The sequence below is a fragment of the Rattus rattus genome, chromosome 11 (assembly GCF_011064425.1).
Source record: "Rattus rattus isolate New Zealand chromosome 11, Rrattus_CSIRO_v1, whole genome shotgun sequence".
In the NCBI taxonomy this organism is placed as follows: domain Eukaryota; kingdom Metazoa; phylum Chordata; class Mammalia; order Rodentia; family Muridae; genus Rattus; species Rattus rattus.
In genome coordinates this window covers 29,413,849-29,696,423 of record NC_046164.1, presented here as the reverse complement: position 1 = coordinate 29,696,423, position 282,575 = coordinate 29,413,849, and the positions used below count along the sequence as shown (strand labels likewise).

The following is a 282,575-nucleotide window of genomic DNA, read 5'->3' as shown; positions in this document are numbered from 1 at the left end:
GGAATTTGTCCTATGGGCTATATGTACACATTATGACCTACTCACGTTAACTATAGATGGAGAATTTGTGTTTTATTATACTTTTACATTATATTTTTAAGTATGTGTGTTGGGTGTGTGGGTATGTGCCATGGCATGCTTGTGAAGACCAGGGGACAAGTTTCGGGAGCTGGTTTTCTCCTTATGGGTCCGAGGGATTGAACTCAGGTCATCGGCCTTGGCGGCAAGCCCCTTTGCCCACTGAGCCACCTCTCTCGTCCTAAAGTGCTTTTGTATTGTTCTTTCTTCTTCAGTGTTCTGACATGGTAAAAACTCCTGGGCTATTCTTCCTTGTGTCTATGCGGGTGAGTTTCTCTGCAGAAATATCACCGAGTAACGGCCCAAGGACACCCTTAGCTTTGTAAGGTGTGGCCGGCTTTGTTCCTAATGGCTGACACTCTCAACAGAAAGTCGAGTCCTCTCCTAGGCCAGTATTGAAAGCCTTTCCAGTTGGATGGGTGTGAGCGTTTTCTCTTTACTGCTTCCATTTGTAATTACGAGCAGGCAGAACTTGTGTTTGTAGGCTTCGCTGTTAGGTTTTCTTTCGAAACGCACCTGTTTATGGCCCATTTTTGTGGGTCATTTTCTCTTTCATCTGTCTGACTTCTATCTATTATGGATTTTACCAGTTCCCGCCCTGGGCATTATGAATGTTTTCCCTCACGTGTTATTTGGTGCTTTATCGTTTATGTTTGATAAACAGAATTGAGCGCAACGTCATGAATGTTGTGACCTGCCTCATTTAGTTTGTTTCGTTTCTTGAAGGCAAGGCCGGCAGACCTCCTGAGAGAAAGCACCTCTTCCTGGTTCTCTGTCCTGACTGATGCTCAGGGGAACAGAAAAACACTAGATGGTTTCTTATAAACGGAACCTAAGTGTGTAGGGGAGTGGTTCTGATACTTTGATTTAAATGGGAATCTGTGTGTACTGATTGATGCTAAAGGTCCTTGTCCCCAATTGGTTCTTGATTGATCAATAAAGGTGCCAGTGGCCAATGGCTGGGAAAAGGGAGATGGGGTGGGACTCTTAGAGTGGCGCAGGGAGAGAGAGAGGAGATCACCACATTTGGGGGAGAGAGATGGAACGGACTCAGAGCTGCAGGAAGATCTTCCAAAATGTAGGTGGAAAGGGAGAACAGCCCACGGAAGGGCTTCCTGGTAGCGTCTTGGGCAGCAAAGACCAATGGGCATTACAGAATGTAACTGGGCAGCAAAGTTAAAGGTAGATTTGGAAAGTGTTCAGCCAGGAGGACCGGAGGAAAGGGCACACTAGCTGTGGGAGGCTAAGAAGTGCTCAGCCATTGAACAAGTAAGGTGTGTTAAAAATGAGCGAATGTGTGTCTGTGTCTTTCATCGTTGGATCCAAAGAGACCCTGGTCAGCTGGCTGTTAGGGAGGCCCACTCAGGATCATAAAGGTGGGTAGTTAAAAATTACATGGTACATAAGTGGACAACTCAAGACTGTCCATAAGAAAAAACAGTTTTAGACGAAGGTTTTCCCTGGCCAAGTGGAAGAACTTCACCCCAAATCAAGGTTTCAGCATTCGTCTTGTTTCCTTTGGAGAGAGCGGAGGCTGAACTAGGCAGAGCGGGGTTTTGTTTTGTTTTGTTTCTTTCATGCTTAATAATGACTGCTATTCAGTCTTGCTCATAGGAATGGAGGGTGTGGTGTTTGCTTAGCGCGTGTGAGGTCTTGTTTTCTACCAGCAGCTTCACCCCCAAAGAGATGGGGGGGGCAGGGAGAGAGGAGAAAGAGAAAGAGAAGAGGGGTGTTGGTAATTAAAATATGTTCTGGATGGAAATAGGGATCACCCATAAGAAGATAGTAAGTGGTGACTCACTCACATCGTCGGTGGAATTTGCCAAGGTATTTCTCACCGCCATCTGCAAGTCGTATGGATGCCAACTGGGACTTTGCAACACCTGATGCCTCAGGCTCCGACCTATGTTAAGAAATTGCTTTCCTGGAAAAACTGCGGCCCCTTTTTGCATGCAATGTGAAACAGCTCACACCCCACCCCACCTTGGCAGATGCTTGAACAGTAGATGACGCGGTCCTTATGTCTTTGCACAGGTTATTCTTTTAATAACTGTGAGAACGAGAAAAGATACTTCCCCTGTAAGACTACGGTAGCTGAATCAACCCGGGCTTGAAAGTCATCTATGAGATTAACATTATCCCCATTATGCAAACGGTTTTAAAGCAAAGTTAAGAAGCAGCCTATTGATCGTTGGTAATGCTAAACATGTGGCCTGTGCTTCCGACGCTCCTCCCCATGTGTGTAGTTATTCATTTTAACCAAAGATGATGGAATAAGGGCCATCTGCTCAGTACAGATTTCTGTGCCATTTTTGCTGTAACATATTTCCATATCACTACGTACTCTTCTTAAACATCACTATATGAAGAACAGGGCTCGTGGGAAAAGGCCTTTGCTGCCAAGCCTGGTGACCTGGGTTGGGTCCTGGAACCCATGTGACATGGTAGGGTGGGAAGGGGGAATCAACTACTACAAGTTGTCCTATGTCCTTCACTCTCTGTGCTGAGGTGTGCGTGTTTCCCCACCCCAACAAACAACTAAATTAATACACGTAAACAATGAAAATAAAACAAAAGTTTGTGCAATAAACGCATGCGAAAGCATTTTCACTAGTATTTTGACTCTTACAAATATGGCGTTAGATTTACCGTTCTACTTGGCAGATAATATACATCAGGCTTACTAATGTTTTCAGTATCCAATGGGATCCATTAGTGACCATTTACTAGAGTGCTATTCGGCAGACGTCTCCACCATATATTAGAGCCATTAATTAATCTCAGAGCCATTTCTAGCACTGCATGCAATGAAATGAACGGAAAAAAAAAACCCACGAATTGTTTCCACATGAATTTGAATGAATATTTTCTTTCACAGAGTCACATGCCACAAAGATGAATTTAAGTTTTAAGTCTCTTTCTCTCTCTCTCTCTCTCTCTCTATATATATATATATATATATATATATATACATATACATACATATATATTCTGCTCAAACACACACCTCTTTGACTCGAATCATTATTTTTACATCCGCACTGTAAATATTTTGGAAATTGGTAATTGAAATGTATGTACTTTGCAGCTGTGAGTTAACAAACATTTAGATAAACTAACTCATGGCTAATTGAGTCTAGGCAGTAAAGTATGATTTCAGAGAAAGTATGATTTCCTCCATGAACTAGATCCATTACCCTGCCTAATAGAGTCATCTGACTGCAAATGAAACCTATTGTTTTCTATTGTCCTTACATTCACCCCTGAAACAAACCTGACTACCTACCCGGGACAGGTATTTAAAGTTTTCTTTTGCTTGTTTGCTTGTTTTTTTTTTTTGTTTTTTTTTATTATTATTATTATTTTTTTTTAACTCGGGTTTTTCTTATTTACATTTCGAGTGTTATTCCCTTTCCCGGTTTCCGGCAAACATCCCTTCCCTCCCCCCTTCCTTATGGGTGTTCCTCCCCACCTCCCCCATTGCCCCCTCCCCCGACAGTCTAGTTCACTGGGGGTTCAGTCTTAGCAGGACCCAGGGCTTCCCTTCCACTGGTGCTCTTACTAGGATATTCATTGCTACCTATGAGGTCAGAGTCCAGGGTCAGTCCATGTATAGTCTTTAGGTAGTGGCTTAGTCCCTGAAGCTCTGGTTGCTTGGCAGCTTGTTTTGTTTTTTAATAAGCCAGCAGTTCTTAACCTGTAGGTCATGACCCTTTGGGGACCGAATGACCCTTTCATAAGGGTCACATATCAGATATCCTGCATATCAGATGTCTACATTACGATGCAGACCATTAACAGAATTACAGTTATGAAGTAGCAATGAAGATAAGTTTATGGTTGGGGGTCACCACCCCAAGTGGAAGGATAGTAAAGGAACACAGCATTGGGAAGGCTGAGGACCACGGCTTACAAGCCATTTTCTGTTGTCAGTTTTAAGGTCAATATAGCAACGCCTTAGAATTCTGTGACAACTAAATCTTGAAAGAACGTAGATACATTATTAACTCTTTGATGCACATGCATGCAAACTATGGTTGATAAATGTATGGACTCCCATACAAAAGAGTGGGATGGCCACACTCCCAAGCATGTTCAGACAGATAGCTTCTATTCTGTCCTAGGACTCCAACCCTTCCTGATGGGAGGAGCTCCACTGTCAACAATGGTTTCCCACACAGTGCCTCTCATAAGGGTGTGCAGAAGCCGGCCTGTAAACACACCTCCTTCCCCACCCATACACGTCTGGAAAGAAAGAAGGGAAATGGTTTCTACGGATACATTTGAGTCCATATTTCCTTCTACAGCTTCACATCTGGTCATCCCCTTTGGATTGAGAATTTTAGTGTCTTATATTTTTAGATTTACTTATTGTAATGTCTATGTTTGCCTGCACATCTATATGGTAGCCACGTGTACGCCTTGTGCCCACAGAGGTCAGAAGAGGGTACCAGATCCTCTGCAGCTGCAGCTATGGATGGCTGTAGGTTACCATGTGCATGCAGGGAACAGAACCTGAGTCCTCTGGAAGAGTAGCAAATGCTCTTCACCACAGAGCCATTTCTCCGGGCCCCAGTCGGTGTCTTGATTTTCACATTCAGAACTAGACATTGCTGACCCTACCTAGACAGTAGACTTCTTTGTTTCACAGCCCCCAGGGGCACTGGGTCATAAGTCATTATAGTGTGGGGGAATAAAAGACATGACAATGTCACAGAGATATCATATGTCATCTGAGTATAATGTCTTACATGAAGAAATGGTTATGTCCTAGTCAGTGAAAGGGACAGGAAAATGTTTCTTATACCACGAGCAAAGCCCTACAAAATGAAAGCACCTACCCAGACAACAGGAAAGGAAGCACAGCTCTCCGGTGCTCCTCTTATGTATGCTTAGTCTGGTGGGTTATGGGTGAGATTTTATCTCTGGGTTTTCTAAAACACTTGTAATTGCCCTCATAAGTAGCGGGAAATGAATTTACTGGGACAAACAGAGAAATCTTTCAAGGTCTGTTAATACATTTCCTTGAATAGACTTAGAGTAAAAAAAAAATAACTTTGACATTTATAAAGAGCCCATTCTGTGGTAAGCCACTCTAGCGGTTTAAGAACTGTCTTGTCAGGAAGTGTTTCTGTCATTAACTCTCTTCTGCTACATTTTAATGTCTTTAATTTCTGGCTGAAGTCCTAGCTGGTTATTTTACCAATGTTGTAACTGTGGTTAACCATAGGGAAAGGTATCTTTATGTATTGTAACTAAGAACATGTTGGCTAACGTGTCTCATGCCCTTTGGAAGTGTAACAGATCTGTAAACTCCCGTCAAAGGACATTGTAAGATGCAGGGATGAACATGAACAGAACTGTTTGCTTTCACTGTCTTAGCCTATTCCTTTCATTTTCTTTTTTTGCTACCATATTTCTTAAGCTTATAGGTCATTTACTCAATCATTACATTTTTTGTGATTTAAAATTGGTTTTTACTGATCATTTCCTACTAATCTGAATGATTTGAAATAGCTGGAGTTTTGATTTTCTTTTTTAATTTTATTTTAGCGTGCATTGGTATTTTGCCTGCATGTGTGAAGGTGTCAGACTTCCTGGAACTGGAGATGCAAATAGTTGTGAGCTGCCATGCAGGTGCTGGGAATTGAACCCAGGTCTTCTAGAAGAGCAGCCAGTGCTCTTAACCACTAAGCCATCTCCCCAGACCCTAGCTGGAGTTTTGAAAAGTCTCTGCATTAAAATCTAGATCAGGGCTTGGGGTATTATTTTTGTAATTATATTAGTCTTTTCTTTATAATTGATAAAAATAATGTTATACTTATTTTTATAAATTATAAATTATTTTAATCTAATTTTATGTGCAAATATGTGCACTTTTTGCGTTCAGAAGTTAGAAGAGGATTCCCTGGAACTGGAGTTATAGATGTTTGTGAGCCACCTGGTGGGTGCTGGGAGTGGAACCAGCACTTGTCAGGTCAATAAATGCTCCTAATTACTGAGCCATCTCTCCAGCCCCTCTTGTTGTAATTGTAAAAGAAAACTGTCTTCACTCGCACTTAGATGATCTTTGCCTGCAGTATATTTAACCCCTCCATTGATAAAAGTGGATCATTCTTTGGTTTATGACTCACTGACCCACAAATGGCAAAAAGTCAGAACGCAGTATTCACACCCTGTACCGACAAGCCTAATAATACCAGACCTGTGTCGTCAAAGGCCAACAGAGTAGCACAGTCACGTGGACCAGTTCAGATAGCAGAGCTGTGTGACAGCTCTTGCTCGAGATGACAGAGTGTATGCTATTTTTATGAGTAGTAGAGATAATGGGTAAACCAACTCTATGCTTTAAATAGTCTTTTCCACACTCCATATTGACTTTGCACGTGGCCTGAAAGAAAATAGAATTCAGCTACAGTAGATACACTCCGGGGGCAGTTAGTTGACAACCAGGCATTTTGAAAGCTTGAGTTGTAAGAATTCATTAGGAGAAAAAGAGGAAAGTGAGACCCGCTTTCTAAGTCAGCAGTCTTCATTATACTCTGCAGAGTGTTGTGTGGTTTAAAGAATGCCCGAAGGCATTCCCCGAAGGGAGTGAGTGGCTGGCCCAGACCTCTATGTGTGCACTCTGGTGTCCCAGTTTGAGGAATCTGGTCTTGGGACCAGGTAATCAACTCGTAGTTTGAGGTTTTCCAAATCCTGACTGAAGGCATGTGGGGTGACTTTAAGGTTCCTAAAGGGACCTCATGAAATATAAGATGACTAGAAATTCTGTCAGGTCATGGCTGAGCCTGTGGACTAAATGGTAGTGTTTTCCAAGGTGAAATACATTTCCCAAAGGGTGATTCGGAGGGCGTGATTTCCCCACCCACTTTTCTGAGGACGTGAATGTTACAGCATGTGGTAGGTCCGCATTGCTCAGCGTGGTCCTGATGCAAGTCACCGTTCTCTAGAACCACACGGGCAATAATATATATAATGTATCAGAAGGGATTTATAATTGGCTTACGTGATTGAAGGCTGAGTAGTCCCCACCAGTAGGGACAAGATTCAGAGAAATTCCAGTTCTAGAAGCTGGAAGCCTCAGAAAAAAAGAAACAGACAAAAACGAAAACAGAAACAGACCTGAGATGTGGCAGAAGGCAAAAGCTGGGGGTGTAAGCATCTCTGGAGGGCTACAAGTCCAAGTTCCTGTTGTCAGTACCCCAAAACCACACCCGCTCAAGAACCTCCCAGTGCCTGTTGTTCCCTCCTATTTTTCTGTTCTATTGGAGGATGACACCGCACTGAAGGTGGAGAGAGGGCAGAAGGGATGCTCTTGGGGACTGGGAGGAGGGAGAGTGGAAAGGATGCTCTTGGATGTTTCAGAACTTCAGAAACTCCCAGGGACTGGAAGGGGAGGGCACACGAGGTCCAGTGGTCCCTCCCAGGCAGCAAAGGTGTTCCTCCAGGACCAGGCAGAGCCTGGCGGGTGACAGTGATAAGCTATCACAGCTCAATACCTTCTATCTGGAAGTACCTGCCCGTCACCCTCCAGCTTTGAGCAGCAGAACTCGTACTGCCAGCAGCTGCCCCGGTGAGGATGAATCCCTCTGGAAAAGTTATCCCAAGAGCCCTCTCTCCATCAGATGCAGTCCTGGCTGTGACTCCCTGGCACAGCCCAAGTCTGGGCAACTCCACACAGCAGAAGAACACTAGACCCTGCTGTGGGTCCTCCTACTTTCTTGCAAGTTACTTCCTGTGGCACCAACGAGCATAATAAATGGCATCATGTTGCAAAATAATTGAAATAATAATGATAATGAAATGATGATGATGATGGTGGTGGTGGTGGTGATGATGATGGTGATTATGATGGTGGTGGTGATGGTGATGATGGTGGTGGTGGTGATGGTGATGATGGTGATGATGATGAAGGTGGTGATGGACTTGAGAGACAGCTCAGTGGTTAAGAACATTTGTTCCTTTTTCAGAGGGCAAGGGTACAATTCTTAGCACCCACAGGACAGCTCACAACTGCCAGTAACTTCCAGTACCTTCTTCTTGTCTTAGAGGGTACCCAGAACTCATGTGGTACACAGATATATATTCAAGCAAAACAGCCATACACATAAAAAATAATTAAAAAAAAAATAACAGGATAAATTAGATTAAATGTGATATCTGGTTCGTATTATTTTTACCTGTTTCCTTTTTACTTAATTTCATTGTATGTGTAGCCTGCGTCTGTATTTCCTTAATTTTTTTTTTCTGTCAAACCCTTGTTGCTCTGAACTGACAGTCTCAGAAAGGTGCCCATTCATCACAACTCCATTCCCATGGCATGCTGGGAGTTCGGCCTGGGACCACTAGCAAAGCCAGGAGGATCTGTCTATCTGACGGCCTGCAGCAGGCACAGGACTTGAGGGCTGATTGTGGGAGGCTGAAGCTAAGACTGACGAGCTGGTGGAGGAGAATGGCAAACCTTTGCCCTCACAGTGTTTCTATTAAGTGGATTAATTTCAGTGAGTAAATTAAAAAATACAATAGTAAGGTCAGTGTGTCTACATAAGAGTGGTGACTGAGGTTTGTATTAACAATGTGACTGTTTACTTGAGAGTTTTTGAATAGAACTATTCGTATGTATTAATGTGCTGGCTATGGTCCGCTCCGAAGGAAACTCCAGTTTCACAACTCCAAAAGGCTATCTCCACAGCTACCTCCAGAGACAAGATGAACCTGGACCACAGGAGGATTTCTGGGTTAGATAGAAGCCAGCATTCCTCAGGAAGTTGCAAAACCAGTTCCCATCTGCCAAAAGGAGTCATTGCTCTTACCTCTGGCAGAAGAGACATATATATAGAGAGAGACCCATGGCACCTATCAACATATCAAAGCACATGGCTGCCTCTAGCCTCCCTTGGTGTCACAAGTACCTGTTACACATTTCAAAGTCCATGTTATCATCTAAGCCCTTCTCACCTCCTCCCCTTCCTTAAGCTCCCTGTATCCCATGAGTTCCCTCAGCTCAGCTACTCATCCTTCAGACAGCCCATTCTCCCTGCTCCAGTATTCCCACTAACCTCTCTAGTCTCTCTCTTGCTATTCCTCCTCCCACCTCCAGATGGCCCTGGTCATATTGTTTACTTCTTTCTCTCCCTGCTCTGGACTCTTCTTAACATTACTATTTCCTAATAAATATTAAATAGAGCAGAGGTTTGGGAAATATGCCTCAGAGGTTAAGAGTAATGACTTCACTTGCAGAGAGGACCTGGGTTCAATCCCCAGCACTCACACGACAGCTAACAACCATCTGTAATCCCAGTCCTAGGGGATCTGACCCTTTGTGACTTCCATGAGCCCTGAACACACAAGGGTGCACACACAGATATGCAAGCAAACACTCACACATACACAATAAAAATAAATGAATAGATTTTAAATAAATACAAAGATAAACCAGAAAAAGAAATATAGCTTTCTTTCTCTTTGTTTATTTGTTTCTTTCTTACCTCTTCAGGCATCTGGAAATACATGACCAAGGGTCATCCAAGGAAGAGGAGATGGACTGGAGAGATGGCTCAGTGGTTAAGAGCACTGGATGCTCTTCCAGAGGTCCTGAGTTCAATTCCCAGCAACCATGTGGTGGCTCACAACCATCTGTAATGGATTCTGAGGCTCCCTTCTGACCTGCAGGTTTACATGCAAATAGAGCATTCATACATAAAATAGATAAGTAAATAAATCAAATGAAAGAAAGAAAGAGAAAGGGGAGAAGCTAATCCTCCACCCCACCCCCACCCCACACCGTTCTTTCTCAGCACCCAGACATGAAGCTGTCCTGTTCTTGTGAATGACAATTCCTGGAAAGAGTTTGTGTCTGCAAGCACTGATTAAAAACTGGTGAGGGCCGAGATGAGCTGGGGCCGTCTGAGCTGCTTGATGAATGAAGCCAGCATTGCTGTGTTGGGCTCTGGCTGCGCCTAGTCTGGAAGGCGCCATGTGTGCATCCCACGATGATTGGCGCTGTGCGCGCTCCATGCATGAATTCTCAGTCAAGGACGTTGATGGGTTTGCCTGGATAAGTACAGGGGTTTTTCTGTATCGTCACCAACGTACCTTGCAATGAGGCAAAACCAATGTAAACTACACTCAGCTAGTCGATCTGCATGCCCGATCTATTGAGTGTGGTTTACGAATCCTGGCCTTCCCCCCTGCAACCAGTATACGAGGAAGTAATCAAGAAATCAAGGAGTTTGCAGCCGGCTACAATGTCAAGTTTAACATGTTCAGCAAGATCTGTGTGAATGGGGACGATGCCCACCCACTGTGAAAGTGGATGAAAGCTCAAGGGCAGGGACATGCTGGGAAATGGCATCAGATGGAACGTCGCCAAGTTTCTCATTGATAAGAACAGCTGCGTGGTGAAGCGCTATGGTCGCATCGAGGAGCCCCAGGTGATAGAGGACCTGCCGTGCTATCTTCCCTACAAGTGTGTGCCCCCGCACCGAGCCCCCCTGCCCTGTGACCCCTGGAGCCTTCCACCCTGCCACTCAGGATGGTCTGCCTAAAAACCAGCCTGCTGGTGGGGCAGTCTGGAGGAGGGTCCAGAAGCCTGTGGCCCCGAGTTTGAGCTTCACCTTGGCTACCTTGTGGGAATAAAATATAGAAATGTGCTAAAACAAACAAACACACTGAAGTGAGGTGGGCAAGTTGGAACACTGCATATCCAGAGGCTAACTACCTTATCTTGAGCTAGCTTTAGCTTCCGAACAGCCATCGATTGCCCACCTCCGTGCCAGAACTGACATCCTGTGACTAATAGAGAAACTCTTTTGGAATCTATTAACTTAGTAGACCACTAGCCTCTACCAACCCAAAAGCTAAGAACATCATCAGATAGCATCTGAAGCCTACAGAAGAGCTTCCCCATCGTGATACGACCACGCTCTGATGTGCCCACCAAGCATTTTAAACTAGCCTAGTGTTAGTGGTTGCATTTCCTCTAGGCTCCACCCAACAGTTACCTAGCAACAGCCAGGTAAGAGCCTATAAAAGGACTCTCCATGTTCCCCTCCCAGTCCTTCCTCTTACCCCACATTTCAGGCTGGCCTCTTCCCTTCTTTTTCTCTCCTCTCTCTTTCTGTTGTAGAGTGTCTTCTTTCTTCCTCTGCCTCTACTCTCTCCCCCAGATCCCCTTCTCATGTCCTAAATAAACTTTCTTTTATACTAGACCTGTCACATGGCTGATAACTGAGTGGGGGATGTCTCAGCTTGGCCCGCTGAGGCACCCCCTCCCACTGCATCACTCCACCGTTCTATAAAACATATCACCTAGAGTTATGACTTTCTCTGCTCATTAAAACTATGAAACTGATTCTGTGATAAAATGTGGAATTTGGAGTAACCTAAATCTGTGTTCTTGGGCCATAGTCACTTGAAATAGCTCTAGAATAAATTGTCTCTAGTTCCCTTTTAAGGTGAGAGCTGTGTTTTTACAGTTGCATTCTTTTTTTTTTTTTTTTCTGGAGCTGGGGACCGAACCCAGGGCCTTGTGCTTCCTAGGCAAGTGCTCTACCACTGAGCTAAATCCCCAACCCCTTACAGTTGCATTCTTATACTATCTTATTGTTGATGGCTCGATCAAAGTGCCACCACTTGGGATACATGCCGAGTTAGCAATCTGAGATGGCCTTTTGGATCTCTCTGCCTGTCTCAGAAGACCCAAGTTTCATCTTCACGGAAGGATGTTCAAGAACTTTCTGTTTAGATAGTCTCAAGATTATTTCTTCTCCTTCTCCTTCTTCTTCTCCTTCTCCTCGTCCTCGTCCTCCTCCTCCTCCTCCTTCTTCTTTTCTTCTTTCTTTTTAGATTTATTTATTATCTACAAGTACACTGTAGCTGTCTTCAGACACATCAGAAGAGGGCATCAGATCCCATTACAGATGGTTGTGAGCCACCATGTTGTTGCTGGGATTTGAACTCAGGACCTCTGGAAGAGCGGTCAGTGCTCCTAATCACTGAGCCATCTCCAGCCACCCCCCCTTTTTTTCCTTCTTTTAAAGATAATTTGTGAACTTATAAAGAACAGTGACCCAGTGTTAGCAGTACAGGATAAAGGGATTTTTTTTTTAAAGAGAGAATTGCGTTCATCAGTTGTAAGATTCAAACTTTAAGATTCAAACCTTAGGGAAACACCAGGTGGCTGGGACTTTAACACACTGTCCAAAGAATTTAGGATAACACCCTGTTCCAGGAAATGAGCCAACCACCCTTAGCAGTTCCCTATCCACATGCCAAAGATATCTCACCTGATGAATGTAAGTAAGGGTCAATGTGCGTGTATAAAAGGTGTGTGCTTTTGTTACTGAGGGTTGCCTCTGTCCCGATTACAGGGCCACCCCAGCGCTTTGGATCATTAAACCTCTTGCTTGTTGCATCGATTTCCGTCTCTGTGTCTTGTGAGCGGGACATCCCGGGCATAGGGCTCAGGGGCTTTTCAGTCTTATGCAGCCAGTATTCTCCCAGGAAGAGAAATTTATCAATGCATTCACCTATCTGACAATGCAGCGGGTGACTCCTGGGAGGTTGTAAGGCGAGCTTACCCAGTGGGTGCCAATTTCACGAAGCAGTACATGTTGAAGAAATCTCAGAGAGGACAGTTTATAGTGTTTGTCTCAAAGTTCAAGATATAGATACTCAAAACGGGCAAAGAGGGGAAGAAAATAAAAGAAAAAGATGTTATTTATTTACTTTTTACTTCTTGAACAAGATCCAGAGGGTTGTTACCCTAATAATGACAGCAGTGTGCCTGGCTTGACGAATTCCCCAATGGGCTTTGTCCCAATATGAGAAACCAAAAAAGAAGTTGAACGGTGATGATCAACTTGCCTTGGGCCATCGACTGTCTTGTGTGTGACAGGGGATCTACCTGACCTCAGAGAAAACACAGGAAACAGGCTATTCCTAACACCTTCACAGATTTACTGTTGAAATTAGTCCTGAAGGAATGGGATTAATTAGAAAAGGCAAACTGTTCTTCCACTTTAACACAAATAACAGAATATCTGTAACTTGGAATTTACTTGCTGAGTACCTCTGGATGGAGGCCCCTGGAAAATAGCTATGTGTGCACAGCTCTGAGGGTTGTTGATACAGCACATGTAACCAGTTCACAACACCAGAGTTTAAGATATGCTGTATTACTGATTTTTTTTGAAGCTAAACGTCATCAGCTTTCAACCTGGTAAGAAATCACCTTTTGGTCACCTACTTCCTTGAAACCAAGCAACAATCACAGGATAGTGTAGCCCCAGATGTTAGGTCCAAAGTAGGTTCCAAAAGCAATAGTCCCATTGAGAGTGCCCTAAATGATAGCCTGGGCTCAGCTCAGGCAGAACTCTGACCAAAAGGATCAGCTCTCCTCTCTCACTTCTTTAGTTCCTAGGCTGTTCCAACTTCTATGCCTCTTCCTACTGCATGTATGGCAAGCTCCTGCCATCCACTATTGTCTCTGCTCATCCCCAACCCTTAGCCTTGGCTGTTTGAATTCCCCAAACAAATCTTTCTTTCTACCCACAAGATGATCTAGTTTGGTAGCCTCACTGTATCCATTCTTACACCAGGAAGTTTGGGGATAGCTTATGCTTTGCATATAAACCGACCATGTGACCGCTCCACGTTATAGTTAAGGAGGAGGTTTATATTGTAGAAACGAGAGAGAGAGAGAGAGAGAGAGAGAGAGAGAGAGAGAGAGAGAGAGAGAGAGAGAGAGAGAGAACACTGTCAGAGGTATCTGGAAGAGTTCAGAGCAGAGAGGGAAAGTAGACTGAACATGGCCAGCAGACTGAACATGACCAGGGCTATCTGAGGGAGAGGCAGGGGAGAATGGCAGAGGCTAGCGAACAGAGAAAACATCGAGGGAAGCAGGAGCAGAGTAGAGAGAAAGGGAGCCCATATCAAGAATAGCGGGGTTATAAGGAGAATGAGTAGCTAAGAGGTGGAGGGAAGTCCATGCCGGTGGGAGCTTAAGGAAGGAAGGGGAGGAGATAAGAAGGGCTAAAGTGTAACAGGTACTGAGATACTTTGTTACTGAGGTAGAGTGGAGGTCAGCATGAGCTTTGATAGCGAATAAGCCTCACAGGGGGCCATACATCCCTTCTGCCAGAGGCAAGGAAAATGACTGCTTTCGGTAGAGGGGAATTGGCTTTCCTCGGTTCTGAGGAATGCTGGCTTTTAGCTAAGCTGCAGAAATCCTCCTTTAGTTCAGGCTGAGCTCATCTCTGGATCTTGGACTACATTTCGGGGTTTGTGGAACTGGAGTTTCCTTTGCAGCTGACACTCTGCCCCAGGCCATGGATTGGCTTTGTTCTCCTTGTTTCTCTACTGGCCATCCTGGATTGGCTTTGTTTTTTTTTTTTTTTTTTCGAGCTGGGGACCCGAACTACTGAGCTAAATCCCCAACCCCTAAAGCTAAACCTTGCGTTTTTGGTTCCTTTTTTTTTTTTTTCCCCCGGAGCTGGGGACCGAACCCAGGGCCTTGCTCTTCCTAGGCAAGCGCTCTACCACTGAGCCAAATCCCCAACCCTGGAGGATTTTAAATTATGTATCACATTCTTTAAGGGTTACAGGGCTTTCTGGCATATGTTATTTCATAGTGACTGAGTTGTTGTAATTTGGGATTTAAAACAAAATCAGGTTCACATAAATCGTCATTTTGCTGTATGTAGAGTTATTTGCACCATCCCACTATTCTCCTGATTCCCAGAAGACGTGTAGAAGCCATCTAGGGCACAGGAATAGTCCATTTCTCTGCCAATTAAAGAATTCGAAAGCAGGGAGATTTTGGGGAGTCCCAGGAAGGCCTTACCAGGGAAAAAAAGATCCCTTCTTTGGGTTCTTAGTGTCATTAATAAAAGAATTTAAGGAACAGGCACAAAGGAAAGCTTGAGAACAATTTATCAGAATTTAACAGAAAGAGCCCACGGTGGGCGAGCTGTGACTGAGCAAGCTGTGACGTTCCAGCTTCCGGAGGAGGGAGGAGAATGAAGAGGAGGAGCCTCAAGAACCTCGGCTGCTTGAGTTGAGTCATGGAGGCCCATCACCTGTCAGCAGCCAGCCATACCAGGAAAGGGGAGGGTTAATGAGAGAGAGGAAACCCAAAACATCAGTTAGGGTGCTTAAAACAACACTCATGCCCAGGCCACCTTCTGAAAGAGAAAAAAGGCAGAAGACAAGGAAGTCAGACTCTGACTCAGTTTCTGACTCAGGCCTTAGAAGCGGGGCAAACCCAGCCAAGATCATGGCGGCTAGGCTGCTGGGGATTGCACTGGGGATTGCACTGGAGATAGGAATTCTGGGAAGAAACAGTGTTTTAAGGTGAATCTGTCTCCCTAGGGGTAGTCTCTGACATCTCCCAGTGGGTTAACCCTTATAGGAGGAGACCAGGGCACATCTTTACTTTTCCTTACAGTAATGCAGTCTAGCTCAGTTCTGGTCTTTTTCAACTTACTGTGAGTCGGATCTCTCTCTCTCTCTCTCTCTCTCTCTCTCTCTCTCTCTCTCTCTCTCTCTCTCTCTCTCTTTCACACACACACACACACACGCACACACACACACACACACACACAAACACAAACACACACACAGAGACCTATTAATAAAGAAAAGTGGTCATGAATTTGAGAGATTAAGGGGGTACCTGGGAGAGCTTGGAGTTGAAAAGGGAAGGGATGGAAATAAAAATGAATATTTTTATAAAACTGTTTCTTTCACTGACACTTTGCTCCTCAGTCTGACTTTGTCTTTATTATTTCCTGTTGTTAACTTTGCATTTGTATTACTTTTTTTGCTAGATTCTTACAAGAGCTTAGATTATCAGTTTGTTATGTGACTTTTTTTTTTTTTTTTTTTTTTTTTTTTTTTTTTAGAGCTGAGGACCAAACCCAGGGCCTTGCGCTTGCTAGGCAAGCGCTCTACCACTGAGCTAAATCCCCAACCTGTTATATGACTTTTTTCTATTACATGTGCATACTGCTATAGAATTGTCCTTTGCTACCATTTATTTGTGGGAATTGCTTTCTCTTGAGATCTCTTTGATCTTTGGCTTATTTACAAGTACATTATTTAGTTCCAAATATTGCTTGGAGATATTTCCATTATTAAATTAATTAATTAACTAATTGAGACAGGATTGTCCTATGTAGCCATGGTTGGCCTGGAATTTAATATATAGACCAGGTTTCCCTTAAACTGGGTTCTACCTGCCTCTGCCTCTGGAGTGCTGTGTGGGACTAAATGCATACACCCCCATATTCATCTTGCTCATTAATTTTTGTTATTGTATTATATATTTGGGTTTGAAGTTGGTTTTTTTTTTTTCTTTGAATGATCAGAAAAGACAACATGATTCCAGTTTTGTGTAGTTTTGTGGTGGTTCGATTTTTGACCTAGTTGTAGTTTGACGTGGTACAGTTTGTGGTGACCCAGTTATGGTCTGTCTTGATGCAGTTCGTGTCGGTGACCCAGCTCTGCTCTGTCTTGTTGTATGATTCATAGACACTTGAAGAATATGTATGTTTTGCTGTGTTCTGATTCCGGGCGATTAGTTACAGATGCTTGTGGGCCACCCCGTGAGAGTAGCCAGGTCTCTTAACTGCTGAGCTAGCTCTTTGTATAGTTTTTGAAGAGCCACTTCAGTCTTTGCATTATTTTTCCAACTTTTATTGGTGTCAGTTTCTTTTTCTTTAGTTGAGGAAATATGGATGTTTTAGCCCCTTTACTCTTTCTTATCCATCCAGGTAAGCTCCCATGGACCCATTCCCAGCAACTGCATATTACAATGTTTATCTCAGTCTGCCATTACAGGTTAGAAAGAACAGGAGAGAATTAAGGAGCTGTGTGGGTCTTCCTTCTCCTCAGGGGTCCTTGGCCATTGGCCCACCAGGGTAGAGGCTGGGTGAGCAGGATTCTGATGGCCTAGGTGACAGAAGGACTTCTGGAGGCGGCTTCAGTGAGAAAGCTCTACTTACTGCTCGGAGGGTAGGGTATACAAGGTTTTTTTTTAGGTTGTGGGTGGGAAGATTGATTGGTCCTAATGTAGTACCTAATTATCATAGGTTGGGAAGAGCTGAGCAGGACTTAGATGCTGAATCATGTAACATTTGCAAGAAGCTCTGTACAGGGTCATCCTCCAGATAAGGTCTGGCACCTGTGCTCAGAGACGTCTCCAGATAAGGTCAGTGGAGAAGGGGAAGCCCTGCCAGAAAGGAAGTCCTCCATCTTGCTGCGAGCTCCAAGAGCTATTAGGAGACAGATGGTGAACTGCGACCTTTAATAGCAGGGTCTTCTGACAGAGCTGCCTGTGTTTTTGCTGCCTGTATTTGTTTTTCTTTCCTAATATTCCAGGATTCCTTCCTTGATCTATTCTTTTCTATTTTTAGGTTTTCCTTTTGACTTTCTTTCAGGGTAGATCAGCTAATGATAAATGTCTTTTTGTTTTGTTTAACACAGGGTTTCTCTGTGTAGTCCTGGCTATCCTGGAACTCACTCTGTAGACCAGGCTGGCCTTGAACTCAGAGATCCACCTGCCTCTGACTTCTCAGTGGTGGGATTTAAGGTGTGCACTGCACTGCCCAGCAAAGATTTGTGTTCTTAATTTTCTTTTATCTGGGAATACTTTGCGTCGTTTTTCATGTTTTGAAGGACATTTTGGCTATTTGTAGAAATCTGGACCGACTGACCCTTTCTTTCAGCTCTCTGGAAATCTCTCCCACTCCCCTCTGCCAGACTTCCCATGAAAAATCAGGTGTCACTAGAGCTGTTTTCTCGTCTAAGGTCAGTGTTGTGCTTCTCTGCTTTCGAGAGAGCCGTGAAGCTCTGCTGTCGTGTGTCTTAGTGCGAGCTTTGCTTGTATCTACCCAGCTTGAGGTTTGTTCAACTTCCTACCCGGCAGCCACGCCTGATTTACCAAATGTGGAAAGTTTCGGCCATTATTTCTTTGAACATTGTGTCAGCTCTGTCCTCTTCCTCCTCTGAAATTCTGACGTCGTAAATGGTAAATTGTCTGTTGAAGCCTGATAGGGCTACTAATGACTTTCCTTCCTTCCTTCCTTCCTTCCTTCCTTCCTTCCTTCCTTCCTTCCTCCCTCCCTCCTTCTCCCTTCCTTCCTCCTTCCATCCTTCCCTCCCTCCTGCCCCTCCCTCCCTCCCACCCTTCCTTCCTTCCTTCCTTCCTTCCACACTCTCACTACTGTTCAGACTAGGTTATTACTAGAATAAGCAGCTCACTGGTTCTCCTTTCAGCCAGTCCATCGCTGTAGCGCGTTCATGGAGTTCCACTGAGTGTTCTTGCATCAGTAGCGAAAACATTTTCACTTACGGCCTTCCCCTTTCTCTTCTGCATCTTCTACTGCTTTACTGGACTTCTGTTTTCTTTTCTTCTTCCTCCTTCCTCTTTTCCTCCATCCCTCCTCCTCTTCCTGCCTTTCTTAGGCTATTTGCCACAAGCGTGTGTGTAATTGCACTTCAAAGCAGTTTGGTGGTGACTGACTTAAAGTCCTCGCCAGACCGTCCTAACGCTCTTGCTTGCATCTGAGCGTTGGGGTCTATAGATGGTCTTTTCCTTTAGTTCTAGCTTTCCCAGTTTTTTATACAGTGAGCTAGTTACTTTCACACAACCATTTGGGTTTCTTACCTGGATTCTGCTTTGATATAGACCTTTTATTTGAGCACTTCACTGAGACTGCCTTGTCACAGGAAAGAGAGGTACACAGCTCGTTTTTACTGTGTACGCCAGGTGGGATTAAGAGCCCAAGTTTCCCACTCTGTCTTTATTTAAAAGGGGTTGAGGCACTTGAGAGCTGAGGCAGGAGGATTAAAATTCATAGCTAGCCTTCTCAAAGTGAAAATGAATAAAGATGACAAGTCTTGAGGAACACTGGCATGTACGGATGACTTCATCATGAGCCCAAGAACATTCACCCACCCTGTAGGTTCTCTAGTCTACATGGAAAGCTAGAAGGAGCAGGGGTTCTGACCCAGCAGCCTGATATGGAGTGTGTGTGTGTGTGTGTCCATAGAGATGAAGAAAATAAAGGCATAAGATTTGGACATGGTGTCAATCTGGACATCTACAGTGATTTTTTATTTTTTGAAACAGGGTCTCATATATCCTAGGCTGGCTTTAAATTCTCTATAAAGTCAAGGGTGACTTTAAACTTCTGGTCCTCCAGCCTCCTCCTCCAAGTGTTGGAGTTATAAGCATGTGCCTCCGAGTTTATGCAGTGCCGAGAACTGACACTAAGGCTTTGTACATGCTAACAAGCACTCTTCTAACTAGCTGTATATTCTCAGCCTGTACGCTTATCTTTTTTACTACTCAGCTTATCTATCTATCTATCTATCTATCTATCTATCTATCTATCTATCCATCTATCATCTATCTATCATCTATAGGTATCTATGTATGTATGTATCTGTAGGTTGATGTCTATATGCAGGTGAAGGCTGGCACAAGTAAGGTCAAGGCCCATGACTGAACAGTAAAAAGTAAGGCAGGGACAAAGTTTCTGTAAGGCAGGAGATAAGGGGAAAGGAAGGGGAATCAAGACAGAGACAGAGAAGGACGACTCAGGTCCGGGTGGCCTTAAATGGCCCTATATAGTCATGTATATTTCTTTCTTTCTTTCTTTCTTTCTTTCTTTTTTTTTTTTTTTTTTGGAGCTGAGGACTGAACCCAGGGCCTTGCGCTTTCTAGGCAAGCACTCTACCACTGAGCTAAATCTCCAACCCCTCATGTATATTTTTTTTTTCTTTTCTTTTTTTCCAGAGCTGGGGACCGAACCCAGGGCCTTGCGCTTGCTAGGCAAGTGCTCTACCACTGAGCTAAATCCCCAACCCCATGTATATTTCTTAAGGGATGGATTTCTATAGATCAATTTATCTTATCTAGGTGAGCGGTTTATATCTTTATTATTTAGTAATAAGTTTATTGTGTGAGTGAATTGAGGATTGAGAATTTAACATAGAAATCTGATTGATAAATTATAGCTTATTGAATCATGATTTCACTGGGTAGTTGGGAGTTTATCCTTTAACTAACAGGGAGCAGTTTTTGGGAATGTGGACAGAGTCTGTAGCAGGGAGCCTCAGTAGGCCAGCCCCATGCTGGACTTCTAGAGCCCTGATTTTATTTGGTAGCTGGAACCAGAGAGTTAGTAGAGAGCTGCTGGGAGAGATATTAACCAGAGATAAATTATGGTTAGTTCCATATGGCCCTCTGGTGCCGGAACTAACTCTAGAGACCAGCATGGCAAGGTGACATACTGGAACAGCTCCTGGACTGCCTGGGTCTGGAAGTACGTGGGGGCAGTGTGGAGCTGCTGAGATAAAAGTACCCTGCAGTGCCATGTGGCCCAAAGGTGCCAGCACTAGGGTGGGGTAAAAGATTACCCATTTTTTTACTATTTACTGCAACATGTATCTATGTATCTATCTGTCATCTATCTATGTATCTATCATCTATCATCTATGTATGTATGTATGTATGTATGTATGTATCATCTATCTATCTATCTATCTATCTATCTATCTATGTATGTATCCATGTATGTATGTATGTATGTATCTATCTATCTATCTATCTATCTATGTATCCATGTATGTATGTATGTATGTATGTATCTATCTATCTATCTATCTATCTATGTATCCATGTATGTATGTATGTATGTATGTATGTATGTATGTATGTATGTATCTATCTATCTATCTATCTATCTATCTATCTATCTATCATCTCTCTGTACTGGAGATTGAACCCAGCATCTTGTACATGCTAGGTTAATGTTCTATCATTGAGCTACATCTTCATTCTATAAAAGAAATACATTTATTTACGTGTGGTTTCTATGTGTGGGCGCACGTGTGCCATGATGTGTGTGGAGGTCAGTTACCTCCTTCTCCCTAGGGATTCTGGGTGTGGAACTCAGGTCACCTGTGAGCCTTGGAAACAAGTATCTTTACTCACCAGCTCACCAGTCCCTCCAGTCCTTATTTCCTGAGACACAGCTCACTAGGTAGCTCAGGCTGGCCTGAAACTCATGATTCTCCTGATTCGCCTCCCAAGTGATGGGGTGGGTTATAGGACATACTACCACACCCAGTTAAATGATGCTTTCGTACACATAGATTGTTCATGGAACTTTTTTCTTTTGAATTATTTATTTAGCAGTTATTATATTTTAAAAATAATTTTAAAGGTGTGTACCTCTACACCCTGCAAATTTTTATTTTGTTTGTACCGGTGTTTTATCTGGATGAATGCCTGTGTGCCACATCAACTAATACTTCCAGAGGCCAGGAGAGGGCATCAGACCTTCTGGAACGGGAGTTACAATGGGTTGTAAGCTACATAAGGGTGCTGAGAATCAAACCTGAGTCCTCTTAAAGACATCTAGTGCCCTTAATGGCTTAGCCATTTCTCCAGCTTCACAGCTGTTCTTGGTAGCACAATTAATAACTTTGTGTTTAACATTCAACATTTTTTCTTCCTTCTATGTATTGAGTTCCAAAGAAGTAGTTACTTTTGATACACATTGTAAAGAGGCAGACATGTCACATAATTGCAATGAGGTCCTCTTCACATAGGCAGAGATAATCTGTACAAGACTGAGACCATCTCCATTACTGTCATCATTGTTATCATTCCTTCACTCAGTGAACACATGGTCAGGTGGTGGGCAGATTTCTTGGATAGGTGAAAGGTCACAATAGGGAGGCAGAGACTTCCAAACAGAAATATAAGACACTCCAAACACGGCTTTATCTACAAACCTTCCAGACAGATTCTGTATGTTTCTTATGTACCATGTGGAATTTACATGTGAGTTAAATTATGTCAATCTATTATTTAGCACTTAAATATATACAATTTTATAGATGTCATGGCAATACCCAACAAGAAGACAGACCATGGGCTCCAAGAAATGCCCATCTTCTACTCAACTTTATTAACATTAAGGAGGTATCAATGGTGACTGTCCTTTGAGTTTGGACGCAAGGGGAGAGATCCTAGATCCATAACCATATATATCCCTTCTTTTGTTTGAGTTACAGGAGCCCAATCTTTGTATTCTGTTTCATGTGAGAAATAAGAAAGTAATAAATAATAATTATATATGTACACACAGATACGTGAATTGTATATGCACTGTGTTTAAGTGCATATGTCTATGTGCATAAATAGATACATGTGTGATATAGGTATTGTGTTTAAGTGTATACATGTATATGTGTATGCACACAAGCACTTGTGTGGTATATGTGTTGTATTTAAGCGTATATGTGCCACTCTATGCATGATGTCATAAGACAACTTCGGGTTTCAGTCTTTGCTTTTCACCTTGAGACAGTGTCTCATTGAGTGTGCACAATTGTATATCAGTTGGCTCTTGAGTTTCTCGAGATTTCGCTGTCTCCGCCTCCCATTTTGTCACAAGAATGCTGGGATTACAGATGCCAGTGTAACTGTCTAGCTTATATGTGGGACCTGACCCAGGTCATCGAGCTTACACCGAGCACATTCTGAGTTGTTTTCACACTTTCCCGTTGGTGGAGTTAAAGATCTCTGCTGCTCTCGTCTCCTTCTCCCTTTTCATCAATACTCTGCTATGGCATATGGTGGCAGCACCTTTTTGAGCTGTTTGATTGACAGCAGAATGCATGCTTTCTGCAGAAAACCATTCCATTTATTGTTAAGCTATTTGGATCCAGGAGTCTTGCTGACAGGCGTGTCCTCTCTTGTTTTCCTTGGAATTAAAGGAGAACAATAGAATAATTTCCGTCTTAAGTTTAAGCTTTATGAAGGAGGCATCAGGAGGTCTTTCATTTAAGTTTTATAACCACCAAAAGCCTCATTTCCATTTAGTTGAGAATATGAGGTACAAAGGTCACCGAGGGGCAGCAGCCCTTATGACAGGAAAGCAGTTGTAAGCATCACAGTATCGGGTCCTTTAGAGTGGTGTCAATATGATAAGCTTCTGAGCACACACACACACACACACACACACACACACACACACACACACGCACACTATCACTGCAGTACCGTAGCCATAACTTGCTCTCTGCACACACACATGCGACTCTACTCTTTCATATACAGTTTCACAGATCCAAGTCTCCAATCCCCAAGGACATCACTACATGGCAGGAAAAAATAGCCCTTGAAGGGAATGAGTGGCAAGAGAGGAAAGGGAAGGTTCCCTCGGAGCTTGGCTCATTACCCTAAAGGCCTTCTCTGGAGGAGAGGAATTAGAGTCACAGATCATTGGTTCAGTTCTGTGTCCTCCTCCCATTCCCTGCCCCTTCCTAATTATATGACTTTAGGCAAGTCCTTTAAACTGCCCTTTGTTCTTTCCTTGCCAAATGGAATCTTGTCAGATGACTTCTCCCGTCATTAGGATGATCCCAGGAGAAATGGCACAGGGAGGCAGCTATTGAAGCCCTGAGCGGGAGTTAGGTAGGAGTCTTACTGCACACGCGATTCTGAGTTTTGTCTTCAGGTTGGCTGTCTGATTCACTGTTCAGGACTCAGCTCCACACATTCCTCTTTTGAGAAGTCCTCTTTCCTCATTGCTCTCTCTCTCATTAAAGCTATTTGTTTCAGTCAAGACGTTTCTCACCTGTGAAATGGTTTCTTTGCGTACTGGTATATCGTTGTTCTCCCTATGTAAAGGCTCCATTGTAGAGGTCAGAGGTTAAGTGTCTTTCTCAATTGCTCCCTACCATAGTATTTGAGATCGTCTCTCCTAGAACCTGGAGCTGGCCTGTTGGGCTACACTGGCTGGCCAGCAAATGTCCAGCTATGCTTTTGTTTCTGCCTCCAGCTCTGGAGTCCAGGTAGGAAACAACTTTCTATCTGTCTGTCTTCATTTATTTCTTTCTTTCTTCCATTTTTTTTTAAAATATGGGTTCCACCTGATCAATCTGCGCTTTCGTAGTGAACATTTTACAAATTAATTTCTCCATCCCAAAGGCTTTTGGGGGACAGGGCTCAGTCTTGTATTGCCAGGGACTATACATGAACAATACAGTCCCATCCTGTGTTTCTCTTCCTCTGAGAGGTCCTCATATCCCTGCCCTTGCTGGCCTAGAACCACTTATGTAGACCAGGCTGACCATAAATGGAGAGATGCCTCAGTGGTTAAGAGCACTGACTGCTCTTCCAGAGGTCCTGAGTTCAATTTCCAGCAACCACATGGTGGCTCACAACCATCTGTAAATGAGATCTGATGCCCTCTTCTGGTGTAACTGAAGACAGTGACAGTGTACTCATACATAAAATAAATAAATAGATCTTTTAAAAAGTGCATAGGAATGGGCTTGACTTTGACTCTCAACTGCTGGAATTAAATATGTGGGTCGCCATGCTTGTCTGAGAGTACAGGATGGGTAATAGTGACTAAAAGTCACGACTACCATCAAAGACAAGTTAGACTTGAAGGTAGGGATCAAACCAGGGCCTTGTGCATGTTAAGCAAATACAGCCCCAGCCTTTCAAGGCCAGCTTCTCAGGTAGCTAGCTAGCTAGATGGCAATAGGTGCGTTCTTTCCCTGTGTCTAAGAACTTCACGGGATTTAAAGTCAATAACTTCAAGATTGTTTTCATTACTAGTGTATCAACACTAATAATATAAGTGACCCTACGCTAGGCTCTGATGCTTCAGGCCTGTCAGTCAAATGACCCGTTCTTTTATCACCGCAAGGCACATCATCATCCGGTTTGCCCGCGGGGGGCGGGGGTGGGGGCTAAGCGGAAGTGGAGGTCGGTTCCCTGTTCCCACAGGGCTCTCAGCCACCTACAGGTGTCACTGCTACCGGCTCTCCGAGCCGGAGACGAGAGAGCATTTCTCTGGACGGTTCTCTTAGGATGGGAAGTCCGGACTTAGAGAGACCCCACGCCGCGTCTGTGTGGATAAGAGGCGCTCTCTGGAACTTCGGCTGCAGGACCGCGAGCTCGGGCTCCAGTCTTTGACTTTGAAATCGCGGAAGGAAGGTGGGAACTGGCCGCTGTGGGAGGAGGGCAGGGGCGGCGCGGTGAAGGGGCGGGGCCAGGGAGGAGCTAGGCAGTGGGCGTGACGATGGGCTTGGTCAGCGCTTGCCAAGCTCTAGGCTCCGCAGTTTGGCCCGCGCTGTCTCCTGTCCTGTGTCAGCACGCGCTCGGTCAAGGTAAGAACCCAGGGACTCTCGGCCAGGAGGATCAGAGGGGTGCGCGCTCACGGAGGTAGCCTCCACCTGCCGGAGATTGATCTTAGTGGGATTAGGCAGGATTTTTCTACCCTTCACATGGAGGTGGGAGCGTCAGGTCAGAGGCCCGTCCCCCTTGGGCCAGGAAGAGGGGACAGGTGCGCTCCCCTGATGGCCGCGCCTTCCCTGGTGGCTGCAGATCGGAGCCCTTTTGGACTTGGGATCTAAGCCGAGAGCACTTTCGCCTGAGTTCCCTTCCCAGTCGAGCGGCAGGGAGGCCTTTCTCCTCTCTGCCTGTCCCGCGGTAAAGTTAGAATCCAGGAAGATGGTCCACAGTTGCTTGTGCCCGAGCAGGTGCACTTATTTCTTTAGTTATTTTTCCCTTCTGGAAAGTGGTATCTGGATCTTGATAAACAGGGGTTTGAAGAATCAATGTGGGAAAAACTAAGTGGACCTTGTCCCAAGAAGGTGCAATTTTCCCTGGATCATACATTTCTTAACTTTTTTCCTGTCGTTGGCGAATGACTGATATGTTTCTGTGTACCAGGTCCCACCTCGGGTTGATCTTTGGAAACTGGACTATTTGATTTAGAAGAGTTGGTATCAGTGTTAGATTGGGACGACAGGGTGGCTGGCTTAGTTAAGTGGGTTTGAAGCCTGTCCAGAATAGTATGCTTTAAGCAGATGCCTTACATTTTTCCAGTGAGTGGCCATTTTCCTCTTAGGAAACTCTGACAACCTATTCCCGTCTAGATTATTCTCTTTTACAGAGTCGAGGAGTGTTAGGAGGAAGCATCAACTTATCAGCAAGTCTCCTAAGTAAGATCCGGGGTTTAATAGTTGAGTGAACAACACTGGTAGCTCTGTGGTCTGCAAGACTCAAAATAAGGAACTGCTTGATATTTACTGGGGGTGGGGGAGCTGTGGCTAAACTTACACATTTGTTCAGTTATATTTTCATTGTTTAAGAAAGGCTTATCTTTTCGCCGTACACTTATTAATCCGGTCACTATTCCTATCCTTGTCATCGCTGGGTGCTTTCTGTAGAGTGCCTATGTTAATCACCCTCATTCTTCCCACAAGGGTGTGTGCCTTTGGCTTTGTGGAACTGTGTGGGACAAGTATTGTAAACACACGCAAATCAATGCTGAGCTCTAGCTGGCAATACCTTTGCCCTACATGGATCTGTGGCCTAGAATTTTTCTCTTTTTTTTTCTTAAAGGATTGTTTATTATACTTTATGTATATGAGTACACTGTAGCTGTCTTCAGACACACCAGAAGAGAGCATCAGATCCCATTACAGAGGGTTGTGAGCCACCATGTGGTTGCTGGGAATCGAACTCAGGACCTCTGGAAGAGCCATTTCTCCAGCCCCTTTCCTCTCTTCCTAAACAGTAAAGCATCTAGGGTAAGAATGCATGGTTTAGCATTGCCCGGGTTTCCTTGCTTTGCTTACATCAAGGTGGTCTTGTTTACACAGCAGGGCAGAGGCTACATTTTATCAAACCTGTGATGCTCAGTGGATGGTAACCTCCCTCCCAACAGCTGATCCGTAAAGGAGGATGGAGAGACTGGACAATTACTGGCCCATCTGTATTCTTGAAGAATGCCTGGCCTCCTTGCCTTCCCCCAGGCACCCAGGGCCTCTAGCCACACCTCTGCCTACAGGTTCTCCAGGCTGGCCTGGTTAGTGCCTCTCTTCCTAGCCCTGCACCCGTTCTACTAGATTTTGGCATTTGCTTCACCCCTCCCCGGGTCTCAGGAAGATGACTTGTTGTCTACAGATCATTAAGGGCATTGATAACTCCGCTTGCTCATGGCTCCTCTGTCGATTCCCAGTGTCTGTGGACATTGTCCCTCTCAGAGCCCTTACGAAGCTCTCACCTTGTCCAGTGAACAGCGGGTGATGCAGAGCCTTTGAAGTTGAATTCATAGCAAGAGTTTTGGGAGGCAGCCATTTTGTTCGGGTTAAGGTCCTAAGTGGGGCGTCCAAGTCTGTAAGAAGGGAATGAAATTAACTTCCGATCACGGGCAGCGGGAAAATGATCTTACTCCATGTAATTATGCTACTAGAAGAGATTTGTTGGTAAAAACAGGCAACCTAGAGGAGAGGGTGTAGAAGTTTTCTGTACCTCCACGCTGGTCTCCTCCTAGGCCTGCCTTTTAATCCATGCCTGGGTCAGCCAGTCCTTCCTTGGGTCGGATTATAACTATTAATTTCTTCTGCACATTAGACCGCTCGGAGCTCAGGTGACCCAAGCTACCATGAAACAGAGGTTGAAAATCACATTTCCAGTTTAAAGGGGGAAAAAAAAAGGAAGGAAGGAATTAAAACAGCAACAACAGCAGCAGCAACCAAACCCCCACAAACAGGGTGCTACTGGGGAAACAGAAGGAGCAAACAATTGTAAACATATGCAGGCACAGAATTTTGAGCTCAGAAATGGCTAGATCAAGATAAGCCACAATATTTATGGCAAGGTCAATATTCACAGCTAAGCTAAGCACAATTTTGTGTTCCTTGGAATTAATAATTGTTTGATGCCTCTCTCTCTCTCTCCTCACTTTCTCCCTCTCTAACTCCCTCTCTCTCTCTCTCTCTCTCTATATATATATATATATATATATATATATATATATCACTTCTCATTAATTTAATCTGTGACTCTTGAGCAATTTTCCAAGCCTTTTCTTAAAGGAGTCAGGTTTTCGGTTTCCTTTATTTGCCTCAGGAAGCTGAACCTGACCCTCCTGGTTTGCCGTACTCTTGGAGAGGTGGGCTTTTATTTATGGCCTGCAACTGTCACCCAGAGACTGCTCTGTCAATCCCCACCATCTCTTTCCTGTGTTCGATCTCCTGGTATTCACGTAGCTTCCTCTATTTCGGTGGTCTCCTCAAAGCTTCCTGGACAGGGATGCACGGGATGTCAGTCTCCCTAAGACCAAGAATAACTGAAGTTATCTATTTTCCCCTCAAAATTTGTAGATGGGCTGAGTGTGGAATCCTAGGATAGAAATTCCAAAGGCATTGTTTCAGTATCTTCCAGGTTATGAACTTCGGGCATCTTAATCTCTGCGTGCAGCTGGTGTGGAGCCCGCATCCCTGCTGTGCTCCTTCTGTGAGGTTATGAGCTGTTCTCTTCGTTCCCACAACCTCTAAGGTTCCTGACGCTGTGCGCTGCTGTTTCTTGGTTCTTCTCCGTGTGCGGGGCTTTGGCATGTGGGAGTTCACATCTTTTAGTTCAGGGAAATTTTCTTGAGTTACTTCATTGGTGTTTTTGTCCTATTTTTTCTGTAACGTTTCTTTAAGGAATTTGTTGTCTAGATGTTAGGTATTTTGGATCAATCCTCTCATTTTGTGCCTTTCATAATTTCCGTCTTGCTATTTCCCAAGTCTTTTAGGAAGGTTTTTCTCAATATTAGTAGTACCCAAGTTTAGCATTGGGGTTTTCCCGATGTCTTTAGCATTATTATTATTATTATTATTATTATTATTATTATTATTATTATTATTATTATTATTATTATTAGTGTTGTTACTGAGACAGGTTCTTGCTGTGCAGTTCATGCCAGCCTAGAGTTCACTGTGTAGCTTAGGCTGCCTTACAGGACTCTTTACTTCTGCTTCAACTTCACCGTGCTGGGGTCACAGGTGTGTCACCATATCTGGTTCTAACCATGCTTTTAGCATTTTTAATTTGAAAGTGCTCTCTCTCTTTTGTTCTCCAAGTACATACATATGCATATTTATTTGTGTATGTATGTTGTGTGTGTGGGTGGTTTCGTGTGTATGTACTTCTTGTTTTTTTTATCTTTTGGTTCCAGGATCTTATCTCTCTGGGGAAACTACTGGCTTTTTTTGGCTAGAAGTGCGCGTCCTCCCCCTGCCCCCACCTGGGTGTGGAGAAGGGCAGTGTGTTGGAAGTGTTCCTTCTGGCCTGGCCACCCACTCTAATTTGGGGGTTGGGGGGCAGTTCATAAGCTGAAGATGTGGATGGACTTGTTGACCTTCGCATCATCTTCGGCTGATCCAGCCGAGTGATCTCTGATATCATTGCTGATCTGGTGAGAGTGATCAGAGAGGGCTGAAGAAGTGCCTGGCCACCGGTCATCTATAGGCTGGTCGGCACAGAGGCTCAGAACCCTTTCATGCTGTTTGTCCAAGCTTGACTGGAAGGAAAAAGTTCAGGGCAGTCACTTAACTTCTTCAAATGGCTGAAAGGGTGTTGGAAGGTCCCCTGACTTTTCTCTTGTAGCGTTTGTTGGGGAGTGAACCCAGAGCCTTGAACACATTAGACACTCTCTGCCTCATCCTCACTGAATCCAGCTTTCTAAAGAGACCCTAGTTAATCCCCTCGCTTTGTAGCTCTGTCCTCTAAGAACATCTCATCGTTGTCTTCACACCCACAACTGCGTCTAGTGTTAGCTCCTCTTCTGTCTTTGCTGATCAAAGGAAAATAAATACTCTGCCATTTCGTTTCCTGGGATTTCGGCTGGAGAAGACTGTGGACACTTTTGCTCCTCCTGCCTTTAGTGTAGGAATGTAGACTCCCACAGCAGCCTCTACCCAGGCTCCAGTGGGTAGATCTGGGTGATGCGCTGTCAGTCTCTCTGCTTGTACCACAGTACATGTTTTCTAACCAGCCTGGTCCAGAGAGTCTCACTGGTCCAGCCTCGGAATGCCTTCAGTTCTCCCTAGTCCACCACTAATTGAGCAGAGTTGTTGCAGGAAGCCAAGTCTGTGTATAAACCTGTAGGCAGCTCAAGGGTGTTTGGGTCGTGGTCCTATTTCTCCACTCCAGGTTGTCTTCGAAGACTGTCATTTGGGCCACTATATGTCTTACCTACCAGTAAAGCTCAGCTTCTCCATGTGTCTAACATCTCAATTTGAGGGATGGTTGTTGGTGGCTATGTGGCCTCAGGAACAAACACCATTTCTCTGGAGGCCAGCTGCCTTCCCAGAATCCTTACTTCCTGCTCTCAAGTGTGCACCCTTCTTGGAATGTGTACCAAGTTCCTGTTTCTGGCTGGCTGAACAGGGATACTGACTTACCCTGCCCATAGCAACTTTCCCGACCCAGTTTACCAGCTGAGTCACTCTGCCTAAGTCTCCTTTCTTGAATCATGACCTCCAGCATTTTCTTCCAAGAGCCTCATGGCATCAGCGTTCTCCGTAGTGACACACAGAGGAATGCCCCCAGGCATCAGCCTCCACGGAAGCAGGAAGAGCATTCTTCCCCGGTCATTTCATATGCAGGCTGGGCGGAGCTCTGTACTCTTAGGTGGCAGGTGCACGTATGGCCAAGGGAAGAGGAGGTGCGATAGCAGTGGGCATGGCTGCAAACTAGCCAGTGCTGAGGAGACTGGGGTGGCAGAGAGAAAAGGACAGATATTAGCAAAGAGCCATGTTACAGTTCCACAGTGGGTGCCTACATGAATGAGTGCTTGGCTGAGAGATGCCTATACACACATTGGTCTATCCACCACCACCACCGCCACCACCACCACCATCATCATTATCATCATCACCACCACCACCATCATCATCATCACCACCACCATCATCATTATCATCATCACCACCACCACCACCACCATCATCACTTTATCATGATTGGCCTCTCTATGTAGTCCAAGTTGGTCTTGAACTTGTGATTCTTTTATTTTAACTTAGGAACACTGTTGAAATTACAGGTGTCTACAGGTGAATTACACCATGTCTACTGGGCCTTTTTCCCAAAGGGAATGTATATGTGCGCATTATCTATGTGTCTGAACATCTGTATGTCTGTCCACCAACCTGTCACCCATTTTTGTTTTGTTTTGCGACAGGGTCTCTCTTTGTAGCCCTGGTTATCCTGGAACTCACTATATAGAGTAGGCTGGCCTCGAACTCATGGAGCTCCTTCTGCCTCTGTCTCCCAAGCGCTGGGATTAACGATTTGCATCATAACACCAAACTTCTTTTTTCCCCCCAGAGAGAGCCATGGCTTTCCTAAGCACACACTGGGCTGGAATTCACCCAGTGTAGCTGAGGTTACCTCATACACAGCTGAGTCGCATGCCTGAGACTGAAGCCGTCAGCGCTCCGTTTGCACATGTATCGTTTTCTTCTCAAGCTTGTGCAGCTCACAGGAACTGGTTTGGGTTTCTCAGCTGCATCTTATGCACTCTTCTTGAGGAAGCTCAGTACTAAAACACTCAGACGACTTTTCCCAGACAACTGTAGACATTTGCAGTTAAGGAAGATTTTGTCACAGTTAACTAGGCTGTCCAGTGTGGAAGTTTGCTATACCCCTGACTTCGGTTTTGCTTTGGCTGTATAGACGGAAGCATGGAATATTTGCCTTCTTCCCGGTGTGTTGTTTCTCATATTAGTTAGAAATATTCTTCATGGAAATGCACTGTTATTGTTTATATTTCCCATGTATGCTTTTCCTTAGCGTAGTGTCAGACGTTGCCTTGGCCTCTGTGGTAAAGCCAACAACTTGGGAGGGAGGGAAGTACGTGTGCATAGATGGTTTATGGTGAAGGAGGGAGACCTTTGATTTCATGTATGCATTTTCCTCTGGTAACTAGATTCTTCCCTCCCGAGGTTAGATGCCTTTGACGTGCTTAGCTGCTGAGTATCAAAGTCACAGGCCTGAGATCCCGGTTCACTGTGTAAGGTGCAGGCTCCTGTTAGATATCTCACTCCCTTCTAACCCAACTGGGTGGTCAGCGGCTTTACCTCTTCCCCTTTATCCTGCGCCGACTTTGAACCAGGAGTCTGGTACTGTTTCCTTAGAGAGCCCATGCTTCCTCATGTGGTCTCCAGTATTAGGTTTCAGACACGACCTGTGACATTTCCACATGGGCAGAACCAAAATTAGATTGGATCTTTCATTTTGTTTCTATCATTCCCACACAGAAACGATTTCTATAGGCACTGTGCTTTCTTTTCCCCTTTGGGGATCATTTTTCATAGCACCACGCTGGAGATGAAGTGCTTCTAATTTCTACTAACGGAGGAGCACACGCATAACCAGGAAGAGAGGCTCACGAGCTGTTTACCCTCACGTTAGCCTTCCCTTTTCCTCCCTTTGGCTCTCTGGGGTTGACAGCCCCACCTGTGTGTAGGTAGACTAGGTTTAGCCAGATTGCTTGAGGCCATGTAGGCAGTTGTTGGGTTGCAGGCCAGGTCAGAGGAAGCTGGCAGAGCTGCGCCTGGTGGCTGTGCACACCTTTAATCCCAGAGCTTGGGAGGCAGAGTTAAGAGGATCTCTGAGCGTTGGGGCCAGCCTGGTCTACATAAGGAGTTCTAGGATAGTTTGGCCTACCTGGTGAGACACTGACTCAAAGAAAGAGAGAGTCAGAGGGAGGGAGGAGCAGTAGCAGGTGACAGGTCCATGCTGTCTGTGGACAAGGTCTTGTTGGGCATACAGTTTGTTTAGACTTTTGGTAGTCGCCAAGGGTCCTTAACAAAAGCTGGAGAGGTTTCGATGGTAGCTTTGTAACTCTCTTTGCCCTCTGCACTCTACCAATCTTCCTGTGAAGGCACCTGAGGTACTTGGCAAACTACAGGCTTCCCATCCGTTCCCCTATCCCTCTACTGGGGAACTAAGTCCTGCTCAGTAATGCATGCAGCCCACCAGGGGCAGCAGAGATGTTTACCATAAGGAGCTAGGGTGGAGTGAATGCTTGCTTAGATCTTTCTTCCCCAGACATCTTCCCTGCTATCTTGTTCCCATGTTTAAAGCCTCGACTGCGTTTCTAAGTCAACTATTAACTGGAATTGTGTCCCCATGCCTCAGCCTTTCCATCTATTAAACAAAGCGTAATGACACATAATTAACAGCCCACTTCAGAAAGGTACACAGCCGATGCTTGTAAAACCCCTTTGAGCTATTCTGACAGTGTTTTATATACATCCATGAGCAATGAGGTGGCTTCTCTGTTTGGCAGAGAACACCTGTATTATGCCCATTTTATAGACAGGAAAAGTGAGCCTTAGAGGGGATGACGTCTTGCTGGGGAGCAGAGGGTAAATTTAACATAATGTCTATGGGATTTTTCTCAGACTTGTTAGAACAAATTAAATATAAAATCCTCCCTGCCCATCCCAGTGTGTGTACATGTATGCTTGCTTAGTACATGTATGTGCTTTAACCAAATCCACCTTTTGGGGGATTCTGCTTTTATGTTTTCGCTTCATTCCTTCACCTTCATTAGAAAAAAAAAGTCATGCTTGAAAAGTGTATTATTTTTTTTTCCTCTTTTAAAAAAGGCTCATTATTTTTTGTACTCGTGCCTGTGTGAATTTATGCATACCATGTGCACGTGGGTGCCCACAGAGACCAGAGGGCATCATATCTCCTGAACTGGAGACAGTTGTGAACCTGATAGGGGTCCTGGGAACCGAACCCAGGTCCTCCAGAGTGGTGAATGCTCTCAGCAGCTGAGCCATTGGTTGAGTTCCTCGTAGGTTTTCTTAAAGAATGTGTGGAAAGTTAAGGAGTTCAGGGGAAAGAAGTTTCGCTTTCAAAGTGATTTTGGAACTTGTTCTACACAAAGGTGTAATGTGGAATGAGTGGGAGTTGGGAGACATTTTTAGAAAATGACTACTCAAGAGAGCTGAGATAATAAAGTATGGGACCCTTCTTAGGATACAGGTGTGATCTAACTCGTCTGATGATCGTTTTAAAATACAAGGTGTACAAGAGGTGGATGCTGTCATATCACCACGACAAAGAAAGTGCCCGGCAGAAACAAGGGAAGAAAAGTTTATTTTGGCTCATGGCTTCAGACAGTTTTCAGTCCATCATAGCAAAAGGAGAGAGCCTTATTACAGACAGGAACTATAAACAGAAATATAAACGTCACAGCAGAAGGAGTGAGGGAGAGAGAGAGTTTTATATTTCAGTTGTTCTATGAGTCTGAGAAAATTCCGTGGACACTGAGTTAAATTTACCCCCCTGATCCTCAGCAAGACACCGTCTCCTATAGGACTCACTGTTTTTCAGGAACTTCTATCATGGCCACTTCTATCATTTTGGGGGTGTGACGCTGTAGCCCAGTGACAGACAGGAGAGGGAGCGCTAGACTGGACTCCCAGTGACTTGCTTCTGCAGCCCCACCTCCTAAAGGCTGCCACCCTTCGAAATAGTTCCACTAGGCAGGAACCAAGTGTTCAAAACACAGCCTTTGGGGATAGGGAACTCCATAATACTTCATTTTCCCTCAGTTTTTTCTAAGTTTTCATTGATTCGTCTTGAAAACATAGTGGTCTCACAGAAGTCGGTTCAACTGTAGAGTAGAAGACAGAAAAATACTCCCAACACACTCTTCTATTTAGAAAGATCAGCAAGGGAGTTAGGTTTAGCTCAGTGGTAGAGCGCTTGCCTAGCAAGCACAAGGCCCTGGGTTCGGTCCCCAGCTCCAAAAAAAGAAAAAAAAAAAAAAAAAAAAAAAGATCAGCAAGGCGACGAGTGGCCAGCATCTCATAAACTGTGCCAGCTAACTCAGGGAGGCCTTGTGTGCTGCATGGTTTTATGTCAACTTGATATTAGCTAGAGTTATCTGAGAGAAGGAAACCTCAGTTGAAAGAACGCTTCCATAGTCTTAGTCATCGGACGGGGTAGGGGTTTGCAGCGGGCACTAGCCTATTGCGGGCGGGGCCATCCCTGGGCTGGTGGTCCTAGAAGCTATAAGAAAGCAGGCTGAGCAAGCCATGAGGAGCACGAGGGTAAGCACACCTCTCCATGGCCTCTGCATCAGCTCCTGCTTCCAGGTTTCTGCCCTGTGTGAGTTTTGGCCCTGACTTCCTTCAGGGATGGATTGTTTGCTGCCTGGAAGTGAAGGCCGAATAAACCCTTGCCTCCCCCAACTTGCTTTCGGTCATGGTGTCTTGTCACAGTAATAGAAACCCTAAGGAAGACACCCCTCGCCTGAGTGCTCCTTATTCCTCCACAGGAAGCATTTCAAGGGTTTACTGGGGCTATACACTGTGCAGGGTCCTATGCTAAAGTCTACACTTGGTTCATTGCGTTGTGCTCCTTAAATAACTCACCTGAGTAAGGTTATCTCTTCGCATTTTGTAGAGGAACAGACAGGCTCAGTGAGGTTCTGTTACCTCAGTGTCGCCTGAGCCTGTAGCTTTCTCTCCTGTGATCTGCCGAGCCCTACTCTTTCAGCTTTTGCTTTTCTCCTGCCATTGACTTTTCTCACCGAGCAAGCAGAGTTCGAAGCCTAGGGTCTTCTACAAAGATCTGCTTCTAATACAATGAAGGCCTTCAGGTTCTTCCGCTGTCGCCTCAGACGCTTGACCCGGTGTGGGTCCTGAGAATGCTTCACAGAACACTTCTGACGCTGTGGTTGCAGCTCAGCGGTAGCATGCTCACCTGAGGCATGCAAAGCCTTGGGTTTGACCTCTAGCCCTTCCTCTACAGAGGGAGACTTGTGGTAACTGCATTGAAAAGGGAAAGGCAAGTGAAATTAATTTTCGTGACATGCCCTGTATAACCCAATATTTAAAATACTGTCATTTTCTTATATAACCATGTAGGAAATTATTAATGAGAAGCAGTTAGGAACGATGCAAGGTAATGAACACAGTGCAACAGAATGCAGTGTGCTTCGATGCAGTGTCTTACGTGTGGCAGCTTGTAGTAAAATGTCCTCGCAAACTACAGAGTTGTTCACGGGAAGATATTTTATATCGCTTGTCCCAGTGCCGAGAAGGCAGGTATGCTGAGTAACGGGCATGTTGACAGCAGTGTTGACAGCAGCATGGATGCAGAGCAAAAGGTCCCTGTCCCCAAAGGCCTATGACTCAGGTTTAATCCCTCCCTCATTCAATCTTGTTTACCTGCCTGTGTCTAAGGCTGCCAAGCGGTGTTGTTGGGCTATTTCAACATCGTGGGCTGGCCTTCACATCAGAGACTTAGAGTGGGCCTGCTTACTTTCCACAGCAGCGTTTAGAGAGGATAAGAGGTGACAATTTTAAGGGAAGGTGTTTTGCCTCCTAACATTTGCAGGGGCATTTCCTGGGAGAGGATGAGTAGTTGTAGTCTCTGTCTTCCGAGTGAGCCCAATTGCATCATCGTCATCACTTTCGATGCTTACCAGGGTCCCCTCCCCTCTGTCAGTGGCTGGAAGTGTGGAAGGAGTTTTAGTTAACCCCTCCTTCTGCAGAAAGTGTGCCGGGAGGCGTATTACCCTTCACACCGTTGTACTTTGGAGTCCTGTGTGTCTTCCTTGTGATCGAATTCCCAGATGCTTAACACATTTCTTGATGGGAATTGTCACCTGGCTTTAACTCCTGGGCCTCTGGCTTGTGTCCTGAGTTGCTCTAATGATCTTTGACCCTAGACTGACTGATGTAAATGCTGACATGGCTTCCCTTCACGGAGTCCCTGCTTACCCTTCTTGTGGTCCAGGTTGTCTCATGACACTCATTGTCATCATGGTCGCATCTAATAATGGCGACAGGCTCCTGGTCGCTTGTAGCACGCATCATGCGGAGCTGTTTATGTCATTTCATCGAGTCCTTGTAAACATCTCCAGGACGCAGGTATTATACCCCATTTTTTATAAGAAAATTGAGGCATCGAGAAATGAATTATTTTACCTGAGGTCATACAGCTAGTGAGGCTCAGAGGAGCTTTATAGCCTGCCCCCGACTTCAAAGCTCTTCTGTGTTGCCATTACTGGGGTTGGACTTCTGCCTTTGGTCTCTGGGTCCTTAGCCACACCATAGTAGACGTCCTGTTTGTCGACCTAGACTTCTTTCCTTTGGGGAACTGGAGTCCACATGTTTTGGGTAGGATAGATGGAACCCCGGTGGTCATGTGACTTAGCTCCAGTCAATCTAAGGTGTCCTTCCATCAGGTCATGGGAATAGCTCAAGAGCTGGTTCTTGATCCAGGCTGGCTCCCAGGCTCCCTTTAGGGAAGGAGGCTGTCTCTGACTTAGGAGAGTGACATGGGGAGAAGAGGCACTGAGCTGTCGGGAGAATGGAGACAGCCACCTTTAAGCTCGGCGTTCACGTGTGTTTCATGTGTCCAGGACTTTAGGCTTACGTGAGCCAGGATGCTTGTGTTGCTTGCTTAAGTCTCAGCGTTGGCACTTGACAAAACTCTCGCAAATTCTGAAAATGCAGCATTGGCTTCCCTAGGGCCATGTTCTGTCTCTGGCCGAGAGCAGACATTCTAGGGTCTTGCTATCTCCTTGGGACCCAGATGTTTTTGAGCCGACTTTGGGTCCCATCACGCTGCATACTTTCCTTGTAGGTTGTTACTCCTTTCCCTAGTGAAAGGAGATACCACACCTAACCATTCCCTAGCACACACCCCCACTTCCCAAGGGGCAGCCCACACACATGGGTATGGGTGAGGCAAACATTGAGCCACGAGTAGAACGTTAGAGAGCTCTGTTCTTCGTAGACACTGGGGAATTACCAGTGTGATCTGCATCCTACTCTTTGAATGCTGATCAAAGGCTACTGAGCACGGAACCCATCTGGCCCCAGACAGACACTCTCTGGGCTCCTGGCCAGCTTGGGTCAAAGCCTTGTTCTCGGCCCCACTTGCCCTGACTTTCAGCCGTTCTGGTCTGCTGTTTGCCTGTGATCTCTCGCTCCCGCTGTGACTCTGTGCTCCATCCTTCTGCTGGCTTCCTTCCCACATCTTTCATCAGCCCTCCAAGAGCGAGAGCGGCTGTATTGTTCCATTGTGAATCAACTCTCCCACACAGCCCGAACACTCCCTTCTCCTCAGCTCGCTGGGAGGGTTCCCTTTGCTATTCACAGGGCACCCCTTTCTGCCCTTCTCCTTCAGAGTTCAAGCCTCCTCACTCCTCCTCCTCCTGGCCTGTTAGTCATCCTCCCTGATTCGATGGCTTCTGTTCTCTCCCAACCCTGCTTCCTGTCTTCATGTGTACCGCTTACTTTTATTCACAATGGGGTATGGCTGCTTGCCTGTGGAGGGGGTCTGTAATGGAAGCGGTTATTGTGGTTAAAGGGGGGGTTTCATTAGAGATAACCTGTAGTCAAGACCTTGAGAAGTGAATAGGATTGCTGTAGGTAGGTCAAGAGTGGAGGAGCTGACCAGGCAAAGCCAAGGGATTGGGCAGGAACCCAGAAATACAAAAAGTCTCGTTGGGATGTTAAAGGTACGAGAAGAAGAGAGAACCCAGTTTGATGAGGCATGGTTGTATTTATTTACAATTAAGGAATGAGTCAGACAGGAGAAAGAGTGAGATTGCATTGTGAAGACAGGATGAGAACTTGCTTGGAGATTTTGTAAAAGAGGACTAGTAAGGGGAAACAGAATAAAGACATTCTTGCTAAGACCTGTGCTGTAGAGAAAGCTAGTGAATAAGTTTGCAGAACTCACTTGGCCACGGGGGAGCTGGGAGCAGGGGGGATGAGGCTGGGGCCTTACTCTTTAGGAGCTTGGTGAGAGGGAGGCCCTGCCTGGTGATGAGAGACTTACAGGTGTTCTGGGGAGCTAGGAGACAGCATCTGTGTACTAGCTACGAATCAAAGTTCTTAGCCCTCTAATTACCTTGTGCATTAAAAGTTAGATAACTTACTTCCTGAGAGTAAAAATGACCTACACTACATAAGCTTGTGATGTTTCTCAAAGCATGTTTTATAGGATGCTACAACCCTGAGACATGTTAATAAGGTTCAAGGGAAATAGTATGAGTTTTGTGACCAAATAAAGTTGGGAAACCCTGCAGCTGGTGTGATTCATAGAACAAGCTCACCTATTAAACCCTTTCAGAAATGCACACAAGAAGCAGGCTTGGTGTTGTTTAAGTCGGGTTTCTCCTAATGTATTTATTTGTTCATTCCCCCATCTAACATTCACGTAGGAAGTGCACACTGTAGGTGCGTGGTTATAACATGCTGGCCCCTGTGCCCTGCAGTAGAGAACGTTGGCAGCCCATGCCCCTCCTCCTATGAGAGCCTGCTCCGATGTTAGCATACGTGGTCATCTGACATGTCCTACTGTGGTGAGAAGCTTGAAGTGGTAAAGCCTGTGTGAAGGTTGTTTAAACCTTCCCATTGTACTGTGGAATGGAGCCTTGTGGAGTGATCGATTGTCTATGGGCCCCTCCGTCTCTCTGGCCTCGTGTCTCTGTCCTTATCAGTCTCTCCACCTCCTCACAGAGTATTTCCTGTCCCACCTGCTCTGCAAGGCCAGAGCGAATGGCAAGGGAACTTTCAGGTCTGGGAAGCTGGTGACTCGCCTACTGTGACCCAGCTGGTTGCAGAAGAGCTAGAACCTAACCCAACGGGTTCTAAGTTCCACGCTCGTTGCGTTCTTGGTGAGAAGGGACAACTTGAAATGCTTAAAAGTGGGGAGTGGGGGTCCATTTAAGTGGACCTAATGGGTTGAGTGAGGCCCTGTGGACAGAGACAGTTTAATCAGTATAGTGTAGGATCTCCATTGCTGCCCTTGTCCAATAATGATTTGACCAAGTGCCTTGCCAAGTACTCTGTATACATTTCTCTAATACCTCAGCCCTGTGAGGTAGTAATTTCTACTCGTTTCATAAAGAGGAAGGAAGTTCAGAGCGGGAGTATGGTGTCCATTTTACACAGCTTGTAAGGGCAGAACCATGCTTCTATTTTAGGCTATTTTGAGCCCATTCTGTACAACAGGAAATGGTTTTTCTCAGGTTCAAAGTGGCAGAGTCCGTGTGCTTCTCTCCTTTCCATTTTAGCTTGTCACCTTTGTGAAAACCGACTTTCAGCCAGGTGCTTGTACACAGCTGTCCTCTGGGCTCTCTGGAGGCTAAGAGTTCAAGTTGAAGGCTAGGCAGAGCCACTTCATGAGATTGATCTGAACACAATGAAACAAAATCAGCCATACAAATAAACAAAAAGACACCGTGCACACACGCACAAACCTGTGTACACAGTACACAAGCACCCAGGGACACAAAACGTGCAAAACACAACCTTCTCTCAAAAAAGGATCTGAACTGAACAACTTAGCCAAGGAGGTCTTGCACAGCACTTATGAGTACCTAAGTAGGCAAAGGAACTTGGAGCTGAGGATCTAGAGGTGGACGCCCGTTCTTGGATATTGTTCTCGTGAAACTTAACAACCAATTGCAAGAGGATAGAGTAAAGGACACGGAATCAAGAAAAATGTTACAGTGATAACTATAATCTAAGAATACAAATTAAGCAGAATAAAAGGGACTGCATTTTTTTTTCAGTTATAAGTTTTTTGTTTTGCTTGTTTGTTTATTAAATATTTACTTTTATTTTATGCATATGGGTACCTTGGCTACATGTATTTGTGTGTACCACATGAATGCCTGGTACTCCACCAGATCCTTGTGAGTCACCATGTGAGTGCTAGGAATTGAACCCAGGACCTCTGGAAGAGCAGCCAGAGCTCCTAACCGCTGAGCCAGCTCTCAGTTCCCACTAGTGCTGCTAGTCTTGTATCCGGCTAGTCTGTCTGTTTAGATGTGGCAGTGCATGAGTTACCTCTCTCGTTGCTGTGACTAAAGCAACACAGGGAAGGGTTTATGTTGGCTCACAGTTTGAGAGTCCAGCTCATCTCAGCAGGAAAGGTCTGGTGGCAGGAGTTGGAGGTCACTGGTCACTTGGCATCCCCAGTCAGGAGGCAGAGACCCAAGGATGCATCCCGATACTCAACTCATTAGCATTCATCTTACTCATCCCAGGGCTCCAGCCAGGGGGATGGTATAACCCACAAAGTGGGTCTTCCCACCTCAGTTTAACATAATCTAGAGCTTTCCTCACAGGTGCTGCTAGAGGCTTGTCTCCAAGGTGAGTATAGTTCTGTCAATTGTTGGTCAATATTGCAGGTAGTCAAAGCAATGCCTTTTTGTGAAAGTGACATGTAAAGTAACAGTCAAATAAGAGGGAGTAGATGGGGGTGGGGGAAGAAAGGGGAAGAGATAGATAGATAGATAGATAGATAGATAGATAGATAGATAGATAGATAGACAGATAGATAGGGAACATTCTTGGGAGGAAGGACCATCATGTACTGCCCACGGATTTCTCTGTTGGAAGAATAAGAAGGACAGTGTACTTATGATGGGTCAGTGTGGGGGGTGTGGTACTAAATACAGTTGGAGTTGGAGGTAGGCTAGGTTAAAGTGGCCTTTAGTGGAAGCATATAAACAGGGATGACAACATGGGCGTGATTCATGCTTTTAGAAGATTGTGTTGACTGGTGAATGGAGAAACTATTACGAGGAGATAGGGAAGTAGTGAGACCCATTGGGGATGTTGCAGTAGTTTTGATAAGATTATGATGGTGGTTATAGTTTTATCAGTTACCACCGCGGTGATGCTGTATAAGACATATCCTGTAAACTCAGCGGCATACGAGCACGGCCCACTGTTGCTTGGGTGTTTGTATTGTTCTCCTGTTCTGAGCCAGGCTCCATTGACTAAGCCTGTGTCCCTGTGGGTTAGGTAGTAGCGTTGCCATGCTGCCTGGGTTCTTAACTGTGTTGGGTTGGGCAGGACTGGATGTCAGCTACTTTAGGGTGACTCTGTGGGATGGCTCTGTTCTTTCCCATAAGTCCACGACGCTTCTCTAGGAACCCAGATTGGGTTTCTTCTCAGTCACATTTTTAATGGCTGTGGCAAAGGACCAAGAAGGGAGGTACAACAAGCGAATGCATCTTAAGATTGCACCTTTGGTTAAGTTTGCTTCCATCCTGTCTGTCACAGCAGATTGTTTGGGGGTCTTCATAGTCAGTGTGGGAGAGTCAGCAAGAGGCGGGCACTCAGGTGTGAGGAGAATACGAGAAATCATGGCCATGAGTGTGAACGCTCATGGGGAAGAATGAAAGAGAGAGTCGAGTAGACTCAGAAAGTGTTTTGTGTTTATGGTTCAGAGAGCACGCTGAGCAAGTGTGTGTGTTGTTGAGAATCAAAGGAAGCTCCCAGCTTTGAGCTAAGGAGACTGAGGCGTTTACTCAGATGACAAGGACCGGGGGCAGGACAGGTTTGACAGGGTCCCTGGAGTTCTGAGATACCTGATAGGAACTGAGATGAAGGTGGAAGGTTGTGGTTGATGTAGAAGATGAAGTTCTTGAGCAAGTAGATTTCAGAGGCATCACTAGGGACAGTGTTTGAAGCCATGGCACGACATGAGGCTAACCATAAAGGGAACACCACAGAGGGAGTCCGACAGTCCTGCCTAAGAAGTAAAACAGAAAAGTGCAATCAGCCAAGATGCTGTCATAGCCCATATTCTATTCCTGTGAAGAAACACCATGGTGAGGCAACTCCTCTTTTTTTTTTTTTCGGAGCTGAGGACCAACAGGGCCTTTGTGCTTGCTAGGCAAGTGCTCTACCACTGAGCTAAATCCCCAACCCCAAGGCAACTCCTCTAATATAATAGAAAGCATTTAATTGCTCCCCCCCTCAGCTTACAGTTTCAGAGGGTTTATCCATTATCATCGTGGTGGAGAGCATGACATCATACAGGTAGGCATGGTGCTGGGGAAGTAACCGAGAGTGCTTACCTCTTGATCTATAGACAGCATGCAGGAGAGAGAGGGGGAGAGAGGACAGAGAGACACAGAGAGACAGAGACAGAGACAGAGACAGACAGAGACAGAGACAGAGGCAGACAGACACTGGGCCTAACATGGGCTTTTGAACACACTTCCTCCAAGATCATGCTTCTTCCAACAGAACTACTGCTCCTACTCCTTCTAATCCATCTCATATAATCCACCAACTGAGGACCACGCATGCAAATATATGAGACTGTGGGGGCCATTCCCATTCAAACCAGCACAGAGGCTGAGGAGCTGCAGTGTCTAAGACCAAAGAAATAGAGTGAATGTCAGTGTCACGGGACCTGGCGAGGCCGAGCCCCTACCTGTGTTGAATGCAGCCGGTAGGATGTGAATTAAGAAGCAGGGTCTGGTCACATGAACGTTCTTCGTGACTGACAGGCACAGACTTGGTAGAGTGACAGACAGTCTAGCCTAATGGGAGGAGTTGGAGGAGGAAGCCCGTGAGGGGAGGCAGAGTCTCAGGAAAGATAATCCCATTCTTCACGAATGGTACCTGGAAGAGCATTGGTGGTTTCTTCAGGGGGTTGTAAGTGATACACCATGCTAGGGCATGACTTAAAGGATGCTGGGGTGTACTGAAGACAGGGTACCACGTGAGATGCCAGAGAAGATGGACTGAACATTCAGAATACACTTTATTTGATGTTTGACCTTCAAGTATATTTCTGCCATGTACTTTATGGCTAATTTGGAGTGAAAGGGTATGTCCATTGTTGGAACAGTTTCTTCTGTCAATCTGAGGTCCTTCTGGGCAATCTCAGTGTGCCCTAGGCCCACACTCACACAGATACACTCACATAGACATTCACGAACTTTTCCTTTCCTATTTTATTTATTTGTTTGAGAACTCGGGGGAAAAACACCTCACCGCTGTGCTGTATCGCTCTGTCTCTATCTCTCACCCTCTCCCTGCCCTTCTGTCTGTCTCCCTGTCTCCCTCTCCCTCCCCACCTCTCTCCTCCCCTCCTCAGATGTAACCTCTCAGCTCCCGCCTCAGTGTGGGGCCTCTCTGCCTGGCATAACACCATCCACCACAACGATCGTGCACTAACCCTCTGAAATGCTAAGCAAGCTCCCAATTAAATGATTCTCTTCTAAGTCACCCTTGTCATGGTGTCTGTTCACAACCCTAGTAACCCTAAGTGAGACATCTCGGTAGGTGGTTCTCAGGGTGTCTCGCAATGATTACTGACCGGTGCTGGTAAATTCAATGCTTTGGGTTTGGATGTGGTTTACAAGTTCGGCAGATCCCACGCAGAGCTAGGAAGGGAATGTGCTACTTTCTCATGCAGGGTCTTAGACCAGCATGGCTTGATTTCCCTTTTCTGATTGATTTAAAGAACCAATTGCATCTGGCAATGCAAAGATTCCCATTGATTCATAGACTAGATGCCAGCAGCCTGCAACTCGGTGGATTCTGGAGAGGCACGAATTCCGGAATTCCGGTTGAGCTATGACTTCCTTTTTGTATTTTTTAAGCCAGTGTAACTGGACTTTTGAAGTGTCAAGTAGGAACTGAAGAGATGGCTCAGTGGGTAAGAGTGCTTGCAGCAAAAGTGTGCGGATCTGAGTTCAAATCCCTAGAACCCATGTAAATCCTAACGTGGTAACACACACACACACACACACACACACACACACACACAGAGATCAGATGAAGGGGAGACAGGAGAGTCTCCAAAAGTGCATGGACCAGCTAGCCTGCATAGCAGCAAAGCATCAGGAAAGGCTGTCTCAAACAAGGTAGACGTGCAGGCCAACACCTGAGGTGGTCCTCTGATCTCCACATGTGTGCAGTGGCATAGTGTCCTGCGCCCATACACACATCCTGCACACCCATCACACATGTACTCAGAGACTTCAAAAAGTGTGCAGCAAGTGTTCCAGGTTGCAAAGTTGAAGTGTGTTTCAGTTGGGGACAAGCGCATGCTTGCCTATTACGTAAGCACCGTGTTTGTGAGCCCTGTGGGAGTGCCCAGTGTGTTCCAGGTGTGTGAGTGTGGTCACACAGAGATGAGGAACCTCGTTGGAGGTTAGTGATCACCTTGAGAGCTTTTGTTCCGTGGCCTCAATGATTTGTTTCACTGGTTTGAAATACTAGTGTCTTCCTTGCTTGCCTTTCTTTTTTATTTTATGCGTATAAAGTTCTGTCTGCATGTATGTACATATCATATGTGTGTCTTGTGTGTCTAATGCCCTTCTAGGTCAGAAGAAAGCCCTGGCTCCTGTAAAACTGGACTTGTGAGTGGTTGTGAGCTACCACGTGGAACCTGGGAATCGAACCTGGGTCCTTCATAAAAACATGAAATGCTCTTGACCCCTGAGCCCTCTTTCCAGACCCCCAGAGCTTTCTGATTTGTCAGAAATAATAGTAAGGGGAATACCTGTCAGGGACTTATGATTCGTACCCCTAATAATCGGAGCTATCCTACCTCAATGTTAGTGAGGAGGAATGATATCATGAAACAGCGTTTAAATCAGATGAATTTTTTTTTTTAACCATGCTGGGTGGCTCAGGTCGGTAATCCCTACTTGTGAGGTTGATGCAAGAGGAGCTGATGTTCACGGTGCCACAGTGTGTTCAGAATCAGCCTGGACATCGTAGTGAAGCCCTGTCTCGAAATAGAAAACCTTAAGAAAGACCTGAGCACATTTGTCTCAGTGGTGGAAGGTTTATCTAGCCAGAGGTTCAATCACCGGTACCTCAGTCAGTCAGTTAATCAATCAGTCAGTCAGTCAGTCAGTCAGTCAATCAATCAATTAGTCAATCGATCAATCAGTCAATCAGTCAATCAATCAATTAGTCAATCAATCAATCAGTCAGTCAATTAGTCAATCAGTCAGTCAATCAGTCAGTCAATCAATCAGTCAATTAGTCAATCAGTCAGTCAGATGATGTTGCAATGTGCGAATGCTTCCACTGTGGATCTGTGGTTCTCTGAGACTGCGCATTTCTGTTATAATGACTCATTCAGCCAGCCATATAATAGACTTGGACCGCCAGAAAGTCTCATGTGAACCTTTTCCCAACTGATGGACATGTTGTTTAAACGACATTATTGTATTATTATTATCAGTGTATGACTTACATTCAAACTGCTTTTCATTCAACTTTTGTCAATAGTAAAATTGGGATAACACTTAATATCTCCAGACAAAGGTCATATTACCTGTTACCTATTTTTTAAATGTTTTATTGCTTTTTCTGAGTTAATCAGAGAGTTATGTACTTAGCTCAGCCAACATGGAAACCTTTACCAAGGCTTCACTAACTGAACCATTATCAACTGTTACTATCTGAAGTAGCCCTGGTGGGGATCGCTTTTGTTATTCCTGGCCAAACCCTATTGAAAATACCAGGCACCAGTTTTCATTTCTGTTTGTCCTCATCAGCAAATTTCCCCTTGCTATTCAGTAATGGGAAGTTTTTCTTTTGATAAATCATTATCATAAAACTAAGATCACTAGTTCATGAGGCACATGGCCATCTTTCCCCGCACCCTGGGAAGTTCCAGGCTCAACAATCGAAGGTCTGAGTTCTGACTATCAGGGTGGAGCAGAATTGTTGTCCGTGTGAACGGGAGCAAAGGGAATTCCATTTTGTGGGCCAGCCAAAGATAGATAGATAGATAGATAGAGAGAGAGAGAGAGAGAGAGAGAGAGAGAGAGAGAGAGAGAGAGAGAGAGATTCCATGCCCCTTCCTGTGTGTGGGTGAATGCAGTGTGTGGCATGTGCACTCTCCTTCCCCTCCCCCAGCCTGCCACTCCCCAGCTTCAGCTGCCAGGGCTCCTCTTCATCGGTGTCTGCTGACGCCAGGCGTGACTGTAGTGGATAAAGGCAAATGCGTCTTCAAGAAGACTGTAACTACGGCAGAGTGAAACCAAGAAAACAGACCCGTGCTTTTCTCCAGGCTACCTTATTTGAAGAAATAAAAAATGTCTTCCTTTTACTCTCTCTTCTGCCCTTGGGTGTTCTCTTTCCGTCTTGACTCTGGGCCTGGTGACTTGACTGACTGGCCAGAGTGCACGGAGAGCCTCAGAGGCATGGTCTCAGCCTCTTTGCTCTGGGAACTTGAGCCCACAGGACTGAGTGAAGAGGCCACATATGTCCCAGCTAACAGCCTTAAAGTGCCAGGCCAGGACTGCTTGTCGTGTTGAATCAAGAGAAGTAACATATTTGAACTGTTTGATGCTAGTTGTAGTTTATTATTAAATGTGTTAACTGACATGTATGTGTATGTGTGCAGGGTGTGGGTGGGCCATGGTGTAGTCGTGGACGTCAGAGGAGAATTTGAAGGCGTTGGTTCTCTCCTACTGTGTGGGTCCTGGGGATGGGACTCAGGTTATGGGGATTGGAAGCAAAGGCCTTTAACTACCGATCCATCTTGCCCGGTCAGTGTTTTTAATATTGTATTTTTGACAATTACATACATGTACATACATACATACATACATTATGACCTTATTAATCACCATTACCTTTCTTATTCCATTCTTGCTGGCTTCCCCTTCTTCCCAAATACTCCTCCTTCTGCTCCTATGGTGTGTGTTTGTGTCTGCATGAGTGCGTGTGCTGTATGCATATGTGTGTGTTTGTGCGTGTGTGCATACGTGTGCATGAATGTATACATGTGTGTGCACGTGCATGTGTGTATGTATGTGTGTACCCGTGTGCATACGTGTGTGTGTGTGTGTGAGTCTTGTGCAGCTAGTCACAGATGCTGTGTTTTATTATTGCAATGGCTGTGTCATATCCAGAAGTTGTGATTTCATATTGTCTCTATCCCTCACTCTTACAGTCTTCCCACCCTTTCTCTCTGATGGCTCCTGGTCCTCGGAAGCCGTTGTGCAAGTCTTGTTTGGGATCACACACTCCACAGTCATTTATTCTCAGTTGTTGGACTCTTCCCTAACTGTCATCCTCAAAACAATAGAGCCCTCTCTGACCCGGGCCGAGGGCAGCGCAGGTCTGTAGGTATGGCTTTTTGTTTTTGCTCTTCCCAAAAGCTGGAAGAATTTCCAGGAGCTTCTGGACACCTTTGCTCGTGCCGTGTGCTTACTCTGGAGATGAAGCCTCTGTCTCCAGGGTGGCCTGTGCCTCCTGGGGAGCCAGGCAGAGCTCATTGTACTACATTCTGTCTTCCCATGCATGCAGACAGCATGTGAGCTGTGTGTTCCGCTCCATTTTCCTCTTGCTTGTTTGATTTCTAACTCTTTTACTTTTAATTCTTATCAATATGTTGTTTACGTGTTAGCCACATGTTTTTCTTTTCCTTAACATTCTTTCCTGGAGAATACATTCAGTTACACGCAGCACACTAGTTACATCGTCTGAAAGGGTGCGGGCCAGTGGCTTTGAGTCTGTCTGCAATGTGCAGCGGCCGTCACTATTATCCAAGTTGTGAAGACCTCTTGTTACCCCATCCCCAAACATACACCCTCCCCTCAAATATCCCCTCTTCCCTTCTAATCAGTACTTTGCTTTCCGCTGGTATTTTCGTTTTCTGGACATTTCATTTCAACAGAATCAGCAGTCTGTGGTCTTTTGTGTCTGGCTTCCATTGCATAATGCTTCCAAGGTACAGGCTGTACCATGTGTCAGGATTTAATTCCTTCCCATGGTGTGGTACTGTTCCATTACTGCTGCTTTGCTTGTCTCTTTGTCGGTTGACAGCCCTCTGGGATGTTCCCACTTTTCGGTTATTATCAGCAGTACCACTCTGAGCATTCGAGCGCAGTTTTGTATGAATGTTTCCAATTCTCCTAAGTAGACATCTGAGTCATATGGTAACCCTGTACTTCAGCATTTGAGGAACTGCCACTAAGTCTTTCAGTGTGTCTGGGCCACTTTATATTTCTAGCAGCAACATGGGGCGGTCCTGACTTCTCCGCGGATTGTATAAATTCTCAATCTGTTTCTAGTTTCTGTTTTAGCCGCTGTCGTGTCTGAAGTGGGGTTTTGTGGCTTTGATTTGCATTTCCCCACTGACAAACAGTGTTGAACATCATCTCGTTGCTATTGGCCACCTGTGAGTAACATTGGAGAAATGTCTGCTGGAGAACGTCGCCCCCTGTGATGTATTTGTTTTCTCTGAGGTAGGGTCCATTGCTTTGCCAGCTCAGCTTTGAGCTCTTGGGCTCTAGCACCCTCCCGTCTTTGCCTCCCATGTGCTGGGATGCTTGCAGTGTGCCACTGTGCTCCATTCCACCGATTACCTTTAAACTGGCTTGTTTGTCCTTTTCCTTTCCCCTCCCCTCCTCTTCTTCCTTCTCTTTCTCCCCCTCCCTCTCTCTTTCTTTTATTTTGGTGCTAAGCCTTGAACCCCAGGTCTTGTTTTTATTTCGAATGTCTTTTACTGATTTTTGATGCCGACTTCCCCTCCCCACCCATGGGGTCCAGTTAGTGCTGCCCGGTGGAATAGATGCCTGATCCTGTTGACTTGACCTTGTGTCCGTAACCACACCTCAGTGACGTGAACAGTGGCTGTGTCACGTCCGGAAGACTGCACTTCACAGTGGTCCTCCTCCTCCTAACTCATAAGTCTTTCTTCCTCTCCTGTTCCTGAGCATGGGGATGGGATGGGTGGGGGTGATATAAATGTCTCACTAAGGCCCGAGCAAGCAGCTGTCACTTATTCTCAGCATTGTGGGGTGTGTGTGTGTGTGTGTGTGTCTGTGTGTGTGTGCGTGTGTTTGTGTGTGTGTGTGTTCTGTATGTGTGGTATGTGCATGTAGGTGGTATGTGTGTATATGGTGTGTGTATATGGTGTGTGTGTGTGTGTGTTGCATATGAGTGTGTGATGTATGTATGTGGTGTGTGAGGTGAGTGTGGTATGTGTGTGTGAGAGACAGAGACAGAAAGATGAGTCAGAGACAGACAGATGAACAGAGATAGTCAGGGTCTCACTGAGTTGTGTAGGCTGGCCTCTAGTTGTAATTCTCCTGCCTCGGCCTTCCACATATCTGGATTATAGGCAGGCCTGTGCCCACAAGCCCAGAGAAGATTGTCTTTTGAATGTTCAACTGGAAGTTATAATATCTGTTTTCTGTACTTTCTTATCAGATATTTAATTTGCAAATGCTTTCTCCTGTTTTTAATTATAAAACACACTAAGATGTATTTATGTGTATGGGAGTTTTGTTTGCATGTGTATGTGTGCACCATGTGCATGGCGGGTATTTAACAAGGTCAGAAGAGGATATCAGATCCCCTGAAACTGGAGGTGTGGATAGCTATAGGCTACCATGTGTGTGCTTGAGTCCCCTGCAAGAGCAACAAGTACTCTTAACCACAGAGCTATATTATTGCTTTCATTTCTTGTGCAAAGTAGGGATCCAATTTCATTTATAGCCAATTGTTTCTGTATGATTTGTTAGAACAATTATTCTTTCTCCATTCACATGAGTCAAAACTTAGCTGGCCATAGATAGGTTTATTTCTGTATCTTCAGTTCTTGTTGAGAATTCATGGCGGTATTGATAGTATAATGTTGGTTAGAGGCTCTTTGCTTGTATTCATTCACATTGCCATCTCCCTGAACATCTCAGTAATTTATAATAGTGTTCCAGAGATTAAGATACAAGAGTAAGAATGATAGCAACCATGTGTCTAAGTGTTTACGTTCATTAGCGCACTTAATAAAATTGAGCTCTGAATATGGTATAGCTTTGTAGCTGTGTGTGTGTGTGTGTGTGTGTGTGTGTGTGTAAAAATTTACCCTTTCTTAATGATTATTTTAGGAAATACCCATAATATTAACCTTTGATTCTCAAAAAAAATATGATGGATAATATACTATCTCCTTCTGTCTATATACAATCTAGGTTTAAAAAAAAAGCTATTAGGGGTTGGGGGATTTAGCTCAGTGGTAGAGCGCTTGCCTAGCAAGCGCAAGGCCCTGGGTTCGGTCCCCAGCTCCAGAAAAAAAAGAACCAAAAAAAAAAAAAAAAAAAAAAAAAAAAAGCGTGAAAATAGGCAAACTGGGAATAGGAAGTCTAATAGTGGGAGGGGGATAAGCTAAGAATGAGCACAAATGTGAGAAAACCACCACAAAAATGTCTCAGGTAACCTATCAGTCTGTATAATCAATCCCAGGGTAGCCTATCAGTCTGTACAAGCAATCCCAGGGCAACTCAGCAGTCTGTATAATCCCAGGGTAGCCCATCAATGTGTATAATCCCAGAGCAGTCTGTCTGTCCGTAGAATTGATACGTGGCAAAATAAATGCAAAAGCAGTTAAGCAGTTAGTCATGGTGTTGATGAAGACAGGGAGGGAGGTGATGTTGTCAGTGTTAATGTCCCTCAGTAGAGAAACTGGATGTGGTGACTTTTGGTCTGCACATAGCTGGACCTCACAATCTGTTTTCAGGCGCCATGCCTCACTGTCACATGTAGTAGGAACACAGTAGCAAGCTGCAAGGGAGGCCATCAAAGCATCACACCAAAGGCCACAGGGGTATAAGCCCAGTGAAGAGGAGGCCTAACCTTGTGCATTTGTGTCTGTCATGGTGCCTGCTGTCGAGTGCGGCTTCAATGAAGCGTTTACGGAAACATCTAGGAACAAGTAAACCAATGTTACAAAGGACTCATTTGGATTTTGTTTTAAACAGTGAAAATAGTTTTCTCTCCCTCAGGACTATCTAGACTTGAGGGAGAATGGAAGAGATGGAGGAGCATTAAAATGGGATGTATTTAAATTAGTGCACGCTGTTTTTTACTGCTTGTGTATCTTCAACCACTGTGCATTTCTAGGTGCTCAGCCCTTGGTCTGACGTAGGCCCTGTTCCATTTTATTCCATGGGTGCAACCTAGGTACCACCATTTTGTTTGTTTTGTTTTGTTTTTTTTTTTTTTTTTTTTTTTTTTTTTTTTTTTTTTTTTTTTTTTTGTGCCTTATAACCCAGAGTGGTCTGAAACTCACTTTTTGGCCCAGGCTGGCCTTGAACTCTTAGCAGTCCTCCCGCCTCCTTTTCTGCAGTGCTAGGAATACAAGTGGATACCGGCACTCCTAGCTCCCTGGCATCCCCTAACTGCTGATCGTCTGCCTCAGCAGAAGCCATCTGTGGTCCAGCACATGGTAAATAAATCACTAGCTTTGCTGTGTCTGTTCTTTCCACTAGGCTGAGTGGTTTAATCTAATGGCACTATCTATTTTATTTCGTTTTCAAGAGCCTGAGAATGTATCTAGCACTGACTAGATGTTCAGTTAGCAGTTGTTGAGTGTGGCCATGTGAGCCAGTTTGGAATAAAGATTCAGCAAGAGTCAACGTAGCAACATTTCCCTGACCATTTGCTTAGGTCTAAGAAGTTGCGCGTTACCTTGTCTGTTCCTATGACAGTCCTTAGAGGTTGGTGCCACCATCTTCAGTCTCATGAACAGCACAATAGCACCTCAGGAGTTAGGTAACTACCTGAACTTCTATGACGATAAGGTCTGAATCATGTTCCTCAGCTCAGCCATTCCAGTTCCTTCCAATAACCCTTGCCTCTTAAACGGTTCACTCGGAGTGACTGGCAGAGTGAGGTAATGCAGGCTGGGACCAGGAAAAACATCTTCAGGATAATGCTCAGAGGGCTATTGCTTCATCAGGAGACACATTAAAAGGTGCTTCCTTTAGAAACCAGGTCATAGTGGTACATGCCCATAGTCTCAGCCACCTTGGAAGCTGAGGCAGGAGGATTGCTAAATCCTACAAGTTTGTAATCAGGCTGACCAACAGAGAGACCCTAACTTGGAAAAAAACCCTTTTTGGTCCTTTAATATACGAAAAGGCATATGCTTGACTCCAAGACAATAATTTTTCTGTTTAAACCAATAGCTCTTTGGTGAGCCAGTAGGTTTCTAGCATATTGAACTAGAATAATTGAATTACAGAGCTAAAGGCAGTGTTGGAGGTCACCAGCTTCACCTTGTAAATCTTACAAAGAATGTCACAGAACCCGCAGAATTTGAGCTTTGGCCTCCGTTTTCTTGCTTATCCAGTACAGAGGAGTCTTCTCTCCACACCAGGCCACCATATATATGCATGTTAAAAGGCCTCGCAGAAGAGCAGTGAGCACAGAATGCTCCCATTTCAGAGATGAGAGTCTTGCCACCCATGACAGATGTTGGCACTGGTGTGTTCTAGTGAACAAGCTCTGGATCTCCAGCTCTGTCAGGAAAGGAACTGTACAGGACAGAACTGGTTCCCAGGAGCAGCAAAGAAAGGCAGGTCCTGCTGGCTGGCACCAGGACGATTCCTGGACACCGACTAAAAACGCAGATGGGTGTTTGCAATGCAAAGATGGTGAGGGTCTTGTGATATTTAGCTTCATAAAAGATGTGTTTTCCTTTACATCTGTCCAGTGACAGCAGGAGACACTGAAAATGGGAAGACTACAGAGTCTTTGGTAACTTTGGTTACCTCTGAGGTTTTGATTCTAAAGTAATACAGTGGAGGCTTTACAGTAATTACCTACTAAATGGCTCTCTTATTCCAGGCAAGTTTCTGGCTGCCAGATAATGCTAACTGTATATTCTTTTGTTTAATTTATATAAGACCAATTAGTCAGACTTGAAAATATATTTTTGAGAAATTGTGGGATCAAATGAAAAGTTACATGTATGACATATATACATCCATTTTTAAAAAAAGATTATTTATTATATGAGTACACTGTTGCTGTCTTCAGACACACCAGAAGAGGGTATCAGATCTCATTACAGTGGTTGTGAGCCACCATGTGGTTTCTGGGATTTGAACTCAGGACCTCTGGAAGAGCAGTGAGTGCCCTTAACCTTTGAGCCATTTCTCCAGCCCTACATCCATTTTTTTTATTGCAGTTTTTTCACACGATATTTATCGGTCAGCTTCCCTTACCCAATTTCTCTTAGATCCTCCACACTCCCCACCCACCCAACTCCATACCCTGTCTTTCTCTCTTTAGAGACAGGCAAACAAAACCCCAAACAGAATTAAAAACAATAAAACTATAGAAAAAAACACAAGAAACAAACACACACACACACACACACACACATATCATGAAAAAAAAATTGGAAATCATAATATACAAGCAAAAAGACCAGTAACTCACAAAACAACACAACACATCAGTAAAGCCCAAAATGCTCAGAGAAAGCAAGCACTGTGAGATGAAGTCTATAAAAATACCACTGAGTTCATTTCACGCTGATCATCTGCTGCTGGAATGGGGCCTACATTTAAGTATGGTTTCTATACCCAGGGAAATCCTACTAGAGAAAACTACATGTTCCTTTGCAAGCAGATGTCTGTTGGAGATAGCTTCTTGGTGGGGATGGGAGTTCCTGTCCACTTTCCCCCTCAGTTCTGGGACCTCATCTAAAATTGTGCATGCTGCCACACTCTGAATCCATGTTACTCCTGTTGTGTCTGGAGGCCACTCTTTCCTTGGAGTCACCTGCCACCTCTGGCTCCTATACTCTCTCTGTCTCCGCTTCAGCAGAGCTCCCTGAGCCCTGAGAGGAGGGATGGATGAAGATATCCTGTTTAGAACTGAGTGTTCCAAGGTCTAATTGTGGGTCTCTGTGTTAGCTCCCATCTACTGGGACGGGAAGTGGTTTGCCCGTAAGAATTTCACAGTGCACTGGACAAAGTTAGACACTGATTTATTTTATGGACTCTGGCAAATCCATTTCAGACTACATTGGCAGAATGTAATATAGAGATTTAGTTTAGGTAATCCAGAGGGAAAAGTGCCCAGCTTGAGGATGAGTGTGCCTCAGATGTTATGAGTGACAGAACTTTGGTTTGGGGATGACAGTAAAGGTTCTGGGGTGGTGGTAAATGGAAAGTGATAGAAAACATGAGAACTGCTCAGACCTTTGCACCATCCAGAGGTGCTGTGGATCCTCCTCAGTTCTCTACTATCTAGAATGTCCTTCCTTCTTTCTCAGCATTTGTCTTATGTGTGTTGAAATTTTTTTTTTCTCCATGGGAATGCATTTTGGATCATAGAATTAAATCCAAGTGGAAAAAACCTAACCTCTTCTAGTCAGTTTAATTTCAGCCATATGCTTGGGCTGCCTCTAGAAAGTGAAGAATACATGTAATTAATTGTTTGTGTTTTCTTGGGTGTAGTTAATTTCCGTAGGTTGGAGTTTTCCTTCTAGTGTCTTCTGTAGGGCTGGATTGAGGGATAGATATTGTTTAAACTTGACTTTGTCATGGAATATCTTGTTTTCTCCATCTAGGTGATAGAAAGTTTTGGGTATAGTAGTTTGGGCTGACGTTTGTGGTCTCTTATAGTTTGTAAGACGTCTGTCCAAGATCTCCTGGCTTTTAAATTCTCTGTTGAGAAGTCAGGTATAATTCTGATAGATCTGCCTATGTTACTTGGCCTTTCCTCCTTGCAACTTCTAATATTCTTTATTCTGTACATTTAGTGTTTTGATTATCATATAGCAGGAAGATTTTCTTTTCTGGTCCAATCTATTTGGTATTCTGTAAGCTTCTTGTATATTTATAGGCATTTTTTTCTAAAGGTTAGGGAATTTTTCTTATATGATGTTGAAAATACTTTCTAGACCTTTGAGCTGGTAATCTTCCTCTATTCTTATTATTCTTAGGTTTGGTCTATTCATAGCATTCCAGGTTTCCTGGATGTTTTTCCAGGAACTTTTTATTTTTAACATTTTTTTTGGTTCTTTTTTTTTTTTCTACACCTGAGATCTCTCTTCCAGGGCCTTGAATTGCATTGCTCTACACTTAGACCTGTAAATCCGTTAACCCCTCCAAGTATTATGTTTTTCCATTTCAATTTTCAGGTTTGGACAGTCGATTCATTTCAGTTTACCTGTTTGATTGTATTTTCCCTTTAAGGGATTTATTCGCTTCCTCTCTAAGATTCTCTCATTCTCGTAAAGATTGGAAGTTTGTCATTGTCTTGTGACTGTACTATCCAGGACGATAGTAGTTGAGCCCATATTGCTTGACTGTTGTTGATTGTGTTTGCTTCCATTTCTTTTTTTTTTTTTTTTTTTTATTAACTTGAGTATTTCTTGGACATTTCGAGGTTATTCCCTTTCCGGTTTCTTCAAACATCCCCTGTTTGATTTATTTTCTTGTATTCCCCCCATTGCCAAACAGTTAGTTCACTTCCTCTCTAAGGACCCAGGGCTTCCTTCCACTGGTGCTTCTACTAGGATATTCTTCACCTATGATTCCAGGGTCATCCATGTCTTTAGTAGTGGCTTAGTCCCTGAAGCTGTATTGTTGTACACTATGGGGTCCAAGGTTCTTTTCTCTGATTCCTTCAACGGGGGTCCCGTTTCAGTTCAGTGGTTTGCTGCTGACATTTCGTATTTGCTGTATTCTGGTTGTGTCTCTCAGGATCAATCTACATCCATATGTCTTGTCGCCTGCACTTTTTGATCCATCTTGTCTAATTGGGTGGCTGTATTGTATGGGCCACATGTTCTTACTGCTTTAATCTTTGCCTCTCTATTCCCTGCCAAGGTCATTCTTGATTTTTTTAAAGAAGGATTATTATATTTTTGATCATCCGTTTTGAGTTTCATTTGTTTCTAGGCATTTAATCTTTTATTAGTTATCAATGAGTGCATACCATGTGGTTTTTTGTGATGGGTTTTTTTCTTGATATTTTCCAGTTCTTTTGCTTCTCTGTCTTCATTGTTTTTTGATAGCCCATGAGAGATGGCCTTTTCTGTATCCATTCCTCTGTTGCCTTCAGGTATTATAAATAAGGCTCTGAACATAATGGAGCACGTGTCTTTTTATATGTTTTTTTGGGTATATGCCTGCTGTCCTCAGGTAGTTCAATGTCCAATTTTCCCTCCAGACATTTTCCAGAATGGTTGTACCAGTCTGCAATCCCACCAACAATGGAGGAGTGTTCCTTTCTCTCAAGATCCTCGCCAGCATCTGCTGTCAACTGAGTTTTTGATCTTAGCCATTCTCACTGGTGTGAGGTGAAATCTCAGGGTTGTTTTGATTTTTATGCTGACTTCTAATCATCTTGATTTGAGGATTATTATAGGTTTGGGCTGATTTCTAAGTTTATCTTTGTTAGATGGGTGGTTTTTTGGATGGGTTTTTTTTCTTGGTTTCACTTTCTTCTCTGTCTTCTGACCTGAGTGGGGTTGTGGACTGGGCCTGCATGAAATGGGGTTTTGGAGACAACATGGAAGGTTCAGGGGGCATGGGGTTTGGAGTTATGGTTCATAGATGTTAGGTATACTTTAAGGGAGTTGGCAGGAATAGAGCATGGGGCTGGGTCTTACCTGGTGTCTCTGGTGCCAAGGTGGTCTCTGGGAAAGCAGGTGAAGTTGTCACATTTAAATTATCACAATTAAAAGAATCACTATTGTTTAGCTAAGGTTCTTGTTTTCTGTTTATCTTCATTCATATAATAATCATACTAAAAAGAAAATGAAAACACATCCCAGAGTTTAAATATCCAATATTAAAATTAAAAAATAAATTCACTATCAAACATTTTGAAAATGAAATAGTAAAAACATGCCTTTTCTCTGTATGATTCTGACTGAAACTCGGCAATCTTTAGAAGGAACTTCTATGTCAGGATGTGTCCATCAAAATCTGAACATTGACATCTACTTTATGCACCTGTTGATGTGTCGCCAACCTTCTGTCTCATTCTGCTCGTATGACATTTCCTCACTGAAGTGATTCATTAGACTCTGAAAGGGGGCAGTGTGCTCTTTGGTGAGCACAGCCTGGAGAACACTTTTGGGTTGGTAATAATTCTAACGTATTTTACACAGGGCACTTTTATAGTCCTTCACAGATCCTAGTGTCCTTCTTGTCTGTTTTTCTCATTGCACAGATCATGGCTTGTTCGTTTTTGTAACTACCTGCATGCCTCATGAGTGGTTCATTGTCATCCTAGATATGCAATAAATGTCAGAATGAGTGATTATATTCATGTCAGAAACCACTCCTGTGAACAGATTGGCTCATACACTGAACACGGGTGAACCAGTGAAGAGGGGGTAAAGGAAGGAGGTTGGCAGGGGTTCAAGGTGAACAAAACAAAAATGGTGAGGTCGGGGAGTGGCCAGGTGAGAGTTCTGGTTCTCTGAGGCAGTGTGTTCTGGTTATATGAGGCCGGGTGAGAATGTGTGTTCTAGTTATCTGAGTCTGGGTGAGAACTGCCCCCAACACTGCAGGGGAAGTAAGAGCAACTGTCCCACTCATGGCCTCTGTGGGTAACGGTTGGGCAGTGCACAGGGTTGGGGGAAGGGAATGCCAGTCTGCTCATCCTGTGCTTGGAGATGGTCTGCAGTGTGGTGATGTTGGGAGGTAAGGCCTTGGGGAGGAAGACTTGGAGGTCATTAGGATTAAAGTAGTTTTTAGTGTTCTCCCGAGGCTGTGATAAAAGCCAGAGCCCGCCCTCACCCTGCAGTGAGTGGAATGGATGCCGTAGCTGCCGCAGGGATGAAGGCTTGGCTCTTGTTCTCAGTCTGTGACTAGTGTGCAGGTCCGTGCTTCAGAAAAACCACTGAGGGGATGGGATGACACAGTGCTTCTGAGGGCTTAGTAGCTGGGACTGCGTCAACTATGCCAGGGGTGGTGCTGTGTGCCTGTACTGCCTGCCCCAGAGGAGGCTGAGTTGGGAGGCTCTCTTGAGGCCTGGGAGTTCAAGACTAGACTAGGCTCCATAGGGGGAACTTACATCACAAAGCTGGTAAGTCAGTCGTGATGTCTGTAATGTTAATGTATTTCCTGTGTAAAGGGCCATTCTTCTGCAGGCTGCTCACCTTTCAGGATTTCACAGGTACATTTTAAAGGTCACTGGGGCAGTCTTTCAGGACATGGATGCGTATTTCTAGAGAAACCTGTCTTCAGTTCCTTCCTCGTGTTGATCTAGATTCCATAGCATTTGATAGATAGGGATATCACAGTTTGTACTTTGGTGTTTTTGTAAGTTCGTTACATCAGCAGTGAGGTAGATGATCTGCCCTAGGCTTTACTAGTTTAGGGAAGAAGAGAGAATGCTCATTTGTTACCCCACTGTCTTCTAGTGTTTTCTGTTAGAGATGATCGCTTTTATTGTCAGACTTTTTAGAACTGGTATCTCTTTTAAACAAAATCATGGGAAGCTGTTGCGTCTGTGGGCTTCTGTTTTAGGCTCCAACAGACCAGACTAAGAAAATCAAAATGGAGTCACTTGTGCTCTAGCTCCACATAGTGAACACAGACTGAGTGCAAGTGTTAAGACCCCTAAGCTGGCTAGTTCTCCATGAAACCAGATCTCAGTCTGAGAAAGTGTCCTCTTGGCTTTACATCTTATGCAAACATTTAATCAGAACAAGTGTCATAGTTTAAAATCTATTGATTGGCTTCTGTGTCTCACGGTCCTAAGGTCACTGTTCTGCCAATGCCTGAGGGAGTTCTCAGTCCAGTTTACAGAGTAGACTTTGCCCTGTTTATCAGTTTCACAGAAAAGCCAAGTTTATCTATGTAATCTCGGTGTAATTTTATCTCTTGATAATCTCTAACTAGCTCGCTTACATTACTCGGTATTTCAAATTTAGGTTCTACTTTACTCCCTCTTGTGCCTGTCACTACTGAAGAGAATGCGGCTTTCTTGCACAACCTACCCTCCCACCCACACAGAAAAACACTTCCTGCCCTCCACAAACATTTATAATAGTAACAAGATTAGTATTTATTCATATTACTGTGATGCTATGGAGTCCGGTTAGTTAGCCAGGCTCAGGATGTACTGTGGGTGCTTTTGTATGGCTTTTCTGAATGATTGTTTTTATTTGCCCTGGAATTAATTTCATTTCTTTATCTATGATGTTTAGCTAACTTATTATAAGCTTCCCTCGTACATTCACTTTTACATTCTACAAGAATTCTCCCGAGGAACCTTCTGATGTGCTCTTCTGGACAGGTTGACCTCTCTGCTTGCTGCTGTCTGTCCTTTATCTTGGAATTTCCCTTCACCATGATGGGAACTTGGGAGGTCTTTTTGCCTTTTTTGTTTTTGTTTTTTAAAAACTTTTTATTGGTTCTTTGTGAGTTTCACATCATGCACCCCAATCCCACTCATCTCTCCTTCTCCTGTACCCGCCCTTCACCCTTGCAAACAACCCCCCCCCAACACAGAGAGAAAAAAATCTCTCTGTGGAAGCCGTAGTGTGTCACAGTGTGTCCCACAGTGTACTGTTTTGTCTTCACTTTTGCTTGCCAGTGTTCATTGCAATGACTTGTTGGTCTGGGACTAGGCTCCTGGCTTCTGCTACTCCACGATACTGGGACTTCTCTGGGACTCCTCTTGGGTATCCTGTTATTGCCCTGTGTCATGGAAATCCTGTAGGACTGACATGCTCTTCATGGGGTAGATAGATGTTGGGGCAGGCCAGTTCAAAGGATCTTATCCTGAGAGGTCAGTCTGCTGGCTCTCCTGCTCACACACTCTCTGGGCCGGCTCACCTGCAACTCCTACATCCAGGGCCAGCTCTCCTGTGCTGCCCAGGTGAGGTGTAGGACCTGCTCTCCTGAGTGCTACAGTAGGTGAAGGGCAGGGCCAGTTCTCCTGCCTGCCATGGGTAGTAAGGGGTGGAGGAGGCGGGCATTTCTCTTTGTCCATGTCACTGATCAGCAGACAAATAGTGGAGCCAACTGTTCCTCAGTGAGCTGGCTTGCCTATCTCTCCCCCTCCTCCCTCCGCACCCTGGCCCCAGGGTCAGCTCTGTTATGCTGCCCAGGTGAGGAACAGGACCCACTCTCCTGCTCTTATGATCCCAGGGCTAGGTTTCCTGCCTTCCACTGGTGGTAAGGATTGAGGGGCTAGGAGGATATCTTTGCCTCATGGGAGGTGAGTGGTAGGTTCAGCTCTCCCACACTTGTACCTTGGGGTAAGCTTACCCACAACTTCTGCAATGTGTGGCCTGCTCTCCTGAGTACTAAAGCTGACGAGGTGTGGGCTCTGCCCTCTTGCTCTCATGGCCCCCAAGGCCACCTCTCCCATGATGCCCAGGAGAGGGGTGGGACCAGTTCTGCACAACCTTCAGACATCAACTCATCCCCAGGTGGCAGTGCACACAGGGATGTCCACCTGGCCTTTGGTAGTTAACAGACCCCTCCCTGCTGCTATACGGCCAAAAATCCAGACGTGGCCCCCTGGTGGCAGCACAGACCAGGACCACACCATGGTCCCAGGTGGCATCACCAGTTACTCACGTCAGGTTCTTGCCTACTACCCTCACTTCTCTGGTTCTGCCTCCCTTCATCTTTCTCTTCCATTTCTTCACCATTCACTTGTTCCTCTTAGGTGGTGCCTGGGGTCTCTGAGTGTCTGGGGTCGTCTCAGGAGTGGTCTCAGGAATGCCCTCTCATGCATTAAGATGCCAGGCAAGGGTCATCACAGGCATGGTCTGTTTCCCATTCCCCAGGCCTGTGAGGTGCCAGACTGGTGGTTGTTTCTCAGGCTAGCTCGCTCTTTGGCACAAGTAGCCCCTTGTGAGGGTCATCTGTCTTCGGCTCACTCCTGCCTGGCATTCAGGTTCTTCTAGTCTCTGGCTTGTTCCCCATCCTGAAAGCCCATCTGGGCTTGCCTGGTGCCAGACTGGTGGTCATCTCAGGCTAGCTCCCTGTTTGGATGGGGAGGTGGAATGGTTGTCTCGGGCTCACTCTTTTCAGGGAATGTTATGCTACTAAAATCATTCAGATGTTCATAGATCACATGTGAATGCTGTACTTATGATCCTATACCCATATTGACATTCTGCTGAATATAGAATTTGTAAGTTAACGGCCTATTGCCTTCCGGTGGCTCTCCCTGCTTTTTCTCAGTTCTCAGTTTCTTCTAGGGGGAAACCCTCTGCTTCTGAGCTGCCAGTATTGTGGTGATTGCCATTCTGAATTTTGATCTTCTCTATTATTGTTAACTTTTAAGTGTTTTGAACCTTCTGTCTCTTGCCATAATTTTGAAATTTCATAAGATGTGCCTTGACTTGGTTATATTTTTAATCTGGATATAACCTTTATTTTGGCAAAAACATACCTAACTTTTTGCTTTTTCTTCCCATTGTTTTGTCACGCTCTGGGCCCTGGGTGGGACCTCTAATGCTATTGTGTTTTCTTCCCAATTCATTGTTTGTTTGACTTTCTGTCATAATTTTTGGGAGATTTCCTCAGCTTGCATTTTAACTCTCCTGAGTTTTTGATTTCTACTGTCTTGATTTCCAGTGTCCACACCCCACCTCCTTTGGGTACTTTATTGTTTCTTTTGCCCGAGTCACAGCCTTGTGTCATATATGTTTGATATTAAGATCTTTCTAGAATTCTTTGGTAATCCTAAGCCTTCTTTTGTTTTATGTTTAGGTTGGGCTTTTCTGATGTCTTTTTGTGCCCAGTGATGTGGATCACATGGTGTAAGAGAGCTCACAAGTGCTTAGACCATTTCTCATTAGCTCCCTTTGCACTGCGGTACCCCTGCCCTGGGTACTACATTCTTCATTCTTCCCTGAATAGATCCTGTCTTAGGTTCCATGAAACAACAACAACCACAACAAACAAACAAAACCTTAGTTTTTCCTAGCATTGAGAATAGCTCCCTTGACAGAAGAGGGACTATGTTTTGTTTTTCAAATAGACCTGCAAAAAATTACCCTGCAGCTGGGCGTGGTGGTGCATGCCTTTCACATTCGAGACCTGAATGATTTACACAGAGAGTTTTAGGCCAGCCAGAGCTGCTCAGTGAGGCTCTGTTGATCTTTTACTGCTTTGTGGGTCTTCTTTCTTCCTCCTTCTCCATCCTTCTTCCACACTTCCAACCCCCTTGCATTGATAGGAGAGAACAAAAGGATAGGAAGGAAAGGGAGCGAGGCTATCGCTCCACTACTTCCTGCCAATTAGGGGCATCGGGATCCTTGGGACAAGTTTGATTTTCGCCCTCAGGATTTCTAATTTCTTCTTTCTTCTTTGCGAACAACTACTTAATAAACCGTGACCAACAGCAACCAATCAACCATGACCGACAGCAACCAACCAATACCAATAACCTGCTCTTGGGGCCCCGGCCCCATTTATACACTCTCTGAAAAGTCCCCAGAATTCCAAATATCATACAATGGCAGAATTTGTCTGCAGCTGGCAAAGTCACATCCCGGCATGAAGCGAGTCACAGTCAGCCGCTGTGGCAATCGGAAGCAGCCCCCCATCCCACTCCTGGGATTAAAATAAAAACATTTTTATAATATTTGTGTGTTTTTCAAAGAAATAAAAATTCTCACCATACCCTGTTTCACTCCCTTCCCCTGAAACACTAGTTCCTTCCTTTAAAGAGTTTGGAAGGTAGCTCAGTTAGTAAGTCCTTGCCATGCAACTTCGAGGGCCTGAGTCCCATTAACAACATCCATATAAAAAGCACAGCAGGATACAGATGCGATCCAGTGCTGGGGAAGACAGAAACAGGTAGATCCCTGAAGCTTGTTCACCAGTCAGCCTTGTGAGTCACGGAGCTCCAGGTTCAGTGCAAGATACAACTTAAAACTAAGGTGGAAATCGAATGAGAAAGATGTTCATCTATGGCCTCTACCTGTGCGCGTGTGCGCACACACACACACACACACACACACACACACACACACACACACACACACACACACACACGCTTTAGCTCCAAGTTCTTCTTTGCTACCACTCCTAGGGCTCCTAGATTTGGTGACTTTATTCTTATCCTAGCTAGAAGTTTTATGGTATAAAATGGTTGTTTTCTAAGTGTCTTCCTGCCTCTGTCAGACCTTGGGTGTATTTGTCTTCTGGTTTCTAAACCTTTGTCTTTTAAACCTTTTTTCTGTTTTGTACTTTTTAAAATGTATATTTATTTACAAACATTTTATTATTTTAAATTGTGTGTGTGTGTGTGTGTGTGTGTGTGTGTGTGTGTGTGTGTGTTGGGTATGTGCATGTGTGTATAGGTGCTCATGAATTCTTTGGGACCACGGTATAGATGCTGGGAACCAAACCTGGGTCATCTTCAAGAATAGTGCATGCTCTTAACTGCTGAGTCCTCTCTTCAGTCCCTCAGAGAGTTAATTTCTTAATAACAACGAATAAATAAAATATCTATTTTTGATGGACTTCCAGGAAGGAAGTGGGTGCGTATTCAGCCCTTCATCTTTAGCTGAACTTTTTCCATGAGAAGTGTACTTCCGTTCTACCCTTTGAGGGACAATGGCTTTTGTTGGCCAGAATTTTCCATTGATCAATGAGTTATAACAAGGCAGTGTATTTATGTGGGAAGAGCTCTTCCTTTGGAACCAGGAGGGATTTTTTTCTGGTCTTGGTCTACATTACTTTGGGAAAGATACTTTGATGATGTTTAACCTAACCTTAGCCTTTTAATTTGTGGGGCAAAGGAGATGATAGGTAAGATCCCTTCCAGCTCACATAGCTCAACTCTGTATAAGATTATTAGTCCCTTAGTAAATCAGATTGGCTGATTCCTCCTCACCCTGAAGTCATTAAACAGACATTTTTCTTATCTCTCGTATCTGGACTTTTGCTTCTAGAACTGCAGTTAGGACATGCTGTAGCCAGTGTCGTCCAAAGTCTGTGTATTGTGTGGCAACAGTGGAGCTGCTCCCTGGATGAGAACTACATGCTCTATACACACGTGTCTAGAGCCTAGCTTCCTTCTTCCCTTGTAATCTTTTCTAAGTAGCCATTTTCTTTCCTTTCTGAAAATGACTTTTGATAGATTTCTAAAGAAGTAGAATTTGCATACCAACAGTTTCTCAGGAAAACAAGTAGATAGTAATCTATCATCTATCCATCATCTATCTATCTATCTATCTATCTATCTATCTATCTATCTATCTATCTATCATCTATCTACCATCTATCTATCATCTATCTATCTATCTATCTATCTATCTATCTATCTATCATCTATCTGTCTTTGAGATAGGATCTTATTATATAGCCTAAGTTTAGTTTGAGTTTTATGATCCTTTTACCTCAGCCTCCTGAGTATTATGGTTTACTACTACAGACAAAAATGCACAGGCCAAAACTGTAATATAGCAAGAAGACCAACTTAGTTGCAAAAAGAATAAGTTTTCTTTGATTGCTCATTTATGATCCACGTGGATTAATGGTCCAGGTTGCCAGTGTTTATCAAGAGGCTGGGTGGTAGGAAGAGGCACAAGGCTTCAGGCTCGTCTCTAAGAGAGTGGCACACAGTTCCACCTCTGTGTAGAATTAGGATGTTCAGGCCCTGCTGCTGCAAACCTAGAAAATATTAAGGAAAAATGGAAGCAGAGCCTAGATACCTACTTTTATTTTAAAGCATTATTTGGGTGATTCTGATGTACTTCTTGGTAGATTAACAGCAGTTGAGAAGTTATGCTGTGTACATTGTTAGACATAGAAGAACTTGATGAACTTGGTGATGAATGAGAGAGATTATGGGCACAGGTCATTAACTAGAGACACGAGAAAGGGTTGTGCCAAGAAGGGGAGTTCTGCATTGATGGAGTTTTCATAGGGGAGAGAGGATTGTGGAGAGTGGTGGAGACCAGAGGATGAACTCCGTGAGGAGGGGTGGCCCTGCACCTCCGGAGGCTATTTTGAGCAATGTTTGGACTGACTTGGGAAGCATTGGAGTGGATATTGACTGTCAGAATGCAACTGGATTGTGAACATCTCTGTGGTCAGACTAAGTTTGGGCTTTATCCTGCAGGTGTCACATGACACTGAGGATGTCCGAAGAATGAAGTGATTGATGGAACTCTGAAGACCGAGTCAACGGGCGGAAGGGGTATGTGGTAGTAGAGTTAAATGGGGAAGAGTGTGGGTCATGGGAGAGCAGTTGAGAAGGTGCTGCCATTGTCTAGCTGTGAACTCAGGATGTTGTGAGCTAGGGAAGTGACAGTGGAATTCAATGAAACCATAACAGATGCCACGTTCACACTAAGTTTATTATCTACATCTCATTTAAACCTCACATTAACCTTGTATACCCCGGCACACCTTCTAAATCAAGGGGTGGATATTTAGAGGCTATGCTGTTAAAGAGACCCTCATAAAAATCAGAGGGGCCCTGAGTGGTGATTGAGAAAGAGAAGAACACTAAGGTTACCAGGTTGGAAGGAAGCATGGTGGAGTTCCTAAGGAGCTCAGTGTCCAGTCATAGATTACATTATCAAATTGCGCTAAATGTGCTTCAAGGGACTCCTTTTACTTCCGTGGTTTGATATGTAATTGCTTCCTGAAAGGACATGGAGTAGGTAAGGGAAAGAAAGGTTCCTTTAATTCAGCTTGCCTCAGGGGAGAGTCTGCAGGCCTCTTCTGAGCACCTTTGGGTTTTCAAATGGTTGAGAATTAAATATGTTTGAATTTGACTTTTCTCCCTCCCTCCCTCCCTCTCTCCTCCCTCCTTCCTCCTTCCCTCCCTCCCCCCCCTCTCCCTCTTCCTCTTCCTCTCCCCACTTCTTCCTCTCCCACCCCCTCTTCCTCTCCCTCTCCCCACTTCTTCCTCTCCCACCCCCTTCTCTTTCATCCCCTGTTTCCTTTTGTATACCTTAGTGGTCAGAAAGACACATTCCAGGAACCGTTTTCCCTCTTTCCATTATAGGGTGTTCTGAGGATTGAACTCGGGTCATCAGATTTGGTGGCAAGTGCCTCTACCCATTAAGCCATCTTGCCAGCTCTTGTTTACATTTTAAAAGGTTCCAGGTGTAGGACTGAGGGTCTTTGTATCCAGGCAGGTTTCCCTGAGGAGGGTTAGCTCTGACCTCTTGTGGTCTGGATCATGATGGTGTAGCAGCAGCTTCCCTGTGGTACCACGATGATACGGGATCAAGGGGACATCTTCACTGAGGTACAGATGAGTGCATTGTATCCACTACCATGCTCACTCATCGTTTAAATCAATTATGCTTTTTGCATACCAAGATCTTGAGGTCTAAATCCACAACACAGGCAATGGAATGCACTTTGCCATCTGAAGTATTTGTTCTCTGAAGTCAAACAGCAGAACGTACTAGAGAGCTGAGGGATACTGGGAGAGATGGGGGCTTGCATGCATCATCATCATTGTTGTCTTGTCATCATCTTCTTCATCATCATCGTCGTCATCATCATCATCATCATCATCATCATCTTCATCAATCTTGATTAGATTTTCCTAGGAAAGGGCAGGGCAGGATGGAGACTGAAGTAAGAGGAGAAGAGCTCTTTGCCTTGAACAACATGCATTAGGAACTAGGATGTTAGGAATTAGGAAATGCAATAGCATTAGGAAATTAACACCATATCCTCGCTGTTTATTTTCTTACCATAGAATCCCGGGATCTTCAATGGCAGGAGAAAGAGCAACCAGAAGACCGAGATGAATTTTAACACTATCCTAGAAGAGATTCTTATTAAAAGGTCCCAGCAGAAAAAGAAGACATCACCCTTAAACTACAAAGAGAGACTTTTTGTACTTACAAAATCCGTGTTAACCTACTATGAGGGTCGAGCGGAGGTAGGAGACAATCACATTCTACTCCCGTTTTCAGAGTTGCTCTCCGTTGAGTTAATGAACTTGAAGTTACAATTTGCTGCCATTCAGACTTGAAAGTTGAGATTTCGCGTGTGCTAGAACTCAGCACAAGTCTGTCATGATAGTTTAAGATACAGAGCTATCCATTTCACGTCAGCCCCCTGAACGAATTAATCTGCCAGAGAACACCCATTCCTATATTTTATAGATCCTTATAGAATTTATTAGGTGTATTAAGCACATGGCTTTCCCCTACAACCTGCCATATTATGTATCAAAGCCCAAGATGCTTTGTGTGAACATTTCTTCACCGCCGGCAACCGATCAGTTATTTGGTGAACTATTTATTATTGATCTATAGAAAAATCCTTCAACTCTTGATGCTAAGCATATACTGCGATTTTTGTTTTGTTTTGTTTTGTTTTTTGATGGGGCGAGGGAGATTGAAGAAGCATGTGTCTAGTGAGCTCCCGCTGTGAGATGTTGAGGTACGGTGGGGAAGGCTGTGTTGGTTAGACAGCTTCTGGCTTTCCATAAGGAGTGCGAGTGAATGGCTATCTCTGCCTGACCCAATTTAAAATCTTGCCGTGGTGGACATGGTATTTTCTACTGCTGTCATAGTCTTTCCATTAGAAATAATTTCAGGTTATAGTGAATGGTTAGGAACTGAATTTCTCTTGGCGATGTGTTGCAGCAAATGTGGTCATGGTGAATACCTTAATTGCAATTATCAAGGGGTATTTTTAACAGCTGTTGATTTGCTTGTCTTGTTGTTGTTTTCTTCTTCTGTGTTTGGGTTCCCGTGGTTTACACAGAGTGCCATTGTGTCTCCTGAACCGTTCTTATTTCTCCTATGGCGTATCACTATGACCAGTGTCCTTCTCAGGTTCATGCACCGTAGGACCCTGAATACTTAACCATAAACCCCTGCAAATGCTGAAAACCAAAGCTTCAACACTTTTACTTGTAAAACTAGAGCTGAAGTAAGACCAAACCTACTCTCTATTCTATTCACGTTCAACATATATGTAGGCATACCCAGAACTACTAATGTGACTAGTTACATCGGGTGCACATTGAGAATTGTCATATTATACGATATGTCTGCTACATTTCCTTGTTATCTGAGAAGTTCAGAAACGCAAACGCATTTCAGATAAGAATTGTTACCAGAAATAAAGATTATTTAAGAATTGCAAACAGATTTGGAGGGAAGTATTAGTAAGGTTTTGTTTGGCGGCAATCATTTGTTATAACTGGAATTTTACTGTAGGAAATCCAGGAAAATAGAAATGTGGCAGCAGAAGTGGTAAAAGGTGGTAACCAGTGGTGAAAAGGTAATAACCCCAAACAGTGTCGGCTTAGGACGTGGAGTGGCACTATTAAACACAGCACAGCAGGGGCAGAGAGATGGCTCACAGGTTAAAGGCACTGGCCGTTCTTTCAGAGGACCCGTGTTTGGTTCTCTGCATCCGCATGGATGCTCACAGCCAGCCGTAACTATGGTTACAAAGAGTCTGATGCGAAGTCCTGTGGGAGCAGCATGTATGAGGTGCTCCGATACTCATGCAGGCTAAACACCATACACGCAAAGAGAAGACGGAACACGCTGGTCAACTTACTCTGAAGATCCTTAGTATACGATTGGCCCTTGATATCTGGGAGAGGGCTGGCTCCTCTCATCACCAGCTCATATGCTAAAACAGTGAAGCATTTGCACGTAGCTCGTGTAAATTACCTGTATATTACTTATTGTACCAGTTATACTATGAATGCTATATGACTACTCATTCTACATTGCTTAGGGAATAACACAGGAAAAAGCTGTATATGTTCATATATTTTCCAGGGTGGGTTGATTCTATGAACTCAGAACCTATAGGTGTGGAAGGTTCACTGTGCGGAGTTAAAAGTCTCCTGTCTGTTTAAGCAGTAAAAGACAGGAGGGCCCCTCGCATTTCAGATCCCAGTCCACTGTCTGGATGTGAAGTGGCTTCGGTGGTTGCAAGAACCAGAAAGGGCGGGACGGGGCGGTCATCCAACATTTAGAAACCCCCCCTTCTAACCCTTATTCAGTGTCCTTGTCTTTTCTGGCCATTGCTCACTGGCCCCATGACCTCAGCCATTAGCTGAGTTTCCTTCCCAACACCCCGCTCCTGTAGTGTGTGGAGTGGTGTTTTGATTTTCGTGCTTTCTGCTGTGGTGGACGGCCTGTTGTTCATTAGTGACCTACTTCTTGAGCCAATCACAGCTTTGTTGCCTCTCACAGTAAGGGGTAAATAGTGGCCAGGTGGTAGAGTGTGTGCTTAGTGTGTGCTTAGCATGTGCCAAGCCATTGATTAGATCCACACACCTAAAACAACAAATACTTGCTTTTATTGAATTATGACTTAAAAATAAGAATCAGATTTCTCGAAATAACCGTACTTCTAACAATATGGGGTAGGTTTCTGAATGACTGCTTATTATCTACAAAATCCAAGAAGGGCTTCACACTGGAGTTACTTCCCTGTTTGGGGGTGTGTGTTAAGTTCCTGTTTGCAGGGATGAGTCTTCTTTTTGTCTCTCTGTTCTTAGAATCATGACTCAAAAAGCCGTGTGCGGTGAGGAGCCTATGTGAACATTGAGTTAGAAAGTTAAGATTTAGAACTGGACTGAGCACGACTGGAACCATCTGAGAGATTTAAATGTCTGTAGCTCTTCTATTTAAAAAAACAAACACCAAAAACAGTGAAAAGGCTGCCTCTCGCTTTAGTAGTTCCCTCATGACTGTTGAATGCTTTGAATGACAACCCTTTCTGTTGTCTCTGCACCCAGCTTCTGCAACACGATGGCCAAAGCCTTTCCTCAGACTGTTGCTTGCTAATTCATTTACTGTGCTTTTCAAAGCGTACGGAGAGATTTTGTTTTAGATAGATCTTCAGACATTCAGTTAAACTATCCAGTTAAGTCTCACATTGAAAAGCTATCAGGCCATTGGTTTCTTTACTTTGCTTTCCCTCTCTTCTGGGGTCGAGTTTGTTCACATTCGGGTGTGGTGCTGCTTTCAACTTAGGGAGCTAAATGACCGATGTGGGAGGCCCCTTGATTTCCTGGGGAGGCTCCACTCATGTGGGATGGGTGTCAGGGAAGCATAAGACTGGGGTGTGTTGAAATATCAAACAAACCCCCCAAAACCCAACAACAACAACAATAAACAAACCTGCCGAATAATGGTAAAGAAAAAATTGAGCTTTTGAATAAAAGAAACTTAGTACTATGTAAATAAAAGAAACTAGGTACTATGTGAATTTTGTAACAGTTATTACTAAGAAAGCAGGAGACCAGGCTGGGCGGCAGTACTATCTGATAGAGCATGGACACCCCACAGAGTCTATATAGTCAAAGGGGGCTGAGCAGTGTGAAAAGCCAAGTGTCCTTTCCTTCCTCTCCTCCCGGTCCCACCCTCCCACCGGCTTTCCCCATTCTGCCCTACTCCCCAGCAAAGGATAGGGTCCCAACCCTGGGTCCCAACCTGCCATGGCACATCAAGTCACACCAGGACTAGGTACATCCTCTCCCACTGAGACCAGACAAGGCAGCCCAGCTAGGGGAAGGGATCCAAAGGCAGGCAACAGAGTCCAAGTCAGAGACAGAGCCCCCTCCAATCGTTAGGGGACCCACATGAAGACCAAGCTGTTTCCTGTGTGTAGGGGCCTAGGTCCGGCCCTGCATTAGGCAGGCCTTTTAGCTTAGCATTTTCAGGCACACTGTTTTTTAACAATGGTGTGACTTTTGAAACACTGAACTGTGCAGGACACAGTTCTAAGTTCTTTGCACACACAGGCTTATTTGGTTTTATTTCAGAATGAGGAACCAAAGCAAAGAAAGATAAAAGGCCTTGCATAAAGTGCTAGAAGTTGCGTATTCTTACAAGAAATTGCAGGGCTGTTTCTTCAAAGCCTATCTTTGAAACCACCTTGCTACTCCAGGAAAAATTAGTGGAGGGTGGGGATGGGGGGTATGGAGAGAACTGTTACAGTCCTCTGTAATACAGATAAAATTTTATTTGAGGGTGTTTTATTATTCTCAGTTACAACTGTTTTGAAATCTTTTGTACTAAAAAAAAAGACTCACACTGAACAGGACTTTTTTTTTTTTTTCTTTTTGGTCCTGTCTGCCTCTAATTGGATGTTCTGAAATAACATTTTCAGTTTGTATGTGGAGGTTAAAATTATTTTATGTAGATTGTGTCTTTTTATATGCTTAACTTCATTTTCATCTCCATTTTGACAGCAGCCCAGATCTGAAATGAAGGGCTCAGAGTCTTCCAGAGCTGTAGACAAGAGCTGGCTCCTGTGCCAGGAGCACCCCTAGCCCATGCCTACGTATCTGTCACTTTACTTGGTTGCTCATACTTGTAAGTCAGTAGTGACAGAATTGCCTGGTAAATTCTAGAAAACTCTCAAGCTTCAAGAAGAGGTTGTAGGAAGTTGCGGTTTGGAATGCAGTCAAACAGAAGTTCCTAATAACCTGGAGAGCCACCCTGTAAGCTTTGTCTCTGAAGTTTACAGGGCCGAACCCTTTACCTACGTGTGTTAGCTCTGGCAGTTTGTAAATGTTACAGCTCTGAAGCGTCAGGCTTTTCCTAAAGAAGTGGTTCCCTACAGAAGCTCTTGTTCGCTACAGAAGCCCGGCTCGCCACTGCAGGGGCGGGTTTTCCCACCGCAAGTGTTTACAGCTTGAGCAGGAGGGGGTGGTTCCCCGGTGGCAGCTCTGCTCTGCTAGGCATGGGAAGGGTTTCCCCTGTGAGAGTGTATCAGTTCTGCTCCAGCAGGGGGGAGGTTTCCTCAGTTAGAAGGGCAAAAAGTGTTAGAGCTCTGCTCAGAGAGTATCCTTACAACAAGGAATACCACAAAGTCATACTACACAGCAAAGCTCGCATCAGAGATTTACTGGGAGGGGAAGACCCAGGATGGGAGCTGCCTCTGCTGGGAGAGAAAGGGCCGGGAACTGAGCAGAAGGCAGGGCTTTTATAGGATTTCTTGGGGTCGGGGTATTTCCAGGTTGGCAATTTCCAGGGTGAGGATTGGTGGGATTTAAATTTCCGAGCTTGGGCAAGATCAGGGATTGTTGGGTTTTCCTGTTTGAGGATTGGTGGGTTTTTGTTTCTTGGCCCTGGTCTTGGGTTTGGGGACAAGTCAGGGTCAGGGTGCTTTTCCTTTGCCTTTTAACCCTACATAGCCTCAGAGCTGAGTCCTAAAAATTGTAGGACACCCAGTTGGTGTCTATCTACTGAGTGAGGCTGACTGACGTTTAGCTTCCCACTCTTGTATGTTTCCAGTGTGATATGTGGTGTTAGAGGTGTTGGGATAACGAAAAAGAGTTTTTCCTTCTCTTTTTCAGCTTCCTGAGAGCTGGGGACAGGGATCCTGGCTAACCTATCTTTTTACTGCTGAGGGGTTCGCACACATGGATGCCCAGTATGAGGTATAGTTAGGTGGATTGCAGATGAGCCAGGGAGACTTTTACACAAGCAGCAGGTGGGGTGGGATTATCCATGACCACCAGATGCTTGATTCTGTCTTCCACTGAGATTCCCGGACAGGAAATGAAAGCAATTAGTGATCATCTGAGGGTCGTTTTCTTCAACTGGGCTTGGAAAACCAGGAGCTCTTAGCATTACAGGGATGAGAGCCACCAAGCTGAGTGCTTCTTCCTTGGATATTAGTTTGCTGCCAAGTAGAAGCCTCATTTCCAGTCCCTTTCCAAAGGTTTGTATCCTGCAACACCTCAGTGCATGCTGGGAACTTGGCGGGGCATGGGATGTTAATTCATTTTTACTACAGAGCCACTGGAAGCATTTGCATCACACTGTATGTAGAGTTACTGCTATAGACGCCAGAGCCCCCTCTTGTCCCAGGGTTACAGCAAACACTGAAGGGGTATGCCTGGAATCACGAATGGAACCATCCCTTCGTCGTCCCCCGCCCACACACGTATTTCTGATAATGCTTAAAGTAAATTTTATATATAGAAATAAATTATTAATATCTGATAGCAAACAGAAGAATCAGCTGTATCATTGCATGAAAACTCATTTTCTCATTGGCATTTAAGCCTCTCTGTTCCGGGGGGGGGGGTAGTGGTGTTATACCAACTTCTTGATTATATTTTACTTCCCTTTTTTCTGTCTCTTCTTCCAGTTTTGACTTTTGTTTGGTGTCTTCTCCTTGATACCTGGCCTCATTAATCATTTGAAAATGCCAAGATATTGGGTCAGAAGTCTAAAGGCCTCACACTATCTTAACTTGCTAAATTAATTGTCTCCATTGGCTAGCATTCACCCTTTTTCCTTAGGACAATGAGGCCTTTAAAAAAAAAAGATTTATTTATTTTTACTTAAATGAGTGTTTTACGTGCATGTATGTGTGTGTACCACGTGTGTGCCTGGTGCTTGAGAAGGTCAGAAGATGCTGCCAGATCCTCTGGAACTGGAGTTAGGAAAACTGAACTACCATGTGGGTGTTGGGTTGACCCTGGGTCCTCTACAAGAGTAACACGTGCTCTTAAGCTCTGAGCCGTCTCTCCAGCCCCAAGGTGGACATCTTTTTATAGCCACAGGACAATGGTACAGAGATCACTATGCAAACATTGAGGCAGACTGTGTCGTTTCGGGTCAGTCAGGTGCCCCAGCGTCCTTACAGATGTTTCTCTACCCTCCTCCTTCCAACCGAAAGGTCCAGGATATAATGCATTAACACACACTGACTTAGTTGGCCAAGAAATAGTTTGTTTTTTTAAAGCTCCTGGTGAAGGAAAAGAAACATCTGTAAAACATATCCAAAGCTTCCGCTGAGTGCATATAACAGGTCCCAGCAAGAAATCACCTCAGGTTCTCTTGCTCATGAAGGATTCAAAGATCCATTCATTTGTTTCTTCCGGTTGTGTGTCTGTGCCTGTGTGAGATCCCGTCCACTGAGTGCATAGCTCCGTGGAGAAGGGAGGGCACAGGGTTCCCTGGAGCTGGAGTTACAAGTGCTCGTGAGCCTCCTGATGTGGGCACTGAGATCTGAACCCATGTCCTGTACAGGAGCAGCAGGTCTCTTAAGCCCTGAGTCTTCTCTACAACCCAAGATGTTCTTATCCTTATGCTCCATGCCTATGGAGCTCCCTCACACAAATCATTATGTCAGCATGGTCTGCCAGGGTGTTAAAAAGATCAGTTGTTAGTTTATGCCTTTGGCCAGTTTCCTAATTATTTTGTGTCAAAGCAGTCCTGGAGCGTGAAAGGCTTTGTATGAAGAATGTGGTACCCACAATAGCTAACCAAGCAAAAAGGGAACTTAATCAGAATTTAATCCTCTTGGAACTTTTGGTAGGGACAATAACAAAAATACCTGAGACCCAGCTATGCTTTATTAGTTACAGGTAGTATAAGACAAGGGCTATAAGAAAGATCAGCAGTTTCGCTCAGAACTGGTATTGTCTGCTTTAATTTATTTATAAAACTTAGCTCTCAGCAGTGAGTGCCTAGTGATATCAAAAGACAATTTCCATAAAGTTTTCTTCATTGAATTTTCACAAGCCTTAGCTCTCAGCAATTTTTAGTGGCAATCAGAAGTCAAGCTTGCATCAAAGTTTTATTTAGCCCCCCTTTTCCCCACTGAATATGTTCAGCAGACAGCGCTACAGGGACCGAAGGCAATTATAAAAAGTTGGCTTCCAGAAAGCGTGGGAAGCAGCGTAGTTGACGTCAGCTGGTTCTCCCCACCTCTCTCTTCCCATCCATCTGCCTTGACTGACTTGTCCTCACCACACTGTAGTCAGCTTCTTGAAGAAGTTTCTTCTGAAGCATTCTGATAACACGCATTTTGTCTCTGTTGGACCGGGAACTGTGGGGTTAGAGATCCTTAGAGTTGTTCCCTGAGATTCCATTTTCCTCTAAATGTTGGCAGATAAGAATAGGGATGATCCCAGGACGTAAGGACTGTGTACACACACACACACAAACACACACACACACACACACACACACACACACACACACACACACCTCTTATCCCCAACACACACTCATACCCTATCCACCAGCAAGCACAGTACTCACGCATACACCCTATCCCCTAATGCACCCTGTCCCCCAAAACACACACATACCCTATCTCCCCAAACACACAATACGAGAGAGAGAGAGAGAGAGAGAGAGAGAGAGAGAGAGAGAGAGAGAATGTTAAAAAGAGATCAAATTTAGGGAATGGAATATGCTTTAGTTGCAAACACAGAAATTGTGATTTTTCAAAAATGTATTTATTTATTCACTTTCCATCCCAATATTGGCCCTTCCTTTCCTCCCAGTACCCCTTCATGCAAGTCCTCTCCCCTTCCACATTCCTCTTCTCTTTTGAGAAGGAAAAGCCCCCCTCTGGGTGTCACCCACCCCACTAACCCCCCTTCCCCCACATTTTCTTTGATGTATAGGAGTTGGAAACGGTCATAAAGATTTTCACATGGCCGTCCAAGACCAAGCACATGAGAAAGGTTAGGCAGAGAGAAGTTACTGTGCAGAGGGAGAGGGGACAGCATGTGCAAAGGCCCTGACAATACACTGGGTGAGTCTGCAATGTTTATGGCCCCAGACCTGTGTGGATGTCTATAAAAAGTAGTCACTCATGCAGTGGGGTCGCTGGTTTGTCATAATGAGTGATCACACATTATTTTAGAGTTTGATGAGACCTTCAAGAGTGACCTCCCCGTGTTCCAGTTTGGGAAACTGAGGATAAAGAGATGGTTTGCTTCAGGTCAGCCGTTAACTGATTTCCAGCCTGGACAAAAAAACTCATTTTCTGATTGCACCACCTCAGTTCTGAAAAGGGTGTGTGTGGTTGTGCAAACAAGGGAGAGCAGTCTACCCTATCAGATAACTTGGCAGTGTGAAGTTAGAGCAGATCCCAGCAGGCTCTGCATCTCCCTCGGGAGAAGAGCAAGTGAGTCGTGAGGCTCTGGGTTCAATTCCCGCTCCAGGTAGGAGGGTGTGGATGGACAGGTGACAGTCTGATTGATGACTGGTCAGACACTGTTGCCTGAGAAATGTGTCGGCCTCCTCCCTTTAAAGCCTTGTTCCTGTTAAGCTCTCAGTCTCCTTCTCTCTGTTTATCCTGGTCCTGGCTCAAGTCATGTCAGGACGTTTTAGACATTTCCTCAGCAAACGCCTCGCTCCTTCTGAACGTCTGCACATCTGTTCACGTGTTCTTGGTGCTCCTGCTTTCCCTGGCCAACTAGCAGTACGTAGTGGTTTCCCGAACGTCTGATGTTTAATAATTTAAGGGTGTCATAGAGTACTTCACACCTATTAACTCAGACAGTTCTGCTGTTTGTTATTGCAGGGCTGTGATCAGACATCTGTAGGGAAAGCAGAAACATCGTTAGACACCGTCATGGCGGCTGCTGTTTCCCTTTAGTTCCTTTTTATTGTTTTGAGGAAATCTATCATTTAAATTTAGAAAGTTTTTTTTAAAGCATTTACTGATGCTAATCTCTCCCAGAGTAAAAAGTGGACGTTATCCAGTGTATACCAGGAGATGTCACATGACAATTAGAGAAAGTGGACGTTCTTAGTATATACCAGGAGATGTCACATGACAATTAGAGAAAGTGGAACTACCCTTTGAATTGTTTCTCATGAGTGGCAAAGTATAAGCAGGAGGGGATTCAGAAGCGTGCGTGTCACACACAGCGACCTCAGTGGAATGGGTCGATTTAACTGTGTCAGGAAGATCCTAACACCGACAGCTTTAGGCTTCGTGAACAGACTCTACGTCCAAGATAGATGTCGAGGTTTAATAATTACCAATGGAAACCGTTGCCTATTTCTTAGACCAATTTTATCTTTGTCCTTTGATTTTTGGTTGTCCAATTCTTTTCTTTTTACGTAGCTCAGAGATGTCCCAGACACACTATATATCTCAGGCTGGCCTTGAACCACCCCTACTCGCTGGGTGGTGACAGATACAAAATACTATTCTTGGCCTAACCTTTTATCTTCTTTCTTTCATTTTAGAAAACAATTGCTAAGATTTGCAAATACATTTGTAAGTTTCCCCAAAGAAAAAATGTTCAGGGGGCTGGAGAGGGGCTGTCTGCTCTTCCGGAGGTCCTGGGTTCAATTCCCAGCAACGACACGGTGGCTCACAGCCATCTGTAATGGGATCTGATGCCCTGTTCTAAAGTGTCTGAAGTGCCTCAGGTGTGTCTGAAGACAGCGTACTCACATACATTAAATAAATAAATAAATAAATAAATATATAAATAAATAATTTTTTTTAAAAAAAGCAAAATTGTTCAGAACGTGATGATATAGTTTATTCAGTAAACAGCTGAGTAAGAAACTTTACAGACTCTCTCGTGTTCTGTAGGCAATTGTGGGGATGAAATCTCGCCCGTTATACTGTTTCCATTCCCAGATCCTCTGTGGAGAGCCCTCTGCACAGTGTAGAGGACATGCAAACCAGGCCTCTCCTCGCTGTCCAGACCGCAGCATGCACCCCTTGATCCCCACTCGGGGTTGGGGTGTAGCCTACAGGTAGCACATCATGTGCTGTCCTTTGTAATGGGCGGGATCTACTCATTCGCCCAAGCACAGTGGAGGGTCGGTCAGTCGGCACAGACCAGGGACGCAGAGTCATCAGAGAGTAAATTCTGGCCCACCTCAGCTCACAGTCTGATTGGGCCCCACTAATACCTCCGTGGGCTCCTGCTAGTTTCTCTTGCTGTCTGGGCTCTGTGAGGAAGGCAACCTGGCCCCCTCTCCTGCAGTCCCTGTTCCCCATCCTTGTGTGCAGGGTTGTTTGCAGATGCTATGGCTGTCTGATTCGGCTTGACTCTTAACTTTCCAGATGTGCTATGGTGCCACTGTGCCTACAGGCGGGGCGCAGGGTTCCCTTCTATCCATAAATTGGACATGGAGACCGATGGAGATGCAAAGGTTCTGCATATGTACCCCTGTGGCTCTGTGTTACCAGCTTCCCCACAAATTTTGCCTGTAAATTGCCCACAGCTCTATCACACGCTGTTTCACAAGTGAAGAAAAAACCCAGAGCCAGGTCAGGGATAGCCAAGTCAGGTGCACCCTCATTTGACTACAGGCTTCAGAATGTCTTATCTCTCTGGGTAGCACCCTGACTGTTAAACCACACTGTGCTACTTTCCACCCAGGGGGACTTCTGTATAATCCTCACTGACCACCTTGGCGCGTGCACTTCCTTTGACCTCACTTCCCTTGGCTCTGGGTTTCAGGCCTTGAAAAGGGCCATCCATTTACCCCTGTTTCTTCCTTAATGCGCTGTGGAGAGTGGTGGGTACCTTATGATTTAAGACTATTAGAGGCCAAGGTCTATTTGCACTTATTGATGTGTCCATTTGAACATGTTTCTTCTTAGGTTGTCTTTCTTTGACTTTTTATAAGATATAGAATGTGTGTTCTAAATCAAGCCATATACATATCATATATACCTAGGGATATATGCTTTATACTTGTCTTTGTGGGTTGTCTATGTCTCTTCTTCTAAAATTAAATTTCACTTTTTTTTTATTTATTTGGGGCATGTGTGTACGCGTACATGCGCATGTGCAAACGTGCATGTACACAGCTCTTCTTACTGTGGTAAATTAAGCATAACCCGAATTTACTATTTGTTGGAATGAGCCATAACTTAACAGGAGTGAGTTATGTAGAAGCCACAAGAATTTAGTTTCAGAACATTTTCATCAGTCCAAACAGAAATTGTCTCTATTTTAAAACAGCAGCAGCAGCAGCAACAACAACAACCAAACTCAATTCCCCACTTCTCCCACCTCCTAGCAACCACCAGCTTGCTTCCTGTCAAGAAGGGATTGTGTGCACTTGACTATGTAAATAGGATTACACAAGTCATTTTTTGTTCCTGGCTGCTTTCACTAAGCATGATGGTGTCAAGGTCCATTCATGTTGCCGTGTGCATTTGTATTTCATTCCTTCTTCTGGCTGCATAGTACTCCTCTGTATGGATGTACCACATTCTATTGGTCCACAGGGGTAGATAGATATTAAGACTCCTGCTCCATGTTGGCTACTGTAAACAGCTGCTATGAAAACTCACATTTTTTTCTAGACATATGATCTAATTTCTCTTGTGTACAGAGGTTGCACTGCTCTGCCTTTGAGAAGCTGTGTTTATTTGTAGTTTGTTTCTTTCATGCTAGGTTGGCTTTGAATTTGTGATCCTTCTTCCTCTGCATTTTGAGTGCTTGCATTACATCTGTTCATAGTGAATCCTCTACCACACTCCTGTTGCTCCACAGTACTCCTGGCCTTCCCATTGGCTATGACGTGGTTGGTGTCTCACTGTGGTTTTACCTTAGGCTGACATTGTTGAGAGTCTTCTCACATATCTTAATTAAAAAGAGAAAAAAGAATGTAGGTAATAGTTTGGCAGGACTGGTGCCCTCCCACCCTCATGATCAGGCATGCTAATCAATATTTAGCAGCTTGGGGCCCTGGTTTTTAGCTTTGTGAAATTCTGTTGGGAGTAAGTATTTCCACTGTCTGCTATCTGATGTCCAACATGATGAGGGCAGAGCTAGGTAAAACTGTTCTCATCAGTAGATCCAGCGTGACAATAGAGGGAAGGAAAGGGTGAAGGGAGCTCTATTGAGGCTGCCCGGTTGTGCATGCAAAGCCACACAGGATACCATTCACATGTTAGTTAGAAGAGAAAAGGATTTAATATTTATTATCTACCCCTAATCTTTAAACACTGTCTTTTGAGCATGCTGTACAGTCATAGGAGAATCTAAGGGGACGTAATTAACCAGCTTTCTGGCTCCCAGCTGATTAGTGTCAAAGCGAGGATTTAAATTACCTAAGTCTTCCTTACAGCAGGGCTCTCTTCTGTTCATCAAGTATTATGGGTTGGAGTTTTCTTAGTCCAGTCTCAGGCTTGGTGAGTTGCAGATCCTCAAGACTTAGCAAATTGCTGTGTTCGGGACTATCATTTGTTAAGTGAAAAGAGGCAGAGCCACGTGAGGGGAAAGGCTCACGCAGGGAAGTCTGCTAGAAACCAACCATAGTGTGAGCTTCCAAAAGTCCTCTTCCAGGGAAGTCAATTCCAGCATGCTTAATTAACCCCAGCAGTGACTGGAACTCACTGTGTCTGTGCCTTTTTCATTGTTTGCCTTCAACTCCAGACTTCCAGGGAAAAAGCTGGCATTCAGCAAAACTTTTGTTTTCATAAACTGAGCCCAGTGAGTCACTCAGAGCTGGGAATGTGACAGTGTCCCCAAGCCTTCTCAAGAATAGCTGTCCATCTCAGTGGGTTGTTTTCTGCACAGGGACCAGATGCAGAAGGGGTGAAATGGCGAGAGTAGGAAGCGGCCTTTGTTACCATCTGTAGAAAACTGGATGTTGTACAGCTTTCTAAACGCGTCTGCCGAGCGGAACAGACATGCGCGCATGCGCAGCACCTCTTTACAGACTATGGCGGCCGCTGGGCTTGGAAGTTTCTGTGGAGTTCCTCCTATGTGTGATGAGTTCTGACTGCCCAATGCAGATGGCTCCGAGTAGCTTCACTAGCATGTCTCTGGAATCGTGGTGACTTTTTTCGCCCATAAAAGGCTTTTACCAGAACAGCTGAGCTCTGCAGTTTGTGTTCCAGAACCCCAGACACCCTGTCTCCTCTGATTCACATTTTGCACTGGTGAAATTAGACGAGAAGCATCTTCCTTTGCCTGGCTTCCTTTGTGTCTGGGCGACTGAGGTGTTTGTGGGTGTCCAGTTGTCTCGGCACATTCCAAGGACTCTCCTGGGGAGGAGCTGTTCTGGGGGAGGAGTCAGCCATTGTGCTGTTCCCTCTCGTCCCCCACCAACCGAGGGAAAGGACTCACTGTTGGCTACATGCCTCTCAGTTCTCAAGTTGAGAGGAGAGTTCTTTTTCTGCCGCGCGTTTTCTTGGTTTCTGCTCCTTTGACTCCTTCGATTTGAAGGCCGGAAGGAGTCTTTGTGAGAGTTGGGCAGAGCAGAGTTTTTGGCTGACTTACAGAGCACTGGTCTTGACATCCAGTGGTCCTGCCCACTTACAGTTTTACCTGACACTGAGCAGGTAGATGCATCCGTGCCTCGTTTGAGAAGTAGAGATAATGACAGTTACAACCTCATTGGGGGGCTGTGTCAGTCAGGAAAGTGGTGCATCCGACGCTAGTTAAGTGTTGAGCAGCCTGGCATTTGTGAGCCTCGAAGGAAAGTCAGTAACATTGCTGTTAGGAGGTCTCGGGATGCCTGAACACATTTTTGTTGTGAGCATTTGTTTTAATTTGAGACAACAAAATGCCTCACCCTCTCCGTCCCATTCCTTTAAAAATTTTTGCGATGCTCAGATGAAATTTATTGCGTAGTATTTTTAATCAGTAATGAACATTTTAAGGTTATTGTTTGAAAAAGGAGTTTCGGGTGTGTGTGTGTGTGTGTGTGTGTGTGTGTGTGTGTGTGTGTGTGTGTGTGTGTTGTGGGGGATGGGAAGGGACAGTCTGTCCACCTTCAGCAAACCAGTGAGCTCTGGGGTTCATTCCAGCCATACTTCTTACTGACTCAGTGAGCTGGACACTTGGTTCAAGGAGGTCAGGTACACACAAGTACTTTTCTCTGCTTCTCCTACCACAAGGACCACCCACAGTCTGCACTGCATCCAGTTGTCTTTGCAGGTAGAGGCCAGAGTCATAAAAACTGATTTAGATGCATTCCTGGGTTCCCTAAAAAGACTTCGGTGCCAGCTTGGGTTTATGTTGTAGAAATTGAAATTTTACCCAGAGTCTTTAATTTTGTTATCTTCTTGAAACTTATAAGATTGCATTAGGTCTTCCTGTCATGTGCTTTACAAAAACCACACTTTTTCTTATTGCTTGAGACAAACTTTCACTCTTATTTGTAGCCTAGGCTACAAACCTTCAACTTGTTCAGCTTCCAGAAGACTAGGAATCCAAGTATGTGCCACCATCCCTGACGCAAAACCATTGCTCTTGAGAACTTTGTCTTTGCATATTTTCTGCTAATTCTTTACTTAGTAACTTTCAAACTCCCAAACAAACTTATATATCCTCCTCCTACCCCAATCCTCACCAGAAACAGAGCACTTAGCTTCCTTATCCCCTTTGCCCTTTTGGGAATGGGTAGGCAGGGTCTTACTATGCAGCCCTGGCTGACTTGGAACCCTGTATGTGGGCCAGGCTCGCCTCAAACTCACAGAAATCTACCTGCTGCTGCTTCCCAGGTGCTCATATTAAAACCATGTGCCACCACCACACATGGCCCTGTCCCTTTATTCACTTTCTCCAGCTGCCTCGAGACACTTTCAACACGGCTGGAATATTCTTGGACTTCCTTGATGACCCTGACTCTTTGTACAGTGAATGATTGGCAGTGTCTGCACACGTGAGTTCCATGGCTATAGTTCTGGTGACTACTTTTCTTCTTCAAAGACTCTCCTTCCACAGCCATGCCTCTCAAATGTGTCCATTGCTCACTGTCTCTTCCAACTTGGCCTTTCCCATGGCTTATGCTGGTGTCTTGTCCTAATAAGTTTCCCTCTTCCTGGGGTTGGGGATTTAGCTCAGTGGTAGAGCGCTTGCCTAGGAAGCGCAAGGCCCTGGGTTCGGTCCCCAGCTCCGAAAAAAAAGAAAAAAAAAGTTTCCCTCTTCCTGTGCCTTGACTCATGTATTCTGAGGTCTGAACTCATCCAGTTGTATGATTCTGCTTTCTGTGTATAGCTCAATGCTGCCATTTGCCCTTATCTCCCCACTTTCCTCAACACAATCCAAGCCACCACCGCTTCCTAGGTGAATGCAGTGACCTCTGTTTGTATCAGGACTGAGTTATCTGTTCCCATGAGATCCAAGAACAACACTGGTTTCAAATGTAGACATGGTTTTTTTCCTCTCAATGTGGATATTGAGAGTCAAGCCAGGAGGCAGCTCTTCAGGATGCGTAGGGCGGGATCCAAACTAAAGAACTTGTCTAAAGATTCTTGTCTTTCTTGCCATCATCTTTCACGTTCTTTCTTGTGACCCAAGATGGCAACTTGTGCTTTAGCCGTCTTATCTGAGTGAAAGCTGCAAGCAAGAGAGGCAGATGGGCAGGAGGAGACGTCTCCCACCAGAGCCAGCTCCCTTTGGCAACCTTCCCTTGTGTTTTACACAAAGCCTTTTTTTTCATCAACCATATCGGTGAGAACTTAGCCACATGATCAGATCACTGTACAACTTGACAGTGCATACCTGTCTTTATTCTTGACAACTGCATAACTTCCCCAGAGTGGGTGCCGTTGTAAGGAAGTGGGTATTGTAGCAGACAACTAACAATCACTGTACGTCCACTCTCCTCCAGTCTGCTGTGCACAGTGGCTCTGTTCAGTGATAAATAGAATCACGTGCTTCCCTAAGACTTGTTAGGAACATCACATTATACCCATCCCAGAAGGGTAGCCACTGCTGCCCTGCTCTCAGGGACCTTCATCCCCTCTCGTCCTCACTTCCCCTCTGCTCTCCTGAGTTCTGATCCCTGAAGGTATCAGTGCCTCCCACATCCGACTGTGGAGTCCTAGGCATTGGCTGTGCCCTCTTTCTAGAATGCATGTTCCTCACTTGCGTGACTCAGTGCTATCCATTTCAAGTCTCAGCTGAGTGATCCCATCTTCCCTAATTCCACTCCATTCTCCCTGATTAGGTTAGGTTTCCCTGAGTGGAACTGGGATGCAGCTCCTTGCATGCTGCAGGCCCTAGGTGCAATCCTGAAACAACAACTCAACCCCCAACATACCTAGCTCCCTATTGTATAATGGCATGTTCCATTTTTACTTTGTTACTTGTCTCTTTCTAGTTTATTGTCAATATGATTATATTACTCTCTGTCTCTGGCAAATGTGGGATTTCAGGACTGAGGAGGTCCTGTGTGAAGACTACTTTGGTGTCACGTCTCCAGAAAGGAGAATGGGAGAGAGATGCCTTGCCAGGTCATCAGAGGTGCAGAGACAGCATCTAGATGCCTCATGTAGAGCCATACCTCCATGCTACTTGGTGTTGCCTGTTCTTGGGGAGCTGGCTCCCTAAGGGCACAAGTTTCAAGCTCTGGAGCCAGGCAGCTATGCCTGGAGCTGTAACAGTAGGCATTGGAGCAAACTCGAGTCTCGGTTTCCCCACATGTCAGTAGAGCAAATACCCTCTCTGCAAGGCTATATGTGCACGTACACCTGTTGGAATATTCCAGATTCCTCTCAGTGTGGCTTAGAAGACAGGGAGATGATGGAAACTGAGCGGGTGGTGAACAGCCTTCCCTCCATCCAATACTCACACTGTATGCAGAGAAGGGAAAAATTCTCTTTTTCTCTGCTTATTTTAGCTTTTTTGGCGGAGGTCCTAAAAATTAGACTACCAAAAGATAAGCAGTAATTCTTCTCAGTGCGTGGGCACCTCCACGGGAAAAGGGAGATGCAAAGATGTCAGTTAAAGCTAAAAGCTCTTGTTCCGAGCGACAAGCTCTAAAACTGTGCAAAGCGGAGGGACTTTGGCTAGCACAAGAGACAAAGAAGATAAAGGTGACCTGAACAGGGCTTGCATGCTGTGTTTGTGTTGCCCCAGAGTACCTGACAGAGAAAGAAGCTTAGGAAAGATTAACTTTGGCTTATAGTTCTACTCCATTGTGCCAGGGAATGCTGCTCTCTGGTAGAGGGAGTTCTGTGGTAGACGGAGCCCTTGACAGCAGCCAGACCAGGAAAGCAGAGAACAGTATCCGAAGCAGCACCAAGCTGGGACCCAAGGCGTGACTCCCATAACCAACCGTCACCCATTGTTGATCTACAGGTACGGTTCTCATGACTCCCACAGGGGTCCCATATCAGATATCCTGCATGTCAGATGTCTGCATTATGATTCATGACAGTAACAAAAATAACAGTCGTGAAGCAGCAACAAAACAGTTTTATGGTTGGGGGCCAGCACTACACGAGACACTATATGAAAGCCTTGCAGAGTTATGAAGGTTGAGAACCACTCATCTACTGCCTCTCAGCACAGCACAGCCTGATACTTAAACATGCACCTTTGGTGACATTGTCCAAACCATACACATGATTCTCTGTCAGAGTCATTGGATAGTTCCAAGGTGATGGGAACAGGTTTCTTACTGTGGCTGTAGACACACACCCCCCGGGGGCAGGCCAGGGCCAGGGGGGGCGGTCAGGAATAGAATACAGGCCAGTATGCCTTTCCTGTACTTGACATTTTCAGTATTCTGTACCAGAGAGTAGTCCTATCTGTCTGTGTCTACTACAGGTGGCACTCCACGTGAAAATATGTCCCAGACTGTGTGGCAGAATCAGGAGCAAAGCACAGTCAGGATGATCCCAGAGCCGCCACACCGGTGGTTCTCAACCTGTGGGTCATGACCCCTCTGGAGGTCACACATCGGATAAGCTGCATATCAAATATTTACATTACGATTTATACGGGTAGCAAAATAGCAGTTAGGAAGTAGCAACAAGGTAATTTTATGGTTGGGGGCCACCACAATATGAGGAACTACATTAAAGGGTCACAAAAGGTTGAGAACCACTGCTCTACTCTGTGTCATCCCTGGTTATCACTGATCCCTTTTGACCAGCCAAATTATGCATTTGCATAGGAGCCTAACATGGACTAATGTTGATGTTCGCTAGCATCCAAGGCCATCGTTAGAGCCTTCCTGACTGGTTGGTTCATGCCTTTGTACTCTTATTGCTTGAGTAAAGAGAAGCTTTAGCCAAAGGTATCTCCTGCTTTTGTTCTGAAAGTGCTCAGGGCCTCTGGGTGAGTCAGTGCCCACTCTGGTTTCCTGCTGTAAGTGAGACAGAGCTTAAATAGCTCAAAGGCTAAAAACAGCCCAGTCACATGAAGCGTCAGTCATCTTTTTAGAAAAGATTTGCAAAACCTGAGGAAGTCAAGGTAAGCCGTTTGGTTGCAAACAACAGATGTTGAAGCCAGACACAGTGGCACAGGCCTGTCTTCCCAGAACAGAGGAATTGCTGCAAGTTCGAGTCTCGTCTGGTCGACAGTTTTCAGGGCAGTCGGTACTTTATAGCTAGACCCTGAGTCAGAAAAACAGAAAGAAGAAGGAAGGGGAGGAGGAGCAGGAGGAGGAAGAAGAGGAAGAGGAGGAGAGAATAGATGTTGGGGGACAGTGGTCATTTCTGTTGTCCTCTTAACATCTTACAGAGCTTACTTTATCCCTAATTATCTCAAACCAGATTCTCATTTCATTTTATTTGGTGAGGTAACCGACGTTTGATAACTGTCCTCCCATGAGCCTTATTGGAGTCTTGAAGGCCACAGTGACTGAGTCTAGGATCCAGTGCTTCACCTTTCCCAGGCCACCTGTGGGTTTAGAGTATTGGTAGCTAAGTTAAAGGAACACTTGCTGTGTTCCTGTAGCCCAACTAGTTCACAAACAAATGAGACTCAAATTATGGTTATTTCATTTGGCTTTGACAATTACTGGGGGGTCAACCCTAATTTCTTCTTCTAACCATTGGCCTTGCTATCTCCCCAGCCGTGTACCCCAGATACTTGATGTTTCTTCTGGCCACATGATCATCATCCATCTTCCCCCATGGCAGCTTCCTCTGTCTTCCTCCTTCTCCCCCTGGTCTCTTCTCCTCCAAACAGGTCACTCCAAACCCACCTACCTCTAATCCCTACAGTAATTGTCTGTAGCCAAGTTTACCGAATCAGTAGATTTAAATAGGAATAAGATTTGCACAACAAAAGCTTGTAAACACCTCTAGAATTTAGCATTACAATACATAGCAACAGACCAAACCTCAGTCTATTCCAGCTTTTTTCCTAAAGGAGTTGACCATTTAAATTCTTTCTACAAACCAACAGTGCTCTCGATGCTGTTACTCATCACGTTTTGTAGCTAGAAGAAGGGGCAGAGAGAGCTTGAATCAGTTGTTCAAGAAAAGTCCAGACACTGGTTGCCTCCTCCACCTTCAGCTCCCAGTTACAATTTCTTTATTTCTCTTGATCGTGTGTGTGTGTGTGTGTGTGTGTGTGTGTGTGTGTGTGTGTGTGTGAGAGAGAGAGAGAGAGAGAGAGAGAGAGAGAGAGAGAGAGAGAGAGAGAGAGAGAGAGTGCGTCTGGAGATCAATCTCAGGCCCCGGTGCTTACAAAGCAAGCACATTGCCAAGTGATCCATGTCCCCAGCCTCCCTTTGATGCAGCTTAGTCTGTCAGTCACACAGATACTTATGGTTTCTAGCCCTGAGAGCATCTTGAAACTAAATCTCTCCAACTCCTCATGCTTTGCGCTCTAATAGTCTGTCTTCTTTTCTTTTTGGGGGAAACCCTTATTTGTGATTTAAACTCTGACTCAAGGAAGTACCTCCTTCATGATGCTTTCTCTGATCTGTCCCTGGGTCCCACTGCTATCAGTGGACTATAGACGTCCTTCATCCTTGGCTGTCAGGTTGCCAGTTCCCTGTGTGTTACCAGCAGAAGCGGAATACATGTTGGGTAATGAAGCCGGAAGGAGGCAGGTGTAGGAGAGAGAACAGGTAGTGTAAGGGGAGTCAGTTATTAATCCCTACTCATTATTCTTCCCAAGAGGCATGGAACTTTGACTTAGAAGTGGACACTCAGTGTGACCCCCCTCTTCCTTCATGACGAAACACTGTATAAATCGTGATATTTTTAATCATAATATCCATAAGTCATATAATCATCTTGGCAATCAAAGTTGCCTATCAAATCCTAACATTTTCCTAGAGCAACACCAGATGTCAGTTGCACTTTGTTGGGAACTAGGCATGCCTCCACCCATTGCCTGTTCAGTCTGGCACAGGTAGCAGGTACTCCACAGAAGGTCACTCAAATAGGAACAGCCATAGCGGTAGGTGTACAGGATGCTTGTGGTAGATGAACAGGTTCAAGCTGTACTGAGCAGAATCATTTGAAATAACCAATACTGGATCCTTGCCTATAAACATGGCCGTTTGTGATAACGTGACCTACTAAGCCCTTAGTGAATTAGCAAGAGAAACCTACTCTCTAGGAGACCACTTAAAAGCTGGCACTAGGTAGAATGGAGGTTTTAGATGTGTTCACTGATTTCATGACAGTAACCTATGTAATTCCTTGAAGCCATCTGAGGCAGCTGTGTCTGGGTGTGTCATGTGATTCTATGCTCTATGCACCAGTGTGGAGCTGGAAAGAGCAGAATCAGCCATTGCTGCTGCTGTGTAGGGCTCTGTTCTCAGAGCACTTTGGCAGTGGATGGTGCTGAGAGGCTTTTTTGAGAATGGAATGGGCAGATGATCTGTAATGCGAACGGAGAGCTGACTACATCATCAAGCAAGCTAAAGTGGGGATGAAGAGTTCACGTGTGTCTCAGCTGCGAGAGCCGGTGAGAACCAGGGAAGTGTGTAGCCAAGAGTCAGCAAAGAGTGTAGCTGGGTAGCTTGGAGTGCCTCTACAAACCCTTTCTACTCTAAAAGGCTTTCTTCCATCCATGGGAGGCCCAGCTTCATTTACCCCTAGCTAATTTCTTTTAACCTCTGTGCTCTGTTTGTCCAAGGGTGACAGGCAGATGCTAAACCCACCATCACTTCGATAGAGTCCATAGCTCTTTGATTAACAGTGGAAAACTTGGAACGGAATGGTGGATGCAAATTGCTGTGTGCACTTGACCTTTGAGAGCCCTCGTGTAGATAGCAGGATTGTTGGGTTTCCAAGGCTCATTTCCTGTTTTGAGCCCACAGTGCCTATCACCCTAAGAACAGCCAGTGAGTTGGTAGTGGCAGTTAAAATATGTGTCCGTGTCTCAGTTCTGTCAGCTGATTATAGACCCTTTCTATATTCCCACAGAAAGTTATTAAAACTGGGTTTCTTTCAACTTTGATCATTTAGCATTTGATAAGCATTTATTAAAATGCTTTTGAATTTTTAAGTTTTTAATGAACATTTTTAACCTTTTATTATGGCATATTTCCAACACGAGACTGGACAGAACAGTATATAGTAAACCCCGTTGTACACAGTAAGCAACACATGGCATGTTCTGCCTGTTCCCTGTCCTGGCTCAAACCCTCAGGCCATTGCCTTGTGGTATTCTCCACCACTGAGCCTTCAGAATACAAGCTCCACAAGACACAGGGTCTCCAGTTTAAGCAAAGGCACAATGCCAGCTCAGTATTCCTAAATGTACCAACAGAACTTTCTTGATGCCACCAAGTCTCCAAGCTGAGGAAGAAATTGCTTTTAAAGTAACTTTATAGAAGTGATAGGGTGTGTTATAAAAAATTACTAAAAGTTGATTTTTTTCAGCACCAATTGAAAGGATACTATTAGACGCATTAACAGTATAGGGGCTTACAGTCCATGATTATCATGGCCAGAGCATGGCAGCAGGCAGGTAGGCGTGATACCGGAGCAGAGCTTACATCTGATCCACAAACACAAGGCAGGGGATGGCGTGAATTTTATAACTTCCAAGTCCACATTCAGTGACATATCTCTTCTAACAAGGCCACACCTCCTGATCCTTCCCATACAGTTCTACTGAGTGGGGATGAAGCATTTACATATATGAGCTGATGGGAGACATTCTCATTCAAGCCATCGCAGCCAGTTTTACCATGTTTGGGGGAACCTGAACTCATGTTCCAGGGTGTCCACAGAAAGTACTTCACTCACTGAACTGCCTCCTTAGACCCAGCAGTTTAGTATTTTAATGGTAGAGAACCATGCAGATAGCAAGAAAATAGCATAAGTCCGGGGACAGCTTATTTGGAGGGCAGGTTAAGGCTCTGCCTTTGCAGTGCTCTCGCTGGCGTGGTTCAGTTTCAAATAGTTCATGTTTGCAGTCTACACTTATCTGCATGCCCCTGTGTCTGTGTTCCCTTCACAGAAGAACTTTCCAGGTTATGGGCACTGTAGAGGTTAAGTTCTCAACAAGCTGTGAGCTTCTCAACTTGGACCTTTCTAAAAACCTAGCCCTGGGGCAACCCCAGGGTAACACTGTAGGGAATACAGAAGGACCGTCACTAGATTAGCCACTGGCTGTGGTGGGGATGCTGAGCACCAGGATTGGGATTGAGTCCCAAGGACTGGGTGTTGTATGCTGTGCATTTCGTTTCCATACAAAAGCCCCAAGGCTAGACTCCTGTCTCTGAGTTGCTAGTTACTCACACAGCCCTCACACACCAGACACACGCTTAATCTGAGGGAGAGTTGGCTTATGAGTCTAGTTATCTCTCATGAAGATATGAAGTGTTAGAAAGAGAAAACAATACAGAGCACACGGAGGTAGACAGACTGGCAGACATCTCCATCACAGAAGTAAAATGCTACCTGTCAGTGTGTGTTATAGAAACTGAATCCAGAGATGCCTGTCTTCTCTGCTGCTGCTGCTGAAAACAGTGAAGTGTTCTGTACTGGTCAGCAGTGACCACCATAGCAGAGGCAGGGGAGTGTCCCGACTGTAGTTACTGGATCTGAGAGGATTTTCATGGGACTGTTAGACACAGTGACGTATGTCTCTAGGACCTGTAATTGCCTGCATTGGCACAGTCTTACGTGAATATTATTCTGTGATTTTAGAAATGGAAATGAAATGTTTTTGCTTTGAGTTTTTTTAACATTGTGTTTTCATTCTGGATAATTAACTAGTTCTCAGCCAACAGCCCGAGCAGGAACCATTTTTAAAACCATAATCCTTAAAAACCACAATCTTCATAACTAAGCCATTCTTGTGTGTTGTTAATAGAAAGGCTTTATTTTTATTATTGTTATTGTTATTATTATTATTATTACGGCAATACTTTATCAGATGTTCCATATTAGAAGGTTTTTGCGCTACTCTAGACCTCATTCTTATTAAAGAGAAGCCATCAACCATCAAATTAGAAAAACTTTTATTTTTTTATTTTTAATTTTTTAAATTCTAGTTGATTCTAGTTTTTCCTGACCCTGGAGGGGTCTGGATCAAATTCTTCCCATGGGACACAGGAGCGGGTCACAGCCACCCAGCACTTTCCTGCCGCTCCCTGATACTGGTCCCTGCCACACTTGTGCCGCGTTCTCGGAATTCTGCACAGGTGGAAGAGGAAAAGGCCCTAAGGAATAGGCCTTTGGTGTCTCTTTGAGACTCTTAGTAGGACATGTCCCTCACCTCTGGATGAGCAGGCGGGACCTCTGTGCCCTTCCCACAGGAACTTGAACTTACATGGCAAGCACTTTTTCTCCTTAGCCTGGGAAAAGATCTGCTTTGAAAGTTTCCAGGGTCAACACATTGTGCTGTGTATGTCTTGACCTCTGCCGTGACGCTCTGGTGCCTGCGGCTTTCCGGAAGGACATAGAATCAGTACACTGAGTGCCACTGAGTGAAGCAAGGTCAAGGCAAGATTGCATGTTACGATCCGGACTATATATTCTTGAGGACTGCAAGATCTAGGAATTGTACATTTTATCTTTTTAGTTGTACCCATATTTTATTCCCTTGCCATAATATTTCATATACATAATTATATATTTTTAGTTTATTTTTTCTTAGTCTGTGTTCTCTAGATGCCTCTGTCTAGGGCATGCTGTGTCAGTGTTTGTCTTGGATCTGCCCGTTTTAGCCGGTTAACAAGGAACTGAGGCTGGCAGGATATGAAACTGTAGGTCGATGAGTGGCCTAATGGTAGCGTAGCAGTGAGTGTGGCAGCCGGTTCCTCATAGCCAGCCCTGAGAGAAAGGGCGGGAAGCTGTACGTGACCCACAGCCAAGCAGAGAGCTCACCCGGAGGATTGCTTACAGAGAGGGATTTGGCTCCAACAGACAGCCATTTTACCACACACACCCAAATGTGTTGTCAGCTTAGGCAAAGTTCATATCTTGTTTCTATTTAGATTGTTAATTTGTTTTGGTCTGAAAGCTGCATCAGAGCTAGAAGTATAACACCTCCATGTTTTGTCAACACATAGCCAAGCGATATTAAATGTGTATAGCATTGAAGAAGTCAGGGCTGGGTTCAAATTCTGGGATGATTGTGACTTTGAGTAAATTAATTATATTCTCCATGGCTTGGTTTCTTCATGCGTGAAGTGGGGTGGCAAGAGTTCTCATGTTATGGTGCTGTGAGAACTTCTTGGAGGTGATATGTGCACAAGACCGACAGAGTAGCTCACCCCTAGTAAGTGAGTGTTAGCAGGGAGTGTCGCGGAATTACTTTTCTATAACTGCCCATAAGTATTCAAGCTCGAGAAATCTGCTGATGGGTTAAAGTTTTAGGTAAAAGTGTTTTGAGAGACTTGGGCTTTCTTTTAGCTTGTGCTGTTCAGGTGGCCTCATAACCTCTCACAGACGCCCTTTCCTGGCAGCTGTTACAGTGAAAGGTGATTTACCAGTAAACGTGTGTGTGTGTGTGTGTGTGTGTGTGTGTGTGTGTGTGTGTGTGTGTGTATGCACATAAGTATGTAGGGGATTTATTATGTAAGATTGATTATAGGAACAGGCTTCTGTGACCATGGAGTTGAGAAGTCCCAAACCCCGTCATCTGCAGTCTAGAGATTCCAAAGCCAGTGATGATTCAGGTCAGGTCACGTGACTTGAGAATCACAGGAACCAGGGGTGAACTCCTCCATCCTTAGCAAGAAGATTGAGTCCTAACAGGGAGCAGGCTGTGCCAATCATCTCAAAGCCAAGAAGCCAGAGCTCGGCTGTCCCAGGGCAGAGCAGATGGGTTTCCCAACTCAGGAGCAGAGTTCATGCTCCTGTTGCGTTTCTCCTTCGGGGAGTACCCAGCAAGATCAGCATAAGGAAGGAGAGGAATATTTTGGCTCGTGGCTTGCATGCATCCATCATGGTGGCAGGAGCTTGAGGCCACATGCCGCTGGTCACACTGCATCAACAGGTTAGAGGTATTTTTGTTTCATGAATCTGTTAGGCACAGTAACCAAAACTTAAAAGGTAACTTTGGCTCTTATGCCAAGCACTGCTGTGTCTACTCTATATGCACCGTGAAAGAGCAGAAACTTGTATCTATACAGAGGGCGGGCCTGAGCACTTCCAGATCCTTCCAAACATCACGGCTGCTGGTTCAGTAGTCGCTCAAACCCTCCCCAGCTTTCGCATGCTCTGGTCGGGTTGTCCTTTGGTTTTCTCTGTCATCGCTCAGGGTGATACTCAAACCCAAAAGTGTTTATCCCTGTTCATGCACAAGGCTGTGACCTGACTCCCCAGTCCCACAGTAACAGCTAATAATTATTAACAGCAGCGTGAAGAATGACTGCTTACCGGGAGGCCAGCAGGGAACTTGCTGTACTTTAGATGACACAATGAAATTCTGATCAAGACTTTTAGCAATGATGCCCAGGGTGAGCCAGGCCCAGAAGAACTTTCAGAGGAAGAGTGAGCACTGGGATGTGGTGGGAAGAGAGGTAAATGCTTTGAGAGGATATATAATGTATATATCTTCTATCCATCATCTATCTATCTATCTATCTTATCTATCTATCTATCTATCTATCTATCTATCTATCTATCTACCTATCTATCTATCTATCTATCTATCATCTATCTATCCTTATTACTCATTGAGATTTGCTCAGGATAGACCCCAATTCCTCAGCCTCATATGTGAGCATTGCCTAATATGGCCTCATACAGCCTTTCTTCGTGTCATTTCCTACGCTTCTGATCCACCCTGGGTTCAGCCACTGTGCTTTGATTTCAGTTCCCCAAATACTCTCAGAGCTTTGTTGTTTTTGCAGCCTGGAACCTTCCTTGCTTTGCTCTACAGAGAAGCTGTTATTTATCCTTTGAAAACCAGATCGGGTGCTACTTTCTTAAAAGTCCAGCTTCTCCTCTATTCACTTCCGTGCTTTCTCATTCCCTGATGGATCAGGAATCATCCTCTTCTTCTACCCACAGCATTCCTGTAACACTTTCTACAGACCCTCTGCCCTCTCCCCTAACCTCGAGAAGTCACACAGCCCGGGGACTGACTGAATAAGGCTGTGCTCTGTGGGTGGTGGGAGCCAGCAAGCGCTCTCAACTCCGCCTCTCAGGCCCTTCAAACTTCCAGCTGTGAGACAGGATAGGAAACACTGGGAAGAATTAAGGGGTCCTGGAAAGAGAAAGAAGCCCTTATTTTGGAGTCATTTCCTGCTGACTGAGCGTCCAAGAAATTTCAGCACAACAGATAAAATCAAGATAGCTCGCAGAGATAATATCCCCCTAAGGACCATCATGCAGGGGTGTTCAAAACAACACAGGAATGTGGCTTACTTGGAGTCACAGTGTCTTTGACCTTGATCTTAACTGCATTAGCACTCCTCTCTGATCCCTGAAACCATTTCACTGATAAAAGCAATTTCAATAAGAGAATCACATAGAACAGTTCATTTGATTTTTTTTAACTTAAGTTTAAAACTTTGTGGATTCTTTTTGTTGTTTGTTTTTCGTTTTTGTTTTGTTGTTTTGTTTTGTTAATAAAGGTTTTCTTTGCTTGTTCTGTAGACCAGGCTGACCTCAAACTCAGACATCCAATTTCCTCTGCCTCCGGAGTGCTGGGATTAAAGGCTTGTACCACCACTGCCAGGCTTTAGCCCCCCCCCCCTTTTTTTTTTATCTTTCAACCCTGTAAAGCATATCCTTTGAGTAGTGTAACTAAGCCACAGAGTGTGGTGTTAGGGCAATTAGGCTGCGACATCTGTGCCGCTCGCTGTCTGGCTGGATTTCTCCTTCCGCCCTGACTGGGCCACTTGCCTTGGGTTCTTCAAAAAGCTTCATCCTGTGGGAAAGAGGTCAGACTAGCAGAGGGCTCTTCTTCACCAAGAGTATTCGAATGTCTGCATGCCTGCTAGAAACCAAGGGAAACCTCGGAGAAGACACATCCTGGAGTGGTCTCCCTCCTGCTCCTCCTCAGACTTAAAGCTTAAGTGCATATCGTCTCTTCAGTTCATATTAACTCTCACTACCACTTTTCAAACTTGTTAACTTTTCTTCAGCCTGACGCATTCTTTCCCGTGGATTCCGGGAGCCGACTTTACCTGAGTGAAGGCACTCACAGTGTCTCTGTTGACACACTTCCTTTGGTGCTGGAAGATCTTTGGAGCAGAAGGTCCAAATACTAATTAGCACGTTGGGAAATTTTCACAGAGGGTGTGTATAAGTTACACACTATCAAAGTCACCCTGTTTTTCTGGAGATAGTGACCTAACTCTGACACTGGCCTGTAGTAGCCATGGCTGAAGTGATTTGAGGCAGGCATTTTGGAGACAGACCACGCCTTCCTGCTGTGGGGCCAGCAAGAATAGTCTCCCAAGGGTAGAACAAAGATGGAGTAAATGCCACCCTGGCCTAAAGCTGGTACCTCTGGGGATGAGGGATGAAGGCTCACAGGATTTCTGGGATATTTCTCAGCTTTCTACAATGAACACACGTGACTTGGTAATAGAAGGACAAAGTCTCGCAATTTCTTTGACCTGTTAGTGAGTGCAGGCCCAAGGAGCAGGATGGGAAACCTTGCCTGACCAGACATTGTGTATCAGGTCATTTACAGGGCCCCTGGTCACCCTTCCCTCCTGCCTTCGGTTGTCCTCTGTCACTCTGGTCTGCTTTGGAGGTTTTATTTAGCAAATAATTCCCAGACTGTTTCTTTAAGCCAGACATCCTTGTAAGCACTTCTGCAGTATTAGCTCATTTAACCCTCATACTGTGGGGTTGATACTGTTATTAGTCCCATTTTTCAGATGGGGAGTGATGTAGGAATGTGATTTTTTTTTCCTCTCATGGCTTGTTTATTCTGCTGGGGTCTCTGTCTCTCCCATCCCTCCTCTGACACCGAAGCCACGGTTCTAAACATCTTTTTGTCCTTACTGTTCGGAGACAGTCTCTATGTATAATCCCCGACTGTCCTGGCAGTCACTCTGTAGACCAGACTGGCCTTGAACTAATAGAAGTCTGGCTGCTCTGCCTTCAGAATGATGAGATCAAAGGAGTGTGTCACCACTGTCCCCCTTTTGTCTTGTGATTTTTTTTTCTCCCAACACCATTATTGGCACAAGGTAGATGATGGATTGAGAAACCAAGGGGAAATGAGAGAAGCAGCATCAGGATGACCCAAAGGCAAAGCTGTCATAGGACAGTGTCGATACTCTCTTGGTTGGAAGGCAAGGCAGTCTAGCAAGTCCGCCAAGCTTGGTCATCGCTGACCTTTTCTTTTTGAGGTCGCCTCTAGCCAACTGTGGGGGTTGAAGGTTGCGGAGTGGTTAGGAGAATGGGTGGGAAGGAAGTGTAAGCTGAACATTCAGCTATTCTCTCAGAAAGGAAGGAGAAGACCGACGGCAGTAGGCCAGCCCATAGGCAGGTGCTCCATCTAGATGTCTATAAGCAGAAGCAAATACTTGGAAGAGAACAACACCATAACCTGTTTCTCCTCGTAACCCTGCTGTCCTGTAACTATCTGTGTAGACCAGACTGACCTTGAATTTGAACCAGGCTTGTAAAACATCCATGCTCAACATCCCCACTGTCCAGTCTGGGACTTGACTCCGTAGTCCTCCCATCCCTTGCAGCTCGGGTATCCCAGGGGCCAGAGGGCTTCGGCAGCACTCAGGGACTTCTGCCCTCCAGGACTGTTTTCATCTGGTGTGAGCTGTGGTGTCATCACCCCCAGAATGAGGAGAACAGGCCCTCCTTATGGGGTGCTCTGAGCACAGAGCTGAAACGATAGCTGCTGTCTTACAGATACCGTGTCCTTTTTATTTTGTCTTAGAAACAGGGGTAAAGGAAAAGACAATGCTAAGACCTTAGAGTGCCGCTGAGATGCAGGAGGGAGACCTGGGAACCTGCACTTGGAGTGGCTGTGGGCCTTTCTGTAAAGCAGTGAGAGTTAACCCCTGAGGGAACGGTGAAGGGGGATGCATGTGGCAGGCAGGGCTAGTGGCCTCTGGAGTAGACACACAAGACCGGAGAGCAGCAGTGAAGGCCCAGTGAGGTGTGGGGATGGAGGACAGGCCATCTGTAGCCCCCTTCAAGGGACCAGGAACAGAACTATAGATAGATTAGAGTATCTGGAGGTAGAGGGGAGGAAGGAGAGAAGGAGAAAAGGAGAAAAGGAGGGAGAAGAAGGAAGGAAAAGGATAAAAAGATGAAGGAAGGGTAGGAGGGAGGGAATGAATAATGAACTGGCTGAGAACACACACATACACTCAGTCACACTCACACATACACTCACACACACATACACACACACACAACCACACACATACACACTCACATACACATACACACAATCATACTCACAAATACACACGCTCATACACACACACACACACACACACACACACACACACACAGGGTAACAGGGAAATGAGGCTAGTGGGGGGAAGCTGCTGATGACGTGAGTAGGGCCAGGTTTGAAGTGTTGCCCCTTCAACTGAAACAGGGGTCTCACTATGTATCCCTGACTGTCCTGGAACTTATTAAGTAGACCAGGCTGGCCTAGAACTCACAGAGATCTGCCTGCCTCTGCCTCCTGAGCACTGGGAGTAAAGGCATACTCCTTGCTTGTGAAGTCTTATGTCTGAAGATGTCATGCCGGCTGGCCACCGAATCCCAGAGATCTGCCTCCTTGGCATTGGGATGACAAGTACCTCCCTGTGCCTCACTGTTTTCACATGGTTTCTGGGGCATCAAACTCAAGTCCTTACGCTGGTAAGGCAAGCACTTTACTAACTGGGCTATCTCTGTGTTATCTTGCCTGCTGTAAGTTGTAATCTTCTGAGTCAGTAATTTTATCATCAACTGTAGTCAGTCATTAAATAGTTTTCTTATGTGACACGTCTCCTCTTTCTCTTCTCACAGAAAAAATACAGAAAGGGATTCATTGATATTTCAAAAATCAAGTGTGTGGAGATAGTGAAGAACGACGATGGGATCATTCCCTGTCAAAATAAATTTCCATTCCAGGTGAGTTAGCAGCCGGTGCCAGGGTCTGTCCTGTTCCCATCCGACATCACAGTTTCCTGTTCTGGGTTTCCTGGCTGGTTTTCAGGGTACCTTTGCCTCCTTTATCGACTGTGTAAGTGTTTGGAAGCCATTTTGTTTTCCTTTTAGCTGTTGTAGTTTACCATTGGTCCTGAGTCACTTGCTACACCCCAGGTCTTCACTGCGGGTCACTTTAACCAGGGAGCACAGAGCAGTGGGCACTGGGACTGAACACAGCACACTGGGATTGTTTCTGTGACCGTGAGAAGCTAGAAAGTAGCTAGAATGAGTTATCTCAAACAGAAATGAGAAGAAAGAGGCACTAGTGGCAGTTCATGGTGCTAGAACTACACAGCAGTCCTGTCACACAGATGGGGCAAGCATTCTGCTGTTCTCGCTTATGACCAAGGAAAGTGAGGCTCACAGATTGTAAACGGCTCCTTGAGAGTCACCTTGTGAATTGAAGAACAGCCGGGGACGTGTACTGGCGAGCGAGGAACAAAAGCAAGTTCATTGAAAGGCTCTGGCATGAAAAGACCCTTCAGATGGACCTTACAGGGAGAGGCACTGTGGGAAAACTGGAGAGTGCGGTTGGTTCTTGAGAGAGAAGGATGTGCATTGTAGCGGTGCAGTGGGGTCCTGAATGGAGAGAGAGACTTTCAATTCTACAGAACAAAGAGGGGTTCTGTGAAGGAAGGAGACTGGAACCCTAGAATCATCCCAGATAATCAAACTGTCTGAGATGCCAACTAGATGTTTATTATTCAGACTAAGGGCAGTATTTCTAGAAATTCTTGTACAAAGGCAAAATGCCCCGTTACTAAGGTAATAGCGAGAGCTAAATCTGCTCCATCAACAGAGATGCTGGCTGCTAGGCAGGTTAAGCCAGGCAGCATCTGTAACGTGTTTAGATCAAACTAGAGAGCCAATAAATTATTCCACTAAACAGATTATTATTATAACAACACTGTAAATTGTGGGATGGTCCAAGCACAAGCTTTCCTTTCCAGATAGGCCTGCCAATTCAGGATGACTTTCCTGGTGTACTCTAATTCATTATTCAATTATTCAGTACCGAGCTGGCGGCACAGACACCTGGGTAAGATGTGGAAACCAGGTAGCAAGTATGAAAGTCTCTCCAAGTGTCCATCTGCGCTGTGTCTCTGGTATCCCTCTTTCTGTCTTACACTGTGACATTTCTAGATATATCTTAGAAGTAGGCTCACGTCTGACACATTTTTTTGTCTTGGGTAGTCCCACCGAAGTGTAACTGTGTGAAGTGAATGGGAAGGGTTGACCTGCCAAGCTGGGCCAGGATCAGCTGTGACCAGTGAGACAGTGGTTCATTTTTTCACTGTGATGGGTATTGTCTGGGTGGAGGGAGGTTTATAGTAGAACACATTATGTTTTAGTCAGTCAGGTCTGCCTCGCGACAAACCATTAAGGATGATGTCTCAGAGCAGTGACAGGATCCTAGGTTAATTTTCAAGGCTTATTATTAATATGAAATTACAAAGTAAGACTAACTATTCGCTCGGAGCCACCTTGGAAAGACACCTAATGTGTGGGAGCCTGGGCTTAGGAGTTGAAATCCTTACCTTTTTGCACTACCTACAGAATGGTAATAGACAGTTAGGTGGGGCAGGGTTAGGGTTAGGGACACTGTTTTCAGTCCCTGCTGCATGAATGGGGCCTGCTGAAGTTATACAGCAGGGTAGGGTAGAGTGAGAATTCTGAAATTTTGGTTTCTTTAAAAAACACAAATATTGTAAGAATGTTTTCATTTTAAGCCCGGGTGCGGGGACATGGGGCTGCTTTGAAGCAGCTGACTATGATTTGCCCCGTCCTTCAGCAGGGACGTAGGTTTGCCAGCGGCAGATAGTTTCTGTGGTTGTGAGGTGTTTGGAATTCTGGGAATTTTTCGGAGGGTCTGTACATGCTAGCGCCCTGATAGCTGAGATCGTTGGTTGTCCAGGGGGTTGTTTGCTGTTTGTTAGTAGCTGGGCTCAAAGAAGAAGGAAAGAAAGAAATTAGATTCAAGGATCTCTATTTCTCTGTCTCTGTTCTTTCCTTCCTTCTCTCCCATCTAGTGATAGGGGGTAAAACAGGGTGGTGGGGATAAAGGGTAGGAAAAAGAGGAACCCACAAAGCAGCAAAGGGCAGCTACGGTAGGGTCTTGGCTGGGCCCTGATGGCGAGGTTGAGTTAATAGCCTGGAACTGAAAGACTCAGCTTGTCAAAGCCTGCTCTTACATCTACTAACGGGGCAAAGGGAGAGACAGGGATGATACTGAAGCTCATTCAGATGGTTATTTAGGAAAATGGTGGATTCCAAGAAGCCCCATGGCACTAGGGTTATCCACAGAACTTTAGTCAGTTAAGTTGAGTAAGTGCCAAGTTCAGTGAAGCATCCTGATGGCTCATCCTGACGGCTGTCGGTACCCGTTTTCCTCTGTGAAGATACAATCCTGGGTCTGGGCAGTCAGTAAATTCCTTGAGGACCTGAGCTGTATCTCAGCACCCACAGAAAAAGAGCCAGGCGTGGTGCTGTGTGCTTTGATTCCAGCCCGGGGGCCTTCCCGCCAGTGCCTAATCTACTTGGTGAGTTCTAGGCCCGTGAGAGACCTTGTCTGAATACATTGGGTAGATGGTGCCTGAGAGACAATATCCAAGGTTGTCCTCTGGCCTTGCACACACGCACACACGCAATACACTTTCCACAGTCCATTGTAAAACACATCCAACTTGATGAAATTAAGAACTAGATGCGCTTTTGTAACTAAGGAATCCAGTTCCTTTGGAAACCGTACTTCTGAAGTATGGACTCGTTTTCAGCCATCCGAGAGGAATGTACGGATGCCTGCCGTACCGGGGATGCTGCTGTGTGGAAGGGCTGTGTCTGAGGATCATCACCGCTCTCGCTTTGTTTTGTTCCAGGTTGTTCACGATGCTAACACACTTTATATTTTTGCACCTAGTCCACAAAGCAGGGACCGGTGGGTGAAGAAGTTAAAAGAAGGTAAGAACCGATGTGTTTTATGTAATTTTAGGACATCACAGGAAAAAAAAAAACCCAACCCAGAAGTATTGCTAGCATAGCCCTTGCATGTATAATAAATCATAATGAGTATCTCTCCAAGGACAGTTCTCGTAAGTGAATACACATTGAATACAGCTTTCCTTTTTAGGATCTTCTTTCTTTCTAGTTGTTTTTTTTCCTATGAAGAGCATTTTCCTATTTATTGCACGGTGTGGTTGGAGGTGATAGAAGCTTAGGCTCTTGTGACAGGCAGATTTGCATTTCCTAAGAAACTTGGTGTGGATGGAGTCACATATATAGGACGAAGTGCTTAAATGTTTTACACAATACTCCTCACTTTGACGGAACACAATGGAAGTGGGTATCAATCCACCATGGAGTAGCTGCGATTTGCTTCTCTTCACATGCGTGTTTCCCACACAAAAACAAAAGGAGGGAGGAAGGGGGCGACAGAGAAAGAACCATCCAGCCTTTCTGAATACCGAGTGTATGCTATCACAGTGGCATTCTCATAGCAAGCATGTTGGTAGAGGAGGAAGTGACGATCGATATTACTCACCAGTAGTTTTGGTTTGTTTTATTTCACTAACCATTATTCGTGTGTCTGTGAATTACAGAAATAAAGAACAACAATAATATCATGATTAAATATCATCCTAAATTTTGGGCAGACGGAAGTTACCAGTGCTGTAGACAAACGGAAAAACTGGCGCCCGGATGTGAAAAGTACAATCTTTTTGAGAGTAGTAAGTATTCATCTGACTCTTGAGCTGTGACGGATGCATCGTGAACGTGCTGTTGGTGTTGGGAGAAGTGATGGGATTTTGATGAATTTTGATGCTGGTCCAGTGGTGCACACAAACCAGAAAAGTACATATGCAGGGCACATACAGCCTCTGAGAGTGATGGTGTTTGTGTAGCTGTGGGACCTTGCAGAGGCGAGGTCTCTTGGGGGAGCTTTTATTACAACAGTGAGGCCTGTTAAAATGAATCGATTAAAAGTGTGGACCATAGGTGGTGATGCATACCTGTGATCCCAGGTTCAGACTCCGGGAAAGAGGCTAATTCTTTACCCAGGACCCCTATAAACCCTTACTGTGAGAGGCTCTTAGTCATGAGTGAAAACCACAGAGACCAAAAAGCTACTAGTACTGAGGAGGGTGGGATGTCCTATGCTGTCACCCTGCACTGTGACTACCATGTGAGTTGCATCAATGCAACTTCTGGGGAGGGGGATAGTGGCCATTTGTCAGGGCTGTTGCCTTGGGCAAGAACAGCTCCCATTCTATGTCCCCCTCTCTGAATCTTCCTGGGTAGTCAAGCTGACATTCACCTAGCACATAAACAAGGGGGACCTAGGTTCCAGGCTGTTGTTAATGCATCCCTAGGTAAAGCCCAGCCTGACTTGCTGTAGAAATGGCTGAGAAGTTACAGTTAGTTGATGTTACAGAGATAGGCAGACGGCCCAGATCTGGCAGGCATGATTCTGTGGTGGCCCTGCTGGTGGGTGTAGAGGTTGTTCCAACTCTGCCATGCTCTTTCCTTTGGTCTTGGAGTGGGATTCAGGGTATCTGCCCACAGAAGGTTTTTATAGGGACAGGGTCTAAATTGGCCCATCCCTTTGATTAGAACTTCATCCACGTTCACTAACTGGGTGAGCATGTGTCACACCAAACTCAAGAACTGTGGAGGGGCCAGAGCTGATGCATTTCTCAGTGTCGTCATTACAGTGGTACCACCTTATCTTCAGAGGATCTGTCCCTAGTGCATAGGTCATACTGAACGTTGTATACACGCTTTCCCGATACATATACACATACATACCAGCCATAAAGTAATTTATGATTTGGGCATGGTAGGAGATTAGCTATGATACATGAACAACTCTAATCTCATGCTGTAATACACATACTTTCTTATTGTGGTATCTTAGTAATACAAACATTCATTTTTTCTTTCTTTATTGAGAACTTTCAGCTTTTCAGATCAAGGGTCCATCTTTTTTTTTTTTTTTTTTTTTTTTTTTGCTTCTCTTTGGTGTATCTGAGTGCCAGCACTGCTGTGCTTTCATTCGAGTCATCAGTTAAAAATGATTGATAGGCTGTGATACCCCACAGTTGGTATGGAGCCACGATGGTAACGTGACTGACTAATGGAGCGGTTAGGGGATGCAGTGTGGACGTGCTGGACCCAGGGATGATTCATGGCTGGAAGGGTGTGAGCAGACAACTAGAAATTTTTGTCACATTTCTCAGGAGAGTGTGCAAAAGAGAGTTCATGAGTTACTCCATTTAGTGTTTTCACACCATGGCTCTCACGCTTGTGCAACTCAGCCTGTGGGAGGTGAAGCCACAGATAAGGGACACCACCCATAACCGGCCTGTGTTTGTTCATCTGTTTTTTCCATGATGCTAAATATGGAGCCAGGGCCTCATACTAATCAGCACCCACTCTGTCAGACCCTGGATCCAGGTTATCTTTTGATTCACCCAGAACAAGTAAGAGGCCAGATGATCGTGTGGAGGCAATCGGAGGTCCGATGTTGGTGTAGGTTGGTAGTTGGGCACAGGGGCTCCCTGTTGGAGTGCTCACTCACACCAGTATCTTCTGTCCATTCTTGTGAGACACCACCGTAACCCATAGTTATTGGCATTTACAGGTATAAGAAAGACCCTGCCTCCCGCACCGGAAATAAAGGTGAGTGGTCTCTGCCTTTACGTGTTATGTTTTTGTTGTGTGTAGTTTTAAAAACATGCTACCTCCTTAGCCTGGGAGCTACAACTGAGCTACCAGCCCACTCCCAGCTCCCCTTTTAGCTCCGGGATCTGTGCTACCAGCACGGACCTGGCTTCTCCTTCCTACTCACCTTTGCTCCTGGAGGGGTAGTGTTCCAAGCCCACTTCTGAGACCCTAGAATCTGTGGATAAAGGACACACAGACAGCTTTATTATTTTAGAAGTTGCTGGCCAGGCACAATTGCTGGGCATAGATATCTCCTGCCTGGATATCTCTGTTTCTCCTCCTTCCCTAAACTTAGTGGCTTGTATCAGCTAGCCGTGGCCAACCTCCTTGGCCCCGCCCATAGTGGAGGCTGAAGACCTTAGCTGCCCAGAGACCTTACATGACTGCTGCTTTCTTTTCATTCCAAAGCATGGCAGAAAAGGTCTCCTCTCCTTCCCTGCATCTCCTTTCCTCTAGGGACCTTGAAGTCCCACCTGTACCTTCCATCTAGCAATCGCCTGCCCCACCCTTCTTTATAGACAAGTCAAGAACCAATTGGGGAACAAGACCTTAGCGGCAGAACCTCCCCTAACATGTCTTTAAGTTGTGTTTGAAATGGGTCTGTGATTTATTGACTATGTTCTGGTCAGCCATGTACTCCTTTCTTCCAGGACCCGAGAAGCAATGTGCTGGAGCGCATTTGAATAGTTCTTATTAATTCAACACTATCAGTTCTTTAGCTTTTGTTGTTGGGGTCAATCTTATCATTGTTACCTGCAGGCATTTGGCTGGAGATTGGCTTCAGGAGTTATTTGGGGGGTGTGACATTTTAAAGGCATTATTTCTTCCTTAAGAACACAGCACAATAAAGAGTGGCTTTAGAAATGTAATGATATGCCCATGGAGTGGGACACAGTAGAATACCCTGTACTTTGGACCTGGTCAGGACCTTAGCTGATAAGAACCATGGGTGACTGTGGGTGGCTTGCTTCAGCTGTAACTTAGGACTTATTTCATAGTAGCATCATAAAGAATAAATAAGAAAAGATGTAAGATCCTAAGCATGTGCCTTACACATTGAAGGGACAGGGTGTGCATGCTCTGAGTGGGAGATCTATTGACAGAGTCCGTGATGCACCACTGGTCTCCCAACACATGTGGGCCTTCAGTCTGCCTAGTACCTACTTGTGAGTTCTCATTGCCTCTCTGGAACATGATCCCTGACCTGAGAATGAACAAGCAATTGTCAAGCAAAACCCTTGTAATACTCATGGCAGGCTTTGCTTCTCCCAAGTATCTTGGACTCTTAAAACGTTGTCCAACAGCACCAACACTGTCATGGGGGACTCACCAAGCTTCACTGGGTGGGTTACACTAGACCTGAGGCTTTCCTCTAGGGTGACTTGTGACTCCTCTAATGTTTTACTGCTGTGCCTCACGGTTCGTTTCAAATAGAAGCTGAACTTGACAGTGTTGTTCTCTCTGCATAGAGAAGGCCTCCTCCACCAATCCCCCCAGAAGAAGAAAATACGGAAGAAATAGTTGTAGCGATGTATGATTTCCAAGCAACAGAAGCACATGACCTCAGGTTAGAGAGAGGCCAAGAGTATATCATCCTGGAAAAGAATGACATCCATTGGTGGAGAGCAAGAGATAAGTATGGGTAAGTGCTTCATTTGTGTGTGACTCTCAGTGGGTGTGAGTTATATGCTGAGGGAAGTGTGAACACTCTAATTGCTTATAACAGGCTAGTCTGGCTGCCACAAGTATATACTTTACTTGGGTTTCAGGATCAAATTCAGGTTGTTTGGTTTGAGTGGCTGATTCCTTTACCCATTAAACTATCTCACTAACTCTGAAGTATATCCTTAGTGATCACTCAATAAATGCAAATTAATCAATTACCCCCTTCCAGGAGTTTGAATATATTATACTTAGTTCTCATTCACTAAAACTGTTCTGTTGTCTCTCCCCTCCTCCTCCCTCCCTCCCTCCCTCCCTCCCTCCTCCCTCCCTCCCCTCCCCTCTCCTTCCCCTCTCCTTCCCTTCTTTGTATGTGTGTACTGGGATCAAATTTGGATCGCACGTGCTACACAAGTACTCTACATTTAGCTACATTTTTTTTGTAAGAAATAATTTATTGTAATCTCTCTCTCTGTATATTCACAGTATAAGGGTACAACTTGTTATTTGAATTTCTCATTCTTTGTAAATGTGTATATAGGTATATACATGTATAAAATACAAGTATATATGTATATACAGCAAACATTACTTATATAGGTAATTTAAGGCTTGACGGAAGTGACCATTGGTATGAGCCCCACAGCTGACTTGGATGTCTCCTGTGGGTTTTGTTTGTTTGTTTGTTTGTATTTTTGTTTTGTTTTGCAATAGCCCTGTCCACTTTTCATTTTTTAATCTGTTGATAAGACAAGTTTATTTGCCTTATAAAAATGAACCACCGGGGTTGGGGATTTGGCTCAGTGGTAGAGCACTTACCTAGGAAGCACAAGGTCCTGGGTTCGATCCCCAGTCCCGAAAAAAAAAGAAAAAAAAAAAAGAAAAGAAAAGAAAAAAAAAAACGAACCACCATCTTTATCAAGTGGACCGTCCCCTTCTTGGGATGTTCGGCACACCTCTGTGTCATCTCTGTAATAGTTTGTAATCTGGTTGGCGGTGGAAGCTTGGTCACCTTGGAGGTGACCCCTAGCTGTGCTGTTGTCAGTGGTACTGAGACGGCTCCTGGTTCTCATGCTGTTTTCCCTTGACGTTAGCACCCACTGATGATTGCGATCTAGAGCTACTCTCTGCGTTCCATTACAAAGCAGTGCCTGCCTCTGCTGATCACAGTGGTACCCAGTAGCTTTTCTTACTGTCCTGGATTCATTTGTTGTAGGTTTTGATCCAAAGTGGTCCTCATTCTGTTGGCTTAGGTCAGTGGTTACCGCTGCCATTTTTCTTTCCTTTCTGGCTCAGTAAAGTAATTCACCTTGTATTTTTCCTCGCCCGACCTGCAGTTTGATATTTCAAAGGAATTCTGCCTCTTTTCAGTCAGAAACAGTGCTTTATAGATAACAGGTAGAATTCTGGGATTCTTTTTGCTGGTATACTGTCATTGCTTCCAGGCTTCTGTTGCTTTGGAAAAAATGTTTGCCCACGTGTGATGCGTGCCGTGCATGCATGTGTATGATGGCTTTTACTAAAAGGTTCAGTACCAAATAAAACATTATAAAGCTTCTACTTTAAAAAAAAATGTATACACGTGTATCATGGCTCCTGCTCAACAATGCTGTGTACGTAGGAGTCACGGGGGCAAAATGGAAGGTTCCTTTGTACCACACAGGCCTTCTCAATTCCAATCTCTCAGTAATTGTCCTTTTAAACAAGTTTCTCGTGATACCCATTCAGAGGGCGTGTATCCCCCCAGATGCTGTCCTGCAGAGCTCGCTAAGATATTAGAGCAGCTGGCGACTCCATTCAATACTTAAACTTTCGTGATGTAGTAGTTTCTTTAAGGCATCCATAGAAACGATCATTTCTTGACCAGCATCATGGAATATTGGCAAGTTCAGACCCTGATGCTGACTGACTTTGGGGGGCCATGAGAGAACATCTTAGTCTAGTTTTTGGTTTCCTCATGGGTATTATAATGTCTGTATATCTATAGTCTTTGTGAGGATCAAATGTGGACATTCATTGTAAAGTTTCAGACAGTACAGATATATTGGATTATTGGGATAGGTGGGTTTTCATATAAACTTTAGAAATGTTTATATGAAATGTGCTTTAGAAAACCAATTCCCCTTTCTTAAACAAAAAGTAAAGTCATTTCTGTTTGTTTGCTTATCTTAATTCTAGGAGTGAAGGATATATCCCAAGTAATTATGTCACAGGAAAGAAGTCCAACAACTTAGATCAATATGAGTAAGTAATCGTTTACCTCATAAGTGTGGAGAACCAGAAACTATTGTTTTTCTAGTTATGTAAGACATTTTAAAGAGGAAGGGATGACCTCAATGTCTTTAGAAGGTGCCAAGATAGCCTTAATTCTGGTGTCTGACCTAGTAAAAACCGGAGACTTATCTCTATAAGACATTCTCTTTGAATATCTTGTGTGTGAACACCATTACTTTAGAAGTCACAGTTGAACTGGGTTTGAACAATCACAGCTCAGCTGAGTTTGAAGTAAATATCATTGTTCATTCATTCAAGGTAAGGGGACAACATTTCCCAGAGGAAATGTCTCATTGTTTCTTTTTTCAAATGAGAATAACACTGTATGATTATCATTTTTTAAAACTTTGAAAACAGGAAAAAATATTATTAAGAAAATATTATGAATAAGAGTTGACCTTTGTCATTAACGATATTTTTCTTTTTCCACTAAGCAATGAGCGGGTTTTGAGTTTATTTTTCTTCCTGCCATTAAATAGTCTTTGAAAATATTTTCATAGCTGCATTATAGCTCATTCAGTCATAAATTTATACAATATTTATTGAGTTCTTGGCATTGATCTAGTGTTGGGCGAGGTCCAGTGGCTACAACCAGTATATGGACACAACTGCTTTCTTAGTGAGGTATTGGATTGTTTCAGGTAATTTTGCTATAGTAAAATAAGTGGGAGAACCTCTTCTGCTGTCTTAAACCATCTCTCTGACATCCTTGTGGAGACTCCTGGTGGATGCTGCCCGACTACGTTAAAGAAACACTTTACTTTCTATGCCCACAGGCAGGGCATAACCAGATTCTAAGTGCATGGCCCATGGGTATCAGTGCTCTCGTGGCCCTCCTGAGGCAGGTCGTTAATATGACATTCAGTTTCTTAAAGCAGTTCTCTATCCATCTCACTGTGATGATATGGGCATCTCAAAATCTAGAGGACCACCAGGGTCTAACAGCCCCAGCATCTGTGGCATGATCTCTTAATGTGATACTAGAAGTACACATGTGCACAGTATACAATTATGTACTATACAGTGCATTTTTACCAAAACAGACTGTGAGCATGGGATTGTGATGGAGCCGAAGAACCCTTCTTGCCCAACACCTTTGTGTTTTCTCTGTATGTAGATATGCAAATGCTTGCCCTGTGCTATCGTGGTCTGTACGCTTTGTGTAGTGGCCCAGGTTAGTAACATAGCACTTGAGAGCTGTTGCCTACTTCGTGTAGTCTGGGTAGGGGTGGGGGTTATGCATGTTACCAGGGCATAATGGGCCATATGGGCTAGGTCTTTTCAGAGCACTCTGTGAGACTTCCTTAATGACAGTTGACAGACTGTAAATTTTTCTGGGGTTTCCTTATCATAATAGATAATTATGTAAAATACGGTGGCTTGGCTCTTAAATATACCTTAGGAAAATATAACAAAAATCTTAGAAACAGGGAATAATAGGACCAAAGGCTCACACTTGAACTGATCTGAAATGACAGGACCAAAGACTAACTGATAGTATATTTCATGGAAACCAGACCATCCTGGTGTAACTGTAAGGATTCTTTACAACTGATGGCATGACAAATGAGGATTTTATCCCTGGAGTTTGTAACTTGGATACGAGTGTTTGGGTTAGAGCGCCACTTGGAAACTTAATCTCACTGAAGAATTTTTCTCCTCTCCATGACTCCAGCGTGGGAGTCCCTCAGCATTCTGCCAGGGATGGGATTCCAGCCTGGCATTCTGCCCGGCAGCCAGGCTGAAGGCTGTCCCCAGAATCTCTGCTTTTTGCCTCCCTATGCTTAGTTCTGTTCTGTTGGCGTTTGCCCACATTTATTGGGTTAGTAACACATCTTCCACTACCAAATGTTTTTCTCTTTGTCTGGGTCAGTCAGGCTGTCCTTGGGTCAGATCCAGGTCTACCAGGGTTTTTAGTAATGTAGTTTGACCTGTGCAGCACCCATCAATAGTTTGGATACTAGAAGTTCAGAAACACACACACACACACACACACACACACACACACACACACACACACACACAGAGAGAGAGAGAGAGAGAGAGAGAGAAAGAGAGAGAGAGAGAGAGAGAGAGAGAGAGAGAGAGAGAAAGGGAAAGGGAGGGAAAAGGGGGGAGAAAGAGGGACTGCAGAGCTGCTGTGAAGTAGCTATTACCAGTTAACTCATCTATTTATTTGTTTGTGGCTCAATATTAAAGGGTCTGGGTTTGTATATTAATATTATTCAGCTGCACATCCCTGTAACAAATTCTTGGTTAAAACAATTATTTGGTTTACAGTTTTGGAGTTTTGGCTCCATGACATGTGATCGTATTGTTTTAGCACTGTTGTGAGGAAGAAACCGTGATGGGAACATACACTAGAACAGACCTGTTTGCATCATAACTGGAAAGCTGGGAGGAAGGGGCAGGGTTGCTCTAGTCCCCTCCAGAGATGTGCCCTTATGACACAAGAACTTCCCGTAAGGCCATCTCAGTGAGAGGCTCCACAGCCTTCCAGTCGTGCCACCCTGGGCACCAAGCTGCTAGCACACAGGCCTTTGGCACACAGCACAGGGTTTTGGCACAAGGCACCCCGAGAGCACATTCTCAGCACAACGGGGATTTATGTGTCCCAGAGGGACAGAGGACAGGGAATAAGAGGCAAAGACAGGAAATAGAGGAGGAGGGAGAAGGGGGAGGGAGCAAAGGGGAGGGAACATGGGTATTCGTCCCATGGGAAGTCGAAGAAAGGCACAAAAACCACCTCTGGGTAGAAGAGAGGAATGTGTGGCCCAGGGGCAAGGAGCAGTTTATAAAGGTAAAAAGGGAAGCCCGTGTTTGTATGGGGAGGCTAATTTTAATTGGGCATGTTAATTAGGTGAGCCAAAGGGGGCTTTTGATCACTGGACCTTGGTAGTCAGCCTCCGGAGGAGGAAGAGGCCAAACAAGGGAACAGACCTTGGTGGCTACCTGCAGGAATGTGATCTAATGGTTTTTAGCAGGGCAGAGGGAAAGGTGGAGGGGAAAGCCTGCCAGAGCCATGTTTGCTGCGCTCCGGCTGGCCAGAGTCCCTTCGGTGTAGATGGAAGCCACAGGAAGCCTTAAGGGTGGGAAGATCTTTCTCAGGGGCCTGCAGATGCTGTAGAACCAAGACGCTAGGACAGGTTTCTAAGAGCTGCTTCCTGTGCCAGGTTCCTCACTCTCCAGACGCATTCATCCTTTCCCTGGATCTGATTCACAATGTGAGGAGGGGGCCATGTTTTTCTGGGTATCTCACCATCTTCTTAAAGCCACAGTGTAGCTCTCCAAGTTCCCTGCACCTGAACCCTCCCTCTCTTGCTCTCACCATGGAGATCTAAATCTGGAGCTTCTGTGTTGTTGACATACAGAAATGTTGTAATTCACACGTCTTGCTAGTTCATAGTGTATAACTAGCTACCTTCTCTTAACTAATTCTTTTGTGTCACAGTTTTGGGCATCTGACAAATATTTCTTATACCAACAGAAAAGCTTTAGAGATAAAATGAATCTCTTCCAATGTAATATCATATTTCAATTGCATTCATGAACAGCTTGGTCATATGGACTAGAGTGACCATAATGCATTTCTGTTGAACTTGGCCTCATTTCATTGTGATGCACAGGTTGATCCTTCCTAGCCCTGGCTCATTACCACAGGCTCCAAAGTCAACACAGGGTATTGCAACTTTACTAGGCATTCAGTTGCTCTCTAAAATCATTCAGGTCACAGAGACATCTTTCTTGTGTTGTATTTTGCTTGTTGTGATTTTATCTTTCTCAATCAGGAGGGAGCCTTTGGATTCTCTTGTCTAGAGTGTCTGGGACCAGAAGCCAGAAGCCCATTGTGTGAATTTTTCTGGGAGAAGCAACACACACACACACACACACACACACACACACACACACACACACACACAAGCACACCCCTACTGAACTCACAACAGACCAAAATCCAACTTGGTGAACCAGTGAGTTTTGTTGTAATCACTTATGGAAATATGGGTGAGAGGTTATATACAGGAGCAGATATAACTCCAATACAGAAAGATCTCAATACAGAAAAGCCCACCCCAGCATAGGTGACAGCTCACAAAGTCGAGAACCTGGAGCACACTGCACAGCCTGCAGGCAGCTCAACAGACTGAAGAGTCTTCTTCCCAAGTGACTCTTTTGATCCAAACTCCTTTCAGACAGCTTGGCTAGTTTAAGCTTCTTCTTGGTGACCTGAGTGTCTTTCATTCATCTTGTCTTGTCTGTGAGTAACTCTCAGCAGTCTTTACTGTTTATTCTTGGAGAGGGAGTGGATCAGCAAATCTGGTCAGTTTCAGGAACTTCCTGAACCTGTTTTGACTTCTTTACCTTCTGTGTTAAGGTGCTTCTTCAGGATGGAATGTTTCAGTCCTGGAGAAAGTGCTACACAACAGGATCTTTTATGAATAGGCTGGGACAGTAGTGGGAAATACAGATGACCAAAGAGGCCCCAGTGATTTTAGGACTTTTGCAGGTTTTTGGAGTTTGACAGTAATGGAGAACTTATTGCCAACTCAAAACATCTAGCAAAAGAAACTTGCAATTGAAAGCCAGAGAAAATGATCTTATTCATACTCTTCAGTTGCTTATAGTCACATGGAGGGATGATACTGGGGGGAGCTGAAGGACAGACTGTCTCTGGCAATAAGGAAGTGGATGGCAGTACTCACAGAGTCCTCGCAAAATCCAAGAAGGGACAGATATGTGTGACTCAGGGTATGGACCAGGTGGGAAGGAAGGAAGGCAGGACCAGGCACAGAATCAGTGTGGAGGCTAGGGTAACCACAGGGTCTAGGTATGCTGAACATCAGGAAGTCTGGGATACCCGGGTGGCCTGTTCTTCAGGGTTATGCCTTCCTTCTTGACCCTTGAGCTGTACATGAAATTCAGTGAACCTGTACCACAGTGACCTGATGATGACCAGCCATAGTGGTGAAATGAGGCCTTGAATAAGATTTAGTTTGAATTCAAGACAGTAATGTAAAGTGACATTTTCTGCATGGGTTAGTCATTGGAGCAAAATTCATCCTTGCTCTGAATGTCATCATAAAACATGGGGAATGATTCTTATGTTAAATGGTAGGAACTGGTGAAATATGGCAGCCCCATGCCGGGATACATAGAACTTGTATTGATTTGTAAAGCTCTCCTGTGACAAATACAGGTTGTGACATGCAAATAACGTTTGACCCCATTTAACACATGTGGGCATGTATAACATGTCTTCCCAAGAATGTGGGTAAGTGGACTGGAGAGATGGCTCAGTGGTTAAGAGCACTGACTCTTCCAGAGGTCCTGAGTTCAAATGCCAGCAACCACATGGTGGCTCACAACCATCTGTAATGAGATCTGATGCCCTCTGCTGGTGTGTCTGAAGACAGCTACAGTGTACAGTATATAGCTACAATATACGTAAGAAAAATAAATAATTACAAAAAAAGGATGTGAGTAAGAAAGGTCTGGCAGTATATTTATGAAAATACATTATTGCTATTGAGTTTGTGAGTGTTCTTACTATGGCTGTGTATCTTATTGATGTGTTTGTTACTGATTTCCTAAATTAGCTTTCTAGTCACACTCTGAATAAAGGGTAATTGTCAAACTCTGACCGACGTCTCTTTCTGACCAGGTGGTATTGCCGAAACACCAACAGGAGCAAAGCAGAGCAGCTCCTCCGGACAGAAGTAAGTGCGAGTTCTCGGTGTGCGAGGCGCATTTCAGCCCAGGTTAATTTTAATGACTCCGTCATGTGCGGTCCCTTGTACTGATTCCTAAGGCCTGAAGGGGCTGTGATATAAAGACAAGCTGTCTTTTTCACATCACTTAACGCAGACTGGAGTGTTAGCGTACTGTCACAGAGCTACAAAGCAGGTGGCTCAACTGTCAGAACTTCATCACATACGTCCTTCACTGACAGCGGGGTTGAGGGGACTCTGGCCAGCTCGAGCGTAGTGGGCATGGCTCTAGCAGACCTTTTCCCTCTGCCTGGCTAAAAACCGTTAGATTTTAGTCCCGAAGCTACCTACCAAGGGCCAGCTATCAATGTCTGAAGTATCAAAGTATTGAAGTCTGGCAATCAAAAGCCACTTTGGCTCACCTAATTAGCATGCCTGATTAAAGTCTTCCACCAATCCTAGCCCAGTCTAAGACAGACCTCCCCCTTTTCTCATTTGCTGCTGGTTTTCTGCGGGAGTCAGAAAGTAGCCACATTAACTCTTCTTTCCTGCTTAATAAACGGTCTCTCTGTGAAAAGAGGTGTTTGGGTGGCATTTGTGCCTAACTCAGGGTCCAGGAGAGAACCCACAGTGTGCAGGTGGGTCTCCGTCAATGGTCAATAGGATGGATTGCTTCTGGGGCCTGTGATGGAGGGCCTAAGTCCTCCTTGGCTGGGAGACAGCTGCCCCCTCTCCCCTCCTTCATTCCGTCTTCCTCCATGTGCACATTTCTGTCTCTGTTTACATCACCTCCTTTAGTGATGGTACCAGTCGTACTGGACTAGAGCCCCCTTGATGACTTCATTTTAACTTAATGACCTGTGGAAGTACAGGCACATTCCGAAGCTGAGGACTCAGCTCTTTGGAGTAGAGTGGACTGTAGATGAACACGTGGAAATTGGCATCGCAAGGGAGCATCCACCCCTGAGTAGCACTTATGCTCCTACTGATGGTTCATTTGCTGCTTTGATTTTAGTGTTTCAGTGTATTTTTTTTTCTTTTCGTTTGTGCTTGGGTTATTTGTTTTAGGAATGTTTACCTTAACATTATGTGATATATTTTGTAAATGAAAACTTACTAACATGTAGTCACCTATTGTAATGAACATGATGAGTTTCTCACACCTTAAAGTGAAAATAGAGGGAAAGACAAAGGGGAAGTGCTCTGAACTGAGGAGACCTGGGCACTCTGGGATGGCCTTGCTCATGCTCTGTCTGTAAGGTCAGGAAGTTTGCCTAGAAACCGAGGTCTCAGCACCCACATACATGTTGTAGTTGGTTTACTTAGTGACAGTTCAAGACATTGGCTCTTCTGGGTGTGACACAAAGGCTTGGCTGAGCAGAGGGTGGATAATACTACAAGGCTCGTTCCCACCCCAGGCACCTTACTGGCTTCCCAGAGACCACACCCCAAGAGCTATGGGAGTCCTGGACCTTGACAGCCTGGCCTTCAAATTCTCACTTGTTCATTTGCCACTGACTTGTCAAGTGACCTAGGGACAGTTATCTTTTTGTGTTCCCTCTCCTTCCCTGTGAAACAAAAGAAGAAAACAAGAGTATTACTCAAATGACTGTTAAATACTCAAGTGAATATTAAATACATTTATATATGAGGACACATTTAAAAAGATTAGGTTTTCAAAATGGTAGCTATTATTACGTATTATTATTATTATTATTATTATTATTATTATTTTTATTATTATTATTTAACCAATGAGTTCATGATCATAATTACTATCTCAAATTGTTATCACTTAGGCTTGGGGGGCTTTTAATTCTATTGTCTTTCTTACAAAGAAGAATAAAAGTTACTTTTCAAGTAGGAAACACGTGTTTCATAAAGTAAAGATCAGATACGGTGCCATTGACAGAGAAGTGTCTGAGATACATAACTTCCATTTCTTGCCCTTCAGCTGGGGTCTGGTGGGAATGTAACCATTACTCAGAGTTGTCTGCATGTTTTGAATTTCTGTTGGAGTCACTCCCTCTCTCCTGTATTATGGTATTAGGCACAGAATGGCATGGGAAATCAAGGGTATTGAAACACATTCTCAAAAAGAGGATATCTTCAGGATAAAGGCTATGTGGCTAGGAATTGATACGGGGAGGGATCGAAAGCTCCCACCAAGCCTGAGGAAGGCGTGACCTGAAACCTAGAAAGAGATTCTCAATGGTTGTTTTCACAAGCCCAGGGCTTTCAGCACTGTGGGACCTGCCTGGTAGATCGGCAGAGGCCCTGGGACACTAGCTGCGGCTGCTTCAGCATGCGAGAGAGGTGTAGTCAGGGAATGTGAGTGTACCTCCTCCCGTCATCATACAGCCCAGGAGTTCCAGGCAGAGCGGTGTCTGTAGAAGACGCAAGGGGCTCTATTCAGTTGCGCTTGTTGGCAGCAGATTGTTCTTCACAGAGGATGATAGTAAAATGATAACATTAAACTCCTGCATCTCTGCCAGGGCCTCAGTAACTGGAATTTTAAAACGGAATTTCTTAATTTGGTTTTTAGGACAAGGAAGGGGGTTTTATGGTGAGAGACTCCAGTCAACCAGGCCTGTACACAGTCTCCCTTTACACAAAGTTCGGGGGGTAAGTACTGATGCTCTGCTGGTTTTAGCGCTTGCCTTTGTTACTCCTTTCATGTGTGGGGTGTGTGGGCATGTGGCGTGTGCATGTTGTGACTGTGTGGGTGCATGTGTGTTTGCCTGTGAATGTGTGCATGTATGCATGTGGAGACGAGAGCTTGACTTCCAAATATCTTCCTGAATGGTTTCTCTATCTTATTTATCTATTTTGATTTTTCATCCAGGGCTTCTCACTGAACCTGGAGCTCACTCATTGGCTAGACTAGCTGACCAGTGGGCTCTTGGGATCAGTCTGCCTCTTCCCACCTTTCAACCCTGCAGAGCACTGCCGTTCCAGCCACATGCCAGGGCATCTGGGCTTTAGAGGAGTGCTGGGATCTGAACTCATGTCCTTATACCTTTATAGTAGGCATTTCATCTGCCGGGCCATCTATTTATGTCCGGGAATTTATTCTTTTAATTCACTGTTTTTATAGGAACACCTCTATGTTGCTTGTATGTGTTCCTAACTTTCAAATAGGAATTTTCAGCATTAGGAAAAAAGATGTAATCTTTAGTTCTAAAATGTGTATACATACATATACATAGATGTTACACAAACAACATACCCATGCAACATGTATGTTGAGAATAGCTATGGAAGATTTAGTAACATTCAGTGGATAAGTATTATGCTCTGAGCTGTGCACAAAGGATGCCACATTGAGTAGAGTAGACTTTAGTAGCCTCATGAGGGCCACAGACAGGCCCATATGCAGCCATGGTAGTATAAAAGTGTGTGTATGGTGTGGGGATCAGGGGCTGTGACCAAGACACATTTCAGTTATTCCTGAGTGACATCTAAACTGAGACTTTATAGCAAGACAGGAAAAACCTGAGCGAAGGGAGAGAGAGACTTGCTGACTCAGCAGTGAGAGGAGATGGTGACATCAGAGAAGCACAGGGAATGTCTGAGGTGAATGTAGAATGACAGAGATGACAGGGTGAAGGGAGGAGGGGCGCCTACAGAAGGGCCAAGAAACCCAAGCTCTGCCCTAAGGGCAATTAGGCATCATCTCCATTTGAAAGCATGAGTGCGTAGAGATCTGTACTCTACAGAGACACCTACAGTGGGCGGTATCATTCCCTTTGAGAAGGGCGAGTGTTCTAGGCACTGTAGGTCTATGTCTCTGCAAGACAGGAATGAACAGCAAACTAAAATTCCACTGCTGCCGGCATGATGGTTGGTACATGGTCCCATTTCCATTCCCATGCAAGCAGCGGAGTTATTATTGTGACCGCTTTCAAGGCTTCTACTCGTTGATGTGACTCGAAAAGCTAAGGGCATAGGAAAAGTAATATTTGTGTCAGGAATAGAAAGGAGCCCGTAGGGGGCTGGAGAGTGGTTAAGAGCACCGACTGCTCTTCCAGAGATCTTGAGTTCAAATCCCAGCAACTACATGGTGGCTCACACACCCCTAATGAGATCTGATGCCCTCTTCTGGTGTGTCTGAAGACAGCTACAGTGTATTCACATATAATAAATAAATAAAATATTAAAAAGAAAAAGAAAGGATCCCGTAGACAGAGGTCCTATAGAGATTGCCCTATAGATAACACCTACAATTGAAGTTCTGTTATTACTACCTGGATTGTTGAAGTTAGCCCTCTGCTCCCAGAAATAAGACTCAGACTCAAAATATATTTACGAAATACCTTGGCCATATAGCTAGGCTCTTCTCTGACTAGAATCATAATTTAAGATAACTCATTTATTTTAATCTACATTCTGCCACATGGCTGGTTACCTGTGCTCATGTGCCGTACATATGTCCGCCTCATTACATCTTCCCCAGGTGGATCTCTTGCCTGGCTCTCTCCCAACATAGCATACCTTTGGTCCAGCAATCTTAAGTCATTAAGAGTATAGACAGGTCCAATTTAGCAGCCCCTTTTCTACTTGGGCCTGCTTTATTTTGACCTCTCTCATAGAGGATTTATAATACCATCGCAATCATAGAACTTATAACTACCTTCATTTTGATAATTTAAAACTATTATTATTGCTTTTGTTTTTGTTTATCAAGACAGGGTTTTTCTGTATAGCTTGGGCTGACTTGGATTTGCTCTGTAGGCTGGCCTCAAACTCACAAGGAACCTATGTATCCCTGCCTTTGCCTCCCAAGTATTGATATCAAAGGCCTGGATTTATTTTTTATCTATCTACCCTTGAAAACATTTATATCAATTCTCATTCCTTTCTCTCTTCTTTGGAAGATAAATATACTTAGACTGAATGTGTAATATGTTGTTTTATTTTGTCTTTTTAATAGAGAAGGCTCATCAGGCTTCAGGCATTATCACATAAAGGAAACAGCAACATCCCCAAAGAAGTATTACCTGGCAGAAAAGCATGCTTTTGGGTCCATTCCTGAGATCATTGAGTATCACAAGCACAACGCAGCAGGTGGGTGAGCTATGAAGACCCATTTGATTGTTAGTGACCATACGTTCAGACATTATGATGGCTTCTTTGTAGTCATCTCTAAAGTGTGACTGATGTAAAATTATTGCATATTAAGAACATTCTGTATCCAAAGAAAAACCAGAAATCATAACGGATTTCATAGAACACTGATTCCATCACAGGACTCCAGGTCTTTACTGTCTGTGGATGTCCCCACTCTGTGCTTCTTAGGCTTGGTACTAAACTAAAATTCTAAGATGTGCCTACTTTAAGAGCAACCTAGGAGGCTGAGTTGGGAGGATCACAGGAGCCAGAGAGTTCAAGGCCAGTCTAGGTAACATAAGAAAGCCCCCTCCCCCATCTCATCAAGTAAACTTAAAAAATGTGTGTAGAGAGGTAATGGATGCTTTCAGATGAGCCAGGAGTTCAGTTTATGATAAAACTTTCCAAGAAACAGAGTGCACACACTTTCAATTCATAGTGAGGTTAAAAAGCAGCATAATCTAAAGATGCCTTCAGTAGAAAATGTATTCAGTACAGCCAATCTACTGAGCACCCTGGCTTCATCACATGCTACTCTATAGAGTACCGGGGATGACCCATCTGTTCATGTGACTTTGTGGGAGCAATGACTCATTACATCTGGAAAGTATCTTGTCTTACAACACTAACCCAGGAGAAGAACACAATTCGCTGCTCCCAGCAAAGGTCTAGTTTGAGGAGGATGACTTTCATGGAACGCATATTGCTTTGGTCCCTGCTAAAGTTGACAGACTGAAAAGTGGACCACTGAAGGTTACAGACGATCGGACAGCACATCCCACAGGCTTTTTCAGCAGCTTGAATCTGTGTTACACCCAACATCAAACAAACAGCCAAAAATAAGGCTTCCACAGCAGGTTTCCAGCCCTTTTTACTTCAACAGTGTAAACAAGTGTGTCCAGTAGCCAGGTGCTTAATTTCACGTGTGGAAAATTGACTTAGGAGTTTTTTAAACAAAGGCCCTCTTTACAACTCTGTTGCTGCTCTCTGGGTTATTTACTATTTTATATAGAGAGAGCATAGGGAGAGTTATGGAGATGTAATTCACACACTAAGAAGTGCATCCATTTACAACTCAGGATTCAGTGCCTCTTAGAATATTTACAGTGTGCCAACAGTCCCATCTCCATAAACTAATTTCTTGAACACTGTCATCATCCCCCAAATAAATCTTGTACCCATTAGCAGTCACCCATGACCTGTCTTCAATGGCCGAGCCCCAGGCAACCACTAACCTACTTTCTGCCTTAGTAGATTTGTCTGTTCTAAACAGTTCATGGAAATATCAATTTATACTGTGGCTGGGTTTTTTTGTTTTGTTTTTGTTTTGACGAATCATGACATTTTTACATTCGTCCATGCTGTATGGTGCACTCCTTGTTGAAATAACCAGAAAAGGTAAAAGTGATCAAGGCCTGACATATGGGAATTGTACGTAAATTATTATGCCGAGCCTTGACAATGTTTGCACAAGTGTTAGGTACCCAGTCCGGTTAGAAATCCGTGTTTAATTTTTAAATTATCCCCAGTGTCAGTGTAATGCTAAGTGATAAGACAGACAATTGGCCTTCTAGTTTGCAGTCTTGGAAGCTGTCTTAACACACCTACGTTGACAAGATTGCTCCTTTACTTGTGGAAACATGGATACAGCCTGGGTCTGCACAAGCTCCAGATACTGGAGGAAAGACACTGGGGATTCCGGACAGTGGAAACCCCCAGGGTTTTCGTTGCTTTGTTTATTTTGTTTGTCTTCTATGATGGACTCACTGAACATCTTCTTAGACATTGCCCTGTGTTGTTCTGACCTGTCCCGGGAAAGAAATCCTCAGGAAGTTGAGACTTTACAGCTCAGGCGGCTGTCAGAGAAGCTGTCCACTCCTTTTTATTCACAGTGCTTGTGTTCATGTGTCTTCATGGAGGCAGGGTTTCCTGTCCTCAGCCTTCTCATCCGTGAGCAGGTTTGCCGGGTCTTCTGAAATCCTGCGCTCAACACTCGAGCATTTAAGCCAGGCACAGAGGCACTCACCTTTAATCTCAGTGCTCCGGAGGCAGAGGCAGGGGGATCTCAGAGTTCGAGGCAGCTGGTCTGTATATAGATTGAGTTCCAGAACAGCCGAGGCTACACAGAACCAACCGAATAAAACAGACAAAACACAAAACCAAAACCCAAGCAAAGACACAATCAACTTGAGCAATTAATTCTTAAATTTTCCAAAACACTTCTATAACTTTGTTCTGATATTCTTATTGTATTTCTTTCCCTAGTCTTTAAGTTTTTACCGCTATCTTAATTTATTTAACTGACATGTATGTAGTGCCTGCTTCATATAAGCAACCAAGCCTTTGAGGAGAGAACAGTGGACATTAAATGGCGATCGAGCAGATGCACACACGGTCATAAAGTATGAAATGTGCTTTAGAAGAAATGCAGCCCTATCTGGGTGCTCCTGGAAGAAGGCCCCCATTTCTTCTTTGGGGCACTAAGCAACTTACATGGTTTGACTCACCTCACTGATTTCCAGCGGCTGATAATCCTCACCCCAGATTTTAGTGCTACAGTTAGGAACACTGAGTTACATTGGGTAAATTGCTTTAATTTTTAGCAGACTAATAAAATCGTCTTTCATCATTCAGATCTCATATTGAAAAAAAGATCACAAATTCACTGATAATAAGTGCTCGAAGTCTTTTAATATCCTTTACAATATTAGAGGTGAGAGGAAGCTAGCCTTGGGCCAGATAAGCGCGGTATTAAAAAGGAAATGTGCAGAATGGTTGAAAGCTCGCTGTAGAGCACCATGTGGGTATGGAGAGGAGGCTTCAACAATAGGCAGATGGCGTTTCCTGTGCTTTTCCTGGTTAGCATCTGACTGAATAGAATGAGTAAGTTAAAATTCAACTGCGATCGTCTCTTTCATTTTTAGGACTTGTCACCAGGCTGAGGTACCCGGTTAGTACAAAGGGGAAGAACGCGCCCACTACTGCTGGCTTCAGCTATGGTGAGACTCACTTTGTAACTGCTTGAGCAGTTGCCTTCTAAAAGAATCCAGCCCTCCAAGACAAGCGTAGGCGTGTAGACTTCAACTCAGGGGAACTGGAACCAGAACTCTAGAGTGCAAGCCTAGGTCCTGGCAGCCCTGGCGGCCTCAGCTCTTCCACTTGCTCACCAAGGATGAAGATTGGTGGGATGCAGAGAGGGGAGGCTCAGTCACTGTGCACTAGGATGAGGGGCTGAAGAGAATGTCTTTGGAGTACACGCATCAAAGGCCGCAACGGAGAAAGGCTTGGGGCAGGGCAGATGGGAGGTCCAAGTGCGGCCTGGTTGATAATTACTCAGATCTAGGCCTGCAAGGTAGTCTTTATCGCCTGAGGGGCCAAGCTGGCTCTAAGGAGCCGATGGCTCTCGCTTCAGGATGCAGCCTGGCCATCGTGAATAATTGCTTGTACCTGTACCTGTGGGCTGTTGGCCCTGAGGAGATGTGGTTATTCATGGAATCTGTGGTGGTAGGTTTAGGACAGCTCTTAGAGACATTTAATATGATGTCTTCAGAGCATCCAGAATAGGGTGTTATAAACCCGTAAGACGCCTCAGTTCCTCCTCCTCTGTGCCTTCATCCATGAGGGAGGAAGGTAAGTTAGCTCCCAGCAGGCCTTACACAGATGCTCTTTGAGTGATTAGCATGCTGACAGGTATATGATCAGAAGTAAATGAGACAGGTCCAGACGGAGGCAGAGAGGAAGGCCTTTCGCCCTGCCGGAGTTGCCCCTGTAGGCCAGTGAGGAGGAATCGGTGATTTTACAACTGTTTTTAATGCGTTGATAGAATAGGTTTTTAGATGATTAAACTTATTTATGAAAACTTCCCATAGGTTAAAAACTAAATCTGCCACTGCTAAAATGGTTGCCGCTGTGGTGTTCTCACTGGCTCGCGGCCTGGGTGTCTGTGTATCTGGGTACAGGCTGCAGCTCTGGTCTGTGTCTTGTACTAGTTTTTACTGTGTTATTCAGGGCTGCGGGTCAGTCTCCTCCCCGTGGATTTAGGCTGTTTCCTTTGTAAAGCAGCCCTTCCTTGTTTGTCTTACAGATAAGTGGGAGATTAACCCCTCAGAGCTGACCTTTATGAGGGAGTTGGGGAGTGGACTCTTTGGAGTGGTGAGGCTTGGCAAGTGGCGGGCCCAGTACAAAGTAGCCATCAAAGCTATCCGGGAAGGCGCCATGTGTGAAGAGGATTTCATAGAGGAAGCTAAAGTCATGATGTAAGTTTCTATTATTATTATTATTATTATTATTATTATTATTATTATTATTATTACTCTTTGTTTTATGTGTACGGGTGTCTTGACTGCAGTGCCTGCAGAGGCCAGAAGAGGGCATCAGTTCCCCCTGGGCCTGGCGTTCCATGTGGTTGTGAGCCATCATAGGGTGCTAGAGATGGAGCTCAGGTCCTCTGGAAGGGCAACCTGTGTTCTTGTCCTCTGAGTCATATCTCCGGCCCCAGGATGTAAGCTCGTAGCTTCCACCAGCTCCCTCTTTTGTATTTAACACTCGCCCCATCCAGCACGCATGCCTGCTGGTTGTTTTCCTGCGGTAACCCTCTGTGTGTCCGTCCTTGTTCCCAGGAAGCTGACACACCCCAAGCTGGTACAGCTCTACGGCGTGTGTACCCAGCAGAAGCCCATTTACATCGTCACCGAGTTCATGGAGCGGGGCTGCCTTCTGAATTTCCTCCGGCAGAGACAAGGCCATTTCAGCAGAGATGTCCTGCTGAGCATGTGCCAGGACGTGTGTGAGGGGATGGAGTACCTGGAGAGAAACAGCTTCATCCACAGGGACTTGGTAAGCTGGGTCCCCCTGACCCCCATTCCCCGTGGCTTCCTACACCCTGGCTGGATTCCATCGTCCCGCTGGGTCACACAGTGAGCTGTGTTGTATTAGTTCCCTGTTTTTGTCATTAACGAGATTTCATTATTTTCAAACTTGGTAAATTTCAATCCCTTGATAATTTCAAAGGAAAAGACCTTTATTAAATCTAATAGCGTACAGACTTATTATCTCCAGGCAAGTTTCCGTGAAGTAATTATTTGCGCTCTGGGAGATTCCCAGGAGATAGCTAGCCAGCACATTGACTCAGTGTCATTGTGTTATAGATAAGAGTGTTAGCTTCGGGGAAGTGAGAGCGGCTCGCTCAGAGTGAGAGACGGGGAAGTAAGGTTTAACCTTGACCTTCAGACCAAGTCTCGGGCTCTGCTTCACACACCGCACAGAAAGTACTAGAGAAATCCTGAGCTCTTGCCATTATCTCTCAACTAAGGAAATTCTGGGAGTTTTCCTTACTTCTGAAAATACTAGGAAGAAAGAAAACAACCAAAACCCCCAGCCCTGTTCTAAAGGTCGGTGGCAGAGAAGCTTCGTAGTTCCTTCCTCTCCTCTCCGACCTTCTCTGCCTTCTGCGTTCCCTCCCCAGCCCTTCTTCACAGGTAACCACTGTGGGGGCGGCACAGTCTGTCCACCTTGGTTATTCCACATCACATTGCATCCACCCCTTTTAGCTGCATTGTGATGGATCTGATTCCTCGGAGCAGGAGACTCGGGTGCTTCGTTATAACGTCACCTGACAAGGCCTTGCTTTCGTACCATCGGGATATAAGCTCGTTTGATTGGCAAGCGGGTGTTTTTCCTACCTGCATTGTACAGGCAAAGGAAGTGAGAGGAGCTGGATAAAACGTCATCCGGTGCCAGGGAGATGGTGGAGGAGCTGGACCCAGAGCTTGCCTTTAGAGTCCGTATTGTAACTCCCACGTCATCTCTGGATTTAAGGCATAATAATGGATTGAGGATTTGGCGAGGGACTCGATCTCCTGGGTGTGTCGTCGGCTAGACCCAATCCACGCTGTAAATTGGATTTGCAATGTGCTTTCATTGTTTGGCTCAGAACATCGTGTTAAAGTTCACAGCATATCATAAAGGCAAAGGGCCTTGTAAAGTAGATGCGGCTTATAACATTAGTTTTGATGATTGTGTCACTGTGACAATGACTAATCGTCATGTGGAAGCTCGTGAATTAAGCATTGTCCTAGTTTTGTCCTTGTAGAATGGATACAGACCGAATATTTTCTTGACTCTTGCCCTTGTCCATGCAGAATTTATTTTCTTGATTTTTTGGGGGGGGGGGCGCGGGCATGATATTCATATGAAACCCTGGAAGGTTTTAACACCCTTTAAAGTATTAATCCTGCCAGGTGAGAATAAGAACTAACACAATTTTTGAGCCAAGTTTGAAGCAAACTTCATTAAATTCTGACCAGGGTAATGGACAGTAGCCAAGTCCATCTCAGGATGCCCAGAGAATGACTGCTAATGACATTACCCAGTGCTCATAAAGACAGACCTACAAGGCTTTCGACTTTATCCAATCAGGGGCAAGCATAGATCCATACCTTCTGCTTACATGTGACCAAGCACATCTTGTACATCTGGGACAGCCAGCCTGGTTTACAGCAGTGAGAACAGAACACATGGCTTGTCTTACATGACTGACAGTCCCCAGCACTCCAGGAAGTTTCTGTCCTTGGGCAAGTGAAGCTTACAGGTTAAAGACACATTCATTTTATAGATCTTTTAAACACAGCAATTTAAAACTTAAATTTAAAACACAACTTTTGCCCTCACAAGAGAGAGTGTGATGTGCCTTTCCCCTAGGTAAAGTGCCTCCTGGGCTTGCCAGTGACAGCACGGTGGCAGTCCTCCTGGGAAGGGACCGATAATTCAAGAAATGGGCATGAACTGTCACTTGAGAGCGGCTCTTAAATGTGCTTGGAAGAAAGGAGCTCTGGGGAGTTGCCACGCAGGAGAAAAATAGGCATCGCAAGAGTGAGGGAGAAACCTTGTCCATCAGCTGTGGTGTTAAAAAGACCATATCTTGTGCTCGCTTCGGCAGCACATATACTAAAATTGGAAAAAGACCATATCTTGCTTCTGAAAAGCAGTAAGCCATTCTACCAAATTATTGTATTGATTCATAGAACTTTCAAGACTAGACCAAAACCCAAAGACATATGTCTGTGTTTTACCATATATATTTTAATATATGTCTTAATATATTAGGAACCTCATACACGACACAATAAAGCAGATCCTGGATTTACACATGGCCGTTAAGTGTGATCCTGGTAAAGACAGTGTCGTAATGCCTTGTGGCATTTCTAATCAGTCTTTCTCCAGGTCGTTTCAGATTTATGTTGGCGGCACCTTCTGTAGGGATGGAAACAGTTTCTATGGACACATCTACATCTTTGCTGATGTGGACTGTATTCTATATAGTAGAAGTTGAAATAGTTCTCCCTTGATTGCAGGACTTTTTAATAAATGTAACATCTTAATATTGTTTTCCAGGCTGCTAGAAATTGTCTAGTGAATGAAGCAGGAGTTGTCAAAGTATCTGATTTCGGAATGGCCAGGTATGGCTAAGTACTGTGTGCTTTTAGGTGGTAGTCACATTACTTTTTGAATAATTAATAAGCATGGGAAAGCCTTAGTAGCATAGCTCAGTAAGTGAATTGCTTGCCCCCCAAACATGAGAACCTGAGTTTGACCAGAATGCAGGAAAAAATTCAGGAGTGGTGGCTCATGCCTTGTAATCCCAGAACTGAGGAGGCAGAGACCGGTAGATCCCTGAAGTTCTCTGGTTAGCCAGCCTGGATTAATCGATGGACTCTAAGCCATTGAGAAGAACCTGTTTCAAAGTAGGAGGGCAGCGCTGCTGACCATACCATCCAAGGCTGCCTCTGTCCTCTCTGTGCACCCACAGCCCCACAGTCTTACCCTCCCCAAACTGAAACAAACACTCGGGCCCTGGTTGTAGTGATGCTCGCTTATATCTAGTTCTTAGAGGTGGAGGCAGGACACTCAGGATTTCAAAGTCATTCCTGGATATATACCAAGTTTGAGGCCAGCCTGGGCTACATGAAACCATGCTTTTACAAAATTAATGTGGGAATAATTTGTACCAATAAAGCAATAAGGAAATCCCTTCACTGTTGTAAGGTTAAATGAGATGAACTACATATTGTGACATTAGTAATTCTCCCCACTAGATGGTACTAGAGCCTATTAAATCTCTCTCTCTCTCTCTCTCTCTCTCTCTCTCTCTCTCTCTCTCTCTCTCTCTCTCATTTCGGCTGGAATATGTTTGGTAATCCAGTGCTTAGTATATCCTTGTTTGCAGTGTTTTTAATCTCTTAAGTTTTGCAATTTTAATAGTGTCAGAATAGACTTAAGAAACTTGTTGTCTGTCCTTCCTTTTCCCTCTCTCCATTGAGTCCTGCATATATTAGAAATCAGACTAATATATGCATGACTCAATGGAGTCATATATATGACGAGACTAACCCTGTGAGCCACAGACATGAGTAAACTGGAGATAAAGCCCACGTGTAGCGTAAATGCTAGAGAAAGGAGATACATAGACCTGGAGTTAATGTCTGTGACAGAGCGGGGGGGAGGGGGGGATGTCAGCAAACAGTGGCCTGTCGGTCCAATCTGCCTCTCTGTGCATCCTGTGAGTCAGGGATGACCTTTTTATTTAAAAACAGTTAAGAAGAAACTGAAAGCATATCAGGACACCTGAGAATTTTTTGAAATTTAAGTCACTATCCATTAAAAAAAAAACCATAGCGTTATTGAGACTCTCAGATTTGACCAACTGTTGATACTGTCTGTGGTCACTTTCACATTGCAGAGGCAAAATCTTGAGCTGTCACAGGATGGTGGGCATGCCCTGCAGAAATCCTCTGTATTACCTGGTCTTTCTCAGGAAAAGTCTCCTGTCCTCTGTGAAAGAGCTAACTTGGGTGTGGGGGTGGAGCCAGACGCTGGAGATCTGGTGACCAGAAAGGCTTTTGTCACGTGGGAACGCTGAGTGGACAGCCCAGGAGAGACTGAGGGGTGCCACCTGAAGCCTGGGACTAGTGTGACCCGCCCAGGGAATCAGAAGAGGGCCAAGGAAACTGATCAGAGGCGGAGCTAAGAGAAGTCAAGAAGACAGAGAAGTGTCGGGTCCTTTCAGGCCAAGACCAGCCCCTAAGAAGATGCTGGCCTCTGGAGGCCTGACCACTATCATTAGCAGCCTCTGACTCTCCAAGCACAGATTACCCAGTCCTTGTCAATGTGCTGTAGGTAAAGATGCTTAGCACCTGACGATGGCCCTGCGCTGTCTTAGTGCCTTTCTACCAGTCCCCGTAGTGCTCTTATGCACTAAATTCAGACTTGCCTGACTGACGACTGTTTGATCCAGCCCAAGGTGGCCTTGTCCGCCTGATACCATCTTTGTCTGCACAAGAGGAAGTTGGCGTGCTCATTTGAATTTTTCTCCTGGTAGCTTTAGAATTAACTTCATATAAATATGCAATGCATTAATAATCCCTCTGATAAATACCTGCTAGATATACAGCATAGGAGCTGAAGTCCTCGAACCCATCACTCATTGAGGAACCTCCCCAGAAGTGTTTGGTGCTACAGTTTCTATGTGTCTTTCTGGACAGATCTGTAGATGTTCACATAGAAAATAATAAAGCGTTGTTTGTGTGTGTGTAGGGACAGTGTTCTGGTACATAAATACGATATATTACCATCTTCTTATACATCTTTCTGCCTCCGATCTTTTTCTTGCTGTGAGCTCATCGCTTGTATATATGCTGTAGCTTTAAATTGTGGGGCTGTAGGGCTCAGAGCGTGGGTGGCTCTAGTTACTTCTTACCACTTCCTGTAAGCAGCTCTTCTTTAGATATTTTGTATACAGGGCCTTGGGATAAAACTTTGTTCAGAGAACAAAGTCACATACCCCAAAAGTTTGCAACAGTTGTATCGTCTTCTGCCTCTGTTGCCTCATAAGGAAGGTAAACAACAGAGCAATAAAAGCACACACAGTAGGCCCACCTTCTCATGTTCTTAACTTACTCAGAGGAGCTAGATAGACATCACCGGGCAAGGCGGTGGAATGAACGTTTCGATTCAGCCAGGTACGTGCCTGGTAGACTCGTCACTGCCTTGGTCGGTCTTTGTAAGGGGGAGAATGAAAGCTCTCGTCTGCCATGCAAAGGTATGGCTCATGGTGTGTCTCATCCTAGGTACGTCCTGGACGATCAGTACACAAGTTCCTCTGGTGCCAAGTTCCCTGTGAAGTGGTGTCCCCCGGAAGTGTTTAATTACAGCCGCTTTAGCAGCAAGTCAGACGTCTGGTCATTCGGTAAGGTCCATGATGCACGTCTCCTCCCCTCCTCTCTGAAGAGGAAGCAGACACATCATTGAGTAACCTTATCTTTTTGTAGGTGTGCTAATGTGGGAGATATTCACAGAAGGCAGGATGCCCTTTGAGAAGAACACCAATTACGAAGTGGTAACCATGGTTACTCGAGGTCACCGACTTCCCCGGCCAAAGTTGGCTTCCAAATATTTGTATGAGGTGATGCTGAGGTGCTGGCAAGAGGTAGGGCTGTTTGTCTGTGTTTCTTCTGGATCATGGTTGGCCGGTGGATGGGGAGTCCAGTTCTTGCAGCTCAGTGAGGGTGCGCCTCCTGCACTGGGATGTCAAACTCTGGCAAGAAGCTTTACCTTGGTTCTGAATATTGAGAGGAACCTGAAGAAACAGACAACGCTAACAGTTAGCTTAATACTCAGGCCGATGCTCCCCTCCCCAGTGGGAGCCCCTCCACAGCCAGGACCTTGAGAATAAGCTTCTCTCCTTTCTGTTCAGTAACTGTGGGGTTGAAAGGTTCACTTTCTAGAGAAGGGTTCTTCTTTAAACTCATTGCCTCTAGGTATCTTACTTAATCTCTGAAAATTAGAAACATTGAAATATTATCTCCATAGAAGGCAGTAAACCCCAGAGAGACACATATATTTTGTATCCAGTTCTTTCAATGTCATTTTTAGAGTAACCCTTTGAGGCTTAGATACTTGTACTGTAACCATAAGGCTCTCATGAGGGTGATACTTGCCCAGGGGCCAGTTACCTACAGAACTTCAGAGACCCATCCTGCACCAAAGCCGTCACTTGCTATGACACCACCCACCAGCACTGATTAGGATGCACAGAGGCTGATTGGGCGGGAAGTGGTGGCAGGGACAGCAGCAGGAATGATTGAGTGGAAGATTTGGTTACAAACATGGATGGAGCTTAGTCTGAATTGTAGGAAATGAGGTTAGCTGACAAGGGGAAGGGGGCGGGATGGGTCACATAGTGTCCTCAAAATGAGTCAGACTTGATTTCTCGGGCTCTATGGAACTCTAGTAGGTCTCCATACAGGGACACAACATGAAGGGCTCAAAAAGGAACCCAGCAGCTGTGGGGTTGATTCGGGCAAAGAGAGGTCATCCTGTGTTTCTCCACTCCCTTGAGCCTTTGCCTCTGAGTGTTCTGCAGGATCCGAGCAGTGAGAATTTTCTGGGGAATGGATTCTGAAACTGACAGCTTCTCTTTAACTTTTAACTGTAGAGACCAGAGGGAAGGCCTTCGTTTGAAGACTTGCTACGTACGATCGATGAACTAGTCGAATGCGAAGAAACTTTTGGAAGATAAATGGCGGCCCCAGTTTCCAAGGCAAGAGGAAGAAACCATGTACCGTTGGAACGAGACTCCCTTGGTGCTTGGGAATAGAGACTGCTCTGCTCACAGTGTGGAAACTCGAAAGCGTCCGCTTCTGATCCAGCCTCAGCTCCGTGGCTGCTTTGCAGGATGCACAGATGGTCTCTTAGAGCTGGGGACTTGAAGCACTCATTTTGCTCATCCCTTCAAGAGTTTGAGCGCCAGCCATGCACCAGGCACTGTGCCCAGGCCTCGGGAGATGAGCATGGGTCTGTGCTAGCTGGCGCTAGTAGAAAGCCAGGGTGTTCGAGATGAGAAGAAGCCGTGCCCCAACATTCTTCTGTGCCCTTGGGCTTCTAATAAAATGGGCCTGGGGTGTTGTCTACCGCCGAGTTCTAGGTAAAGCAGGAACCCACCTCGACAAGTAGTAATCCCCTGTTTTGAAAACATCTCTTTCCAAACCTGTTCTTAGTAGTACGTTTAAAAATTTGTATACTGTATATATTGTAAATGCATATAATATATAAAGTTATATATTTATAAGTAACATGAGTTTATCTCTTTAGCTGAAAATTTGGTTGTTGTTGTTTTTTTTTGAGACAGTGTCTCACTATATAGACCATCCTGTCCTCGAACCTGCGGAGATCTGCCTTTAATCGGAACTTTTAGGATTAGAGAATGTCTAGTCCCAAATCTGACAGCTGCCAGTTCTATCTCACCGAGGGGTCAATATGGCTTTCTGAAGAGAAGACCGCCTGGGTCCTTCAGTTGTTAGGTACTTGCCTCACGAGTAGACTTGTACAAATAGAAATATTCGCCCCTCTTGAGCCACAGCATGGCCTACGATGAACTATCTGACCCTGACCACTGTGGTCAGAGCTGATTAGAATTAGGTGGGGATTTTCATGACAGAATTAATTACCTCAAAAATCCTAAGACTGTTTCTGGGACACTGTGGATGCTCCTGTTGAGATGCTGGGCTCTGGACCAGAGGTGTTAGAACCAAGTGGTATTTAACACAATTAGGTCCCCAGAACGGCTTCCCTGTGGTAGTCCAGGATGCTGCCAAGGGAACTGTGGAGAAAGTGTTTCAGGCTGCCATGTGTTTTTCAAGAAGCCTGGTTGGACTTGGGCCCCTGGATTAGTGGAAGTCTCCATTCCAACTTTGCCCCAGACCCTGATGTCCCGTTTCTCTGAGGGGGTTTCTCGCTCACAGTTTCCTTTTCCTAACGAGCTTCAGAAGAAGCTAACACAGTTCCTATCAGTAGAAACCATTTCCTATCCAACACACTGTGCTTGGTGTTGGAGAGCCCCCAAGGCTGAGGAAGTACAGGACTGTTCCTTCGCAGGTCAGTGGTCCCTGTGTTCTCTCCCGTGCTGGAGCATGTGGTGAGCACACAGGCAGGAGCTGGCTTCCCTCTGACTTCTTTGGTCAAGGGTCTGTGCTGCCATATTGAAGGCTGTGCTGAGGGCTAAGTTCATTCCTTCTATAATGGATAACAGTGAAATATTCTTGTCAGGATGTGCTTATTCCTTCCAACGCCCCACACCACAGAACCAGATACACCTTTTAGTGGACCCATGTCTCCAAGGAGCTGCTGATATGCAAGCATACTTTACGATTGCTGTCGTGCCCCACCCATGTTCTCCTTTTATCTGGATGAGCTGTGAGAGGAACCAGGGGGTGCTGAGGAAAGTTAAAAGAAGGTAGAGTTCCTGTGTGAAAAGTCTGAAATACTCTTTCTTACCACATGTATGTCTCAGGGGGGCGGGGTGCATGTGTGCAGATGGAGGCTACAGTTGATGCTATGTCTTCTTTCCACCTTGTATAGGGAGGTAGCCTCTCTCACTGAACTCAGGGCTGGCTAATTTGGCCGGTCTAGCTAGCCTCTGTGCCCTCAGGATCTCTTGTCTCCATCTCCCAAGCATTTGGTTTACTGGTGGGATACCATGCCCACCTGTCAGTTATGTGAGTTTTCTGGCTCTGAACTTGGATCCTTATACTTCCGTGTTAAACACTTTGCCCACTGAACCATCTCCCTAGCCTATACAAATACTTTCTATGGGAAAACAAAACAAATGATTCATGGCAGAACTTGGGAACTATTTTCTCTGTCTGTCTCTGTCTCTCTGTCTCTGTCTCTCTGTCCCTGTCTCCCTGTCTGTCTGTCTGTCTGTATCTGTCTCTCCCTCTCTCTCTCTCTCTCTCTCTCTCTCTCTCTCTCTCTCTCTCTCTCTCTCTCTCTCTCCCCCCCCCCCCCTCTGTCAGAGTCTCTCTGTGTATCTCTGGCTGTCCTGGAACTCTCTATATAGACCAGGCAAGCCTTGAACTCTGAAAGATTCATCTGCCCCTGCCTCCCAGAGTGCTGGGATTGAAGGCTTTTGCCACCACACCCAGCATCAGTCAGTCTTTAAACAGATTGTCCCCTAAATCAGACCCATGGGGGTAGTCCTGAGTCCGAGGACCAAACATCCTAATTTGGATATTCTCAATCCCAGAATCCAGTTTTCCTGTACCACTCTGAGCCCTTGGGCAAATAAAATGTCTTCTAGTCTGTTCCTTAATTCCAGCATCTGCATAGGGAAGACAATTTTACTTGATCACTATTAAGGTCCTTTTTACCAAAATTCTGTGTTTTTTCTTCAGAGTGTTTTCTAGACACACCCACAGATGTAGGTTTGAGGAAGTGCCTAACACCTCAGATCTGGATACAGAGCTCGGAAGTTTCTTATATAGGCCAGTGGGTTGTCATTCACACACTCTTGAGGTTTTCAGAACAGGAAATTAGGTGGGGTAAACTTTGCCTGTGAGAAACGTCACAGGCCAACTATGCTTTCAGTTGAAAGATGTGTTACTGTGAATGGAACACAGCTGAAGAACCAAGGCTTCTGTGTGTGCCCAGCCAACAGGGTAGCCATGATCCTGTCCTCTTGTGAGTAAGATGGGCCTTGCCCTTTAATGTCACGGCTTGTTTATGGGTGTGTTGCCTACTTTGAACCCTAGGAGTGGGTTTTGCAAAAACAAGGAATGTGTGAAATCTCAAAGATAATTTCTTCAGATGTAGTGACGGGATTTTGTGGCTTATTTAAATAGCCACCGTCTCCTGATAAAATTATGTATTTGAGAAATGAGAAGACAAATGACAAACAATATAAAAAAAAATCATGTATTTGCATGTGTGGAAATGCAGGTAGTGTGGTGTGACGGGTCTGTCTCCAGAATGATGAAGAGCTCAGAGGTGAGGGTCGGGAGATCAGACCTGGTTAGCCTCAGCTTGGCCAGGTTCCCTTTGGTACCTTGGTTGGATGAACAAGTCTACAGCGTGAGTGATCCCTTTCTGCCTCCTCCTCCCACGGCGATCATAAACAAACAACGGGCAGAGCTGGGCAAGCACGTCAACTCAATTTGAGAGTTGCTTTGAAAGACTTCAGCACAATTTTTAGAAGCACTCCACAGTTAACTTTAAGACTCAAGAGAGGCTTATTATGTAGATGGGTTTAGAAATGTAAGAAGAAAAAAAAAGACGATCTCTGACTTTGATTCTAGATGCCCTTGGAATCAAACATCAGTAGAACTCAGTCATTCCAGATTAGGCCAGAATTCTGACTTATTTTTAGCTGGTGTTAGGAAAAACTGACTGAGTTTTACATATCTCTTTAAGCCATAGCTCTTTGTTAGGGCCCCACAAACATTGGTAGGATTTATGAAAAAATAAACAAATGCTATTTTAATGGTGCCTTCCTTCCTGAATATGATTTACAGTTTTGATTCGCTAAGACCAAAACAAAATGAACAATAACAAAAAAGGCTTCTTGTTATCAGAAACAGGCCAAGCAATGCAAGAAGGAAAAAATACAAAGAATTGTCACACGTTCCCCACCTCCCCAAAGGTAGAGCAAGGCTGAGCAGTCACAGAATATAGACCTTTAAAGGCGTTGGTTGTTTCTCGTGATATCAGAACTAGGGGTCAGCCATTCGTTATAACAGGAAAGGCTCAGTTATGTGCAAAGCAGGTCGGCGCAGAGGCTGTCTGTCTAGGGATGGAGTGGGAGACTAGTTATCTATGGGGTCTTAGATTTCCCCTTGGCCTAGAGGGAGATGGTTTTAATGCAGTGCCCCTCTGCCATCCAGTGTATGACAGATGGCAGGAATCACCTGCTTCCTTCTGACATGAGCCATAGCTAAGTGTCGCTCCATTTTCCTCTGGGTGAAATAACAAGTCTTTGCCATTGCAGGGCACCACCAAGCACCCTCCAGGGCATTTGAAACTTGAGGGTGCTTATTTGTACGAGCGAGTCATTGACCAAGCTCATTGAATGTTCACAGGGCTGCCATGCCAACCTGGAGTCATAGGCTGCTGGAAGGGGAACAGCGGGTATTTGCGTAGGGTGGGATTTTGATCGGAAAGGAATGATGGCGGCCTCTGAACAGGATCCAAGGACACTTCTCCACTGAGGTTACGTTTGTGATGTGTGGTGGGAACTGCCAGTGTGTTTAGCAGCTAAGTTACCATGAGAGCAGTGGCAGCTCAGACAGTTACTTGGATGCCAAGATCCCAGAGCAGCAGCTGAGGAGTAGAATCTTTTCCCGCCCACTCTTCCCAGATGCTTTTAGTCTACTGTTTGTGTCGTTTTATTGTTCTGAATTTAGAAAGAAAAACCATATAAAATGTTCCATAAGTATATTATTTATATAAATTATTATACCTAATCTTAAGTTCCAGTTTGCCTGATGCATGCCTGGGGTTCTTTCTAAATGCAGGTTTCTGGGTTCATTATCATCATTAGATCTGAGGGTACAGTAAGGACCTTGGATCATACTGCATTTCCAGGGCCTCTCCATTCCCAGAACACTCACTCACCAACCCTTCAACGCTAACAACCCATTATTACTGAAACTTAAGCAAGGATAAGCAGGGAAGCTGGGGTAGGCATCCTCTAGGCTGGCCTCTGGTGCTAACTACTTCTAGGTAGCCATGCTCATGAGTAATCAATCCCTCATCTTAGGAATCGATTTAGCTCTTCACTTCTCTCAGATAGGATCTGTAAAGACAATGGGAGGTCACCTCTGAGACTTAGTGCAAAAAAAGAGGCCACTCCTGTCTTGGCCGTCTCAGGCCCCTCTGTAACTTGCATCATCGGCTGCCCTGGAAATCCAGAGTCCACGAACCAAGTGCCTGCCAATGGCTGTGATGTGAGCTTGGGTGTGGTTTTCTAGCTCCAGGCCAACATGGTTTGACTGTGGCCTTAGAGACAGTGAGCTCTGCTGAACTCTTAGAGAACTTGGAGGGGACTCTGGCCAGCCCGAGCATGGCAAACGCAGCTTTGGCAGGCCTTGCTCTTCTTTCCCACTGCTCTGCCTTGCCTTGCTAAACCATTAGTTAGGTGACATCCTAAATAGACCCCCAAGGTCTATTCCTTTATTTGACCACTTCCTCCCCCTGAGGCTGACTACCAAAGTCCAGCTATGAAAGTATTGAAGTCCAGCAATCAAAAACCCACTTTGGCTCACCTAATTAACATGTCCAATTGAAATCAAACACCTCATTCTAACACGGGGTTTTCCCCCTTTACCTTTATAAATGGCCATCTTCCTCTAGGCCGAGTCTGTCTCCTCTCTGTCCAGAGGCAGTCCTTTCTCCCCTCCCTTGTTCCCTTCCCCTTCTCCCTCATCCTCTGTCCCCTCTTTGTCTCTGTTTGCTGCTCTTTGTCCTTCTGGGGCAAATCTCCTTTGTGTTGAGAACTTGCTCCTAGGGGCCTCTAGCCCAGACTGGTCCACAGAAACAAAGCAATCATAAAAGTGATTGGCTGCAGGCAGATTTGTTCCCAGGAATAGAAAATGTCTGTGATAGGGTTGCAGAGATGACTCCGTAGTTAAGAGCACCAGCTGTTCTTCCAAAGGACCCTGGTTCAAATCCCAGCACCCCCTGGCAGTTCACGACTGTCTGAAACTCCAGTTCCAGGGGAATCTGACACCCTCATTCAGACATACATGCATGCAAAACACTGATGCACATAAATACAAATAAATAATTTTTTTTTTTAAAAAAAGAAAGTGTTTGTAGTGGCGAGGGCAGGAGTGTCACAGATCCAAGGCAAATGTTTGTTTCTATTACTGTTGTCTCTGCTGGAGTCAGTGCTCTCTCTCACCCACAGACACAATACATCTGTTTCCTTTTGTCTTGGAATAATGTCGTGTTTCCCCTGTAACTAACCTGTATTGAAATGGCAGTTGTAGGGGTTGGGGATTTAGCTCAGTGGTAGAGCGCTTGCCTAGCAAGTGCAAGGCCCTGGATTTGGTCCCCAGCTCCGAAAAAAAGAAAAGAAAAAAAAAGGCAGTTGTAGCCAGTTTGTACCCACCTCTGTGAGGCTTCCCTCCTTTGTGTGTGCCCATTTGCAGATCCCCTAGCTCCTGTGAGGAGCCCCCACCCCCACGCCCCGTGGCTAGTCTCGTCCACCATCCCTGCCCACCCAGGCGGGTAGCGCAGCTGTGCTTCAGGACCCGTGGGCTCTCTGGTTCGTTCTGGCGTTTCTTTACTTCTGAAGCTGACTGGAAATTGGGTGAGATCGGCGAGCCTGTGACCTGTGAGCCCACAGACAACGCAGTTCTAGGAAACAGGACCTCGAGGTGTGGGGCAGAGTAGAGATTGTGCCTACGATGACTGCAGAGCCCAGCTCGCATGCACTCGTGGGAAGGGATCAGCATTTCTGCAAAGCAGCTGGGCACACCAGGTAGGGAGAGGCGAGGAGACCTCATGTTTGAGGTCAGTCTGGACGGCCCTATATGTTCCAGGCCAGCTTGCCTTCACCAAACTATCTCAGAACAACCACCAAGGGCAGGGATGGAGCTCAGCAATAAGAGAGAACTCCTGAAGCACTTGCTTCTAGGAATTTACTTGAAGAGTAGAGAGGGGGACCTGACTACCGCTGGGGGACACATATGCTATCCACTTTGGGAGACACACAGCCTTCCCTCACCCTTTGTTCCCAGGAATATCTCCCCACGTTCTCTACAGATTCAGATCCCAGGCTTCTAGAGTCTTCCTTGCACTCCTTTTCCAACAACCCTGAACCTGGGACACAGGACAGGCCAAGAGCCATTCTTATCTACCCAACTGTATCCATTCCCAGACCCATTTCTTCTTTTCTCCTACTGTGGAATTCCCCAATGTAACTATTCAACAAAATTTCACGGTCTGATATGAAACAAAAGAAAACAAAGTGGTTTGGGGCCTATTACTATTGCAATACAGTTACTCCCTTCTTGGCCAACATTTTTAGAAAAAAATAGTACTCAAGTGACCACCATTTCTTAGAAAGTTATCAAATATGGTGGCGTAAACCTGCGCCCAGCATTTGGGAGGCAAAGGTTGGAGGGTCTGAAGTTCAAGACCATCCTGGTCTACTTAGGGAGATGAACTCAATAAATGAGTAAACAAACAAACAAACAAACAAACAAGAGCTATGTAGCTGTACCCACAAGATAATTACCACACAGGTAATAAGGGCACAAGGACTAAAGAGTAACTTTTTAAAGTTGGATAAACGTTCACGTGAAAACCGCAACCTATTGCTTTTCCTTCTTTCTCGATGCTGACTTTCCACTGGTGTTTGCTATTGGTTTGATGTCAGCAAACTAGAGCAAAGCTACCAGAATTGAGCCTCCCCAAACTCCCTGCCAACTCATTTAAAATGTGCCTGTCCCAAACAGCCATAAAGCTTGCATCTAGTGATGGGATCCTTTGGCAGAGAGAGAAAAGTTTGGCTTTTCTCCTGGTGACATGAGGGGGTGGGGAGAGGCAATACCTAGTTTATAGAGAATTTACAGTATCCAGTCTGGTATGCCCCGTTAGTCCCTTCACCGAGGAGGCAGTAGTGTGAGTTCAAACCTAACCTGGTGAGTTCTAGGACAGACAGAGCTATGTGAAAAGACACTGTCTCAGAAAAGATCCATTCTGCCCATCCAAGGCCACAGGTTTGTGAGACTTTCTTTCCCCCAGCTTTCTGGAGTGGATTCACCTAAAAGTATTCACAGCTTTTATCTCAGGGTGGTTCCTGAAAATGTGTGATTTTTAAGCCTGTTTTTAAGGGAAAAAAATCACCAGCCACCTACCAGTTACTATGAAGCCCACATTCAATAGGAATGGATCTCCTCAGAGGCACTGATCCAGAAGGAACTCAACACTGCCTACGCCAGCAGCTAAATTGAGATATTGCTGGTAAACCTCAGAAACTTAAGGACACAGTGATTACTTCCCAGCTTGCTTGATCAATGGTTTTTCATCACTATGGCTTTGTCTCCCCAGAGGTGATCATAAGTACTGCTTTGGGAAATCATGCTTCCTCTTCCACCCCACCCCACCCCACCTTCTCCGAGGCTCCTCAGTGAATGCTTGTTCACAGTCAAATCTCTGTTGTGGTCACTGTGAACCTCCTGGGAGGAAGAAATCCCCCTGCGCACACACCCCAGATAAAAGGAGGAGGGGTCATAGGTAACAAATAGTCCAGGTACCACCTAGCGATGTCCCAGTGTGGAAAGATGACAGAGGTCATGTCTGGATGTGATTCCCTTTTTACCAGTGGCATAGCATTAAGGATCTTTGCTGGGGAATGAGAAGCAGTGCAGACATAAGCCAGGGAGAAAAAGCTGGGTTCCTACAAAACTCTTCAGTTCTAAGTGCCCTTCCCATAGAACCTTCCAGCAAGTAAAGGGCCATTGCTCACTCCTAAGGCATTTTGTGTCTCTGGACAAGACTCTAACTAATGCACACGAGTTCTTGTATGAATTGGGAATTTTCTACAAGGGCAAGAGCTTTCTCTCTGCAGGTTCATTGTCAAAGGACACCGACTGACTTCTGTCATCAAGAATGTCTGTGGAAGGGAACTCACCAGTTCACTCACTCTCCTGGAAGAGCTAGGTCCCATAAGCAGGAAGTGCTCTCAAATCTAATGATCACTGGCATCTGCATTGGGGAGAACTTTGGTCGAGTGTGTTAACATTTAATAAATATGTCTAGCATTTTGGGAACTCATGGGGAGCAAGGGCACACGAGGTGGCCAGCTGTTTGTGAGCACCAGTGGTGGCAGAAGGGGTGGGTCTGTGAATAGGCAGAGGTTGGCTGGTTGGCTTGTGACTGTGTTAGATCTTCAGAGTAATAGACCAGAACCTTTACATAATTAAAGCAACAGCAAGGCAGGCTGTGCTTTCATGTAAAGGCAATGCCTTTGCTATGAAGTTGAAAAGCCTTCCTCCCAAATTCCAGGCTGCAGAAGGGAACAAAGCTAATGCCGGGGGGAGCAATGTTGGGTTTTCAGGCCACTGTACTGGGGTTGTGCATCCGTGAATTGGGGCTCAGTGAACTAGGGACCGTCCTCTTCTACTTTCAGATAGCGCTGCCTGCAGGCTGACAATGAGCTTTCTCTTATTTCAGTCAGGGGCTGGGTATGGCTTAAACAAGAGGTGCTGTAGAGGCCGAAGTCTCCATTGGCTTCCTCAGCCCTCTCCCTCTGCCTGTGTTTAGAGGAGACCACATCTGTTTGGTGTTCACCTTAAGTGTGTCTGGTGAGAACACAGTGAACAGAAGTTGATGGGTGCTAGGGAACTGGTGGGGAAAACTGAGAAAGTGACTTCTGTTAGCAGGTGCTGCTCCCCAGCTGTCAATCACATTTCGTCTTATTGTTACACTCCTGCTCTGAGGAAGCTCTCTGGGCTTCAATTCTGGCTCAGATGCCCTGCAACTGGACAAAACACTGAACCACTCATTAATCTATTTGTAATGTTGAGACCGGTCCTGTTATCCCCACATAGGTTCACTACTTTTGCTTTGCTGAGACCAAAGTTTGCTGATACAGGCAACTTAAGGGAGCAAGAGTTCATCTTGGCTCACAGTTTCAAAGGGCTCTCTCAGTGCCCATGTGCTTGGACAGAAGATCTTGGTAGCAGGAGCTGTAGAGGAGAAACACTGTTGATGTCATGGCCAACAGGAAGTGGAGGGAAGGAGGAATGATAACAGCTGGCTGACTCTCCCCCTTTTGTCCCTTTCTTCCATCTGGGTCCTTAGCCTGTGGGATAGTACCATCTGTATTCAGCATAGGTCTTAGGTCTTAATCCTCTCTAGAAAGATCTTCAGGGACACACCTAAAGGTGGACCTCACCAGTCTCCACCGTGTTCTAAACCTCATGAGGTTGACAATGAAGACCAACCATCACATCATAAAGTAATAGAACCTATTTCAGTGTGAGAGTGCTGACGTCAGTTAGCCCAGGCTAGTACATGGTGTAGTGTGATAGCTCTGGGTACATGGCGCCAAGTGTGTGATAAGGGTTGGTAGAAGCTGGGAATAGGATTCCTAGGAAATGTTTTGTTTTTAATTTTTGTTTATTACTCCCAAATGAAGCTTTTATAGTCAAGGACAGTGCTTTTTTCTATAAGAAAATGGGGCCGTGTCTTCTTTGACATCCATATGCTAATCCTAATAGAATTGATATAACTGAATTTTTAATAATTCCGTTTAGCATTTCTGGATTCAATGCTTGATGCTGGGTTATAACCCACTACCACCAGGCCAGCCTTGATGCGAAATTTTGGATAAGCTTTTCTCAGTTCCTGTTTTTTTTTTTTTTTTTTTTTTTTTGATTTGGGGTGGAATGGAAGGCTTGTGGCCCCAACATAAATGTTAGTTAAAGTTCCAAAAGGTCTCCCTCAGCCCTGCTGTCCCACATGATCCCCTAGTCAAAGGTCATGGTCAGCACATGGTGCTGCACACATGGTCCGTGCTTGAGCTCCTGAATCACAGGGTTACTGCCAAGGCACAATGCAGTGGCGAGAAGACCCACCTCATCCTCTTCAGCAGTTATTTACTGAGCTCTGGCTACACGCCAGGTACTGATCTGGATGCTACAGGGGGAATGTAGGATCAAGTCCCTCAGAACAGGACACATGACCGCTTAGAACACAATGGCTTTCAATTTAAGATAATCGTTTACCCCCCAGGGGACATTTTATAGTGTGTGAAGTTGTTTTGGTTTTCACAGCTGGAGGGTGATGGTGGTGTGGGTGTCAAAGGGGAGGACGTGTTGTTGCTACACACATCTTGTATGCCATAGCGGTGCTAAGTAGGGTACACAGGAAAGACCCCCCCCACAATAAAGGATGGGGCGGGGTGGGCAATGGCGATAGTGGAGAGGTTGAGGTGCCTGAGAGAGCTGAAGCCCTGTGTATAGTGGGACCTAACTAGGTAGCATGGGCCAGAACAGTCAATGTGTGCTTGAGGAAGCCACAAAACAAAGGGAGTAGATTGCAGTGGGAGTTCTTTTCAGAAGTGTTCAAAGTCCGGGAAGAGAGAAAGTGGGAGATGGGGATGCGGTGGGAACTGGTGAACAACAGAGTCCAACGGAGGAGCCTCTGACAATGAGGGACCGACCGTATTATACTGAAGACAAAGAGCTGTTGGCCGAGGCTGCTCCAGGGACTACAGAATGGCTGGAAGAGACCACTCGGAGCAAAGACCCTAGAGTCAGGCACAAACATCCAGGTACGAATTTAGCTCCGGGTCCTGGATCTCTGGGCAGCACCTCTCTGACTCTCGTGGGGAGTAACCTCCCTACGACTCATATTTCACATCTGGAAAAGTCCTTGAAAAGTACTTGCTGTTCCACAGGGTCATAGTAAGAGCGCATGAATGAATGCTCGTGCGTGTGGGCATGCGCGAATGGCGTGCGTGCGTGCGTGCGTGCGTGCGTGCATGTGTGAGTGTGAGATTTGCTGACCCAGCGCTGGTGATGAGATGGAAAACAAGAGCTGCCCAGGTGGACTGACGGCCGACTAGATATCCATGAGGGGTCTCACTGAGATCCGTGGGTTTCGGTGGCGGTCTGACGAACGTGAGAAGATTAAGAAGGAGAAATGCGCTAGGTTTCTTATTGAGGGTAATGGAGGAGATGAAAAGCTCCGATCATACAAGCAAAGAGGGTGGATGAATTAGACAAAGAAAGCCCGCTCATATCAATCACTAAAAATCATATGTATGTAGAAAGTTCTAGAACATCAGCCTCCCTAATGATACTTTTGTTTGATTTTTGTTTTTTTTTTAATTTATAGATTTTTAAAATTTAAACATTTTTTGGTAAACATAAGGTAAACATATAAACTATGTAATTATTCTTAGCTCTGATTATATTAAATATTATAGGTTATATTAAAATTTGATGTCACAAGTGGCTCTAGCACACCTGGCTACACCATCTTGTAAATTTCTAGGCTGAGCGAAGTTGATTGTGCTTTGATACGGTGAATTGTGCCTTTCTGCTGTCTGCTTACGACCCACTACTGCAAGGAAGAAAGGTCTCAGGCCTGGGCTTCCCTGACTTCAAAGACTTTCATAATCCAATCCTCTGTGTCCTCCAGCTTCATTGTTTTCTGTGGTATCCATTACTCTGGTCCCAAATACAGCTTGCAAACCCCAATAAAATGGTCTGAGGGAACTTATGATTTGGTGCTCCCTCAAACATATTTATTCATCCACTTACCCAAAAAATATTTATCACATATATTATTTCTGAAGAACTGTTCTAGTCTCTTAGGAAATAACTATAAGCCAGATGGACAAAAATCTCTCTTCCCTTTCTAAAGGGAAGGCAGGAAGAAAATACTCAAATAAATGAAGAATGAATGAATGAATGAATGAATAGTATGTTAAAAGTAGAGAAACACATGAAAGGAAAGAAAGAAGAAAGAACAAACCAGGAGGTCTCCCAGGCAAGCATGTAGCTGTCTGTAATAGTCAATGTTCCCATTGACAAGGTGAGATTCGAGCAAAGGCTTGGAGGGACTGCAGGGCCTTGGTGCTTGCTGGGGACAAAAGGATAGCAGATTCTGGAAGGTTTCATAGGCTACTGTGAGAAATTTGGCTACAATTCTCAGTGAAATGGGAGCCACTGAGGAGTTTGCAACATGATCTGACAGGTTTAAAAAGAAGTTACATTGGTCACTGTGTTGAGAATAAATGAAGTGGGTTAGGGTCGAAATAGGAAGAAGCCAGAGGAGGTAACAGTGGTTTGACCATAGTAGTAACAGACGTGCTGGAGGAAGGCTCTGTGTGTGTGTGTGTGTGTGTGTGTGTGTGTGTGTGTGTGTGTGTGCGTACACATACATATTCACACTCTCACACTCACACACACTCACACTTGCTGTTGGCAAGGTGGAGAAGGGCGGAGAGCGAAAGTCAGGAAATAGAGAAAAGCTAAGTAAGACTTCCTAGTTCCTCTCAATGTCCAGTTGAGATGGCTGCTCGACATCCAAGTGAGGAATTGGAGAGTTCGTCTGGTGTGTTCAGCTAGAGCTCGTTAGAAATGGTCTGGACGTGTACATCCGTGTGTCCTGAGCTGATCAATAGTCCGATAAGCTACAGAAGGAAATGAGAAGAATCAAAGGAGGGAATGAGACAAGGAAAAGACGAGATCAAGCTTGGAGGCCAGTTAAGAGGCCAGGGAGGAAACTGAGAGCAAGCCTAGGCGTGCAGTGTCAGACGCTGCGCAGGGCGAGCTTGGGACTCGAGAGGATGGCTTGGGACTGACCGCTGGACTTCATGGTGTGTGGGTCACTAATGACCCTCAGAGAAAGAGGAAGTAGAAGAACAACCAGGGGCAGCAAGTGTAGGCTATTTGTCCCTGGATTTGACCATTAGAGGAGTAAAACTGTCAGAGAAAATAAGATTACGGAGCCATCTGTGTTCTGTTAACAGTGGCTGAATGGACAGTGTATTCATACTGATAGAAATGGTCTAATGAGAAGAGGAAAAAAGCCCCTGGAGCACACAGCTACCGGAGCACTAGTCCCTGGAGCACTAGTCCCTGGAGCACTAGTCCCTGGAGCACTAGTCCCTGGAGCACTAGCCCCTGGAGCACTAGTCCCTGGAGCACTAACCCCTGGAGCACTAGTCCCTGGAGCACTAGCCCCTGGAGCACTAGTCCCTGGAGCACTAACCCCTGGAGCACTAGCCCCTGGAGCACTAACCCCTGGAGCACTAGTCCCTGGAGCACTAGTCCCTGGAGCACTAGCCCTTGGAGCACTAGCTGCTGGAGCACTAGTCCCTGGAGCACTGGCCCCTGGAGCACTAGCCCCTGGAGCACTAGTCCCTGGAGCACTAACCTCTGGAGCAGTCTACCAGCTCCAACATCGTATATGAGGGTCCCAATATTGACACTGGAGAGGGCCTTTGCAAACAAACGTGGCCCAAAGGGGTTTGGTGTTGACATCAGCTGCTCTAATGACGGCAATGGTTTTATCCTCTGCCTTGGTTACTCAGCTCCATGCAAGAAGCAGCAAGGTGAGCTTGGAGACTGAAGCTGTGATGGGGATCAGCCCCGTGCCCGTCACTGGAAAGAGTGAGGGCCCTAGCACAGCACTGTCTTGGTTTCTTGAGAAAAACCGAGAACGCTGGCAGCAGCTAAGGCAAGAGAAGGCTAGATTTTAAAATAAATTAATAAATTTCTATCTTTCAATTTTTAATTCATTTTAATTCATGAATCTTGGCATTGTGTCTGCATGTATACGTTCCCTGTGTTGGCAGAAGTTTCACATTTGAACACTCCATGCGCCTAGGCGTGGCACGTCTGTATTCCATCTTCTATATTTCTTTGGCATCTGAGTCTGAGTGTGCATGCATGTGTGCTCACACACGAACACATACAAATAAACACATATGCACACAAAGAAAAATAAAACAAATCTTTTTTTAAAAAAGTTTTTTTCCTGCCTTCTTTCTTTTCTTCCTTTTTTTCTTTTTTCACAAGTAAGGTCTTGCTGTGGCCTGAAATTTGTTATGTAGATCAGGTTGTCCCCAAATTCAGGGATCCTCCTGTCTCTGCTCCTGAGTACAGCAGTTAAAGGTGTGAGCCAACCCTCCCCATCTCCCACCCCACCCCCTCAGCAAAAACAGCCCTTCCATGGTGGGGGGAACACAGCTTTTTCCTATGGGGGTCCTGCCTGGTGTCGTGGCTGCTATCACAGTGATGCCAGACGGCAGATTCATTTGGTCATGGATAAGTATTGTCAGGGATAATCCTGTTCATTGGGGAAATGGCTTGATGATCTCAAAATGTCACCGGTGGTGACCTGGGACAGAGTGCAACATCACAGAATGCGGTCCACACAGAGCTTTTGGAAAACCCCAGGGATTTGGGGTTACTTCTGGACTTGGGCTGCTGATCACCTGTTATTTGAGAAGGGACTGACAGCTGACAGCAAGGACTGGATTCCATAGGGTTTTCTTTACAGAGTCCAGCGTTTTACAGAATAGATTTCAAAGGATATTCAGTCAAAAGACAAAGCCCATGTCATGTTCTTCATCTGTGGTTTCTACTCTTCTCCTCACTGGGGCAGCAGTGAGGGGGGCAAGACCTTCAGTTGGCCAGGCACTAGTCCCTGGAGCACTAGCCCCTGGAGCACTAACCCCTGGAGCACTAGCCCCTGGAGCACTAACCCCTGGAGCACTAGTCACTGGAACAGTAGTCCCTGGAGCACTAACCCCTGCCCCCTGGAGCACTAGCCCTGGAGCACTAACCCCTGGAGCACTAACCCCTGGAGCACTAGTCCCTGGAGCACTAGTCCCTGGAGCACTAACCCCTGGAGCACTAGTCCTGGAGCACTAGTCCCTGGAGCACTAACCCCTGGAGCACTAGTCCCTGGAGCACTAGTCCCTGGAGCACTAGCCCCTGGAGCACTAACCCCTGGAGCACTAGCCCCTGGAGCACTAGTCCCTGGAGCACTAGCCCCTGGAGCAGTTTGTCAGTTATCTGTAGGGAAGTTCAGAGCTCACTTTCTAAAAACAAACAAACAAACAAACAAAACCAACCCAAAATGTAATGGACCTAATTTAAAATTCCTGCTAAGACATTTCCTTGGAGAACACTGTTTCTGGAAACCCATTCTTCTATACAGATAGCCAACACTTGCCATGACAAAGCAGATAAGACTATACTGGCCACTCACAGACAAAGGAAATGCAGAAACTGGGCCAGAGAGAGGAGCCTGAGACGGGAAACCACAGTGGTCACCGTGCCAGCACTTCTTTGTGCTGCTTTGCTGACAGTTTTTTTGTCTTCTCCTGAAGATGGTGGTGATGTTCCCATGCCTCTGACCATGTGTCGTTCCCTGTTCTCGTCGGGAGCATAGCCAGAGTCGTCAACACAGTGTCATGGCCTCCCGACTGCGACCATGATCTCCTTTTCAGACAGCACCTTCCAGTCTATCCTCTGTTGCTGCTGTTGCTGCTCAGTGCAGGGGAGGTGAGTCCGCTTTGAGGGCAATTTCTTGGAAATGGGCAAACTCGGTTTCCTGGCTCTTAAGTCTCCTGTCTGTGTCTGTTGCTTTGTATGGGAAGCTCTTTCCCACCTGGTCCCCGGTGAGTGGCTCATCTTCTTAAAGACATCAATCAAATTGCAGGGGTGCTCTGTTCCTTGATCCCCCTCAGCCCCCCGCCTGCATACAGTCTAATTCTTCTGTGTGTTCCCACAGAATGCTGCGCCTTGGTTCTTCCCTTGAAATTTGTCTTATACGTCTGTGTTCCAGTGTGTTTTTTTTTTTCCACTTAAGCTCAAGAATCTTGTCTTAGTTATATAAGACTCACTCTGACAGAGTCTTCCCCTTTGGTATGTGACTGTGTAAGAATTCAATCAAGGCATCATGCCAGCGGCCATTTGATAATCGCCGGCGTTTTCCTTCATAACCCTCGACTTTATAGGCGAGAATACCCGAGGCTTAGAGAGGTCGCTTTGTTTGTCTGAGGCTACGACATGGTGGAGCTGGGGTTCACCGTGCTCTTAATCGCTCACCTGTGCTTGTATGGCAACAGGTGACTCGGAGGAAAGGGGGAAGCACTTTGCACTCTGCCTGACTCAGAGTGTTTGTCGGATTGACTGTAATTTTAAGACCCTCACGAGTACCAGACGCTGGGCATAGGACATAGTCTTGTAACTTTATTTCAAAGCCACTCTGAATTCACTTAGCCTCTCTGACCTCTGTCTGGATACAGAAAACAAAATCCTCAGAGTTCCAGTTCAGAATCTTTGAAGGAGTTAGAAGTAAGAAGATTTCATTTTTTTTTTTTAGAAGAAAAGGTACCTAGATTGTTTTATCTCTGAAAGAATCTAAAGGATTTAGGAACCTGCTTTTTATTAATGATTGTGACGCGATTGTTTTGCAATGGCAGACGAGTGACAACACGGATCAGCCTAAGCAGAGAGGAAGAACTCTCAGAAAAGCATTCCCAGCGTCAGAGGCAGTGGTTCTCCAAACTGATGGGCAAGAGTCAAGTGAGTGCCATTGTCACAGGGACCCCCCACACACACACAGCCATGCCCCAAAACTAGAATCATGATTGGTACACAGTAAGTACTTGATAAATGTTCTAGAAGAAAGTGAGGGGGGAAATCCAGTTAAGCTAGCCTACTCCACTAAACTTAAACACAAGAGTCTGAAACAAGACAGTGATCAGAAGGAAACGCACTGTGGCTCCTGCCCCTGTGGCCTCTGAGTTCAGGGTTAACTTCCAGCTGAGTGCTGGGAGAGAGTCAGTAGCTTGGGCACAGGGAAGGGAAGGGAAAGGGGTGGGAGGTAGGGTGTTTCTTTTCTCAAAAGTGAAGAATCACTGCCAAGTGAAACTGTTTCAGAGTAAGGGATCTTTTCAGAAGCACCATGCAAAAGTTCAAGGTTATCCTGTGGAGAGGATTTGTGATTTCAAAAAGTCACAAAATGACAAGCGTGTTCCTGGCTCCCCAGGGTGGCGTTGAGGTCAGGCGTCTGCAGCACTTGTCCTGACCTCTGCCTTGCTGGAGCCGGGCAATAGGGCGAGGTGGAGACAAATGTGCCTGTCCTGTTCTTTATGGGGGTTTTGTTTTGTTTTTATTTTGGGTACAAATGACTGAAACAATAAGAAACCTCTTGGTTTTTACAGTCCAGCAGAGGTGGGGTGCAACCCTCAAAGCGTAGGCCACTGCCTCCCCTCCCGCAGGAGTTTACAGAAGAGAGAATCCGGGTCAAGGCTCTTTATGACTTCCTGCCTCGGGAGCCCTGTAATTTGGCACTGAAGAGAGCAGAGGAATATCTGATATTGGAGAGGTGTGACCCTCACTGGTGGAGGGCCAGAGACCGCCTCGGGTAAGCTAATGCATTAGTCCTTTTCAAATGTTTCCTCGTCCCAAATTCGGAAGACTTCCGAACATAAAGGCCCTGCGTAGTGTCTGGTTGGCTCCATGTTTGCAGCAATTCCCTCTGCACAGAGCAGGGCAGCTCCACATCCCTATTTGTAGAGAAGTTCAGAACACAGAGACTTCAGGCAGACGCTCCAAACCAGATACACCCGCCATCGCTTCCCTGTGCTGCCCGTTGCCCTGTGTGTCCTGGGGTCACACGCCTGAGCTCTTACTTGTAGAATAGGAATGATAAAGACTGGGGAGGTGGCTCAGTCCATAAAGCGATTGCTTCACCAAGGTGGGGACTGGAGCACACATAAAAGCCCTACAGAGAGGACGAGAAAGGGACCCCCTGAGCTAGTGGTTAGGCTAGCCTAGTGGACCTGAGGAACTCAGAGATCCCTGAGAGACTCTGCTTCAGCATCTGAGGTGGGGATCTATCAAGGATGACTTCCAATAATCAGTTGATACCACAGTGACCAAGCTAAAAGTAGAAAGTGCCAAGGTATTGGGTCCATTATTTTTAATTTTATATATATATACACATATATATATATATATGTATATGTATTAGTTTGGCCTCTCTTCCATTACAAGCATGGAATGCTTGAACATGGTCCTTGGACTCAAGTAAAACTCTTCCTATAATGTAGGGCTCAACTGGGAAAGTCTTAATTTCCTGCAATGGTCATCCTACCCTAAATATGGAAGCTGTAGGTTCCTGTCAGCAGGGAGGGCAGGGTTTCTCTTTTTCTTACTCTTTTACCTCCCTTTGAAATGACCAGAAGACCACTAAGACGTATTCTTGACAAGTTGGAAGTGAGTTGCAGAACAAGGCTTGAATTGTGAGAACTTTTATGTAAATTAAATCCAATAAAACAACTCCACATATTTCTTTTTTTTTTTTTTTTTTTCTTTTTTTTCGAGCTGGGGACCGAACCCAGGCCTTGCGCTTCCCTAGGCAAGCGCTCTACCACTGAGCTAAATCCCCAACCCCCACATATTTCAACACATGAGCATAGCTCATTGAAAATGACCACTAGGTGGACAGTGGTGTTGTACGCAGGAACGAGACGGTTTGGAAGTAGCGACTGTATATGAGGGGGCTCAGTAAAGGACCTGCCAGGGTGACTGCTCCATGTTACGGTGAGGTGTTTATTAGAGAGATGACAGACAGCGGAGAGAAAAGGAAGCAGACTGAGCATGGCCAGCGAACTGGAGAAGGCTGGGGCTAGGGAAGCGGGAGAGAAGAGTGGAGGTAGTGAGACAGCAAAACGGAGAGAATAGAGGAGAGATAGGTAGATGGGAAGATAGATAGATAGATAGATAGATAGATAGATAGATAGATAGATAGATAGATGATGGATGGATAGATAGATAGACCGACCAAAGGATGGATGGATGGATAGACAGACAGACAGATAGAACAGTGAGAATAGCAGGGGTGGGGGAGACCTTGGCATTATAAAGAGAACAAACAGGCATCTCTCTGGGAGGAGGGGCACCCAGGGAAGGATGTTAGTGTGGATCTTGAAATGTATAACAGGTACTGGTGATACTGATACTGAGGGAGCCTGGAGGCTGGCTTGGGCTTTGATAGGCAACCCCAAGTAGCCATTTGTCCCTTCTGCCGGAAGTAAGGGAAATGACTGCTTTTGACAGGCAGCAACTGGTTTCTTAAGTTCCTAAAGAATGCTGACTTACCAAACCATCAGAAATTCTCCCATAGAATCCAGGTTGAACTGACCCTAGACTCAATATTGGACGAGTCAGTTAGCCTGCCATTTTAAAAATTTAATTAACTAACTAACTAATTACTTACTTACTCACTTACTGGTGTGGAATGGCGTACTTTTTTGGACACAAAGGAGACAAGGCAGAATTTTGGCAGTGTTTTATAAACCCTATACATTTAACTGTAAAATAAAAAAAGCTAATTGCTTGTTTTCAAGACTGAGGCACTCCAACCTGTATTGAGGGCCAATTACACATCCTAGCCTACAACGCCCTTCCCAAGGAACAGAACAAATTGGGTCTAAACTCAGAACCACACCCACTTTTCCTTTAAAATGCATATTGGCATATTGGAGCTGGGCATGGTGACTGCTGCCTGAAACCGTAGTAACTCGTCCAGGAATTTGAGGTCAGCCTGGGCTACATGATAAGATTATTTCAGCAAAGGAAAAGAAAATGAGGTCATATAATCTCTTAAAATAGTTACTTTGTAAGTCAGGGTCCTGGTGTCTACTGTAGAGAGGTTTTTGTGGAGTTGGAAAGGACATTTTTATCTGTTTAACAGTGTAACGAGTAAGATGCTTTTGGTTTCTCCCTACATCTTCCCTGGGGTGAGGATGGGGTTGAGTAACTGTTGTCACAGTAATGTTACAAACCGGTCTCCCATCTTGAGTTTTTTGTTTGGTGTTGTGTTGCAGGAATGAAGGCTTAATCCCAAGCAACTATGTGACAGAAAACAGACTCACCAATTTAGAAACATATGAGTAAGTTCTCCCTAACAAGACTGCACTGTGATAAACCTTGGAAAATCAACCTGCTTTGGGAACTTTGAAGTACAGACAGTTTTCAAGTTTATAAAAGAAAAAGAAAGTAACACATCTGATAGTCTTAGCAAGGAAGAGACCTCTGATTCTGACCACAGTTGCTTCTGGAAATCCTTCTTAAGATCCTATTGGTTTCGTTTTTGCATGGCCGTGCCTTAGACACACTGATACACCTGTTGTACTGTGTGTCCTACACAGAGCTTTGATTTATCAAAATGACAGATTGTAAATCCGACAGTCTGCACCACCTGGTTCTCTCGTTTTGATAATTTTTAGAAATAGCTGAGGATAAGATGTAGGCTAATGATACGCTTTGAAAGAACCTTAAGTGTGCTTATCCAATTTCTGCTTTAAAAACCTTCCTCTATTTTAGATAGCAATTATAACTTTGGAATAGGGAGGTCTGAGCAATGACTTTGTAGGTGAGAGCATAAAGTTGATAGGTTAAGTCAGAGCTGTAAAGCGACAGAGCTGGGTGGGACTTGTATTTTTATAAAGTTAGAGTCTCAGTGTGGGTTCATGCTCCCTCCTCCCTTTGGGTACTCATCTCGTAGCTAGCATAGGCTTCCAACAGGCATCAGTTTGTGATAAGAGTAGTGGTGTCAAGTGTTTCTTGAGACCAGACATCAGAGACAGAGGAAGAAGCTTCCTTGGCTTTGTTACTCATTTAGAAAAGATTCAGCGAAACTTTCCCTAAAATAGCTCCGATTCCCAAGGTTTTGATGAGTGTACAGGGGCACCTTTGAGCACAGATGACGATGATGGCAGGGCATGCGACACATCTGACAGGATTTCCCAGACTGCTCTGGTGGTCCTCTCTTCCTCCCTCGCACCATGCTCTTCAGCTCCCTCACAAAGTGTCTTCACTCTTTTCCTTCTCAAATGTCCTTTCTGTTGACCTGACCCGTTGGCTTAAGATTCCAGTCTCTACTTTCCACCCTCTTTGGGGGACTGAGCCACCTCCCTTAGAAAACAGTGTCACGGCCATTTATGGTCACTCAAACCTGCCTCATAGGGTCTCACTGCTCCCCTATGCTAAAGCTGGCCAGAAATACAAGTCTCGTTTCAAGGAGATTGTGTACAAAAGCCAACCCAGAATAATTAGAAAAATAGGACGTTTTTTGATTCTTGTTCAAGTTTGAATTTTCCAGCAGCTCAAAGGAGATATGTGTGACAATGCCTACAGGCCTGGTGGTGACCCAATGGACACTCACTGCCAGTAAAGTTTCCACCGATTCTTTCCGTCATGTCTCAGTTGCCGAGCCTCTGGCTTTACACTGGTTTACACCGTAGATACCAAATGAACACCTCGAGGGCCAGAATTTCCATTTCATTTCTCTGGGCTCCGGTTTGCATGAGTTTTAAAATCATGCTTTTTTTTTTTTAATGATTCAACTTTTAGGATGACTCACTAAATTTTATTTCTTTTGAAACGGGTGCATTAACGTAGGAATATAATAGTTATGATTAATCACCAGAACTTATCGACCACTTAGTATGCGCCATATACTTTTGTGATGTCTACACACAGGAATCTCCATAGGTGGAGTTTCTGGGTGCAGAAGCAACTGAGTACACTACAGTGTCATGATTACAGTGCTGTGTTTCCGGGCAACGCTTCCGACTGTCTCTGAATGCTCTAGTAAGTGGGAACACCTACTCCAGGTGGTACATAGTAACATTCAATACAGTCTAGTGATTATTATTATTTCTGTGAGCAGTGAAAAGCATGAGAAAGTCCTTTATAGTTTGTCCCACCCTGCCTAGTTTTACAGGTGACCAGCAGGTCCTAGTTACGTTAGCGTCTGAGTCCCGTTTATGTGTTAGATGTATCTGATCTCAGTTGCTTAGAGCCCTGGGGATACAATTTTCTAAATCAAAGCCCAAGAAGCACAACAGAGCTTTCCTTGTTTTAATGAGGTTTACAGTTAGCAAAGGAAACAGACATTAAAGCAATTCTACATTTAAAAAAAAACCCAAATATATAATTCTAAATTTTAGTGCTAAATTGTACTTCTTAGAGAGTATTGTAGGACATCACAGGAGAAACCAGGAGGAAATGATTGATGTGGATAGAAGAGTTGGGTTAGGGAAGATGTATATAAGAATGGGACATGAACTCTCGAGGTGGTAGGAGGCAGTGTGAAAGGTGACGGTGGACTTCTGCTATCTCAGGGGAACACTGATATCTAGAAAGATTGATGGCTGCTTTTGTTTTAAACTCAAATGATCAACAGACTGCTGTGCTAACAGCTTTCAGTAATCTTTTACATTCAGTGGGCCGATCTTGATAAATTATTTATAAATTTAAATAAATAGGAATAATCATTGCAATTCAAGTTCTATTTGCCAAATGTACTTAAATATTTAGTGCTACTTATGAGCCCAGTTAATTAAACTTTCTGAAACATCTGATTGGCATTAACAAACTGGATATAGTCAGTTAAGGTTTTAAGTGATTGGCAAAGCCAATGTCCAACTTCAAATGTTGTGGTAAGTCTTATGTAAGTTCTTTAAATGATGCTGGGAAGCTGAATGTTTAAACGATGTGGGAAATTAAGTTCTCTTAACTGTGCAAATATTTACAAGTCAGTTAAATTCCCTTTTGCTGCAAATAACAAGTTTAGAATTAATTATGCATTTGAAACCAGCAAAAACCAGATTACTCGTTATCTTTTTATAAACATTTAAAATACTAAATGTGTTGATAATCCAAACTCTACCTGGGAGGTGAACTTGTTGATTTATCTTTTTTCTTTCCTGTACTGAATCCTTGACATTTTCAGAGCTCCACAGTCATCTACTAAGGGAAGCAAATTTACCTTTTCAGATGTAATGGCCTTTCTAAATCAAAAACCTGAGGAACCCAGCAGTGCTGTTGCCCATCACTTAGAAGTCTAAGACAAGTCTATGGCCACACTACCTCACACCCATCTTGGCTCACCACCAGAATGCTAGGGGTTGTGTGTGAGTGGAAATCAAGGCCTTAAATAACACACACACACACACACACACACACACACACACACACACACACACACACACACACACAGAGGCTGTGTCTACTGAATTGTGGCTTCATATGTTGGTTTGCTTTTTTAATGTCCACTATTTGGTATTAGTTTAGTATAAGGATATGGAAGATAGTCTATGATGCTTTTAATTGTCAATTAACTGCAATCTATGAACACATGGGAAGAGAATCTCAATGAGGGACCTGACTAAATAAGGTTGGCCTGTGGGCACAACTACAGAGGATTGTTTGGATCCAATCAATAGGGCAGGAAGACCTGTCCATTATGGTTGGCACAATTCACCATTCCCTACACAGGGGCTCCCTAACTGTATAGGACTAGGCAACTGTTTGAGTCAGTGTGGTAATCAGGATTCTTCAGAGGAACAGAACTTATGGAATGAATCATATATATATATATGGTTTATTATACTGGCTTGTAGGCTGTGGTCCAGCTGGTCTACCAATAGAAGATCTAAGAATCCAGTAGTTGTCAGTCCCTGAAGTTGGATGTCTCAGCTGGCCTTTAATATACACTGGCATCCCAAAGAAGTAGGCTTTAATGGCAGGGAAGGGATGAATTTGCTAGTAAGAGCGAGGGTAAGCTCCTGACTGTGGATGGTCAGTGACTGGCAACCTCTAGTTCCTGCTGCCTTACTTCCTGGAGACAGTGGACTGTAACCTGGACTTCTGAGCCAAGAGAAACCTTTCCTTGATTTTGTTGAGGTCTTTTTAGCTCAGCAACAGAAAATGAAACTAAGACTTGGTCTTACCTTGTTTTTTAAAAACCCTTCTACGTTTTAGCATATGATGTAAATGGATGAAATTCTGAAATACAGTGCTCCCCACTGTGCTCCCAATCTCGAGTCACCCTCATTACTTAGAAAGAATAGAGCCCCCCAAAGACCCGGACTCTGTCACAAGTTTCTACCTGGCTCTCTGGTGACCACTTTGAAGTTATTCTTATGACATCTCCATATGGGCGGATTTCTAATTCATGTTTAAGCCAATGAATGCATTCACTTTTGTTATTTATCACTATAATGAACAAATGTTAAATACTAAAATTTACACCAACGTCATAGCAGGTGGAAAATATATTTGACAATGCTACTTATATGAACTCTCATTTTGAACAGCATTTTACAGTATTTTTCTATTTATTTACTTATTCGCTTTACATCCTGATCATAGCCCTCCCGTCCTCCAAGTCTTCCCTTACAGGGTACCTCCACCCATTTCTCCCTCCCCTTCACCTATAAGAATCAGGAGGTCCCTCCTGAGGAACCAACCCACCCTCCACCTCAAACTAACTGCAAGAGTCGGTACATCCTCTCCCACTGAGGCCCTACAAGACATGCCAGTCAGTGGAGCAGTTGACAAAGTCAGGGTTAACCTTTGCTCCAGTTCTTAGGGGACCCACATGAAGACCAAGCTGCACATCTGCTGTATATGTGCGGGGGACCTAGGTCTAGTCCTTGTATGCTTTTTGACTGGTGGTTTTGGGAGCCCCCAAGGGTCCAGGTTAATTAACTCTGCTGGTCTTTCTTGTGGGGTCCCTATTCTCTCTGGGTTCCTCAATTCTTCCCCCAACTCTTCCACAAGACTTCCTGAGCTCTGTCTAATATTTGGCTGTGGGCCTCTGCATCTGTTCTGGTCAACTTCTGGGTAGAGGCTCTCAAAGGACAGTTATGTTGGGTTCCTGTCTGTGAATCCAGGCTGACAGATACACAGGTGACCTGAGGGTCCAAGGTAGTTGAAGGAGGAAGGCAGACCTGCAATGTGCGCGTATAGATCTTCGGAGGATAGCTCTGCACATTTTCCCCCATCTGGCAGGGGTTGCTGTGCATTCGTTTATGTCCATCTCACACAAGGTACCTGTGAATCCAGGACAGTGGTGACAAATATAGCTTCACATGTTGTTCATTGTGACAGGGCTTTGACCAGCAAAGAGGCATCAGGGTCTCACAGTGTGTCCCTGTGAATCCACCACCCAGGCGGTCACAGTGGTTGTTGTTTCTTCCATCCACACAACGACCTCATCTTTGGCCTTTACAGATTCAGCTTTTCAAATTTTACAACCCAACCAATAGAGACCTCTCCGTGTTAGTTTCCCTTGCCTTTAATACTGCCTCATTTCACCAGAAGGACTTTTGTCTTTCTGTGAGAGATTTTAGACCCATCTTGAAATCCCTCCAATACTGTAACATTCACTTAAAAGTCCAACGGATGTTCACTCTTATTCTCCCCAAGCTCCCATCTTGAGTGGCCAATGACTTTGTCTAAAATCCATTGTCACCGTCTTGTTTCCTATGGTTCATCTTTTCTACTGTCTACTTTTCAGTTTGAAGCCACTAGTGGCTTAGATAGCTGGCCAGTTTCTCACCACCAGGTGTTAGGGGAAGTGCACACACCAAAGAACTCCATCCTATGACTCAGAGGGCTTTCAGTGAGCCATCTCTGGCTGGTCCATGGTGACTCAGTCCCTGCTCAACGTTGTCTTCTCCTCTCTACACTCCACAAAGCAGTATTTCTGGTAATATTCCATTACATTTAAAGTTCTTTGTAAATATTTTTACTGTGAAGTTGAAATTTTCTCAACTTCTCTGTCTTCGTTTGACCATCCTCTGTTTTCTGTACGCTATATGTTTCCTGATTAAGGTTGATCATATCAAACTACATGTTACCTTATAATACAATTTAATTATGCCTACTGTGTGAGGTTCTGAAAGTTAGTCACCCAATAACACATCGAATGCAGAGAAAACAAAGGGATTGAAAGGAGAAGAAAACGTGCTGATTTAAGGAAGGAGAGAACCCCAGTGTGGCTTAGTGAATAAGGGCAGACGGTGGTAAGAGAGAAGGCAAGAGAATTTGGGTCAGGAACATTGGTTGGTTGGTTGTAGACTCTGTTAATTACTAACCATATAGGGCAACGGGGGTGACTTAGGAAAATTAGATAAGTCAGGATGAATTTCACTTTGAAAGAGACGTAACACTTCTAAAAATATGCAAACAGGAACTTCTTGAGGGGGAAGAAAGAATTGGACATGGTTATATTTTAGTTTATTTGCAGAACTAAGCATTTGTTGAAGATGATAACTCCTTAACTTTGTCTCTTTCATGGACTTTTACAAGGTGTTAGTTAAATCATACAAAATTGTATATAAGCACTGTATGGGCCACAAGAGGGATATGAGCTATAGTAGAACAAACTACATTTTTTTTTTTTGGCCTCAAATAAGAAGAAAAATTTATTCAGCTTGATAAATTGGCAATATAACAGAACATTGTTATTTATCTGGATTTAGATAGTGGCTTTCGAAACTGAATTCCAAAATAAAGACTTAAAAATGAAGGGATTCGAGTAGTTTGGGGGGGACAAGGAGAGGCTGAAATACATAATATAAAGTTAAAAATGTGTTCCTTGCTACTTTTGCAGATGGTATCATAAGAACATCACCAGAGACCAGACGGAACGCCTGCTGAGGCAAGAGGTAAGCCTGTGTGTCCAGAGCAAGCCTCGGCCATTTCTAGTAATCCTGAGAAGTTTATTAGAAAGGCTGTCGCTATTCAAAAGACGAGTGCTGGTGCTCTTTCTAATCTCGAAAAGCCCTCACAACCCCATTCCCACTGCACATTTTTCTAAGTCAGAACGTAGACATGTTTATTTGCATAAAGATCACCTTTTCATCGTCTACCATCATCATTTCAGAAACAGGTTGCCCTTGAAGTGATTTCAACTCTAGACTCTTTCATTTGAAATGTACTCTCTCAGTGGAGTCTGTGTCTGAGTCACCCATGACAGTGGTTCTAAGCCTCCCTAAGGCTGCCACCCTTTAACACAGTTCCTCACGAGGTGACCCACCTCCAACTATAAAATTATTTTCACTGCTACTTCATAACTGTAATTTTGCTACTGTTATGAATTATAATGCAAATATCTGTGTTTTCTGATGGTCTTAGGTGACCCCGTGAAAGGGTTGTTAAACCACAAAGGGGTCATGACCCAGAAGTTAAGAACCACTGCTATAAGCACTTTGCTGCGACAGAGACTCAACCTGGTGACCTCAGCTTACACTCACGAAAAGCACAAATACAGAAAAATGTGCTGTGTTCATTTCTTTAGTATTTAGAAACAAAGGGGAGGAGAGTTGGTTGTTAAGATATTAAATTCATATCAAAACTACTCATTTAGGTCAAAGCAAGACAAAACAGCAGAGAGTTTGAGTTTCCAATTGTCAGTGCGTGGTCACTGTGGGGAAAGGAAGAGTCAAACCCAGACCCTGGAGAGGAAGTGTTGTGTCACATGTCACTGTCTGGTGGCCTCAGGTGTTCGGGGATTCTAGAACTACAAATGAGCATCACCTCTGTATCTATATATAAAAGCATCCATGCCAGTAATGGCCCAGGATGCTGAGAAGACCAACTCTAAAATAGAGGAACGAATGGAGGAGGGGACGCTGGTCAGGCCTAGCCCTGCATGCTTGTGAAAGCTTGTGAACTCCTCAGCTTCCATTCTGGAAGGTTAAGGGAAGGAAAGCCGGGAGCAGCTTCCCAGTGAGCAAGAGGACATAGGTCACATGATCCCAGGACCGTGTATGTCCAGCACAAGAGCTTCTGTAATTGGAAGTTCTCGTCTTGCTGAAGACACCAGAGCAAGGTGGCGTAGCACAGCCCACATGCCCGCCACACTGAAGCAATATTAAAACAGTTGGCCCTGAGTTTTTCAAAGATTTTGTTATTGTTGTTTGCTTTCCCTTGTTGAGATAGAACCTCCTATGGCCCAGGCTGGCCTCAGACTCACTACATGGCTGAGAATAATCTTTAGTTTATGATATTCCTGCCTCCAACCCTCAAGTCATGATCACAAGCATGGGCCCTATGTTCAGCTGACCTGACATTTCTGAAGGGTCTAAAATTCCACACACAGTTGCAGCCCACACCATCATTGCTCCCTCCACACTCACTAGAGGCAGTTAAAGAAACCTGCGTTCTGATTTGTCCATTGTTTATAACTATAAATACTATCCACATGTCTAAGTGGATGATTTTACCACTCAAATGAAGAAGCTCGTATACATTGATATTTACTTAGTTTTGAGACACAGTCTCACTGTGTAGCCCACGGTGGACTCAAACTTGAGGCAGCCCTTTTAGTTGCTAGGGTAATAGGTATGAGCTACTATCTCAGATTGTTGGCTTTTTGTGAAAATATTAAGCTCATTCACTCGTGTACATGGAGAACCAACATACTGTGTAATATTTCACTGTATGCATGTGAAAAAGTTATCCAATGTTCATAACCATTCAACTTGTTTATAACCTTTTACCTTTAGGGACACTGAGGGAATATTCTTCCTTGTAAAAATCATCTTGCATACACAGGCACACACTGGATGTTCAGATTTAATATTACCAGGCATTTGCAAGCCTTGATTCAGAATAGAGTGACAGCCAGTTCGACTGGCTGTGGTTGTTTGAGTTCCAGTGGTCCTCATAGGTTCATATATTTGAATGCTTGGTCTGAAGTTGGTGGAATTGTTCGGAAAGGATCAAGAGGTGTGGCCTGGTTGGAGGAAGTATGTTACTCTGTGTGTGTGTGTGTGTGTGTGTGTGTGTGTGTATGTGTGTGCTGAAGCTTCCAAAGCCCACACTATTCTGTGTTCCCAGATAGCATTTTCTCTCTCTCTCTCTCTTCCTCTCCCCCTCTCCCCTCTCCCTCTCTCCCTCTCTCCTCTCTCCCTCTCTCCCTCTCTCCCTCTCTCCCTCTCCCCCTGTCTGTTGCTTTGTGTCTATGGTTGAGACCTACGCTCTCGCCTATTGGTCCAGATCATGCTTGCCTGCCTGCTGCCCTGAAACCCCGCCCCTCCCCAGAATGTTCATAGATGCCAGCCCTCTGGACTTATTTCTTCCAAATGACATGTTATGGTTTTACTGCTGTGAAGAAACACCATGACTAAGGAAACTCTTATAAAAGACAACATTTAACTGGGGCTGGCTTACAGGTTCAGAGGTTCAGTCCAGTATCATCAAGGTGGGAGCATGGCAGCATCCAGGCAGGCATGGTGCAGGAGGAGCTGAGAGTTCTACATCTTCATCTGAAGGCTGCTAGGAGAAGACTGTCTTCCAGGCAGCTAGGGTGAGGGCATTAAAACTCACACCCACAGTGACACACCTACTCCAACACCTCCTAATAGTGCCACTCCCTGGACCAAGCATATACAAACCATCACACCTTACTCTTAGCGTTTTGCCATAGATATAGAAAAGTAAGATACTAGTTCACACTTTTATTCTTTAAGAATTTCAAACAAGTATACACATTTTGGTCATATTCACCTCCCATTTCTTCCGACTCCTTCCAGATCTCTCCTCACATCTCCCTTCTAACTTCATATTCTTTAAAAAATAAACTGCTAAGTATAACTGCCCACACACACACTGGAGAGAAGCTGTCCACCAGAGCACCAGGACCACATTCCTGATGAGAACTGACTTTCCTTCCACTACCTGTCATCAACTGTCAATCGGTCCTCAGCTAGGGGTGGGCACTGTGTGTCCCTCCTTTGCCTATGCTGCAATGTTGACTGGATTGGGCTAGCACAGGCTTCTGCTGCAGCCACAGCTGCTGTGAGTTCATGAATACGGAAGTCCTGTCAAGCTCTCCTCCACTGGCTCTTACAATGTGTCTGTCCCCGTTATCCACCATTCCCAAACTCTTGGAGGAAAGTGGATATAATAAGCAACCTCACTGCTACCTGAGGATTCCACCAACCCCTGTTTTCTGTAGTTTGATCAGTTGTGAATCTCTGTATTAACTGCCATCCACTACACAAAAACGTCTCTCAGATCAGGTCTGAGAGCTGCCTTAATCTACGGGTATAGAGAAATGCATTTAGAGGGAATGTTGATACTATCTTCCTTTTCCAAAATAATAGTACTGTGCTCACCCCTAGGATTTATGAGCTCCCCAGCCACTGATTTTTGGCCAGATTTACATTACCAGGTGTAAGTTTCCTCCTGAGCAAGGGGCCTTAAATCCTATCAGAAAGCAGTTGTTTACCTACCCCCCTCTAATGTTCATGTCACTATCCTACTAATGGGAGCAGCTTTCTAGGCCTGTCATTATTGAAGCTCCCAGGGGTCACAGCCAGTAAGATGATTGATTTTTAACTCCCCCAGAACCTACACCACACTTCCCATGTACCAAGAAAGCTAGCCAGAAGGAAGGAAGCTTTCAGATAAGGACCAGGGTGATTTTTCTTGAGTTCTGTGACCAAAGTGTGTGGTGTCTTCAACAATAGGGTCTTACCATCAAGTTTTGGTGGGTAACCAAGAACAATGGGGATAGCTTGTAATGTTTTAGGGTCCTCTGGGCCTCCTTTGATTAGCAATTTAGTTAGTGGTATCACATATTTGAATCTAGGTCTTTCAATTAGCAATCTGTGGCTTCTGAGAAAAACATTATCTCTCATGTAGGATAATTATATTTAAACTAACAGAAAAAGACAGAGAGAGAGAGAAATAGAGACACATAGACACACACACACACACACACAGATGTGCATACATGGAAGTTTATAGAATAGTGGGTTTCTGTGTGACTCTTTCAACTATTCTCAGTGTTAGTCATTCCTCCTAATTCTCAAATTCCTTTCTCTTCCATCCATTCCCCCTCTCCTCCCCATATCCTTTTCTTTCCCCTTCATATCACCTTAGACAAAATCCAACATTCTTCATGATAAGAATTCTGGGAGTCGGGATAGAGGGAACATATCTCAACATAATAAAGGCTGTTTATGAGAAACCTGTGAACAAACAAACACTTAAAACATGTCTACTAAGATCAGGAACAAGAGAAGGGTGTGTAAGTGTGTGTGTGTGTGTGTGTGTATGTGCATGTGAATGTGTGTGTGCATGTGTGTATGTGTGTGTGTGTGAGTGTGTGTGTGTATGTGAGTGTGTGTGTATGTGAGTATGTGTGTGTTGTGTGGTGTGTGTATGTGTGTGTGCATGTGAGTGTGTGTGTGAGTGTATGTGAGTGTGTGTTTGTGCATGTGAGTGTGTGTGCGTGTGTGTGTGGTGTGTGTGTATGTGTGTGTGTGTGTGTGTGTGTGGTGGTGTATAGTGTGTGTGGTGTGTGTGGGTAGTGTGTGTGTGTGGGTGTGGGTGGGGGTGGTGTGTGTGGTGTGTTGTGTGTGTGTGTGTGTTGTGGTGTGTGTGTTGTGGTGTGTGTTGTGGTGTGTGTGTGTGTGTGTGTGTGTGTGTGTGTGTGTGTGTGTGTGTGTGTGTGTGTGTGTGTAGGCCAGAGGCTGATATCTGGGATCATCTTTGCTTGCCTGCTCTACATAATACATTAGGTAGGGTCCTTCACTTGAACCCAGAGTTTGCTGGTTTGTTTAGGCGAGCTAGCCAGACTGTTTCAGGAATTCCCTGCTTCTGTCTCTCAAGTGTCACAGGCAGGCTGCCACACGTGACCAGCTGGGGATTCAAACTTGGATCCTCCTGCTTACACAGTAAACGCTTTACCCACTGAGCCATCTCCTCAGCCCCTTTTGTCTACTCTTCTACACAGTCCTTTGTCCTTCCTACCGTCTTCCCACATCAGTACACAAGAGTGTTTCCTCACTCTATACCTCGGATCGATTCCCTAGTTTAGATATATCACAATTTGTAAGTCAACGAATGGTTCATTATGGAAAGTGAGGCGTACTCTCCTTTCTATTAAACAATGCTGCCTTCTACTCTCTCCTCCCACAAATCTTTTTTCTATTTATGAGTCTTCATAGACAAAATCTCCAAAGTGGAAATCAGGGCCGAAGGGAATATGCATTTCTGACCTCGGTAGACCGCAACGCGCCCTCTGTAGGAGAGGTGAGGAATTACAAGAGTCTAGCTATCCATTGGAAATACAGGAGCATCTGTTTCTCACACTCTTTCTAGGCAGCATTTCATGGGCAACATCTGGATCCTTCCCTGATGCCTCATCTTACTGAGAACTTGATTTGCAGTCTCTCAGCCTAGGGATGTTAAGTGCTTTTCATACATTGTATTTTACGTGTTTGATTTTCTTTGTTGTAATCTGTTCATATTCTCTGCGTGGCTTTCTACTAGGTTTTTGATGCCTTTCTCAGAATCTACAGAATCTATGTAGCTATAACTGAGGAAGCTAATCCTGGTGGCATGTGACTATATTTCCTATATGTTTTTGATTTTTCAGTGGTTTTCTGGCATGAAGAAGGTATTTGAGTTTTTGCATGTTTGAATTCATTGACATATTTTTGTAAAGATTGATAATTATAACAAGGTAGAACTGCCTTCTTCACTCCAAGGTTACAAGAGAAACTCCCCGTGTTTTCTGGATGAGGCTGGTGGTTTTATTAGGTGAACTGGCACCTTTTGTTCATTCCTAAGGTTTCCTGTTGCAGTGAGTGGGGGGAGTGGTTACTTATTCACCAAGTACCTTCCTCTTCCGCACTCACTGGCGTTGCCACATTCATATCGATAAAGAGTGGTTATTTTGAATTACACCTGTATTATTCAACTTATCTTCAATCGGCAGCCTGTATATGATGAACCTATGACCACCATCAAGTTAAATGGAGGGAAAAACTCACAACATGTCCACTAAGATCAGGAACAACACAAGGGGTGTGTGTGTGTGTGTGTGTGTGTGTGTGTGTGTGTGTGTGTTCATAAACTATTTTAAATACGGAGGCTTTCTCTGGTGGGGTTAACTTTCCTCACTCTCAGGTTCACAACAACACATTGAAAACAAGCCTTCCTGGGGTTGTGCCCAGTGAGGAGATTACACTAGGGAGAGCGATTTGGCCCTAGAAATCAGTGTGCTGTGGTACACGTGGGCTTCGATTCTACTAGATTCGACCTATGAACACTCTCCTTAATATGTGTTGTGAAATGAGGCTGCTCAGGGGCTTTTCTTTGCACAACCTGGGCAGGGCTGATGTCACCGATGCCACGGTGACCTTACACACATAGCGTTTGAAGTTTATCCTTGGTTCCCTTGCTTTGGGATCGCTCAACCATTATACTAGCTTGTCCTTTCAAGGTTAGTATTTTCAGTATGTGACTATGGTGCTTTCTAAGGCTGTGTTTTAAGAATTGGGCCCATTGTTCTAATCCATGGATGCATTAGGATTTTTAGCTTAATTGGATTCCATCTTGATAAGCTGCTTTGTTAACTATCCATTGCATTCAAGTTTTAAAATTTGTTACAGGCGGGTTGGGGATTTGGCTCAGTGGTAGAGCACTTGCCTAGCAAGCGCAAGGCTCTGGGTTCGGTCCCCAGCTCCGAAAAAAAAATTTTTGTTACAGGCAAGTGAAGATTTATTTATTTATTTTATAGATCATTGACTTATTCATCTTGTGACATAATTTTCGATAATTTTCACAATTAGTTATTGACTAGGTTAATTAACTTATCTGTAATTTTCCTTGAACAACCAGATTTTGAACTGAATTACTGGTTGTATCATATTTTCACCTTTGTAATTTATTATCTTCCACTTTGATATTTATCAGTTTTCTTCTTTAACTCTATCTGGTGTGCTGGTTAGTTTTATGTCGGTTTGACACAAACTAAAGTTGTCTGGTAGAAGAGAGTTTCAACTAAGAAAATACCTTCATAAGGTCTGGAGTTAGGCAAGCCTGTGGGACATTTCCTTAGTTAGTGATTGATGGGAGAGGGCCCACCTCATTGTGGGTGGTGCCATCCCTGGGCTTGTGGTCCTGGGTTCTATAAGAAAGCAGGCTGAGCAAGGCAGTGAGCAGTGCCGTCCATGGTCTCTACTTCAGCTCCTGCCTCCAGGTTCCCACACAGTTTGAGTTTCTGCCTTGGTTTCCCTCAATGGACTTATGACTCTGGATAAAACCCTTTCCTTCTCAAGTTACTTTTGGCTGTCATGTTTCATTACAAGAGCAATAACCTTAACCCTTAACTCAGACACCTGGGTTTATTTTACAATCCCGATTCTAACTCCCAGAGTTAGATATGCTTATTTTTAATTATTTACTTGTTTTACTTTTGTTTATTGATTTTGTTTATTGTTTCTGTTGCTATGACAAAATAGTCTGGCCAAACACAACTTGGGGAAGGAAAGGTTCTTATTTTGGCTTACAAGCTGCAGTCCGTCATCGAAGGAAGTCAGAGTGGTAACTCAAACAGGAGCTTGAAGCAGACACCGTGGAGGGCATTGCTTGCTGGTTTATATTCAGGGCCATGAGTACCTAGCTTTCTTATACAGCCCAGAACCTCCTCTCCAGGCCTCGGGGCTGTCCGCATCATTGATGCAATCAAGACAACCCCCTACTGACACACTCACCCGCAGACAATCTTACCTGGGCTGTTCCTGTACAGCACCCATGTAAGTAATACAAGCACAGGTTTAATTCTGAGCGCCGTTTGGACTGCACGGCAGAGGCTCTCGTGCAGGATGCTTCCTTGTGATTTTAGATATTTTAATTGTAGTTTATATTCAAAGGATTTAAGTTATTTATTTGCCTATGTGTATGTGTACATATGTGACTGCGTGACATGTGTACAGGTGTCTGTGAAGGGCAGAGGAATGTGTCATATCTAGTGGAGCTGAAGTTATAGGTGGTTGGTGTATAAGCTGCCCAAGGTGGGTGCTGGGAATTGAACTCCAGTCCTCTGGAGGGACAAGTATTCTTGACCGCTAAGTTGTCTCTCCAGCCTCTCGTTTATATTTTAGTTCCCTGGAGTTAGATAAAAGAAATGTGAAATCTGGCGCTGCTGAGGATATTGTACTTGGAGGCTTGTTGGGGATTTCTAGTTCTGTATTTGGTGGTGTTCCTTCTTTTTATAAGCAGAGACCACCCAACATACAACTTTGTTGTGTGCATATTCTATTGTTGATGTGCATACCTACTATAACAGACACGTAAAGCACACATGCGACTTCTCTTGTGACACTTTGGTTGTTTACATCTTGTGTTCCCCTTGGGTGTATAATGCATCACTTGTACATCATAGGAATTTAAAAAAGGCTGGCTTTTGTGATTTGCAATGCCTCAGAGAGACTTCTATTGGGGACTGACTCTAACGTCTTTGTGCAAGTGTGGGAGGAGACTGCGTTTAGTATCTTAAGTGCGCTGTGAGGGGTTGGCCATACTCTTCCGGTCACACACGTAACATGAGTGCTGCAGTACATCCTAAGCTGAATCTTATAAGGCATTGTGAGTTGTGACCCCTTTGGGGGGTCATATGTCAGATATCAGGCATATCAGATATTTATGATTCATGACAGTAGCAAATTTACAGTCATAAAGTAGCAATGAAATAATTTTATGGTTGGGGCCACCATGACATGAGGACAACATGACATATTAATGAACCACAGCATTAGGAAGGTTGAGATCACTGCTCTGTGGGCTTGGTAAGAGATCCTACTGCTATTCTGCCTTCAAGAGCATAAAGAAACACACCCAATAAAGCAGGAAAGCTGTGTAATAACAAACAAAACTGTCAAAATGATCGGAAAGCAATTTACAGCTTTCTTGGAGTTTCTTCAAAGTCTGTCCACAGGGACCTAGTTCTTAACGGAGCGTTGAAAGTGTTAGCGTGTCCCATCCTTGGGACAGCATGGCCATCCCTCCCGTCATATATCCCACATCCCACACCCGTTTGCAACTCCCAGGATCCCAACATGGGTTATTTCCCGTGAACTCTGACCTCTTGTCCTACTCTCTGCCTTTCCAGAAACATTTCTCCCCGCATCCTTCACCCACCTCTTCTAACATACAGCCTTGTCCGTCTGTCTCAGAGTTTTCTCTAAGGATCAGTGATTTTCATGTTATTCCAATCAACAACAAAAACCACTAAGTGCTAGGTAAAAAGTTGTCAAAGGGGTTGGGGATTTAGCTCAGTGGTAGAGCGCTTGCCTAAGAAGCGCAAGGCCCTGGGTTCGGTCCCCAGCTCCGAAAAAAAAGAACCAAAAAAAAAAAAAAAAAAAGTTGTCAAAATCAGGACTTTTTCTGAAAAAAAAAAATCAAGGATAACGGTTTAAAACATGCACACATGATGCATTTCTTATCTAACTTGCCTTCTCCTAGGCATATTATGTCTAAATCTGTAAGAGAGAGAAGGTAGCGCAATCTCACTCTCCAATACTAAGAGCATAGGAGCCCCTTATTCATAGGAGCCACTTACAGTAAACCTGTCTAGGTTTGTTCTTCATCAGCAAGATCACAGCTTATTTTTCTAAGAAGGAATATACTCATATAACGGATACATGTCATTCGTGCAGGCTAAAGAAGGTGCATTTATCGTGAGAGATTCGAGACATTTGGGGTCTTACACAATCTCTGTGTTTACAAGAGCTAGAAGGTAAGTAAGCATTTGTGGTTTTGATTACTTTAGAACTAATCCTTGGGACAATTTTGACTTGTAGCTATACCATCTCATAGGGACTATGAGAAAGAGCTCGCCCTAGGGAGGAGACTGCTAGTGTAGAAACTGGGACAACTACCCAGTCACACTGTGTCTCTCATGCATCTATTACGTGACACATAACATGATAAACCTATTACAAAGCTTTCCTGTTCCTCCCTCTCCCAGGGAACCCTCTCCATCACGTTAGTCATGGCTGACACTGTTGGCATGGCCTACAGACACCTTAGTCTCCTTTGGGCTTGGCTACACACTGGGCTCCTGAGCTCCACAAGCTTTCTATACCTATAGACCTGTGACTAGAGGAACTTGTGATAGGGCTAGAGGTATCTGAGAGGCAGCATCTCAGAAACGTCCCAGCCCTCCCTTAGTGAGGGACGAATAGGTCAGTTTGTCTGCAGGTTCATAATGAAGCACTAGCTGCCCAACGCTGTTACCTGCTCAGCCATGTTCTGTATATGGGCCTTGCTTTCCTTACCTCAGACTTGATAACATTCAATAAGTATCTATAAGCACTTCTTCACGAGCATTGCTTTATTGGGCATGAGGCTTGTCTCCTAACGTTATGTCGAAGAGGAGGTACCAGTAAGACAGTTACAGTTGAGGGATGATCAGGTGTTTGTTGAGCCCACCCATCTTCTCATTAGCAAATAGTGTTGTCAGAAAGAGAACTTGAGCATCCGAGTCGCCCCACTCAACACACAGACTTAATTCTAAAGCAGTCTTTTGCTTCTCTAGCAACTGTCATTTTATTGATCCTAGGCATACACAGTCTTCAATAAAACATTATCAGATTAAAAAGAATGACTCAGGACAATGGTACGTCACTGAAAGACACCTCTTTCCCTCGGTTCCCGAGTTGATCCAGTATCACCAGTACAATGCAGCTGGTAAGTGAGGAGTTAGGTCTGGTGGGAAGGGCTGGGGTTCATTCCCTTGACAGGGAAGGCATGTGTGGTCTCAGAAATCCAACAAGCAAAGAGCCATGGACATCCAGAGCTTGAAATCCAATCTTCCTTGGGCAATGGTTGTTCTCATTGATATGTCCTCCATACCCCTGTAGTCGAGGAGCAAGACTTGCATCACAGCTTTTGATTTCTACCAGATTAAAGCTGGTGGAAGGCAGAGGAGCCAGGGAGACTTAGTTATGTATTTATTCTGGAAGCTTACAGCGAGCTAAGTGAAATACAGTTTCAAATCTCTAAATGGTGAGGCTGCTTTCTTTTGCTCCCCCAAATCTGCTCTTTTGTTTAGATAATTACAACAGGAAATTATCTTTAAGTTCTTCATCCTCTATTCTTTCTTGTTTTGAGAAAACCCAAAAGTTATACAGAACCCAGGCTTTCGCTCTTACACTTTGACATAAATATTCCAGACTATTGAACCCTCTCCTTGGCTCTCATTCACCCATCTCTCCTTATACAAAGCTATCATTTGTGGAAAGACGAGGGAGTCTCAGAAATGTCTATGACAATGACACATCTCTAGTCTTCAACCTGGAACTGATCTGGGCCAGACCAGTTGGAGCCAGGCTAGGTGTGTGTGTGTTGTCTTTAACTCAGCATCACAGATCTAGGCACCGCCCCGTTGTAACTTTCTTTTGAAGATTTCATTCATGAAAAGTTGTGTATTGACCAAAAACAAAACAAAAAACATTTCCTGTGACACTGGTTCTCTACACCGAGAACAAATCCCAGGACATCTGTGTCCTCTTATGGGAAGAATCTGTGTGGATTTCCAAGGATCAGGCTTGGTTAGGGGAAGTGCAGGGGAGAGGGCAGGAGGCCAAGATCTGGGCTGGAGATACATCAGCAGGCTAGTCCTGCGTTTGCTTTCTCTACACTCCTTCCTATGCTTCCTTCCTTTAAAGAAAACATTTAAGGAAGAGAATTTATGTTGGGGGGTTACAAAACCATGACAGATGTGCCCCCACCAAGAGGTAGAAACAATAAACTGTTGACTACTTAAATACTCTTGATTAATTACACATGAAGTCAATTTCCTATCCTAAACATGTGCACCCAGAGGCCCCGGTTTTCCCTAGTATCAGGACTGAGGACTGCTCTCATTGGTCCCATGGATGATTTCTAGCAGTTTCTTCACATTCTCAATGTTCCAAAGCTCAATCCTTCAGTCTACCTCTATGTTACTACCAGTGAGCTAACAAGAATGGCGATATGAAGATTTCACTTTCTTGTTTGAGACTGACCCTTCCCCGGTCTCTTTCCCTCCATCTCTGTTTCCCCCACTTTGCTGTAAAATGCAATGTCCCCTGACACAGCTTACGAGAACCATCACCACCAGAACAGTACCCCCTTCTGGAGGATGAGTTTTCCTCTTCCCACCTGCTGCTCTTTGTTCTAGTACCCACGTCCATGGTTCACACCCCTCTCTATCACCTCATGCCTACAACGTCCTTTTGAGTTTCTCAGGGGTTAACTCCAGATTTGGCAGATGTCATTCTTCCCAAAAGACTCCAAAAGCCACACATGTGCTTGGTGTTCTTTGTCCGTGCCCCAGCTAGGCTGTGTGCATCTTCACATAACGTTTACTCCTTTTTACATTCGAGGGCTCTGTCTCTTCTTCTTGTATTTCCTCACTGGGGGAGAGCTTCCTGGAGAAGGACTCATCATCTCAGGAATCGCTGTCTTTGGATCAGCTGAGGTCTTGGGGATTTACCTAGAAGAGAATCTTGTGCATTAGGTCTTAATACCCTATGTTTTTCTACTGGCTAGACTCATCTCTCCCTCCTAGCCTTTGCTCGTACTATTCACCTGCCTGGGCTTTCCCTCTTGATCTTTGTGGATGGCTCCCTGTCAGTCACCATCACCCTACCTGTCACCCTTCCTAGACCACCCATTCTCCCATCGCTGCAATTCATCCACTCTGTCTTGTTTATGATTAACTTTTTCTGGTGAGTACACACACTGGTTTATCTCCCACTCCCGTAGAAACTGGGGTTCTTGACAGCAGAGGCCACCAGCATCTCCTTCACCACTGTCTCCTAGGATCAAGATAGAACCTGATTGAGCAGTCTTTCCGTTCAAATCGGTTGTCTAGAATTTCTTTCATCTTGACCCAGTCCTATGATGCCTTAGTCATTCTACTATGTTGCTATCAAACAAACTGGGACAAAAACAAAACAGAACAAAAGAGTCCCACAAAAACCTATTCCCAAAGAGTGTTCGATTTCAGTTTGGTGGTTAAGTGAATTTTTGTAACACTTTTGCAAATAATTTGATCAAGTATCCCATTCTATAAGAGGAAACTTTGAGAGACTAATACAAACCCATGTTCAAGAAAATATGGTGTATTTTATAACAGCAAAAATCTCTGAAATATTTCGGGGTCTTTTTATAGTCCTCGGTATGTATAAACTACATGCTTGGTATGAAAAAGCTATAATAAAATATTTATAGTTTTTGTACAGTGTATGTAATACATACATGCTTCCAAACATTCTAAGAAAGCTTTGCCAAGTTTTTGCCAAAGTGATAATAATTCATCTGTGTACTCTGAGATTTTGTGAGAGAACTTTTTGTTAACCTTGTGTACAGTGAGTATCTATTATGAAGACAATTTTAAGTGGAGAATAGAAAACTATAATGACCCACAGAACAATAGTTATGCCTAATTATTGAAAGGCAAGTGCTACCTTCTAGTACACTTACTTCCTTCTGTAACTAGTAACTAGTTACAGGACTAGTAACTAGTAACTAAGTTTGACAGGCTCCTTTTTCTTTCTCCTTAGGTCTCATGTCCCGTCTCCGCTATCCCGTTGGGCTCCTGGGCAGCTGTTTACCAGCCACATCTGGATTTAGCTATGGTAAAGTACACACATGTGCTGAGGGAAGACGTCCATCCATCCGTCCAGGAACCACCCCAAAGATTCTTTAAATTCTCAGTTCCTTTGAAATGCCTATCTGCATATGTTTCCTTTTTAAGTTGTAAATCTCGTGCTGGAGATGTTTAAATAATTCATCTCCCAGGGCAATGTGAAGTCAGTAGCAATGTTTTGGCTTAACTTCGCATTTCACCATGCCTTATGAGGACCTGTCATCCTCCCATTTTGATAAGTAACTATATTCTCTGGATATTGAGGCTGCTGTTTTCTGGTTACAAGGGCTGCTGGGAAGAGATTGCTTTCCACGAGAACCTACCTAAAAGAGCTGTTGAACAGTCCTCTTCACCTTTGTTCAAACAGAATTGCGGTCCTCAGGTTCAAATCACTTCCTAGCAGGTGTGATATTTCCCGTCTCTGAGACGTGTCAATCGGGGAAATCTTGGTTTTCTGACTAGTCGAAAATGCTGAATTCCTCTCAGTAGTAGGACTCAGATTATACTGGAAAAAAAAAGAAACAATGAGAATTATATTGCATAAAAATAACTATGGTTCAAGGTCTCAGTTTAAGAATGTTGGAAGGGTGACTTCAGGGTGTTCCGGGTACATCTAGCATTCCTGTACGTAAGGACTTACATAATTAGGAATGTGGTTGACTACTGTGCTCTTTAATTTCTTAGAAAATGTTCAACTTCTTTGAACAGAATAATGCGTAAGCCACACCTATTGTATAGTGTGTTTTTATCAAGTTTTGAGCCCTTTAGGTAATCAAATGAGAAACTACATACTCTTGTGTCCGGCCTCTTCCTGTCCTCACCACTTTGAATTGCATCTACTGTGTTGGGTGTGGCCGGCTCACTTTCATTGGGACACAGGGCTACACGATTAGGATTACTTCCTGCTTTACACAGCCATCAGGGTTGTCCCTCATGCTTTGTTCTTACAAATACTATTGTTACGGAAGCTCTTGTTTATGCTTAGATGATAAATGTACGTTTATGCCCCACTGAACGTATAGCTTAGAGTAGTTTGGTTAAATCAGAGGCTCATCACGACGTTTGAGATTTACTAGGCAGAGTCAATTTTCCAAGGAATCTATACCAAGTTCTACCCCTCTCAACAATGCGTAGGAATGCTGGCTCTACTCTTTCCCCATGCTCAAACTTCCCTTTCGCCATTCTGGTTAAGTCTCTGGTAGTGTTTCTTTATGGTTTAATTTTGATCCCTCATGATTAGTTATTTTGGCCACCTTTTAATAGGTGTAGTGGTCATTTAAATATTCTCTTTTATGATCAAATTCTCACCATCTTTGCCCTTAAAATTAGATTCTGTGCCTTTTCTGGTTGATTTGTTCTTAACACATTCTTTTAAAGACTTATCTTTATTTCATGCGTCTGAGCGTTTTGTCTACATGTGTGTAACAGGACGTCATGCGTGCTTGACGCCTGCAGAAGCCAGAAGAGGGAGGGAACTGGGTTCCCTTGAAATGGAGCTAACGATGGTTTTGAGCCAGCATGTGGGTGCTGGAGATTGAACTCTGGTCTTCTGCAGGGGTGGCCAGGACTCTTAACCATCTCTGCAGATGTGCAGACAAAATATTGAATTGTCATTTATTAATATTTTCCTCTGTGATAATATTCTATCAAGAAATTCTATGCCACTGTCAAGGTCATAAATTGGTTTCTCCTGTCACTTTTACAACAGCAGGAGTGGGGACTACTTCAATAATAATTCTGCTAAGTGCATTATCCTAAATTTCCAGCAGATGGTGGTGTTGCTGTAGAAAAAGTAGGTGCTAAAATGTTATGCTTTCACAGTTTCAAGGGGATCATTTTTAAAACATTCCCCCGAGCCCCGCACTACCTGGCTTGCTTATGAGAAATGAGAAATATACAACAATACAGATTTCACCTCAAACACGTTTAGGTATATGTTGGCTAATATTCTGGCAATGGACATGGATAGTAGATGATTAGACCCATTCCGAAGAAGAGGCTGTGCAAGGCAGGAAGGGTGTTTAGCAGTGGAATGAGAATAGTAGGAGGAACTGAAACAGGAAGCGGAAGTGCCCCAGGAAGAGGAAATACCCCAACCTTAACACTATAACAACACCCGGCTGGGAACATCACTGTTTTGGGTCCCATGTCTAATTTGTTTAGAAAAGTATACAGGTGTGTTTACTATAGTGTTCTGTTAGTCTCAATGTTTATATCCTTGTCTCCAAGTAAGCAAATCTTTAACCCTTGATGTCTTGGATTATCTATTAAGTTATAGATCCTCTCCTGTATATCTTTAACATCTACATAAAACAAGGAGATAAGACTGGATAATTCCTAAATCTTCTCTCAAAATTTTTTTTTAAACCATTCTTTCTTTGTTTTTAACATGAGTCATTTGCCTTTCTAGAAAAGTGGGAAATAGATCCGTCTGAGTTGACTTTTGTCAAGGAGATCGGAAGTGGTCAGTTTGGGGTAGTCTACTTGGGAGAGTGGAGAGCACGTATCCGGGTCGCCATCAAGGCCATCAATGAAGGCTCCATGTCTGAAGAAGATTTCATTGAGGAAGCCAAGGTGATGATGTGAGTACGAGGCCCTACCCCACGTACACACAGCCCCGCCCCTCGGAGTCTTGGACAGAACCTGGACTTTGGAATCAGATACACCTGCACCTGGGTCACAACTCTGCCCAAGCCATTTGTGTAACCCAGGCAAATCACTTAACTGTTGTGAAACATGCGTGAACTATGTCACCCTCATGTCTCCGGAGTCCTCACCTATAAAATTGGAACTAACGGTACTTCTGGCATTGGATCGAGGTGTGAGTTAATGAAATGGTTAATGAGAAAAACAGGGAAAGTATATTATGCTCAGCTCGGTGGTAGGTGCTGAATAAGTGATCTTTAGCCATGGTGCTTTGTCCCCACACAAACCAATAGATTGGTTGTGGTTTGTCACTATAATCTCATCTTGGACCAGGAAGGCTCAAATCAATGTTCTCTAAACATTTGTTCAGTGTTTATTTAGAAGCACAGCAATGCATCAGCGTAGAACAAAAACAGATGTCCTCACTTCAACTGTTCTGTTGTGCAGAGCACATCCTTCTGCCCCAGAGGGACGCAGAATGAACAGAACTAGGTAGGAGCCGGAGCCATGAGCTAGAGCCATTCTCCATGGAGACAGAGCAATTAGGACTTTGGGAGTTTTCAAGCTCTTACTCCAAGTGTCCTATCGAAGCATCCTTTCTCCTACCTGTTTACAAGAGAATGAAAGTGGATAGAGTTACAGTAAACAGCAATTGTCCAGGGACACCAGCTTCCCAGTGACACTGTTGTTGTGTTGTTATGGTTGTTGCTGTCGTCACAACATACCTGGTACACCTGTGGCCGACCTATGCTCTCTGATCAGGGAGTTCTGTAACCCAAGGACAGAAGAGTAGCAGTGTGCACTGGATTAAAGTGAAAAGAATGAATGTGAGGTGTGTAATCCCGAGTTCAAACCATCTCACAATCTTTTCTGAACATGAGGAGACATGGTTGGGAACTCAGGAATCACTTCCTGAAGATGAGCAGTTGAGCGAGTAGGAGAAAATCTTCCCACAGGCAGAGACACCACGTGTGGGTAGAAATGTGTGTTCCTGCCTCCTGTCACGTTACTTTCTCGACACACATATCGGTCTCTGCTTAGAGACGTGTCATGACTCACTGTTGGACAAGTGATAGATGTATTTACATTTGTAGCCAGTAAAGCTATTTCCTGGGACCAGAATGTTCCCCGCTGCTCATAAGACTTTCGAAGCTGATAAAACTTACATGATTCAGGAGTCCAGGAATTTATAAGAGTCACATGCTCCTCCACAGGGTTACAAAAACAGTAATTGCTAAGAGGATTTTCTCTAGTGTAGCTGGCTAAGAGTCGTGCAGGGAGCTCCAGGTGCAGGCATGCATGGGTGTGTGTGTGTGTGTGTGTGTGTGTGTGTGTGCGTGCGCGCGCGTGTGCGTGTGTGCTGGTGTTGAATTGGAGAAGCCTATTAGAAGATTAAAGGTGACTAAGTAGTCAGGGAAATGCATGAGGCTAGAGTTCAGGAGAGAGGGCAGGGTAGAGGGCATGAATTTGAGAATAGTCCCCAAAGATGATATTGAGAACCATGAAACTTGATTCTGTTACCAAGGGAAGAGAAGGGTTAGAGAAGGGTATCGGGAGATGTCCTGAGCTCCCGTGTCTCAGGATGCTCTTCCAAGGGAAGACACAGGAGCTCGGGAACCTTCTAAGAGGGCTGAAAAACTTTTGAAAATACTTTAAAAGAATTGAAAACCTCTACCACTTGTCCTACCATGGGTCGTGGCATGTTTCTCACCTGGGACCGGTACGTGTGTAGAGAAAGTAGCATCACAGGAGCAGAAACACACATTTCTACTCACATGCTTCTCTGCCTGTGTGAAGTTTTTGTCCTATTTGTTCCTCTGAACCACATAGGAGGTTTCTTTACCTGCTTTCCCCTTACTTCTAGTAGACATCTGTCTTATTCAGATACAGTTTGACTGCTGCCCTACTAAGTGAATGCTTTGTAATGTTTCAGTTCTCAAATACTTCCCATGACATTACACAGTCTTGGGTTTCTTTCTTTTTTGTTTTTTCTTGTCTCAAGTTTATTTGTAAAAACAGCATAGGACACTGGCCATCTGCACATAGTGTGTAGGTAGTTGTGTCACAGCAGTCCGTCTGTCTTCACACTGGCAGGAGCCTGTTCTATGGGGCCTGCACAGGGGCCTGGGCACCCTTGGGAGCCTGGGCTGGAGCTGAAGCCTGGGCCTTAGCTGGAGCTTTGGCCTCTGCCTTGGTTTGAATCTCGGGCTTTGGTTGGCAGAGCCTACGACCCTTGGCCATGTGGCTTCGAATCTTCTTCCCAAGCTTGGGGTGGGCGATGAAAGCCAGACGCTGAGTTTGCGGCTGGGTCCTTTGGCATCTTGGGCTTGATGGCCTGAGGCTTCCCGAGGGCCTTGATGGCCTCTGCGCGTGCACTCACGGCCTTGGCATTGCTGGCCTGCACCTTCCTCAGGCCTTTCTTGTTCTGCTTCTTGGCAAAGTGCATGTTCCTCAGAAACTTGGGGTCAACCCCCTTAAGAGACTTGTATCTTTGTGACCGGGGTTTCTTGATGCCATTTCTGTGACATTGCGGGACTGGTTGTGTGTGGTGTGGTTCTTGGACTTGCCATGTCTGCACAGTAAGTCGCAGCTCCTGCAGCACCTGGGACCGGTCTTGGGTTTCTCATGGCTTGAAAATGTTTCATTCTGAGATTTGCCGTCCTGACATTATTCTGCACACATGCAAATTGCATTCCTCAACTGGAAGTATGCTTATGAACCTGAAAGATAAGCAAAGTATGCCTAATGTAGACCTCCCTCCCCCTCTCCTGTCTCTCAGTCTCTGTCTCTTTCTCTCTCAGTTTACCTTTATGGCTGATAAAAAGAACATTTCTAAGGTACTTTTCACAGCATCTCTGACCAACAGAACTGCTTATGATACATCTTGTAAAATTAAAAACATTAGTTTGAAGTTTTTTTTCATGGTGGCCTAAAAGGCATTTATATATACATTGAATAATATTTGGAGGAGGGGCAGTTTGAAGCCTGGATTGCCAAGAAAGGTAAGTACTGTGGCTGGAGAGACTGCTCAGCTGTTGTGGGTATTAGCTGCTCTTACAGAATACCCGGGTTGAATCCCAGTACCCATATGGTGGTTAACAACTCTTTGTAACTACAGTTCAACACATCTCTTCTGGCCTCTGTGCTGTTGCTTGGGTATAATACACAGGACAAAAATACCTATATCTATAAAATACAATACATATAAAATTCAAGAGCAGTCCAGTTCACAGGTGTGTATGGTTTTTTTTTTTCTTCGACAGGAAGCTGTCACACTCGAGGTTAGTTCAACTTTATGGGGTGTGCATACAGCAGAAGCCCCTCTACATAGTGACAGAGTTCATGGAAAATGGCTGCCTGCTCGACTATCTCAGGGACAGAAAAGGGAAGCTTCCGAAGGCATTGCTTTTGAGCATGTGCCAGGACATATGTGAAGGGATGGCGTACCTGGAGAAGAGCTGCTATATCCACAGGGATCTGGTAAGTCTGAGGCATCGCCTTCCCGGATGCGCCTGGATTCTGAGGGGCCTGGGGATCGACTTTGGTACTTTGAAGAATGTGCCTTTGGTTTCATTTTAGAACTTTTTTTTAAGACATGCATTTTATTGTGAAAGGTTAATTAATTTTCTTATCCATTTTGCAATGCTAGGGCTTAAAGCCAAGGCCTTGCACATGTTAAGCCTGCGTGCTATCACTGACTTACATCTTCCAACCCTGAAGCTTTATTTTTAATTGTCCTTTAGTGCTGTAACCATGTAGGAAATTACTCTAAAATGTCTTTCACTAATTAACTACCTAATGAACCAAATAACCACAATGATCTTTCCTCTCCTCTCTTCCTCATTCCCTTATTTCTTTTCCTTGTTTTTCCTTCCTTTCACCTTTCTTTCGACCAATGTCAAACTCCGTAGTCACCATGATGGGGGAAGGTAGCCTGCAGTCTGAAGTCAAGGAATGCCATAAAGTCACTCAGTGCAACAAATTTCACCCAAGAGATGTACTAGGAAGGATACAAGAGGGTTGCTGCCTCTGCTCAGGAGGGAAGCAGCAGAACGCTGAGCCTGAGGCAGGCTTTATAGGGAGTTTCTTGGGGGCGAAGTTTTCCAGGGTGGTGCTTACCAGGGTGGAAAATTGGTGGGATTTTTAAGTCCTGAGTTTGGGGCAAGCCGAGGATTGGTGGGGTTCCAAGGGTTTTCAAACCTGGTAGTAAATGTTGGGTAATGTTCAGAACATGCCTACTTAAAAGTGCTCTCTTACCCTGGAATAAATGCCAGTTGTCCCGCTCCGTGTCCTTGCTTCTGCACCCCGAGTGACACATCCAGACCAAGGCGCATTGTTCCGGCACTCACACTGTTTAACTCAAAGGAAAACGTGAGAATTCTGTACAAATCCCCGACGTGGCTTCTTAGAAATGGTGTTGTGCTTTTGGGCTCTCTTTTCCCAGAGTGATCACATTACAGCACTCATCCTTGAGACTAGAGGATCTCAGGGTGAGGCTGGAGGTGTAGGTATACCAATTCCAGAGTACCGTGGGAAACCGACTGATCTTGCCTTTAATTCAGAACACTCCTGGCTTTATTACTTAGCTTCATACGCTAGCTAATTACCTAGATTTCTTTTTATAGTTTTTCTTTTAAATTTTTGAGATAATATAATTTCATTTCTTTCTTCCCTTTCCTCTCGCCAAACCTTCTCATATACCACTCCCTGCTCTCCTTCAGATTCATGGCCTCCTTTTTCATTAATTGCTATTGCATGTATATATGCATATGTATACACATATATATTCCTAGATGTAACCTGTCAATCATGTAACTGGCATGTGTCAAAACTTTTCCTGCAGAGATGCTACACCCCAGGTAGGGAATCCATAATGCACCAAAGAACGGACACCACCGAAGTCCAATCTGGTGAACCAATGAGTTTTTTTGGGGGAATTAGTTACAGGGATATGGGCTACTTGTAGAAGCAGAAATGGCTCAAAGACAGCTGCATCACCAAGGCCCACTCTGGCATGGGTGAGAGATCACAAAGCTGGGAACTTGGAGCATACTGCACAGCCTGTGGGCAGCTCAACAGATTGGAGAGTGGCCTTTCCAGGTGCCTCGGTTGATCTAAACTTCTTCCAGGGGCTCATCTGGTTTCTGCTTCTTCCCCCACATCTGGTACGATCTCAAAGTCTTCTTTGCCACTCAGCTTTAACTGAGAGGGACTCTCAGCTTTTATTGTTTACTCTGGCAGGGAGGGGCCTAGTGAACCTGGTCAGTTTCAGGGACTTCCTGAAGCTATTTTGAGTTGTTTACCTTCCTGTTTAAGGAACTTCCTTCAGGATGGAAAGTTACATAACAATATGTTACTTGTATGTGTGTTTTTAAGGCTGACTCTTTGGCATGGAACAACCAATTAGTGTGCTTTTCCCTGAGAAAGAGCACCTCTCCCTCTCCCAGCATTCCTTAGGTGCCCACAGTTCTTTGCTTGTAGGGCTGAGGCCTCATGGGCATTCCCCCATCCACTTTGGCAAGTCCATTGGTGCCATTCCTGTTCAGCCTACATTTGGGCAGACGTATGGCTGAGACTTTATGGGTGCATCTTCGATCACTTCCATTTCTACATGAACACTGCACCCAGAACACCTTGAGATCAAAGCCTGTACTCACGAACAATAAGAACAGTGTTAAGAGCATGGCTTGTAGGGGAAAGGTTCTCAAACTTCGACTTTGCTGTGTGTGTGTGTGTGTGTGTGTGTATCACCTGGAAACTTTAAGTAAAAGCTTCAAAACCAGATCATAACCAGGCCAGTTAAATCAGAGTGTCTGGGAATGAAAGGGAGGCATCTATGCGCAGTCCAGGTTTTAAGCCACCACAGCCCAGCTTGGGGTCATCCCTCCTTTCTTACTAGCTCCGTGTTAAGTAGGAAAGTGGTTTTCCATAGATCACCTCCTTCTTGTGGGTCTGTTGGGAGGACTGCATTAATCAGTGTGCACAAGTACCCTGTCCACAAGGGCTTGACAGTGCTGTTGTCACCATCGATGGTGATCACTGTTTAGTGACCCTCCCTGCACATCCCCAGTATCCAGCACAAAGAAGCTATCGGCCCAGCTCTCAGTGGAAGGGTACAGTTTCCAATCCACTTCCCTTGCTTTCCTGACCGTGAAGGTTTCTTTCCCTGTTAAGAAATAGAATCAAACCTCAGTGGTTCGCTGGTCCTAGTGGTTCCCTGTCTGCTCCAGGTGGCTTTATACGAGTTCTCCTGCCCTTAGATTAATCCCCACCCTCGATCGATAGTTTTCTTTACATTCTACTTTATCTGCTGCATTGTGTGTGAAATACAATAGCCCATGTGGGTGCTTTTCCTGTTGGGGACTTTTCTTGTGGTTTGTATTTGAGATAGCTTCTGGTACTTTCTAGTACCTTCCAAACTGGCTTCCTAGATCACCATTTTAAAGCTTGTTGCTTTTGTGACCAGATACTTTGAACCTCAAATTCACTGAGAGTAAAACAGGTCTTCCAAATAGTACATCTACATGAGGCTGATCACGATGAGGACTTCCTCTGTGAACGATGCTGAAAACGAGTTATTCTGACTACAGCCAGATTGACCTTGCATCATATTTCATTCATTGTGGTAAAAATGAAGTAGAAGGGTCAGGAGAGATGGCTTAGTGGTTAAGGGTAGTTGCTACTCTTCCAGAGGACCTGGGTTTGATTCCCAGAAGCCACATGGCAGATCAGAACTATCTGTAAGTCCAGTTCCAGAGGAACCAACACCCTATTTTTGACCTACACAGGCAAAACACCCATAAACATGAAATAAAAATAAATGTAAGAAAGAAATATAAAATTATTACTAGGAATTGCTATACTTACTGAAAGGAAGATTTTAATATATAATTTCTTAATTCTTATTACCCAATGGAGAGCCCAAAGATACAATATAGCTGTCTTATCTGTCATATATGTCAGACTTTTATCACTTAAATAAAAAAGCTAAGATGTTTTATGCCAAGTACTTTTTATCATTTATTAAACTAATCCTCACATTTTTAAGGATACTTGTTGAAAAAGATTAAAATTTAAAAAATTGTTACCGTTCAATTTTAACTTTTTGTGATAATGAAGAATCATTAAAATTCATGGCGTACAAGTAGAGTATTAAATTACATATACCAGGAACAGACGTCACCATGAAATTTACATGACCGCTCACACAGACAGGTGATGTAAAGAAGCTAAGGAAAATGAAAGTAGACACTTGGGGGAGAGGGACCCCTGGTTGATGCTTCTCTTCTTTCCACAGGCTGCCAGGAACTGTTTGGTCAGTTCTGCCTGCGTAGTGAAGATCTCGGACTTTGGGATGGCGAGGTATGTGACGTCTGTCTGTCTCTCTTGCCCACTTGTAAGAGGGAGTTTTGTGTTTTAAAAAAACAAAAAACATGTTTTTGTGCACACATGTGTGTGTGTGTGTGTGTGTGTGTGTGTGTGTATGTGTGTGTGTGTGGTGTGTGTATGTGTGATATGCACACACATGTAAAGGTCACAGTACAGTTTGTGGGGTTCAGTTCTCCCCTTGTACCCCATGAGTTCTTTGTATTAAGCACCTTTCCCCTCCAAGGCATTTCACCAACCAAATCTTCCATTTTCATTCTTGCAAACTGAAGTTGCTGTTACCTCTTTTTCCCTGCCGAGGAAAGCGTCCCTGTGGGGAAGGTATCTGTGTGGGCTGAGTGTTCACGTGGTCGTGTGGCTCAGACCGCTTTGGATTTCAGGACAGGTGGTAGCTTTACCCAAGGGGGATGCTTGCTGTGGCCTATTCTTGTCCTCTCTCAGGTTGTTGTAGAAACAGCTACGGTAGGTCTTAAGAATGGAAACAGGAATTTCTCAGCCCATTCAAATGTGTACGATTAAGTAAATGCACTTTTTCATGATGCACGTGTATTTTTTGAAAGAGAAAGGGAGAAGTATGTTTGATTTGGTTCCTGTCAGACACTGGATAACCTTACGTTTGGAAGCTGGTTTTAGTCATCACTGGAATAAACCTAACCAAGAATGCACAAGAATTTTTTTAAAAAACATTTTAAGTGTTCCTTTTTGTTAGAGCCCTAAAAATTTAACCCTAATGAATTTCAGATGTTTTCCTGCATTCTTCAGTCACCCAAATTGTAAGTGTCCCATGGGGCCATGGTAGTCATGGAGGTGGCACACCGAGATCTGTGTAGCTGTTGTCCTCCCATGCCGACTCTGCCTGGCCGTTTGCACAGGTGGCTATTGAATGTCTACATAGCAGATTCCTCCAGAAAGTTCCATGGGGCTTTGAAGGTGTGCTTTGCTGAGGCACATCAAGACCCATTTGTTTTCCAGAATCTTTCTGCCTTTCCTGGGGCTTTACTTAGGTTGAGGACACCAGTTCTGTGTTGTTCTTTAGTCCCACCAGCCTCCTGTGGGGACAAGAACTTTCTCACTCGGGGTTCTGTCCCCAAGCACTTGTTAGAAGATCTAGCTTTTCCCTCTAATCTAGAGACCCTTTAAGTCCCATTCCGTTTCCTCTTACACAGTCTTTTCTTTTGAAACAGTGTCTCTTTATGTAGCCCTGGCTGTCCTGGAACTCTCTATGTAGACCAGGCTGGCCAAGATCTCACAGAAATCACCCTGTTTCTGCCTCTCACGTGCCGAAATTAAAGGTGTGCAACCAGTACACCCAGCTTGACGGTCTTGAAAACAGTTCTTCCTTCAGAATTTACTTTTATTTTCTGTATGGGGGGGGCTTCTCCTGAATGTACGTCAGTGTACCACATGCCTGCAGTGCCTGCAGAGGCCAGAAGAGGGCATTAGATTACCTGGAACTGGAGTTAGAGACTGCTGTGAGCCACCACGTGGGTGCTGGGAACAGAACCTGGGTCCTCTGGTAGAGTAGCCAGAGTTCTTAACCACTGAGCCATCTCTCCAACTTCACTTAGGCAGTCTTTACAGAGGAGGGGTTAAAGGTGAAATGTGGTAGAATATGTGGGATTAAAGTGGGAGCATGAAGACAACAATAATAAATAACATATTAAAACATTATTAAAAGCATTATTGCATATGCAAGAGGCCAAAGTCAGCTGTCACTTTCCCCATGGGTTTGATGTTCCTGTATAGAAGTTTTAAGGAAAGTTATTCCTAATCTATAATATACATTATAACATACTGGATATTTTTCATATCAGAAGTATTATAACGGCACACTGTTATTTCCCCCCCCCCTTTTTTGTGCCACATAAAATATACGTACATGAGAGAGAATGTGGCACCCATTTGGATCCATGTTTTATGACGTGCACGGCTTTTCACTTACCATTCACTACCTTGTCGTTACCTTTGCTGTCAGAGCACGGGGTTGCAGAATTAAGACTGGATTCTAAAGACCATAAGTACCTCCCCAGTTTGGGGACTGTAGAACTGTAGTTTTCAGGGACCCAGTGAAACCAAGGAGACCTGGTTCTGGAGGAGGAAGGAAATAAAGAGCTATTTCACCATCTGTCTTCAAGAAGACACAGTGTACAAGCCCTTTCTAGGGGAAAGCACTGTTTTAGCAGATTAGAGCTGAGAAAGGTATTTGGAGTAATTAGGCCTTGGAGGCCATTAACCCAGTGTTCTCGAATCCCTTGGGGACAGGTACGTTTTGGACGATGAATATATCAGTTCTTCTGGAGCTAAGTTCCCAGTCAAGTGGTCCCCACCTGAAGTTTTTCATTTCAACAAGTACAGTAGCAAGTCTGACGTCTGGTCATTCGGTGAGTACATTTGCTGTGGTTAGATTTAATATGGTAGCAGCCTTCTCTTTTCAACTCTTGCTAGTTTGACTTTTAACACAGTGTAGCACTCTTTGCAAGTCTCCCTGTAACTGCTTTGGTGACTGGAGTCCTGCACCTCCCCTTGAAGCTCAGCTCTCTGGTTCTTTCCTTCTCCAGCAAGCGTCTGCCATATGACAAGAAGTCTGGTGACATAGAAGGCAAATTCAGCCAAAACCCCCATATCACAGAGTCTTAGAGGAAAGGGTCTGGGTTACCACTGAGTTTCCAGTGTTTTTTTTTTTTTTTTGTTATTCTTTTTTTTTTGTTTTTTTTTTTTTTTTTATTAACTTTAGTATTTCTTTATATACATTTCAAATGTTATTCCCTTTCCCGGTTTCCGGGCAAACATCCCCCTCCCCCCTCCCCTTCCTTATGGGTGTTCCCCTCCCAACCCTCCCCCCATTGCTGCCCTCTCCCCAACAGTCTAGCTCACTAGGGGTTCAGTCTTAGCAGGACCCAGGGCTTCCCTTCCACTGGTGCTCTTACTAGGATATTCATTGCAACCCCTCAGGGTCAGAGTCCAGGGTCAGTCCATGTATAGTCTTTTGGGTAGTGGCTTAGTCCTGGAAGCTCTGGTTGGTTGGCATTGCTGTACATATGGGGTCTCGAGCTCCTTCAAGCTCTTCCAGTTCTTTCTCTGATTCCTTCAACAGGGGTCCTGTTCTCAGTTCAGTGGTTTCCTGCTGGCATACGCCTCTGTATTTGCTGTATTCTGGCTGTGTCTCTCATGAGCGATCTGCATTCACATTTTGATCATCCGTCTTGAGTTTCATTTGTTCTAGGCATCTAGGGTAATTCGAGCATTTGGGCTAATAGCCACTTATCAATGAGTACATACCATGTATGTCTTTCTGTGATTGGGTTAGCTCACTCAGGATGATAGTTTCCAGTTCCAACCATTTGCCTACGAATTTCACAAAGCCATTGTTTTTGATAGCTGAGTAATATTCCATTGTGTAGATGTACCACATTTTCTGTATCCATTCCTCTGTTGAAGGGCATCTGGGTTCTTTCCAGCTTCTGGCTATTATAAATAAGGCTACGATGAACATAGTGGAGCACGGTCTTTTTTTATATGTTGGGGCATCTTTTGGGTATATGCCCAGGAGAGGTATAGCTGGATCCTCAGGCAGTTCAATGTCCAATTTTCTGAGGAACCTCCAGACTGATTTCCAGAATGGTTGTAGCAGTCTGCAACCCCACCAACAATGGAGGAGTGTTCCCTTTCTCCACATCCTCGCCAGCATTTGCTGTCACCTGAGTTTTTGATCTTAGCCATTCTCACTGGTGTGAGGTGAAATCTCAGGGTTGTTTTGATTTGCATTTCCCTTATGACTAACGATGTTGAACATTTCTTTAGGTGTTTCTCAGCCATTCGGCATTCCTCAGCTGTGAATTCTTTGTTTAGCTCTGAACCCCATTTTTTAATAGGGTTATTTGCCTCCCTGCTGTCTAACTTCTTCAGTTCTTTGTATATTTTGGATATAAGCCCTCTATCTGTTGTAGGATTGGTAAAGATCTTTTCCCAATCTGTTGGTTGCCGTTTTGTCCTAACCACAGTGTCCTTTGCCTTACAGAAGCTTTGCAGTTTTATGAGATCCCATTTGTCGATTCTTGATCTTAGAGCATAAGCCATGGGTGTTTTGTTCAGGAAATTTTTTCCAGTGCCCATGTGTTCCAAATGCTTCCCTAGTTTTTCTTCTATTAGTTTGAGTGTATCTGGTTTGATGTGGAGGTCCTTGATCCACTTGGACTTAAGCTTTGTACAGGGTGATAAGCATGGATCGATCTGCATTCTTCTACATGTTGACCTCCAGTTGAACCAGCACCATTTGCTGAAAATGCTATCTTTTTTCCATTGGATGGTTTTGGCTCCTTTGTCAAAAATCAAGTGCCCATAGGTGTGTGGGTTCATTTCTGGGTCTTCAATTCTGTTCCATTGGTCTATCTGTCTGTCTCTGTACCAATACCATGCAGTTTTTATCACTATTGCTCTGTAATACTGCTTGAGATCTGGGATAGTGATTCCCCCTGAAGTCCTTTTATTGTTGAGGATAGTTTTAGCTATCCTGGGTTTTTTGTTATTCCAGATGAATTTGCAAATTGTTCTGTCTAACTCTTTGAAGAATTGGATTGGTATTTTGATGGGGATTGCATTGAATCTGTAGATCGCTTTTGGTAGAATGGCCATTTTTACTATATTAATCCTGCCAATCCATGAGCATGGGAGATCTTTCCATTTTCTGAGATCTTCTTCAATTTCTTTCTTCAGAGTCTTGAAGTTCTTATTGTACAGATCTTTCTCTTGCTTGGTTAAAGTCACACCGAGGTACTTTATATTATTTGGATCTATTATGAAGGGTGTCATTTCCCCTAATTTCTTTCTCGGCCTGTTTCTCTTTTTGTAGAGGAAGGCTACTGATTTATTTGAGTTAATTTTATACCCAGCCACTTTGCTGAAGTTGTTTATCAGCTTTAGTAGTTCTCTGGTGGAACTTTTGGGATCACTTAAATATACTATCATATCATCTGCAAATAGTGATATTTTGACTTCTTCTTTTCCGATCTGTATCCCCTTGACCTCCTTTTTGTTGTCTGATTGCTCTGGCTAGAACTTCAAGAACTATATTGAATAAGTAGGGAGAGAGTGGGCAGCCTTGTCTAGTCCCTGATTTTAGTGGGATTGCTTCCAGTTTCTCTCCATTTAGTTTAATGTTAGCAACTGGTTTTGCTGTATATGGCTTTACTATGTTTAGGTATGGGCCTTGAATTCCTATTCTTTCCAGGACTTTTTATCATGAAGGGGTGTTGAATTTTGTCAAATGCTTTCTCAGCATCTAATGAAATGATCATGTGGTTTTGTTCTTTCAGTTTGTTTATATAATGGATCACGTTGATGGTTTTCCGTTATATTGAACCATCCCTGCATGCCTGGGATGAAGCCTACTTGATCATGGTGGATGATTGTTTTGATGTGCTCTTGGATTCGGTTTGCCAGAATTTTATTGAGTATTTTTGCATCGATATTCATAAGGGAAATTGGTCTGAAGTTCTCTTTCTTTGTTGGGTCTTTGTGTGGTTTAGGTATAAGAGTAATTGTGGCTTCATAGAAGGAATTCGGTAGTGCTCCATCTGTTTCAATTTTGTGGAATAGTTTGGATAATATTGGTACGAGGTCTTCTATGAAGGTCTGATAGAATTCTGCACTAAACCCGTCTGGACCTGGGCTCTTTTTGGTTGGGAGACCTTTAATGACTTCTTCTATTTCCTTAGGAGTTATGGGGTTGTTTAACTGGTTTATCTGTTCCTGATTTAACTTCGGTACCTGGTATCTGTCTAGGAAATTGTCCATTTCCTGCAGATTTTCAAGTTTTGTTGAATATAGGCTTTTTATAGTAAGATCTGATGATTTTTGAATTTCCTCTGAATCTGTAGTTATGTCTCCCTTTTCATTTCTGATTTTGTTAATTTGGACACACTTTCTGTGTCCTCTCGTTAGTCTGGCCAAGGGTTTATCTATCTTGTTGATTTTCTCAAAGAACCAACTTTTGGTTCTGTTGATTCTTTCTATGGTCCTTTTTGTTTCTACTTGGTTGATTTCGGCTCTGAGTTTGATTATTTCCTGCCTTCTACTCCTCCTGGGTGTATTTGCTTCTTTTTGTTCTAGAGCTTTTAGGTGTGCTGTCAAGCTGCTGACATATGCTCTTTCCTGTTTCTTTCTGCAGGCACTCAGCGCTATGAGTTTTCCTCTTAGCACAGCTTTCATTGTGTCCCATAAGATTGGGTATGTTGTATCTTCATTTTCATTAAATTCTAAAAAGTCTTTAATTTCTTTCTTTATTTCTTCCTTGACCAGGTTATCATTGAGTAGAGCATTGTTCAATTTCCACGTATATGTGGGCATTCTTCCCTTATTGTTATTGAAGACCAGTTTTAGGCCGTGGTGGTCCGATAGCACGCATGGGATTATTTCTATCTTTCTGTACCTGTTGAGGCCTGTTTTTTGACCAATTATATGGTCAATTTTGGAGAAAGTACCATGAGGAGCTGAGAAGAAGGTATATCCTTTTGCTTTAGGGTAGAACGTTCTATAAATATCCGTTAAGTCCATTTGGCTCATGACTTCTCTTAGTCTGTCTACGTCTCTGTTTAGTTTCTGTTTCCATGATCTGTCCATTGATGAGAGTGGGGTGTTGAAATCTCCTACTATTATTGTGTGAGGTGCAATGTGTGTTTTGAGCTTTAGTAAGGTTTCTTTTACGTATGTAGGTGCCCTTGTGTTTGGGGCATAGATATTTAGGATTGAGAGTTCATCTTGGTGGATTTTTCCTTTGATGAATATGAAGTGTCCTTCCTTATCTTTTTTGATGACTTTTAGTTGAAAATTGATTTTATCTGATATTAGAATGGCTACTCCAGCTTGCTTCTTCTGACCATTTGCTTGGAAAGTTGTTTTCCAGCCTTTCACTCTGAGGTAGTGTCTGTCTTTGTCTCTGAGGTGTGTTTCCTGTAGGCAGCAGAATGCAGGGTCCTCGTTATGTATCCAGTTTGTTAATCTATGTCTTTTTATTGGGGAGTTGAGGCCATTGATGTTGAGAGATATTAAGGAATAGTGATTATTGCTTCCGGTTGTATTCATATTTGGAAGTGAGGTTATGTTTGTGTGCTTTTCTTCTTTTTTTTTTGTTGCCAAGACGATTAGTTTCTTGCTTCTTCTAGGGTATAACTTGCCTCCTTATGTTGGGCTTTACCATTTATTATCCTTTGTAGTGCTGGATTTGTAGAAAGATATTGTGTAAATTTGGTTTTGTCATGGAATATCTTGGTTTCTCCATCTATGTTGATTGAGAGTTTTGCAGGATACAGTAACCTGGGCTGGCATTTGTGTTCTCTTAGGATCTGTATGACATCAGTCCAGGATCTTCTGGCCTTCATAGTTTCTGGCGAAAAGTCTGGTGTGATTCTGATAGGTCTGCCTTTATATGTTACTTGACCTTTTTCCCTTACTGCTTTTAATATTCTTTTCTTTATTTTGTGCGTTTGGTGTTTTGACTATTATGTGACGGGAGGTGTTTCTTTTCTGGTCCAATCTATTTGGAGTTCTGTAGGCTTCTTGTATGCCTATGGGTATCTCTTTTTTTTAGGTTAGGAAGTTTTCTTCTATGATTTTGTTGAAGATATTTACTGGTCCTTTGAGCTGGGAGTCTTCACTCTCTTCTATACCTATTATCCTTAGGTTTGATCTTCTCATTGAGTCCTGGATTTCCTGTATGTTTTTGTTTCCAGTGTTTTAATAAACTCCCTTGTTTAGCTATGCAGAAGCTCGTCTGCTTTCCAACTTGACAATTTGAGCTTAACATCTGGATTAGAAAAAATAGCCCACACCTTTCACTTTGTATTTTCAAGGCCTTTGGGATTTGCACCTTGCCTTCTTAAGATCCTCGCCCCTTGCCTTCCAAGGCTGGAACAGATTAACATCTTGCAATTTGAATGAAACCGTTGTTTTGGTTCCAAGTGACTCTTGTTTTAACATGTTTTATTTGCAGGAGTTTTAATGTGGGAAGTTTTTACAGAAGGAAAAATGCCCTTTGAGAATAAGTCCAATTTGCAAGTGGTGGAAGCCATTTCTAAAGGTTTCCGGCTCTATCGTCCTCACCTGGCCCCCATGTCCATATACGGAGTTATGTACAGTTGCTGGCATGAGGTAGGTGTCCCTTATTACTGACCCTGTACCTGCTGCCTGCTTTCTGGTCATGACCCTGAGAGTCAGCCCACCACTTCTCCTATGGCGCCCCCACCCCAGTCTCAAGTCTGTTTTGTTTCTCACCAAGGACTTTCATCTGGGAGCTCGTTCCCAAGCCTTGTCTGTCTGGGATTGGTTCTTAGAGAAACTGGATGTTTCTAAAGACTCTTGATTAGATGATCTATTGTCTTGAAGAACTGGGTGGTGGAACTGAGAACAGAATCTGGTTTGTTGACCTTCCCCACAGAATAAGGAGGATGCCATTTTATTCACTGCACTTTACTTCTGTTCACCTCCACACTCAAGGGTTTCCTCTCACCCCGGTTAAGACTCCTGATAGAGAGATTAAACCAGAATAGAAACTGAAGGCAGGCTGTGCTGGGAGCTAGCACTTGGGAAACCATCACTTAGGAGTTGCTCTTTTTGTTGAAATGCCAAGATGAAAAATGAAGCCAGAGGGGTAGGTTTCTGTCTCCTCCCCACCCCACCTCCCCCCCCCCCTTTTCTGGGCATCCATTCAACAGCCATTCTACTCTGATCAGTCTGTGGGTTTTGAGACCTCTGCTCTGTAGTTAGCAGGCTTACCCCAGAAAAATCACAGCTTGGTGGTGGTAGTGGTGGGGTCTCCTACGGCCTGAAACACAAACAAACTCACATGCATCGTTTGATTCCCAATCCACAAACACTGGGAAAACCAATATTTCAAGAGTGGTGGGATTGTTCATATTTCAGAGAGGCGTTGCATCTGGGAAGATCCCGGTATAGGGAAATAGTCATGGTTAGCTGTTCTACAAGGAATCTTGAAAGTCCAAAGAACTGTCCAGTAAGCCGTTAGTAGCCACACACAATATTAGTTCCCATCACATTGTAAATGGCTTAGGCCACGCAGATGGTGGCTTCTATGGTTTTGACTTAGAATTTTCTAACTTTACAATGCCATGTTTCAAGCATCTAATGTTGATATGAAGTAGGAACCCCTACTGAGATGCTGGGAAGCCCATCTTTCAGGCAGCCACAGCTTACAAGATTGGATAAATGATTGCCGTGGATGTCGCTAAGCTGTGCTTTCTGGTAGAGTACTTGCACAAATGCACCTTTAGCTTATGATGTTTTAAGCTTAGAATGGGTTTATTGGGAGGTGACTGTGTCCTAAGTCAAGGATCATTAGTAAGCGTGCACATGTGCACAGAACATGGCCATCTTCTATATTATTTGTGACCTGGAGAGGAAGAAGGGTAAATAGGAAGATCACAGAAGGAAGGAGGAAACAGTCTCAAATTGCAGTCAAACAGAGCACGCATGCACATTGAGATACAAGCTACTAGTTTCAACTCTGCCCATAGTGATCTCGATTTCATTGCAGAGGGTAAGTGAATAAAATGTAATTAATCATGGAAGTCTAATAGCCTAAGTGAAGTCCCGAGGCCCGAGGATGGCCAATCTAACTGTATAGAAGTTCGCTGATGGGTATAATTTGGGGCTAGGTAAATATTTGTTTGAATGGCTTCCTTAGACTGCCTGTTTTTGATTGTGAGATAATTGGAATAATGTGAATTTAAGATTGTTGATAAACATGGCAGATTCTGCCTGTTGAGCTGGACCCTTCCAGAAAGGTCCATGATTTATTCCCGGATCCTCATCAAGGATCAGGATTCTCTCACAGTGTCTGCCACCTGCTTCCCCCCACCCCCACCCCTTTCATCCCATCGCAGTGAGTAGCTCTAACTCCTGCAGGTTCCAGAGATGACAACAGGGTCATGTCTTCCCCAGGCAGACAGAGCCAAAGCACATTGCAAAGTAAAACAGGGGAAAGTGCTCTGATCTCTGCTTCCGATGTCAAAGGTTTGGTTGACTGTGCTCCAGGATCTACAGGATCCCTGGAGGAGACATGGAGATGTGCCTTTTGCTTTTTATGTGAAGCCCTTCCTGCTAGAGGGGACCAGTATGGTAAACCAGTACTGAAATGGAATCGGGGACCTCACACTCCAAATCCCTGTCATTTTCCAGAAGAAATTTCTGTAGTCTGCATGCATTCTACACAGATTCTACATGTTATCTGTCCATGCACTAGGCACCTCTGGCTACAGAGGATTTGAGGAGTGGCTAGTGTGATTGAAGAGCCAAGTTGAAATATGTATTCCTTTAACATTTATTTACATAGCCACTGGTAAGTAATGTTTACAACTCTGGCTGTTTTATCTGTGCCGTTGCTCTATACTCGTCCATGCTCAACCATGCCTCCTCACATGGAAACCGTGCCACTGTGTGTCAGCCAGAGCCTGGTGCTCGTTAGTTTGCACAGAACCGGGATGGGTTGAGGATCTCTGCAAGTTCCACAGCTGGTGTCTGAGTGAGAAGCAGGCCGAGCTGATCCCCTCTCTCTCTCTCTCTCTCTCTCTCTCTCTCTCTCTCACTCTCTCTCTCTCTGTGTTCTCCAGAGCCCTAAAGGCCGTCCGACATTTGCTGAGTTGCTTCAGGTGCTCGCAGAGATCGCGGAAACCTGGTGACCTAAAACGGAACGCCAGCCCACAGGATCATCTTGTAAAACTGTCACAAGGCGGCATCATGGGCGTCACTGCTGGGGAGTATCTCCACGAGGGTTGTTGACTCTTGGCAAAGGAGCAAGGTCACAGGCTTGTCACACTGATTTCAATGCAAAATGCTCCGATGGTAGTCTTTGTACTGCTGTGAGAGAGACTTCTGAACTGCACTCCTCTCACGCACTCCACTTCAGCCTTCCGGATGGCTTGCTCATGATAGGCACCCTCACGACCCTTAGAGTGACACAGACCCCTGGTTCTTCATAAGGCTAAGGCGACTTCTTTCTTGGGCACTGACATTTCTGTTTGGAGTGGTCCATGCAGAGAGGGGGAAAAATAGATTCTGCCAACTCATGGAATAAAGAAACCTTCCCAACAGTTTCATGTTTGGGCCTGTATAAATGTTTATAGAAAACATAGCTTTGGAAACCTATGTGAACATTCTGGAAATGTCTTTTATAATCTTGCCGTATGTTATTTAATAAACTCTTTTGATTATTGTGAGGTCTAAGTTTTTGCATTCTAGTTTTAAAGACTGTTGAAAATCTGAACCAACGCGCCCTTTGAACATATCTTGGCGAAATTTCTATTTCTAATGCTATCTGGTATCAGGGAAATCCAGAGCCCACCTTCGGTTCTGATAGTTCGTCCTTGGTATAAGTGAGACAGAGTAACCTACGAGAACTTGTGTCATCATAGCAACTGTCCTCTGGTTCTTTCTGAAAGATGTCTTCTTCTGTCCAAATGAGGAGGCCACAAGAAGGTGTCCAGATGTGACTTTAAGCAAATGAAACAATCAACAGTCACAGTTAAATCTTAGTTTATCGAAGTGTGGTGGCTCTCTCTCTCTCTCTCTCTCTCTCTCTCTCTTTACCTATTCACTTTACATCCAACTTAATGCTCAATACCCCTTCCTGGTCACCTCTTCTCACAGTCCTTCCCCCCTCCTCTATCCCATTCTCTCCTATGGGCAAGTGGGGGGTCCCCTGGGTATCCCTCCCAACCCTGGCATTTCAAGTCTCTGTAAGGTTATGTGCTTCCTCTCCCACTGAGGCCAGACAAGGCAGCCCAGCTAGAAGACCATATCCCATGTACAGGCAACAGCCCTTGGGACAGCTCCCACTCCAGTTCATGACCCATATGAAGGTCAAACTGCACATCTACATATGAACAAGGAGGCCTAGGTCCGAGCCCTTTAATACCACTACCTGAGGCAGAGGTAGGATGATCTCTGTGAGTTCTAGGATAGCCTGGTCTACATATCGAGTTTCAGGACAACTCTTAGTTTATTGGACAGTCCTAGTGGGAAATTGATTTTTATTATTCCCAGTGCTTGAGAAACCCCACGAGAAGAAGAACACTGTGTAAAATACCAGTCTGATTACAGGGAACTTGGTAGGAGTTATTATTCATATACTGTCCCTCCCTGCAGGGTGGTTGTAAGGGAGCGCACTTCATGTTTTCACTCTGTGCTGCTGGTGGCTTTTCTTTGATGTGTTTTTTTAAAAGTATATCCTAATTTCTGTTTCCTCTTGCCAGTTCCTGCCTCCCCCCTCCCTCCAGATCCACGCCTTTCTGTCTCTCATTAGGAAAGAACAGGCTTCTAAGAGATAACAGCCAGATATGACAAAGGAAAATAGAATAAGACAAACAAACGCTGTCACATGGAAGTCGGATGAGGCAAACCCAGCAGAAGGAAAAGGGCCTCACGGGAAAGCACAAGAGTCCATATGTTCACACACTCAGGAGTCCCATGAACGCTATAATAGGTGTGCAGAGGACCTGGAGCAGACCCCACAGCCCTGTGCTTGCTGCTTTAGTCCTGTGAGCTCATAGGGCCTTTGCTCAGTTGGTGCAGGGGGCCATGATCTCCTGGTAGGTGCCGTTCCCTTGGCTCTTACATTCTTTCTGTCTCCTCCTCTGTGGGGTTCCCTGAGCTCTGAGGAGAGAGATTGGATACAGATATCCCACGTAGAGCTGTGTACTTCAAGGTCTCCTTCTCTGTGTAGTGTCTGGCTGTGGGTGGGTCTCTGTATTTGTTCCCATCTGTATCAGGAGGAATCTCTGATGCTGGCTGAACAAGGCCCTGACCTATGAGAAAAGCAGAATATCATTAGAGTCCTTTTATTGTTAATTGTTTTGAACTGGTAGTATGTGGCTTTACCCTAAGTTTCTGGGCTATCTGGTCTTTGGTTCTGGTCACCAAGCAGTATTCTAGCTGTCTCTCCCTGCATTCCCTCCCTCAGCCTCATCTCCTCTCCCCATTCTACCTGATCCTCTTGGCCTTGTTCTACTGTAACCTACTCCTCCCATACAATCCATTCTATTTCCCATTTCCAGGGACATCCATGCCCCACCCCCATCCCTTTCTCTATACCTAACCTCTCCGGGTCTATGGACTGTAGCTTGGTTATCATTTAGTTAATGGCTAATATCTACATGTAAGTGAGTACGTATTGTATGTATCTTTCTGGGTCTGGATCACCTCACTCGGGATGATTTTTTTTCTAGGTCCATCCATGTGCCTGTACATTTCATGATGTCATTGTTTTTAACAACTGAGTAATACTCTATTGTGTAAATGTACTGTTTTTTAGTCCATTCTTCTAGGTTGTTTCCAGTTTCTGACTATTATGACTAAAGCAGCAATGAGCAGGGTTGAGCAAGTGTCCTCTTATTAGGACGAAGCGTCCCTTGGGCGAGCACCCAGGAGAGTTATAGCTGAATTTTGAGATAGATTGACTCCCAATTTTCTGAGGTACCTTCATACTGACTCCCTTACTGGCTGGCTGTACAAGTTTACACTCCCACCAGACTGACTGACAAACTCAGAAGACACATTTAATCAAGCACCAGGTTGTTGCCTTTGTTTTATAGGAGGGTGCCTGCCAGAGAGTAGCGCAAGCACAACCTCTTGGCTCTGTGAATGTCCACCCGGTCTCCATGAAGCCAACCCATGCTCGTCCTCACCTGCCCAGTGAGCAGGAGGGATTTCTGGTGTTGGAATGATGTCATCTGTGGTTCATCTTGAGTCCAGAAATCCCCTCCCTTGTTTCCCTCTTGTAGGATGGTCATGTAGGTTGACAGGTCACAGGACTCCAGCCCTTCCGTCACCTAACACGTCTTAGGATCCACAATGTAGACGGCAGACACGTGACCTGGCACCCAACATTGCAATTCAATCGTCACTTCTTAACTTGGATCACTTACGAAGGGCTGGTGCTGGGAGGATAAACTCGAAGTCCCTTAAGTAAGTTCTAAGTCTTAGAGAAACCTGTACTGGCTTGCTATGTTATCCTTCGCTCCCACATGCATAAATACACAGTTGGGAGTTTAGTTCAGAAAAACAGCATGTGCTTATCATGGATGAAGTCCTCTGCTCAATTCCCAGCACCACAGAACACTAAAACGGTTTTTTCTTTAAAACTGTATTGGGGCTGGAGAGATGGCTCAGCAGTTAGGAGCGCTGGCTGCTCCTTCAGAGATTCTGGGTTCAATTCCCAGCACCCACAGGATAACTCACAACCTTCTATAATGGGATCCCATGCCCTCTTTTGCATTGCAGACATACATGCAAATAGATTGTTCATATGTAGAAAGAAGTAAACCTTTAAAAATTTATTGATTTTCCATATAACATATTTTGAGCATACTCTCTCCTCTCCCACAACTCCTCCCAGATTGCCTCACTTCCTCACCCACTCCCCACTCAACTTGACATCTCTTTCCCTCTAAAAGAAAAAAGAAAGACAACAACGAAACTGAAAATCAAAGCAGGCAAACTAAAAACCAGAAAATCAACCAGACAAAACAAAACTTAAAACAAAACAAAAATTACACAAAAAAGTGAGATCCATTTTTTTTTTGGCCATATATTCTTGAGCATTGGGTCTGTACTGGACTGGGGTTGATATATCCAGTGACACAACACTGAAGAACGTTAATGTCTCCTTTCTCAAAAGGCATCTGTAGGGAGCGTCGCGGCGAAGTAAAGATGGCGCCGACAGCCAGCCACGTCCGAATGTGAATAACTTACCAGCACATGCGCAGGCTTGTCCCCTGTCAGGGCAGCTGTATGATAATGAGGTGAATCTGGCGCCCTCCTGTGGTGAACAACAGTACTGCGCATGCGTGGGGTTTTGCACCTGCCGTCAGTCTGGCTGGGTCAGTACTATGCTAATGGAAGTTCATGCTGCGCCAATCTCTGGAGGACAAGTAGCTGGGTTGGGGTGACTCGTGCCCCACCAATCACTGAAAGAATATTAGCATACTGTTGTGTATGCTAATATTGTTGTGCTCGGCACGGTAACATTTGAAGCGGTAACATTTGAAGCAGTAACATTTGAAGCTGTAACACTTGGAGCTGTAACACTTGGAGCTGTAACACTTAGGGCTGGCTGCTGCCACCGCCACCTCCGTGTGTCAAGAATGAAGGTGTCCTGAAGTAAAGGCTGTTGAGAAGAATCCAACCGTGTTGCGTCTTCCTTGCCGGCCGAGGTGGGCGCGACAGGCATCTATTTCAAAATAGCTTCTTGGTTAGGGATAGGACTTTGTGTCTGTGGTAGTTTGAGTGAAAATGGTCCCCATAGGCTCATAGACAGTGGCACTATCAGGAGGTGTGGCCTTATTGGAGGAAGTGTGTCACAGGGGGTGGGCTTTGAGGTTTCAAATGCTCAAGTCCAGCCCGGTGTCTCTCTCTTCCTGCTGCCTGCTGATTCAGATGTAGAACTCTCAGCTCCTTCTCCAGCATCCTGTCTGCCTGGTGCTGCCGTGCTTCTCACCAATGATGATAACGGACTGAACCTCTGAAACTGTAAGCCAGCCCCAGTTAAATGCTTTCCTTTATAAGGGTTGCTGTGGTCCTGGTGTCTCTTCACAGCAATAAAACCCTAAACTAAGACAGTGTCCATTTCTCCTTCTGGCACCTCAGTTGGCTTGAACCTATGCACGTCTTCTGCATGCTGTCATGAGTCTCTGTGAGTTCATTTGTGCATCAGTTCTGTTGTATCTGGGAGAGGCTGATTCTTTGGAGTCAGGTGCTGTCTCTGACTCTTAGAGACTTTCTTTTGCATAGATCCCTGAGCCTTAAGGGGAGAAGGTTGATAATCACATCTCATTTGGGTTGAGCACACCAGAATGTCTCACTCTCCACATTGCTCAGCTGTGGGTCTCTGTGTTGATTTCCATAGACTGCAGGAAGCGTCTCTGATGAGGGCTGTGCAATGCTTTGATCTGAGTTACAGCCTAGTGTGGCAGCTGTGTTGACTAGAAACAAATTTAAAACTAAAAAAGAGAAAAGCACACAATGTCTAGATAGTCTTACTGGTATTCATACTGTTGCAGACATCTGTGCAGCCAGATGCAGGCCAAGAAGTGATATTCCCCCAAATCCCAAGCAATTTGCATTCCCTATCTAAATCACAAACCCCAGAGTTATTTTAAATTTTTTTTTGTATTGGAGTCAGAGATTCTCTATGCAGTCTTTGCTGTCCTGGAACTCACTATGTAGACCAGGCTGGCCTTGAACTCACAGAGATCCTCCAGCCTCTACCTCCAGAATTCTGGGATTCAAGGCATGTGCTACCTACCATACAGGGCAAGATGTGGCTTTAATACCATGATCTCTAATACCAAGGATTTGTGTGAGCTACCCTATGTTTATATGGATGGGATCCTATAGCAAAGACTCTTTGGTACTTGGCTTCTGTTACTAAATTATATGTATTTTTGGTTTACCTGTGAGTTACATCTCAACCTTTTTGTCTATTTCTGCATTGGCTTACATTATATAGTCATTCTAATTATCTGTCTTACTTTTGTTGGAAATTTGCACTTCCTCTAACTTTTAAACTACTAAGATTTTTTTGTTATCTTTTGGAGAAAATATGTCTATGTTTTTGTTAGGCATATGCCAAGGAGTGGCATTTCAGGGCCAAAGTTATATGCATGTTTAGCCTTCCTAACGTGCTAAGCAGTGTTCCTGAATGAAGACGCCATGGATGTAAGCAGCAGCCACAGATGAGGGTTCCACTCACTCCGTATCCCTCAGCTACACTGGCCATTCTCTGCCAGCTAGGAAAGTTGCCTAAAGACTTTTAATCATACCCTGGATCATACTAGGTTCTGCTGGTTGCGGTACGATTCAATACAATCTCTTTATCCCTCACTTTATGTTGTCATCATTGCAGTATATTCCAGGTATAATTGAAAATATCGGGGAAGACTGAGCAGATTTTGGATGTGTGGTGGTTTGAACAAGTATAACCTCCATAAACTCATGTATGTGAATGCTTGGCCCCTGAAGAGTAGCACTACTAGGAGGTGTGGTCTTTTGGAATACGTGTGGCCTTGTTGAAGGAAGTGTGTCACTGTTGGGTGGCCTTTGAGGTCTCTCATATACTGAGGCTATGCCCAGTGCGGTACCCAGTCTCTTCCTGTTGCCTTCGGATCAAGATGTAGAACTCTTCAGCTCCTTCTCCAGAGCCATGCCTGCCTGCACACTGCTATGCCTCATGCCATGACAACAATAGACTAAACCTCTGAAGCTGTAAGCCAGCCCTAATTAAATGTTTTTCTTTATAAGACTTGCTCTGGTCATGGTGTCTCTTCACAGCAGTAAAACCCTAACTAAGACAGAGTGCTACAAAAAAGGAAATGTAGAGGTAGCTAGCAGGGCAGAAAGGGGGGAATTTGGCAAGAGAACTTGAAAAATGGAGACTTGAAAGATGTGACCTTATTATCACACACACACACACACACACACACACACACACACACACACACACACACACAGTCTCACTCTCATGGGTTTTTCATCTCTAATTGCCTTGTGAGGAGCTTGGGTGCTTTAAATATTTGATGAGAAAGCTGATCTTTGGTTGAAGGAGTTTAGGGGTTAGCATTGGAGACTGATGCAATGCTTGGCCTAATGAAGAAAGTTAAGGGCACCGTGGAGAAGCAGACACAACAGCTGGAAGGGCAGCGCATGATGGCTCTAGCAGCCTGAAGGAAACGAAATGTCTACTTTGTCAGGTTGCCTATCCTGTAGCTTTCCTTTCTTAGCCCCAGTTTTCAGTGGAGTCTGTTGGATCCTGGGCACAATGTTTGAGAGGGAAGCATATGGGGTGTAGTTGGCATCTGGTTGTACATGGTCCATATAAACATGCAGAAGCCTGGGAGGCATAAGAATATCCAAGAACACAGGCTGGAGAGGCATGCTGGCAAGTAAGTGCAAGCAGGCAAAGAATCCGAAGATATGGCCCAGACCAAAGATTTGCCTCAAGATCTGGATTAAAGGCATGTGTCTTCCAGTGTCAAGATCTGAATCAGAAGCTTGTGTTTTCCAGCTCAAGATCTAAGTTACAGATGTGCCCTCCATTTCTGGATTGTAGTTCATTCCAGATATAATCAAGTTGACCCCCAAGAATAGCCATCACGGAGGGGGTCAAGATTATTTTGATGGGGAGGAAGATTGAGCACAGCTTTGAATACAGCAAATATATCTGGGAACAGATTGCTAGAGAGAGCGGTCAGTGGTACCAAGGTTTCTGAAAGGGAAAACCTTGCTAGACTGGAATAACAAGAGAGTAACCTTTTAGCTAGAATTTTGACATTTGGTGTGGTGGTGAGGAATTTAATCAGATATCTAGGGTGGGGGAATTGTTGCTAAACTGACTTATCAGGATTAGCTGGGTTTAGGAAAAGAGAGCTAAGCTACAGTTGAGTCAATGATAAACTTTGCTCCCCTCCTCTCACATTTCCTGTTCACCTCAGGAAGCCAAGGTGCTTGCAGGTATGTGGCTGCTCATCCCGAGTCCCCCAGCAACAACCTCTATCCACCTTTTGTGACATTTAGATTAATTATTTTAATTTGATTTAAATTTCATCGTGGGCAATGTGATTATGATCTTAGGAGCCCAATCCTGGAGTGCCATAATCCTTTATTCCCACAAAAAGCAAAAGCAAACAAAGATGCCTCCTTTTCCTTTAATAAATGATCCATATCCCTGGCTGTATTGTTCTTGCACTCTTTCCTTGTATCTGCCTTGAGGCGAGTTTCCATAGAAACAGCTTGAGGTGTAATGACAGTCTTTTTAGGGCTTCCGAAGGATGAGACAAAGAAAATGTTGATCTCTCTCTCTCTCTCTCTCTCTCTCCTCCTCCCTCCCCCCCGTGTGTGTGTGTGTGTGTGTGTGTGTGTGTGTGTGTGTGTGTGTTCCAGCAAGAAGCAGATTTTCCCATTCCTCTTGGAGAACTGACTTTATCCTGACTAGGTCTTTCTCCAGACCCGAGGGATCTTGTCACTCTGCATCTGTCTCAGCAGATTTCATTCGTCAGACCGCACAGTTTGATGGAAGAGAAGTAACAGCCCCAGCCTATAGATGTTTACAGTGTTCCTTCCTCAGGAGTGGCCAAAAAAGTGCAACAAGGCATCTGTGGAGGGACCGGAAGCTAAGTCAGTCTTTGTCATGCAAACAAAAGGGCCAGAGTTCCATCCCAGAACTCCTGTGGAAAAGCTGTGTGGTGGTGTGTGTTTGTAATCTCAGTGTTCCTGTGTGGTGGTGTGTGTTTGTAATCTCAGTGTTCCTGTGTGGTGGTGTGTGTTTGTAATCTCAGTGTTCCTGTGTGGTGGTGTGTGTTTGTAATCTCAGTGTTCGGGCAGACAGAAACAGAAAGAAACAGGTGGCTCCTGGGGCTTTCTAGCCTCTAGCCTAGTCTACTAGTGAGAGACTCCACCTCAAAAACCAAGGCGGATGACACCTGGGGAAAGACACCTACTGTTGTCCTGGGGTCTACACACTCATAAGCACACACATGCACATGTACCCGGAAGTGCACACATGGGGGTGGGGGTGGAGGGGAGGTGGAATTGAGTAGGCAATTGCTACTCAAGGCTGAGAAGCATTAACTTAACCACAGACAGAGCCTGAATAAATTCTACCTAAACTAAACTCTAGCATCTCTCACAACTTTACACATGGCAGACATGGATGAAAAAAAAAATCTTAGTGCTGGAATAACCAGGTTCTGTGACAGTTGAAATATACAAAGATATTTTCACGTCATGTGGGAGTTATGCTGGCTTCCTCAAGATTTTATATTTATATAAATATTTAATGTTTATATGCATTGCTATACCAGTCACAACATATGTCAGAACTGCTATGAGGTCGTATTTAATGTAGTACAAACAGACACATCATAAAACATACATTAGCGTTAAGATATTTTGATAGCTTTATTTCAGTGTATTTGGTCCCTTTTCAAGATCTGCAGACTTGTACTTTACACTTTCAAAATATTGTTCCAAGGAGTATAAAGTCTTCTTCAGATTTCTGAGGATCTGAGGTAAAGAAGAAGGAGGAGGAGAAGGAGGAAGAGGAACAAGAGGGGAAGGAGGAGGAAGAGGCGAAGGAAGAAGAGGGGGAGAAGAAGAAGAAGAAGAAGAAGAAGAAGAAGAAGAAGAAGAAGAAGAAGAAGAAGAAGAAGAGGAGAGGGAGGAGGAGGAGGAGGAGGAGGAGGAAGGGGGAGGAGGAGGGGGGAGGGAGAGGGAGAAGAGAAGAGGAAGAGGAGGGAGAAGAAGAAGAAGAAGAGGAAGAGAAGGAGGAGGAGGAGGAAGAGGAGGGGAAGGAGGAGGAGGGGGAGGGGGAGGAAGAGGGGGAAGAGAAGAAGAAGAGGAGGAAGAGGAGGGAGAAGAAGAAGGAGGAGAAGGAGAAGGAGAAGGAGAAGGAGAAGGAGAAGGAGAAGGAGAAGGAGAAGGAGAAGGAGAAGGAGAAGGAGAAGCAGCAGCAGCTCTGGGCAGAGCTGGATTTGGGAACATAGTAATAAACCTGCCAGTTCACATTCATCGGCTGCGTATAGAGATCTCGTTCTGGCTACTGTGGAGATAACTCATTAATATGCACAACCAGCCAAACCCTTTCACTACACACTGTCAGGTCCTCTGTAGTGTGAGATGCTAATCCCGCCGGGCAAAAGTAAGACGACTACAGTTTTTGAGCCAAATTTGAAGCAAGTCTTATTAAACCCGGAGCTCCCAGAGTATGTCACCGAGTTACACTGGCGAGAAGCAAACCCCACCAGGCTACATACTTCCCCTCTTCATCCAACAGGGGTAAGCATAAATCCTGATACCTTCCCTCCTACATGTGCTCAAGCACACCCTGTGCAGTTGGGGCAACCAAGCTTGTTTACAGAAAGCTTGTGGCTTGTTATTTTACAGGAACAACAGCCTCCAGCTTCCCAGGAAGTTATTTGAACAAGTGGGGCATACAGGCCACAGGGACTTTTGTTTTATAGATCACCTCAGCGCCATCATTTAAACTTTTTTTTTTCGGAGCTGGGGACCGAACCCAGGGCCTTGCGCTTGCTAGGCAAGCGCTCTACCACTGAGCTAAATTCCCCAACCTCCATCATTTAAACTTAAAACACAACTTTAGCCATCCTGTTGGCCCCTCCTATTCCCCTGCCTTGCGTGCCTATAGTCAGATCCCACGTGTTGATGATAGGCACTCAGCAGCCCCTGTGCTTGGCGTCAGATAGAGAGGGGCTGGATGCTAACATCGCTCTGCAGCCAGCATAAGCTCTATCCCTGAGCAGGATGTGTTGCCTATGGGTCTACATGCGCATAGCAGCTGTGCAATGCCCGCGGAGGCCAGAAGAGGGCATAGGATCCCCTGGAACTCTAGATCTCCCAACTGCAGGCGGTTGTGAGTTGCTTCATGGGTGCTGGGAACTAAAGTTGGTTCTTCGCCAAAGCAGCAAATGCTCTTAGCCACGGAGCCAAGTCAGCCTCCTAGGCTAGTTTCAGAACAAGAAGTCACATCGAACAGAAGAAAACACAAGTACGATTCAGGCAGGCGTTCTCGGTTATCACCCCTAGGAAGGAGGCGAGTGTAGCGGGTAGCAGGAAGAAAGCAGTGATGTGTTTAAGGAAGTGGTGCATCTCAGCCAGATGGTGCAGTTGTTTCTCACATAGAATGATACAGCTCAGAAATCAGTGGTGCTGAGGTTGAAAAGATTAGATTCTGCCTGTGAAGGTCAGGCTGGGGAAGCTCTTGTTCCTCCAGATGCCCCCATTTCTACTTCTCCCAGAAGAAAGGAGGACAGTGTAGTCTCCTACGTCATGTCAGTACTTAACATCTTGGAGGATGCTAAAAGATACATCTTGGAGGAGCAGTACACATGATATAGATTATAGATACTGCATAGATTTGACACTCTGGTCAATCAGAGCCTTGACTTTCTATACAGTGTTAAATCATAGCTGTGTTGTGGATAGTCACTCCCTTCTTCCTTCATGGTATAGAAACAAACTCCATCTTTTTACTTTAGTGCGCGTGCGTGCGTGTGGGGCGTGTGTGTGTGTGTGTGTGTTTTGGATGTGTGTGTGTGCATGTGTGTGTGTGCATGTGTTGTGTGTGTGTGTGTGTGTGTGTATGTGTGTGTATGTGTGCGTGTGTTCGTGTGTGTGTTCTCTTTTGTCTGTGATTCACGCTCTGGCCCTGAAACCCTAACAGGGGGAAGTGCAGAGCAGTTTTTTGTTTTTTTTTTTTTTGTTTTATTTTTGTTTTTGTTTTTTTTTTTGGTTCTTTTTTTTCGGAGCTGGGGACCGAACCCAGGGCCTTGCGCTTCCTAGGCAAGCGCTCTACCACTGAGCTAAATCCCCAACCCCGCAGTTTTTTATTTATTCATTTGTACCACGGAGCCCAGAATAAAGCTGAGGAAAGAAACGTTCACCAGATAATCCAAAGACACAAGAGTAATGAGATCATTCAAGTCTTCATCTTCCAGAAAGGGAGGCAGTCTGGCAAACACCTCTCCTCTGGGGTTCTTGGCTAACTCATTGCTTTTGTGCACAGTTGTGAGTTACCATACTATCTGGGTCCATCTATGACATCAGTCAACGGTTCTTCTGGGACAAATGTCTTGCTTTTCCTGGAACATTTCCACTTACATACAATTTTCTGGACTCCACTTCTCCATGTTTAAGTGGAGAGAAATGTATTATTTGAGGAACCAAGATCAGATTAATCGACAAAAGACAGTTGAATATATACACAGAATCATGAACACGTATTTCGTACATTGATAAGCACTTTCTAGAGGAATCAGATTATTGTCGCATGCTTGGTGGTCCTGGAACCATTCCCCTTTTCTACACACGTGCAGACACCCCAGCTTCTGTTTTCTGTCTATACCTGGTCTGAAACTTACCATAATCTGTAACTTACGTGCAACAGTGAGAACGTTTTCCTTAGGGAACGTGAGCAGTGTTTCAGATTTTCTTCCACTTCCCTCTGTCCCTGCCTAACACATCATACAGGCAGAAGGGGCAGGGATGACATCATCCTAGATGATAATGAAAATCTGCAACAGCTGATTTGGCGTAGGCACAGAGTGGTTGGAATGAAAGCTCTCTCCCTAGACTGACCCAGCCTACGAAGTACAATGTGGCTCTCACCCCCAGCCAGGCAGGCGACCTTGTAATGGTAAAGGAGAAGGAAAAGTAAAGTTTATATAAGATCAGTGTTCCCTGGTACCTATGGGTTAAAAACAACATTCTTATCACCCTGATTGATTGGTGATTGGTGCGGGCTGGTCTCTTCCGACCTGGCCAGGTCATAAAAGTTTTTCCTGGCTGGCAAAACCTCACCACAGCTCTCGAAAGCCAGGGTTTTCTAGAGACTGTAGGTCACCTTGCCCTTGAACGGTGGGCACTTATGGTTCAGTTGTTCTGGGGGCCTGTGCTGAACTCAGGCAGGAAAGTGTGGGTTCTGAGCATATGTCCTGGGGACTGAAAAAGCTCGGAACACTGAAACAGAGAATTACATTCCTGTCCCTGCTTCAAGCTCCTGCTTCTTCAGGCTATGCTCCGATTAATTCAGAGTCCCCGCTTGTAAACAATTTCCAGATTCTAGCAGTGGCTGCTAGATGCTCTACCCGCTAATCCACACAGAGATCACAACACAGGTCTCCTCTGCCCCATTTCTTTCTGCTCCACCCACCCCTCTTAACTCTGCAGGATCTTCAACACTTCAAAGATCTCAGTCCCTCGTCTACCCACAAACCACTGCGCCAGAGGATGTGAGCCCTTCACTTCCTCTTCCTGGTGTGGTGCTTTCTCATAGGATGCATCTGAGAGGTTCTCAAAATAAAATAAACAAATAAGTAAAATACTTCTGCCCCCGATGCACCTCCTCACCCACCTCCTAGTCCTGATTTAACTTCTCCATGTGGTTCCAAGTATTTCTGCTTTAGGACCCTGCCCCTCTGCTCCGCAGTCCCCCCGCCTCGCTCCGAACTTTCTAGTAACATCATGGCTGTGAGCCACATGTAAGGCGCATTGTTCATGGATAATTAGAATCATTTGGTGGAGCTTTGAAAAAAACCCAGTACTTAGGCTATACCACAGCCCAAGCTAATCTCTCCCTCTCCCGCTCCCGCTCCCGCTCCCGCTCCCGCTCCCGCTCCCTCTCCCCCCTCCCCTCCCCCTTCCCCTTCCTCTCCCCCTCTCTCTCTCCATTTTTCAGGTTCCCTGTGTTATTCTAGTAGCATCCAAATGTGAAAGCCAGGGTTTAAGGCTATATTTTCTCATCATGCATCTGGAGAGGAAGGTACAAGTCTGACTCAAATGGTTCGGAGAGGGGTCTGAGATCCGGTATTTCTAATTTGTTCCTGAGTTCTGACAAAGGTGCTGCTCTTGAGCTCCTACCACCCTTTCCCCTGCTACATTCTCCCTCTACAGACCAGGATGCTGGCAGAGGGGGAACTGTCATATAAATAAAGTTTCAAAAATATACCTGGGGCCGGGGAGATAGCTCAGCAAGTAAAGTATTTATCTCACAAGCATAAGGATGAGATCAGATCTCTAGTACTACGTCCATGAAAGCCAGGGGTGTGTGTGTGTGTGTGTGTGTGTGTGTGTGTGTGTGTGTAGTGGTGGTGGCAGTGCAGTGGGAGGACCTGAGGACTTACTGGCCTGCCAGACTAGCCACATAGGTGAACACTGGGTTCAATGAGACACCTGGTCTCAACAAATAAGGTGGAGAAACCATTGAAGAAGACAGGACAGTGATCTGTGGCTGTGACACATGGGTGCCTGTGCAGCTCCCTTGTTCAAAGCATATTGTAGTCATTGCGTGTGGAAACAGTTTCCTAGCAGATACTGGGTTTAGCTTTCAAGAATCAGCTGCAATCCTTCCTTGTCTGTTAAGGAGGATTACAGCAACCCATTTTCTCGACTCTCTTGCATTAAGATACGCCCATGAAAAAGTTCCACCTGGAAGTGCCTGGGTAGGACTTCTCCAAGAAAAAGCCCACAGCTCACTGAAAGGAAAGCGTGACTTTGAGGTATCGAGGACTGGTTCCCATTGAAGACTCTGAGGAGGCAGATGCTGATAAAAACCTACAGGTGTGGGTGTCCAGTAAGGTAAGATGCTACGTTAATTGGTCTGTGGTGGTGCCAAGACATGGAAAACAAAACAAAGCAGTACAATGAAAACAAGACCCATCTCTTCAGGGGAAGGTCGTACACTACCAGACCACAAGCCATTGCAGTGGACAAAGCACTGTGAGCATGTACTCACTCTCACTGAGTGTTCTTGCTAAGTTTATTACGAGGCAGAATGGAAGAATCATTCCCTCAGTGCCTGGTGACTAACAGACTTTAGTAGGCGAGCCTCGCTAAGCCAGCATGTGCCTGAGCTGGCCTTCCTGCTGTTTTCCTGGTGGACCAGGGCTAAGATAGGCATCAGAAGTCAGAGTAGCGATGAAATCAGAACTTAGCCATGAAGAGAAAACACAGTAAACACAACCAAAGGCCCCAAACCAAGGCAGGATGTTGTAGTCTCTGAAACGTTGGCCAATGGAGAAGCCGGCAGAATTCTCATTCAGATGCCACACTGCGTGCAGAATTTCATGAAACCTCGAGGGAAAGCCGGATATTTCTTTCTTGTTTGTTTGCTTTTCAAAACAGGGTTTCTCTGTTCAGCTCCTGGCTATCCTGGAACTCCCTCTGTAGAGCAGTATTGAAGTTCCAGCATTTTAAAAAAGGACTTGTTACGTTGTGGAGTCGGCCAGTTGATTTGAGAAATGAAAATCAAGTGGCTTTGTTTTTAATTAGTCATTCTACTTTTCCTTTTAGACTTGTTTCTGCCTAGCAACCCTCTTTGATCTATTTAAATCATCCCCATTGGAGACAGGAGACACACAGATGTATTAGATGGGAATGGTGACCTGGGAATTGCTTAGCTCCTGTGACAGTAGGTCACGTGTCCACCTTGTGGGTCTGTGGCACAGTGTTTGATCTTGTTGGACCAGTTCCCCGAGATTTTTTTTTTTTTTTTTTTTTTGCTGGAGGCTAATCTTCAATCAGCAGGTAGTGCCCTGTAAGTGGAACTCTTGTTTATAACTTGAATCATACCAAACTCCCTAAGTCCTGCCTGTTTCTGAGCCAGTTTTGTTCCCACAGTGTGACAATATCGTGTAGTTAATACCTGCCTTTTGACTCAGAGAACGTCTGTGCCTGCCTTGTCTGAACGTCCATCCAGTACAGCACCTGTGGGAGAGACAGGGTCACTACACAGTTTATGCTTATATCTTATGATGCTGAGAAATGGACTCTGCAAATACTAGGAAGCTTCTCTCTCTCTCTCTCTCTCTCTCTCTCTCTCTCTCTCTCTCTCTCTCTCTCTCTGTAAGATTGCTCAGAAGGAATTTAGTTCAGTCCAGGTAACCACGCTAAAATAAAACCCTGTTTCCATTGTGCCCAGACGAATTTATGTTGTCTGTTTTCAAGTCTTACGTATTATAATTCACTGTAAACAGTTTCATGGTTAAAAGGAAGAGGAATTTTTTTTCTTTTTTCTTCTTTTTTTTTTTTTTCTTTTTTTCGGAGCTGGGGACAGAACCCAGGGCCTTGTGCTTGCTAGGCAAGCACTCTACCACTGAGCTAAATCCCCAACCCCGAAGAGGAGTTTTTAAAAAAGATTTATTTTATTTTTTTGTCCAAATCCATGTGCGTGTGTGTACAGGTGGCTCTCAGAGGTCTGAAGAGGGTGTCCGAGTTCCTGGAGTTAGAATTGCAAGCCGTCCATTGTGGATTCTGGAGCCCGAACTGAGGATCTCTGATAAAGCATCAATAAGTGTCTTAATTGACGAGCCATCTCTCCAGGGTGAGAATCCTGAAATACCAAGTGATTTAAAACTCTTTTAGGAACGTGGCACTGAAAACAGTAGCAAAAGCTAGTTGACAGTCCCAGAGCCTGCACCGTGAGGTCCCTCTGTGGCTCTGTGGTATCAGCTTGCTTCCTTAGGCGAGGCTGGAGGACCTTGACGTCTACTCTTTGGGTGTTTGGTGGGATCTATTAGCACAGGGAGGGGCCACCTTTTGAGACCCAGGGGCTACTCTGGAGGTGCTCTAGACTTTCTCTATAGTCTAATTGACTGGGGTCTGTGTTGGTTTCTGTGGCCACCCCAGGGAGGAATTCTGTAAACAGTCTACAGATTTGGGGGCCAGGTTCAGCCCCATAGAGCTAACTAGCTGGGATAGCTTTGTGTAGTGGATACGAGGTGGAAACCGCCTAGGCAGAGAGTCTTCAGGCAGGATTGGCTAGACCAGGTTGCACAAGGCTTGTCTTCGAGGGATGGTCTGATTGCCTTAATTAATGTGGGAAGACTCAGCCTAGAAGCAGGCTGCACCTTTTCCTAGTTTGGGGCCCTGGACTGTATCAGAGTAAAGAAAAGGAGCTGAGTACTGGCCACTGTGCAGTCCTTCCTGTCTGCTCTTGATCATGGATCTGATGTGACCTGATGCTTTAAGTTCCTGCAACTTCGACTTCCCTGACATACTGAACTATAATATGGAGCTCTGAGCTAAACAACAACAACAACAACAACAACGCCCACTTCCTGTGGTTGCTTTTTGCCAGGGTATTGTAAAATTAACTTTTGTTCTCCGTTTAATTCTTGTCTGGGAGGCTTACAGCCTCAGTCTGCTCAATGAGGCCCAGTCCTGGAAGCTTCTAGTCTCCATACGTCTCATCAAGGCCTAGAATGTTTTCAGTCTCTTCTTGGTCTCTGAGACTTACGGCCGGAGAAGCTCACCCTTTCTAGTTCTTTCTGAGCTCGACAGATGTTCTGGAGCAAACTCCCCTCCAGGCTGACTGATTCAAGCTGGCTTTTCTCTAGGCCTCTGATTACTGCTCTTCTTGGCCTCAATCTAGCAATCTTTTCTAATTTGGTTCCTTCTTGTTCTCATGTTTGTTCTGCCTTTCACCTGCCTAGTTTGTTCTCTCTTCGGTCTGTCTCTGTAAAACTCTCCTGGTAAAACTGCCTTCTTCTCCCTCTCTGGGCTGCCCTACTCTCCCTCTTAACTCTACAGCACTGCTCTTCATGGACTCTACTGTTTCCTGGACTGTACTCTCTTCTTCCTGTATGGTCTGTCTTTCACGTCCTCATGAGAGTTGGGCGTATCCTATTCTGTCAAGTCTTTCTCTGATTTGCCATTTTTTCTGCCACTCAATTAAACATCACTTTCAAACATGGGCACTTCCTTCTGCAAACTAACTTTACCTTCATTGTTTGGGATTAAAAGCGTGTCTGTATTGCAGCCAGAGAGAGTAAAGGTGTGTGAAGGGCTGAGCCACACCCTAACCAGAAACAGGTCCAAATATCCTGTCACAGGACATTTTATCACAGCCACAGAAACTAAGATCTTCCTGGGACCTGTTGCATGTCTGAGGATAAGGCTGGCTTTGGACCTGCTCTCCTCAGTCCAGAACACTCACCTGAGGCTGAGGCAGGCGATGAGATAGCTCTGGAAATGCTGGGAATGCCCTCACTCCTCCACTGCTCCAGACCATAGACATCTATCTAGCCATGAAAACTTAAGATGTTGCTAGGTCAAAGTTTTCTCTATCACTAACCACGTTTAGATAGAGATCCAGGTTCTCACTGAAGGAGGAAGGTTTTCCATGGCTTGTCACCAAAAGAGAAGGTGGCTGTAGCTGTGTAGTGCTTTCAAAATCTTTGTGGTTTTTAACCAAGGTTTTCAATTGGGAAAGTATGTGGTTCATTTATTAAAGTAAATTTTGAGAATCTTCAAAACACAAGTGTACTCTTTGTGGTGTGTGTGCGTGTTGCATGTATGTGTATTGCATGTATGTGTATGGTGTGATGTGTGCAGTGTATGTAGTGTGCATGTGTGGTGGAGTGTGTGCTTTGTGTGTGTGTATGATTTGTGTATGTTTGTAGTGCATGTATACATGTGTGGTTCATGTGTGTTGTATGTATATGTGCAGTGTGTATGATTTGTGAATGTGTATGTCTGTGTTGCATGTGTGTGTGTGTATGTGGTGTGCATATATATATGTGATATGCACGTGTACAATGTGTGTGGCTTATGTGTGGTTGATATGTGTGTGCAGTGCATGTGTATAGGGTGTGTTACTTGTGTGTGTGCTGTATGTATGTATATGTGATTCATGCCTGTGTGTATGTGATGCATCTGTGTGTGGTGTGTATATGTGCAGTGTGTATGGTTTATGTGTATATAGTGTATGAATGTGTGGGTGATTTGTGTGTGGTACATGAATATACATGTAGTTTGTGTGTGTGTGTGTGTGTCGTGCAAGTATGCTGTGTGTTTGTATCTTGAAGTTGATGGCTTGTTTCTTGCTCTTTCGCACTCCACCTTATTTTGAGACCCGAACTCTCACTGAACCTGGGACTTGCTTGGCTTGACTGGCTAGCAGCCCACAGGATTCCCGTCTGCTGCCTCAGTGGGGCTGTCACTGGGCTGGAGATGCACACAGGATCTTGTGATCGTATGGGACACACTTTACCAACAAAGCTGTTCCCTCAGCCTTGTTGTCTGCCTCTCAGTGGTGTTTCTGTTTTGTACACAGGAAGACTGAATGAAATCCATGTAGCTTCAGTGTAGACAGACACACCAACCGTACCCGTACAGACACCACAGCCTCCCTCTCACCTATCTACCTTCCGTCGTTGGGTATTTCATGTGTTGGGAAGCTTGCCTGCTGGGAGCCTCCGTCTAGCCCTGACTGAGCGAGTTTAAGCACAGCAAACTGTACCTTTTTGTTTATAAAACAGAAGAAGGGGTATGAGACACAGGGAAGAGAGAGGTTCTGTACCTTCGTCGATTCCTTATTTGTATTAGAAACAATTAGGGGTTTGAGTCTGTGACAGTTACATTGTGTTGGGTGTCAGCCGTCTGGGGACTGGAGATGTAAAGGTATCTAGAGAGAGAGGGTAGGTAAGGACTGTGCCATCCTATATAAGGGACCTGGAGCTCTCGCAGATGTTGACAGACAGCTGTCCCTTTTCTCTCTTAAGCTATTGAGAAGGAGATTTCACTGTACTGCTTTGAACTTTCCGTTCTGTTTAATCTAAGTGCTGAAGGAGCAGACATTTTCTTTTGTTCAGATGGTTTAGTGGAGCGCCTTCTCAAGACGGACTTCAGTTTTAAAGAAGAGGCAGCGTGAGTCCCTGTGCGGTGTTGCCCCTGGACTTCAGAGCTTCCTTTTAAATCTCAAAACAAAATAGAAATGATTTTTAATGCCTGCCTATAAACTCAGTACCAAAAGGCACAATAAAACAATATTATTTTATTGGAAATATACCGAGGCATTACAAATGTACAAACTAAAATGAATAGTATTTGTAAACAGTTGAAAAATATAACTCTCATGAACACAGTTTATCAAAAATATTTGAGAACATTCAACATATTCATATGATTCCCCCTCCCCCTGCCGTTCATCCAAAGCTTTCAAAGGTGAAGGTGACACTTAGTTTGGTTCCACTGGTTTTATAATTTGCCCCCTCATGTTGACGAGCAAAGCCAGTGTCTGTGCCCACATCAGCTATGTCAGCGGAGCACTGAGCTACATTCCCCCTCTCTGGGGAGAATATTTTCGTTGGAATGGTTCTGTATTGTGACGTAGAGTGGACAATGATGAATTCACCTTCACTTGGACTGTCTGAGAATGAATAATCTTCAGTAGGAGCGATGAAGAATTAATTCACACAAACTTGTGCTCTGAGGTCCTCCTCTCTCTAGTAAGAAGGAGGATTAGAATTCCAGTTCAATGAGAATCATCTCTAATGAAGTGCCTATGGCTTACTGGGCACGACATAAGAAGCTTTCGATGTATGTGGATTAGTATTTTCTTCCTTTTTTAAAAAAAAGAAATGTGTTAATTTAATTCAATGTTTCAATTTTATGATTACCTTTTACTCTGGGTGAAAAATAGAATCATTAACCATTGACCTAATGGTGAAGTTACAATTCAAAAGGCAAAACCAGTTTCTTTACACACAGGTTGATATCCACCAAATAACTCATGTCTCTGTGATGACAAGGATACACATTCAAATGCGCATGAGTAAGAGAGCAGTTCGGAATGTCATAGAGGGACACAGTAGTTTACTCTTCCTCCATTAGTATCTTCCAACCCAAGATTCAGTTGTGGTATTAGATCTACAGTAATGTCTTAATTTTTTAAATGTGTACTAACAGCAATCTTTCCAGAGATTTGAAAATATTTGCCAATTGTTTATTGCTTCTCCACATATGACAACTGATGAAATCTCTCAGTCTTTCTCCTGGGGGTGTATTTTAACACCAGCTCATTCTCCAAATCAGGACACATCGGTTCTTGTGTTCCAGGAATCTTTGACCTGTGAACAATGTACCAAGGGGAAAACTTGACAGCTAAGGTGTCAAGTAACAAATGACATTTACTAAGTGTCTCAAAGTTAAGATCACTAGAATGGAGAATGGCCGCAACCTGAGGAAAGATGTCAAGGGAGAGGACTGAGGTCCTCACCAAGAAAATACCCTGGGGAAACTCAGTGGAGTTATCAAAGCATAAAGGAAAACCGGCAAAAGAATTTGTACAGGTTTCAAACACACTACCCTTTCAGAAGATAATTTTCTACAAACGTGTGCTCACAGCTACCCAAAGGGAGTCAGTGACAGAGAGTAAACATGCATTTGCCTTGAGGTATCAATTCATGGGATGCCCACGGATTATCAGCTTCCCAAACACACAGTGCAGTTAACTGCACTCAACCGCTACTCTCGCTGAAGATTCCAAGAGCACGGGTCTAGAATGAGTCAGAGAAATCAAATGCAAAATTTTAATGAGCAAAAGATACTTCCTGTAGCATGTCTTAGGACTCTTTTTTATACACTTACCAACGATCTGAATTGGAAAGTGTGGTCATGAGGAATTCAATTGGATAAAAAAAAAAAAAGGCATCAGTTACTGAACACAACAGTAGGCCGTGCCCATTCTGGAAAGTTAAACTGTTTATAATTTCCTTATTAAGGTGAAAATGGTAAATTTTAAAAGAACATTAAGATTGCGCAAGGAATCTGTTAGCTGTCCTCGGTTTTGGATGACCCACCTTTTAAGGATAAGACCTCTGAGGAAACTGAAGCACGCTATGAACTTCACATTGTATAGTGACTGCTTTCACAAAACCTCTATGTCAACAAGAAGAAATCTATGAAATAGTAGTTTTTCAGAAAGAAGTTGGCATGGTGGTACAAACCTTTAACCCAGGCACTTAGGAGACAGACGCAAAGGAGTGCTGAACTGGAGGCCGGCTTGGGTCATATAGCAAGAACATGTCTGAAAGAACCAAGAAAGAAAAGAAAAAAAGAAAACAGAAAAAGGAACAAAATGACTGTTGTGAGTCATTGCAATGCTAAATTCACTTGGGATTTCCAGAAAATATGTTTTGCCTACAGTATCCAGGTCCGTGTTAATAGATTCTCTGACATAATTGTGTATGTGTGTTTGGGAAAAAGAAAGAAAAATACATTCCAGAAACATTTTAGTCCAGTATGTTCCTTAACATTTTGCCTATCTGCTGTGTAGTTTAGAAAGAAGGCACTGCAGACCAGAGGTCAATACACCAGTGTTCCCGTTTCTTAGTTTTAATAGCTTGAGCTTATGACTCATTGGGCAATGGCGTCCGAGACTCTGCTCAGTCAGAGCACAGTTAGCAGATCTGTGAGTCACCCTGAGTCCAAGAGCAGGCAGGGAGGAAAAGAGGAGACACCCCCTGGCAGGGCCAAATCTATTGCCCCAAAGACTTTTTCTGAGACAACGTACACCTTTGACTTCTGTGGCGCTTGGGGACTGTTTCGGTGGTTTTGAAAACTTAAAAGACAGGAATCCTCTAGAAGAAGATTAAACTTGATTTTCCAATTTGGAGGCTCTGCAGAGCAAAGGCTTTTTGCTTGGCCTCCCATCCAGAGGATTTGTACAGTGTTACACATGCTAACATACCAATAGACCTTCCAAGAATAAGTATTGTTTCTCTTCGGGTGTCTTGGTTGAGGTTCAAAGTTTATGGATACTTTGGTCACCAGTCCTGCTAAACAGGGTGATGTCGTCATCATACCCAGAGGTTGAGCAGTCTGCATTCTCTAGTAAAACATAACTGTTCTGACTGCCATTTGAAGAAAGGACTTCTTTCTTAGCCGTAGACGTGAGCTCGCTCCAGGTGATGTTGGTGTTTTTAAAAGCATGTAGAAGGAAGATGCCATTGATGATGGTGAAGAACCCGCTCAGGGTGCCGATGATATCCCCAGCTCTCATGCCATACCACTCCTGGAACAAGATGGCGGAACATGTCACCACCATGGATGTGAAGAACACATAGTAAATGGGAGTCACCAGAGACGTGTTGAAAGTGTCCAGGGCCTTGTTGAGATAGTTAATCTGGGTCGCCACTGAAAGTGTAAGCACGGCCAACAGGATGAAGACCAGGGGATCCTTGTAAACAGGCTTCCATTCCAGCAGTTCCTTAATGGCAATCCCCAAGCCTTTCACGGAAGAAACGGAAAACGCTCCAATCAAAGAACAGATTGAGATATAGACCAATATATTAGTCTGGCCTTTCTTCGGGGCCACAACCAAAATCAGCACCAATGAGATCACAGAGACGATCACAGCAAAGGAAATGAACCCTGTTAGGTTAGGAGGAGAAAGAAAGAATTAGACTCGGGAGATGCTAACATCCACACCTTACTGAGGTACTGTTAGTTGCCAGTTTAAAAACACAGACATTAAGAGCAACTGAGACTAAATAAGTATCATTCTGCCCCTCAGCGATTTCATAGAGCATGTCACAAACGTATCATTTGAATCCGTATAATATCCCTGCTAGGTCTGGCAGGTGTAGTGTTTTATATGTTTACTTAAAGGAGAAGGGGAAGGGATTTGGGTTCATTATGAATCTTCTGTCTGCACTTGCCTCATCTCTCCTTGTTACTGTGTAGCCAGGACACACAAACACAAAAACAGATTGTTACTTTGAGAACTTCAACAGGAACAAATCCCATTGCAGCTTACAACCCATAGCGGGCTTGCAGGATACCTTCGGTGTCACCACAGCTTGCAGGATACCTTTGGTGTCAGCACACATTTCCTCTGGTGACCCGCATGGTGGAGCATGCTGGAAATGCCAGCACTCAGGAGACTGGCAATGAGGACTATAAATTCAGGGACATCCTGGGCTATATATAGTGAGGTCTTATCTCAATAAACCAAACCAAACCAAACCAAACCAAACAAAAGCAAGCATACACACACCAGGACTTCAGTGGTTTTTTTCCTTTCTTCCTGTGTTTGTTTATTTTTTTAAAGGCTGAATCACTGACCTGGATCTCTCAGTTTCATTTCCATTTCATGCAAAGACGTGACTTCTCCCTCTTGCGGGGCGTGGATAACCATCACAGTTGACCCCAATATGCTTAGTATGCAGCCTATTTTCCCATGAATGTTCAAGTGCTCATTTAAAAAATAGGAAGATAATATTGCACTGTTGAGAGAGGAAGAAACAAAATCACTGGCTGCTCGATTACCTTTTGATTCCGCAGCAGCTTAGAGGTCACATGGCAGCCTGTGTTGCTCTGTACCCCACGGAGCTTACTAGAATGTGCTACGGGACACCGAAACACCCTAAATGATTCAGAAGTGATGGTTACGTATTTATATTTTACCACTCTTATGCCTCAGGAGGTGATATTACAGACATGCTATGCTACAGACATTCCCCATTACCTCTTAGAGCTTAAGTAGTTTCCAAACCTTACCTCCTGTGAAGTAACTGGAATGAAAGCTATTTTATAGCTCGTTGGCGAAACTGAACATCCCTTCTCTGAATGCTTGGCTCCTGAGATGCTTTGATCGGAGGTGTTTTGGGATGTGGTTTACTTGCATATATGGGATATTTTAGGGCAAGAAATTGAGCTTAAATAGGAGGGTTTTTTTATCTATGCTTCAAGTAAACTTGACGAACTTACCCAAGGACAATCTTACACAATATGTTTGATGGGCTCAGGTTTTGATGGAAGTCTATCACATGAGGTCATGTAAGGAATTTTTCACTTATAGGATCATAGGCAGGCTCACCATGGTTAAAATTTGGGAGCACATTGGCTTTGTGAGTTTTGAATTAGGGATGTTCAATCTGTCCATTTAGAATACAGCTGACCATGAATGTTAAAGATACACGCCCTAGGCCGGAGGGTGGGTCATTCAGTAAAGTGCCTGATGCAAAGGGATCAATACCTGAGTTTCATGACTAGGACACTTGTAAAAAAGCCAGTGTGGGTGTGCATTGTTTTAAAACCACAGTGCTGGGAGGTGGCATTAAAAGAGTGCCAGAGGCTTGCTGTCCAGATAATCTAGCTTATGTGTCAAGCTCTAGGTCAGTGAGAGATCCTGTATCAACATAAAAAGGTGTCCAGTGTCTGTGGAATGACACCTGAGGCTGTTCTTTGGCCTTCATCACACACACACACACACACACACACACACACACACACACACACACACACACACACGCACACACACTGTACTTAGATATCAGAGTTGATACATAACTGCACAGACTTCAACCATGCAGATTGTCAAACAGTAAACCCCACCTGGATATTTCTGCCTATCTAAAGCTCCCAATGCTTTGTGCTTCATGACTTGCTTTCAAAATGCTCAAAGTTGGCATCTCCATGGATGCCAGAGTAGGATATCCTGCTGCTACATCAAGAGGCTGGCTGTGGTCCCTGCCCACCAGCCTCCTTCTTTCCCAGTCTCAATCTAGGGTGCCATTTGACTCCAAGACTTTCACCAGGTGCTTTTCCAGAGTTGTCCTCTAGTGGTCACTTGAGGGACTGCAGCCCCAGTGAAAAGTCAAGACAAGTCTTTTGACTGCTCTATACACAGACACTCATTTGGTTCTCTCTATCCTATAAAGACAGAAAGGAGAAGTAGGTTGGCCTAGTCAGAAGCTTTCTACTAGATACATATACTTTATAGACTCTTCAAAGACAAAAGCATCGAAATGGTAGCTGGGCCACACTTAGAGTTCATAGATCATCAAACACAATCACTAGAATCACCATACCAACCAACTCAAGAAAGCCAGACGGACTGTGTGGTTTGGCTTTGTTAACTTGATATGAACTAGAGTCACCCGGGGAGATGGACCCTCAATGGAAGAGTTGCCTCCTTCAGACCAACCTGTGGGCATTGTCTTAGTTAATGATTGATGGGGGAGGGACCAGTCCACTAGGAGTGTTGCAACCCAGGGCAGGGAGGTGCTCCTGGATTGTATCAGAAAACAAGCTGAGCGGGTTGTGGGGAGCAAGGCAGTAAGCAGTGTCTCTCCATGGATTCTGCTTCGGTTCCTGCCTTGCGCTTCAGCCCTGGTCTCCCTCGATGATGATGATGATGATGATGATGATGATGATGATGATGATGATGAGAGTGTGTGTGTGTGTGTGTGTGTGTGTGTGTACCCTTTCCACCCCTAGGTTGATCTTAGTAATGGTGTTTATTACAATAACAAAAGTCAAAGTAGGGCATTCCCATACTAGAAAACAGGGGATCCTACTACGGGGTATCCAACAGAGGTATCTAGCAGGCAGCAGTGAAATTTTAGCAAGAGTTGAAATGTAGCTTAAAGTCTTCTGATAACTGTTGCCAGTAATCACTATGGCAACAAGAAAGATTCAGAGAAGTTTCACAATTTACTCAGCTGAGAGGTTTACACACACACAGACACACACTCGCTAGGTTTCACTGAATCGTCACAAACATCAATTGAAATTCCCTGGTGAGTACTTGTGAGCCACGTGCTCTTGTCAGGTTCAGTTTTGTTTTTCTTTGTTTTTGTTTTAACAACATAGCAATGTAGTTTCTATTTCTATTGCTATTTTTGTAGCTTTCTTAAGTTATTTTTGTAATATATTTAGAGGCAAGATTAGATTTTTATCTTTGTTAGGGGAGGGGGTCAAACTCAAGACCTTCTGCATATAAGTGATTTCCTAGCTCAAGAAGCAACCTTTTATGCCTATGTTATAAATGGCTTGCCTCTAAGATTTCAGGAGTCCTAGACATTATTTGGGGCTGTCTGGGCTTTGAGCGCTCAGACTGCATTGTTGTTCTTTGTCCTGTGATTTCTTAGCAAATGCTTCCCATGGTTTAAGGCTGCTGGCGATAGTGAACTAGCCTCTGAGGCCAATCTCTCTGTTGTTCACCTACCTTATGAGAACGCTCAGAGCCCCCAGAGGGGTGACCAAGGTGGCGGGTGCAAAGGCATAAGCGGCGAAGTTTGCAGCCTCTCCAGCTCCCACTAGAAGAAAGCAGAAATATGAGAACGTGGGATCGTAGCTTCATCAGAAGAAATAAGCAAATGGCTCATGCTATCAGCAGACTTCTATCTCAAGGCCGCCAAGACCTACCCGAAAGCAATGACTTAACTCCTTGCAGCCTGTGAGAAAGGATTGCTATCAGGGATGCTGATCTACTGTAACTGCCTGGTGGTAACAATGTAACAGTACTGAGGACAAATGCGGGCTTTACAGGGGTTCAACTGAGGCTTGAGGGGCTTAGATGTCCATATTTGGTCAGTCAAATGGAATCTAGTAGAAGTAGCTTTGGACGATGTTGGAAGTGACCCCCTTGCAATCTAACCACAGCAATATTGGCATCTCATAAAATGAGAGCATTTGTAGGGATCTGATGTCTGGGTGGCAGACAGCCAGGAATCCCCACCACAGGCCCATGGCTGGAATCTCTGAGTTGGAGATGACCTACAAGCAAGTGACAGTGTCTCAGGAACTCAAGAAGAGCTGGCGAACTGTTTGAAAGTCCTAAGGACGGATGTCTAAATGTAATCTCATCTGAGAAACTTGAGAGCCACACCAAGTACTGTATTGCAGATAACTCCCGGCGGGAAGGAGACTCCCCCAAGAGCTAGCTTTTGCGGGGAAGCCAGCTTATTTCCAGAGACTGCAGTGGGGCACTTTGAGAGATTGTAGTATTCCACACTGTCCAATTGCAACAAGCAAACACAGTGGAGACCAAACACAGAGGAGTGTATTCCTTTCCTTTTTCTTTGAGTACCCAGCATTAGAACACCATAGAGACAGATGTAAATTTACACAGCAATTAGGAGACTGCACTCATAAAAAGAGCCGTGGTAGCCTTTCCAGACTATTCAGTTCCCTTTGTTGCCGTTATATTGAAATATCATATTATTAAATTATTATATTGAGATAGTTTCTATTTTTATAGATGTTATTCTATGCAAATCTTTTTTTTTCTTTTTTCTTTTTTTTTGGAGCTGGGGACCGAACCCAGGGCCTTGCGCTTGCTAGGCAAGCGCTCTACCACTGAGCTAAATCCCCAACCTGTTCTATGCAAATCTTAATGTCATATGCTAATAGCCAGATAGCACTCCAATGTATGCTCTTATCCATACTATCACAAGCTTTTCTGCTTGGTATACACGGCACTGTAAATAGAGCACAATTTTTTCCTTATGCTTTCATTTTCAGATTTATTTTTACTCCATGCATGCAAGCGTTGGCATGCATGTATATCTGTGCATTTTGTGGGTGTCTGAGGCCCATGGAAGTTAGAAGAGACGGTCAGATCCCCTGGACCTGGTATTGGAGATAATTGTGAGACACTGTGTGGGTGCTGGGATGTGAACTCAGGTCCTTTGCAAAAGCATCAAGTGATCTTAACCACTGGGGCATCTCTCAGCCCCTGGTTTTTTTTTTTTATCTGAAAACACGAGGGAAGGCCAGGGAGATGCAAGTAGGGCACAAACGCAGAGTAAGAGAATCACTGAGATCATCTTTACTGGAACCTTCCCAGGGTAATCCAGTCAAATGGATATGAAAAACTTAAAAATAGAAAGGGCTCTATAAATTTAAATACCAACCTTCTTAGCTTCTAACATTTATCAGGGATAAGGAATACGAGCTATTTCCTTTAAAAATTAAAAAAAAAAAACCAAATTCTTTATTTTATGTGTATGAGGGGCGTGCTCACACGTACGTCTGTGCCCGAGGTGCCTGTGATGCTCAGAAGAGGGTTTTTGATCCCCTGGAGTTATGGGTGGTTGTGAGCTGGCATGGGCTGGGACTCGAGCAGTCAGCAGGAGTAACAACTAATCTTAGCTGTCCAGCCATCTCTCCAGCCCCCAGGTTTTGTCTTCTTATAATAGGATTTCTCCAATGTTGAAGTCAGTTCTTGGTTTTGGAAAACAGGGAGGCTTTAGGGTTCGGGGTACAGAGAGAGCTGTGAGGCAGGTGAAGCTACTTTATGATGTCCTGCCTTTGGAAGGCTCTGACTTGGCATTAAAGCAAGTTTGCCGGAGGTAAGAGAGGGAGGTGAGGAAGTCGGGGAGAGTGGCAGACAGCCTGCCTCTCAGGAGCAAATCTTAGTAGCATTTGGGAAGAACTTCAAGCCTGTGAGGTCTGCTTCTGTCCTTACACCTAGTGTGGGAGGAAGAGAGTCCTGATAGCTCGTTTCTCCCCTACTTTACTCCAGTATCAAATACCCAAAAAAAATTGTTTTTTTATTTATCTACACTTGGTCCTGATAAAGAAGACACACCTATTTCCAAGAGAATGTGCAGTCAGGATGGCCAAAAGAATCAAGAACTCAGAAGGGGCTGGAGAGCTGGCTCAGCGGTTTAGAGCATTGGCTGCTCTTCCAGAGGACCTGGGTTTGACTCCAGCACCCACAGGGCAGCTCACACAGTCTCTAACTCCAGCTCTCCATCGGATGTCCTCTCCTGGCCTCTGTATGCACTACATGCAGAGGGTACACAGACAGCCACGCAGGCAAAACACCCATACAACACAAATATAAATAAATAAATAAATAAATAAATAAATAAATAAATAAATAAATAAATAAATAAATGAGGAAAGAAGAACTCAGAAGATCTGGGATGGTGTTTTCTCAAATTCTCCGGGGAAAAAGGAGAGGTTTGTGGTATAAAATATAATATTTGAGGGGTTGGGGATTTGGCTCAGTGGTAGAGTGCTTGCCTAGCAAGCGCAAGGCCCTGGGTTTGGTCCCCAGCTCCCGGAAAAAAATTTTTTTTGAAACACCTCATTTGCATTCTGTGAAAGCACAGAGCAGGCTCTGTTAAAAGAGCGAAATAACCTCTATGTAGATAAATGGACGCAATCTGCTATGACAGCACAATCCTCTTCCAATATAGATCCATCCTCCTAGGGGGGGGAAGAGTCACTGAGTGGGAGAACTCATGAACTTCATACTTACTCGACAGCAGTCCCGCCCACCACAGCCATTCCTTGAGGTAAGAATGTCCACCTTGCCCTGGGAAATGCCAAAAAACAAGAATCAGGCTTTCATCTCAGGAGATGAGGATAGAAGGTAGAAGCCCTGACTCCGGGGAAAGGTGCTGGGAAAAGGCAAGGCTTCTGGTCACCTAACTCGGCAAGTGTCTTCTCCGAGTGGGGATACTCTCTCGGTCCTTCCCAAGGTCTTTTCAAACTTCCGGTGACCTTTGACTTCTGTGGGAAGTTCTTTGACTTGTATGAAATTGTACTTAATTATCAGGATCCCTGAGGATGTCGGTTAGCAGTACAGGCGCTATAAACTCTGAACTCCTTGTATCGGCCATAGTTAAAAAAAAAACCAAAAACAAAATTAAAGCCTAAACCATAGCTTGTGGGTGACGCTGGTCCTAAAGGGAAGACGAGACTTTGGAAGAGCCAATTAAAGAGCGGCAACCATCAGGCGGGTGGACTCTGCTTATCTTTCCACTTTGACATCTTGAAAAGCTTTTCTGAAGCTCCCTGGAGTCATCTCGCCGCGAGTGACCTGGGACCCGAATCCCTGCTAACGTGTTGGCTATAGACGATGGAATTTTCTCAGTTCTAACACAGGTAACTACCTGACTCTGACCTAGATGGTTTTGTTATAACTAAACTAAGCAGGACGAGTAAGCACTAAAGATGATCTTGCAAAGTAGTTCATTTTCCTTCCTTAGTGTTTTCGCCTTATAAAATTTACAGACGACTAGACAGCAGTCGTCACACCGATGTCTGCACCTCCCACCACCGTTCTCACTTGCCTGCTTTGCCATTTTTCTTATTGCCTGCAATTGTTCTTTATATATTAGGAATTCTACAACACTGTGTCCTGTATTTCATAGCTGTCCCCAACACCAAGATCATCTAATTATTCCGTTTCAAGCAAGTTATTTCCAAAGAGGATCTCTGTGTGTGACCTATTTTATCCATCCACTCACAGAATCTCTTAAATTACATAGACTACCTTCTTCCTTTGCACAGAACAGATTTATGCTTAAGAAGACTTTATTTCAAGTTCAAGGAATCTGGCATGTGTTTTGCAGAATGGTAAAAAGTAAAAAGTTTTCTACTTTTCCCCAGTTGTCTCAACACTTTTAACTTAATAATTAATTTTTCATCACTGGTCTGAAATACTACTTTTAAAAATTATATATTAGCTGCTACATGTAATCTCTTTTCACTTCAACTTATCCCTTATTATTTAAATTCCAGCACCAAACTCTTTTCACTAAGACCACACTATAGTATATTTTCTGATGGAGAAAATCTCCCCTCCCACTTTGTAGCCATTTATTTTCATATACTGACCTAGGAAATTTTTTTTTCCTGTCTCTCTGTATCTATCTCCTCTTTATTTTATTTTATTTATGTATAAGTACACTGTTGCTATCTTCAGATACACCAGGAGAGGTCATCGGATCCCATTATAGATGGTTGTGAGACACCATATTGTCGCTGGGAATCAAACTCAGGACCTCTGGAAGAGCAGTCGGTGCTCTTAACCACTGAGCTATCTCTCCAGCCCCCTAGGAAAATGTTTAAGTTTCTTATGCTATGATACTTCATGGAAACGAATATGAATGTGTGGCTAATGCAGTCAGACAGGCCACTCAGCATCAGAAACGCCACTATAAATAGCATTAAGAGTCGCTGACTCAGCAAACACAAACAATGGGGAGGGCATGGTCTATGCGTCTACTATCAACACACAAGTCCCTGCTGACTAAACAATGCACACCAATGTCTTAGAGGCAATGAAGGCAGTGACAGAATCCGAAGGACAGTGATGAGGGAGACCGTTCTAGGGTGCTGGAGTATGGCAGGATTCAGAGGGATGAGTCAGCTGGACGAAGGGCAGGGGGAAGAGAGTTCTGTGCCAAGGGAAAAGCTCTTAGGGCAGAAGGGAGCATGCTCTATTTCAAGAGCACTGGTGAAGACTTTGTTGGACGTGTTCCTTACCTGCTCTGGTAATGCCCTTGTCGGCCAGTTGCAAGAGACCCTTCTTTTTGAGTATGAAACTTGAGCCAATAAAAAAGCTGGAGCTTATGGCCAATACCAAGCCCACATACAGACTGTACTTGTTTTCTACACCTGCTGAGATGCTGAAGTTGCTTGTGGAGGAATTCGGGTTCGCGTAGAGGACAGGATAAGCCAGCGGCTGTGACACGTTTGTGATCTCACACAGAGCCTGGGAAGAGTTTGAGCAGACCAGAGACAGCACATAACCTGGCAAAAAGAAAAGAGGAGGGGATGGTGAGAATGCAAGGGAGCTGTGCAAAGGCTTTCTCCTTTCTGCAAGAGAGAGACTTGAGTGGATGGAAACACATTTCTATCCTAAACAGGAAACTCTCCGCCTGAGAGGGGGTCCACAGGCTGACAGACACTTTCAACGGAGCTTTTCCACATTCTTAAATAACTTAAAGATTGTTTCGTTGTTATTGTTCAAAGAGGAGAGTTTCACATGAAAGTCCAGGGTCCTCTGATAAATCCAGCCACCTGGCAGCACGTGGGTCTCGGTTTCAGTAAGGAAGCGGCCTGGTCGAAACGGGGAGTGCTTACTTAGGTCTGGCTTCTCTATACAGCTCAGGGGACACCCAGCCCCACCCCCACCCACCTCACTCCTTAAGACCAGTCTGACCCTCAGAAAGCAGGGCTTGTGACAGTCTGTGGAGAAGGCTACGGCCTATAAACTAACTACCCTATTATAGGAAATTAAGATGACCCATTCATGGGGTATGAACTGTGCATTCCAGAAAATTCATTAAACTTTAATTTTGCATACCGCTTAGCCCGAAGAAAATGGTTTCTCAGTTTAACTAATTGACTTGTTCCTGAATAAACAGAATTTTGTAGAAAAATGAATTAAACATCAGTGGGCTTTATAAAGAATAAGATTTTAGTAAGGATGCAAAACCACGAGAACAGACCCATTCATTCTGTGCACTGGAATTTTTAGGCTAAACTGTAAAGTATGAAAGAGAAACATGTTATAGACCACGAGAAACTTTCGAACGTCTGTCACTTGAACAGTTAACAAGGTGACACTGTGGCTAAACCTTCTACTTTCTCAATTTTTTTTTTCCTTTTTTAAAAGGCAAAGTGTCCCAACATCACTTATCCTAGACAAAACCAGACAAAGGTAAATCATGGAATTCAGTGAAAAATCCACGTCCACAGTGAGGAGCCTCTTGGAAGGAGATTAGCACCCAAGGGATCAATGGGGACGCATACATCCAATGAGCAACACTAAGGGAACCCAGCAGACTATGTATTTATATGTATAATAATTAAAAATAATATTTGAACAGGCCATTAAGCAGGAACGGTGTGGGACTCAGGGGAAGTTGGAAGGAGAGGGTACTGCCAATATAGCACACACATAGGAAATTCTCAAAACTAAAAACAAACGAAAAAACCATAAAAACAAAACTAAAACAGCACTCTGACTTAACATCCCCCAACCTTGAGAAAGCACACTAACACATCACTGACAGCTTCTGAAACACTTAGCAAGGAGACTTCCTGTTTTTGTCACCATTGCTCGGTAATATAGCTTGAGGTCAGGGATGGTGATTTCCCCCAGAAGTTCTTCGCTTTCCTGGGTTTTTTGTTACTCCAAATGAATTTGCAGATTGCTCTTTCTAACTCTATGAAGAATTGAGTTGGAATTTTGATGGGGATTACACTGAATCTGTAGATTGCTTTTGGCAAAATGGCCATTTTTACTATATTAATCCTGCCAATCCATGAGCATGGGAGATCTTTCCATCTTCTGAGATCTTCAATGTCTTCAGAGATTTGAAGTTCTTGTCATACAGATCTTTCACTTGCTTGGTTAGAGTCACACCGAGGTATTTTACGTTATTTGTGACTATTGTGAAGGGTGTCATTTCCCTAATTGCTTTAAGGAATGGCCATTCAGAGCCTGCCCCACCTGGGGATCCAGCCCATATCTATACAGGCCCCAAAACTAGACAATATTGACGAAGCCAAGAAGTGCATGCTGACAGAAGCCTGATATAGCTGTCTCCTGAGAGGCTCAGCCAGTGTGTGGCAAATACAAATGCGAATGCTAGCAGCAAACCATTGAACTGAGAATGGGGTCCCCGTTGGTGGAATTAGAGAAAGTACTGCAGGAGCTGAAGGGGCTTACAACCCCATAAGAACAACAATGCCAACAACCAGAATTTCCAGGAACTAAACCACTACCCAAAGAGTACACACGGACAGACCCATGGCTCCAGCTGCACATGTAGCAGTCTTGTTGGGCACCAATGGGAGAAGTTCTTGGTCCTGCCAAGGCTGGACCCCCCAGTGTAGGGGAATGTTAGGGCAGGGAGGTGGGAAGGGGAGGTGATTGGGGAGGAGGAACACCCTTATAGAAGGGGGGGAGGATGGGATAGGAGGTTTATGGATGGGAAGCCGGGAAAGGGAATAACATTTGAAATGTAAATAAAAAAATATCCAATTAAAAAAAAAAGACTTCCTGTAAGGGGATCTTCATCCAAAAACATCCTGAAGCCATCATACATTTTTTAACAGGCAGTTAGGAAACCATCTCAAAGTTTCGTTCTTGAAATGGCTGAGAAACTGACCTCAAATGTATGTTATTTCGTTTACCCGTGTGACTTAACGAGGAACTGGCTTTACCTGAGAGACAGAGAGCAGATTCTGAGTCAAAACTTTTAAATATGCCAAGGGAATTACATTACTTAAGGGATTCCTTAAAAAATAAAATAGAGAAATGTTCTGCAATACTGCTTTAAAAGAACAACCACGAACCGTGACTATTCTCGGTGATAAAGTAGCTACAGTATTCTTACTCCTCCTTGTGAGCATTTCATCTAAACCCAAGAAACGAGTTGGGCATGTCATCCGGGCACTTGGGAGTTAAGCTGACAATTTTGAGGTCAGCCTGAACTACAGGGAACAAAACAGCAGAAAACAAAACAGCCAACCAAGGAAACAACAACAGACAGACAGAGAGTGAGCCCAAGAGTCTTTGCCAGTTACAATTCTGATTGCATTCATTCCGGAGAAAACTTTGAACTGAACTTCCCAAGGAATGCCCGCTTGTCCTTCACTATGAGGTTAACAGAACCATTCCAGAACTTCATCTCTGAAATCAGGGTGGGTGGACCTCATTCCAGAAAAACAATATGCCTTCTAAGGAGCTGATGAAGCAAAAAAAAAACCATTTCCTACACTTCAGGGGATGTTGGGAGAGTAGTGCCAAGGAAGCACAAATAATCTTGTTTGCATTTTCCAAGTTCTCTCATGACCAACACAAGGCTGGGAGTTTTATGGCAGGTGGAATAATAAAAACCTTGCTTGGTTACCGACCTTAGAACTTAAATCGTTTTATGCTTTGGGAGTGTATTCAGGGAGGAAAGCCCACACAGGCTGTGACCTAAGGAGGGAGAATGAGGGCTTAGAGGGGGCCTAGGGCACAGGAAAGAGAAGGGCAGGGCAGACTGTGTGGGCAGAGACCCTGGAGGGTTTTAGAGACTGCAAAGCTATCAGAGTGTCTCATGATCTCAAGAAGCAAAGTATTAAAAGGACCCGAAGCTAGACTGTACTCGGCACTGAAAGTCTATAAGTCATTCAACAATTGGACTAGACGGTCACTTTGAAAGTGAATACAGGGTGGGTTTCTGCCAGCAGAGAACTTTAACTTCTTTGATGTTATTGTTCTTTAAATATGAATCAAAAGTAGCAGATATGTCTCATGTGTTAAAAAATAAATAAACCACTCGATTTAAGAAATAAGATATTACTCCTTACAAGTGGTGCCCACCCTGCATTCTGTTTAACACTTCTCTCCTTAGAAAAGTGATTTCCTTGCTCTAGGGCCAAAGTTGGGTAACGGAACTGGCATAGCTAAGCATCCCAGGCCAGTCTTCTTATATCAGAAAGTGATAAACATAACAAATAAACAAAGCCAGTGAAGTCTTAATATTCACAAAGGGTGAGATGCTTTCACCTATCAAAGCTACACACACCTATAGAGGACAGTAAATTGCAGTTCATGACAGATTCTCTGATTGCTGAGAAGTCTATCTTTAGGCAAAGCTTCATCTTTTATTTTTTTAATAAATGTTTTTGTCAAGTGCTTTTTTAAAAAGGATTTATTTAATTTATTATGTATATAAGTGGCTGTCTTCAGACACACCAGAAGAGGGCATCAGATCTCATTATAGATGGTTGTGAGCCACCATGTGGTTGCTGGGATTTGAACTCAGGACCTCTGGAAGAGCAGCCAGTGCTCTGAACCACTGAGCCATCTCTAGCCTGCAAAGCTTCATCTTAATTATAGAATCACAGCAATGAATTCCCAGGTTGCCGACTGCATCGTCTCACCATCTAGTCCTCAGTAGTTGATGAGTCTTAGCCTTCCCATGGTGGGCACACGGCTCTTCCCCTGGTGGTGGTTTGGATGTTAAATGTCATGAAAGGCCTGATCCTGGTGGTACTACCAGGAGATAGTGGCAACGTCAAGTGGTGGGGTCTAGTTGCGGTGGGAGGGTCTTTGGGTCAATGGAGGTGTGCCTGGAGGGGGGCATTATAGAACTCTTTCATTTCCCTCCCTCTCCCATGAGGAGGAGGAGGTGGGCAGATTTGTCCTGCTGTATGCACCTACTGCGACGTGCTGCCTCACTGCTGCCCCAAAGCAAAGGGGTAACAGGTCCTGCATTGGAACCTCCAAAATTATGAACCACAATGCATCACTTGTCTTTATAAACGGAGTCTCTTGGTGCATTAACTCTGCCACTGGTATCGAGAGGTCTGATGAGGTGATCTGCATTCAAGCTTTTCTACCTTTCTCTGGTTGGCTTTTCTACCTTTTCTCCCCTCAGAGGTCTCTACGTTCCAGGTTGGCTTAAAACTGTGATCAAGCATGGCCTTGAACTTCGGATTCTCCATCACTCACCTTCCAAATGCAGGAATGCAGGCATGCTCCACAACATCTTGCTTATGTGGAGCTTGGGATCAGCCTGGGGCTTTGTGTGTGGTAAGCACTCTGCCAAATGGGCAACAGCCCTAGCCCAAGTTTCTCTCTTATACATCTGTAATTCTCAAGCCACTGCTGACCCTTCAACCTGTGGCCCCCTCATGAAGAAAACACAGAGAAGACCTGAGTACACAGGGAGGAACAAGTCCCAGGCTGTCTTAGCTAGGGTTTGCATTGCTGTGAAAGACACCATGACCAAGGCAAGTCTTATAAAGGACTCACTGCAGGCTCATAGGTTCAGTCCATCATCATCAGGACAGAAAGCACGGCAGAGTGCAGGCAGACATGGTGCTGGAGAAGGAACTCAGTTTGACATCTTGTTACGAAGGCAAACAGGGAGCCCACCCCAACAGTGACACACTTCCTCCAAGTTCACACCTCCTAATAGTGCCACTCCCTGGTCAAACACATACAAACCATCACGTAGGCATGTATACAGCCTGAATCAGAAACCCAGTCCAGTCCACCCTCAGCTGACCTGAAGACACATGGACAGGAATAAGAGTACAGCTACCAATCTCATTAACATAGGAAATCTGAATGGAATTTTTTTGTTCACTACAATTCATTCTCTGGCTTTGAACCACTGTCGATCAGGTTACACCTACAGCGGTTGGTCTCTCTGACTCGATTGTAGTTTTCCATGCCAATTAAAATAAAGCTTCAATTCCTACCAACCCTAAACTCTAAAACTTAACATGCCCTTGCTCACTTCTGACCTCTCGTTGCATTTCTCTTGTCTCACTCATTCCTCAAACAGCACAATGCTCTCATCCTTCACCCACATATTTATTGTCCTTTAGCTGCCGTGAATGTTTTAGACGCCGAGGGTACCAGCGTCTAAAATGTATATATACATGTACATTATTACATAGACATGATTTGAAGACAGGATTAGATAGAAATCTCTGTCACATGTAAAAGACAAAATGTGAGGCAGACGTATGTTTGAGGGGTAAAGGGACTGTGTCATCAGAGGGCTGGAGGACAGGAAGGAGATGGAAACGATGCGGTCACAGAGATAAGATTGGGCGAGATGGGCTTATTAAAGCTCTATACTGGCTTTCCTTTTCATTCAGGGAAGGGTGAGTCCACCTGCCCCACACAGGCTCCAGACCTGTGGTCCGGCTTCCTCTGTATGGTAGAGCCTCACTAGGGCCACTGTCTTCTGTAGCTGTTTTCAACTAGTTCCTCCTCACCTGATGGCTTTGATGGTGGCCATGGCACAGTACACACACACCCACCACATTCCTTACTCAGCCGGTCTCTGAAGTCCCAATCAGAAGAAACCTTCAATTCCCTCGAAGCCAATGACCCTAACCAATCACACTTGTCCCAGCTTATGTTTTTATAGTGTATGCACATCCATACGATTATGGATTTGCTCAACAAAACAGCTGTTGAGCCCGTACCCCCCAAGGTGCCGTGTTAGCTATTTACTCGCTCACAGGCAGTCAGCTCCTCTGTGAACTGGTGAGGTACAGGTCAACGGGACAGGCAAACAGAGCAGATGACTTTAACGAAAGCAGGACAAGCTAGAATAAACAGAGAAGGCAGAACAAGAAGGGCACATCGTTTAGGCTAATTTGGAACAGAATAAGGGTTAGAAATGAATTAGAACAAATTTGGAGCAAAATGAGAAGTTTGGACATCATAGTGGACATATATATATATATGCATATATACACATACACACATATGTGTGTATATACATATATATATGTAAGCTCTCATGCAGCTGGGTATGACGCTCAGTATTTCAATTAACACAAGACTTAATGGACAATGGTGTAGCTCAGAGGCAGAGGTTGCCTGGCCTCTCTGGAGGCCTTAGGTTTGATCCTGAGCACTTCTAATCCACGTGAACTGCAATGGAAAACTCCCTCTGCAGCAGCCCATGAAGCAACAATAAAACGCTTTCAAACGGAGGTGAGAAGATGCTGCTGGTTAAACCCTTTTCTTGTATTTTGTTGTTGTTGTTGTTTGGTTGGTTACAGGGTTTCTCTGTGTAGCCATGGCTGTCTTGGAACTCAATTCTGTAGACCAGGCTATCCTCAAACTCACAGAGGTCTGCCTGCCTCTTTCTCCCATGTGATGGGATTAAAGGCGGGTGCCCCCTCGGCTGCCTTAAGCCTTATCCTGAAGGTCTTCTTTCTTCAAAGGGCCTGAGGGAGCCGGGAGTGGTGGGAAGAGTCAAAGGACTGCAGGCGGCCATATTTACACTTTACCACCCGTAAGAAAGGTTATTCAAATTTTCCTCTAGAGGAAAAAGTAAAAAGGAAGCCTGGTAAGCTGCTGCTCACTCTGAATCCAGTGCTGGGGGTAGAGGCTGGTGAGTCTCTTTAAGTTCAAGGCCAGCCTGATCTATACTGAATTCCAAGCCAGCTAAAACTATGGGGTGAGACCCTGTCTCAAAACAAAACAAAACAAAACAAAACAAAACTCACCCTAAAAATGAATAAACAATTTCAAATAAAAATGCAGGAAAGGAACCTTAGAAATATTTCAGTAGCCTTTCATGCATATTTTAAATTTTTAAATCATTTATAGTTCATACTATGTACCAGGCTCAACAATGTTCACCACAGTGTTTCTTGAACAACTTTTAGTGGAGAATTTTATTTTTAGGGGTTGGGGGGGAACTAGAGAGATGCTTTTAAAGTAGTGCTTAATTTCAGCATGCAAGAAATCTTTTAGGACTTAGAAACAAACACCTTCTGTTTTAGTTTTAAGACATGAAGGAAATCTCTTTCAGAGCATTTGATAAACAGTTATATTTTTACACAGAAAATCAAAGTGTCATTTCACAGAACTTGAGAAATGCCCATCACTCGTGTTTTGTGAAAGAGCAATGTGTCAAAGGTCATGTCTCAGAGGCCATGGGGTGGATGGGGCACTGTCTTAGCCCTGTGTCTTTCTCGGAGGCCATGCATGGGTGGGTGGGGCATTGCATTAGTCTTGAGTCTTCGATGATATCTAAACAAGTCAATTCTGACAGCTCTGGAGACTGGGAGTCTGAAATCAGCATGGCCTCAGGGTTGGGCTCCTGGTGACAGCCGTCCCTCCCCAGTGTTTTCTTGGGATGAGCTTTCTGGCCTGTTTTTCATACAAAGCCACTTCAGGTTGGACATCCATCATCCAGAAATCCCAAAAGCTACAAAGTGGGAAGTGTCAAAGGACTGCGGGCCCTGTTTTCACACTTTCCCATCTGTAAGAAAGGTTACTCAACTTTTCCTCCTGAGTGCACCTCTTGATGCACTAACAGGACACTACTGAACAATTCCACGTCAGGAAACTGCTCTTATGACCAGTTAACTCTCAGCGGCCCCATTCCTCACTCCTGCCACCCTGGAATAAGGGTTGAGATGTGAATTCAGGAAGCATGGACCATCCAAGTATGCACCTACAGGAATGCCATGTTTAGTTGAACACTAACTATGAAGCCATACTAAAGTCTCTGCTTCGGTTTCTGTGTCTGTAAAAAACCGGAAACCGAAGCGACAGAATTTAGTTATGCTGGAGAGTGAATGGATATGTTTTATGCAAATGTTTTGAATTTTCAAGATTATGTATCAGTATAGAAGCAGAAGAGAAGGATACAGCCAATTCTCAGAGTACTGATTCCTCCATAGCCTCGTCTTAAGCTTTTCCGGAGTTAATTTTGTCTCGTGTGTATGGGTGTTTTGCTTGCATGTATGTCTGTGCACCACATGCCACCAGGGCATGCCTGGTGCCCTCAGAGGTCAGAAGAGGGTGTCGGATCCCCTGGACCTGGAGTTATAGATGAGTGTGAAGTATCTCGTGGACGCTATAACCGAGCTCATGACCTTTGAATGAGCAGTCGGTGCCCTTGGCCACTGAGCCGTCTCTCTAGCTGCTGACTCCTTTCCTTAATACCAAAGACATTTAGGTTAGGAAGATAGGAAAGGCCAACCTTAAATACCACAGCCATTCCCCTCAGTTGTCTATCTATAGTCTGGAAAAGTCACTCACTCTATGAAAGAAAGCTTTTGAAAACCCTTGATTCTTCTCTGCCTGAAGCTTGCTTTTTTTGAACCCCCAAGTCAGCTGAGAACTCCCCAGACATGAGAATTTATGAATGTCCTTGGGCAGCCCAGGATATCTGTCCTCGAGTGCATTATAACATCACCTCCACAGTCTCTGGCACAAACTGTGTGTGCAGTTGCAGTGTCCCAGGTGATGGCCGTAATTCTTGCATTCTGTTTCCCCGGCGGCCATGTTTCCACTGCTAATAAAGCTGTTTTGGCGTTCAACTTGATTTGAGTTCGTTAGAACACTTGCAGATAGTATTGAAACTAACTTTTTAAAAAGCCCTCTATATGTATTTAAGTTTGTCTCTTTATTTTGAGATAATTTGGGGTTATAAGATCTTTCGAAGTACTCAGAGGCGGTTTTAAATGTCGAAATCAAAGTACTGCTGTAACCTTTCCTTTGGGGCATCTTACAGAACTACATTATTCTCAGACTCCATGATTAGCTCATCCTTTTGGTCTCAGATTAATGCTTTCTCTAAAGGGTCTGGGCCACCCAAACTGCACACCACCCATGCCTCCGGTACATTAACTGTTAGACCTTGCCAGGGCTCTAAGTACACTATCAGGTCATTTGCTGCTTGGGAACCTCCTGCCATCGGGGTAGTAAACAGATTGGGAGCCCTAGCGTTGAAGGCCAGCGTGATGACAGTCCTTTCCTAGGACCTAGGCCAGAGCTTGGCTCACAGGAGTCTTGTTCATCACGTCAAAGGAAAAGCAGACCCCATTTCAGCCCCGCCAGGGGTCTGCCCTGTGGATTTCCTGAGGTATCCCAGTGCCACCAACTCTGACTGTCAATGAGATTTCTTTCCACTTTAGAGGATGAAAGAGAGCCGAGAGAATCTTCTGGGGCTAACCTACTCTCCTACTACTGAAATTACAGATTAGCCTGTCCCATGCTTCTTAGTACCTTCCTGCACAGTTAATCATTGGGTGACACAGAGCTCCAATATTTCTTGTAGTTACCAAACGCATGAGCAAAGCAGGAAAAATATCCAGAGGTCAAATGAGTGGGTGCAATCTGCTTACAGATCCCCGAGCAAACAAGGGCGGGGTGCATTAGTGCCGATCTGACCTGGTGGCTCCGGAATTATTTAGAAAAGGGACCAACATTAACTACATTGATTGTCTAGGAAGTAACCTAAATGCAGCTGCCTTAGGGACCACACGTCTCGATTTGGGGATAGTTTGCGAAGTGTTGCGCATTTTCTTTCACACGCCCCTCCCCTTTCTTACTAGCTGGTTTTTGATGAGGGCCCTCTCTTCCTCCCCCTCTCTCCCCCTTCTTTTCTTTCTAGTCCCTCATTATCTTATCAGCTGGAAAAGCCAAAAAGAAAGGACATGACGGATGTTGCCAGGAACTTCTCAAACAGTGGTTCCCAATCAGTGGTTCTCAACCCCTTTGGGGGCTCAAACGATCCCTTTACAGGGGTCGCAAAGCAAATGTTTGCATTGTGATTCATAACAGTAGCAAAATTACAGTTACATTGTAGCAAAAAAAAAATCGTTGTATGATTGGAGACCTCCACAACTTGGGGAGCCCTAGCTACACGATTTGGAACATTAGGCTGGGAACCACTGTAAGACACCTGTCCTACCACACAGCTTCTTCGAGTCATTAGCAAGAGGGTTAGAAATGACCTTTGCCCTGACACCCGTGGAAAAACGATAATTTCATTTGCAATGCACATTTCCCTAGGTTGCCCCACCTTTCCCCTTCCATTCAGTTCGCTTTGACCTTCAATGTGGAGACTGCAGGAAGCCAGTAGAAGTGGTGAACAGCTGGCAAAGGTCAAGGGGCGGGGCCCAGGGATTTTACAGGGCAAGGTGTGGGCTGGAAATCCCAGTCTGGCTCATCGGAAGAATTTACAAAAGGGCACTCCCAGTTCCCTATTGGAGTAGACCGCCCAGCAAGTCAGAATCTTAGCCTGGGATGGGAGATGTTTCTTTCCAGAAGCAGAGCAACCACGTGGGTGGCGGGCAGCCTCCAGCGATGGCCCCTCTGTTCTGAGGGGCCACTTAATGGGACTCAGGCACAGTAAGCCCACGGGATCCCTGGCACAGCCTCGGCCTGGCAGGTGCTGTGAACCATGACTGAGCCAGGAAACGTCCTCCTGGATCAAACCCTGGAATCTGCCCTCAGCAAGCATCCCGAATTTCCCCACCACACACACAGAGTTGGGCTAGCCCTAGACCAAGTGGGCGTCACCTCTGTCCCGCTCCCACTTGGGGACTCCACAGAGTATGGAGTGCAGAGGACACAGCTAAGTATTTACTGTGGTAGGACAGCCGACTGGACGACTGAAATACTGAATGGCCAGAAGACCGTGTTACACATTTTTCTAGTTGTATCTCAAAACCACGCATCTGGGCTCCCAGCTACCCCAGTGACCCAAGCTGACACTCACCTTCGCGGCAGGGCTCTCCGGGTGGCAGCCTCAGCTGTGCCCCCATGGCCTGGGGACCGGGCTTTCTCCGTGCTAGCAATAGTTTCTCACAAACCAGTGTCCCGGACCAGCGTACGTTCCGGAGAGCATTGGAGTCAGCGAAGGGTGTGCGCTATCTCCGCCCCCATGGTAGCCTCAGCCAATGAGAGTGACTGGGTGGGGCATCGGGGTGGTTTAAGGCCCATTTTCCTCCCAGTGCTCGTCGCTGCTGGAGTCCCTTCAGTCGCGAGTGTCTGCAGGGTGGACCCGGAGCTGCATAGGTGCATAGTCCAGAAACACCTGTCCTGGAGGCGACGAGGTCACAGCGTGGATGCTACCGAAGCCACTCGAGGAATTCAGTGATGGAGGCTGTTCTGAGGCCCCCTTTTGGCTGTCCCGGAGCCGACGGAGTGCTAGCAGGCATCTGTGGGAGTTTTTTCATCACTAACTAGCTTTTGTGAGACAATGCGCTGTCTGCTTGGAGTTCTGCGCTGAGTCCGTGCTAAAGTTTATTCTGGGAGTTTTCGAACAGGCTTAGTGCTTTTGTTCTTTTAAGTACGCCGCTGTCCTCCTTGTCTTACAATACCGAGTGCCTACCTGTTTTCAACAAGCAGGTATCTCCCTCTCCACCCACCCAACTGCTTTATCCCCACGCCCAGTCGTATACGAAATAAGGGATCAGCAGCTTTTAAGGGATCAGCAAAGCCCAAACTGAGAAGACCTGTTCCCACGCTGAAGTTCATGGTATCTAGCATTACGCTACATAACATACACGAATCAACTCATTACAGCGCGCAATTTATTAACTACAGCTTCCAGGCGAGGGATAAGGGTAAGGTAAAGTAGAGAGAGTGGTGAAGTAACTTAGCCACGAGGTATTTATACCTCAAGAAATGGTCACGCTTCCAGCCGACACCCTCACAGGAAGAGACAGGAGTGTGCACGTTTGTGGGATGCTTTTGCGCCCTGGCGTTTGAATGCTGTATTCGCATCGGCTCTAGGTACTCATGAGCGGCCAGTAATTTATTGCCTAACAGTTTCACTGCAGAGATCCATCTTGCTTTTCTTGTTTTTAGGCTTATGAGACAAACTGTAAATTCAAATTAGTCAGTCGTCTAAGATGCATACTTTTTTCCGTGGGCATGACTTGTGGAAAAAGAATGGGGCGGGGACAGGAATGGGCGAAGACAAGGCCGATTTAAGCCAGTTTTGGATAGGGATCTCTGTGAAGCAGACATCTGTGTGGATGCTTTCTTTGGACATCACATTTCAAGTTTGTCTTCATCACAGACTAACAATGGTAATAAATCTGATCTCAGATACTTAGGGCTATTTAGCAAACATCAGTTACCCTGTGGCAAACCCTTCCGTGATCACTATAAAATGTGTTTAAATCATATTAAAATCATTCAAAATGTTGTTATTTTCTACTTTACGATTTATATCTTCACTTGGAAAAAAAAAGCCTCGAAAATGTTCCTTTGAGATTCATTAGTTGTCTTCGTTTGCACGCGAATGCACACGTGTCTGCAGGTGCACACGCGGGTGTGCCTGTGGAAGCCAGAAGAGGGCATTGAATATTCTGCTCTATTATCTATTACTCTTTTCCCCTCGAGGTGGGGCCTGTCACTGAACCCGAGCTAGGCTAGTCAGCAAGTCCCAGAATCCTTCAGCCTTGTCCCACAGAGTGCTGGGGTTATAGGTGTAAACCATGTTAGCATTTTTTTTTTTTGTGTGTGTGTGGTTCTGGTTCTAATGCATGGGCAGCAAGTGCTGTTACTTTCTGAGTCACCTCTCCTGCATGTTGGGATGACGGTTATTTTGGGCAGGAAGTACTTTGCTATCAGTCTTATTTATTTCAGTTCTGAGAATGTGAGAGAACCCTCTGGGAAAAATAAGCAAACCTACTCATGATCACTGCTGTTCCAAGCCCAGTGTGTCCTAGGCAGAAATCAGTCCTGAGTTCCCCTCACCCATGATTTCTAGATGAATAGATATGTGGATACCGCAGAGTGTCACTGGTGCACTTGGTGGGCGTTATCCCCACCCAGGGATATATTAATTCAAAGAAGAACAACATTTACAAATCTCCAGTGAACCCACTCTTGGCTTTGGGAAATCCTTTGATGACTCAAAACTTAGAATGTGACAGTAAACGAAGCCCTCTGAAAGGTAGAGTCACACTCACTGGGGACTTTGTGCAAGGTCACTAGACCCAGTGATCATTGTGAAGACTAAAGACTGGAGATGCCACAGAGCTAGAGGGCACAAAGCCACACTGTCTTGTGGCTCAGGCAGGTCTGAGGAGTGCCTCCTGGGTGAGCTCTTAGCCTCCATTGACACACTATGGGGGAGTTTGCCATTGTCTGGCAGGGGGTGGGAGACAAGGCAGAGGGGACAGCAGCTGGTAGGCAGGATGGAGGGTAGGTTGTAGGCATGTCATGATAGCACTAGCTTCCTGCTCTTAGTTTATTATTGCTCCTCCCCCAATAAGTCCATTTAAGGGGTTAAATTTTAAAAACCTTCCTGAGAAGCAACTGCTTTCCTTTGCTGACTTAAAATTCATTGTCTCAGGCTGGAGAGATGGCTCAGCGGTTAAGAGCACTGACTGCTCTTCCAGAGGTCATGAGTTCAATTCCCAGCAACCACATGGTGGCTTACAACCATCTGTAATGAGATCTGGTGCCCTCTTCTGGCCTGCAGTCACATATGCAGGCAGAATGCTATATATAAAATAAATAAATAATACATCTTTAAGAGAAAAATTCGTTGTCTCCTATTCTTATTTTGAATACTTTCTTCCTTATACTTTGAATTTGAGATAGTTCTGTTCTTTTCAATGGGACATATCAGACCACTGGTTCTAAGCATTTACTGCCCTTTATTATATGTATTTGAGGGGCTGGGAGATGAGTCAGCCGTTAAAAGTGCATGCTCTTTTGGAGAGGACCGGAGTGTAGTTCCCAGCACTTACATCTGGAAGCTCATAACCATTTGTAACTTCAGCTCAAGGGAACCCAACACCCTTTTCTGGCCTCCGTGAACTCCTGATTTAACTTCAAATAGTACATCAGTGTAAATTTCGATGTGCTGTGTTTTTGTCAATATTCAGTTCATGCTTACTGATTTCCAGATAAATACCTGGTACTCTCGGAGCTGCACTTCCCATTGCTTTCGGATTGACCCTAACTACTCAAGCACATCTACGGAAATGTGGGAGCCTTTCCCTTAGTCCAGGGAATATCAGGAGACACATGTGCAGCTCTACTTCCCAAATCTCCCTCCACCCCAGTCTGTTCTGATAGCCTTTCCATCCTGTCAAACTAAGTAATCTCATCTTGAATTGCTTTAAGTCAAACAAATCCCGCATCATCCTTCAGGCCACCCTTTCATTCACACCCCAATCAACCAGCTCATCCTATTTATATCTGCTTTAAGTCTACATTCAAAATCTGACCCCTTCCTCCACTTCTCCTCCTCCCCCACCCTGGCTGGAGTCACTGTCACCTCTTCCTGAATTCCTGCCACAGTCCCCTGACTGCTCCCTGACTCACCTTTCTTTTCAGGTTGCACCTCCCTAACTCCCTCTTTTCTTTGCTTAGGATGCTAGCTTCTCTGCTTCCCTTTGACAATCCCCAGGAAGTAAGCATGGTTAGTTAGCTCTGTCAGTGCATACAGATGTCCCCTAAAAGAAGCTTGTCCTGGGCACCCCCTCATGCCATCTCTCCCCCTTTGTCACCTCACACATCACACCTGACTTAAGTGTGCCTTCTATGTTTGTTCTGTCTTGACATCATCAGAACGCTTGCTTCATGGGGGTAGAAACTTAGTTTTGTTAGCCATTAACTTCCTAGTGCTTAGAAGAGAGCCTGGTGCTTTGTGAGTGCCCGGATGAATCATCAGGCATTTGGTGAGCCATACGCCACCTGCAGGGTAACAGACAAGTAATGGACACCGTCCTAAACTCAGAGGGCTTGTGGTACTTACAGGGAAGATAATTATTTAGCTGTTAAGCAATTAATTACACAATCTTTAATGGTGACCATAAAGACCAAGAGGCCATTAAGTAGCTGTGCTGGCTGAAGATGTTGGTGGGTTGGGGGATAGATTATTACATACTTAAGAACACTGAGCCGAGGGCCAGAACCTCTCAAATGACATCATTTTTAAACAATGGGAATCTGCAGACAATCAATTCCATGCAAATGAGTATCTCTAGTGACAGGCACTTTAAACAGGATTATAAAGACTTAGAGGAAGCTGACAAAGCAAGACAGAGGGCCTGGCTGAAAGTAGATATTAAGTAGATAATCCCTGTGGCTCTGTTCTTTCTGTCAGTCAAGGTTACTGCAGGTCCCAGGAAAAGAAACTTGACCATAGGGAGACAGGGTCAAGCTAATCACGCCGCGGAGGGGAAAATAAAACAACCCCTAGTATTCTGACCCCATTAAACTCGAGTCCATTGGGAAAACGTCTTACTATAGGTTTCACATATGCAGGCAAAATTTCTGCACAACTTCAATTTCAGAGAAAACTGCACCTCTCCCCAAAGCCTTCTGGTTCACTTTCCTTCCATCTGAACTATTTGTGCTCCTTGCATACAGCCCCTCAGGTCTGTATCCTAATATGTCTTAATGGTGTCTGTCTCTCCTCAGCACAGTGTCTGAAGACAGGACCTGGGTGTACTCTTAGACCTCAGAGCAGCCTCCCTGCTCATCACAGGTGTTCAGGAGGGACTGCTCCCAGCATTTTATTTAGCTCACTACAACCTCTTTAAAAAAGAGTCCTGTGACGGGCACATCACGAGAACGAGGACGTCCCGCTGCGTGAACACATCCGTTGGACAGATCTTAGTTGCATCTTCGTGTAAAGTAGGATTAGAAAAGACGGCTCCAAACTAATTCTAGAAATGGATATTTTGAGCTAGGAAAAAACAAAAGAATCCTCAGCTTTCAAAAGGAATCAAGCAAGTGTGTAAGAACACAGGTATTAACTATAAAAACAGTTTTCCCTTGCTACTTGGGTGTTAGAAGTTACAGTAACACCCTGCCCAGCATTTGAAGATTTCCACAGACAGACACATTACTGTGCCTCATTTTAATCTTAATGATAAACGTATGATATTATAACCCTGGGGAAATTTGGCAACACAATTTTAGAAAAATCCACTAGGCAGTATTTCTTTTGGTTTGCTTTCGGACATGTTGGGCGGCAGGGCTTCGAGAAAGGCCTTTTGGTTTATCAGTTGCATGCATATTAATGAGCTCAGGTTCAAGCTAAGGATAATGATGACCCGGCCGCTGTTATTCTCATCTACACACAAATCCCCAAATCCAGTACTGAGCCATGAACATCCTCTCGCGCCAACGCCATGGACCGCCTGCCTTTTCTGAGGAATAATTAATAAAAACCATCCATTTGTGCTGCTTAAGGAGGGGAGAGACAACGTCATAGTTCTTACTAAAGAAAACTTGCATCTGGATTTTGACAATGCCAAGACTAACCATATATCTGCGTCTGTTTTGGATGTACCACTGATCGGCCCTGCAGAAAGACAGACATCTCATTTAGACAAGCACAGGTAAGAACCCAGTGGTAATCTTAGTTGTGTTTTTTATTTACGCTGACATGTGTTTTTATTTATACACGTCCTAGGTTTTGTGTTCGTTCTCCTGATACAGACCTTTTATAAGCAGCTAGTAATTGAATCTCTACAGAGCCTCTGCAGTTTTGATTCAGATCTGTTGACAAATATGCAAGTTTAGCTAAAAATAGCAGTAAACAAAGGTCTTACACCATGGCTCGGCTAATCTGAATGTTATAGCCCTAGTAAGTACCACTGGGTTTCTGTGAATTTAAAATTTGTTTTTAGAGGTCCGATGAAGTAACCATGACAGGTGTATGTTTTCCCTAAAGAAAGTATTAAATATTAATTTCGCTTTCTCTGTGCAATATTTGAAGATTGGGTATCAAGCTCGCATGCATGGTAACAAAGAATTGACTGTGGAAATATAAATTCCTATTTGTTGGAAACTTAGGCATGTTTAGTGGTTTTATATCTACTTAATGACAGTCTGATACCCCATCATGAGATGGAAATGTGGTCTCTCAGGGAAGAAGGGACAGGACAGGACCAGAATGTCACCTTCTTGATACTTTCTTTTTTTTCACTCTCTTTTCCATTGTGTGAATGTGTGTGTGTGTGTGTGTGTGTGTGTGTGTGTGTGTGTGGTGTTTATATATGTGTATATATGTGTTGTGTGTGTGTGTGTGTGTGTGTGTGGTGTTTATATGTGTGTGTGCTGTGTGTTGTGTGTAATATAGGGTGTTTGGGGTGCATGTGTGTGTGTGTGTGTGGTGTGTATATGGCTGAGTGCCTGTGTGTGGTGATTATGTGTGTGTGTTGTGTATGTGTATATGTGTGCGGTGTTTATGTGTGTGTGTGTGTATGTGTGTGTGTGTTATATGGTGTATGTGATGTGCATGTATGTGAGTATGCATGTGAAGGAATGGGGTTGAAGTCAGGAGTCATCCTTTCTTCCCCCTTGTTCACTGAGGCAGGGTCTCTCCTCAGAGGTGGCCAGTACAGCTCATCTTGCTAGCCAGGTTACTTTAAAGCTCCTCTGCTGTGCCTCTTCTGGCGTTACAGGCAGACGATGGTGCTCAGGTTCTTACATTTGCACAGCAACCTCTTCATCGGCTCAGCCTTACCAGGTCTTTAACTCTCCACAGTAAGCATGTGCATGCTTTCTTTTCCCCCCATTAATTATTTATTCACTTTAAACCCCAATTGCAGCTCCACCTCTCTCTTCCCACTCATGTGCTCACACAGTCCTCTCCCTCCCTCCCATTCTCCTCTGAGGAGGAGCCCCCTTCAGGGTACCGACCCACTCTGGCACATCAAGTCACCGCAGAGCTAGGTACATTTCCTATGGAACCTTGACAAGGCAGCCCAGTTAGGGGAATGGGATCCACAGGCAGGCAACAGAGTCAGGGACAGCCCCTGCTCCAGTTGCTGGGCGACCTGCAGGAAGACCACTTAGGAAGCATGTGCATTTTAATTAGGCCTCAAATAAAGAACTCTTATCAACTACTGCCACATTTTACTTTTGAATATTTAAAAACTGCCGTTGACCGTTCTTACTACCTTTTTATTATGGTTTCATGTTTTTAAATGTTAGCAATTGTATTCTATATCAGAAAGTCAGACGCTATTTTTAAAAAAAGCTTTAAGAAATGTTCCCATCGTTGATATGATCAATATACATTGTATATGTATAAAATCGTCAAAGAATAAACAAAACGCTTTTAGGATTTAAGAATGAAAAAAAAAAAAAGAAATGTTCCCATCACTATGTGCCTTGTTACTGGCTTTGTACATTTTGGAGTTTCTATTTACATGTCGTCAGCTAACGCATGAGGTCACTTCTCACGCCACAGCACCGTCGTTATCAGCCACCAAACAAAAGAAGATGAGCGTGGAGCTTCAGGACTTAAATGTGCTTAAAATACCGAACCTTTAGCTACTGCCCCTGTGTCTATTAGAGAACGGTCCCTTCCCTCTATCTGGGCACCCTTACACCTTTACAAATATTGATCATAAAATAATGTCAGTAAAGAAAAATGGCTGTACATGGCTAGAGAAGGAGCTCATCGTTAAGAGCGCTTGTTACTCTTGCAGCCAAACTTAAGCTGTTGTGACCTGCTTGTCACATGCTCACTCAAAGGTACTAAAGAGCTGTGTTATCATATTGGCCGCTCCTTTGACCTATTGATTGGAATACAGCCAGGGACAAAGTTTCTGTTTAGGAAAATGCCTTGAGTTGTAAAAGTACTAAGTAAATGTTTGCAGATAGGTTAGCAAGTAAAAAAAAACATGTATGTAGGTCTGCAGTAGCTTTATGGAGATAGTCCTTGGACGTTAATTTTCAATTTTTCCATTTTTTTTTGTTTTTTTTTTTAATTTTTGTTAGATATATTTCTTTACTTACATTTCAAATGTTATTCCCCTTCCCTGTTCCCTATCCATAAGCTCCCTTTCCCTCCCCTCCCCCTCCCCCATATGGGTATTCCCCCCCATACATCTCCCTACTGTTCCCCCAAATTCCCCTGCACTGGGGGTCCAACCTTGGCAGGACCAAGGGCTTCCCCTTCCACTGGTGTCCCAACAAGGCTATTCTCTGCTACATATGCAGTTGGAGCCCTGGGTCAGTCCATGTATAGTCTTTTGGTAGTTGTTTAGTCCCTGGAAGCTTTGGTTGGTTGACATTGTTGTTTTTAGGGGTTGCAAGCCCCCTCAGCTCTTTCATTCAATTTTTCCATTTTAATGATTAGCCAGTTTACAAGGAAACATTCTAGATAGTGATAGAGTTCCAGATATAATATTCACTGTTTAGTATATTGCCCCATCTGATACAAGGAGAAGAGATTAAAGATTAAGATTCTCAGATTTTTTTTCTCTTTAATTTTTCAGACAGGGTCTCACTGTGTAGTCCTCATTGGCCTGGGACTTACTACATAGAATGCAGAGCGGGCTGGAATGTAACTCTCAGAGATCTCTCTGCCTGTCTGTCTTTCCTGAGGGGTCAAAAGTATGTGCTACCATGCCTGGGTGTGAGATTAATTCTTGAAGATATTTACCTATGGATCCTAAATTCTCAAATGGATTAATTTCAAAACCATAAAAAGTGATCAGGTTAGTAAGATGATACTTCCCAAAATGAAATATAAATTAATAATTTTAGACCCATTAGATAGTGTGATATCAGGTCTTTAAAAAAGTGAAAATTTGGGGCTGGGGATTTAGCTCAGTGGTAGAGCGCTTACCTAGGAAGCACAAGGCCCTGGGTTCGGTCCCCAGCTCCGAAAAAAAGAACAAAGAAAAAAAAAAAAAAAGTGAAAATTTAACATGTAGAGTACATTTAATGAAAAAAATACCAAAAATATAAAGCAGGATTTTACAAAGAAGACATCCTTGTTGATGATAAAAATCTCACATGTTAACATGTCAATTCTTCTAAAATCAACATATAAATTTAATACAATTTCTTTGTAAAGCGCACTGAATTTTCTCAGGACATCAGTGAACAAAAAGCACGAGTTTCACACTCACAGACCAATCACAATCATCCAAACACACCGTTGAAATGAGAACTGAGTACAGATATTTTTGTAGTGTTTGGGAGACAAAAGAAACATCAAAAGTTAAAAGAAAAGGTTGGTTGTGTATTGTGGGTGGGCACTGTTTATATACGTCACAGAGCAGTGGTTCTCAACCTTTGGGTGGCAGCTCCTTTGGTAGGATCACAGGGGTTGAATGTCAGATATTCTGCATATCACACATTTACCTTACGACTCGTAACAGTAGCAAAATTACAGTAGTAAAGTAGCAACAAAAGTGATTTTATGATTGAGGGGTCACCACAGCATGAGGAACTGTACTGAATGGTCACGTGAGTTAACATGAGTTAGGAAGGTTGATAATCACTGTTACAAAGACAAAAACAAACATCCTAAAACAAACAGATAAACAGTCAGACAGACAGACGAACAGGAGCTCAGTGACAATTGTTGTCAAGTCTGGCGGGAGAGGGGCTCACAGATAAGGTCCACTGTAACGGCGAGTCAGTGCATTGCTGTTCCGATCTCCAGACTACGGCACAGGGGAGGAGACAGCAACACCTGCAGTCAGTCCTACGTCCGACCGCATCGGTCTACCTGCGGGACCACAGCGAAATGCAGCCAGGGCCAACCAGCTCTAGAGCAAGAGCGTTCAGAATTAGCATCTGTGTCGAACGCGTGGATATTTTGACCATCATGTCGTAGACACTGCAACGTAGCTCTGTCTGCATTCTAGCGGGCCCTGTTAAAAATGCTCAGGTGGCTTCAGGAAGAAGTGCGTCAGTGAGGTCCACAGGCTGGGCAGCCGACACAACGGAACTCATCTTCTCAGGTTCTGAAGGCTGAGTACCCGAGATCAAGGCGTCCAAGGGGTCGGCAGTTTGGGTTCTTGGGTGGGGGCTGCGGTCTTTGACTGCCCAGCACCATTCCTCTCACATGCCTCCCGCCCATGTCTGTGAGCCCTTTACTTCACAAGACTCTTCAGATTGATCTAACCTGTGCTATTAACTAATCACAACCTCAAAGGCTCTGCCTCCCAGTTCGTGGGTACCAGGGGGGTCAGGGCTTCCATAGAGGAAACTTAAGAGTATACCTTTCTCTTCCTGAAACCAGTCATTAACACATGGAAGCCCAAGAGAGTACACATGCTTGTAATCCTAGCACTCCGTAGACCGAGGCAGGAAGGTTAGCACATTTCAGGGCCAACCTGGGCTTCATAGTAAGTTCCAGTCCAGTCTGGGCTACAGAATGAGACCCTGAATCAAAACAGCACACACACACACACACACACACACACACACACACACACACACACACACACACACAGAACACACGGGAGAGAGAAAGAGAGGGCAGTGGGGAGGAGGGAGAGGGAGGAGAGGGAGAGGGTGAGGGGAGGGGGATACAGCAGGGGGTGGGGAAGGGAGTGAGGGAAAAACACAGGGCCTTTGCTTCATTAGCCTTTTTATTTTGGTTTTGCTTCAAGCTATTCCCTCTTTCAAAATTTCATTGCCTTTATTGTGCATCAGCCTCCTGAAATTATAGATCTCATGATTTGGGGTGATTTTTGTGATTTTCCCAATATTAACAGTACTGGCCTATGTACACACCATATTGTCAGATTTGTTTTCTCTTTCTTTCTTTAAAAAGTTTATTGTTATTAATCTGTGTGTGGTGTGGACTTTGTTCTCTCTTTCCACCTTTATATGGGCCCTTGAGACTGAACACAGGGAGTCAGGCTTAGTAGCAAGTGCCTTTACCCCTGAGCTCTCCCACTGGCCTGCTGAGCTCTCCCCCTGGCCTGCTGAGCTCTCCCCCTGGCCTGCTGAGCTCTCCCCCTGGCCTGCTGAGCTCTCCCACCGGCCTGCTGAGCTCTCCCCCCGGCCTGCTGAGCTCGCCCTCTGGCCTGCTGAGCTCTCCCTCTGGCCTGCTGAGCTCTCCCCCTGGCCTGCTGAGCTCTCCCCCTGGCCTGCTGAGCTCTCCCCCTGGCCTGCTGAGCTCTCCCCCTGGCCTGCTGAGCTCTCCCCCTGGCCTGCTGAGCTCTCCCCCTGGCCTGCTGAGCTCTCCCCCTGGCCTGCTGAGCTCTCCCCTGGCCTGCTGGAGCTCCCACTGGCCTGCTGAGCTCTCCCTGGCCTGCTGAGCTCTCCCCTGGCCTGCTGAGCTCTCCCCTGGCCTGCTGAGCTCTCCCCTGGCCTGCTGAGCTCTCCCCCTGGCCTGCTGGGCTCTCCCACTGGCCTGCTGAGCTCTCCCCTGGCCTGCTGAGCTCTCCCCCTTGGCCTGCTGAGCTCCCACTGGCCTGCTGAGCTCTCCCCTGGCCTGCTGAGCTCTCCCCTGGCCTGCTGGCCCCCTGGCCTGCTGAGCTCTCCCCCTGGCCTGCTGAGCTCTCCCACTGGCCTGCTGAGCTCTCCCCCTGGCCTCCCCCTGGCCTGCTGAGCTCTCCCCCTGGCCTGCTGAGCTCTCCCCCTGGCCTGCTGAGCTCTCCCACTGGCCTGCTGAGCTCTCCCACTGGCCTGCTGAGCTCTCCCCCTGGCCTGCTGAGCTCTCCCACTGGCCTGCTGAGCTCTCCCACTGGCCTGCTGAGCTCTCCCACTGGCCTGCTGAGCTCTCCCACTGGCCTGCCAGTATTTCACCCCCTTCCTCTCCTTTCTTACTCTCACTTCTCAGCAAACTACACAGTGTCACACAGTGTTGCTTTGAGATAGCAAATAGTCAATGAAAGCCGAGAAACAACAAAACAAAAACAACAACAAACAAACAAAACCAAAAACTACTACTGAGGTTCAGGTTGAGTTGTGTCTCTGCAGGTTATTTTCAACAGAATAACAAATATTGTAACGTGGTCATTTGGGGATAAGGTACAGACTTACACCAGAAGACAAATGGTTACACTCAGTGTTGACTACTTACAGTGACAGATAAAATCTGCAATTAGTGTGCAGGGGACTCCATGTGCTGAACCTTGAGTGTTCGACTGAAGTGTTGACTTAGCTTTATTAGTAGTATAAAAGGGGAGCGTGATAAAAGAAGGAAAAGAAAGCAAACTCCCGGAGTCTGGGAAGCTCACGGAATACTCAGACAATGGGCCTTTTGTCTGTGAACATAGATGAGGGCAACAGGAAGTGGGTACCTAGGGCTTGTCTCTCTTTCCGCTGCTACGATAACAACAGGCTGAGTTGTTCATAAGCAGTGAAAGTGTGGTCTCGTGACTGTGGATGCCAAGGAGCAAATATCGAAGGGTCTGGATTCTTTCTTTTTTGTGGAGGTGGAGAAGGGAGATGGTCTCCAGGCTTTGTGTGGTCTGAGTGCTAACTTGTGATCAGAAAAACATACCAATGTTGAAGAAAACCTTTTTGTTGATGCAAGATCTTCTGATGCTCCAGGGTCATAATTGATATGCTCTAGTTTAGATCTTAAGTACCCCTAAAGGCCTATGCGTTGAAGGACCGAACCCTTTGGGTGGGACTGGTGGGAGACAGTGGGACATTTAAGAAATGAGACCTAGTGGGGAGGTTTTAGGTCATTGGAGTGTTCGTGAAGGAGACTGTCAATTCTGACCACTTTTTTTTTTTATTCTTGGCCTGAGGTAAGTAATTGTGCACTGCTGTAAGCTCCTGGATTTTACCATCTCCTACTCTCAACAGAGACCTAAAAGCAATGGCTCAACCTGGTGGTGAACTGGAGCCATGGGCCAAAGTAAACCTTTTCTCCTCTAAGTTGATTGTCTCAGATGCTATTTGTTACCGCAACAAAAGGACTGACATGTACATATATATATATATATATATATATATATATATATATATAAAGCCACACTAGATATTAAAATGCATTATGATTATTTTCTCTGATACTTAGTAGTTGTATAAGTTTGTTTTTATTATATATACTGGCTTAAAAGGATAACAGGAAAACAAACTCCTTTATGACTTTGCTAAATTCCACTCCTGACTGAGATTTTTGCAGTGGATACTTTGAACGTGTTCTGTGGACTGTGAAGATTGTGATAATGATCATGATAATAATAATTCCCTTGGTAAAAACTATTTCTTCCAAAAGAAAGTGTTGAGGGTTTCTTCCTACAGTGATAACAATTGGCTCAGGGGGCTGCCAACCCGTCTGTTTTTGAGAGGCATGCATACCAATGGTGCTGTGTCTGCTCTGTAATGATTTTTCAAGGGTATTACAGCTTGCTTCTGATCCTGGGATAATAACTATCATTTCCTTAAGAGTTCCCTGGACAGTCTTGACTTCCCAGAGTGATGAGTCGGGGAAGATCAAAGGATTATTTTCACTATGCCGGCATTTCATTTTGAGGCAGGGTCTCGCTTTCTAGGCCAGGCTGGCTTCTAACCCACGGTGATTCTTCTGCTCCAGCCTCCTACAACAGACAGGGAGGTACCACCCCTGTTTGACAGAAAAGGAGGAGCCCAGAGATCAGAACGATCTCAGCTGAGACTTCATAGTAATTTTCTGAAGCCGGTGGTTAGAAACCACATCCCTGATAAACAGATTATTACTGGTCCAGGTCGTAGATTCCTCCCTGCTGTAGAGCGGGCAAAACCTGCCCTGGTTCTAGATGGTAACAATATCTTCATATCGCTGCAGTAAGAAGTAAACAGCCCTGCAAGTCAATACCGAGAAAGCCTGGGAACCGGGCCTGGTTGGTTGTTGGGATTTTTTCTGCCAGAACATGCTCTCTTCTCCGTGGAACTCCACTCTCTTTGGCCAACAAATATCTTTCGCATTAGGAAAAAAACACATTATTTTAAGGTAAGGTGCAGGGTTGGAGGGGCCACTCTCCCAGAAGTACCACGTTTGATTCCAGAGCCAAAATGGTGGCTCGCAATCATCTGTAACTCCAGTTCGAGGGAATCTGACGCCCTCTTCTGGCCTCCACAGGCAGCACATGCACTCAATGCATTGACATACATGTAGGCAAAACACCCACACATACACAAAGACACTTTAAAACAAAGGTGCTTGTACAAATGCCATTTGCTGTTAAACAGAATCTCATTTGTGAAGTGTTTTCGCCATCAAACAAAAATATACTAGAATACAATATAGAAGGCAACTACACTCGCCACTATACCACCACTGCAACTAGGACACAATGTGGACAAACGTCAACAACAAAGGAAAAATCCTGAGGATTCCATGACTTAACACAACACAAGTAAACACAGAGATGCGTATCCTTTCTGTGGGCATGTATATTGTTTTAGTAAAGTGCTATTCCTACAAATATTGCTTTAGATCCTGCTTTTTTCTACCCTATAGTGTACTTATCCATATTTTAAAATGCTCTTGAAGTAATATGAGAGAAAATCCAACCAAAAAGAGTGGACCAAGGGCATGAATAGATAATTAACCTAAAAGCCACTTAAGCTCTCATAAGCACAGGAGCTGGTTTATTATGTATACAATCAAAAGCTTCACTGCCAAAGCTTTCTCTTATCTGATGGAAGAAAACTAAGTTTGACAATCTCAAGCATTGGTCACGAAAAAGGGGCCAGTTTGTATTGGGCTAGCCGAATGTTTAGTGGAACAGTGATCACGGCAGCCATGTGGTTGGCTTTGATAAAGAGAGATGGGACTAGCAATTCTGTTCCCGGGCTTACATGTTAGAAGCATTCTCAAAGCTGTATCCATGGAGATATATGACCACAGCCAGGTATGCAGCAAATTATGTGCATAGCAAAAATCACAGTAGTAAAAGTAATTGAACACAAATTTCTGTTAATAGTCAAAATAGAAAAGGGAGCAATCAATATGGAGTTCTGGTGAGCTACAATAGTAACACAGTGTATTATGAAACTGAACCACTCTGGGCCTATTGGCATAGGTAATTTGTCTTTTAAAGATTTATTTATTTATTTTATATATATAAGTACACTGTAGCTATCTTCAGATACACCAGAAGAGGGCATCAGATCTTTTTACAGATGGTTGTGAGCCACCATGTGGTTGCTGGGAATTGAACTCAGGACCTCTGGGAGAGCAGTCAGTGCTCTTAACCACTGAGCCATCTCTCCAGCCCGGCATAGGTAATTTTCAATGCACACTTTCGAGTAGAAAAAAGACAAGTTGCAGAATTCTGTAGAGAGAAAGATGCTGTTGTGAGAAGCTACACCATGCACAGGGGCCGTGGTTGCTGTGGATGTAGAACTCAAACAGGACTGCATCTGGGAGGAGGGTAAGAGTCAAGAGTGAACTTAAACATCACACACACACACCAGCACACACACACACACACACTTTGTAGACTGACTGGGGGCTTCATGAGACTGGACTTGAGTAAGCATCTTAAAAAGCTTAGTCAAATACATGGTATGCACTCACTGATAAGTGGCTATTAGCCCAAATGCTTGAATTACCCTAGTGGCCTAGAACAAATGAAACTCACACGGATGATCAAACTGCAGGCAGGGGAACAAGAATACCCTTGGCAGGGAAGAGAGAGGCAAAATTAAAACAGAGACTGAAGGAAAACAGACTCTGCCCCATACATTTTTATACATATAGAGCCACCCAATAGTGGATGAAGCAAAAGAAGTACAGACTAGACAGGAGGGGGTGTAAGACACAGCCAGAATACAGAAATACAAGAGCCAGCAGCAAACCACTGAACTGAGAACGGACCCCGTAGGAATCAGAGAATGAACTGGAAGAGCACAGACACACACACACACACACACACACACCTCACAATGAATATCCTAGTAAGAGCACCAGTGGAAGGAGAAGCCCTGGGTCCTGCTAGGGGTGAACTATGTCGAGAATGGGGGAGGTGGGGGGAACACCCATAAGGAAGGGGGGAGGAAGGGATGTTTGCCAAATGTAAGAAATACATCAATAAAAAAAAAAAATTAAAAAAAAAAAAAAAAAAAAAAGCTTAGTCAATGGGGTTGGGGATTTAGCTACGCGGTAGAGCCCTTGCCTAGGAAGCCAAGGCCCCTGGGTTCGGCCCCCAGCCCCCAAAAAAAAGAACCAAAAAAAAAAAAAAGCTTAGTCAAAGACCGGCCATAAAGACCAACTGACAGGTTGAAATGGAAATTCAGCTGAGGATGTGGAAGTCGAGGCAATACTCTTGTAGGAGCTGACTGTGTGAGACTTGGTGGGAGATAATGGGAAGGAAAGGGTTAACGATAAGCCACCCCAGCTTTACTAAGCCTGCTGAGCGGAGGCACAGAGTGTGTGAGTAGAGGCAGTGAGAATGGAGGTTCTTGCAGTATTCAGAATGGATGAATGAATGGGATGTGGTACCGGAACTGGGCAGGTGTTAATGCTGATAGGGGAAAGTGTAGGACAGGCTAACTTGATTGCCACTTTGACAGGACCTCGAATCACCTGGGAGGCAAGCCCTAGGGCATGCCTGTGAGATCATTAGTTGAGATGGGAAGCCTTACTTTGACTTTGGACCACATTATTCTCTGAACTTAGGTCCTGGACTAAATGAGAAAGAGAAAGTCCCACTATTGCACTTATATTTTGGGGCTAACCAATGGGTATCTAACCGGATATCATGGACCGCTAAATAGGGTAACTCAGGCCTGATAATGGAAGCGTAGCCAACTGTCTGGGGCCAGGGAGGCCCTAGAGGGGAATCTAACCATGCCACTTTCCTAAACCAGGGCAAATTCGTTTCTTTGGTTTCTTTGAGACAGGGTTTCAATGGTAATGGCCCAGTGTCTGTCCTGGAACTTGCTTTGTAGACCAGGTTAGTCTTGAACTCACAGACATCTGCCTGCCTCTTCCCTGCTGAGTGCTGGGATTAAAAGTGTGTGCACTGCATCTGACTTAAGTGTACCTTTCTAACTGCATTTGAAGTACTTAAATTTATGTCCACACATTAGTGTAGCTTTCAACCCTCAGGTGGACAATGGTCATTGTTCTCAAACTATGCTTTGTGACTCTTGGGGGTCACATATCAGATAGTTACATTACTATTCATCACAGTAGCAAAATTACAGTTAGGAAGTAGCAATGAAATAATTTTATGGTTGGGGGTCACCACAAGATGGGGAATTGTATTTAAAGGGTCACAACAGGAAGGTTGGGAACCACTGGACTATTGTACACCTCACAGGAGCTCTTAGGCACTCAGTGAACACTTCTTTTCTTATTTTCTCTGTCTCTTGGACTGAAAGTACAGATGTGGAAGGCAACATCTAGTTCTTTCTCATGTGTTGGTCCTCATACTATCAACAGTTGTCATACCAGTGGGAAAACTGGTTCCCAGGGCCATTTTTCCTGAAGCAATTGCAAACGTTTTTACCTTGAGTCTGGAGAATGGGTGATACACAGAATCAAAGTACTAACGGAACTACTTAGAAAGACCAGTGCTTTCCCGCCCTGGATTGCTTGCTCTATCTCACCCCGTCCCCCATGACTCAATCCACCTTCAGATGGACTATGGCAATGTTTTTTTTTTTTATTAACTTGAGTTAATTTTGAGTTATTAATTTAATTAATATTAAATTAATTAATTAATTAATTAAATTAATATTAATTAATATTAATTTTGAGTGTTATTCCCTTTCCCGGTTTCTGGGCAAACATCCCCTTCCTTCCCCCCCTTCCTTATGGGTGTTCCCTTCCCCATCCTCCCCCCATTGCCGCCCTCCCCCAACAATCACGTTCGCTGGGGGTTCAGTCTTAGCAGGACCAAGGGCTTCCCCTTCCACTGGTGATCTTACTAGAATATTCATTGCTACCTTTGAGGTCAGAGTCCAGGGTCAGTCCATGTATAGTCTTTAGGTAGTGGCTTAGTCCCTAGAAGCTCTGGTTGGTTGGCATTGTTGTTCATATGGGGTCTCGAGCTCCTTCAAGCTCTTCCAGTTCTTTCTCTGATTCCTTCAACGGGGGTCCTGTTCTCAGTTCAGTGGTTTGCTGCTGGCATTCGCCTCTGTATTTGTGTATTCTGGCTGTGTCTCTCAGGAGAGATCTACATCCGGCTCCTGTTGGCCTGCACTTCTTTGCTTCATCCATCTTGTCTAATTGGGTGGCTGTATATGCATGGGCCACGTGTGGGGCAGGCTCTGAATGGGTGTTCCTTCTGTGTCTGTTTTAATCTTTGCCTCTCTATTCCCTATGGCAATGGTTCTTAACCTGTGCTTTGTGACTCTCTTGGGGGCAGCCTATCAGATATCCCGCATATCAGATACTTACATTACAATCATAACAGTAGCAAAACTACAGTTACCCCCTCGTCTTTTCCTATGCAGACCTGACCTTCTACTACTCCTTGCCTTGTGCATCCTATGAGCACGATCCTTGGTGCTGCTCCTTGTTCATCAAATTATTAGACACATGGGACACCCATGCCCTTCTGGCTAAGTGTCCCTGCCATTGTGGTAACTCTCAAGAGCAGTTCAGTATGTTACTGTCTTTCTCCACTCTGGGGACCTTCTCTTCATTTCCACCATGGTCACCAAGCCCTTGACTCAAAGATGCTTCACACACTCACCAGAGATCCTGATTCCCAGCTTCCCTCTCGGAGCCCTGTTCCCCCCTTTAGACTTGTCTGCCACACCTCTTGATAGAGTTGTCCCCCTGACTTCTGTTTTTCTATCCTGTTTCCATTTTCTGGCACCTCCTTCTCAAAGCCTAGAACATGCCATTTTCCATTCAAGTATCAATCAAACGCCTTATTTCATTTGCATGTATTTAAGTCTGGCCACCCTGCCTAGCCCCAATCTAAGTTGATGGGCGGCCTAGGATTTTCCCAACACCTGCCTTTTCCTGCTCTTTCTCATTGGTTTCTCTGAGAGACCAAGGCCATGGCATCCCATCGCTGCCCGATCTATCACTGTATCATTTCGTACCTACTGACATAACCCTTCCATTGCTTACTGCCCTGGCCATCTCCTGTCACCTATGGAAGGGAGCTCCTGTGTACTTTTGTCTCTCCCTAAGTTATCATCATGTTGTAAAATGAAACTTAGAAACCACCAGCCCTCATCATCCTTCAGAACATAGGAAGCTGCTCAGTATATCAGTTATGTTCTCATTCTCTCTCTTTCTCTCTCCCTCCCTCTGTCTTCTCTGTCTCTGTCTGTCTGTCTTTCTCTCCCTCTCTTCTCGTACACAACACTACTTCCCATCATCTTTGTGTACCCGTTGTAGTTTCTGAACGCCTATTGTTTTATTTTTTTATATAGTTGTTTTTGTATCTATTAAGGCTCATACCTAGAGTCCTATTTGGATCAGTGTTCAAGGCTTTGCCCGAGAATGCTCCAGATTTTGTCCTTTCAGGGGATTTTGCCTCAGGTGCCCTGAAGAGGAGTGAGTGTATCTCTCTCTCCTTGGCTCCTGTAACACCTCTGACTGACCCATTCTGTGTGGACATGGTGCTCTTGCTCCCCTGTGTTGCCCCCGCTGTTTCCAAGCACGCTCTCTGGAGACGAATGCTGCCTTTGCCAGTTATGTTTAAGTGGCCTCTGCGTCATCCCAGCAGGACCTCAGTGTGTGGGGGGCAAGAGGCAGGTGGTGGGTGAGTCAGGGCAAGAAGCCCTGGATGGGCCTTCACTGTGGGCTGCACAATGTGTGTGCTTCAGATGAAGTCATTGCTCCTACATCATGACCTGTGCTGGCTGGGTTTTGTCAAATTGACAGAAATCTAAATATATCTAAGAAGAGGAACTCTCCATGGAGGAATTGCCTTCATCAGATGGGTGAGGGCATATCTGCGGGACAGTTTTTTAATTGCTGATTGATAAGACCATTTCCTAATACTGTCTTATCATCCACGTCTCTGAGTCAGTGACACCACCGTGTTCCTGTACAAGCCACTGCACTGGGTTTCGTAGGGGTCTGACCATTACTAAGACCTGGTTATTTCATCAGCGAAGGAGCCAGTGTGGCTCAAGTTAAATAATCTCTTGGAAATGGAGGACAGAAGTGGAGCCTGGGATGGATGTTGGGGTTTAAAACGTCGTCTGTACGTGGAGGAAGTGGATCGATGGCCGATATTAGAGATCGAGTCGAGACTCGGTAGCAAGAATTAATGGTGCAAATAATCTACTTTCCTGTACGAAGCTACCAGATTGGCCTTCCCAAAATTCACGTCAGATGATGTCATCCTCTTCTTTAAAATCCTCAGACTCCCCACTTCCTTGGGAAGAAAAAGGAGCCCTATCTCAACAAAGTACCCTTACTTTCCTGTTGCTCAGGACCTCTCTGGGTGTGGAAATTAAATCAGATCATTTCTATGATCCAGATGGGTCTCTTTCTTACCTTTTAGTTATCAGTGCCGTTTCCACCTGAAAACCCTTACCTGTGCATGCCTGCCATTTTCCTTTTGCTTTCACTGTTCCTCTGTTGATCTCATGACCTAACTGATGAATGAGGGAGGTTTGAAATAATAGGTGCGTGCGTGCGTGCGTGCGTGCGTGCGTGCGTGCGTGCGTGTGTGCGTGTGTGTGTGTGTGTGTGTGTGTGTGTGTGTGTGTGCTTTACATTTTAGCACCTAGGTATAAACTATAGCTTTTACAGTGCTACATTTATTAATTTGTTCTATTTTCGAAGATTCTTTAGGCTTCTCCCTGTATACTATTTTGTCATTTGCAAAGAAGAGATTTTTTTTATTCCTCTTCATTATTATTCAAGTGTCTTTTCCTTCCTTTCCCCATTATTGCAAGTTCTAGAACATCTACTATGATAATAATTTTAGTTAATGCTAGAATGCTGTTAACGTAGCCTTTGATACCGGGGGAACTCTTCAGTCCTCCATAAAGCGCTTCTTCAGAATGACCTTGACTGTTTTCCATTCTGCCACTTCTAGACATCGACTGATCCTACCTTTGTTATGACTTTGTTTTAAAATTGTTAGTAATATACTAATTGTATAGAATATCATGTTTCATCATGGCATTTTATACTCGTACACATGTATTTTTGATCATATTTGCCCCTTTATACCTAATTTGTTCAGAGATTTTTATCAAGGTTGTTGACTTTTTTAAAATGCCCTCTGTGCATCTGAGATGATCTCGTGGCTTTTGTCCTTGATACTATTGGTGTGAAATACATGTTGATTGGTTTTAGACTATCGAAGCACTTCTGTTCCTCTGGGAAAACCTCCACTGGGCTGGTCGCGATGAGCAAACTTCCTGCTGTGCTCTGGACTCTGGATTCAGCATGCTGTTAGTGTCTTAGGATTTCTGCCTCTCTGTTCATCAATGGTACCGGCCTGGCATGTTCTTTCTGTGCCGTATTCTTATCTGATTTGGGTAACAAGGGAATTCTAGCCTTCTAGAAAGTGTTTGGGAAAAATTCCCTCCTCTTTTCAATAACTTAAACCTGACACCAATTCTTCATTAAATGATCGATCTTATTCATTTGCTCTATGCTTTTCTTGGATGGGGGTCTTTTCATTATTGATTACATATCAGTACTTGATAGGGATATGTTTAGGTTTTCTGTTTCTTCATGACTTAACCTTGATAACATGTATGCATCTATGAATTTCCCATCACTTCTAGGCTATCGTATTTGTTACTATGTATTTTTTGTGATAATCCGTTAGGTCTCTTGCATCTCTGTAATATCAGCTGTAATGCCTCCTTTTAATCTTTGATTTCATTCATTAGATTCATTCATCCTTATTTGCTTTGTCTTTTCAAAGAACAAGCACCTTTGTTTTAACTTTCAGTCTCTATTTCTTTTCTTTTGGCTTTGGGCCTTTATTATTTCTTTCCTTTTATTACTTTTGAATTTGTCTTGTACTTACTTGTCTAGTTCCTTGAGAACAGTGGGAGGAGTGAGGAATTCTTCTAGAGCAGCGGTTCTCACGCTCCCCAGTGCTGCCACCCTTTAATACAGTTCCTCCTGTTGTGCAACCCCCAGCCATAAAATTATTCTCGTTGCTACCTCATAACTGCAAGTCTGCTACAGTTATGAGTCATAATGTAAACATCTGTGTTTTCTGATGGTCTTAAGTGACCCACCTGAAGGGTTATTGTAATTCCCAAAGGGGTCACGACCCACAGGTGAAGAACCATTGTAGCGAACCGTTGTCCACTGAAGGACTTCCTGTCTCTCTGATGTGCACTGGCTGTGGAAGCTTTGCTTTTAGTTTCCCCTTCTCTGTATCCCACAGAACTCGGGATGCCGTGCTGCACTTTTGTTTCAAGAAAAATGAAAATTTCCTACTAATTTTTTTTTCATCCAACTATTGGCTGTCCGAAAGTAAGTCGTTCGTTTTCTGTATATTTATGTAGCTTCCAAACTTTTTCTTGTAACTGATTTCTATTTTTAGCGCACTGCAGTCCAATAAGGTTCTTACTGTGGTTTGTTATGATTTGGTTTGGGGCCTGCCTTGGAGAATGGTTCATACACTGATGATGGAAACGTGTATTCAGCCACGATTGGACAGAAAGTTCCATAGAAGTCTATCTCGTCTGTTTGTTCTGGGGTATGGTTTCTTTTATTTATTTTTTATTTTAAGTCTTTTCACTTTAAAATTTTAATTTAGTCTTAGACCACTTCATGTGTGTATATAATACATTCTGGTCACACCCTCATCCTGTCTCTTATACCTTTCCCACCCTCAACAACCCTTCTACCAACAAGAACTTCATGATCTTATCCTTTTTTGTCTTTGCTTTAGTGACTACTGAGTTAGGGAGCATGGACAACCCAGTTGTGACTATACCACTAAAGACAAAGGCTCCTCACCTTTTTTTTTAAAAAAAGATTTATTTATTTATTATAAGTACACTGTAGCTATCTTCAGACACACCAGAAGAGGGCGTTAGATCTCATTACAGATGGTTGTGAGCCACCAAGTGGTTGCTGGGAATTGAACTCAAGGACCTCTGGAAGAGCAGTCAGTGTTCTTAACCGATGAGCCATCTCTCCAGCCCCTAAGATGCCCCATCTTCTAGCAGCAGTTAGTTGCCAATAGCCCTAGGAGCCCCTGCCCCACCCAGAACTGTTCACTGGCCCAGACTTGCGCTGGCCCAGTGAAATAACCACGTGATGGCCAGAAGACAACATTTTATGACCCTCTTCTCTATTGTCTACCTCTTACCTTCTTCATGCCTCCTCTTCTGAGATGTTTCCTGATATTTGAAAGGGTGATATGGATGTCCAGTTAAAGGCTGGGCACACAACAGTCCCGGGTTCCCAGCACCTTAACCAACCAGGAGTCTTTGCATTAACCGCTGTTCACTGAAAAGAAGTTTCCCTGACAAGTCTGAGAGTAGAGCTCTGTATAATTATAGGAGGCCGTGGGTTTACTTTTCAGATCTCCAGTGTCCCAGACAGGGGCTATTGACAGATCCACAGGACCAGGCATGAACTCCCTCCTCTAGAGTGGGCTTCATATCCAATCAGAATGAAGGTGCCGACATCCAGAACAATCATTTATACCAGTGGGCCTACAATTGGTATTGTAGCAGGTAAGGCTAGGGATGGCAACTGATGGCTTCTTCCTCAGCTGCTCGCATACTGTGAAAGCTGGGAGCAGGGAGGGAGCTTCCGGGTCAGCTTCTCCATGATCCTTGTGTGTCAAAATCCAAAGTATGTGTTATCTTCAGCTGATTTTGCTGTCGAGCTCTTGTGATTGACAAAGAAGACTGGCAACAAACTATTGTTTGGGGGCCTCCTTGAGGCTCAGAGGGAAGTAGCCAAAACCTGGCATTGCCGATTCCATTTAATAACCTGTGGCCTCTCAGACTTTATATGCTGTGTATTAAGAACCAAGGCTCTGAGAAACACAGCCAGAACATGTCAAATACAGAGGCGAATGCTAGCAGCAAACCATTGAACTGAGAACGGGACCCCTGTTGGAGGAATTAGAGAAAGGACTGGAAGAGCTGAAGGAGCTTGCAACCCCATAAGAACAACAATGCCAACCAAGCAGAGCTTCCAGGGACTAAACCACTACCTATAAACTATACATGGACTGACCCTGGGCTCCAGCTGCTTGTGTAGCAGAGGTTGGGCACCAATAGAAGGAGAAGCCCTTGGTCCTGCCAAGGTTGGATTCCAGTGTAGGGGAATGTCTGGGAGTGGAGAAGGGGGCAGGGTGGATGGGGAGGGGAACACCTTTATAGAAGAAGGGGAAGGGGATGGTATAGGGGGCTTATGTCTGGGAAACCCGGAAAAGGATTAACATTTGAAATGTAAATTAAAATATCCAATAAAAAGAAAGAAAAGAAAGAAAAGAAGGAAGAGAAAAGAAAGAAAGAAAGGAAGAAAGAAAGAGAACGAACCAAGGCTGCAGTGAAGCTTCACAAATCAGCTGGGCTGCCAGAAGCACCTTACACGCATCATGCTTCGGATTTTGAACTAACTTTTGGTCACGCAGATACTTTTTTCAGCGTTACCAAACCTTTGTGACCCCCAGCATTCAGTTGTGTTACCCACAAGTGGGGTTGGAACCTACGATTTAAACTACTTCTTCACGCCAATCTCACAGAGACTTGAAGTGCCGGGGTGGGGGGGGGTTCCCACCTGCTCAGAGGAGAAGGGGAGGGGGAATGGGGGAAGGAAGGTGGGAGGGGTGATTGGGAAGGGGTCAGTGAGTGGGATGTAAAGTAAATAAGTAACAAGATAAATACGTTTTAGAAATGCTTCTTCAATGAGTGAAAAAAGCTACACTTACCTGCGGGTATAAGGATATGTATTTAGACTATAGTTAGAAATTATATTGTCTTACTACATGGAGTAGTAGTTTCTTCTCTAGGTCTAGGACTTACCTAGCCCTGGTTTGTCGTTCTACAGTACCTGGGCTTTCGGCACAGTTAGACAGTTGTTGGTTACCCCAAGATGAAAGTACCACTGAAGCACCATCCACTCTGCTGGGCCTGACTGTTGTGGCCATAGGCCTCACAGCTGGGTAGCTGATTACTCGCTTCCATTGGCAGCTGGAATAGCAACCTTGGATACTGTGAGAGTTAAAGGTTAGGGTGTAGGGCAAATTTTAACCTCGCTATGTCCTTGCTGATCGCCTGTTCAGGATACAGTTTAATGCTGCTATTTCTCTGCTGTTTGTCACAGACTGTCTATGACATTACCGTTATCATTGTGTTGTATACTCTTGCTCTTTTATATACAACTGTTGTGTTGTGTGCAATGGTTATTGTATTGCATAGCACTATGATTGTATTGGCGTCTCTTACTCCAGCTATATTACTCTCTGCCTCTCGTTGCGATCTCATCACAACAATGAGTAAAGTAGCTACTATACCTGCCATGGGTACTTCTGGCTACAATTTTAATTCAGCCCAGTATATTTTGGAGCTCAAGAATTTGATTTTTAAAAATTGTTTCCCTCTCATAATTTTCTTAACATATTGAAATGTTTTTCAATGTTTTCTTCAAACTCACTGAGTTTTCTTTAAACTATTACTTTAAAAAAATCTCTTTTTGCGAGTTCCCCCATGCTGCACATTATCTAGTTAGTTTCTGACACCTTAGTGAATGAGGTCTAGGTTCTTGCTTTCATACACTTTGAGCTTAAAGGATTGGGTACCGTAGTCTTCCTAGCTTAGCTCTGTGCTAAGCTTGGGTTTGTTTGCCTGTATGATCAGGAAGAATGAGAAGAATACTCAGAAGGAGTACTCTGTTGCCATAGCAACCCTCTGGTGGCAGGGGGAGTGTAAATATTGTGCTCATGGTTACCGGCCTGTGATCTGACACTGTAAGATCTGCCTTGCTCCGGGAACAGTCAGTTACCAGGTGGCGCTGCTTCAGTTCCTGTTTGACATATCCATGCCACAAGTGCTACCAATCTCACACTTGGGGTCTACAACACATCAGGAGCAGAACAATAGCAAACAGGCACACATGCAAGTGTACATAAATAGGACCTGCTAAGTCCACTTCTGTTTGTGTTTACCTGGTTTCAAGGCTGATCACTCTGCACTGGGCCAGCCAATAAGAGTGCTCAATTCTCTTTCTCCCATCGTTAACAGTGGCCTTACATTACCTCAGGTAATGGTAATTGTCTTGGGGGCACCATGAGAATCTCCCCCTTCCAGGTTAACGTGTCCACCGATTTTGCCATTATTCAGTCTTGTTTATGCAGCCAATTCTAGGAGAGACTATTTCACAGCAAACTTTCTGGTATTCTGGTTCTTAAAATCTTTTCTTCTCCTCTTCATAATATCCTCTGAGTCAAAGATACAGGAGCCGTGACTTACATAGAGCCGTTGGGGTTGGTCTCTCCACTATGTGTTGTGTCCAGTTCCATACACGTGAAGTTTTTAAGCCATGCTAAAATATGCTAAATATTATGCTTGACAGTTTTGGATAAGCTTTTCCAAAAAGCTCACATAGCTAAGGGACCGGTCACCTCAGTACATATGTATTAAGAGGTAGACACAAAATATTATGGGAACAAAAACATGTGATAAATTCTTCTTTCAAGGAATTACTGAAGTTGTCACAGAGGCGATAGGGAATTGGTTTTTGATGGGCAAATTGGATTCCTTTGGGGGAAAACAATGAAGAATTCCTGTTACAGGGGACTGGAGAGGTGACTCAGTTCTTAAGAGCACTTTTTGCTCTTGCAGAGAACCTGGGTTCATGTTCCGGCATCTAAATGGCAACTCACAATGGTCTGTAACTTCAGTTCCAGGGGATTTTATAACCATTTCTGATCTCTGCATGCTCCTACACATACATGGTGTGCACGCACACACACACACACACACACACACACACACACACACACACCACTAAATCAATGTTAAACAGAATCTGTGTTCTGGGAGCAGCACGATGATGAAGGTAAGCAGGCCTACTCAGTACACCATCAGATGTACAGTACAGAGGAATGACCAAAGCTCATCAAGGTTCCTAGATTTTAGAAACCTCAACATGACTTCTTTCCAGAGAGACTGATTCATTAGATGACAAAACATCCCAAAGATGGAGGGAGGGCATTTATGCATCACTGCTGTCTTTGTGTGTGTGTGTGTGTGTGTGTGTGTGTGTGTGTGTGCACGCGCACGCATGTGCTTAGTGTGTATTCGTTGTACATGTGTGTGCACAGGAGGTGCAACTGCAGGTATTCATGGAGGCTAGAGTTTGACACTGGGTGTCTTCCTTAGTAGCTCTCTGCTCATGGAATCTGGATCTTGCTGATTCAGCTAATCTGGCTGACCAGAGAGCCCCAGGGATCCCCCTGCCTCTTCCTGGCCAGCCCTGGGACTGTAGGCATGCATCAACACACACAGCATTATGTGGGTTCTGGGGAAGAAACTCAGGTCCTCATGGTTGCATGGAAAGCACATTACAACTGAGCCATCTGCTGAGCCAAACTTCACCTTTCTGTACATTTCTTCTCATGCTTGTGAACAGAGAACATACTTTGTAGTGATTCGTTTGGTCTTCCAGTAAATGACCAATGGGTACATTTAAGGAGACCATATTCTCATTGTCTTGAAAGTTTTGTCCAGTACAAAACTGTGCAGTAAGATCTAGAAGCTATTATTCACATCTTCAAACTGCAGCAGAAAATTCTTGACCATTAACATTCTATTATGTCTGGGTATATAATGGGTATATGCATGTTTGCATGTGTATGTTGATATGTATGTGTACGTGTATGTGTATTTACATACATGTGGAGGCCAAAGGTCAACGTCAGGCGTCTTCCTTTATCCCCCTTCAGCTTATATTTTGAGACAGAGTCTCTCTTCTGAACCTGGAGTTCATTAATTTGGCCAGTCTAGCTAGCCATTTGCTCGGGGATCCTAGCCTCCCATGCTCTGGGATTGCAGGCAGGTTGCTAAGCTTGCCTGGCATTCCCATAGATTTCCGGAGTCTAACCCAGGTCCTTATGCTAACATGGTGAGTTCTTTCTCTATTTACTGAGCCCTTCCCCAGACCCAGCATTACTCTCATATATTCTCCAGATAATGGAGTCTGGACAACGCCTCAGCCTGTCTCCTCCTCAGCCTGTCTCCTCCTCAGCCTGTCTCCTCCTCAGCCTGTCTCCTCCTCAGCCTGCCTCCTCCTCAGCCTGCCTCCTCCTCAGCCCGTCTCCTCCTCAGCCCGTCTCCTCCTCCCCCCGCCTCCTCCCTCCTCACCCCGTCTCCTCCCTCCTCAGCCCGTCTCCTCCCTCCTCAGCCCGTTCCTCCCTCCTCAGCCTGTCCCCTCCCTCCTCAGCCTGTCTCCTCCTCCTCAGCCTGTCTCCTCCCTCCTCAGCCTGTCCCTCTCCCTCCTCAGCCTGTCTCCCCTACAGCCTTCCCTCCCTCCTCCAGCCTGTCTCCTCTTCAGCCTGTCTCCTCCTCAGCCTGTCTGTCTCCTCCCCTCCTCAGCCTGTCTCCCCCACAGCCTGTCTCCTCCCTCCTCAGCCTGTCTCCCCTATGTCTCCCTCCCTCAGCCTGTCTCCCTACAGCCTGTCTCCTCCCTCCTCAGCCTGTCTCCTCTACAGCCTGTCTCCTCCCTCCTCAGCCTGTCTCCTCCCTCCTCAGCCTGTCCCCTCCCTCCTCAGCCTGTCTCCTCTACAGCCTGTCTCCTCCCTCCTCAGCCTGTCTCCAGATAAGCCTGTCTCCTCCCTCCTCAGCCTGTCTCTCCTCTCCCTCAGCCTGTCTCCTCCTCAGCCCGTCTCCTCCTCAGCCTGTCTGTCTCCCCTCCTCAGCCTGCCTCCTCCTCAGCCTGCCTCCTCCTCCTCAGCCTGTCTCCTCCCCTCCTCAGCCTGTCTCCTCCCTCCTCAGCCTGTCTCCTCCCTCCTCAGCCTGTCTCCTCCCTCCTCAGCCTGTCTCCTCCCTCCTCAGCCTGTCTCCTCCCTCCTCAGCCTGTCTCCTCCCTCCTCAGCCTGTCTCCTCCCTCCTCAGCCTGTCTCCTCCTCAGCCTGTCTCCTCCTCTGGCACGTCATCTCCACTGCCCTTCTTGCTCTGTTGCATCCTCTTCTCTGTCTAGCTCTTCCCGTGCTCTCGTTTTCACAATATTTTACACATTCTGTGTACAGACGGTCAAGAAAGCAATTTGTCCATTTAAAAAACAAACACACACACTGGGTCTTCCCTGCCCCTCCTCCTCCTCTTAGCTTTAATTTAAGGGACTGGGACCTGACGGTCATTGCAGGGTTTGGGTAGTAGCTCCAGACTGAGTTCTAGGCATGCTTCCAAATGGCATTCCTGACCTGGTCTGCAGAAGAAGCCCTTCCTCTGTCCTCTCGAAGGTTAGTGAGAGCCTTGCCACTGAAGCTGTGCCACTGACAGGAACATGTCCCCTAAACTGTAAGCCTCAGCCCAAGGAGCCATCTCTCTTGTAGGGAGACCCAAGTGCCTCCCCATTCTTGCCATTCCCCTCCCAGTGTAAACTTAATGCTGGGATTTTAGAACTTTGAGAGGTTGTGATTGACTGACCAGGGATTTCCGCCTTAGTGGAAAAACTGTTCTTAACTTCAGTTCTGTTTTCCAGGTACTGCAGATGCATATATAACAGCTTAATCCTCAATGACACTGAGAATAGAAACCACACAGGAATCGGGGGAATGAAGATATTTTTAGTTCATTCTTTGTGGGCCATGAAAACACACAGCAGGGAGAGAGGGCTGTATGCTGTGGGCTGTCCGCCATATTTAACACCAAAACAATGATTTTAAAAATCATTGCAAATTCACTCTCAACATCAAAACAAACAAACAAACAAACAAACCAAAAACCCAAAGCAAACAAACAACCCCCCCAGCAATACCATGTCCCCACCACAGAAAACAAAACAAGATTTGTTCGTTGACTAACTGTTTCTCACATGTCTGTTATGTACCAAGCACTCTGCCACTGTCTCTACAAAGGTTACAGTGTAGCTTTGAGGATAGAGTGCACAGTGATTTAGCATAGGAGAGAATTAATTAAATGTGTGTACATTGCTGTAGCAGAGATAGGAGGACATGATTAACACTGTTAAGGGTGAGGAGTCCTTGGATTGGATTTAAGAGATGGGCTGTGTTGGCATCAGTCTAGGCTCCGCCCACTGTTACCTGGCAACAGCCAGGCATGCCTGAATCGCTGCTTGCCCCCTTCTCACTCCCTTGCTCTCTTGCTTGCTCCTCTTGCTTCTGCTCCTTACCTTGTCTCTCCTCATTTCCCTCCCCCCTCTCTCTCCACATGCTCATGGCTGACTCTCTCTCTCTCTCTCTCTTCTCTCCTCTCTCCTCTCCCTCTCCCTCTCCCTCAACTCCCCTCCCCATGCCCCGAATTCTATACTATACAGTCGTCTTGTGACTGGTACCTCAGGGGGAAGGAATGGCCCGCAGAGGCACCCCCTTCACCCACACCATCCTGCGCCCCCACCAAATATAACCCTGGCTTTCCTCTCTTTTTATAAAACACAACTGCCTGCATCTATCTAGGCTCATGGTGTCTCAGCATAGCCACTGTAGTGTGAAGTGTGATCATATATGTAAGCATAGAAATTCTTCTTATTAATAGGAGTTATGTCTTCTCAGATATTAAACTAACCATGAAGACAAATATTATCAATACGTGGCACTCCTTCGTAAATATCCCCAACGTGGTTGTACCAGCTATCGAAAAGGAAATTCGGCGCATGGAAAATGGGGCGTGCAGGTGAGTCTGTGCACTTTCTCACGCACTTTTAACACGAGCCCGATTTTCTGGTAACTTATCTAGGTTTGTTTTCAATTATATCATTTGTAATTTTAAAGTGTATAACCTATTTGATTTAGTGAATTTATTTATACTTTGAACAGTATAACTTGTTCATCCCATGATATTATAGGTTGTAGCTTTTGGAAACATCTATTAAGCAGCTTGACAAATACTTCTTTACTTATAAGTATCATGTTTCCCCATGGAAATACAAAGTCAAAGTAGATGACATTGCTATACATAAGTGTGAAAAAGTATATAGAATGTGAAATCTACTAATATATTGTAATACTGTAATTTTAAATACTCATAAGTGTGTGTGTTTGTGTGTGTGTGTGTGTGTGTGATAGAATTTTCTTTTAATGGAGGGAAATAACAGGAAGTGACTGTTCATTCACAACGTATAAAATGACTCAAAATTTGATGCTGAATTTCTATTGGACAAACACTGACCTCTACCAATTGGCCATCAAACAATAGTGATGGCGAGTCTTAGAAAGTGTATCTGAATCTTCACTGGGCACACACTCTATAGAACACTATACTCCTACCTCAATCTCAACATGTGCTGTGGATTAGTCTGAGAAGGGATGGAAAGTGATAGGGTGACTGCTCACCTTGAGGAGAATGGTACTCCTCAGAGCTGGTTAAAACATGAATCCTACTCACCTCTGCTTTCCCTGGATGGCAGCTCATTTTCTGACGATGACAATGGCTCTCTGTCTGAAGAATCAGAGAATGAGGACTCTCTCTTTAGAAGCAACTCATACAGAAGGCGAGGACCATCCCAGAGGTCAGTAGGGGCATCCAGAGTGTGTCTTTTAAACATGAATGAAAAACTTTCTATTCCTTCTAGAGAGTGGACTTGACAAAGGTTCTTGCCGTCGAAATACCATGCAAGATTTCACAAGTACCTTGCTATTTTCTGTTCCTTACCTTTGCTCTTTCTTGGAAAACTGCAAGTGTCTAACTATACACAACCATGGAGTTCCCAGTCATAACTATATCCCATCATGCTCCCTGATGCTAATGTTTGTTTCTCGGAAACTTTGTACCCCAATAACTCTCTTGACCTGAGCCTGAAGGAATAAGACTCTCAAGCAGCAAGACGTTGAGCACAATGACTGGAGATAGGAAATAAAGATGAAAGCCAAGAAGACAAAAGCAGTAACTCGGATCAGAATGCCTTGCAATAGCCCATGACTATGCCAAGCACACTTATTAAGAAGTACAGCATTATATGTATCATTTGTAGGAGGAAAAGAGTCAAGGTCAGTGGAGAGCTAAATCAGACAGTGTTGGCAAGGAGTACAGAGGATACCTAAGACAGAGCTGCCTTACGGCTGATAACTGTAGGGAGCAGCTAAAGATGGCACCGACATCCGGTACTCGAGTGTGGTAAACACCCACAAAGGGCATGTGTTGGCATTTCTCCGGCAGTTATCAGGCTGGGGTGATATTCATGCTAATGAGGTATTTCATGCTTCACCAATCCCTAGAGGACAAATATACAACATTAGCCTGTTTTGTATATAAGGCTAAAGGAGAACACAGGATACCTCAGACAGAGCTGCCTTACGGCTGATAACCACAGCCCAGGGGGACATGGGTTCCTCAGAAACCACAACCTTGACTCTTTCAAGGCACTGGCTCTAGTCTCTGACTGGCCTCGACTTGTCTGTTCCTAGACAAGGACACAGAATAAAGTTCTATTTGTCTTTTCATCGGGGCCTCTTAGAAAGTCTTAGATGTGTTTGGTGCCCCACACTCCCATGATCCTTTGCTTCTCCTGAATGCATCCTTCAGGGCTCTGAAATAACTACATATGACAGGGTGGGCTATCATCCTCTAAACTGCTATATCCAGTGGAGCCCACTACCAGGAGATATAGTATGGGATTAGGAGAGGGAAGCTTAATACCTACAAGGGTAGAGAAAGCAGTCACGTTTAAATATGGAGCCTGGAGGGCACTGAAGGAGTGTGGTATGCTGGGGATCAGGGTTTCCAATCCTATGCAATGTATTTTCATTTTTTTTTAGCTTTCCCCCTCTTTTTGTTTCTTCATGTTGACTAACTCTACCTTTGCATTCTATATTTTTAAAACTCTTCTTTCCCATCTTCCCGTCTTCCCTGACTCTCTGAGGTCAATGGCATCTATCTTGGTTCACTCAAGGCCAAGGATAATGCTAATTGTTTGGTACGAACCTTGACCAATAAGCCTTTACTAACTGCTTTGGTTCAATGCACCGCTTTCTGGCAAGCCGTGCTTCACAGAGCACTGTATTTTTAAAACAGTCATCTGGGCAATGTTACATAGTGAATGGAAAACTGCCAGTTGAAGATGGTGGCCATTGTGATCTTCTGTGTTTTTCCTTTCCCAGGGAACATTACTTGCCAGGCACCATGGCTCTTTTCAATGTTAACAACAGCAGCAACAAAGACCAGTAAGTACACCTACAGGAGAAAACAAAAGCAAGTGAAAAAAAAAAAAACCCACCTAGCAGTATGTAAATTGGAAATATAGCTAATACTTAGCACGTGGAATGATTTAGCAGAGGCGACATTCTATTATTTTGGTAATTTATATCTTGAAAGTGCACCTGCCCCTATTCAAAGTAATGTATATATTTTATTCATTGACTTAGAGATGTGTTTTTTTTTAAAGTCTATGTTACATATGCCACTGTCCTTCCTAAGTACAACAAAAGTCATAAATTCCTACACAGTAGACCTTGGGCCACATTCTCCAGGAGGCAGCCTCTGACGTAGAGGTTTGTGTGCAGATTCATTGCATGTGCCCTTCTGAGCGATACCTGGAAGGGAGTTACGGGTGGTAGAACTGGGCAGAGGGAGATGCTGAATGTCAGTGGATAGGTTTGATCTCATGGGAGTTTGGGGGCACGCATGTGTTTTCAAGCTGCTGCTGTCCTCAGGTAACGGAGCTGGGCCTTTGCAGTCACACGCAGACATTCAATAAGATCTGCCCTAGCAAGCTGGGAGATAAATGTAAAAGTGCTGATTTGGGGGGCTGGAGAGATGGCTCAGTGATTAAGGGCATCTCTGCTTGACCAGAGGTCCTGAGTTCAAATCCCAGAAAGCACATGGTGGCTCACAACCATCTGTAATAAGATTGATGAGGTCTTCAGGTGTGTACGCATATAATAAATATATCTTTTAAAAAATGTGCTGATTTTCATTGTATAGGCCTTTTTTACAAAGGATAGGAGAAAGTGAGTGACTGTGACCAGGTCTTGGCATGTGGAGAGTAGGTGCCTGAAAGCTGTGTGTAACTGAAACCTTGCAGCCCTCCTGTGTCCTGCTCAGATCTACTCTTTTAGATAGGAAATGATGGGGTTGCTCCCCCCGGGATATTCTTTTGTCCCAGGGTAACTTGTAAGAGTACGATGGTCAATGGAATATAGAAAGGTTTCTGACAACTTTACATGCTTTTGAGGTTTACACAGCAATTCCTTATCTGCTTTTACTCATCCTACAGCCCCCTCACCACTGCAAAGAACTCCTTCTGGCCTAGGAAAATGCAGACATTTATCTGGGTGTCATGTTTTCCCTTGGCATGGTTACTAGACGTGTCCACTCATTATCAAAGACAGGCCGGGGAAAGGATACCATAATGTCGTGGTTCTCAACCTTCCTAACACTGCATTTAATACGTGCTTAATACTCATGTGGTGATCACCGACCATAAAGTTATTTTCATTGCTACCTCATAACTGTAATTTTGCTGTTGTTATGAATTGTAAGTTTCTGATGTGCAGGAGGTCGGATATGCGACCCCTGTGAAAGGGTCCTTTGACCCCCACAAAGGGGCTATGACCCTCATGTTGCAAGCCACTACCGTAATGGATCATGTGCCTGTCAGATAGTTTTCCACTTTTTCATTGTGTTAACAGAAGGTGCTACCTATCTTTGATGATCAGGATCATAAAACTTTACAGTCTGGTGAGGTTCCTTTGCTGATTCTATTCTTGGAATGAGGAGTCCAAAGTGGCCAGAGGATACCCATAGATTAATGTTTAATAGGCCAGTAAGTGTGCCCTTTGGCAGACCCTCTTTCATGAAATGAGATTCTCTAGAACCACGAAACCTAGATGTGCAGGGCTGAGAAGTGTAGGGTGAGAAATGTACTTTCTCTATGTAAAGTGTCCCTAATTAAATACCTTGGTTCCTAGACCTGCGCATTCTAATCATGTCTAGGCATAGAGCACCACCTAATGACCATCCTTTCTCATGTATACAGTGTCCCGAATCATAGTCATTCATCTTCAAGGAACCTGTACTCGCTGTCAGCATTTCAGTGCCTTCTGAAGCTCACTCCACGCCTGTTACATGTCAGAAATTTCTGAGTGGAGCAACATATGATAGGACTATCGGCTTTCAAACTCAGTATCTGGATTGGCTACTTTTATGTCAACTTGACACAAGCTACAGTCACTAGAAATAAGGGAGCTTCAATTGAAAAAAAAAACAAAAAACAAAAAAAAAAACACATGCCTCCATCAACTTGGCCTGTAGGCAAGCCTGTAGAGTATTTTCTTAATTAGTGGTTGATGAGAGAGGGCCCAGTCCATTGTGAGTGGTGCCATTACTGGGCTGGTGGTCCTGGGTTCTACAGGGAGCGGGCTGAGACAGCCATGACAAGCAAGCCAGTAAACATGCCTCTATGGCCTGTGCATCAGAGCCGGCCTCCAGTTTCCTGCCCTGACTTCCTTGGGTGATGACAAGCAATGTGGAAGTGTAAGCTGAATGAAACCCTTTCTTCCCTATCTTGCTTTTGGTCATGGTGTTTTGTCATAGCAGTAGTAATCCTAACTAAGAGCATATCCAATGCCACAATTCCTTTTGCTAGAAAGTAGACTCAAAGTGATGGTGCACTGTGCTCTTTATAAGTGGCTCAGACATTAGAAATCCCTTAACAATAAGACTGGTCAGATTTGTGACAAAAAAACATATACCACAATATAAATCAGTATCAAAATGTTTGATGTACTTTCTGGGCAAAGATCCAGTGAAGTTAATTTGCCATCAAGTGATTTACCTAAATACTGCAGTAACATCTATGTACATGGCCCAAATGTTCTGTAACTGGAAGGCTGGCTGTCCAACAGCATCCATGGTAAGAAATCATGCGTTGCACCCAAACATGGCCTTTACTTTTGTTGTCGCAGAGGCTGCATTAATATTCACATTGTACCAGCACTGGGGCTATCCCAATGGGGGCTGGTTTATCAGCCAGCTGAATCCTGCAGTCTACTTGGTTGTTCTCTGACATGGGATACACAGATTTTCAAATGTTGTGCTCATGGATCTGTTAGTCTGCCTTTTCTCTAGAACTATTTTGCCTGAACATTCAATCTTTTTTCCAACTAGGTCCTTCACCAACTACCTAAGGCCTTTAGGATTGCCCTAATGGACACGAATGCACAAATCTTCATATATTCTTAAGCTAGCCATATCTTTTCCTATAGAATGTGAGTTGACCGCATGCTTTGTCATTGGGGAGTTAACTTAACCACTCTGTTTCAAGGCCACCTTTAGATGGTTTCATAGACATAGACAGTTTGGAATTCCCAACCCAGCTCATCCATGATCTGTGTTCCAGCAGCTAAAACTCCATATATGGCTGTAGCTAGGTCATAAGTTGGGGCTGGTAAAACAGTGGTGAGCAATATGGGTGGGACAGCGTGCTACCCACCGTCTCAGCAGCTTCCTCTCCCTCTGTGATTCATGCTGCACCTCAGATATACTACTTGATTATATTCGAGATTACTGTCCAACCTCATGAGCAGAATGACTGACCATGAAATTTTCACGAACTTTTCATGAAATGGTCATGAAAACTTTTATGAATGACTCATAAAACAACAACACTAACAACAAAAACAAAGCCAATCTTATTTCCTTGAAAGAGAATTCATGACATTTTCATGAGATTCTTGATGTTTTAATTTAACAATATATGAGAATTGTACCATAAACTTAAATTTAAAAAATCATTATTTTTATATATTAGAATTCTGAAAGTATACTCATTCCAGGCTGTTGTTTATTAAGTTAGTGAATTTCTTTAGATTTTATTTATTTTATTTGAGTACACCATCACTGTTCTCAGACACATTGGAAGAGGTCATCAGATCCCACTGCAGATGGTTGTGAGCCACCATGTGGTTGCTGGGAATTGAACTCAGGACCTCTGGAAGAACAGTCAGTGCTCCCAAACACTGAGCCATCTCGCCAGCCTGCTAGTGAATTTCTTTACATGTTTTTCTTACTCTGCCCTTTTCCACCTTTGTTTTCTATTCCCTGGGGCATGTTTTGCTTGTTTGTCTGGGTAGCTCTTTGCTTTTGTCTGTCCTTTGGGTTTCTGAGCACTGAGGCAGGGCTTCAAATGCAAGTCTGAGAATCCTTGCTCAACGGAGAGGAAAGTAGAGAGAATCTGCGTTTGAAGTGATGTGACTATGTGACAGAATCTGTTTTTCTTTAGAGACCCAAAGGAGAAGAAGAAAAAGAAAAAGGAAAAGAAGAGGTAAGCCAGACTTTGCATTAATGCCACGTTGTGCTTGTGCCTCTGTGTGTTGTTTGCAAATGGTAACTATACAGACTCAACTTTTCCAGCAAGGCTGATGAGAAAAAGGAAAGTAAAAAGGACCCAGAGAAGAAAAAAAAGAAGGAAAAGGAAAAAGAGAAGAAAAAGGAGGAGAAACCCAAAGAGAAGAAAGAAGAGTGAGTATTTTTTACTGGCCTTGAAAACAAATATGAGATTGTAATGCATCGTAGAGGTAGGCAAGATTTCCCAAAGCATGGAGAGAGCTTTATAGCAGAGAGATAGCCTCAGATAAAGTCCTTAAATATTTAAGAACAAACATTTTGTATAAATTGCTATCAAACTTTTTTCTAGGTTTCCTAAAATTAGCAAGTATGAATTTTCCAATTAAAGAATGTTGCCATGTTAGTTAATTCTCTCTCACAGGCATTAATGAAGATCACTTCCCATGAATATTCAAGTTAAGGATCACTGGGCACTGAGGATTGTTGTTGTAAAAATATAAAAAATAAAAAAGTAAAGTCCCCCCCTCCCCCCCCAGGTCCCCACCGCGGTGTCCCAAGATATCTGCTAGATATCTTGGTGGAAACACATCCCAGCCGCACTCAAACCCTCACATAAAAGAACACACAAGGGGTTGGGGATTTAGCTCAGTGGTAGAGCGCTTGCCTTGCAAGCTCAAGGCCCTGGGTTCGGTCCCCAACTCCGGGGGGGGGTGGGGGTGGGGGGGAGAACACACAACACAATAATCTTAGATCCAATTGATAAGATATAATTGCCCACTTAAACATACAAAGCCCGGTACCATCCATCCCTTAGGAACATTAATAACAACCTGTAAATACACAGAGCAGAATCTTAACATCACCTGCCATGGCTTCTCACCCTCTCCTCTGTCCTGTCTCTTCTTTCTGTTCTAGTCTCCTCCTCTTCCTTCAAACTTCTCTCCCGCCCATCCTTCCTTCTCCTCCAATGACAGGCCTCCTTCTATCCTGTACCTGCCCCTCACCTGTACTTTACAAATTCAATGGTGGTTCTGGTGAAGTTACCTGAGTTCTGAGTACATGACTAGGCAGCTGTCCTTGGGGCAGTGGAATTAGCATCAAAATACAGAAAACTTCTGGGCAAACCACAACAGAGGATCTCTTCAGACTGTAGAGATTTTTTACAGAGGACAAAATTAAAACTTGATAACTTCATTCAAAACATTTTGAAAAGTACCCCAAAGCCACGGTGCTTTTGGCAATGGCACAAGTGCACCCCAAATGCTGGCCTCTGAGGAACTCCTGGTCAAGTAGACAATTGAAGTCTAGAATTTCATGAAGGGAGGGCAAAGCTTTTGCAAAGCTTTTGTCCAGCTTTTAAGGAGAATTCTTTTAGATCAAAAAGAACTTGTTCTCTGAATTTATTTATACAAAATAACCCATCAACCAGTAATTCAGCTATTTGCGCCTGTTCAGAAAGTTGTTAAAGCTTTTATAAGGAGAAAATTTCTTAAAAATATAGGCTTGGTATTGGAACATTTCAAATGTCTCTTTGATCTTTGTTTTATTCCTTTATACTTTATGCCTGGTGTGCCTCTCAAAGGTCATTCCCACAAACATTTGAGCGAGTTCTGCATTATTGGTGCTGCACTGTCTTTTTTTATGGATGAGATACTGAGTCACAGTTCCCCTCCCTCAATAGCATAGTTCAGCTCATTTTGCTTCTAGATAGGAGAAGGGAAGTGATGGAAAAAACCACCGTCCTATTGCCTTTACCCTTACAAAGGTCTGTTGGGAAATCGATAGCTTCCTGTAATTTCTGTCATTTGCACTCCGTAGTTGGGGAATAGAACTGACTGCATCATCATAGTAAAAATAGGGCTTAACTATTTGTCATTGTAAGACTGGTTATTTAACTATCTACTCACCCCTCACTAACTAACCAGGCTTTTATGGTGAATATAATTATGGAGCTAATCTTCCTAAGTCAAGGGGATCTGAATTCTACTAGAATAACCATGGGTGGTGGTTTGGCCATATTTGAGATGGTAAATACAAATATTTTTGTTCTTTGATAATTTTCCTTTTTGTTTCTAACTGTTGCTAGGGAGAAAAAAGAGGTGGTTGTTATTGACCCTTCAGGAAACATGTACTACAACTGGCTGTTTTGTATCACTTTACCTGTGATGTACAACTGGACGATGATTATTGCCAGGTTTGAATATACATTTTATGTGGATTTCAAAACACTTAAGAGTTTACTGCCAACGTGCTTTGACCTAGGGCTCTTCAGAGCACACCACTTTTCTGTACATCAGGTTGGAAAGGGTGGCTGGATCCTTCCCAGTGTGTTTTCCTGAGGTTAGAAGGTCTTTTATTCCTGCTGTGCTTGGACACACGGTCTTGGGATGGGATGGGTATGAAAGTAGAGGCATTTTTCAAACTTCCGGTGGTTCAATCATGCCCCCTGGGCATTGGGAGGAACTATAATTCTTGCCCCAGAAAAAGTATTGTCCATAGTGAAAAGCAATGAAGGATATAGTGTCTTGAGCATCTTAATTGTTCCAGAGTAGGAACATTTTCCTTGAAACTTTTTGGGTATAGTGGGTATAGATAAGGAATGCAAACTTTGGGATGAGTGGGCTTCCCGGATGAGATTTGACTTTAGTTGTAAGCCATTTGTGTGTGTGTGTGTGTGTGTGTGTGTGTGTGTGTGTGTGGTGTGTTTGTGTATGTATGAATACACATGTATGTAAATGTGTGTGGAGACCAGAGGTCAGCCTTGTGTGTCCCTGGGATGTTATCTACCTTGCACTTGAGATAGAATCTCTCACTGACCTGGAACTAGCCAGTATATCTAGGCTGGCTGGACAGCCAAATCGGAGGGGTGTGGTCGGGTGGGAAGGCTGCTCCTCTCTGTTTCTCCAGAGCTAGGAGAAACATATGATGCCATGGCTGTTCTGTTGTTGATGCTGTTGTTAACATGGTCCTGAGGATTGAATTCAGAGCATCATGCTTGCCTAGCAAGCACTTAACCAATGGAAGGATCCTCCCAGCTGAGACTATTTATTCTTTGTTGTTGTTGTTGTTTTGCAAGACAGGGTTTCTCTGTGTAGCCCTGGCGGTCCCAGAAACTCTCCATTTATACTAGGTTGGCTTTGACCTCACAGATCTTCCTGCTCTGCCTCCCCAGAATTGGGATTAAAGGAATGTTCTACCATGCCTGGTTAATGCTTATCTTATATCTATACACATGTAACTAGTATTGATGGAAAAGATATAACTCAGAAGTGTGAGCAAATGAATCCTAACCACTCAAAGAGGGATTTGGGGAACTGTGATTGACTAAATGTGTTTTGCAGACCCTTCTAGCCTTAGCATGTTGTATGTAGCACCACGAAAAAATTATACAAAGGGGCCCTTGATTCCAATTAGTCTCTGTATCATTTTATTTATACATTTCTTTCTTTTATAGAGCATGTTTTGATGAACTCCAGTCTGATTACCTAGAATATTGGCTCATTTTTGATTACGTATCAGATGTAGTCTATCTTGCTGATATGTTTGTACGGACAAGGACAGGTAAGTATGATATTTATGGCCTTCTGAAATTTCTTGCTTTTATCTCTACCACATAATGACATTTCCAAACCCTCCTGTTCTTCGGGATAAACTCACAACCTCAGTTGCAAACATGAGTAACATTGTCCTACTCGTTGGCCTAAGTCATTTCTGCTGACCCAGGAAGATGTTACTAGGACACTTTAATTTTTTTTTTGTTAACCTTTATTTTTATTTTATGTGTATGGGTGTTTTGCCTGCACAAATGTTTGTGAACTGTGTGCACCAAGTGCCTAAGAAGGCCAAAAGAGGGTTTCAGATCCCCCAGACCTGGAGTTACAAACCATTGTGAACTGCCAAGTGGGTACTGAGAACTGAACTCATGTCCTCTGGAAGGGTAGCCAGTGCTCTTATCCTCTGAGCTATCTCTCCAGTCTCCTAGGTAACCTTGTTATTGTGGATTGGTGGTTTTCCTTCTTTGCCCTATTGACTGGGTCTATGCCAGGCGGAAGAATAGAGAGAATAGAAATATTTAGTCAATATTTGTGTGTAGGGGGCAATTGCTGCCAGACATGGAGATACTTAAAAGGGCACAAAGAAGCATGTCATTGTTTTACAGAAGAGGCTTAAAAGAGATGTTATAGGAAACTAAACTGGGTAGTTCATGGTGGTGTACCAGACGGTAGGGAGTACCATCCGATAGCTCTCTAGTGGAAGTGTGCTTAGCACGAAGGTGTAAGCTCACTGTTTCTACACTGCTCCCCACCGTAAATGTAACCATTACACACAGCACTGACGCCTCTCATAATCACAAAGGGATGCTCTCTAAGTGTCAGGGCAGTGCTAGGTTGCCAGAGCTTTCTTACAGCTTTGGGAGTCGAGGTGGGAAGAGAAATGAACTCTCTTTGTACTGCTGAAACTCTGGATTCGATATACAAGGCCCACCAGTAACAGCACAGAAAAGAAGATTCTAAGGGGATTAGAGACAGCCTGGAGGGTAAGATTAAGAAGTGAGAATGTTATCTGAAGAACTATTTATATCTCACACTCAAGGCGAAAAGCATAACTATGCAAAGCAGGAAGATGCAGGGCAGGCACCCGCACTGCTAAGAGTAGGGCTGGGATTCTGCCAAGGAGTTACGAAGCATCTATAACACCACCTACAATTTAATCAGTTCTGGTTAAGGGCTGGGGCTCACAAGGCTCTCCCTAACTTCAGATGTCAGGCACATGACCCAACTTGTGTTTCTTTCTTTCTTTTTCTTTTTTTTAAAGATTTATTTATTTATTATATATGAGTATACTGTAGCTGTCCTCAGACACACCAGAAGAGGGCATCAGATCTCATTACAGATGGTTGTAAGCCACCATGTGGTTGTTGGGATTTGAACTCAGGACCTCTGGAAGAGCAGTCAGTGCTCTTAACTGCTGAGCCGTCTCTCCAGCCCCCAACTTGTGTTTCTACTCAAATAGCTATACATTACGGTTCCCACAATCCCTCCTCAGGATCAAGTATTTGCTAGCAAGGCATACTAAACCCCCAAAAACCCACACAGTAGTTTATTCTATTAATAAAATAAAGGATATGATGAATGGTGTGGATGAACAGCGAGATGCAGCGGCAGAGAGGAAGAGTGTGGAAAGCCTTGAGAGCTTTTGTCTTCACAAAACTGGGTCATGGCATCCTTCTAACACTCTGTGTTTGCTGCCTCACTTGCCTGCTCTCGGATCACCAAAGTTGATGAAGTTTGTGAAAGGCTTTATCATAGGGCAGAGATAAAAAAATGTTGTTTCTTCCCTGCCCCTCTTCCTCTCCTGGTAGAAGAGGGGATGGAGCTGAAAAATCCCAAGCTTCTGAACATAGTGTATTTTGTGACCAGCCAACCTAGGAGCCTAACCAGAGCTGCCTCCATAGAACAAAGACGCCCTTATCATCTAAGGAATTCCGAGCACTCTGGAGTTCTGCATCAAGAGCTGAAGTCAAGGCTGAGTATTAGAACAAAGATACAGCTAGCACTTTGTTTTCTTGGGAAATCATAAAAATTTTAACAATGGTAGGCCATAAATTGAAAACAGGAACCAAATATGCAACTTAACATATAATATTACTGCCGAATATGAGTGCATTCATCAAAGAAAGGGTTTTCCCGGGTGTGTAAAATCATATATTGATCAATCACTCATTCGATTTATCTATATTTACCTATCTGTATTTTTTTTATGTCAGGAGCCATCTAGGATAGGCTAAGACTAGCTGGTGGCCCTCTTGGAGGTGGCCCACCACTCTTTTTGCATGGTCTGTGATGGGTGAGCTCAATGTCAAGGCCCCAAGAGATTGCTTCCTGCAATCTCAGGATTGCTTCCTGCAGCTGATATCCCTTTCCTGTCATTATTAAATTAAAATAACAATCCCTGGGCATTAGCCCACCCTATTGAGCAGATCATCATAAAGGTGAACTTCCATGAATTAATGCTGTTTAGATGAATTACCGATTGTATAGAATTTCTGGATTGATTAAAATAATTTTAGGAAGAAAGTTTTAAGAGATGGTCTCAGTTGCTTTGCTAGAAAGATGTAATGAAGTTAGAATCAAGAACAGAATGTGCCCAATCATAATAGTAAGTAAAGTGTGCATAATAAGAAATACAACAAGCCTTCATGATCACACTAAAAGGGAAATAGGTTTGGGACAAATTTGTGTTCAAGAAAAACATTTAGGTCTAAGAATAAAGCCACAAGTGTGCTCTATGATAATCCAAGGCCATGTAAAAACTGTTGCTTTGAACTTATAATGAGCATACTAGGATGAAACATTGCTTTGAACTTAATATCAACATCCTTCTGTAACTCCCATTTTATGTAATATTTCATCTCTGAGGTAACTTTCTAAAGAACTTTTTGTCTAAGGATGTATAAAAAGGCCAGAGAAAAGAAATAAAGTTGTTGGTTGGATAGTTTATCTTGGGGGGCTCTGTGCCATCCATCCATCCATCCATCCATCCATCCATCCATCCATCCATCCATCCATCTGTCCAAATGTATATTTTGTCTGTCTGTATGTGTGTAGGTATATGCGTATGTATGTAACCATGTGTGAATACTTGTGGAATTGATTGAGTCAGATGGCTAGGCCTGACCAGAATGTGGGTGTGTGAATGTATATGTGTCTGTGTCTATTTGCCAGTATAAAGCATTTTAATTCTTCTCCTTTCCTTCCCCTTTCATTCACAAAGAGTTAAGCAGCCTCACCAGAGAGGCTTCTGGCTGCCTGGACAGAGAAAGAAATGATAGCATTTTTTAAAAAAATCCCTTAATTCCCAGTTGATAGGCAACAGGTGTCAATTGCCCAAGAGATCTTAATCAGAGTGAGCAAGAAAGTTTCGGGGCTTTTAAAGAAGCTATCAGGAAGCATTCAGTATGGTGAGAGATCTAGAAGGCCAGAGACCACCAGTCTTTAAAACTACCTCTACATTCAGTGCTGTGTCCCAGTCCAAACCATTCCAGACCAGGCTGGCTCCCAGCACTTTTACACTAAAAAGTATGATTTTTTTCCTGTTTCTCCTACAGTAGACTCTTCTATAACCTCATGTAGACTTGGTCTTATGGGTTGTTAGATCACTGTAGACATATTTATTGAAAAGTATTTTTCTTTTGGCCCGGACAAAGCTGAGTAAGAGCTGCTGTAGGAAACGATCACAGTAGCAGAATAAACGGAGACAGTGTGGCTTGCCTCTCTTCTGTTTTAGGTTACCTGGAACAAGGGTTGCTAGTGAAAGACAAACTGAAACTCATAGAGAAGTACAAAGCAAACCTGCAGTTTAAACTTGACGTTCTGTCAGTGATACCGACCGACCTGCTGTATTTCAAGTTTGGGTGGAACTATCCAGAAATCAGGTTGAACCGGCTGTTAAGAATCTCTCGGATGTTTGAGTTCTTCCAGAGGACAGAGACAAGGACCAACTACCCGAACATCTTTAGGATCTCAAACCTTGTGATGTACATTGTCATCATCATCCACTGGAACGCGTGTGTGTACTACTCCATCTCAAAAGCTATTGGATTTGGGAATGACACATGGGTCTACCCTGATGTTAATGATCCTGAATTTGGCCGTTTGGCTAGAAAATACGTCTACAGCCTTTATTGGTCTACCTTGACTTTGACGACCATTGGAGAAACCCCACCCCCCGTGCTGGATTCCGAGTACGTCTTTGTGGTGGTAGACTTCTTAATTGGGGTTTTAATTTTTGCCACCATTGTCGGTAACATAGGCTCCATGATTTCCAATATGAATGCAGCCCGGGCAGAATTTCAATCAAGAGTTGATGCTATCAAACAGTACATGAATTTTCGGAATGTGAGCAAAGACATGGAAAAGAGGGTTATTAAATGGTTTGACTACCTGTGGACCAACAAAAAGACAGTCGACGAGAGAGAAGTCCTGAGATACCTCCCTGACAAACTCAGGGCAGAGATTGCCATCAATGTTCACCTAGACACGTTAAAAAAGGTTCGTATCTTTGCTGACTGTGAGGCTGGTCTGTTGGTGGAGTTGGTGTTGAAACTACAACCCCAGGTGTACAGTCCTGGAGACTACATATGCAAGAAAGGGGACATTGGGCGGGAGATGTACATCATCAAGGAAGGCAAACTTGCTGTGGTGGCAGACGACGGAATCACGCAGTTTGTGGTGTTGAGTGACGGCAGTTACTTTGGCGAGATCAGCATTCTTAACATCAAAGGCAGCAAGGCTGGCAACCGAAGAACAGCCAATATTAAGAGCATTGGCTACTCGGACCTGTTCTGCCTCTCAAAGGATGACCTCATGGAAGCCCTTACAGAGTACCCAGATGCCAAAACTATGTTGGAGGAGAAGGGGAGGCAGATCTTAATGAAAGACGGTCTACTGGATATAAACATTGCGAATTTGGGCAGTGACCCTAAAGACCTGGAAGAGAAGGTCACTCGAATGGAGGGGTCAGTGGACCTCCTGCAAACACGATTTGCCCGAATCTTGGCTGAGTATGAATCGATGCAGCAGAAACTCAAGCAAAGATTAACCAAGGTTGAGAAATTTCTGAAACCACTTATTGAAACAGAATTTTCAGCCCTTGAGGAACCTGGAGGAGAAAGTGAGCCCACAGAGTCTCTACAGGGCTAAAAAAACTGGCCAATAGCAAAAACCATGCACGCCGTGTGATCCTTTTGAGCACTTGACCAGAGACAATTGAGAATTGGGAGAAAAAGAGTTCTCTGGGAAATTTTTCTATATTGAAAATGTGTGTGGGTAGATGACACAAATCTGTTGTGCAACACTGCAACGAAAGTATCATCTTATCCTGGGATTTTTCACAATGGACACTGTGCGAGTACATGAACTGATTAATGTGTCTGTGTCAGGATCCGTTTATTCTCTTTCCCACAGATGCTCCTTTTATGAAGTAATCTGTAAAAATGAACACGTATCGCTCTTTCAGGCCACTTGCATCATGGAGTCAAATGTATTCAGTGCAACTGCGTCCCTTGTGCTTGAGACACAGTTATCAGAAGAAGTAGAACGCAATAAAGTGAAATTGATTACAAAGCCAGAGTACGTATGAGTTATTGGAAGATGAAGTAGGGAATAAGTAGTGTCTTACAGAGCTTCAGGCCACGTTAAGGAGACTAGCCTTGGTGGTGATGTAAATCTGGGTGATGGAGGGAAACTTCATGCTGATAGATACAAAACGAATCGTGTTACAAGAAAATACACATGCACATAAATGTTAAAGTGTTCATTGCCATCACATGATGATATAGAAGATGTTAAATTTAAGCAGCTCTCACAATATGAAGGCCTGACAACAGTGGCTGTTATCTTCCTTTCCTGTCTAACCAAGTAAGAAAAATAGACAAATGTAATACTGTTGGATTATTAACTAGGTCAGGGGCCCTATCAGAAAAGAGGACCAGAATGTTCTATGGGCCAGTACAAAGCTTCTTAGAAAGGCCAAATTTTTAAATACCAAGGCTTTAACTAAGCAGCAGAGTGCTGGTTAGGGAGTACAAGGCCCTGGGTTCTATTGCTAGAATAAATGGAGGCGGGAAGGGGGTGAGAAAGGAGGGGGGGAGAGAAGGAAAGGGGAGCTAATCCATTAACATTATACCTTTGACATTTCCCTTGTACGTTTTGTATAGTACCCCTTCATTATCAACACACATATGTTTCTTCACAATAGAAGAAATGTCTTACTCCTCAGATAGGTATATTATATATAACCCAGCTTCTAGCTGAAACAGTTCAC

The 282,575-nt window shown here is 44.5% G+C and overlaps 4 protein-coding genes and 1 pseudogene across 4 annotated transcripts; 4 read left to right on the top strand and 1 right to left on the bottom strand.

Annotated features, from left to right (window-relative positions):
- The first annotated feature begins 9,972 nt into the window (after positions 1 to 9,972).
- On the top strand, positions 9,973 to 10,628 carry LOC116911965 (annotated as a pseudogene).
- A 56,565-nt stretch (positions 10,629 to 67,193) lies between these two features.
- On the top strand, positions 67,194 to 131,090 carry Tec (tec protein tyrosine kinase). The gene is made up of 18 exons (XM_032916221.1): positions 67,194 to 67,374; positions 98,280 to 98,384; positions 101,339 to 101,420; positions 102,059 to 102,187; positions 104,101 to 104,138; positions 104,600 to 104,604; positions 105,655 to 105,825; positions 108,024 to 108,089; positions 113,782 to 113,836; positions 116,373 to 116,452; positions 118,761 to 118,894; positions 121,861 to 121,935; positions 123,021 to 123,192; positions 123,556 to 123,772; positions 126,329 to 126,393; positions 129,061 to 129,179; positions 129,262 to 129,419; positions 130,428 to 131,090. Exons 1-18 carry the CDS (start codon positions 67,237 to 67,239, stop codon positions 130,509 to 130,511), a joined length of 1,893 nt encoding a protein of 630 aa, XP_032772112.1. The 5' UTR covers positions 67,194 to 67,236; the 3' UTR covers positions 130,512 to 131,090.
- Positions 131,091 to 146,636: 15,546 nt separating this feature from the next.
- Positions 146,637 to 192,817, top strand: Txk (TXK tyrosine kinase). Its single transcript, XM_032916289.1, has 14 exons — positions 146,637 to 146,805; positions 147,729 to 147,831; positions 148,473 to 148,675; positions 151,143 to 151,208; positions 157,724 to 157,778; positions 167,571 to 167,650; positions 168,476 to 168,603; positions 171,465 to 171,539; positions 173,961 to 174,132; positions 177,460 to 177,676; positions 181,494 to 181,558; positions 183,845 to 183,963; positions 189,570 to 189,727; positions 192,205 to 192,817. The coding sequence occupies exons 1-14, from the start codon at positions 146,735 to 146,737 to the stop codon at positions 192,271 to 192,273; spliced, it is 1,581 nt and encodes a 526-aa protein (XP_032772180.1). The 5' UTR covers positions 146,637 to 146,734; the 3' UTR covers positions 192,274 to 192,817.
- A 19,097-nt stretch (positions 192,818 to 211,914) lies between these two features.
- Positions 211,915 to 235,579, bottom strand: Nipal1 (NIPA like domain containing 1). Its single transcript, XM_032916599.1, has 6 exons — positions 235,468 to 235,579; positions 223,955 to 224,221; positions 221,940 to 221,996; positions 218,895 to 218,985; positions 216,008 to 216,168; positions 211,915 to 215,314 (listed from the first exon to the last, which is right to left on the bottom strand). The coding sequence occupies exons 1-6, from the start codon at positions 235,511 to 235,513 to the stop codon at positions 214,686 to 214,688; spliced, it is 1,251 nt and encodes a 416-aa protein (XP_032772490.1). The 5' UTR covers positions 235,514 to 235,579; the 3' UTR covers positions 211,915 to 214,685.
- A 30,443-nt stretch (positions 235,580 to 266,022) lies between these two features.
- On the top strand, positions 266,023 to 281,866 carry Cnga1 (cyclic nucleotide gated channel subunit alpha 1). The gene is made up of 8 exons (XM_032916533.1): positions 266,023 to 266,141; positions 266,875 to 266,976; positions 268,565 to 268,627; positions 272,686 to 272,727; positions 272,817 to 272,924; positions 274,837 to 274,944; positions 276,205 to 276,311; positions 280,038 to 281,866. The coding sequence occupies exons 1-8, from the start codon at positions 266,035 to 266,037 to the stop codon at positions 281,450 to 281,452; spliced, it is 2,052 nt and encodes a 683-aa protein (XP_032772424.1). The 5' UTR covers positions 266,023 to 266,034; the 3' UTR covers positions 281,453 to 281,866.
- Positions 281,867 to 282,575: the final 709 nt, after the last annotated feature.

Bases quoted from the DNA above. Each gene is read 5' to 3' on its own strand.
- Nipal1 (XM_032916599.1), bottom strand. From the start codon at position 235,513: ATGGGGGCACAGCTGAGGCTGCCACCCGGAGAGCCCTGCCGCGAAG. The intron at 224,222-235,467 runs GTGAGTGTCAGC...TCTTTTTGCCAG, and splicing joins CGGAGAGCCCTGCCGCGAAG to GTTATGTGCTGTCTCTGGTC. The intron at 215,315-216,007 runs GTCAGTGATTCA...CTAACCTAACAG, and splicing joins AATGAAACTGAGAGATCCAG to GGTTCATTTCCTTTGCTGTG.
- Txk (XM_032916289.1), top strand. From the start codon at position 146,735: ATGATCTCCTTTTCAGACAGCACCTTCCAGTCTATCCTCTGTTGCTGC. The intron at 146,806-147,728 runs GTGAGTCCGCTT...TTGCAATGGCAG, and splicing joins TGCTGCTCAGTGCAGGGGAG to ACGAGTGACAACACGGATCA. The intron at 168,604-171,464 runs GTAAGTGAGGAG...CTTTCTCCTTAG, and splicing joins TCACCAGTACAATGCAGCTG to GTCTCATGTCCCGTCTCCGC.
- Tec (XM_032916221.1), top strand. From the start codon at position 67,237: ATGAATTTTAACACTATCCTAGAAGAGATTCTTATTAAAAGGTCCCAG. The intron at 102,188-104,100 runs GTAAGTATTCAT...TGGCATTTACAG, and splicing joins GTACAATCTTTTTGAGAGTA to GTATAAGAAAGACCCTGCCT. The intron at 116,453-118,760 runs GTAAGTACTGAT...TCTTTTTAATAG, and splicing joins CTTTACACAAAGTTCGGGGG to AGAAGGCTCATCAGGCTTCA.
- Cnga1 (XM_032916533.1), top strand. From the start codon at position 266,035: ATGAAGACAAATATTATCAATACGTGGCACTCCTTCGTAAATATCCCC. The intron at 266,142-266,874 runs GTGAGTCTGTGC...CCTGGATGGCAG, and splicing joins ATGGAAAATGGGGCGTGCAG to CTCATTTTCTGACGATGACA. The intron at 268,628-272,685 runs GTAAGTACACCT...GTTTTTCTTTAG, and splicing joins AACAGCAGCAACAAAGACCA to AGACCCAAAGGAGAAGAAGA.